General features: G+C 32.9%; 37 protein-coding genes, 12 long non-coding RNA genes, 2 other non-coding genes and 3 pseudogenes across 76 annotated transcripts; 20 read left to right on the top strand and 34 right to left on the bottom strand.

The window, feature by feature from the left end:
* Positions 1 to 2292: 2292 nt before the first annotated feature.
* BNAA07G09240D lies at positions 2293 to 8396 on the bottom strand. Its single transcript, XR_007314900.1, has 7 exons — positions 8278 to 8396; positions 8015 to 8167; positions 6491 to 6709; positions 4293 to 4408; positions 3892 to 4055; positions 3632 to 3786; positions 2293 to 3520 (listed from the first exon to the last, which is right to left on the bottom strand). It is a non-coding gene; the product is annotated as an uncharacterized BNAA07G09240D (transcript).
* On the top strand, positions 6723 to 8490 carry LOC125576501. The gene is made up of 2 exons (XR_007314901.1): positions 6723 to 8124; positions 8235 to 8490. It is a non-coding gene; the product is annotated as an uncharacterized LOC125576501 (long non-coding RNA).
* Positions 8491 to 16520: 8030 nt separating this feature from the next.
* On the bottom strand, positions 16521 to 22285 carry LOC106369430. Its single transcript, XM_048736717.1, has 7 exons — positions 19975 to 22285; positions 19741 to 19893; positions 18961 to 19179; positions 18095 to 18210; positions 17840 to 18003; positions 17608 to 17762; positions 16521 to 17386 (listed from the first exon to the last, which is right to left on the bottom strand). The coding sequence occupies exons 1-7, from the start codon at positions 20011 to 20013 to the stop codon at positions 17300 to 17302; spliced, it is 933 nt and encodes a 310-aa protein (XP_048592674.1). The 5' UTR covers positions 20014 to 22285; the 3' UTR covers positions 16521 to 17299.
* A 1748-nt stretch (positions 22286 to 24033) lies between these two features.
* Positions 24034 to 26127, bottom strand: LOC106433364. The gene is made up of 7 exons (XM_013874203.3): positions 25910 to 26127; positions 25683 to 25835; positions 25370 to 25588; positions 25031 to 25146; positions 24770 to 24933; positions 24433 to 24587; positions 24034 to 24351 (listed from the first exon to the last, which is right to left on the bottom strand). Exons 1-7 carry the CDS (start codon positions 25946 to 25948, stop codon positions 24265 to 24267), a joined length of 933 nt encoding a protein of 310 aa, XP_013729657.2. The 5' UTR covers positions 25949 to 26127; the 3' UTR covers positions 24034 to 24264.
* Positions 26128 to 33200: 7073 nt separating this feature from the next.
* On the bottom strand, positions 33201 to 34268 carry LOC106433392. 2 transcript variants are annotated; one of them, XR_001286588.3, is made up of 3 exons: positions 34162 to 34268; positions 34013 to 34059; positions 33201 to 33901 (listed from the first exon to the last, which is right to left on the bottom strand). It is a non-coding gene; the product is annotated as an uncharacterized LOC106433392 (long non-coding RNA). The 2 variants fall into 2 exon arrangements; XR_007314899.1 differs by having other exon boundaries at positions 33201 to 33699.
* Positions 34269 to 46351: 12083 nt separating this feature from the next.
* LOC106433375 lies at positions 46352 to 50192 on the bottom strand (annotated as a pseudogene).
* A 3603-nt stretch (positions 50193 to 53795) lies between these two features.
* On the bottom strand, positions 53796 to 55150 carry LOC106364450 (transcription factor PRE6). Its single transcript, XM_013804025.3, has 2 exons — positions 54790 to 55150; positions 53796 to 54235 (listed from the first exon to the last, which is right to left on the bottom strand). Exons 1-2 carry the CDS (start codon positions 54916 to 54918, stop codon positions 54080 to 54082), a joined length of 285 nt encoding a protein of 94 aa, XP_013659479.2. The 5' UTR covers positions 54919 to 55150; the 3' UTR covers positions 53796 to 54079.
* A 16176-nt stretch (positions 55151 to 71326) lies between these two features.
* LOC125576498 lies at positions 71327 to 72306 on the bottom strand. The gene is made up of 2 exons (XR_007314897.1): positions 72176 to 72306; positions 71327 to 71698 (listed from the first exon to the last, which is right to left on the bottom strand). It is a non-coding gene; the product is annotated as an uncharacterized LOC125576498 (long non-coding RNA).
* Positions 72307 to 74007: 1701 nt separating this feature from the next.
* LOC125576499 lies at positions 74008 to 74480 on the top strand. The gene is made up of 3 exons (XR_007314898.1): positions 74008 to 74133; positions 74206 to 74254; positions 74335 to 74480. It is a non-coding gene; the product is annotated as an uncharacterized LOC125576499 (long non-coding RNA).
* Positions 74481 to 78085: 3605 nt separating this feature from the next.
* LOC125576497 lies at positions 78086 to 78811 on the bottom strand. Its single transcript, XR_007314896.1, has 2 exons — positions 78473 to 78811; positions 78086 to 78396 (listed from the first exon to the last, which is right to left on the bottom strand). It is a non-coding gene; the product is annotated as an uncharacterized LOC125576497 (long non-coding RNA).
* Positions 78812 to 85496: 6685 nt separating this feature from the next.
* On the top strand, positions 85497 to 88812 carry LOC106358092 (probable methyltransferase PMT2). 5 transcript variants are annotated; one of them, XM_048736715.1, is made up of 8 exons: positions 85497 to 85853; positions 85945 to 86010; positions 86093 to 86745; positions 86974 to 87184; positions 87252 to 87546; positions 87729 to 88118; positions 88206 to 88283; positions 88360 to 88812. In XM_048736715.1, exons 3-8 carry the CDS (start codon positions 86101 to 86103, stop codon positions 88583 to 88585), a joined length of 1845 nt encoding a protein of 614 aa, XP_048592672.1. In that variant the 5' UTR covers positions 85497 to 85853; positions 85945 to 86010; positions 86093 to 86100; the 3' UTR covers positions 88586 to 88812. The 5 variants fall into 5 exon arrangements, with proteins under 5 accessions (XP_048592672.1, XP_013653286.2, XP_013653288.2 ...); XM_013797832.3 differs by lacking the exon at positions 85945 to 86010 and having other exon boundaries at positions 85497 to 85767; XM_013797834.3 differs by lacking the exon at positions 85945 to 86010.
* LOC125576496 (cullin-3A-like) lies at positions 88697 to 91370 on the bottom strand. Its single transcript, XM_048736716.1, has 2 exons — positions 89324 to 91370; positions 88697 to 89244 (listed from the first exon to the last, which is right to left on the bottom strand). The coding sequence occupies exon 1, from the start codon at positions 90201 to 90203 to the stop codon at positions 89607 to 89609; it is 597 nt and encodes a 198-aa protein (XP_048592673.1). The 5' UTR covers positions 90204 to 91370; the 3' UTR covers positions 88697 to 89244; positions 89324 to 89606.
* Positions 91371 to 91513: 143 nt separating this feature from the next.
* LOC106356352 (ribonuclease 3) lies at positions 91514 to 92797 on the top strand. Its single transcript, XM_013796117.3, has 4 exons — positions 91514 to 91704; positions 91799 to 91954; positions 92131 to 92329; positions 92448 to 92797. Exons 1-4 carry the CDS (start codon positions 91615 to 91617, stop codon positions 92669 to 92671), a joined length of 669 nt encoding a protein of 222 aa, XP_013651571.2. The 5' UTR covers positions 91514 to 91614; the 3' UTR covers positions 92672 to 92797.
* A 5372-nt stretch (positions 92798 to 98169) lies between these two features.
* LOC106358093 (beta-1,3-galactosyltransferase GALT1) lies at positions 98170 to 101195 on the top strand. Of its 2 annotated transcripts, none has more exons than XM_048736712.1 (7): positions 98170 to 98430; positions 98579 to 99633; positions 99711 to 99992; positions 100069 to 100197; positions 100282 to 100461; positions 100543 to 100650; positions 100727 to 101195. In XM_048736712.1, exons 2-7 carry the CDS (start codon positions 98635 to 98637, stop codon positions 100937 to 100939), a joined length of 1911 nt encoding a protein of 636 aa, XP_048592669.1. In that variant the 5' UTR covers positions 98170 to 98430; positions 98579 to 98634; the 3' UTR covers positions 100940 to 101195. The 2 variants fall into 2 exon arrangements, with proteins under 2 accessions (XP_048592669.1, XP_013653289.2); XM_013797835.3 differs by having other exon boundaries at positions 98170 to 98445.
* Positions 101196 to 101320: 125 nt separating this feature from the next.
* On the top strand, positions 101321 to 102182 carry LOC106358094 (E3 ubiquitin-protein ligase MPSR1). Its single transcript, XM_013797836.3, has one exon. The coding sequence runs from the start codon at positions 101429 to 101431 to the stop codon at positions 102080 to 102082; it is 654 nt and encodes a 217-aa protein (XP_013653290.2). The 5' UTR covers positions 101321 to 101428; the 3' UTR covers positions 102083 to 102182.
* Positions 102183 to 104088: 1906 nt separating this feature from the next.
* LOC106355185 (S-protein homolog 5-like) lies at positions 104089 to 106875 on the bottom strand. The gene has a single exon (XM_048736713.1). The coding sequence runs from the start codon at positions 104809 to 104811 to the stop codon at positions 104329 to 104331; it is 483 nt and encodes a 160-aa protein (XP_048592670.1). The 5' UTR covers positions 104812 to 106875; the 3' UTR covers positions 104089 to 104328.
* Positions 106876 to 118659: 11784 nt separating this feature from the next.
* Positions 118660 to 121618, bottom strand: LOC106356416 (S-protein homolog 5-like). The gene has a single exon (XM_048736711.1). The coding sequence runs from the start codon at positions 119491 to 119493 to the stop codon at positions 119038 to 119040; it is 456 nt and encodes a 151-aa protein (XP_048592668.1). The 5' UTR covers positions 119494 to 121618; the 3' UTR covers positions 118660 to 119037.
* Positions 121619 to 124256: 2638 nt separating this feature from the next.
* Positions 124257 to 125226, bottom strand: LOC111199357 (S-protein homolog 5-like). The gene has a single exon (XM_022689357.2). The coding sequence runs from the start codon at positions 124910 to 124912 to the stop codon at positions 124436 to 124438; it is 477 nt and encodes a 158-aa protein (XP_022545078.2). The 5' UTR covers positions 124913 to 125226; the 3' UTR covers positions 124257 to 124435.
* An 8175-nt stretch (positions 125227 to 133401) lies between these two features.
* Positions 133402 to 134906, bottom strand: BNAA07G09370D. The gene is made up of 4 exons (XM_048736708.1): positions 134706 to 134906; positions 134388 to 134510; positions 133912 to 134014; positions 133402 to 133791 (listed from the first exon to the last, which is right to left on the bottom strand). The coding sequence occupies exons 1-4, from the start codon at positions 134798 to 134800 to the stop codon at positions 133534 to 133536; spliced, it is 579 nt and encodes a 192-aa protein (XP_048592665.1). The 5' UTR covers positions 134801 to 134906; the 3' UTR covers positions 133402 to 133533.
* A 208-nt stretch (positions 134907 to 135114) lies between these two features.
* Positions 135115 to 136274, top strand: LOC125576495. Its single transcript, XM_048736709.1, has 3 exons — positions 135115 to 135475; positions 135658 to 135731; positions 136032 to 136274. Exons 1-3 carry the CDS (start codon positions 135203 to 135205, stop codon positions 136108 to 136110), a joined length of 426 nt encoding a protein of 141 aa, XP_048592666.1. The 5' UTR covers positions 135115 to 135202; the 3' UTR covers positions 136111 to 136274.
* Positions 136275 to 137422: 1148 nt separating this feature from the next.
* LOC125576494 lies at positions 137423 to 139978 on the bottom strand. 3 transcript variants are annotated; one of them, XR_007314895.1, is made up of 4 exons: positions 139265 to 139957; positions 138566 to 139181; positions 137961 to 138489; positions 137423 to 137856 (listed from the first exon to the last, which is right to left on the bottom strand). It is a non-coding gene; the product is annotated as an uncharacterized LOC125576494 (long non-coding RNA). The 3 variants fall into 3 exon arrangements; XR_007314894.1 differs by having other exon boundaries at positions 137423 to 138160; positions 138261 to 138489; positions 139265 to 139952; XR_007314893.1 differs by having other exon boundaries at positions 137423 to 138489; positions 139265 to 139978.
* Positions 139979 to 146133: 6155 nt separating this feature from the next.
* LOC111199234 (B3 domain-containing protein REM17-like) lies at positions 146134 to 150772 on the bottom strand (the record flags this gene model as incomplete). The annotated part of the gene is made up of 6 exons (XM_048735508.1): positions 146134 to 146967; positions 147319 to 147660; positions 147750 to 148112; positions 149607 to 150247; positions 150320 to 150362; positions 150446 to 150772. Coding segments are annotated over 6 exons (2079 nt in total), but the record flags the coding sequence as incomplete, so codon positions are not given.
* A 7292-nt stretch (positions 150773 to 158064) lies between these two features.
* On the bottom strand, positions 158065 to 159681 carry LOC106356355 (vesicle transport v-SNARE 12). The gene is made up of 5 exons (XM_013796120.3): positions 159447 to 159681; positions 158948 to 159006; positions 158669 to 158857; positions 158420 to 158590; positions 158065 to 158332 (listed from the first exon to the last, which is right to left on the bottom strand). Exons 1-5 carry the CDS (start codon positions 159541 to 159543, stop codon positions 158180 to 158182), a joined length of 669 nt encoding a protein of 222 aa, XP_013651574.2. The 5' UTR covers positions 159544 to 159681; the 3' UTR covers positions 158065 to 158179.
* Positions 159682 to 159883: 202 nt separating this feature from the next.
* Positions 159884 to 161333, bottom strand: LOC106358097 (mediator of RNA polymerase II transcription subunit 10b-like). The gene is made up of 6 exons (XM_013797839.3): positions 161109 to 161333; positions 160724 to 160955; positions 160546 to 160626; positions 160352 to 160454; positions 160188 to 160277; positions 159884 to 160103 (listed from the first exon to the last, which is right to left on the bottom strand). The coding sequence occupies exons 2-6, from the start codon at positions 160948 to 160950 to the stop codon at positions 160029 to 160031; spliced, it is 576 nt and encodes a 191-aa protein (XP_013653293.2). The 5' UTR covers positions 160951 to 160955; positions 161109 to 161333; the 3' UTR covers positions 159884 to 160028.
* Positions 161334 to 161545: 212 nt separating this feature from the next.
* LOC111199232 (protein UXT homolog) lies at positions 161546 to 163935 on the bottom strand. Of its 2 annotated transcripts, none has more exons than XM_022688766.2 (7): positions 163786 to 163935; positions 163334 to 163427; positions 163145 to 163174; positions 162793 to 162894; positions 162398 to 162505; positions 162089 to 162143; positions 161546 to 161948 (listed from the first exon to the last, which is right to left on the bottom strand). In XM_022688766.2, the coding sequence occupies exons 2-7, from the start codon at positions 163423 to 163425 to the stop codon at positions 161868 to 161870; spliced, it is 468 nt and encodes a 155-aa protein (XP_022544487.1). In that variant the 5' UTR covers positions 163426 to 163427; positions 163786 to 163935; the 3' UTR covers positions 161546 to 161867. The 2 variants fall into 2 exon arrangements, with proteins under 2 accessions (XP_022544487.1, XP_022544488.1); XM_022688767.2 differs by having other exon boundaries at positions 163821 to 163922.
* Positions 163936 to 164090: 155 nt separating this feature from the next.
* On the bottom strand, positions 164091 to 164839 carry LOC106355187 (annotated as a pseudogene).
* Positions 164840 to 164902: 63 nt separating this feature from the next.
* LOC106358102 (eukaryotic translation initiation factor 5A-2) lies at positions 164903 to 166078 on the bottom strand. The gene is made up of 5 exons (XM_048736707.1): positions 165863 to 166078; positions 165622 to 165744; positions 165482 to 165538; positions 165319 to 165393; positions 164903 to 165229 (listed from the first exon to the last, which is right to left on the bottom strand). The coding sequence occupies exons 1-5, from the start codon at positions 165980 to 165982 to the stop codon at positions 165125 to 165127; spliced, it is 480 nt and encodes a 159-aa protein (XP_048592664.1). The 5' UTR covers positions 165983 to 166078; the 3' UTR covers positions 164903 to 165124.
* A 3237-nt stretch (positions 166079 to 169315) lies between these two features.
* BNAA07G09430D lies at positions 169316 to 173238 on the top strand. The gene is made up of 4 exons (XM_013797841.3): positions 169316 to 169658; positions 170000 to 170267; positions 170348 to 170891; positions 171153 to 173238. The coding sequence occupies exons 2-4, from the start codon at positions 170025 to 170027 to the stop codon at positions 172961 to 172963; spliced, it is 2598 nt and encodes an 865-aa protein (XP_013653295.2). The 5' UTR covers positions 169316 to 169658; positions 170000 to 170024; the 3' UTR covers positions 172964 to 173238.
* Positions 173239 to 173498: 260 nt separating this feature from the next.
* LOC106356357 (zinc finger protein ZAT4-like) lies at positions 173499 to 175367 on the bottom strand. The gene is made up of 2 exons (XM_013796122.3): positions 174976 to 175367; positions 173499 to 174892 (listed from the first exon to the last, which is right to left on the bottom strand). The coding sequence occupies exon 2, from the start codon at positions 174890 to 174892 to the stop codon at positions 173627 to 173629; it is 1266 nt and encodes a 421-aa protein (XP_013651576.2). The 5' UTR covers positions 174976 to 175367; the 3' UTR covers positions 173499 to 173626.
* Positions 175368 to 175837: 470 nt separating this feature from the next.
* LOC106356358 (CLAVATA3/ESR (CLE)-related protein 9) lies at positions 175838 to 176961 on the bottom strand. The gene has a single exon (XM_013796123.3). The coding sequence runs from the start codon at positions 176660 to 176662 to the stop codon at positions 176315 to 176317; it is 348 nt and encodes a 115-aa protein (XP_013651577.2). The 5' UTR covers positions 176663 to 176961; the 3' UTR covers positions 175838 to 176314.
* A 112-nt stretch (positions 176962 to 177073) lies between these two features.
* Positions 177074 to 178346, bottom strand: LOC106356359 (zinc finger protein ZAT9). The gene has a single exon (XM_013796124.3). It carries the CDS (start codon positions 178248 to 178250, stop codon positions 177207 to 177209), a length of 1044 nt encoding a protein of 347 aa, XP_013651578.2. The 5' UTR covers positions 178251 to 178346; the 3' UTR covers positions 177074 to 177206.
* A 1089-nt stretch (positions 178347 to 179435) lies between these two features.
* On the bottom strand, positions 179436 to 180783 carry LOC111199353 (annotated as a pseudogene).
* Positions 180784 to 180931: 148 nt separating this feature from the next.
* Positions 180932 to 182734, top strand: LOC106358105. Of its 2 annotated transcripts, none has more exons than XR_001272405.3 (5): positions 180932 to 181253; positions 181388 to 181460; positions 181707 to 181956; positions 182053 to 182187; positions 182342 to 182734. It is a non-coding gene; the product is annotated as an uncharacterized LOC106358105 (long non-coding RNA). The 2 variants fall into 2 exon arrangements; XR_001272402.3 differs by having other exon boundaries at positions 180935 to 181253; positions 181388 to 181449.
* A 5946-nt stretch (positions 182735 to 188680) lies between these two features.
* TRNAA-UGC lies at positions 188681 to 188753 on the bottom strand. Its single transcript has one exon. It is a non-coding gene; the product is annotated as a tRNA-Ala (tRNA).
* Positions 188754 to 188898: 145 nt separating this feature from the next.
* On the top strand, positions 188899 to 190479 carry LOC111199226 (14-3-3-like protein GF14 iota). 2 transcript variants are annotated; one of them, XM_022688761.2, is made up of 7 exons: positions 188925 to 189108; positions 189185 to 189491; positions 189562 to 189649; positions 189717 to 189826; positions 189906 to 190054; positions 190132 to 190196; positions 190271 to 190479. In XM_022688761.2, the coding sequence occupies exons 1-7, from the start codon at positions 189030 to 189032 to the stop codon at positions 190274 to 190276; spliced, it is 804 nt and encodes a 267-aa protein (XP_022544482.1). In that variant the 5' UTR covers positions 188925 to 189029; the 3' UTR covers positions 190277 to 190479. The 2 variants fall into 2 exon arrangements, with proteins under 2 accessions (XP_048592663.1, XP_022544482.1); XM_048736706.1 differs by having other exon boundaries at positions 188899 to 189108; positions 190132 to 190401.
* Positions 190407 to 191508, bottom strand: LOC106356362. Its single transcript, XM_013796125.3, has 5 exons — positions 191309 to 191508; positions 191155 to 191227; positions 191018 to 191069; positions 190868 to 190937; positions 190407 to 190758 (listed from the first exon to the last, which is right to left on the bottom strand). Exons 1-5 carry the CDS (start codon positions 191438 to 191440, stop codon positions 190672 to 190674), a joined length of 414 nt encoding a protein of 137 aa, XP_013651579.1. The 5' UTR covers positions 191441 to 191508; the 3' UTR covers positions 190407 to 190671.
* A 10149-nt stretch (positions 191509 to 201657) lies between these two features.
* Positions 201658 to 206425, top strand: LOC106413914 (carbohydrate-binding X8 domain-containing protein). Of its 2 annotated transcripts, none has more exons than XM_048736705.1 (4): positions 201658 to 201899; positions 202053 to 202292; positions 202392 to 202419; positions 205932 to 206425. In XM_048736705.1, the coding sequence occupies exons 1-4, from the start codon at positions 201848 to 201850 to the stop codon at positions 206206 to 206208; spliced, it is 597 nt and encodes a 198-aa protein (XP_048592662.1). In that variant the 5' UTR covers positions 201658 to 201847; the 3' UTR covers positions 206209 to 206425. The 2 variants fall into 2 exon arrangements, with proteins under 2 accessions (XP_048592662.1, XP_013710098.2); XM_013854644.3 differs by lacking the exon at positions 205932 to 206425 and adding an exon at positions 202805 to 204151.
* Positions 206426 to 217064: 10639 nt separating this feature from the next.
* On the bottom strand, positions 217065 to 218099 carry LOC125576131 (uncharacterized mitochondrial protein AtMg00810-like). The gene has a single exon (XM_048735507.1). It carries the CDS (start codon positions 218097 to 218099, stop codon positions 217065 to 217067), a length of 1035 nt encoding a protein of 344 aa, XP_048591464.1.
* A 6485-nt stretch (positions 218100 to 224584) lies between these two features.
* On the top strand, positions 224585 to 226849 carry LOC106415764 (F-box/kelch-repeat protein At2g43270-like). Of its 4 annotated transcripts, none has more exons than XM_048736704.1 (3): positions 224637 to 225124; positions 225198 to 225916; positions 226281 to 226849. In XM_048736704.1, exons 1-3 carry the CDS (start codon positions 224722 to 224724, stop codon positions 226320 to 226322), a joined length of 1164 nt encoding a protein of 387 aa, XP_048592661.1. In that variant the 5' UTR covers positions 224637 to 224721; the 3' UTR covers positions 226323 to 226849. The 4 variants fall into 4 exon arrangements, with proteins under 4 accessions (XP_013711987.2, XP_048592661.1, XP_013711986.2 ...); XM_013856534.3 differs by lacking the exon at positions 226281 to 226849 and having other exon boundaries at positions 224641 to 225124; positions 225198 to 225408; positions 225479 to 225980; XM_013856533.3 differs by lacking the exon at positions 226281 to 226849 and having other exon boundaries at positions 224585 to 225124; positions 225201 to 226091.
* Positions 226850 to 232190: 5341 nt separating this feature from the next.
* Positions 232191 to 233151, bottom strand: LOC106414053. Its single transcript, XR_001282744.3, has 2 exons — positions 232545 to 233151; positions 232191 to 232456 (listed from the first exon to the last, which is right to left on the bottom strand). It is a non-coding gene; the product is annotated as an uncharacterized LOC106414053 (long non-coding RNA).
* A 414-nt stretch (positions 233152 to 233565) lies between these two features.
* On the top strand, positions 233566 to 235046 carry LOC106376798 (synaptotagmin-3-like). The gene is made up of 5 exons (XM_048736702.1): positions 233566 to 233805; positions 234170 to 234280; positions 234366 to 234416; positions 234493 to 234607; positions 234681 to 235046. The coding sequence occupies exons 2-5, from the start codon at positions 234257 to 234259 to the stop codon at positions 234776 to 234778; spliced, it is 288 nt and encodes a 95-aa protein (XP_048592659.1). The 5' UTR covers positions 233566 to 233805; positions 234170 to 234256; the 3' UTR covers positions 234779 to 235046.
* A 2164-nt stretch (positions 235047 to 237210) lies between these two features.
* Positions 237211 to 240281, top strand: LOC106416008 (chaperonin 60 subunit beta 4, chloroplastic-like). Of its 2 annotated transcripts, none has more exons than XM_048736700.1 (13): positions 237211 to 237467; positions 237549 to 237674; positions 237756 to 237893; positions 237976 to 238071; positions 238170 to 238412; positions 238492 to 238726; positions 238819 to 238988; positions 239087 to 239164; positions 239233 to 239304; positions 239387 to 239491; positions 239567 to 239659; positions 239718 to 239810; positions 239891 to 240281. In XM_048736700.1, exons 1-13 carry the CDS (start codon positions 237309 to 237311, stop codon positions 240104 to 240106), a joined length of 1824 nt encoding a protein of 607 aa, XP_048592657.1. In that variant the 5' UTR covers positions 237211 to 237308; the 3' UTR covers positions 240107 to 240281. The 2 variants fall into 2 exon arrangements, with proteins under 2 accessions (XP_048592657.1, XP_048592658.1); XM_048736701.1 differs by having other exon boundaries at positions 237217 to 237467; positions 237539 to 237674.
* A 1031-nt stretch (positions 240282 to 241312) lies between these two features.
* LOC125576493 lies at positions 241313 to 241820 on the top strand. The gene has a single exon (XM_048736703.1). It carries the CDS (start codon positions 241415 to 241417, stop codon positions 241553 to 241555), a length of 141 nt encoding a protein of 46 aa, XP_048592660.1. The 5' UTR covers positions 241313 to 241414; the 3' UTR covers positions 241556 to 241820.
* A 909-nt stretch (positions 241821 to 242729) lies between these two features.
* Positions 242730 to 244459, top strand: LOC106412384. Its single transcript, XR_002653134.2, has 3 exons — positions 242730 to 243642; positions 243772 to 243874; positions 244038 to 244459. It is a non-coding gene; the product is annotated as an uncharacterized LOC106412384 (long non-coding RNA).
* Positions 244087 to 245103, bottom strand: LOC106412381 (protein SOB FIVE-LIKE 1-like). The gene is made up of 2 exons (XM_013853303.3): positions 244859 to 245103; positions 244087 to 244762 (listed from the first exon to the last, which is right to left on the bottom strand). The coding sequence occupies exon 2, from the start codon at positions 244758 to 244760 to the stop codon at positions 244332 to 244334; it is 429 nt and encodes a 142-aa protein (XP_013708757.1). The 5' UTR covers positions 244761 to 244762; positions 244859 to 245103; the 3' UTR covers positions 244087 to 244331.
* Positions 244952 to 246826, top strand: LOC106412383. The gene is made up of 4 exons (XR_007314892.1): positions 244952 to 245119; positions 245444 to 245525; positions 246245 to 246402; positions 246631 to 246826. It is a non-coding gene; the product is annotated as an uncharacterized LOC106412383 (long non-coding RNA).
* A 6597-nt stretch (positions 246827 to 253423) lies between these two features.
* LOC106416261 (inorganic pyrophosphatase TTM2) lies at positions 253424 to 257086 on the top strand. The gene is made up of 12 exons (XM_013857115.3): positions 253424 to 253662; positions 253974 to 254329; positions 254413 to 254527; positions 254616 to 254811; positions 254897 to 255010; positions 255101 to 255274; positions 255415 to 255609; positions 255715 to 255837; positions 255918 to 256045; positions 256123 to 256237; positions 256319 to 256591; positions 256664 to 257086. The coding sequence occupies exons 2-12, from the start codon at positions 253990 to 253992 to the stop codon at positions 256919 to 256921; spliced, it is 2031 nt and encodes a 676-aa protein (XP_013712569.2). The 5' UTR covers positions 253424 to 253662; positions 253974 to 253989; the 3' UTR covers positions 256922 to 257086.
* Positions 257087 to 257246: 160 nt separating this feature from the next.
* LOC106416185 (importin-9-like) lies at positions 257247 to 264325 on the top strand. Its single transcript, XM_013857026.3, has 33 exons — positions 257247 to 257495; positions 257586 to 257647; positions 257734 to 257826; positions 257909 to 258080; positions 258178 to 258293; positions 258416 to 258502; positions 258592 to 258708; positions 258799 to 258862; positions 258947 to 259089; positions 259251 to 259298; positions 259380 to 259448; positions 259783 to 259858; positions 259998 to 260128; positions 260265 to 260324; positions 260410 to 260479; positions 260567 to 260631; positions 260709 to 260770; positions 260851 to 260974; positions 261060 to 261117; positions 261212 to 261324; positions 261474 to 261551; positions 261637 to 261699; positions 261795 to 261890; positions 261981 to 262090; positions 262431 to 262620; positions 262755 to 262869; positions 262981 to 263093; positions 263195 to 263272; positions 263452 to 263517; positions 263590 to 263718; positions 263795 to 263851; positions 263953 to 264033; positions 264123 to 264325. The coding sequence occupies exons 1-33, from the start codon at positions 257378 to 257380 to the stop codon at positions 264171 to 264173; spliced, it is 3075 nt and encodes a 1024-aa protein (XP_013712480.2). The 5' UTR covers positions 257247 to 257377; the 3' UTR covers positions 264174 to 264325.
* Positions 264326 to 264485: 160 nt separating this feature from the next.
* On the bottom strand, positions 264486 to 267662 carry LOC106412674 (polyubiquitin-D-like). The gene has a single exon (XM_048736699.1). It carries the CDS (start codon positions 265054 to 265056, stop codon positions 264628 to 264630), a length of 429 nt encoding a protein of 142 aa, XP_048592656.1. The 5' UTR covers positions 265057 to 267662; the 3' UTR covers positions 264486 to 264627.
* LOC125576130 (ubiquitin-like) lies at positions 267215 to 267592 on the bottom strand. The gene has a single exon (XM_048735506.1). It carries the CDS (start codon positions 267590 to 267592, stop codon positions 267215 to 267217), a length of 378 nt encoding a protein of 125 aa, XP_048591463.1.
* Positions 267663 to 268379: 717 nt separating the features above from the next.
* Positions 268380 to 269480, bottom strand: LOC106414852 (polyubiquitin-B-like). Its single transcript, XM_022689534.2, has one exon. The coding sequence runs from the start codon at positions 269025 to 269027 to the stop codon at positions 268569 to 268571; it is 459 nt and encodes a 152-aa protein (XP_022545255.2). The 5' UTR covers positions 269028 to 269480; the 3' UTR covers positions 268380 to 268568.
* Positions 269481 to 270457: 977 nt separating this feature from the next.
* Positions 270458 to 270835, bottom strand: LOC125576129 (ubiquitin-like). The gene has a single exon (XM_048735505.1). It carries the CDS (start codon positions 270833 to 270835, stop codon positions 270458 to 270460), a length of 378 nt encoding a protein of 125 aa, XP_048591462.1.
* Positions 270836 to 275827: 4992 nt separating this feature from the next.
* On the bottom strand, positions 275828 to 277456 carry LOC125576491. 4 transcript variants are annotated; one of them, XR_007314884.1, is made up of 5 exons: positions 277331 to 277456; positions 276703 to 277142; positions 276430 to 276616; positions 276276 to 276327; positions 275828 to 276199 (listed from the first exon to the last, which is right to left on the bottom strand). It is a non-coding gene; the product is annotated as an uncharacterized LOC125576491 (long non-coding RNA). The 4 variants fall into 4 exon arrangements; XR_007314881.1 differs by having other exon boundaries at positions 275828 to 276327; XR_007314882.1 differs by having other exon boundaries at positions 275828 to 276327; positions 276430 to 276538; positions 277331 to 277455.
* A 205-nt stretch (positions 277457 to 277661) lies between these two features.
* Positions 277662 to 280863, top strand: LOC125576492. Of its 7 annotated transcripts, none has more exons than XR_007314887.1 (10): positions 277662 to 278106; positions 278189 to 278254; positions 278500 to 278677; positions 278767 to 278890; positions 278961 to 279059; positions 279240 to 279314; positions 279383 to 279568; positions 279658 to 279695; positions 279829 to 279904; positions 279980 to 280863. It is a non-coding gene; the product is annotated as an uncharacterized LOC125576492 (long non-coding RNA). The 7 variants fall into 7 exon arrangements; XR_007314891.1 differs by having other exon boundaries at positions 277662 to 278254; positions 279980 to 280066; positions 280462 to 280863; XR_007314888.1 differs by having other exon boundaries at positions 277662 to 278254; positions 279980 to 280183; positions 280462 to 280863.
* Positions 280864 to 281704: the final 841 nt, after the last annotated feature.

Below are 281704 nucleotides of genomic sequence, written 5' to 3'. Positions count from 1 at the left end.
GAATAGAATTATGACCTTGCTTTTCTATGATATTTACAATTACATGCCACTCCTTATTTGTAGGTTCTTTTTCAATTAGCTAAAATCTACCCAACAATTAATTTAGGAAATATTCCAAAAGTAACAATAAGGGCCTGACTGGTTCAAACGTAACGGTTGCGGTTACAGTTGCGGAAGTTTGTGGATGCGGGCGGTTGCGGTTTCTAGCGGTTTTAAGAGATTTGTACGACATGTATTGCGGTTAAAAATTGGTGCATTTGCGGGTGACTTATGACTGGCTAACTACCAAATGCAGTAACAATCAAATAATAAATTAACAATATTTACATTTACTATAATTATAAAACTATCAAAAATCATAAAATTATAATAAATATAAAATTTATATTTAGAAAGTTATAATTCAAATTTTTTTTAAAATTTATTGAAATTGTTTTTATTATAAAATTTTATAATATTAATTAAAATATAATAGATATATTTTAATATTTTCATAATTTCACTTTTAAAATTTTTATTAAATATTTTTACTTTTGTATATATATTGTTTTTTTTTAAAAGAAAAAGAATTTACCCTCGCGCAACCGTCTGCAACCGCAAACGCTAGTTGGAGCCAGCTTTTGAATTTGTGATATTCGAAGCGGTTTGAAGCGGTTTAGAACGATTTGAGTGATTGTTGTAAACCACCGACAACCGCTACCAACCGCAAAAACTACGTTTGCGGGTGGTAGCGGGAAAACCAGTCGCCCCCTAAAATAATTAAATCATGTATAAGAACATATCCACTACAACTTTTTTTATAATAGTTTTTTTAGAATGTTATTGTTTTGCCGTTTGGAGTTGCCGATACAACACTAAACTAAACACTATCTATAATTTTAAAAAAAAATTAGTAAAAATTATTAATTTTAAAATATTTGATATTATAAATATTTCAGAAATATCATTATATTTAAACAAATATATTAACAAACAATTTATTAATGTGCATAAAATCTTATACCTTAACATATCAACAACATTTTTTGAGTATTTGTTAAGGAAAAAATATATTCCTCATAAAAACAGTCAATATAATTTTTAACATTAATAATTATATCAAGCTTTAAAACTTTAAAATTATTTAAAAATAATGGAGGACATGTCGAATAGACAAATTATGCTATTTGATTCTCATATATATATTTATATAGAACTTTAGATAAATTTTGGAAATTAATAACACCAACAAATTATATATGTGAACATATGATATGTATGGGTTATATACGGGTCGCCAGATCAACCGATCAACCACGGGTAAGTCGGACATGAAAATACTATTTGAAACAGAAACATTATAATTAAACATCTGTACAGTTATTTTTTTTAATAAAAGATTATAAATTCTTGCAAATTTATCAAAATTGTCAATAAGATTAATTCTCGTGCTTTGAAAGCGCGGATCAAAATCTAGTTAATATTAAACTTCAAGCAAGATACCATATTATTTCATAAAATTATTTCCTTAATGCATATATAATCAATTAGTGCATTTCAAAGTAAAAATGATTCTCTTTATTTTTAATTTGTAGCTTACAAAATAAAAATTGTTGAAATCAAGCAGTCTTAAACTTGTAAATACATTAAATCTGAACAAGAAAGTAAAAGAGGAAAATAAATACCGCTAAAAGACTTAACTTCTATCGATGATATTAATACTCGTAAATACATTCGATCTGAATTAGAAATACTTGTACGGAAAGACATCAAAACAGCAACAACAACCATTTTTGGTTACACAAAATTTGTTTAGACAATACTTTGGAGATTTTGGAGGTTCCGAATCAAATTTACATGACTATTAGTATTGTTGTAATATTTAAATTTATGTAATAGTTACATCTTCATGTAATTTTTTAGAAGCTTTTTTGTTGTTAATTTTTTTTTGTATTATTGTTGTCTAACTCTTGTTTTAAAATATTTTAAATCTTATTTTAATGATTTATTTAATTTTAAGTGTAAAACTTGAATTTATTAAAAAAATTAAAATTTTTATGAGATATAAATTTTTTAAGGATTAATACGATAAACGAGAAAATATTTAAGAATTATAAATGTGATGTGTAATTATAGGGACCAAAATGCAAACAAAATATAAAAACTTCAAATTTGTAGTTTTGAATAGTGAAACTTTAAATATAAAATTTTACTCCTCAAAACTTTAAATTTGAAGTTTTGAATTTTTGAATTTTTTTTGGAGAACAAAAAACTTCTTTGAAATTATATAGTGTTTTTTGGAGTGCTATAAGGTTGAACATATTACTTGTTTGTGTTCTCTTTCAGAAACTGAACTGGTAACTCCTCATGAAAGCTATATATCTTTCACTCTCAATAGCTTAACAAAATTTTGATTATAAATTTGCATTGAACTTGTTTTTGCATGATTTTCTCATCAGCCTAAACAAGCTAGCCATTCAACGTGCCAAAGTAAGTGGTCATGAAGAAATAGCCGAGAATTTTGATCGTATAATATGCTCCCAGCTTTGGATATGTCTTGTATTGTTCTATGATTCTTAAAATATCCAACAAGTAAAAATAAAATACTTGTGTTATTTGTCTATTCTAGCTTTATGAAGCGTTCCAGTTTTGACCCTATGAATGTATGTCGCAGGGCTTCTGCTACTAGAATATGTAGGTACAAGTTGAAGATTCCATTGTCGCTTCAGGTATTGTTAATCATCAACTCAGGCTTTCACCTTTTAGATAGCTGCACTTTGTTGAGACCTCGGGTTGAGGACACTGTAGTAGACTTTTGTGAACAACCGCAAATCAAAACTTATTGAACAAAATAAAGAAAAAAGCAAAAACGATTGAGGGGATTTACGGTTTGTATATTATTATGTAAATGAATAACTTTAAAATCCTTTAAACCCATATTTATATCAACTTCAAAAATTTTTCTTTTCTTTCCTTTTAAGAATACATATTTATTTTATAATGCTCTGAGTTTTTACTGATATACTGAGATTTTAGTCACTTTCAGACATAAGGAGATGTTGACTGAGATTTGCAACCTTAATTCTTTTTTTTTAAGTTTTGTCTTTAAAGGCGGCGGTGAGAAATTAGTTCTTTTGAACAAAAAAAACTAGTTCTAGAGAATACATACTGGAAACTAAATATTTTTTATGAACGTGTAAAAAAATCTAAGACCACATTACCGTGAAATGATGTAAAACCACATTACCGTGAAATGATGTAGTACTAGTAAGTAATCTTTAATCCACAGGAGACATGTCTCCTGAAAAGAAGGCACACACACATATATCACAGCACACACATTAAAATAGTTTTCTTGCATTACAAACCCATATGTTTGTTTTTTTTTTGAAACACACAAACCCATATGTTTACTATTGGTTTTTATTAAAGGCAGGATTGGACCAAACTGATTCTAGACATCTGAGGTGAAACGTGCGCTTTCCAAAATGTTTTTTGCGTTTCCCAAATCAAATCCATCGCGTCTATGGAACTCTTTAATCTGCATTTACGGGTATATACCTAGATCGTGAATACAATGGACCAACTAACACATATATGATGAATAATGTTGAGACTGTATCCAAAGTCTTGATAATGAAAATTGTAGTACCTGGTTATGAGGCAGATCTTTGAACTCCGGAAGAACCAAACGTTGAGTGAACTCAATGTATGAAGCCGGGATTGTTTCAGTGACCCCATCTGCAAATTCAAACGCAATCTTCTCCGAGATGGATGACACTTGTAATAGTAGACCATCTTGACTCACTGAAATACATATTTATTGACATCCAGTCCAATTATATAACAAATAAATAATAGAGCCATTCTAATGAAAAGCCAAAAAATCCCATGATCACGAGGGGAACAAACCTTTGAGAATTCCTCCGTCGTTGTTGAGTTCGAATCCCTTTTCTTCTAGATACTCTTTGATGCATTTGATGTCACTAAATTGGTGTTTGAGTCGATGAACAGAAAATGCAAGATGGTTCATCATGTAGCCGTGAACAAGTACCCATGCCGCAAAATCACTCTCTCTGCACCGTTTCATAAGTTAGCTTTTCATCAATATGTTATTTTGTTAAAATCACACCTTCTAAAGTTTATTGTACACCTATAGCACTTTTAAGCTTTTTTTACTAGATAAGTAATATTTGTTTACCGAACATTACCGAACATTACTGTTTTATGTTCATCTTTATCTTCTTCTTTTTTCTTAGACATCACTTCTCACGTAATATCTAGGAAATATAGTTAGAGAGAAAGTTATATACTTGGCAAGTTGCTGGAAGTCGGTGGATGTTGGCTTCTCCCAAATTAAAGACCCCAAAGTACTTGAAAGAACCGCTTATTTACCTCCTTTCGGTTTTAGATACTTCCGTATTATCTCCTAATTAACAAAAACAACAAAGAATTATCAATCAATACTATTAAAACAGAAACACAAAATTGAATAAAACTTGTTTCTATATGAAATATTTTTAAAAACTATATCTTATATTAAATTTTACTACAACTTTAATATTAATAACAGCTTACCTTAAGATGGCACTAAAAAAGTTTGTGTCACAAATATAGACTATAAGGATCAAAATGACCAAAATGTTTCATTAAAGAGATAAATATACATTTATACCCCCAAGGTTAAGGTGTGAGGATTTGTGATTGAAATTAAAATTTTATAAAATAAAAAATAAATATTAAAAGTTTGAAAATAAAAATTTTAAAAATAGTTTCAAAAATTATTTTTGAATTACAAAAAAAAAATTGAATAAAATAAAAAAATTGAATTTTTTTTATAAAAAAATTCGAATTTGAAAACATACTAAAACTATAAAAAAAATTATTATTTTTTAAAAAAATTATTTTTATTTATTTTTATATTTTTAGGATATTAGCGTCTTTTTACCTATTAAATGAAACATTTTGATCGTTTTTCTTTTTTATGATCTATTTTTGTGATCAAAACTTGAAAATTGTTTATTTTGGAGAATTGCCAAGGATTTAACTAACAAATCTCTAACTAAACAAGTATCTTATTTATCCAATTTGGTAATATTTGATTAAGAAATATCCACCAAAAATACCAATGTGATCCTATTAAAAATTAAAATCAGTTAATAAATCATACTAACTGTCTACCCTCTCCTCTCTAATATTCGACGGTTGGTAATTTGATTTACTATTGCTGTATTCTATGAACACTCACTGTTATGACCATCCAATATCAGATTTATCAAAACTTTGTGTGATATACTTTATTCTTCTATTATACATTGTATCACAGAAATTATGGTGAACCTACACTTGTTTGTAGTAAAATTTACTTTGACTTATACATTATATTTCATAACAGTGACATATTTAACGAAAATAATATACATCTTCCTATAACTATTCTACCATTATAATATAGTTTCATCAGAAACATAATAATATAACATTTATAAATTATATGTTTTTAATTAAAAGTTTATATTATTAGCTTATTGAGTTGACCGTGGATAAACCGTAGGTCGATAGTTTAATTAAGTTTAACATACATATTTTATATATCAATATTTTTTTAAAAAATATAGTAAGGATTCAAAATCAACTTTTCTTATTTTTCCAATTTCAGATTAAATATAATTTTTTTTTGTAACAAGTTGGAGTAAAGACATAATAAAAATACAATAAGATTAAATTAATAAGTATTTAAATATTTAAATCAAAAATCAAAATTAATTCTAAAATTTTAAAAATATCAGTTTAAATCAAATTGGATTACATATCGGTCACTCATCGGTTTAACTGGTTAACCTTAGATTTTAACCGTTTTTACACATTTTATCTGAGTTTTAAATAATAGACATTTTTTTAACCCAAACCGTATCATATATCTGATCACTGGATTTACCGATTTGACCGTTGGTCCGGTTCAGGTATAAAAGCGCTGATTTATATGTAAAAAATGTTTTAAATATAATATTTTTTCAAATTACAAAACATTTGTAACATTGTTAATGAAACTTTTATCACAAACTATCATGCACGGATCAAAATCTAATTAGCATTAATAACTATACATGACCGGCTTAGATATGGGGGGGGGGGGGGGGGGGGTAGAGTGCAACCGCACCGGGCCCAAGGGTCCAATTTTTTCTTAGGGGAGAATGCAACCGCACCGGGCCCAATGGTCCAATTTTTTCTTACAATTTATTTGATTTTTTTAGTTTAAAAATAGATATAAATATATTTGTAACTAAATTTTGCTATATATATTTTAAACATCTTTTAAAAAATAATTTTTTTATATAAAATAATAAATTGCATAAATAATTATATTTAAAATAATTTTTAACTCATTAAAATATTTTTGGCCAAAAAGCCATATTTTTGTTTTTCCGCTCATGGGCCCTATAAATTCTTTTGAGCCGGCCCTGATTCGCAACAATAAGATTATGTTTTTGATGATTATTCATAATCATACCTGTGATTCAGGACTTAGTTCGTCCACAAAAAGCTCAGCTATAACAAGTCGTGGCAAAGGGCCATTGCCTAGACCATGACCATCATCGGGGACGTAAATATCCGGAGGAGAAAAAGTGAGAACTCTTAGTTTCTTCGTTGGAAAATCAAGCCCACCTTCAACTTTATATCCATAATCCATGAAGAAGCTCGATAAGGATTCTATTCCGTAACCCTCCACCTACACATACATACCCAAATAATAATAATTTTTTTTTGTAAACTGGCCCCAAATAATAATAATTCATAAAACTGTTTTTTACCAAATCAGGTGTACTGATTTTCATTTGTTTGCCATTTCATCCATTTCGCTATAAATGATGTGTCCGAATTTATTAAAAGAAACAATTCACTCATTTCGCTATAGATAATTATTTGGGTGGCAATTATTTTGAGACTAAATACAAGTTTTGTTTTTGGTAAAAATGTTAAAAATACAAAATAAAAGTTCAGGAACGAGTGAAAAAAAAGGTTTGAGACGAGTTGACCTGTTAATTGTTCTCATCTTTTTTTTTGGGCAACTAATAATAACTTTACTTGGGCAAGTTGATTGAAGGGTAATCTCATCATATACTTTCTATTTTTATATGTAAATATCCGTTTTGATTGAACAACTATTTAAGAGGATTGAACCTTAAATATACTATTATATACATCCCGGTAATATGTTGTTTATCTATTGGACATCTAATTTATCTATGAAAGTTATATTTATATCATATAACCTAATAATGATGTCTTAGAGCATCTCCAAAACCAGTCTTAAAGTTTTGTACATTTCAAAAGCAACTTTAAAACTTTAAGTTTTAAAGTTGTGAACAGTGAAATTTTAAATATAAAATTTTACTGTCCAAAACTTATATTTGAGGTTCTTTACTTTTCATGTCCATACACGTATTTTTTTTAAATAATCTTATCATTTTTTTATCATTTTAATTCTTATAATTTCATATTTCATAAAAAATTACATATATATTTAATAATTCAAATATCATATATAATGTCAAAATATTACTAAAATCTATGTAAATTTGATTAAAAACTACAAAATTCTGCACAACGTTTTCCATATAGTTTGGCTTAATCAAAAGTTATTATGAATGAATTCATTATATTATCCTTTTATGTTCAGATTTACTAAATTCATAAAAGTATTATTATAAATGATATTCAGTTGTAGATTTTATATTTATTCATAAAAGTTATATGATAATCTAAAACAATACCCATGACTATAGTGTAAATTATAAAACTTTTAAGGTTCAATATAAATTTTTGTTTTTGGAGAAGAAAACTTTCAAACCTTAAATTTGAGGTTTTGTCAAACCTTAAAATAAAGTTGTTTTTGGAGATGCTTTTAGTCTCCTATAATAATACTTATATACTAAACTGTATATTCAACAAAATAACACGTTCATTGCTTGATTATAGTACATTGAAAACATCGAATATCCACATATGTTCACTAGAGGTACAGCGTACATACCTTAAACGTCTGGAAAGTGAAGTGATCGTAGCAGATATTCTCGTTGTCCAATGACTGAACAAGCTCCCATATGGTCTTCGCTGTTGGGTTCTTCCTCAGATACGTCTTCAGTATATTCTCAAACACATTCCGAAGAAATGTTTCACTTCCTCCCTGTTTCATGGTAATTATGAATTATCATAACTTTATAATATTAATTTTCTTTTGATGAACAAACCAGAATGCTAGAACGAGGGGTCGAAGGAACCCAATTGAGAAAGAACCTTGAATGATGAAGCATAGGACAAGTCGAAAGAACCCATTTAGAAAGATCGTTGTGTTATGTCGGATAAACTGAGCCTTGCTTAGCTGTTCTTATTTGTATTGTATCTCGTTGATAAAAAGACGGAGTCTCTATTATTACTACTAGGTGCTGAGACTCCGCGCAAGCGCGGAGCTGGTTACTTTGGATATTGGTGGGACGATATGATTTATGAGATGTTGGTGTTGTTTAAGATTTGTGCAAATTAAAGAATAAAATTTATCGGAAATAAGATAACAAAATTGATCATAGCTTTTGACGATTAACTCAAGTTAGAAACATCTCCCAAAACGGAAGGAAAATTCAAAAAGTATAATTAAGTAAAATATAGAGAATGTGAAAAAGACCTAAACATGAAACAGAGAGCGTGGAACAATGGAAAGGGAAAGAGAAGAAGATGAAGAAGCTTACGTCAGGTATATGAAATTAAAAAGACAGATATTGTGACAGCGCAGCACCAATTTATTTGGGAGTCCATATCAAGTTATCAACTCTGTATATATCCGTTGTTTGAATAAATACTCAAAGTTTCAAACTACTTACATTACAAAATTATTTTATTTTTTCAAAATACACATTGTTTGCAGTACTTGTTAGGGAGCTCAAGGACCGTAGTAGCATATATTAAAGCTACACTAATCTTCATCGCTAAGATCACACATTGTCTACATCCTCAACGTTAGGATATTGCAAGTAACACTTCTCCTCGTCTTCCTCGTCATGGGTTCCATCTTCATCTTTTAAACTCCAAGTAACCATCTTTCAAAACACAGCACTCCACTTCTCTTCCGTCTTTAGGTTTAGCGGTGGTCTGTGACAAAATCCAGCCGTTGGATTGAAACAGAGCTCTTATATTGGCTTTGTGGTTCATAAGAGTTTCAAGAATGGTGAAACTGGAAGCATCTTGGTGAGTGGCTCTCCTTCTAAGGAGATCTGCCCCCTGTGTGAAATAGTTTAACAAAACATAAAGATTAAAATAGTTTAACAAAACATAAACGAAGGTTGACGTTTTTACATTATAAAAAAGTAATTGTGGATTTAAAAGGTTTGAGCTCAAATTATGTTGGGCTCTATGTCAAAAACCTGATTTGAACTTAAAATTAAAAAAAACGTTAGGTTATCTTTCTTTCTTTTTTCTCCGTTGTCGGGACAGCATCACCTGTGGGATCCCTGGCCTGATTAGAGCTTAAGTTTGTGAGATTGGGGAACGATAATAGTGTGATGCGTTATTGAAGAGGAGTTTACTTACATCAGTTAGGCTTCGTCCGCATCATTCTGTTGTCGTTGGTCCTCGGGTGCTTCGTCGTCGTCGGAATCTGCAAAAGAAAAGGATTTAATTTGTTAAGTAAGATGTCTTTTATTTCTTTTAGATACGGTTGCTAAAAACATAATTAATTCAGTTTTCCTGTTTTGTTTGGAGATTGCAGGGATGAAACCGTGGATCACAGAATCTTGTAAGAAAAACAGAGAAAAATCATTAGTTGTTCATAAAAAAACCCATACACAAAACCAAAACAAAAACATGAAGACACGTTTCATATATAAACAAAGAATAAGCAAAGCAGAGTTAAAGTGATAAAAAATAAGTTAGAAACAATCATCACCAGTTCATCAAGGAGGAGAATGGTGATGCCCATAAACTCTCCATTCTTGTTAATGTTCCTGGAATCCTAGAATCGGATGAGCCGACCAACAATGGACTGAGTGGACCTTCGAAGGCGGAGAGAGTTGAAGGTGGAGTAGGGAACGGTGGCAATGGCGGCTGAAGCGGCTGGAGCAGCTGGATAAGTCATTTTCGCGACGGATGTGAGAAAGTAAAGCGATCGGAAAACTGAGAAAAAAAAGTTTGAGACAAGATGGAGCTTTTACCTCGAGGGATTCTATATATATGAGAGCCCTTAAGGCGTTCGAGGAGAAGCTAAGCGTTTGGTAGGCGCAAAACGTGCGTAGAGCCTTAAAGATCGACCATAATAGATGATTGCCGGAAGGGGAATCGCAAGCGACGAAGGAGATGGTGAAGATGGTGGCTTCCCTAATCTTCTTAGCTTTGTCCGTATCACCACTTTGGGCAGATACAAAGCCTAATAAACAGAAACTCAATAAGCCCAAAGCCCACTTTTTGTCGAAGTCCATTCGTTTCCCATCAATTTAAAAAAAAAAAAAGAGGTGGGGTCCACGATGTTATATTAGTTTCTGACCTTAATAATATATATTAGTTTCGGCAATCAATGTACATAGTATCATTTAGTGCATTGGTATAATTGTGGGTGTTTATATCTCAATAACCTGGGTTCGAGCTACATATTTGAAACTTTTTCACGCTTTTTAAAAGTAGGACCCACAGACTGCTGACATGTCGCATCAGGTATTATATAATAGAAATCAATGTACATAGTATCATTTAGTGCAGTGGTATAATTGTGAGTGTTTATATCTCAATAACTTGAGTTCGAGGTACAGATTTGATACTTTTTCACATTTTTTAAAAGTAGGATCCACAGACTGCTGACATGTCGCATCAGGAGGAGAGAAACTTTCCTATTATATAATAGATTATAAATATTGTTGTTTTTTGTTTGTTTGTAAACGATACTATAGATTAAAATATCAGTATTATTTATTTTGTAGTTTTTTTGACTATTTCACTATTATCATTGCTGAACACATGATTTAGGTTATGGGCAGATTGGATCCTCTCATCCACTGGGAGAGTGGGATCGAGTTGGTTCTTAATAATATTAAATCATTCAACAAATCTGACAAGCTTATAAATTCTGTGATGTCCCTTATCCCGTAGTCCTGCCAAATCTACCGACGAAATCTTCAATGATTAAAGAAAATGGACAAAATCCACCAGTCTGAAATTCTGGATCATACCACTTGAAAAACTAAGCCAAACGGCATACTACTGAGCAACTCTAATGAAACTTTAAAATACCAAATCTAATATGATTTTTTTCTTCTATTAATAATATAAACAGTGAAATTTTATCATAAAGTATATATTGTATTATATTATATTTAGTAATATAAATAAATTACAATTTTTAATTTGTTAAATATAAACTAAAATAAATAAATCATATTATTATTTTTTTTTTTCACAACATAAACAGTGAAATTTTATGTTTTCATTTTTTCAATTAATGATCACTTAGTGAGTATTATCATTCACATCAAATTGTAACTAAATAAATTTGTAAAAATAATTGATCAATTTATTTTGTACTTTTCATATTTAATAGTTTACATTGTTAATTTTAAGTGATATTTTATGTTAAATAAATTATAATAAACTAGATAAAACAAAAAAAAGTTTAAATACACTGAGCACATAAACTTACAAAACTATAACAAACAAGCATAACATCTTAATGTGATAATATAGTAATTAGTCAATTACAAATAATTAACATATTTTTTTAAAAAAAATACATAATATTTTTGTTTTTATGTTAGATCTGGTGTTGTAGTTGGAAATGAAAAACAAGTTTAACACCAAAACACTAAATTTGGTGTAAGTTCAACACCAAATTTGTTGCTATTGTTGGAATTGCTCTAAGTATAAGTATGACATAGTCCTGCCAATAAAAAATCATTTAATTATGGTTATTTCATAATTTAAATTATTATTAAGAAGAAGATATATTTCAATAATATAAATTATTATATATTAGATTTATATGGTAAATTAGTCATTTTTAAACATTAGTTACTTGGATAGTAACAATTATATAAGCTTTTATGTTTTTATTTATCTATTAACTATTGATTCATAATTATAGAACAATTTCTAACAAGAAAAGGATAAATAAAAAAATCATTGGAGGAATTTAATACCAAAATAATATGGATTTAGTTTTCAGTTAGAAATATGTGGTTACTTAAAAATCTGGTTTTAGTGGGTTTTAGAAAGAAAAAAAAACTGTTTTGAGAACTACAAACAATTAACGCCGAAGTAGAATGGCAATGCATCTTAATTTCTTTGTTCTTTGATGTATTTCTACTAGACGTATATGTGAATAAACTACATGTCATAATTTTTAAAAAAATAAAGGAGAATAAAAAAAACATTTCACATAATTTGTTTTGGTAAAAAAATTTCACATAAATAAAAAGGTGAAAAATACTGTGCACAATTCCTAAATTTACAGACCAGACTAAGCAGAGGGAGTAGCCCTGGACATTCGGTTCCGGTTCGATTTAGAGGCTTATGATCCGTTCAGGTATTTTGAACGTTTGGCTCGGTTAATAAAGTTTGGAATTGGCTTACATCTGAAGTAATTTCAGCTCTCATTTGGTTTTGTTTTTTAGTTTATTCAGGTTAAAAATAAAATAGGATTTTAGATCAAATATCAGTTTTTTTAAGTTTTCAGATTAAAATTTAGCCAATTCAAATATTTTTAACTATTTTGGATAAAAAATATAAAAAATATTTTAGTAATTCATTTTTTGGGTATTTGACTTCTAAATAATAATTTTAAATTATTTGATTATTAAAAATATATTATAAATATATAAACTAAATGAGTACCTGAATGTTTTTAATATAGTTTATATATTTATAAATATAAAATATATTTAGATTCGGTTTGGTTCTTTGGTTCTCGATAAATGTGCGCATGATTAAAGAGGAGTAATGTCCTACAGCCAAGGCAAAATGGAATGGCGAACAAATAAATAAATTACTAGGTAGTAATCTGCGCCGTGCGCAGAGTAAAATATTTGATTACATTATTTATTTTACGTTGTAATAATAGATTTGTCATATATTTTTTAAGGGATGGACATTGAGATATCCGTTCGGATTAAGTTGATCTATTCAGATTTCAAAATTTTAGAGTAAGAAATTTTGGTTTTAATTTGGTTTGGATTTGGTTCGAACATTGCAGGTTCGGTCGGGTTCAAGTTCGGGTACCTATTTTAATTAAGTAATGTTTTAACAAAAATCCAAATATGCTTAATCCTCAAAATCCAAAAATAAAAATAATATAAAACATATAAATTTGAATAATTTAAGACTTAATAATTAAATATACATAAAATAGTTCAATTTGAATATTTAGAAGGAGAAAAATATATATATTCAGTATTTTGATTTTTTTAATATATTTTCATATTAATGAATATCTAATAGATATAAATTTAAATAACTAATATATTTAAGTATATAATTTTTTTAAGATATTTTCGTTATCCAAAATATTTCAATTTGGATCAGATATTAAAATTTTAGATCCATTTGAGTATTTAATCAGTTTTAGTTTGTGATTAATATTACTTTCAAATCAAGTTCGGTTCGGTTCTTCGAATCCAAATAGTTTACCCATATTTACTTTTTTCTACTATTATAAAAAATAATAAATAAATATAAATCTAATATGTTGGACTTACTTTACATACATAATTATTAGACCATACTTTAAGAATCTCAATAAAAATGGTTGGGTGTCGTGTCAATATTTTGGGCATGTTACAAAATTGATGTAATCTATAACCAATAATGTGTATTTTCTTATAAAAACATTCTTGGTAAATATAATAAAAACACAATACAATCGAGTGAAATGGTTAGAGTTGCGTCGAAAATAATGTGATATTTTCACCTAGTACATGAATTATGTTTTTCAAAGGGTTTCACAAATTTTCTTTTAAAGCTTTTCTGATTTCTATTTTTTTTTTAACAATCTGACTATGTTTCTAATTTGTGGTTTGATATGAAAACTCTGTAAAGAAAAATAATACTTGGCTAAATTAAAGATCTAACTTTTTGTGTGGCATTTTTTCACCTAAGTTTCTTTAATTCATAATCAATTACAATTATTTGTTGCTTTTCATATGCATAAACCTCAACTATGGCCAAGTTCGGCAAGATACGACACTTTCAATTTTTAAAAACATTTTCATTCCATCATTTTAGTTAATGTGAATCTTAATTATTTTAAAATTTATTTCTTTAAACAATGATATTATTCAGTTTTTGCCCGAAGAGAACGTCAATTCACTAATACAAAGATTAAAAATCCAAAAACTAAAAATGAGCTGATTAAAAGAAATTAGTATATGAAAACATTAAATTGTCTGCAATTGAGTTAAAAAAATTAGTGTGTGAACACACTAATTGTTAAATGACTGTGGAGATGACACGTAAACATTCTAAAATTGAAATGATTGTGAGGCTGACACATGTCAATGTGTGTGAGAATATATTTATTGCAAAATGTTTGTCTTTTAATATATAAGGAATTTTTTGTTTGAAACACTATTTTTTGAAACACTAATATATAAGGGATTCTAACAAATTTTGGTGGGTTTAACCGCGGCCTGTTTGGCTAAACTGCTGTGATCTTTTTCTTGTTTGGCTAAACTGCTGTGATCTTTTCTCTCTCATTTTTGCTGTATGGGTAGTATAGTATAGGTGAATCTTCATATATGCATGTAAGTATCACATATTTGTGAGTTATATATGGCTATATATATATATTGATGGTTATTGTGTGAGACACGAGTAAATTGCTGAACACTTAATCACTAACAATGCCATAGAACACAAAACTTGTAAATTCTCTTTCCCTCCACGAACTAAGGATTCGTTACATCAAAACCCTTAGACCAATTCACTCATAACAAATCATTTGTGGAGAACCATATATCTGTCTTCGAGCATATGATTGTATGCAGTCGCGGAGCCAGAAAAGTTTTGTACCGGGGTCGGAAAAAAATCAAAAAATATAATTTATATACCACAAAAACTATATATACTTTAGGCACACTCCATTGTCTGTCGAATGTAAAAATTTATTCAAACAAAAAAACGTTTGTACAATGACCGTTTCTTTATTTAGAGTGCTCTGTATTTTTAAAGTTTTTAAGAAAAAAATAGCAACAATGAATAAAAAACAAAGCTCTATCTTTATCTTTAAAATACACATGATTATTACCGTTTTACTCTACGCACACTCATAGCTTGAAACTTTTTTACGACAGTTTTATTAGCCAAAAAAAACCAACCTAAAATTTAACTAAAAAATAATTATAGAGCACAAGTTAGGAGTCCGCAGTCATCTTCTGTTCCCGAGGAAGAGGAACTTATTTTATTTTCTTTTTTATGTTTACTTGTTTTATAATATTTCTACATTGTAAATTAGTTGGACCTAATATAATTTGGGATTAAACTAACATATTACTAATGATTAAAATAACAAAACATGTTTAAGAATTTTATATTTTTGGATAATTATCAAAAAAATGAGGTTAAAACTAATATAACTCCAAAGTTTCAATGATATAAAGTATAATTATTTTAGTTGTATAATTAAATTTTAGCTTCAGTGTTTAGTAATTATTTTTGTGGGGTCAAAATTATTTTTTTAGTGGGGTCAATACAAATTTTGCTTAAAACAAAACAATATTTTTTTAAAAAATAGTGGAGTCAGTTGACCCCCTCCTCATATGCTGCCTCCGCTCCTGATTGTATGAATATGGGCTAATGGAAGTTTTTTGAAAAAGGTATACTATTTTTACCTTATGTAAAGTTTATTCAGTGCTACATCCTTTCACCCCTAATGGCGCAATCTATGGCGGTCCGTGCGGCTCTCTTCTTCGCAAAGGCGCACAACCTCACTCATGTCTGGATTCAGTCAGACTCTCTGGTGTTCGTTCTAGCTATCAACTCGAAGACTTGGCCCATGGAGCTCTACGAAGTTCTCATGGACATCGCTCTTCTATCATCTACTTTCTCTGTTATTTGCTTTTCTTTTATTCCTAGACATCAAAACTCTCTCGCCAATTAGATCGTGAAATCTATCATGTCAAGCTACACTTATGTTGAGACTCCAAGGCTTTTAAGCCTCTGCTTTTTAATATATGGTTGTTCAAGAAAAGGAAAATTTATTCAATAACAACTATTTTGTGCAACTTTTCTAATCTTTATTTGAAAAATAAAGAAAGAATAAAAGAAAAATCCAAGTACTATTTTGAAAAGGATGGTTATACTTGAGCCTCTGGTGGTGGTCTCGTTTCAAACCAAGCTCTTAATCCCTCCTCATATCCCAAATCTCTCAACATTTCTGTTAAACTGAGTCGATTTCTCACTTTTTTGTCAATTATCTTTATGAGTTGCACTGAACTAAACGGAGCATCACCATAATCTTCTGCAGTTTTTCTCTAAACGGAGCTATTGTCTACATTTTTGTCAAAAATGTAGACAATAGCTTTGAAAGTGTATTTCACAATGAATTGGGTTTTTTCGTCATGCATTGTTTCCAATCAACCGTATATTTTTCTTTCAACACTCCTTTTACCAAGTCTTCGTATAGTGAGCAGAAAACTGGCTTGCGAAAACCGTACAATATTGATTGCAGAAAACTTTGGTTGATTTTTATTCATACTCTTCTCTTTCCTCTCCGAGATAGAGGACATTTTGACTCGCACCACGAGTGAAAACAGAGGATGAACAAATAAAAAAAAAACAAAAAGATAAGACTACGTACTAGCGAACACAAGGAGTCACAAGACGTGAAAATCATATATGATTAATTAACGTAGTGTAGATGGAGTTGTGACTTAGGGACTTACAACCCTATAATTCATTTTTAATTATCACATCTTTCTTCTTGTTGAGAAACTATAAACTCACCCATTCTTGATTACCTGTTTCTTTTTCTTTATTTCTTGGCGTCAAGCTTCTTTTCTTCGCAGCTTTTTGCTAGCTACTTAATACTTGCCAGACTTCATTAAAAGAGAGAAATATTTTAAACAAAAAATTTAACAATCAGCGCTTGTATATGTTGCAGGTCATTAGGAGAAGATTATTATACTATATAATATGTAATTAAACTTATGAGTAATCATTACTCAACATGAGACTCACGTTTTCATGGAGAGAAAGGCACACAGATTGAACATAATACTTATAACATACAAAACCAAGCTTATTAATACTCTTTATGTTTCATACATGATTGGACCAAACCAAAGTGATTCTAAACATCTGACATAAAACGGGAGCTTTCTAAAATGTTGTCCGCGTTATTGAGTGCAAAGTCTTCACGTCTATGGATCTCTTTAATCTGCAACCAAATAGTATAGATATAGATCTTGATCATAATGGAGTACCGACTAACTCATATAATTAATTAAAAATATGAATTCCATCCAAGAAGAAAACACTATAGATCCCTTTGTATTTATTTATCTATAATAAAAAAATTAAAATCCTAAAAATCTAAACAGTTTGTGAAAACTTTGTTACAAACCAGTGCACTAGCATCGTATCTTTTATGTAGCGTACCTGATCATGAGGCAGATCTTCGAACTGTGGCAAAACGAGACGTTCAGTGAACTCAATGTATGAAGCAGGGACCGATTTGATTATGCCGTCTGAAAATTCTACCGGAAGCTGCTCCGAGAGTGACGACACTTGTAGCAGTAGCCCATCAGTACTCACTGAAATTAATCAACAATTCAATCATTGGTGGACGGAAGAGATTTTATTTATACACACATATAATTAGAAATCTAACCTTTGAGAACTCCTCCGTCCTGGTTGAGATCAAATCCATTTTCCTCTAGATAACGTATGATGCAATTGATGTCACTGAAACGGTGTTTAAGTCGATGAACAGAAAACGCAAGATGGTTCATTGTGTAGCCGTTGATAAACGCCCAAGCAGCCAATTCGTTTTCCCTTCATCGTTCACAACAGTAATTAATTTAATTTAAATCAATATGTCTTTAGTAAGTAAAGAAATATGATTTAGAAAGTGAATAATATATACTCGGCAATGTGCTTAAATTCGCTCCAAGTTGGCTTCTCCCATATTAAGGACCCAAGAATACTTGACAGAAGGGCTTGCTTGCCTCCGGCTGGTTTCAGATACTTCCTGATTATCTCCTGTTTAACCATTGAATAATTTTAGAAATAGAACCAACAAAGATACCAAACAATAACGAGTGATAGGTATTTTGGAAATAAATTAAATGAAAATATGATTACGTTACATGAAGAGAATATTAAAAAAAAATGACTTTGTATATTTCAATGATTATGCCTTCTTTTTACCATATCATATTCTATTTTGATAGATACCTTTCATTTATGTATTAGATAGATGTTAAAGGTCAATGATTACAAGTTCAGATTTGTTACGGTATCAACTAAACGCTACATGAACAGTATGATTGGATGTATAGAGTAATGAAAATTAGAGTAATTTTTAATTCTAAATCCCGCTTAAATACATCCAGTCAGGATGAAAAAGGTAAAAATGGTTTTCCTTCCCGTTAAGCTAGAAAAGAATATTTTGTTGGTTCTTTGACTTCTTTCTGATTTTTCACCTTCTTTTTAGTCTAAAAAATGTAGAATAAATGTCTCTCAGTTTGTTTTTTCTTCTGTTTACTCTATTTACTTTACTAAAGTTTCCAATCAGACCTTTAAACTAACATGCCATATATGGAAAAGTCATGTTTCCCATAAAATTTAAATGAAGTACAAAAGTTAAACTAAACTTCATTTGGACACTATTTCAGAGTAATACCTTAGATAATTTCTGACTAACTTATTACTTTTACAACTATATTGCTATTTGATAAACTCACGCAACAATACTTTGGTCTTTCTTAACTATGAGTTTGTGACTCATACCTGTGATGCAGGGCTTAATTCGTCCACAAGAATCTCACCCATAACAAGTCGGGGTAAGGGTCCATTACTCAGGCCGTGGCCATCCTCAGGGATCTTAATTTCGGGAGGGGAAAACCAGAGACCTCGCAGGTTCTTCTTTGGAAAATCAAGCCCACCTCCTATTTTATATCCATTATCCATGAAGAAACTGGACATAGAGTCTATTCCATAACCTTCGATCTATCCATACAAAGAGAAACAATTAACGAGTATCATTTTATAAGAATTTTGTTTGAAAACAAGTTTTCGTGCTTTTTATGAGATAAATATTCCTCATATTCAACACAATAGGAAAGTTTTCATTTTTCTATTTAAATAGTCTTGTTAGTAAACGTTGTTGCGTGTGGATTATCATTTATAAGTTATCATTTATAAGTGTTTTGGCAAGAAGATTATAGCTATAGAGTCAGATTCACAGCTCTTAATTAATTTTCCTCTATTAGGTGATTAGATTAAATAACATTCAACTAATTACTTTTCTTTTTTATTCACGTTATACCAACATATAAAGCAAACTTTTTGACTAAGTTACCGTTGCGTTCGCTTGAATCCAGATTTATGATTATCTTCACTATGGTTACTTGTGGAACAAAAAAAAGATTTATTAGTGAATTTTTATTAAAATATCGCAGAAACATAAAAATATTGCGTGATGCTATTTAATCAATGTAATCTATCATTTTTTGTTGTGAAAACTCTAATCCATATAACAACGGATCCCGTAAACTCTATGGAGAATACCTTAAGTGTCATGAAAGTGAAGTGGTCGTAGCAAATCTTCTCATTGTCCACCGACTGAACCAGTTCCCATATTCTTTTCGTTGTTGGGTTCTTTTTCAAGTACGTCTTCAATATGTTCTCAAACACATCCCGAAGAAATAATTCGCTTCCTCCCTGTTGCATTCAAACAATCTATATCATTTACTAGAGAGTATACAAATGCTTTCTTTTTCAAATTTTAGATGAATCAAAAACCTTAAAAGATGAAGTGTGAGGCAAGTCGAAAGAATCCATGTGGGGGAGATCCTTGACTTTGTGAATGAGAAACCTAGCTTTGCGCGATTGTTCTTATTTATAAACGCATTTCTATGCGAGGAAAAGGAGTCATGATGTCCATTACTAGGATTGTTAATGTTTTATTGGGCAAGGTGAGAGATTATGCACGTCTTTCTTTTACTCAATTAAAAAATATATATATCATTCAGCGAATCCTCTTTATCAGATTATGCACGTCTTTCTTTTACATAATAATAAAAGATTCAGAAATGATACACGAGATTTTAATGTTCATATAACTCCCCTAGAATCTTATTAGCTGTATGAGCGTACTTTGTTTTGCTAATAAATAAATTAGACATAATGCACGACAGCACGAGATTTTCTTTACCAATGCAAAATGAGCTCCACTACTATGATTTCTGCGAGATAATATAGTTTTATTGGATAGGTAGGGATTAAATTATAACCAGTCAACGAATCCCTCCTCATCAAATTATGCACTTCTTTTATTTATTTATTGACACAAATATTTAGACATGATACACGTGATTTTCTTTACCGAAATCATTAGGAATTTTTTATTAACTTGGGATATCTAAAGGCGGAAACATTCTCAGCTACGATGTTTTTGTTCCCGAGAACAACAACGTCTTCTACTCCCGCAGGTATATGTCTTGAGCGTGAAAGTCAAAAGCTTTTTTTTTTTGGTTAGTGAATCACAGATTTGCAATAGAGCTGTTTGGTGATGGAAAGTTTGTTTCTTTTGACAGTAAGTTTATGTATTTGATTCTGTCAAATGGCCGAGACAACAAGTGGGTGAAGAGTTTATATTTCAGAGTTTCCTGTTTTTGCTTATGGTAACAGGTTCAGCTGATAGGACTGTAAAATTCAACTTCTTTTATGTTACTCAAATTTGATGGCATCTTATTTATCATTCTTACCTTTTTAATATTTTCATTTTTGCTAGACGTCTGGAGTCCGTTGCCTGAGCTCTAATCCAGATGGAAAGACGGTGCTTTGTGGATTGCAAGAAAGTCTCAAGGTAAATTCTTTTATACTTTGATACACAATTACATAATGTTGATAATCTAGACTTTTATATTGGGAATATCGCATTTTTAACCTGAAACTGTTACATTCTCGCACTTTAAACACTGAACGTTTTTGACTAGCACTTTAAATCTTGAATGTGATATTTTTATTATAACAAACCTCCAATGAGGTTTACTTGTTTACCAAGTCAACGAAGTGATCTGTATTGTTCATTTTGTGATGACGTGTCGGTTTTAAAAAAAAAATTAAAATAAAATTCTGGTACCAATAAAATGTGATTTTTGTAATGATCAAATTGTAAAATACATTTAGAAATTGTAAATAATATTTAATTAAACCCTATCAAACTGTACCCATTTTAAGTAGTCTTAGTTACATAGTAAATAAAAACTAAAAAATCTTAGAGATTTGTTTCCAATTTTTTATTCAGTTTTATGTTTGTCTGATTAACATCAATTTTCATAAAGTATACTTACAATCAAATCAATCACATGTAAGATTAATTGGTTTGGTTATCTTGTCGAGTACAAAATAATGTGATCCAAAAACTATGAAATAAAAATTTGATGATTTATCAAAAATATATAAGAAGATTTAATTTCTTAAGTTGATATAGTTTATTAGGTTTTAGGACATTATGATTTGTTTTTATTGTAAAATTGAATTTATTTGATCTTTTAATATATTATTTAGGAGCCTGATTTTTTATTTTGTATAGGACCTCATATATATCGGCATTGCATATATATGACTATATGAATTGACTATGTTTCATTGTACAATGATACTACCTCTAATTGAGAAGAAAATTAGAAGTGAAAAAATGAGAAGAAAATAATAGGGATGTCGATTAAGAGCTTTGGTAGAATGTATTTTTTGTTGTTGTTAAAATTCTGGTACCATGTACATTTTGTGAATTTCCTATTTACTATTGAGGTTTTTACAAGTGAACATATACGGATACATTTAACATATTTAACAAGAGAAGAGGTTGAATAATATAATGTCGTACCTTTACAACATCTAAAAAGTGTTTTAACAGTTTTGTGTTAACTGAATAATACACGACGAGATCATGTAGGGATAAATTTTAAAACACCTCTTTTCTCTTATCTAAAAAAAATTATGGAGTCGCCCGGATCAGCCGATAAAATTTATCGAAAAAAAAATTATGAATTTCGGCGTAGCACTTCTTGAATGTTTTAATATATAAATAATATACACAATAAATCACATTCACACAAAAAATTTATTATAACTGAAAACAAATCTTATATATTAAAACAGAAGTCATGACTCATTTTATGTGTGATATTTTTATTTTGAACCATCACTAGAAATTATCGCATCTAATTGTCCTATCATTAATGTTATTATTAATATTATCTTAAACCCCACGTTATAAACAGCCTTTACTTAATGTACATTCTTATATTCATTATACAAATTGTATATTATGTTATACTCTATACAAAACTAAGAACATTGTCCCAATATCACATCGACTATAAACGAACACACTTCAAAACGTTAGATTTTTCTTATAAACTTCATCGTGAGTCATAATTCATATCTTTGTCATTTATATGAGTTTACACAGCCAAGTAAAGTTTACACCATGTACATGTAAGAGAGTAACAAGCTCGAATTAATATTTACACCATGTACATGTTTCTTGTGTTGGTAGTCTTTAACACGTTTCAACCATGAATTGTTCGGTTCATAATTTTTACCTTGTGTCACAATTCATCAACCATTAATGTGCTGATGTGCATCAATTTTTCCGTGGATTCCCATATTTCTCGATTCATATATTCCTGTAAATAGAGATTGTTTTAAATGTCATTAGCATTGAACATGAATACTGGTATCTTTGACATGAGAAATCTTATTACTTTCTTAAAGTAAACACCGTAAGCATTTAGTTGATCAAAAAAAAAACACAGTAAGCATTTGAAGAAGATGAAGATGGCATAACTAACACAAATACTAAAAGCCGGAAAAAAAACTCATAGATATTATTATAATATTCTATTGGTCACAATATAGGGGTATATTCATTTACTTAAAAATCATTTATATCCTACGTTTAAAAATCCAATACCTTTTTTTTTAACACAAAAAAAAATATCGTGATTATAACTACAAACCAAACCAGAAATATCGTGATTATAACTATAATAAAAACAAACTAAAAATTTAAAGTAAATAAAATTTGTTCAAATCTAACATAAATATTGTAAATCATATATACCCAAATATCGTTACCAATTTTAAACAATACCTTCTTTTCTAGGCCAATATCGTTTACAATGTTCCCCAAAAATATCCTAAGAATCACTAGATTTCTTGCCTTTAAGAAGATAATCAAAAATTATTGTTAAGAAAATCGGTTCTATATATTTTTCCGTATTTTCTATTTACATTTAAAGCAACAATACCCAAAATCTAGGAACCGTCTCATCTATAAATAACCAAGCGTTTATCATTTGCTTCACCACAATCAAAAATAAGTAAAGTTTAAAAAGAAAAGAGAAAACGTTTACTTGATCTAATACTTTTTTTTTCACTTCTACTCGGGATAAGCACTGTTGTTTTTCTATTTTCAAGGATTCACAAGAATTTCTATAGCACCAAACGACTGTCCAACACCGGCAAACTGGAAACCTTATACAAAAATTATTGATTCAAAAATTAATCAGACAATAAAATGAAGACATTTCATCAGAGCTATCAAAAATAAGTTACCTTACTTAGATTTCGTTTAATGTTTCAAAAGAAAACCCAAAATTAAATATATAATAAGAGGTTATAAATAAAAGTGATACTAAATTAACAAAATATATATATTTTTGAAATATGGTTAATATTTACTAAATATATCACTAATGATGTAAAACCAAATTTCAATATATATAAGTCAAAACAAACACCCGCACGGTTGTGCGGGTCGAGATCTAGTTTTTTTTTAAAAACAACAAATATTACAAACCATATTCATGAACCATGTGATTCATTGTACAAACTGGCACGCTTATCAATAATATATAACTATCACGAGATGTTATATATAAAAGTAATTTTCACTCCAAAAGAAAAGAACAACATAAGGATCTAGAAAAGCGCACACACACACACACATTTGAACATATTGCATACAAGCACATACACGCACAAATTTGACACACTGAGCCGAACACAACAACTTTAGTTCTAGAATTGTGCTGCAAAACGTGTGCTTTCCATTACGTGGTTGGCACTATCGAGTTCAAAGGCCTCACGTCTGTGATATTCTTTGATCTGCATGACAACGAAAATTGAAAAATGCTAGATTATCGCAAAAAATGCAATTAATATGAATCGTCTATTTCTTTCTGTTACCTCATCACTCGGCATATCTTTGAACTGTGGAAGAGCTAAACGTTGCGTGAACTCAATGTACGAAGCCGGGATTATTTCAGTTACTCCATCAGCAAATTCAACCGCAAGCCTTTCCGAGATGGATGAGATTTGTATCAGTAGACCATCTTGACTCACTGAGGGGGAATAAAAGAGAGATTTTTTTTTTGAAACGGTACATATGAAAAAAAAAGGAGGAATGGGTCAGTGTAATACTATCAAAGGAAAGAAAATAGCAAAACATCACAATATCACAATTTAACTGGGGCCAGTGTGTATGTGGATATGTTAGAAAATTGCGGAAATAAGTAAAAGAAACCTTTGAGAATTCCTCCGTCACTGTTGAGTTTGAATCCCTTTTCTTCAAGATATTCTTTGACATATTTAATGTCGTTGAAACGGTGTTTAAATCGATGAACCGCAAAAGCGAGATGGTTCATTGTATAGCCGTGGATAAGTGTCCATGCCGCAAATTCGCTTTCTCTTTACGTGCATGCATACATTTCAAGATTAAATTAGCTCTGACCACCAATTATTAGTTATAAGGATATATCACTGATCAGAAAGTAATAACATTTACTTGGCAAGCTGCGTGAAGTCGGCCCATGTAGGCTTCTCCCAAATTAAAGACCCTAAAGTACTTGAAAGAACGGCTTGTTTACCACCTAGTGGTTTCAAATACTTCGTTATTATCCCCTAGTTAGCCATGAATTAGGAAAGTGTGAAATTATATATCTTTAATGGTTTATAATAACAAACAGTTTTTTTTCTTGTCCCCCAAAAAAAAAATAACAGTTTTTTTCAAAGTTTGTTCACAGTGAAAATTTTAGACCTTAAACCTGTAATCTTCCACATATCTGGAATCAGCCTTTAGATATTTTAATTTAAAGAATAACAACATGCTTGTAACAAGTAATACCTGTGATTCAAGGCTTAGTTTGTCCACAAGAACCTCAGCTATAACAAGTCGTGGCAAAGGACCATTGGCTAGACCGTGACCGTCATTTGGGGCTTGAGCATCCGGTGGAGAAAACCAGAGAACTCGCAGTTTCTTCTTAGGAAAATCAAGTCCGCCTCCAATTTTATATCCATAATCCATGAAAAAACTCGATAAGGAATCTATTCCATATCCATCTACCTATAAAACATACGGTATGTCAATTACAACCCCAAAGAAAAACGATTATTACAACTAGTTTCAACAAATTCTGAAGAGTATTATTGGTACGTACCTTAAGTGTCCTGAAAGTAAAGTGGTCATAGCAGATCTTCTCATTGTCCACGGACTGAACGAGCTCCCATATCGTCTTCGCGGTCGGGTTCTTCCTCAAATACGTCTTCAGTATATTCTCAAACACGTTCCTAAGAAATATTTCGCTTCCTCCCTGTGCATCGAAATTATATATTATGGTAGTGATAATTTCTTTATCTTCATAGAAATCAAAGTTGAAAAAAGAACCTTGAACGATGATACGTGAGGTAAATCGAGAGAACCCATGCGGAAAGATCCTTGAGATTTGGATGAGAAACAGATTTGCTTGATTGTTCTTATATAATAAATTATCTTATAGGTCGAATCATGGACCAAGATCACAATGTTTCATAATGATTACTAGCAGACAAAAATGAAATAAAATTTATGAAGCTAGTGGTAGTGGGCCAAACTGACAAATCACGAGAGTTCTACACAGTGCCGTGCTCAGCTATTAGGGGGCCCAAGGCAAAACTAACGCACAAAAAACTGTATATCACAATTATTATATATTATATGAAAACACTTATGATAAGTTTTATACAGATCACTGTATAGATAAATAAATATGAATACAATATATGAGTATTTATTAGTGTTATGAAAAAAATAGATATAGTTTTATGTATTTGGAAAGCACACGTTTAATAAACTAATAAACTTATTCAGTATTTAACATTAAAAATTAGCTATTCAGATTACATAATATATCTTGAATATTTTTTTTGAATAAGTTATTTTTTTTTATCCACACTAAGAAGTTAGAATGAAAACCAATTAGTTTACACTATAAAATTAGAAATGAGCAAAAGCGAAAATATAAAATAGAAATAAAACAACCAAAAGAAACAAACCATGAAAAATTCTAAACAAATCAAATAACTCTTATAAATTTATGGGAAGTTAATTACTAGTAATGTGTTAAAACAAGGGAAGTTAATTAGTACTAGGTCCTTGTCCGCGCTACGCGCGGATAGTATTTTGATTTTTTTTTCATATTTTTGTACTATTATGTCAATTGTTTAGTTTTATAAAATGTTATGTTTTAACTGTAAATTTAGAATTAAAAATCTAATTTTTCCTTACTGTTAATTTTTTTAAATCTTACCACAACACATTATACATGAAGAAAATATAGTTGGCCTTTATATTTTTATTTGGTGTAATATTGAAAATTTTGATGGTTTGTTTAAATGGCTTTTTTAAATTATATATTTTAGGATTAATTTTCGTGACTATATTCTATAATTGTCTAAAAAAATTGTTTTTCCCATATAGACATCCACATAAATATGGGCTTCTGATAAATTTGTTCATTGGGATATTTAGTTTCACTTTCAACTTTATTCCTTTTTTTGGCACCCTCATGCTAGCTTGTGGGGCTAGCCAACTTGGTGCAAAAGGGTTTACAAAAGCCGATCAAGATGCGCGTGATCGGACACCTTTTGCTAGGCTATTCGTACGGAATTTTAAAGATCTAGGAATATAAGCAATAGAAAGTTCAGAAAATTCTTTGGATACAGCCTGTATTTCGTCGAGCTCCTTGTCCAACGCAGACCAATCTTCCTCCTTTTGAATGAGTATAACCAGTTGTTCACAGTCGATTGAAAGACCATCTCTCTGTGTCCAAACTTCAGTATCACTTGCATTGCCCATAGCAAATCTTCATCTTCCGCTTGAAGTGGTGATTTAGTGTGTGCATATCGGGCCTTGCTCCAAACAGCATTGGAAAGTCACCATCCATTAACACAAAGCCAAGTCCAGATATGTCTCTTTCATTTATCCAGGATGTCTAGCAGGAGCGTTTCTTTGCGGAGGAACAGTTGTGTCCGTTACCTCAACTCCCATATCAATCTCCATAATCTCGTCGATACATTGAGCTATCCTCCAACACTCTGCTTCAATTTTATTCGCTAATAGGAAAGACATAATTCCTACGACACTATTAATGATTGTTTTTTATTGTAACACCGATACGGCAAACTTATGTTTTATTTAACAAAACTCTTATTTTAATTTTGTATTAAAAAAATCAATCATATTTTATATTATCCATAATTTTAGTAAATTTGCTTATTTGTCATGTTTTTATTAGGTTTTAGCTAAATCATTGATTTATTATTTATTTTTAGCTAAGTCACTAATTTAATAATTTAAAAATACCCTTAATTAATATTATATATATATATTAAAAATGAATTTTATTTTAGTAATATTAAATTTATATTTTATATTAAAATTCGGTTAGTTTTTCTTATTTGTCATATTTTATTAGGTTTTAGACTTTTAGATAGTTTATTGATTTATTATTAATTTCTAACTGATTCGCTAATGTGTTAATTAAAACAATATCCTTAATGAATTTTATATATAATTAAAAACGAATTTTATTTTAATCATATAAAATTTATATGTTATATTAATATTAAATAATTGATTCTAAAATAATATAATAAAATTATCAAAAATTTTAAACATAAGATAATTCTTATATATATTTTGTTGCTATCTGAAAAAAATATTTTTATTATAAAAGTTAAAAAGATACAAAAAATTATAATTAAATATTATTCAAGAAAAAGCATTTATATAAAGATATTTTCTAAATAATTTCTAACATATGAGTGTTTTAAAGAATTTAACACTGGATGTTTAGAACACGGGATTATGCTTATGAGAGAGTGGTTCGGGAATGGGCTTCGAGATGGGTCGAATGGGCTCTGAAAATAGCTTTTTTTTTAACTCAAGCCCAGTCCGGATGATATGGCATCTTGGTTGGTTCACAATATTTTGCCCATGTGGCAGGGCTTAGAAATGAGGGATTTAGTCCCTTTTATATAGTAGGATTCTTATATATATTTTGTTGCTATCTGAAAAAAATATTTTTAATATAAAAGTTAAAAAGATACAAAAAATTATAATTAAATATTATTCAAGAAAAAAACATTTATATAAAGATATTTTCTAAACAATTTCTAAAATATGAGTGTTTTAAAAAATTTAACACTGGATGTTTAGAACACGGGATTATGCTTATGAGAGAGTGGTTCGGGAATGGGCTTTGAGATGGGTCGAATGGGCTCTGAAAATAGCTTTTTTTTTAACTCAAGCCCAGTCCGGATGACATGGTATCTTGGTTGGTTCACAATATTTTGCCCATGTGGCAGGGCTTAGAAATGAGGGATTTAGTCCCTTTTATATAGTAGGATGGCTCAAAAAACATAAACTCTGAAACAATGTCCCGAGTATTTAACCAAACTGACCAATTAACCTAATTATATTTGGGAAATGGGGGCCCTTGAATTTGATAAATCTTGTGGGGGCCTGAGGCATTTGCCTCTTTTCTAATACAGTAGGCACGGCTCTGGTTCTACATACTTGCTTTTTTAAACCTGGCTCTGTTTCTGTTAATGTCCCACGGAATAATGTTTTTTTTTATTTAACATTGGTACATCATTTTTTTAACAACAAACACTTATATCAAATTAAAAACCAAACCGGTTTAGACGATTACAACCAGTATACTCGACGACTATATGATAAACAAAAGCTACAGCAATATGAAAGATAGAAATGTTAAAGGGGTGAAGAAACCCGTAGAAATACTTCATTTGAAACCTTGAAACTGATGTTACGAAGAACATACTAAAGTCGGTACAAGGAACGAGGACAGAAAAATCCTAGAAAGAGGGTTTGATAACGGTTGGTAGACACCAACACTAATGATGACAAACTCTCCTTAGCTTCAAATAAAGTTTATGTATCTGATAGGTGTGGAGGATGAGCTTGTACCGAGATCTCAAAGGACCTTTGTCGAAGATGAAAGCTATTAGGTGGTAGGAAAATGTGAGTGATTCCAGAACAGTAGGTAATAGCTGTAGAAAAATGTCTCATTTGCTTAAATTTGACTGTGGTACTCATGAGCAATAGAGCATAGACTATCAAATCTCTACCGACCCGTGAAGGCAGAAGAAATAGTGGATCAAAACTAAGCACAACATCACGGCTTTGGACTAGGTGAATCCTGTAGACTTAATCTAGATGATAGATTGTAGACCAACAAGATGCTTCAAAGAAGGATCGATGACCCGAGTTCATAATCATTCGGCAAAGATAAAATCTTATTATGCCATGATTTTTGAGTGGCCTTTGTTAGAAGACATTGCAAATCCATAAATGGGCCAGACCCAACCTAAAGCATTGGTTGGGGAGTCCAGAATCTGTGTTGGAATGGTGGGGCTCAGCGCGATGTGACGCGACGGAAGAGTAAATCTGACAGTGGAGTAGTAACAGCTGTTGGAAGGGGAGAGAGCATATATATAGAGGGAAGACGTCGGAGGGCCGTGCCGACGCAGCGGAGAGACGATCTCTTGTCCAGAAATAACTCGAAACGAAGGCGACGATATAGACGCCAATAGATCTTGCCACTGAAGCATCGAATCGAGGAGGTGAGGAGGAGCAGATCCTGTGAGTCTGTCCTCGACCTGAGCAGCTACAGTGTTTGTGCACATATCGAGAGGGATCACGGCAATGAAAGGCTGAGTAGAGGAAGCAAAAATTAAAGGGTGAGCAAAAGAGGCGGCGGCGGAGGGGTGAGCGAAGAAGGCGGCGACTGAAGGATGAGCAGTAGAGCTGGCGATGAAAGCTCTACTTTGGGACATGGTGAAACAGACGAGATAAAGGTGAGCCGAAGAGCGGACGATGGAAACAGAACTTGGTAGTGAACGAGCTATCTCCAACGGAGAAGTAACCGGAGACCAAGAAGGTGGCATCATGAGTAACCAGAAGACATAGAGGACTAAGAGAGGAGAGGAGCGGTGGTGACGCCAGCAAGCTACTTTGCCGGCGTCAAAAGGCATTGCTAGGAAACAGCGCTTCGAAGTGTAGGTCAGAGAGCAAATTTTAATTAGGGCGAACTCCACACTTGTACATCATTAAAATCAAAAATATCATGACTTTTTTTCCTTAAAATCTATAATGCCTGCATTATCCAGACCTGGCTCAATTCTCAATGTTTTTTTATCTTTGAAAATTGAGACGTTATATATGTGTTCTAAGAATATGCTGTAGAGACATACTATTAAAATTAAAAAAAAAAATTACAAAGCAAGCTTGGCGAATGTGGAGTAAGCCAGAATCTCTGTTGGCCATAATATTAAAGAGCAGATATTTCCAAAATACAAGCTTTCTATCATGTGGTATGGGAACTAGGCCGTCGTACGCTTGGCAACGCTTAATGCACGGTAGAGAACTCCTAAAGCAGAGACTTGTGACATCGATTGGACCAGTAACAAAGACGAGTGTTTGCTCTGATAACTGGATCCTTGACACTATACCAAGACCCATATGTAACGTCAAGATAGGTTTGTTGATGTGATTGTTAAGGTTTTTAATTTAATGCATAACAAGACAAGGAGATGAAATTAATTACGAGCGAAAGATGCCTTTACTGAGGAAAATGCACTTAAAATTTTCAGCATTAAGCCATCCTCGTTTGGGGTTTTACCAAACATGGATATACATCACAGAGTGGTTGTTGTTTTTTAGATATATTACAAAACTATCATCACCCCCAACTGTAACCACTCAACCCATAGAGAAACAGCTGTGAGAGCGATCTGGAAGACCAAATGTCCCGCAAAATTGAAGCACTTCCTTTGGAAGGCGTTGTCATGAGCTTTAGCAATTAAAGAGCGTTTAAGGTCTAGGTTCATCCCAGTAGACCCAGCTTGTGTTGCTTGTGGAGCTAACTCTGAAAGCATATGTCATGTTTTGTTTCAGTGTGCCACGACAGTCGAGACGTGGTCGTCGTCATGAATTCCTTTTCCAGCAAATGGTTTCTCGCCAGGGTTTGTTTTCTTGAACTTGTTCCACCTTGTAGTTATCAATATAAGAAAGAGGATGCCACTCTCTTGAGAACGTTTTCCTGGATTTTATGGTACCTTTGGAAGACCCAAAATGCACTAGTCTTTGAGCAAATGAGATATGAATCTGCATCAGCTCTAGTTCGTGCAAAGGAGGATGTAGACATGTGGTTGTCAATAAACTGCTCTGATACATAGTCTGTTACTTTGACAGGTCCTAATGTAGGGTCAACATTGGGCTGGAAGTGCCCTCCTCATAATGCTATTAAATGTAATTTAGGTGCCTCGTGGATAAATAGCTCACAGACAAGTGGAGCTTCATTGATCCTACATCAATCCAACGGATCGGTAATGCTGCATAGCCACAGATCCTACTCTGCGATCTCATCTCTATGAGAAGTAGAACACTGGTTTATATACTAGGCAGTGGATAGCATGAGAAGCACAAGACAGAGGAACGTCATCTTTGAACCGTCTTTCGCCCTTGCTAGAGAGGTTTTTCTCAACCCGAATAGTTTTCCAGAGTTGGATGAACTAACACAAGCTATCTTACAATTTCTGAATGATTTGGAGGCTTGGAATTTTTCTCACGCCAATATGTCAAAGAATATGCATGCAACTCGCATTGCAGAAAGTGCCACGAAAGACAACCAAACCCAAATCCTATATAGCCCATGGGTCGTCAATGGTCAAATCGTGTGCTTACTGAAAAAGGGAGACATGGTCAATAACCAGCTCTGGTTTCTTCCGCATTTTACTATTTGTTGTCCTCTGTTATGATGCCTATTGGTATCGGGCTTCAACTTTCTGTCTTTCTTTTCATGTTGTATTTCTCTTTTTTGTACTTTATACTCTGGTTTTGGTGTGGCGTGTCATAGGCACCCCACCATTTGATTATGATGAATATTTCAGTGTTAAAAAAAAAGACTATCTAAACGGTTTAGGCGCTAAATATGCATGAACCATGGCGATTCATCAACAATGGTTTATTTTGATGAATTTTAGCTACATATAATAACTAAATGTTGTTTGTTTTTTTGAGCAAAAAATGTTTGTTGAGCAAATGTTTTTGTGTTGTCTTTTTTTTTTCAAATGAATGTCTTGGTCTAGTTTAACCTCAAATTTACACAATGGACAAAATCAGTATAATTGTGGGCGAGTACGTAAACATAATAAAGGGTCTTCAGTTACAACAAATTTTTTTTAAGAACATTGCTAATTCATTTATATTCAAAATTTTGTAATAGATATATCTATCATTTTCTCTATTTTTAGTAGAAAAATAATTATTATATTTTACACTATTTAAATGAAGGCTATTTTGAAAAATACATTCGAATAAACTTTATTTTCATTAGAGACTCTTCCTTTTTAAAAAAAAAAATGCAAAATACATTGAAAATAATCTAATAAATTTGACATGATTCTAAACATTCTCTTCGCCCGGTTATTAACCAGTGCCAAGGGATTTTATCCAAATGGTTCAGATTTGCTTAAGCATTTCTAATTTCCACTTCAAAGTTCCATCCTGGGTTTTAAATGCTTTGAGCTAAATGTAATTCCATGATTAACTAGCTCTTGTAAACATACTTCATGTTCCTTTTTGATATATTTCCAAATCAACAACAGCTAGCTAAAGCAACCCTACTTTCACATTTCCTTTGTCACGTCTTTATATATCACAAAACTCACAAGAGGGATAGATACATAACAAGATTGCTTTGAAATATCAACAAACTTTGATAACAATGGCCTTGATTTGTCACTGGCCTTAGTTATACCGATTATTTTTATCGTGGTTGCTGGCTCCCTCTGTGAGGTTGCCTTCAAGCAGGCAGTCAGCAAAAAATTTTAACCACCGGTGCAAAAGATTGGACACGACATACTGTAAAGCAGCACAATTGAACTTAAAGTGAATAAGCACAGTAATTTCACGCTGATGTGACTGCTCAAATAAGAAAAGACCGACTTGGTTTCAACATCTGCAAAGTTACGAGCTTTCTGGTTTACAGGAAGTTGAAGCTGCTCATGTCGGATTAAATCGATCTAAGAGGAGCCTACCATCTCAGGCAGTTTTGTTTTCTTGCCTCCAAAATGATTATACAAGTGTAGCACGGGAACATTTGTGACATCCTGCCACAACAGAAAAAAAATGAGCACTGAGTTACCAATTCCTGGGTGGTTCAATTAAGGAAACCATGATTATGATTTGGTTTTCAACTTTCAAGCTAATGAAGCCTCTGCTAATAAGACTTAAGTGTGGTTCACAGTTGAAAGGATGTAACATAAAAGATAAATGTATCTGCTTGTATTTTAGCGTGGCCAGGTTCCCATCCTTCAAAAAAAGGTTAGATGCCAAAAATGATTAGGAGAGATACTAAAAGGAATGAAAATGCTCAAAATGAGAATTCTGATTCCTAATCTGATCCCAAAGAAGCTCACATACCACTAGAAACTCCATACACTTCACTTCACCAGAGACTATCCAGAGAACTATAAATTCAAAGGAGATCAAAATCACAATCACGCTTACTAGTCGCGGAAAAGGTAAACAGTGAGACGAAACGAGAGAAGAGAGAAAAGCGAGTGAGATACCTCTGCTCCGGATGAGCCAATTTCGGCATGGATAGCCACAGCTCCGACTGTTTACACACCGGCGCCGGTTTTAGACTGCAATCAAATTTAATTTTGTTTTTTTTCTTGGAAATAAAACAAAATTTTATAAATTTCCTAAATAGATCTTAAGCACAATTTTAAAATTTATAACTAAATTTTAAGAAATAAAAAAATAAAAATATGCTAATTTTTAATTTTCAGTTACAAGAAAATTAAGATAAATTATAGAAATTAAATTGGTATATCATTAAATTTTCCCAAATGGAAATAAATGACACTTCGAAACGTACGTTTGTCTTTCCACACATATTTGACTTATTCCAAATTATGAATATACAAAATTTGATTTAATCTAATATATTAAAATAATATTTTAATAGTCAAAATTTTAAAAAGATAGAAAAAGGAAATTAAATTTCCCATAAAATATATTACTAATACACAATAAAAACTTTTTTTTCAAGTACAGATTTTATAATAAATGTTTTACGATGTTTAGACTATATATCGTGTTATACAAAGCCAAGAATAAATATTTTACTATTTGGTTGATGTTCTCAAAGTTTAAAATATACTCCCACATTGTAATCTTTTGTTTTATGTTTTATAAAATTTAGTTGCATTCTAATATTTATTTATTTTATATTTCATAAAACTTAGAATAGAAATATATTATTTTGTTAGTTTTAATGAAATTTAGACTTTATTTTCCAAATCACCTGAACTTGGTTTGGTTCGGTTTGATTATTTCAGGTGTTATTTCATCCATTTTCAGTTATGGGTTATGTGTATACTAACTATATAGTTAAGAAAGTGTTGAATACTAAATGTAAAAAGAAAAGGAAGTATCTAATTATATAAAAAAATGTTGGAGTCTCTCCTGCTTTGCCACGTCAGAAAGTCGAAGTCCATAGTGTTGACACGTGTCCGCGTACGCAGCGTTTCATTAAAACGTAAATACAATTTGTTTGGGCTTTTATTATATCTGGACTTTCATGTTGTACGTATAAACCCAAGTATGTTTCCAGTTTTTATGTCTGCGTAAAGAAGACGTCACTGCCGCGTCGATCCAAGTACAGGCCACCGCCTCTTACCAGAAGAGGTGTACCGGTCTAAGCTTTCATTGGATCTCCGTCATCTACGTTCTCATTCACTCCATTAAACCACCACCTTCATTAACTCGCATTCAATAGCACCTTCACCCTCCTCGATGGTTACAAAAGTTATTCTATAAATAATGAGGTAAGCTTCGCCGAAATTCATCAATCATCATAATACTTTGCTTCAGTATGGAGATTTCTTCATAGAAATAATTGTTGTTATTAGTCTCTCTGTTTTATTCCCTCTTCTCTCCTCATACGTTCATCATTACATTACTTCGTTCGTCCCACACTTTCAAAATTTTAGGATCTATCTTTGAAGTGGTAATCAAAGTTGAAAATTTGATTAACGGATCAAATACAAAACCAGGAGAAGTAGCTTGGAAGAAAGAAAGGAGTATGAATTAGAGGGAGAAGAAACTGAGACAGAGCATCAGCAATTCGGATGGAATTAAGACCAAACGTTTTTTTTTTGTTCTCAAAAGTAGTCAAGGTTGTTATTATTATGTTGCTGTATCAATGGCGAGTTATACGATGGTCTTTGGTGGTCTTTGTGGACTAAGTTAAGAATAACGCTTCTGTTGGTGTGTTAATGGCGAGTTATACGATGGTTCCAGCTTCTGCCCAAGGTTTTGCCGTATTATTTTCCGAGTTCACCCTTAAAACAACTCAAACGTCAAAACAGGATATATGTAGGGAAACAAGATAGAAAAAAGAGTCGGAGAGATTTGGAAAACAAATATTTTTTGCAGGACTTACGATGGGAAGTCGTAGAGACGCAAAATATTGTCTTTGCAAGAGCACGGCAAAACTGGCTTGGTTTCTTCATCATGTACGCCAGAGGTTCTTCTCTGATGAATAGTTTATGGCGATGAGGTTCTTATTAGATAGAGTTCTTGGCACTGCTCTGAATCGCTGATGCTCTGCAGAGACTTAGTTCTTACTCTTCACCATCTGGATTTAGCTCTTACCCTGGTCTCAACTGCTCTCGGAACCATCGAATTCATTGGCAAGGCAAGTCCGTCTCTCGCTGGAAAGCCGGAAACCAGGTAGGTATTACTGAGCTTACAACACTGTGGTTATGGATTATGACACTCATCTGTATTAAATTCCCTTGAGATACCTTTTCTTTGAAAAAAAATAAAGTTCCCTTTAGATATGTGAGCTTGATTATAAGATTGATGTGAATATGCTGCTCGGTTCTCATTTTCATGTTCTTAATGACTTAGAATTCAGTGATACAACAATTGAGTTAGTGTTATACAGCTTTCTGGTTTCAATTCATTTTCATCTGTTTAGTTGTTGATTAATCTTATTCATGTTTGTTTTTCATTGCCTTCAAACCCTCTACTTAGGCTTAGATTGACCCAAAGATGGTTGGAGGTATTGAGATTCCATTTATAATAAGTAACAGCTTATATTCGTATCATCCGGATCCTTATATTCGTATTCCTATGATTTCGTTTACAGGAACTGACAACACCCATTACTTGGCACTGGTACTTGAAACATCTCATTACTTGCAGTGAAAGCAACCGGCTCTAATGCTTGGATGTCTTGGATACAGGTTCACGAAGACACAATAGGTAGCATCCCACTAATTATCATCCACTCTAATGTTTCGGCAACAACCTCAATTGCAAAACTACAATCACTATTATTTTGAGACTCTTCACTCTGTTTACATTTTTACATTTCGTCCACATACAACTCTCATTTTATACTATAAATTATCTAACATGTGTGCAAACATATAAAAATAATAGAAATAGATTGTACACCCATAATATTGATAGGTAAAAAAGTATACATCGCAAATTCTAATGTAAGGACATGTATATTAATCAATAACATTTTTAAATTTCATAAATAATATATACGGAAAGAGTCAAAAAATAGTAACCAACCCATAACATTCTCTTCCTACGATCAACACTCTAATCGACAATAAAAAAAAGTAAATATAAACATAGATTCACAATTACTTAAAAATAAAATATATAATTATATAGTCGAATAAGAGACACGATATAAAATAATGTAAAAATGAATAAATCAACAATTCTACATCACTGAAATAAAAACATAATAAAACTTCAAATAAACAATCTTATTAATCCTAAGAAAAAATTAGTTAATTGTAATGCGAATGAAAGTAAATAAATATTAACAATCAATAAAATGATGAATCATATTAATATAAAACAAAATATTTTAAAATAAAACAAATATTAGACAAAAATCAAACATATTTACTTTAACAATTTAAATTATTTTTAAATTATCATCCCGCCCGTAGGGCGGGCCGGTCCTAGTATATAGTAAATATATGTTAAACAACACCATTTGAAATATGAAATCCATGAAAACATTTGAAACTCTAAGAGAATTTGGTAATTTAAAGAAACTATAAAACCTTTTCTTAAAAAAAAAAACTATAAAACCTTTGCAACGTCCACCCTAGGAAGGCCATAATGGCACCAAGAGTCCCCCCAAACACTTCAGTGTTACATACAAAACTGACCAAACGTTTAAGAAAATAAATGTGGTTTTGAGTAATAACAATGAAGCGTTAAAGGGAACTCATGGGGACATTTGACTCTCTTTTTCTAGCTCATTCCCTGATAAACAACACTAGCTGCATGCCTTATTTATATATATATATCTGTGCAAAGGGTTTCCAGTTCTTCCTTTCAATTTTCCAATAAGAATTTTCATATTGGGACCAATAATCATATATTCGAATCATACAATTAAAGAACGTGCGAAAATTTTGATTGTGTGAAAGATGAATCGAGTCGAAATATTAGGCCTTGTTAAATAATTGACCGAATATTTTATTTTGGCCTTCCATTTGCTTGAAAAAATTTGAACGACATAAGTATTCCTTGCATGAACTCTTCCTCTGAGATGTCTTTCTCCTTTTTTTTTATTGACATCCCCTTCGTCAAATTGCTGCCCTGAACAATTATTCTCCATTTAATCTCTCATGCAAATTGCGTCTAAACAATATAGAGTGTGAGATTGGTTACATTTCCAGATTGCAGTGTGAAAAGGAATATTGTGTTTTTTTTAAAACAAACGGTTATTCTATTATTCAAATTTGAGGTGGTCTAAGCAAACCGGAATAGAACAATCAATGTAATAAAGCTCTCTATAAAAAAGACTATAAAAAAGACTGCATACCTAGCTAAAAAATCATCAATTCCATTTTGGGTCCTTGAAATGTGAAAAATTTTGAAGTTCGAGAAACATATCTGGAGAGTATGTATCGTCTCCAATTATGTTGCAAAACTTTGCCTAACTTGGAATTCCTTTATCATTGCTATCAAGTCTTTGCAATCAGTCCCAAAATTTTGACATGTTGAATGTTGGAGCATGTTTTCCATAGTTTTTTTCAGTGCCTCTAATTCTATATGCAAATGATTTTCATTATGCTAGAATATTGAGTTTATATCCAAAAGATACAAAATCTAGTTTAAGAAGTATCAAACTATCTCTCTCCTCGAACCTCCAACTTCTTTCTTATCTTCAAATCAGCGACGATTTCTAGCTCCGATAGCCACCTTCTCCACATGTGGTCGTCAGAAACTTTCTCCTCTTTGTTATTTGCTCCGTTTTGTCGTCTTCCGTCCTGCCGTTGATATGCTTGGTGTTATGGTTGGAGCTCCGCTGAAGGTTCGTACAGATCCGCTATGGGGATGTTGATCCGAGGTCTGTGGACTCTGCTCTGGATTACCAGCGAAGCGGTGGGGTTGTGGTGGATCATACAGGAAATGTAAATGGTAGTATGCATTTCGTTATACTGAGTTTCTGTGCATTTGAAACAAAGAATCCTATTTTTAAATGAGAAATTTTATTTATATACAATGTAAACATAAAAATTAATAAATCACTATTTGTATTAAATATACATAAGCTTTTTGTATTCTCATTAAAACTAATGTTTATTTGGATATGTGTTTTAATAAAAATTAAAACACCAATGTTATATAGAAACTAAAAGACCATAACTCACTAGTCATCTCTATAATATTATTTGAGAAGTCAGTTTTCTATGTGTCGCGCTCAGTTAACTCTCACGATGGTTGATTACACTGATACCCTTAATGAATTAAAAATATTACATTTAAATACTATTACTGTTTTTTTCAGTTTCCTTTTTAAATTTTTCCAAATAACATATATAATAAAAAAGAAATATTTATAAAGTTTAAAAATAAAATTTGAAAACGAAAATATATGTATATATAATATGATTTCATTAAAAAGGAAAGTTCAGAAAATAGTAATATTCCATTTAAAAAATATTTATAAATAACATAAAATATACTTTTGAAGTAATAAAATAGTTTCTTTATATCTATATTTTCTTATATGAAAAATATATATTTGTATATAATGTGAATACCAAAGCAAATCAAATAATTACATACTATTTTAAAATAGCATAACACTATATACTTTAACTAGGGAGTTATATTATATTTTATCATTATTAAAATTATATGTTTTCTTAATACATAATTTTCTTTTAAAATTTTATGTTTGTAGAAATTAATATATAATCAAGATACCAAATCAAATCTGAATTCTCATTTTAAGATTATTTTAAGTAAATTTCAATTTACCATTCAATAAATCTAAGGCATAAAATTATTTAGAATTTTAAAAATATTTTAATTATTGTAAATATTGATATGTGTTCATGAAATTCCAAAAATATATTAATTACTTATGTATGTACTTTTATATATGTATGAGACTTTAGAATATTATCGTTATATTAATTTATGTAATTTGGAATCAGACACATTAGTTTATTTTTTATTTTATTCTAGGCACAATATATCTTAAGGTATACATAATTTTCCTAAAATATATTTACATATTTAAGATAACAACCAACTAAAATGCAAATAAAATAATTAATGGAAATTTTAATATATTTAGAATAAAACATTTAATAGTTGAATTCAGAAAAATATAGGCAATCAAATATAACCAAATGATAACTAAATCGACTGTAAAAAAACCGACTAGATATAACATATCTAAAATAATATGTCTAACTATAGTAATATAATATTATTAATATAAATTAGTCACATAAATTATAAATTAATTTAAAATTAAAAATAATAGAAATCAATTATTATAATATATTTACTTTATAAATATTTATATTCGTGCATGAATACGGGAAAATCACCTAGTTATCGATTAGTTCTGAATATAAATCTGTAAATGTGAACCTTTACAAATATCTTGAATATATGTATTATGCTCTTCCGTCATGCACATAATTCTGTTAATCATATCTGACATCATCTATTTGACTTTCGACTTTTCAATGCGATGTACTTGGTACATACCACGCGATGCGCCACATATGTAGCTAGTATACAAATATTAATCGATCTAGTTTTTCATCATTTTTTAACCAGCGCGGACATCATGGATTTGTTGTAGGAATTTATATCATCATCAGTAACCCTTTCTCCAAATTTACAATATAACAAATCAAATGTTGAAGAGTAGGAGAATGTAGTGAGGACAAGCAAGACCAGTATGGGCACTATAAGCATATAATGTATAAACCAGAATCTTTACGTGTATGCATCCTTTCTATCTTGTGAAAAGCCGTAAAGACCTTTTTTCAAAATGCTTATTCGCTTTACTCTTTCCTTTAACCCCAATTTGCGTCTATATTCAAAATGCTTTTCTTGGCCATCATCTATTTTTTTTTCTCTTTATCTCTTTCTCATTGAAGCTTGCAATTTATCCCCATCGCCTTTAACTATATATTGAAATGTAACTAAATCCATCTTCTAAACTTCAATTATATCAATCTCTTGTATTCATATTGCTACCCATATCTACATGCAATGCAAATGTTTATATATAAAACAAGAATCAATATTTTTGGTTGGATGTCTCCTAGAGATCATCCTCTGAACACTTCATTGGGGATACAGTTTTAATGACAATCACCCACTGAAGTGTTTGGGGGAACTCCCGGATCCATTCAACGGATTTCAACTTGATCAAGTTGAGATTATGTTGGTTTATTTTTTTTTTTTAGCCATCTTACATTTTTAAATGTTTAAGACTTTAACTGTTGGCTTCAAGGTATATAGGTCGGTGCATGCATACAGCATATACATAATTTTATACGTAGAATATGAGTTGTTTTGTTCTTGTGTAGAATTTAATTTGGCCGCAATTTCTTCGATTCTTTCTTTTGGAAATTTTCTGTTTGATCTTCGATTAACATTTAAGCATGAACTAGTATAAATTATGAACTGTTGTTTTTGATATGTATTTAGTCTATTTGTTAGTTTAAATTTCCTTCATTCCACGAATAGTCTATGTTTTAGAATTAGGATAACCAGTTAGTCTCTTAGTATGTAGGGATCAAATGTAAGAGCATTGGCGTTCATAACTTTAAACCTTATTTTAGGCATCATCTCAATAATGATGAAAATTAGATAAAAACGAAAGTTACGGTCTGGGGGTATTCCATCAATACGCACGCAACAAGAAACCTCGTCAACCGTCTCCTAGGTGGGTTTCGGCTCTCAGTATCCTTGCAGTGATCTATTTTGCTCGATAGAGATGCTTCATCTCTATCTGTTTTTCCCTCGATGTTGCTTCTTTTCTTTTGCTTAGCGCCGTGCTCCCTCTTTATAGTTTTATCAAGATAACTTTGGTTTTTTTAATGTACACTTGTAATTTCATGATTCTATACGATCAGAAAACAAAAAAGCTCTTACATACTGCAAATTCTAACATGTGTAGTGAAGTGAAGTGAAGAATCATTGGAACTTATAAGCCATAAAAATGGTAACAAGAGAGAGACAAGTTACTAACAACACAAAGATCTAAAAGCTTATACTATTCACTGGATCACAAAAATGTCAACCTAGTTTACCAGTATAGTCTTTCATCACATAAACAATCAGCATCCTTAGACCTTCACCTCAGACTCTAGTCCTGTAAGACTAAAGTGATTATCAGACATTCTCTTGATCCACGATTTTAAATGTTCATATCTTTGTTTTAGAAAAAGTTTGTTTTAAAAATAGAATTTTTATATTTTAACTATATTTTATTAAGTAATAATGGTAATAATCTGTAAATTTCAAAAAATTAATTTTGTTTGTTGAATAAATTACATGAGTCTCTTATGAAACATTGTTAATCTTGTATTGGCATGTGTAGCTATTAAACCTACGCATTCTACTCGGATACAACAGTTTAAACCGGAATTGAACCAAGATAACCAGAACCGGATCAAAATTTCTAAATAGCCGAATGATTCATGTATTTATACCAAAATCACTGAATTATCCGAGATTTTTATCTGAATCACCCTAGGTAATTTATATCCTATCTGAAACACTTAATATTTTAAACTACAAAAAAAAAATATATAGTATTCCAGCCTTATTCAAAATAAACTTACATGAGTCTCTTGCTTCTTCACTGTTTAACACCCTTGTTGATGTCAGCACCAGCGAGCGCAGCAAACGGTTTACAAATGGCTATAATATCAGACACCTACTTGCCTTACCGTTCATCTAGACTTAGGGCCTGACTGGTTCAACCGCAGCGGTTGCGGTTGCGGGAGTTTGCGGATGCGGGTGGTTGTGGTTTTTAGCGGTTTTAAGAGATTTGTACGACTGGTTCTGCGGTTAGAAATTGGTGCGTTTGCGGGATACTTATGACTGGTTAACTACCAAATGCAGCAGCGGTTAAATAATAAATTAACAATATTTACATTTTATACAATTATAAAAATATCAAAAATAATAATATTATTATAAATATAAAAGTTATATTTAGAAAGTTATAGTTTAAATTTTTTAAAAATATAGAAAATATTTTTATTTTAAAGTTTTATGATATTAATTAAAATATAGTAGATATATTTTAGCATTTTTATAATTCCAATTCATTTTTTTATTGAATATTTTTATTTTTGTATTTATATTGTTTTTGAAAAAAAAAAAAATTTTTATCCTCCCGCAACCGCAAACGCTAGCTGGAACCAGCTTTTGAATTTATGAGGTTCAGAGCGGTTTGGAGCGGTTTGGAGCGGTTTGAGCGATTGTTGCAAAACGCCGACAACTGCTACCAACCGCAAAAGCTGCGTTTGCGGGTGGTAGCGGGAAAACCAGTCATACCCTTAAACCAAGTGAATTGAGGGAACTTCATGTAGTCTCATCTTAAATAAAACTAGAATAGTATTCTCTGTTTCATAAAAAATATCATTTTAACCTTTTTTATTTTGTTTTAAAAAGATGTTACTTTACATTTTCAATGTAAATTTTCACATTAAATCATTTTTACCTTTTTAAATGACCAATAGATGGTTAGTTAAATCATTTTTATTTAAATAATTGTGTAATAAATAGAGTAGATCAATATATTTTGTTAATTTTTTAATCTGCATGAAATCTGTCTAAGTGACACTTTTATGTCTATTTTTTAAAAAATTTAAATATATAATTCTGTTAAATTTAAATTATTTTTTGAAATGTAAACCTATAAATATATAAAATAAATTTATTTATTAATTAGGAATTTCTGTATATGTATCAATACTATTAAAAGGGAAGGAGTTTTAATAAATCTACTTATGAAAGTTGTTTGGACCCTTTCATTTTATTATATTTTGGTCTTCCCCTATATATTATAACAGCATGTGACCAACATTTAACCCTATATATGTATCCAGTTTTTACTCTAACCAGAAAATCGGTTACATTATCTAAATTTGTACCATTTAAATCGATCACTAAAACATTATACCAAAACTATAAGCCACTACGATTTCTAAACATGTCACATTAATATCAAGATTATAAAAATTACGCTTATGAAACTTATACGAATTATACTTCATCATGCGATTGCTAAACTTCTGTTTGTTAAAATCAAAAACCTTCTTGGATGGTCTCATGTTGTCCTTGCATGTCTTCTCTTCCTGAAACAAAAGAACTCATATGTCGACACACTTCTTGAAATATCACTTATTAAAAAATCAAACATGACTGTATTAAAGACCTAAACCACCATAGTTTTCACATGATCATACCGCATTATTCACATATTATATTATACATGATGTAATATTTACGGATTCATCACATATTATGTTATAAAATATATACGATTAACTTCAAATACATAAAAATGGTACAATTTGAAAAAGATTGTTTCTAATCACAAATTTAAACGATAAGGTTTGTTCCTATATCACAATTTTAAATTTTAAAATTTAAAATCATAACAAAATATGTAAACAAGAACGAATATAGTGTGAATATGCTAACTAGATATATTCTTAGATTTGTTGTCAACAATATATACGATTATCAAACAAAACAAAAAACACAAAATAATTAAATAACTTGGTCTACAAGGCTTTTTATTATGACAAAAATACATAATTTTCCTTATTTCTATCAAACAAAATATCTAATCAATTCTACTTATATTCTCTACCAAGATTTTTGGTTACCTACATTGATTACCAAATATTATATCCGAGCTTCTCTTAACCTTCATCGACTACATACCTCTCTTATTATAAATACTGACCATCTTGATACCCTTTTAACATCAACTCTATCAAAACAAAAAAAACACCAGAAAAAAAAAGCAAACAAACTATTCCAAAAACATGGTTAAACTGACCATCTCGATTCAGATGTCATTCTTGAAAGACGTCGAACCACACAAGACGGTTTGACGTGTACAAGTGAAAGTGAGTGGAGACAATGGAATAAAATTGCTGGTGATTCACTGGAAGTAATCCTATCGAATGTACATGTAAGTGTGTTTTCCTCTATATAGATTTGCGATTATAGATCTCTATGTTTATTTTTATTTTAAAGAAATACACTAACAGAAATATTTTCATTAATATTTTTTAAAGGGTACGAAAAAGCTATGTCTCATGCAAAAAGACTTACATGGGTGAATTGGCTAACACGGTTCTTTGCTTTACTTCAAATACCCGATGATTCATTGATACTTATCCCTATTTACAAAATAAAAATGGAAAAGTAGAACATTCTTCAAGCGGTATGAAGAAGAAATAAGGGAGAGAAGATTTACCCGTTCAGATCTTAGAGGAACCACTCGGCGGCGAACTCCTACGAAATAATGAATCACCGTCGGAGATTTTTTTTTTAACTTTCGATATAAACAAGAAGAAGTCTTTATCTCTTTGTTGCCGGCAGAAAGAATTTGTTGACTGGGGTTGGGCCGGAACATAATTTAAACAAAATTAAATTTAGACCCATTTTAAATTTAAATTATGAAAAAGCCCAGAAACTTAAGACTATTATATACATAAATAAACACTTATTTTAAAACTCTAACTTTTAATAATGAAACATATGTATCAAATTGATAATTTTGCTTATATTTATATATAGATACTATTAAAAATAAAAAAGAATATTTTTACTACTTTTTTTTTTTTGAGGAACTAATATTTTAACTACTTGGGTTTATATTTGGGTAGTTTGGTATTTGATATACATACAAATAAATGTAGCAAAAATATTTGCTGATAACACTATATCTACCTCATTTTCAAATTTCTATACTAATAAACACAAATTAATCTTCAAATAGATTTCGAACAAATTCCACAAAAACACAAGCACATGATTAAATTTCATATAAATCAATAGTGCCTACGCAAACCAGATATATTTGTCATACAATCATCAAAATTATATGATTCAAAACCGAAATTTCTCTAATTATTAAAAATAAATCAAAAATAAATCCGCGCTTCCCAAGCACGGGTCAAAATCTAATTTTTGGTTTATAATCTTTAGCGTTTCTGGATGTGAGTTGTCATATATACAGTCACATGGTTCAGACTTTATAGTATAATGATTGGCCCCATATGGTTTATAACTACTGTAATATTATTTTGTTGCTTATTTGGTGCACTTAGATTCATGAAACATGAATTGGTTCGTCTGATTACTTCAAGAAATGTAAAATTTGTAATTTGATTAACAAAATTAGGTAGACCACATTCAGTTGTAATGCTGCTGGTCAAGCCATGGCCAAAACCCAGATTGGTCATCGATACCACAGAACATGTTGCTGATACTGTTCTCTTCTTTCACCATTCTTTGTTCTGACGAGGAATCTTGAAAAAACTGCATCGTTGTAGTCGTCGGTAAAGACGGTGGATGGCCTCCAGCGAATTGGCTGTCAATTTCTGCCGGTCTGATGTCACCAGAGATGTTCTCACTTTTTTTACTATATGAACCCTCTGTTTCTTTGTTCAGATTGATTGGTTCTATCGGCTCTCTACTTTTCAATGCCTTTACCTGAGCCTCAAGCTTTTGATTTTGAGTTTGAAGAGTGCCGTTCTCATGTTTGAGACTCTTGACCTGACGCTTGAGCTCATCGTAGTCTCTCTCGAGCTGTTTGGTCTTGGAACGAGCCCTTCTATTTTGGAACCAAATAGTGATTTGTCTTGGTTGTAATCACAAGGCACGAGCCAGCCCTAGTTTTCTGTCTGCTCGAGTTTGTTACCAAGCTCGAAGTTCTTTTCTAGCGTCTTCAACTGCTCTGTTGTGACGGACCAAATGCATTCCAGGGCCAGATGTAATACTAAAGCCAAACCGAATGGTGCGGGAGGCCATAAGTTCAATTAGAGTCAGATGTATGTCTAATCTTTCACTTAGTATGATATTTTCTGTTTTGGGCTTTGCTCTCACCTATTCGTTCTTGGGTTGTTACTCCCAAAAGACCAGTGGAATTGAATATATATATTAGATTTTATTATGTCTAATAGTAATATCTAATGTGGGACTTGGATTGTCGTTTTATTTATTCTGACAATTTTCTCTTCAAACCAAAGATACCACGAAATCTTTGCTTTGATACCTATCTGTTGCAATGGACGAGTTGCACTCCAAGACCAAATGCTCTACTAGAGCCAGACCGGATGCACGTGTTGGAGGTCAGACGTTCAACTAGAGCCAGGTGTATATCACCAGAGTCCAATCCCTCACTTAGTATGATAGTGTTCGCTGTTTAGCCCTCGCGGATTTGTTCTTGGGTCGTTACTTCCAAAAAGTCTATGTGGGATTGGACTAGATATATATATTAAAAATACAATAGAACCTCTATTAATTAAAACTTGATAAACTAATAAATTTCTCCAGTCCCAAATTGGACCGATTTAAAATTTGACACAAATCAATAAAATAATAAGATAATAATTTTTTAGAGAATTCTATGTAAAGATATGGTCCCATTAAAATTATAAATGAATAATTTATATGTATACATATTTTTATAGGTAAGAACCTATCATTATATTGTTTGTTTTATATTCACAATAGAATTATATTTATATTTTCTTAACACTTAATATATTTTTGATGAGATTTAGTAATATTATATCTTAAATCACATTTTAATTCTATTCAATATATATTATATACACCAAATAATATAATAGAATTAAAATTTATGTCAAATTTCAAAAAATAATAATTAATATCTATATAGTAAAATCAAATATTTTTTTATCTTAGAATAAATATATCTTAAAATAAAAAATATAAATAAGGAAACTTTCGTAAATTAATATCTCTACTAGGTGTTTTGCCCGCACATGCGGGCATAGTGTTTTTATAGATATATTTATCTGTTTATAAATACTAAATCAAAACCAACATAATCAATTATTAATTTAATTTTTAAAAAGATAAATCAAACTTTAAACTTTATATTTTATAATAAAAAATATTATTTCAGATAAAAACATAACATATTTAAGAATTATCTTATGTTTTAAAAATATATTTTATTTTTGAGAATTTTATTAATACATATTCAATTATCAAATATAATATATAAATAAAATATTATTACTATATATTCATTAGTTTTTATCAAATATATATATATATATATATTCTTATTGTTGTGTTAAATTTTAAAAAAAATCACATATAATTTAGAAAATGTATTTATTTGTTTGATTAGCATTTAATTATAGATTGTTTTATATCTAACTATAAATTTTATAATAAAATATTATTTTAAGATAACAACAGAATATATCTAAGAATTATCTTATGTTTTTAAACATGTTTTTATTTTTGAAAATTTTATTATATTTATTTAAAGTCAATTATATAATATAATATAATATATAATTATAATAGTATTAATAGAAATTCATTTTTAATTATTTATATTTTAGATAATTCTTATTATAATTAATTTTAATCACTTATTTAATCAGATATATTTTAAATTTGTTTTTATTTTTGACTATTTATATAATTTATTCAATAAGAGTATAAACGATTTATTATTAATTTTAATTACTTTTTTTAATCAGATAGATTTGAAATTCGTTTTTATATTTTGACTAATTTATATAATTATTCATTAAGGGTATAAACGATATTAACCGCTCTAACTTTTAACGTGAAAGCTCCGTTGCAAAAATTTACTTCGCAAATAATAGTATAGATAATTTAATAAAATTTCAAAATCCAAATATTATTAATTTATAGAAGTTCTACTGTATATATTAAACTTTATTTTGTCAAATATCCAATGCTGGATTTATAATTGCTTTTTTATTTATTCTGCTCCATGTTCAATCTCCTCTTCTTCTCTCCTAGCTTAGATCCATCGTTGAGAACTCTTCGTCTCCGTTCATCTCTAAATTACAGAAGCCTTCTATGTTCCGTATTGGAGATCTCTTACCAAGAAACCCTAAAAAACAGAGCAGATTATGAGAAATTAAAAGAAATAACAAAAAATAAGAGGAATGGAATTTGTAAATAGTGTTGATGCGAGGTACAATGGAAGTCTTGAGAAGGAAGAACAGACAGGGGATAATCTTCTTCGTCTTGGTGATGGTTTTGGAGAGTGAAATTTGAAGGGAAGAAAGATAAGCTGTAATTACAAGACATGCTTCCTCTTTGATCGGTTCCGTCCTCTCCACCTTGTCTCAGTTCCGAGTAGATTAGAAAAGGAGAAAGAACAAAAAATAAAAATAAATAAAGGAGTGTATGGTGGTGAATGAATCGGTTATACTTAAAGCATGATTAATGGAGGTTCTTAGGATAAGGTTTTTTCTTAGCGGAATATAAGAACCCGTCTCTTAATTTTTAACTAAAAAAACTAAGAACCGGCTTTTAAATAAGATATTTAAAAACCGATTCTTACTTTTTTTAATTAAAAGTTAAGAGACGAATTCTTATGTTCTACTAAGAATTTCACCTTAAGAATCTCCCATTAATCATGCTCTTATAGACTATACACAACATATAGGCTAATTAGCCAGGACAGATATTTGGTTTTAAATTTTCTTATTATATAGTTTGAGTAATTAAATAGGAGACAAGACTCGAAGCGGACGAGAGAAGGAGGGCGATGCACTGATTCTGTTTGTTTTCCTAACTTTGTCATAATATATGTTCGGTAATTTTACTAGTTGTATCAGACGTCTAAGGTAAAGGTATATTCAATAGAAAACTTAAGGTGATCTTATTAAAATGGCTAGTTTGTAGTTATTCAAGTTTTTAAAGTTGTAGATATCAATGATATCGAACTTATCATTTTATGGAATATTTTAAATTATAAGTATAGTATTGTAAGGTTTTAATGATTTAGTGAGTTTATTGGTTAAAATAACCAAAATCAAAATTTATAGTTTTAGATACAATTTTAATATAGGTTAAATAAAATTATATTTTTTGTAATTTATTAAATTAAATCATTCATTATTAATATTCGCCGATCATAACAGAAAACTGGAATCATTATTTTCAAAACCTAAAATAAAATTTCAATTACAATAGAAATTATTTATTTTAAAATATATATTATGGTTGATGTATGAGTATTTTTTTATCTGTTTATTTATTTATTTTTTGTAAATAGATATTTATAAAAATAGCTCTCTCTCTCTCTCTCTCTCTCTCTCTCTCTCTCTCTCTCTCTCTCTCTCTCTCTCTCTCTCTCTCTCTCTCTCTCTCTCTCTCTCTCTCTCTCTCTCTCTCTCTCTCTCTCTCTCTCTCTCTCTCTCTCTCTCTCTCTCTCTAACTCAAAATAAAACAATTTTTGAGAATTACATAAAATGAATCTGGAAACCGGCATTTGAGTATTTTGGATTGCGAATTTGGTACTAAAATATTTTAGATTATCTGCATGGTTAGACAAGTGCTTTGGGTTCAACCGGTAGAAATATTCTATTAGTTATAAAAATTCTGGCTCGACCTTCATGCTATTAGTTATATTCCTATGGTATTTATTCATAGTTAATTTCAGTTTTATACCTCTCTTTATATAATCTCATTTATTTTTTATAAAATTATGTGTTTTGTATTTATATTTAATTTCCAAATGGTTGGTGGAATCCAGTTTACTATAGGGCTGGTAGTGGTAGTAGTGGTGAGATAACTTCCTTAGCACACATAAGGCTTCTCCAAGCACACAGAATCTCAAACGAAAGTGACTCATCCATAATCGTTAGCTTCTATGACTTTATGAACTATAAAAAATGTAAAATCAAAATCTTGGGTTTTTTTAGCTCAATGTGGAGAGAAAGTGAAATATATGTTGTGTTTAGTTCATAATAATAGAAAATGAAGAAGGGTAACTCGATTTTGGGAGCATTAAGAGCTTCAAATTGGTTGTTCATTGTGGTTAGGGTATTGATGACAATGGCAATCTTGTAATTATTTGAAGATGATGATGGTGAGAGAGTAAAAATGTCATTTTCGAAAAGAAAAAAATTGATGGCATTTTCGTAAATTATATGAACTTGTGTGATGAATAGGGCAAAACCAATTTCCAAAAAAAATGAGGTTAGTTTTATGTTTGACTTTAAATTTTAGGTCAATTCTACAAAAAGCCCTATCCTAAAACTACAAATTTCTATGAGATATTTAATAATGTCCAATAGACAAAACTTTTAACTCTGTCAATCACTATATACACATACTAAAATGTGATTCTCAGTAATTTATGATATCATCAGAGTTCTTCCTTTAATACTTACTTGCCTTTTGTAAAAGGAACATGACCTCTTCTCTACGGTTGGCAAAGGCTTCACTTTTTAACGGTCTACAAAAAAAGTCTAGCTGTGTCACGGAGAAAAAAAACAAAAGAAAACAACAAAGAAGTCTAAGGCTATAATTTTCACTTAATTCGGTCACGGCTCAGTGTCGATAATTTTAGGGAATATCGCTAAGAGCACCCGCAACGGGAATCCTTACAGAAAAATTCTTAAGAAAAAAAAAATTAAATAATCAGTGGATTCCACTAAAAGATAAGGATTTAATCTTTAAAATCTCTAAATAAGGACTCTTTCTTAGTGAATCCTTGCACTATTTGCGGGTCCTCACGACATGTGGCGACCCGTGATTGGTTGATATTATTATTTTTTTTTTAATTTAAAAAAGAAAAAAAAAATACTTAAAAAATTAAAATACACTTTTTCTAAGGACTCCATTGGGTAACACCATTACGGGTGCTCTAAGGTTAGTGACTGTTCCAGTCTTTGTTAAAAAAAAAAAGTATTCCAGTCTCTTTTCTGCACTTTGAATTTTAGATGGGTTACTTGTAGAATTCATGAAATCTATCAGATCTATCGTAAAATACAATTTATGTAAATGTCTTAAAATATTTTAAACAATGAAAATGTAAGAGCTGTTCATTAAAAACTTCTATAAAGTCGTCAACGTGTATCAATCACGTTAACACATTTTTCAAGTCAGCTTCAATTTTCTCATCGTGTTCTTTAGTTCCTTTTAAGAAAAAAATATGCACACCACGGCTGACTAGCACGTAGTCTTTTGATACATGATTATCGTTTTACTTTCAATGTACATGGACCAGGTGAGTAAGTAAGGATGCAGCTCCGTGGACAGCTCGTCGGGCCTGGCGTAATAGTTTCTGCCTCACATATCAAAATATACTTACAATCTTCTTGCATTCCATTCATTTCTCGTATATGCACCACCGTATATATGAGAAGCTGCTTTCCGAATATTATATTGTATATATGAGAATCTGCTTTCCGAATTTTCGCGAGATATGAAATTCTTTTGATACCTGTCCATTCATTTTTATATTGTATATATGAGAAGCTGCTTTCCGAATTTTCGCGAGATATGAAATTCATTTGACACATTTTAAAACAATCGTCTTTACATGTTAAAATAAGTTATATATTAAATACATCACGCTAGAAAGGAGTCAGTGTGTGTTATAATACAAGGAACTGAGAATTCTAATTTTACAACAAATTTAATATTAGTTTTCAAATTTGTCTTTAAAGAATAATGTTTTCATTAATAAATTTATGAAAAAGTACTAAACTAATTCTACTAAATATTTAGAAATATTTTAAAATTATTTATAGAAATTTATAATCCAGTTTCACCCTCTAAATCTTAAATCTTTAAATATAATTGCGAAATTCTAAATTTAAATGTTATAAAAAATTTATTAAGTGTATTTTTGAAAAATGGTATCAACTTATGGTATTTCAATTTTCAAATAATTTCTCATCACACATTGATGATCACATGCAAGAGGATTTAAATAAAGTGGCACGACCATACCATACACCATAGATAATATTTATATTCATACAGTCTAAACTATACGATTTCGATAACATCGAGATTTTCGTCTGTTTATGTCATATATTAAACCATTTAAATTCAACTAGAGTTTATTCCGCACATCGTGCGGATATATTTTCATTTTATAAATATTTAATTTTAATATTATTATATAAATTTAAATATACAATTTATATCTTAGTGTAATATATTTTATAACTCTTTAATTTTATTTTTAGGTTTCTTATTACTTTATTAATATAGGGGTTTGTTTTATACATTTTACCTTTTTTATTACGTTTTCGAGTTTTCATAATTTGAAATAATCAAAAAAAAAATTCTTCAACATATGATTTTTGAAAATATATAGCTGCAAAAATAAAATTTAACATATGTTAATAACTTCATTTGTATAAAAAAATTTGAACCCGTTTTAGTGGTAGATGATAATTTATTTAAATGAAAATATTATATTATTTAATTACGAAATTACTTAATGTAATATTTAATAAAAATTATTTAAGAATTTAGTAGGATTTTGTTAGATTTTTCTCAACAGATTTTGTTACGACTGAAAATAAAATTCAAATCTATAGTTAAAATTAATTTATTATTAATATTTTTATTAATTATTATGTCATATTATGTGATTAATGAAATGGACTTAATAGACTTCTAAATAGTAGATAAAAATGGTACTTCTCTTTTAACAGAGAAGATCACAACTTCTCCACGTCTTTATATTGTATGCATATGCATACTTCCAGGCAGAACTATATTTATGCAAGGAAATTCAGATACACACATGCATGTATAAAAGTATCTAAAACGAAAGTTTACAAAGTTGATTATTTGTACAAAAAAAAAGAGGAAACGGACTATGCCATAAATCATAAATATTAGAGGATCTCATGATACACAGGCTACTATACAGCCAGGTCTGGACCCTCGCAAACAATTAAGATGCATACATACATACATAAACCACATATTATACATAATATATGAGTTGGCCTAACAATGACCCGAAACCCTAGCTATATCATAATATTTGAAGTAGAAGGAAACAAATACTCATAATGATAAAGAAAATAAACCTCCCAGATGGAAAACGAACACTCATAGTTCTCAGATTAACTAACGAGCATTTTAATAATCAAGCAAGCTCCTAATGATGGCTGCTTCGGCGCTGTAGTCGTCCGTGGAAGCCAAAAATTCGGACAATCGGTCACTGAGATCATCAACCTCTCTGTGTAAGTTCCTGATGTAGTTGCAAGTCTCTTGTAGTACTTTAGATGCTGACACCTGTCCATTCATTTTTATATTATAAATATTGGTACAATATAATCATCTAGCTTCTCATAAAGAGTACATGACGACATGTGAGACTGCTTTTTTATCCTATATAGCAATTTTATAACTCTTCAAAATTTAATAAGTAGAACGAAATTCTCATGATTACCACTTCAATGTGCAGAACGGTATAAACGGCCACTATTTAATAAATCCTATTTCTCATCTATATTATGTCGAGTATTTAGGTAAAGAAGAGTAATGAGGAGACATGGAGTTAAGGTACGTGGAAGTAGGAAGGGAACAAACTGAGTCCCACACCACCAACTTGTTAATTTAAATGCAAAAGACGTTCAAGGAACAAAAGAGATAGTATACATACGAATAAACGAGACTGTGAATTAATGTTACTCTATCTACGGATTGTTAACTGTAGGCCACATGTACTTTACACAAGACGCCGTTGGATTACATCATGCATATTAATTGGTTATATACACTCCACGGCTTTCTTATATTTGCAAGAGAGATATAATTGTAAAAATGGATATTAAAAATGTATATACCTTGTCAGAACGGCGGCGGCGGAGTTCAGGGATGAGGTGTTGAAGCTTGGTAACAAGATCGGAAATTTGATCGTCAGAGATTCTTGAGCTCCCGGACTGTCTTGAACGTGATGATCTTCTGCTCGACATCTTCTTTCTTGATATGTGTTAAATGTCTGTGTGTATGCGTGTGTGAGAGATAGAGATAGAGAGAAAGCAATGCAGGAAAAATAAGTAGTTGACGCGTCAGAGTGAGAAAGAGAATGAGAGTGGAGAAAGAGAAGATTGTCTTGAAGAGGGAGGAGCAATGTGGATGTGTTTTTATAATGCAAATTTATGGAGAGAGAGAGAGAGAGAGAGAGAGAGAGAGAGAGAGAGAGAGAGAGAGAGAGAGAGAGAGAGAGAGAGAGAGAGAGAGAGAGAGAGAGAGAGAGAGAGAGAGAGAGAGAGAGAGAGAGAGAGAGAGAGAGAGAGAGAGAAGATGAAGAAGAAGAAGATGGAGAAGAGACAAGACAAGTGCATGGAGAGGGTGTGGGTTATGTTTCTGTAATAAGAGTGTCCTTATCTTTCATCTACTATATTATTTGTTCTCAGTTCTTTTTCATATCATTTTTGTAACACCCTTTTACATTTTCGTTTAGTACAGAAAATACTGTTTATTTGGGGTAAAAGCTTCTATTTTCTAAACTTACTTTCTCAAGACACTAGAGTTTTTTTTTTTTTGGTTTGCTAACTGAGACTAACGTCTTGATTGTTAACACATCATGATGCTCGTGGACTTTGTTCTACTGTAACACCTCTATATAGCTCATATGTACAGCTATTTGGATCACCGGCAGAAACATCATATATGATGTCCTAATGTAAACATTTTTTGACATTTTGATTACGACAAAGGAAGTTGGGCTATATCGTCGTAACAAACTTATCACAACCACATATTCAGATAATCTACAAAGAAACATTTGGTTTGGCTCTTAGCAAAAAAAAAACCATTTGGTAAACAGTATTTTATCACTAACACTCAATAAGACAGGTGGCCTGAAATAAGAAATACTTGCATACAATATGTGCATTAACCCTTATCCGCATATCGGTTACTCATATTTTCAATATTGAGAAAAAGGAATCATGTACCTTTGAAATTCCAGCAATAAGTTAAAGTTGATGCTACACCATGTGAATAGCTCGATAGAAAGAAGGTTAATTAAGTGGAACAGAAATAAAAGAAGTTAAGAGAAACGAATAAAAACCCCACGTGGTTGAGTTTTACACATGTATTAGTAACTTAGAATCAGATGATCTTTTATTTGTTTATGATTTGTTTTTATAATTTGAAGCCATTTTTGATTTAATCCACATATAGGACCAGATCAGTCAAGATGGAGATCATATCACTTAAAACCCCATATATATTCTTTCTGTCTAACGTTCGACAATGGACTAATCCGCACTTCATCTAAATTCAAAAGCAAAACAAAGATAGTCAATGGTGTTACAGAGTTTCCAGGCCAAGTAGAGTTAACTCACTGCATAATTTTTGGTTCTACATATCCGAGTAGTATAAACAAATGAGAATACAAAGAATTACAACAAGGGAAAGTGACGTAGAAAGAAGATAGAGCCATGCAAAATGAGAAGAGGGATCAAGTGGGGTTGAAAATGGCAAAATGTGTGTTTATCGCCAAACTAAACTGTCCCGCTTTGCTTCTCTCAGCCAGCCTCACCATTGCATTCCCACGTTATACGTATTACTTCCTTGTCCCCTTTAATTTTTAATCACTTCTTGATCTTTTTCTATTGTTTTTTCTTATTTCAAACTCTTACATTTATTTATGGATATTTCTATGGGTTTGGATCACAAATATTTATAACTACGTTCTTTGTACACACATTTTGATGTAACATCCAAATACCTGAAAATATTTCACCTTACACATAATATGAAGAAACAAATTTCTTACATTAACTCGGAAAGCTAGTATTCTATAGACTCTTGAAGTTAAAATACGGATCATGTTAGACGTTACACTTAACAACTCCGATTTCTCAAAAAATTTCGTCAACGAAAATTTAATTTTCTAGCATGTGGTATATATAGAGTGGGGTGTTTGATTATCAATTCCATTCCGTTTGTTGATTTTTATCATGTTCTAGATGCTTGATCACCTACGGTCTTATATATTTATCAATCAATTATCACATAAAATAAACTGATACGTATATATTATACTTTTAGCTAAATATTGAAAAGATGTTTTTTGTTTTATTAGTTAGGCTTGTATTGGCTTAATTTAATTTTTTTTTTATATCAATCCAGTTTGAAAATTAGTATACATGTTTGGTTAAAGCTACATGACATACTTGTACTAAAAACTAGATAAACATCTTGGATTGGTGTGAAAAGAAACATCTAATTGGAAGTGACCATTTTGGTACAGGTTCGGATATACAATGTTGATACATACATGTGGCCTAAAATACATTGTTGAAACACACTTTTAAAGCTCTAAAACACTATAGAAATTGGATCTCAGTTAGACTATTTTGATTCGTCAAGTCAAAATTGGAACGAGATTTAAGGGTTTAATTGGAATAGGAAGGTATACGTATAATGCTGCGGTTAATTCCGGCGAAATGAATACAACGTGCATATCTATTAATGAGACCAAGACCTACCCTTACACGCAGTTCGATATCAGTAGCTTTCCTATTAATTAGGAACCACAACATCTCTTAATTTTACGCTGTTTGTGACTTTGGTTACATCATTAAAAACCACAACTTTAGTCCTTTTTCTAGACAATAGAGTATTTATAGAAACAGTCGAAAAGATTATGTCTCGAATAAGTACATGAACTAATGAGGTTAATTAAATGACTATATAGTAAGTACTAAGATAGTAAGATGGGGGTATTTATTATTTCCTCCGTTCCATAATACTCTTTCCGTTTCAGAAAGATCCACTTTCTAGAAAAAATATTTATTTCAAAAAGATACATTTCTTTTTATTTTTTCAATGTATTATTTAATAAAAATTGTAAATTTAAAAAAAATTAATGGTGTTTATTGGATTTCTTTTTTTTTTTTTGCTGAAATTTTAAATTGATTATCAACAAAGAAAAAAAGTTACAGGCAACATAGGTTTATGCTTTCAAACTTGAACACAATCAGTAGAGAGAATTTTAATGGTGTTTATTGGATTTCTATTGGCTAATAGTTATGGAAAATTGTTATTCATAGAAAACAATGCATTTACAATCAAGTTTTAATGTGTTTTTTTAATATGTGTGAAAAATCTAAAATATGTATCTTTTTGAAACGGAAGAAGTATAATATAAAATGTTTTGTTTGAATGCAGCACAATTAATAAACAAACTTTTTTAAAATATAATATTATTAATAATATAAACTGAAAACAAATTAACCAATTAAATAATGTAGTAAAATGTTATTGATTAATCAACATTCAATAAAGTTAAAATATCTTACATTATGAAACGGATGGAGTAATCAATACTATTAAAACAGAAGCAATTTTTATCTACTTACAAATAGTCTAGGTTGGACCATTATATTTAATTATATTTTCTATTATTTTTACTCATATCTAATTTAATTGTTAAATATACATAATACCTAAAATTAAGGAACTAACTAACTAATCTATTATTTTTTAAACTAATGAATTTAATTTATATTAATTCGAAATTCAAATAACTAATTAATTATATTTTAGTTATTAATGTAATAAATAATTATATATATGTCTATTCATTCGTATATATACAACTATATATTAATTCAAATGCAAAAAAAAAAATTGTTCAAAACCCTCACCAAATACATAAAAATATAATTATTATAGTTAGAGTATTAAAATATATATAAATATATATTATAAATTAAATATTAATAGAAATTATATGATGAAACATGTTACTATTGATAGTTTAATGAATATATTTTCTACGGGTTACTCAAACATACATGTAATATATATATCAAATATAAACTAATTGAACAAATATATTAACACAAATATATCATAAAACATTACATTAACATTAATCAAAGCGAGAGAGTAAGAGTCAATATTTTAATTGTGTAAAAAATATAATTATATATAAATTAGAAATATTAAGAACTAAATATAATAAAAATATATATCAAAATTAAAATAATAAATATTTGCATTTCTAATGCGAATAATGAAATTAACTTTTAAATTTAAAATCAGCCATAGACAAAACATCAAAAAGTATCTAATAATATGTGAATAACAAAAGCAAACTAAATAAATAAACAATTGTATTTTGTTGCAAACGTAAATCATTAATTTGTAATAGACGTATACACATTATTGATGCATCCACTCAAATATTAATCCATTAACAAGATGGAATTTTAGTTGGACTAAAATTGTATTAAAATTGGAATATCAATTTCATAATATATTCTCTATTCATCTGAACGTTCATGAATATATATTACAATACTCTAAATATAATATTAAATCAAACCTGATTACATATTGGGTCATCTATCAGTTCAACCGATAACCAGATCTCGGGTTTTAGCGGTTGTTACGGGTTTTATAGAATTTTTAAATAACAGTTTTTTTTTGAAAACTAAAATGAATTACATATGAACCACCGAATTTGGCAATTTAACTGCGGGTCGGATCGGGTCAGGTTTCAAAACATTGAATATAATGTTTCATTTGTAATATCTAAGTGTAGATAAAATTAAAATACAAATTTATATCAAATAAATTTGGAATGTTTCAAAAATAATCCCGCGCTTTGAAAGCGCGGATCAAAATCTAGTCTTATATATTAAAACAGAAGTCACAACCTTGATTCATGTGTGATTTTTTTTTAAAATGGACCTAATGGACCTATTCATAAAAATTCATACTACATTTTAATTCAGACTAATAATAAATAGAATTTAAAATATTTTAATCATAATATCTTTTGATATCTTTTCATTTTAAATATAAATATATTTATTTTAAAAGTCTAACAAATCTGTTTGAAAAGATTTTTACAAGATCTTCATTTTCGGATCTTCATTTTCGAAACTATATTTAAATATTTTCACTAATTTCAAAATTAGTTTAAAATATTATTATACATTAATATATTCAGTTATATAAAATGAAAAATAAAAAATCTATAATATTTTTTTTATTATATAATCATAATCAATCATATTAAAATAAAATTATTATATTGAGCTAAATAAAATTATTATATTGAGCTAAATATAATAAAATTGTATTAAATTTATATATTTATATATTTTATTTTCGTAATTATAAAATATTTATGTTCAAAAATAAAATCAAAATGTTGGTAAGATGGGTTAACATTATCAAACTATATAATACATGTATAAAAATTAACATGTATTTCTTTAAAGTTAATAATATAAAATCTTTGTAAATACTTTAATCATAATATATTTTCATTTTAAAATATAATATATATATATTATATTTAAAAAATTCTAATAAATCTGTGTAAAAATATTCAAACAATAATTTAATGTATTTTAAGTTATCGTTTAGAAATGAAAATAAATAAATTATATCATATTTTATCTACTTTTATAGTCATGATCATGTTAAAATATGATTATTATACTAAAATAAATATGATAAAATTATATTCAATTGATAAATTTATAAATGTTATTTTCATAAATATAAACTATTTATTTAAAATATAATATGATGATAGAACGGCTTAAAATTAACAAACTCTATAATACATATCTAAAAATTAACATATCTTACACTTTTATATATACAATAATAAATTATCTAAAATGAATAAGCATAAAAATATTGGTAAAAAGAAATCCAGTTTTGAAATACAGGTCATAATTTAGCCTAAATTAAATACAAAATATTTTTTAAATATATTTTCTCATGAATATATTAATTTGCTTAATAACTAAATGCAAATACAATAAGATAAATATATAATAAGAAGTGGCAAATATATAAGGTTTAAACAATTAATTAATTATAACATGTAATTTATAAAATTATTGTATTTGAAATAGTTATATAAATATTTAGGTATATGATTAAAATTAAAAATATATACCACTTATGTTCTAAAACAATAATTTATGTATAAAAAAAGTGAAAACAAACACCCGTGCGGTTGCACGGGTCAAAATCTAGTTATTTCTTAAAACATGTGTACTATTTTTCAGTTTGCTCTCTGTTTGTGGCAAAGGCAAACCCTAGACCAACCGATGTGAAGATTTTAATGAAAAAAATGCTTATCATCACAAAATAGTTGCGCGCATTTGATAGTATGGGTCAAAGGGTTTAAACAATTCGAGGAGCCACACATTGTTGACAGTCAAAGACATATAACGATAAAACCAACCCATCCCCCGAGATTTTAAAACATGGCGTTGTCTCGCAATCTCTGTTTACTTATTTCATTTACAAATAAATATATATATATATATATATATATTTATTTATTTATATATATATATATATATATAAATATATAATATGTCATTATTTTATTACAATATACATATATGCAATTGCTCCGGGAAATGTGCAAGGACGATACTCCAGAGATTTTTTATATTATGTACTAAACAACGTTCATGGGAGTTCGGATGAAGCACATGAGATCTCCTTAATTTTGTTTGAATATTTCTAATAAACTTATTAATTAGTGTAGGAATACGTACGTGTGTTGTATGTGGCATCTTTTTTTGGTAGTTTGGCCTACATATAACTAGTTTGGATTTAGGTAGGATCAGGATTCGTCGAGATCAAATCCGATTGCGTTCTACTTGTTTGTAAGATCCTACTATATAAAAGAAGCTAAATCCTAACTTTTCTAGAGGTGCCACATAGGCAAAATAATCTCCAACTATCAAACTGCCATGTCACTAGCTGACTGGGCTTCGAATTAAAATTGCAATAAAGGATTTGGGCTTCGTTATCGCTTACAAAAATCTCGGTTTGTCTACAATTTGCCGGTGGGCCAGGTAAAGAAAAATCTCGCAGCCCAGCTCATTAACCCAAATCGCCGTCTTCGTAAAACTATTTCCTTCGGACAATTACTTATTTCAACAGTCAAACTATTTTCTTTTGAATTTTCTATTTTTCAGACAATTTATTATTTCTACTGTTTTCTTTAACAATGTGTGAACCGGCTAAGTTTCCTTTCATCTTAAAATTGTCCGCCCAAGATAACACCCCCCTTATTTCACACATATATAGTCACTATAAATTTCTAAAAAAAAACCTAAATTCTACAATCAAACCCACCCAACAAATTTACAACTCATGCTTCGACCTCATTCAAATAGTTATGGGCCGGCCTACTTTAATTTTTAAATAACCATATCAATAATTTAAAAAAAAAACAAACCATAACTATATTCACTTCAAAAAAATATGAAATTAATAAAAGATGGGCAGTACAAATAATTATCATTCTTATATGTGCAGAACATGCAGCAAAAGATTAAAACAATTGGGGCGACACCCTCGGACCGCATCCAATAATCGTTAGGATCATTAGGATGTGGCCCATCACAAATCACAAAAATAAAAATATTTTCCTAAGAACAACTTTCATTTGTCTTGACATCCAGGTTTGTCTTAAAAATACTTACTTTTAATTATTCCAACTACATTTCAAATGATGGCTTTTAACCACTAAACATGAACAAATAATGGAAGGGAGGGTGTCTATTTCTACGTCTGACACAATCTACCAACACTTCGAGGAAGGAAAAATTTATCACATTAGATATTTTAATCTTCTTCCCAATAACCAACGGTACATGCTTACCGTTCAACCATACATAATTAATATCAATGAGACAATAATTATTACACTGATTTAAGAAAACATTCCACCGATCCCTTCATACATATTTTGGCCCCAACGCTACCACCCGTTGATCAGCTTAGCAAATGCAACCAACTTCCTCCCAGGTAAAAAAAAACAACAACTCTCTCACATACAAATAAATACTAAATTTTTGTCCCTAAAACCAAATTATTCCTACAGACGTTGTTGGCCGCATATGCCTCATCCAAAGAAGTGATTTATATAACCACTACACAGATTCAAAAATCATCATTGGATTGTGTTTAGACATGTATTAACTTTTTATTAAATAACAATTGGTTTACAACTAAACAAAATATAATAAAATAATTATTTGTAGATCGAAATTGGTACGTCGAACTTTATGGGACAATGAGGTGTCTAATTTCAGGGAGTTAAATCACATATATACCAGGAAAAACCAAGTATCATTCCACGGTTACATGAAGGTAATAAACTAAACATAAAGTTTATGTCAAAATAAATGCTTACAAATATTTGACGTTTTCTGGAAAACTATCACTCACAACCACACATGGATCGCGCTTCTACTTTGACAACGATATTGGTATCATACAACGCTTCCAGAAGAGAAATAAACTGTTATCCTAAGCCTCATAGCAAACGACACCAGCCAACTTTTAAAAAATTTACGTTACCGCTTCCTACGTCAATTAAATAGGTACACTCAAATACTATTTTCTCTTACGAATATTGAATTCCTCAAAACAATTTATTATTCAAACTTACTGTTTTTTTTTTTTTTTAAAATGATCACTGCTTCCAACGTCTTCGCATTATAAAATAAACAAAACATAACTTATCCTTTCAGAAACTTCAAAACTCCCAATTTTAATTGAATTGGACTTTTATTAAACATGTAATCTGTGCGAAGCGCGGACACCGACCCTAGTTAGTTTAAAGATATTTATTATATAGTTGATCTCTCAAAATGTAATGATTTCCCACGAACTTGACTCCACGTCGGCCACATAGATCAAGAAAAAAAAAGAAGAAACCTTTTTTACTTTAGATTCATAAAATCATATATGTATTGCTTAAACAAAATTAATTTAAGAGGTTACGTAGGTATTTTGTACGCATGCAGAGGCCCAGTAAAGAAATTAAATTTCTCATATATATATTGATGAGAGGGTTATATGAGAAAGAACTATATGTACTATCTTCTGAACAATGGTTTCAAAACCTACAATTATGTACGTGGCATTTAATTGTACCTATTTTGACACTAAGGATATTACCAATTATAATATATACAAATATAGTTCTTTGAATTATATGTACTATCATCAGAACAATGGTTATATTTTCTGAAAACTTTTGAACCATTTTACAATCGTTATATTTGTTAAAGATTTGAGCTATAACGGTGTTAATTAAATAGCTTTGACTGAAGGAAAAATCTCAAAACTTATACATTTATACTATAACCAAAAAAATCAAATTAAACAAGCAAAATTTTAGTATGGAAACAAGTTGTATCTTAAAGTTTTCTTTTTTAAAAGAAAAAAGTTGGTATATTATTAGTTTGCCTAATACTAACTGATCTTAATTGTGAAATTAATCGTCTTTTAAATTCCACCAGTATATGATTTAAATACTAAATACAAACAAGGAAATATATTGAAAACCTTTCGTTAAAAGTAAGAATAAACCTTAATTGGCCAAACTTTTTGTGAAATTTTGATACATATGATGCATGGAAGCTTTTGAAGTGAAGATTACACTTGAACATGACCCAAAGCAGTTGTTCTGCTACCAAATTGTAACATTTGGTGATCTGTGCAAATACTGACATGTTTACAAATTTACCTGACCGATCCAAACATGAACATTTGAACAATTTTTTTTATGAAAACAGAAAATAAAATAGAAAACCTAGGGTGTATGAGGCCTCATGTGATTCTGTTACAAATTCTCGTTGATGTGTACACATTTGCACTGTAATATTAATTGTTGGAATATATCAACTACTGTACATATGAAATAACTAGATTTGGAAAACTGGCGATATAATATATGAAGGTGTATGTAACGATGCATTTATTTTGTCCTCAGCCATAACTATTTGGCCAGTACTCTATTATATTATATAATATACGTTAGAAAACAAAACAAAACTTGTAGCTATTCAAATACCTGAAACAGACAAGATAGTTTTTTTTTTTTTCTGAAAAAGGCTTAACAGACAAGATAGTTTTAGGGAAGTCACTGATACAAAGTTACAAACAAGGGAGTAATATTCATTTTCTGACATCGACTTGAAAGAGACACGCGATTCAACAATGAATGGAAGGGACCTGGATGCAAGGCCTTAGTCAAGATGTCAGCATGTTGATTAGACGTTGTAACATGATGAAGGGAGATGAATCTTTTCTTGACTTGATCTTGGATGGTATGACAATCAACCTCAGTATGTTTAGTTCTCTCGTAGAACACATGGTTGTTGGCAACCTGACTCTAATACTATATTAAGAGTAAGCCAAATTAAAAATTTATCTTGATTAATTATTGAATGTAATGTACAAGGGGAGTTTATATACAAGTGTAAAAAGTGAGCATAGGTAATCCCAGTATGTATCTATGTATACTAATAAAAAATTTACAAACTAATCAAAATCCCTTTCTCGGATGTGAACGGGATTGCAAGTGTCAATGTGACATTAGATCGATACCTTACTACTCTCTTCAGTCTCCTAACTTTACTGCATTCCCCGTAGTGATTATGAGTTAGCAGATTCCTTGGTAAAAGCTGGTCTTGCTTGTTTAAATCTTGAAACTGTGTATTAAATTTTATGAATGAAAGAAGATCGTTTGGTGCATAAAATAAAAGAAAAGCGTAGACCAAAAAAAAAAGAAGCAATGAAAACTTATCTATAATAATAAAGGAGAGTTTTCTCCCACCTCCTGCAGCCACGTCATTTTTTAGAGGTGGGCATATGTCGCCACGTGTCGGCGTTTAATTGGTTACGGTTTTTTGTTTTTTTTTCCCTTAATCGGTATCTCTAACGCTTCCGATTTCACCGGTCTCCTCTCTCCTCTCTGCCATGCCGGATCTCTCTCTCTCTTTCTCCCGTGCCTCGCTCTAGAGAAGGCGAGAGCCACCACCAGTCTCCTCTCTCCTCTCTGCCATGCCGGATCTCTCTCTCTCCCGTGCCTCGCTCTGTCACGGTTACATCTCTCTCTCTCTCTCTCACTCTCTCTCTCTCTCTGTGAGTTTTGATTTCGATTTGTTTTTGTCTTGGTAAAGAAAGTTGGAGGAGGCAGAGAAGCTTGATGGAGGAGGACGGAGAACTCACGAGGTGGAGGAAGCGAGGTGGACGAAGCTGGACGAACAGACAGCGGAAGAGGCGGGATGAAAAGGCGAAGGAGGAGGCATGACGTTCAAGTTTGCCAGCGGTGGAGAGTTCAACAAGAAGATGGCGGCCTCTGGATTAGGTTTAGTGTTGTATTTTTAATTTTTTTTTTAATTTTGTTTAATGGTATAAACCAGTTCAAATATTTTGTAAACCTGTTTTAATATATACATTCTATGTTTATCTATATTCTAGAGTGATGAGAGGACGAGATCTTTGTAGAAGCAGTTTTGAGTGATGAGGTCTGACACAGAGGCCAAGCCGTGGACGTTAATGGCAGCGTAGAAGCTGGAGACAGCTTCAGAGTTCAGACACAGATGTGGGAGCTGTTCGGGACGCAATGTCGATGGCTGTCTCCCACCACTCAGCTGATTTTACAGACGGACTACAGGATGTGAACTATTGCCACCGAGTGACGGTTGTTGGTTTCAAACTATTGCCAGAAAGGTGAGTGAGAAGTTTCATCTCATTGGTTACATATATTCTGCAAATATATCTTTTTAATCCTCCACTGCAAGGTATATCTTTTTATTCATCCAAGTATGCATCTTTATGGAGTTTTGTAGCTTGTGATTAAGTGTTTAGTGCAGCCAATCTTAAAGCTTCATTCGTGGAGGAGTTTAAGTCTGGAGTTTAAGTCTGAACGTTCTTTAAGATTTGAATAGTTTTCATTTTTGAAGGATTTGGTAAAGATCCCAACTTTTTAACGTTAACATGTGTGGATTCACAGGTTTATTCTTTGGACTGGACACCTGAGATGAACCAGATTGTCAGTGCATCTCAACAAGACACGCTCAGTTAGAAGAAAAAAGTGATGGAAAAGGGAAAGACACAACCAAAGGGCCAATTGATAAAGTCCTGAAAATGCAATCGTTTAGATCTTGAAAAGGTCAGACTTTTTTTTTGCTAACAAAAAAAAGGTCAGACTTTAATAATACGATTAGTTAAATTCTATTTTTATATACTAATATATATCTAAATAGGTATATCACTCTGCCCACCTGCACCAAACCAAACTCACACGCTCACAGGTTTATATATACTATTTATGTATAATTTAGATACTGAAAATGTGGGAGATTGGCACATTTCTCCATTAGAGTTACTCCACAGTGGTCCTTTGCTTGATTTTGATCTTCTTCCAGGATGTTGTTCTTCAATGGCTGCCTTGAGTTTACCGCCTCTACCAAATGTCCTTATCTTAGACACTTGTGGATAAGCTTATGGTCTCTGTGAGTAACCAACTTGAACCGTAGATCTACATAGATAGTTCGTTGTTTATCTCATATAGTTTTGTTCATCAATTTTCAGGTCAAAGCTGCAGAGCCTTTTCAACCAGATATCTTTCCATACTTCACAAGCCAGGAATCTAAAAACAGAGACGCACATAGCTACGAAATGTTGTCTCTGAGACCCCGCAAATGTTTAAGACAAACGACTGTTGTTAGTTTATTTCACTATGAATCTCTACAGACTCAGCTTTGTATTGACAAGCTTTTTCATGAGAAGGACAATATGCATTTACAAAACAGCTTCCTTATTGTTTTCATATCGTTAAATACGTTCCTGCAATTCTTCTGTGATTTTTTCTTCATGGGTTTACATTCCCCTGTCACTAGAAACATTCAAAAGTACACATAAAGATATTGGTTTAATGTTTGTGCGTTTGTGTGTGTTTTGACGTGTTTTTGACTACGTCCCGCATATATTATAACTTAATTGTATGAGAAATAGCATAAAATTTTACAGGAAAATATAACAAACCTACAAACACAATGTAATTTACCTATAAGTGGCTCCACTCACCCATGGGTCTTCTTCGTTAGGGCTGCCATAAGCCCTCATAAGAACTTAGCGTATTCCAAAAAAGGGTCACAATAAATAGACAAGAACACAAACTCTCAATTATGAGCTACTCAGCTGTTACCTCACCCACCCCTCTACAAACAACTAAGTGGGAGTTATTAAGTCTACAATAATATGTCATCCAAACAAGATCACTAAGAGATACCACCACTGCTATTATTTTATAAGAGAACTAGATTTTGATCCCTCTCTAAAAACGCCGATAACTTTTTACTATTCTAATAAAATTCGATTGAGTTTATAACTTTTATTTTAAAATAATAACTTTCAAGTTTTTCTATTTGAATTTTCAAAAAAATTGTTCTATTATACTATTTGATTTTCTTATCCGAAAGACCCGCGAATCGATAGATCCAGTGACCTGTGTATAATCCGGTTCAAATTTAGTAAAAATAATTTTAATTAAAAATTTTAGAAAACCAGTAAAAATCTAAAAATATGTACGATCCGATATCATTATTATGTAAAACAATATAATAAATAATTTTTTCAAAATAAAATTATTTATATATTCATATTCGATCGTTAAATAATACTATGCATGAAAAAAAAATATTTAAATTTAATGGAGTGTATAGTATGCATAAAAATTAGAATTATTATAATTCACAAATTATTATAATTCACAAAATATGGAAAGTATTAATTACCATAAATATAGGGAATATTCATATTATTAATTTAAATAAGTAATATATGTGAGATTTATATCTCTTACGAATTAAAAAATTACATCGCTCTTTTACGATAAAAATAATACTAAATTGTCTATGTCATCTTTTTCCAAAATTTTAATTTCATTATGACATACATGTGAACTTTCCCATAAACAAAAACAAACACATGCATTTACATGTTTTTTTGGAACATCAATTTTACTTTATGTTTTAAGTTCAACTATATTTATTTTGGTGCAGTTATCAACTATTTATTCTATTTTTATTGAATCGATCAGTGAAACCACTTATACTATTCATTTTTGACATAAACAACTTTAAAATAAAGTAATAAACTACTATCTCTAACCACTATCAATTAAATAGATAAAAAAATTGAATTCATTTGAAAATTATTAAAAAATAAAACATATAAACCCGGCGCGTAGCGCCGGAATACCACTAGTTATTAATAAAATGCACAAAATCGATCATAAACTTACAAATAATTATGACCAACAATACAAACACAAGAGAATACTATTCTTACAGAGGCAATTGAAAACTGTAAATGTTGAAAACTGTGTATTATTTTTTATGATTGAAAGAAAATCGTTTGGTGCACAAAAAAAAAAAATCGTTGACCAAAAAAAAGCAAACTTGAATGTATTCTCCGTCGTGGCGGATACATTTTCAAAATTAATCAAAACCTCAACTTATTATTAACAAAATACACAAAACGATAAACTTACAAATAATTATGACCAACAATACAAACACAAGAGAATACTATTCTTACTCCTCGAAGACTTTGTACCAAATTATATAATTTCATATAAATTTGAATTTATAAATATACATGACAAATTATATGCGTGAATCCAAATATAGTTCCCAATTAAATGATACTGAAAAAAAAACAAGGGTACTAGATTTCGTTTGGGGTTTGAAAATTTAATCTGATCACAACAAGATGCAACGATGAGACATTTGTCACCAAACTGTGTTTTGTTTATTTCGATTTTTCACCTTATCTTACTGTTAGAAGCATAATAATATTTCTCGTTACATGATATTTTCTTTTGATTATTAGTGCAATTACTCGAAAAAATTATGTAAATACACTAAAAGCCATAAGGCTAAGATCGAATCTCGACTGAAATGTTCAAAGATTTCTAACGTAACGAGATGTGATTTAGCTTCTAGACTCTGTATCCACGTTTGTTCGAATCTCTTTGTGAACCAATGTTTTTTCTCAACTTTTTATATTCTTCTTTACAAAGAAAAAACTTACTATTATATTCTTACGTAGATAGTTTCTACCATCCTGTGAACAAAATAAATTCACTTAAAAGAACTCGACACTGTAAATGCATTGGTAATGTGATGTGAATCTGATTGATAAAGTGGAGATCGCTGAATCAAATCACGTGTCCGATTTTATTTTATTTTTGGTAATAGACTATCAAATTGTATATACCCTGGATATTAATATTGTGTAAGTTGCAATCAATGGACTAAACAAGTACTGTTGTGGGTCACCAAAAGTTTTCACACCAGTACAAAGCGTCAAAGCCCCAATACACAGCTCTTGTTTAACCAATTGATTTCTCTAAAATTTCTAATTAAATATGATATGACCCATTTCTAAGTTTTTTTGGTCTAATTTTGTAAAGAGCCCTAAACAACGGACAAAACAAAACAAGCTATCTCCTTTAATGCAGAAGTGGTAGTAGTGTTTGGATTTTCAGACCAAAGACAAAACAGGGTTTATGAAAATTAAGAGGAAAAGGACAAAAAGGGTGGAGAAAGGAATAGACAAAAGTCAACAAAAGTGAAAAGACTAATTGTGTGAATTGAGAGACATACCTTGTCAAGAGAAAGAAGAGCTACGAAAGCAAAGCACATGTGTGAGATTGGCTTGTTGCTATCTTACTCCAGAGCCATTTTAACTAAATCATAGTTTGACTATCTGTGGCTCAGAACGAGACACTCAGAAACATGTCCAAACATTTACTACAGTGAACAAAAATATTGTCACGGTTTGTTGTCACAAGCCACATGAATAACCCAGAATAAATTTACAACTCATACAGTAAAACACTACAAATCTTATTCTAACTAGGATAGAGTTCTCATAACCATAGTAACAATCAAACAAGCAACTTAAGAAGGTACTTCTCCATCTTATCCAAACAACTTAACTTACGAATGCCCTCATGCCACATCTCACTCTTATGTTCAATTACAGCTCAAGCTTAGACAACTTGCGTCCTTCACAATTGAAACTCTATCTCAAACCAACAGGAACACTACAAAGGTTATTCTAACCAGGAAAGAGTTTTCTGAAACCACAAGAACAATCAAACAAGCAAACTTAAGAATGCACTTCCCTTTTATAAATAAATAGATTTTTTTTGTACCTGCAAAACAACTTACTTATACTATATCACTACCCAAAAGTAATTTATTAGATACCAACTGTTAACTGAATTCTTTAGTCAAAAAAAAAAACTATTTACTGAATACTCAAGTGCGACGCCTTTTATCTCCAAGACCTCTTGACGGTAGTACACGACATGTAGTGTTCCATGGTTAGGACTTAGGAGGAAGTTGCAAACGAGGAGGAGGAAAAAGCTTGCCGTTAAGGGATTACGAATTTATATATAGATTGCTACATATGAATAAAAAGCAAACTGACAACCAAAGGCAAAGAAAGCATCATGTCATGTTGTCCATTGTCCGCTATACTCCATCTCCATCAATTGTATTTTTCTTACACCGATATTGTCAATTAACATCAAAAATAAAGTAAGTTATTCAGTACAACAATATTGCAATTTAGCCCATTATCCTGACATGAAAAAGCCTGGCCGTAAAAATGTATTCACAAATTACCCATAATATATGAAAACGTTAAATATGTGACCAACACTTAAAAACTGTCTTTAATGGTCACAAATTAGTGCAGTGGGGCCAGTGGCCGAATGCTTGCTACTTAGCCCTAACTTGGAATAGCCTCTTCGAGCACCTCGTTGACCTCTCTGGTCTGATAATCTCTCTTTGACTTCCCTCCTTACACCTGAGTATAGGCTTGTTCCTGCTGATCATGGACCACCTCTCCTTCCCTCACTGACTCATCCTTTAAAGTTCATACAGAACAACATCAATTCCACAGAAAGAAAGAAAAACAATGATAAATTTCTCAAGAGAACACATGGAAAGGATCGTATGTTCTGTAACTCACATAACGAGACACTCAGAAACATGTCCAAACATTTACTATTGAAAAAATCTAGTTAGCAACTCATATACTCGAAAACTACAAAGCTTATTGTAACCACGACAGAGTTCTCAAAAACCATAAGAACAATATATTGAACAATCAACCAACCAAACTTAAGAATGCACTTATCCAAACAACTTAACTTACTAATGAATTAATACCACATCTCCCACTTATGTTCAAGCACAGCTCAAGCTTAGACAAGCTCTGACTCCTTCACAAATGAAACGCTATCTCACACCAACGAGATCACTTCTCGTCCTTCATATCAAGTTAGAGGCTTTGCATCTCACGAAGCCTAATCTCATCAGAAAGGACATAAAAAGTGAATACCTTTTGCTTATTTTCACGAACCGATTTGGAAAAGAACCGTAGTTAGCAGCTCCAGCCGTTTGATTACTTCTACTATATGATTGCCGGTTTCGGTGTTAACCTTGTCCAGGGCCGGATCTGAGAAGTTGGAGGCTTAAAACATTTCTTAAGAACTCTAAAAAATTTGAGGACCAGAGTCAATATTTGGAGACTTAAATCTATGCAAAAAATCTCTAAAAATTTAGGGGGCCGAGTCTAATGTTTTATTCGGTTGTCCCCAGATCCGGCCCTGAACTTGTCTACTTCTGGTACTATGCCCAAACCGGTTCATAAATAGAAGAGGAAGAATCTTTGATAAATTAGAAAGAAACCACATGCATGATCAATTTAAAAGCTAGTAACTGTTCATGCTGTTTGGATGAATATGTACATATGTTTGGCTATCAGACAATGACTGATTGAAAAATGATCATTACTTCACATGTCGGAGACACTAGCAGCCAGAAAAAGTTCACAGACTAAAAAATGCACGAAAAAAGGCTTTGAGAAAATTAAGGAGACGCACCCAAAAGCCAAAGGCAGAGAAGCTAAGAGACAACAGTGACGTTGTATGAATGGCCATTTCCTCCTTAGCTTCCTCTGTTGTTGTAGTAGCTCCTTCGGTAACTCATACACTAGAAAGGTCATTCTAATCAGGACAGAGTTCTCATAAACCAAAGGAATTAGGAACAATCAAACAAGCAACTTAAGAAGGTACTTCTCTATCTTAACCAAACAACTTAGCTTACCAATGATCTCATATGCCACATCTCACTCTTACGTTCAATCACAGTTCAAGCTTAGACAAACTCACACTCCAACTAAAGAAAAAAGAAGATCACTAATCTCCTCTTCATTAGTAATTAGAGCTTTGCATCTCACAATTAAGAGATCCATCTCCAATTCAAAAAGTGCACTCAGAAAGTATTATGTATTTATTTAATAAATATTTAAAATGACAAATAATGTATTAACTTTTTTTTATGTGCAAAATGTAGAACTTTTAACTCTTGCCTTTTTGGTTGTCGATTTTTAAACTATTTAGTATTATAATTTTTAACACATGGGAATGAATGCATGTTCTCCAACTCACATAACGAAACACTCAGTCTATACATTTACTAGAGTGAAACAAAATATTGTCACGGTATATAATCACCAGTCATATGATGAATAAACCAGAATATGTTTGAAGGTGTGGTCTGAACTTAAATTTGTTTATTTTATCTAAGTTTAGGACAGATAAACATGCCTAGTAAAGTCATCAATCATAAAACCTTGAGAGAGAGGGAGCGAGAGAGAAAGACAAGCAGATGGAGAGAGAGACAAACAGAAAAGGGGAGCAAGAGAAATAGAGAGGGGGAGACAAAGCTGGCGGCAGCAAAGAAATGGCAGATGAGCACCAACGGACATAGAGAGAAAGAGAGAGAAAGGGAAAAGGAGGGAGAGAGAGTAAGCGCTAAAAAGTGAGAGAAAGAAATTAGAAGGAAATGTGAAAGAAGTATTGGGAGCGCTAAAAAGTCTAGTCTAGTCTAGGACTGATGACATGTGTAGGATCTTCTGCAGATATTTGAAACAACCCCCCCCCCCCCCCCCCCCCCCCACACACACACACACACACTTTCTTATAACAACCTCCTCTGGCATTAACTCTCTTCTCCAACGATCCTCATAACTTTCTTTGACTGTCACTCTCCTCTTTAACGATCCTTAAAATGTACTGCTAACGTTTCTTTATAGAGTTTTGTTTTGCTCCTCTTATTTTACTCTCTTAAAAAAATTTCTTCTAACTTTGAGATTTCTCAAGAGATTCACTTTGATTCAGATTCAGAAGTTCTATCATCACAATGGATGATAAAAAAGAAAAAGGAAAAGTGGTGGAAGACCTCACCACATCTCTTGGAAAACTTCAGATTGATCGGTGAAAGCTCCACCTCCAAGTAAATCTTTACTTCTTCTTTTGCTTACTTAGCTCATATTCGTTTTGTTATTGATTCGAATCGTTTATTTAGTGATATTCTTCCCCTCATTGCAACCGATCAGGATAATAACCACCATGAGGTAAGCACAATCCACATGTTCATATTTTATTGAGAATAGTTGGTTTTGAATAAGAAATGGTTCACTTGACATGTGTATAGGATGTGAATGCCTTGGATCTCCCCATGTTGCCAACAATTTTAATAACGATGATGAGGTATCAACCACATGTCTTTAATTTGTTTAAAATATTTAGTTTGGAGTAAGCTAATGGTTTATTTGACTTGTATTTTAGGATGTGGTTGCTTTGGATCCCCCTTGTTATTGTTGCCAACAATTTAAATAACCATGAGATATTATTATTGTACTTGATTAGAGTAAATCGCACATTTATATTTTATTGAGAATATTTAGTTTTGAAATAAGCTAATGGTTCACTTGACATTGTGTTTAGGATGTGGTTGCCTTGGATCTCTTCCTTGTTGCCAGCAATTTGAATAACGGTGATGAGGTATCAACAACATCTTCATATTTTATTGAGAATTTTTGGTTTTGAAATAAGCTAATGGTTCACTTGACATGTGTATATGATGTGTTTGTCTAAGGATCTCTTCATTGTTTCCAACAATTTGAATAACGATGATGAGGTATCAATCATATGTCTTTAATTAATTTAGAATATTTGGTTTGGAGTAAGCTAATGGTTTACTTTACATGTGTTTTAGGATGTGGTTGCTTTGGATCTCCTCTTTGTTATTGTTATCAACAATTTGAATGACCCTGATATATTATTATTGTACTTGATTAGAGTAAATCGCACATTTATATTTTATTGAGAATATTTAGTTTTGAAATAAGCTAATGGTTCACTTGACATTGGGTTTAGGATGTGGTTCTTTGGATCTCCCCCTTGTTGCTAACAATTTGAATAACGATGATGAAATATCAACCATATGTTCATATTTTATTGAGAATTGTTGGTTTTGATATAATCTAATGGTTCACTTGACATGTGTATATGATGTGATTGTCAAAGGATCTTCCTCTTGTTTCCAACAATTTGAATAACGATGATGAGGTATCAGCCACATGTCTTTAATTTGTTTCAACTATATGGTTTGGAGTAAGCTAATGGTTTACTTGACATGGTTGCTTTGGAACTCCTCCTTCTTGTCCTTGCCAACAATTTGAATAATCATGAGGTATTATTAATGTACTTGATCAGAGTAAACAGCATATTCATATTTTTATTGAAAATAATTGTATTAAAACAAGCTAATATTTCACTTGACATTGTGTTTAAAATGTGGTTGCTTTGGATCTCCCTCTTGTTGCCAATTATTTGAATAACGATGATTGAGGTATCAACCACATGTTCATATTTTATTGAGAATTGTTGGTTTTGAAATAAGCTAATGATTCACTTGACATGTATATATGATGTAGTTGTCTTGGATCTCCCCCTTATTGCCAACAATTTGAATAATGATGATGCAGTATCAACCACGTGTCTTTAATTTATTTAAATGTGTTTTAGGATGTGGTTTCTTTGGATCTCCCCCTTGTTGCCAACAATTTGAATAATGATGATGCGGCAACCACATATCTTTAATTAGCTTAGACTATTTGGTTTGGAGTAGCTAATGTTTTACTTGACATGTGTCTTAGGATGTGGTTATTTTGAATGTCCCCCTTGTTGCCAGCAATTTGAATAACGATGATGCGGTATCAACCACATATTGTTAATTTGTTTAGACTATTTGGTTTGGAGTAAGCTAATGTTTTAATTGACATGTGTTTTAGGATGTGGTTGCTTTGGATCTCCCTTTTGTTGCCAATTTGAATAACTCTGAAGTATTATTGTTGTACTTGATTAGAGTAAACCACATGTTTATAATTGAATATGTAGAGAATCTTTGGGCTAATGCTTTTGTTTATTACATTTTCAGGTTGGACCGCATAACATTCACAATGTCCGAGGACGCAGTAGGAGGAGGCCATTGACGAATCCTCTCTCCTCACGCTCTCAATCTTGGGCTCATGAGTCCAAAGCAAGGATGGGTGCATTTAGGAAATCAGAGAAAAAGAAGAAGAAATCTATATTGAATGTTGCAAATAATGATGGGTTGAAGAAGGCGCATACGCCACAAGTCTAATGACTTTACTCCTACTATTTCTCCTATCCTCTTCTTTTAAGACTTGACTCTTTAAACTTTCTACTTATCCTTGTTTTTAAGGCTTGATTGACTCTTTAAACTTTATCTTATCCTTTGCTTATGTTTGAAAATTTATAAAAATTTAGACTCTACTACTGGTTAAACGTTAATTTATGTCTTGACAGTGTATGAAATTTTATTTGAACAAACTAAATAGTGTCTAAAGATGAATGATTTGAAAAGATATTAAAAAGTCACTGACTCAAGGCTTCATCAGTTACTTGTTAAGTTCTGATCATGTTTATCTACATGTAATGACGTAGGGAAAAATTTATTACAAGATGAAATGGTATTAGAATTGAGAGAAACCATAACTGGAGTTAAGAAGAGGAGATGCCAAGCAACAAGCTATACATACATGACACACTCACCCTACTATTCACTAACTGATATAGCTTATTAGCCAAAGTTGTTTTTATGGATATCGTTGTTGCAGAGTTTTCTTAATATAAAATAAACCTAGTTATAAGAGTTTTTGAAAGAGAAGGTGGGCACAAGTTTTACTCATAATGTCATTTAGAACTAAAGACATAATAAAAATAGAAGGTAAGTAATCTATTTTTGCTAAAAAAAATAATCTTATATAACAAAACAAATTAGCGATTTATTTTTGTATAATTACAAACAAATTAGTATCCTAGATAGAAATTGTTTGACAATATTTTATTTATAGAATATTTAAACATTTAAATATTTTAATAGCACAATTTGTAAATAAAACATTAGAGAATATTAGCTCTACATAGTTTTAATATTTAAAAGATTAGTTATTCAAAAAATTCAGGCAACAAAAAATACTATAAAACAAAAGATTAATTACTGAAAATGAAATACAAATTTCATTGACCATTGGATATTCATAGTTTCTTCATGCCATAACTATATTTCTATTTATTTTAAAATATTTCAGTGACAATCATGTATTTTATGGTTGTAACTTTATGTCAATCTTTTTTTAAAAAAAATTGGGCTTTGTTGTTTTCATTTCGTGTAGTTTAGTTTGTTATTATATCTTCTACTCAGTTTTATGTTTACGCTATAACTTGTGTGGAGTAAAACACAAACTGATAACAGTTTAATTTTCTTGCAATAGTGAAAGAGAGCCTACAATAGGAATAACCTAACTAGAAAAATCAAGAAGACTATTATGCAACGAAGAAAAAAAAATTCACATCCATCAATTATTAAAAATGGCTATAATGTGCCATTAAAATAGAAAAATATATTATTTACTATATACTATTACCAATTACGTATGGGTTGCTTGAGGAGAAATATGAGAGAAGGTCTATAGTTTTTAGTCTAGTTTAAACTCTAGACAAATAAATTCATATCAATTTTTTTTAATATATATGTTTAGGTATGGTGTCTCATTTGAAGTAGATATTAAACTATTCTATGTTTCTCAAACAGAATAAAACAAAACAAAAAAAATATAATATAACATACTCTATACATATCATTATTCGTCTTTTCCAATTCTGAATCATATCTTCATTGTTACTTTTTGAATCATCAAATCGTTAACCGCTGAAATATTTTTTTTAATATAATTGAATCCCAACAAAATTATTTATACTAAAATGAATTTTGATTTCTATTCTATTTTTGGAAGTCGAGGAATATATGATAGCTCATACCACATCAACATTACAGTTAATCTTCTTCATTTTGCTACAAGTTTAAAACTCTGAAGAAATTATCTTTGTTTTGGATCTAGAGTTTTGTCCTCATAAAACTCTCGACCAGTTGATTCATATTGATGGCATACAACTGTTTATATTACCATGAATTATATATTCTATTCCATTTGTTAAATCCACGAAATATAGAATAGAACATACTACATAAAGATTACTGTTCATCTTCTCCAATCAACATATCGTCTGATTCTGGGTTGGTGATGATTCTTTAGCTGTTTTGGTGAGAAATAATCGAACCTTGGTGGAATTCAGGCACCTTCTGGTGTTAAGACGAAGGATCGAGTAGACTTGAAAGCTCGACCACCTGCAGATAGTGAAAAATTGTCTTAGTTCAACCAAAATACTATTGAGATCGATCGATTCGGTTTCTTCACTCTTACCGTAAACAAAAGGAGCTGAGAATTGCATACTTTAAAACATCAGATGCTCCGATTGGAGGAATGACTAGAATAGAAATCAATTATGTTTTTGTGAAGAGTTGATGATCATCGAGAGTAGAAGAAGAAGAAACGCAGATCAGAAAAATAAAATGAAAAAATGGAGAGAAGAAGATCTTTGATTCACACACAAATAAAGGTAACTACTAGATTTTGATCCGCGCTTTGAAAGCGCGGATTTTATGAGTTATATACAAAGTTGGATATGAGATAGTATTTTGAGTATATTATGTATTATTATGTTATAAAGTCGTATTATATCGAATACATAAATTTATTTAAAATTATAAAACTTATGAATAGGTTTATTCGAGATTTTATATATATATTCTTATATAACTCTTTCTTAAGTATAAATTTTTTACCTAAATTTGATAAACGAACTAAACCAATACGAAATACAGGTTTGAGGTTCGGGATTGAGAAAAATACCTATTAGATTTTTTGGACATGCGGGTCTCTGTTGGACTCCGAGTACCCAAAGTATCTAAAATGTTTTGTTCATATAATGTATATTTGAGTAATTCATATATGTTCTGAGTATAAAAATATTATTGTAAATTTTGGATTCGCATTTTCTGTTATAGTTTCAGGTTTTGGGTAAATTTCAAATTTTAAAAATATTTTTAAAATATTTGATATTTTTTTAATGAAAGGGTCCTAAATACTCGAACGGAGCTAGACTCATTACGTAGCCAAATTACATAGTAAATTTTACAGATACTTAAATTATTGACTCAAACTCACATGGAACTAAAAAGAACCGATCTGAACAAAAAAAAATTCAAATACCTAGTTGGATATAAATGCCCAAGACACAAAGAACTTGGACCTGAAAGAAGCCGATTTATATTTGACCCGAAGACCCGAATATCCGAATGCCCAAATCTAAACTTTCATTATATTTTTGTACATTTTATGAAAGTTACATTTGTTCAGTTGGTGAAACTTAAGATTTATTTGAGAGATTTTTGGTTAATTTAATAGTATAGATTTGTAGGTTTTTTATTGAACAATAAAAAAAAGATTTGTTGGGGTTTTGATAATTTTAAACTTATCTTAAATACTAAATTGTTATTTATCAATAAAATAAAATTAACATAATATATAATTTTTAAACTTATCTTAATTATGTAGTTAATGAGACATATTTAGAGAAGAGTATAATAATGTGTACGTGATATTATATTTTCGTGAACCAAATTTATGTGGTCGTATATATATGATATAATCTTTTCGTTTACAAAAAGATATGGATCCAAGAAATAAAAGTTTTGACTAAATGATTGTTAGAGAAATTTAAGGTAATACATTGTTTGTCCAAATCAAAGTAAGACCAAAATATTAGTTAATGAAAGGGTCCAAACAATATTTTTTAAGTAGACTTATTTAAATTCCTTCCCTTTTAATAATATTGATTAACATAATATAATTTTTAAACTTATCTTAATTATGACCCGCGCTTCGAAAGCGCATGATTTATGAGTTATATATGAAGTTAGATATGAGATAGTATTTTGAGTATATTGTGTATTATTATGTTATAAAGTCGTATTATATCGAATACAAAAATTTGTTTAAAATTATATAATTTGTGAATAAGTTTATTTGAGATTTTTTATATACACTCTTATGTAACTCTTTCTTAAGTATAAAAATTTTACCCAAATTTGATAAACGAACCAAACCAATACGAAATACAGGTTGAGGTTCGGGATTGGGAAAAAGTACCTATTAGATTTTTTTGACCTGCGGGTCTCTGTTGGACTCCGGGTACCCAAAGTACCCTGAATGTTTCGTTCATATTATGTATATTTGAGTAATTCATATATGTTCTCAGTATAAACATATTATTGTAAATTTTGGATTCACGTTTTCTGTTATAGTTTCAGGTTTTGGATAAAATTTCAAATTTTAAAAATATATTTTAAATATTTGATATTTTTGGTTCTCGGGTAAGATTTTGGTCTTTTAGATATTTAGTTATTTCTCGTATTTGTTTGATTTTGAGTATTTTTGTGTTCTGATTTTTTGCTTTTTTAGAATCTTTAGACTTTTTTGTCCTAAATACTCGAACCGAGCTAGACTCATTACGTAGCCAAATTACATAGTAAATTTTACAGATACTTGAATTATTTACTCAAACTGACCTAGAACTAAAGGAACTGAATGAACAAAAAAAATTTTAATACCTAGTTGGATATAAATGCCCAAGACCCAAAGAACTTATACCTTAAAGAAACCGATTTATATTTGACCCGAAGACCCAAATGCCCAAATCTAACATTTCATTATATTTTTATGTATTTTATAAAAGTTACATTTTTTTCAGTTGGTGAAACTTAAGATTTATTTGAGAGGTTTTTGACTAATTTAATAGTATAGATTTGTAAGTTTTTTGTTGAGCAGTAAAAAAAAGATTTGTTGGGTTTTTGATAATTTTAAACTTATCTTAAATACTAAATTGTTATTTATCAATAAAATAAAATTAACATAATATATAATTTTTAAATTTATCTTAATTATACAGTTAATGAGACATATTTAGAGAAGAATATAATAAAGCGTACGTGATATTATATTTTCGTGAATTAAATTTATGTCGTCGTATATATATGGTATAACTTTTTCGTTTCCAAAAAAATATGGGTCTAATAAGTAAAAGCTCTGACTAAATAATTGTTAGAGAAATTTAAGGTAACATATTGTTTGTCCAAATCAAAGAAATACCAAAATATCTATATTATTAAAGTTGAAGTACACATTGAGATTGTTTGGCAATATGGATAGTAGTTAAAAAATAGTATTGTTTGGACATATGGATAGTTAAGTTAGGAAAAAAATAATGGGCTTATGCTATTAAAACAATTTGAAGTCCATTACATTATATTAAAAAGTAATGGGTCTATGTTACTTGATATATATATTCAAATCAAAATAATAATTTAAAATTGATTTATATCAAAAATTCATTCAAAATATACATATATTCAAAATTTGATTTTTACTAACATATTTTCCAATAACTATTATAAAAATGTTTTCAATATATATAAGAAAAATACAATAAAAGCCCAATTTCAAACACCAACTTAAATTATGGTTTTTATATTTCACATTAAATTTTAAAATATAATATATGTGATTATTTATATGATTGTATAAAATATTATTAATTATAAAAAAAATCATTTGATGGTACGTATAAAATATGATTAATTATATGATAACACATATTTTGTAACCTATGATGACACATATAGGATATATATATATATATATATATATATATAATATTGATTAGTGTGATAACACATATTTTGTAACCTATGCTGACACATATGATATATATATATATATAATATTGATTAGGGGTGGGCGTTCGGGTTCGTTTCCGGGTCTTTTTGGAATTTCGTGTTCAGTTCAGATCTTTGAGTATTTGGTTCGGATTTGGATAACCAATTTAAATAGGTTTGGTTTAAATATTTGGATAGAGGATAAATAATTATTTAAGTATTTTTTAGAGTTTTGAGTATATTTTAACTATTTAAGATATTTACGTTTGATTATTTATATATATTTTCAAGCATTTAAGCGAACTTAAAAGTATCATATATATTTTGGATGTTATTATATATATTAAATCTAAAAGTAATTAATATATAACTATATAAATCTATTTTGGATATCCAAAATATTTCGATTCGGATCGGATTAGATTTCAGTTCTTCAAATACCAAAATTTTGAATAATTAAGATATTTAATCAATTTCGGTTCGGATTTAGTACTACTTATTCGGATTGGGATCGGTTCAATTCTTCAAATTTAAGTTTTTTGCCCAACCCTAAATAATGACATAAAAATCAAATAGCATCGTATTTTTTTTAAAAAAATACACCCGCACGGACGTGCGGGTCAAAATCTAGTTATTAGTTAATGAAAGAGTCCAAACAACATTTTTAAGTAGATTTATTAAAATTCCTTCCGTTTTAATAGTTTTGATGTCCTACATCATAGCCACATGATTGTTATTATTAGTTTCTACATTATGATTTTTTTTATTTGTCATTCATGCTAATTTCCCTATTTTTAATTAGATTTATGGAGTCTTTTAAAATCAAAGCTTCACTTTAATCTTGTATTCAAACTGAATTTAGTTAGTACAACCAGCACTTGGAATCATATGAAATCATTTTTATTCTTATATCTAATGTAAATCGTATTGTGTCAGCTCATAAAGATTGACACAAATGGAAGTAAACCCACAAATCACAGATTTTTATTACTAAAAACCTAGTTTGAAAACAAAAACTCCGAGAAGCCAGATTAGTGGTTAGCAAAGGGAAGTTCTAGAAGAATTTTTCATAGAATAAAAGATAGACATCTTCAAGGTCTCAAATGCCCAAACAATGTTGACAAATTATAGAATGGCGTCAAAAAGAGGAGAATTGTATATCTTTTTTTTTTTTTTTTTGGCGTCAAACGGCCATTCTATTACTCAAGCTTGAAATATCTACTACAATGAATATACGGATACACGACAGAGTAATTAATTTGGGTTTGAAACCATTTCAAAATGCTTGTGGATGCAAGATAATTGAGATTCATAAAGATCTAGTAAAAAGTTATATGTGAACAATTGATTATTACATGTGGAATTGATCTCTTTCATAAGTTTAATACCATAATCCCATAGTCACTGCAACATGAGGGGTAAGTGATATATTTGTATGCAACTGCTTTTTCAGAATAAATGCCATTGAAGGCTGGGCCACTGAAATCAGATTCTCTCATGTGTGAAGAAGTGAAATTGGCTCTTATGCAACAGTTTGTAAAACAGTACACAATATTTAAGAAATAATTCAAGCTAGTCAACAAGTAGGTAAGCAACTTGTGTGTGGTCTTTTTCCTTACCCCTAGTTTTGTCCCACTGAATTTTCTAGAGATTTTTTTTTAACGAGGCCGCAAGTTGTTTTCGTATCAACTATTTTGTTGCTCCAAGAACATGATCCAGCAAAGAGTCTTTAAACAAAATACTCTTAAGTTTATTTTTATAAGAATTTCAAACTAAATTTTAATCTATTCCGGTTTTTATTATTGCTGGTTTTCAAGGAGTCTTGTACATTTACAAGACTCTCTCTCCCTTTATATTTTGTGTGGCCTATTTTTGAGAACAAAGCAACCTTCTTTTTATAAACAAAAATCTTTTGGAGTTCTTTTTTTGTTAGTGAGTAATATCCATCAAACTATTTCGGATTCCTTGGTGTATCAAATCCAGAGAATTAAATCTTAAGTATATCAAGAGTTTCTCGCTGCTCTTGTGTGACCAACCGATTCACAATCCTTGTGTTTGAGGCTTGACGGCATTCAACAGCAAAGCTTATCCCCATTTCATCATTCTAGAGTGCTGATCTTTGCAGGATCTCATTACTACTCATACAAATCAAGTCGAATACCAAATTAGAAAATACTAAATACTCGGCTTATATTTATCCCTGCTGTAAGAATTTAAATTACTTATGCAAGGTAACATGTTAGCAAACTAAACTTTTTTATTTATCATTCATAAATAAATACGAAACAATGTAAATAAAAACAAATATATACAGATAAATGTAGGGGTGAGACGGATGTAGATATCTGGAAAATTTAAGGTCTCCAATCCATCGGATCCGTACCTTCCGATATCAAGATTTCGGATATCTGTCTAAATATAATATTACCTGTGAGTATCCGGATCCATAAAAAAAATTTAAAAAATATATTTTTTAAAATAGCAAAATTCTAAAAATAATATATAAATTAAATATTTCTACAAATTTATAAAAATATATAAATAATATTATGAAAGTTAGAAGATAATATTATAAGACTAATTTTATGTATAAATATTAATATATCAACTATAATTACTAATAAAATTTTGAATTTAATATATTTAAAAAAATACCATTCCGGATTCGACGTATGCAACATTTTACTATCTAGATTCGTATCTGTAGATCCCGAATATCCTATTTTCGGAACGGATCCAGATCAGATCTCGATTTTGGATAATAAGTCCAAGCCCTAGGTAAATGTGCTGCTGATGAAAGAAAATATAGTGCTACTTTTGGTTTACTTTGCTTTTTTTTTGTGCAACATTTTTTTTTGTTTACTCTACAAAAAGACTAATATACACAATGTCCACAGTAACTTTGATTTCTAAGTGGTAATAATCCATATAGTCTAAAATTTATTAGACTATTCATTTGTACAGTATTGATTTATAAATGACTTATAATTTCGGTTTAGATAAAAGTTTAGTTTAGGCACTTAATTAAAGGATAAAAGGTACCATTTATTGTGTTCGAAAAAAAAGGTACCAGTTATACATGTTTCATCTACTATCCACGTATGCATAGTACATTTATGCGTCTATCTTCTTTTTACGACCATTTGAATGTGCCCCTTTTCACGATTAAATCATACGTTTGCAATCTCTTGAACCTAGAAGTTGTCAATTCATGGGCGACTAAAGGAAATGCTAATCAGTAACATGGGCGGCTCAGTCAGTAAACAAGATCAGTCATACGATACACCTATGGCCGTTAATCAGTAACAACGCGGTTTTCCAACATAAGTTATGTTACATAACATGGTTTTCAATGTTACAGATGGTTGGTCCAATGTTCAGAAGAATGTTCTTCCCTAATGGTCGGCTAGTTAATAATTAATTATCTTCATAATTGCATTCATGATTCAACTATGGTTTTTTTTTTTTGGGGGGGGGGGGGGGGGGGGAGGGGGGGTTTTCAAAAACTAGGCTTTTCTCTTTTTTTTTTTTTTTTTTTACTTTTGCTTTTTCTTTAACAAGTAATCTCTCTCATTTTCGCCATAAAATTTCAACAAATCTAGGTCAAATGAATTTTATGAAGAAAAATATAAAAAAAATAATATCAAAAGTCGATTTGATATACACAGTTTACCCTTCTCTCTATCTCATTCTCTATGGCTCTGTTTTAAAAAAAGGACAGCTTTAATATCTCTCTTTCTTTTCTCCTTTTACATACATCCCATTCCCATGGCTAGATGATGTTGAAGCTTCGCAAAAACTAGGGTTCTACACAAGCAGCTATCTCACACGTTTCATCCAATCACCTCCCACCCTTCTCTTCATCAGTCATCAATCATCAATCATCAATCATCATTCCCACCTGCATCAATCTCTGGAACTATCGCTTCAGATTAGCCAATTGTAACAGAGGATCTCCCCGATTCGTTATATTACCTGTACGTTCTTATATACTCATTCCGACAAATCTAGATCAGGGTTGCTTCTGTGTATGTCGTCACTCAATCTGTTGTAATAAATATCCGTTAGTTACATGTATTCGTTAATCTTACGGATCTTTGACTAATTACGCTAAAATAGATTTGATCTTTTGCTTCTTCCTGAAGACAACACGAACGCGAGCACATGTGTCTGATTCTAGTTTAAGTATAGTTGTCTTGATTCTTATCTCTCAAAGCTTCCAACTTCTTACCTCTTTGATCTGACTTTTGTTTTTATGTTTTATTAGATTACACAATGGCGTTGAAGTCAAGTTCTGCCGATGGCAAAACAAGAAGCTCTGTTCAGATCTTCGTCGTCTTCAGCCTATGTTGCTTCTTCTACATCCTCGGAGCATGGCAACGAAGCGGTTTCGGCAAAGGAGACAGCATCGCTCTCCAGATGACCAACAGCGGAGCTGACTGCGACATCGTCCCAAGCCTAAACTTCGAGACTCACCACGCTGGAGAATCCAGCATCGTTGGTTCCTCAACAAAGGTCAAAGCCTTCGAGCCCTGTGATGCTCGTTACACTGACTACACACCCTGTCAAGACCAGAGACGCGCGATGACTTTCCCTAGAGATAGTATGATCTACCGCGAAAGGCATTGCGTTCCCGAGAGTGAGAAGCTACGTTGCCTTGTGCCAGCGCCTAAAGGATATGTGACGCCGTTCTCTTGGCCTAAGAGTAGAGATTACGTGCCGTATGCTAATGCTCCGTATAAGGCATTGACTGTTGAGAAGGCTATTCAGAATTGGATTCAGTATGAGGGTGACGTTTTTAGGTTCCCTGGTGGTGGGACTCAGTTTCCTCAGGGTGCTGATAAGTATATTGATCAGCTTGCTTCGGTGATACCTATGGAGAATGGTACTGTTAGGACTGCTTTGGACACTGGCTGTGGGGTAATGTCTTATCTTTGATTTGTCCTGTTTATTAGCTAGTGTTCTAAAAATCGGTCTAGGCGCCGCCTAGTCGTTAAATCGGATCTAAACAAAACTATTTTTTTTTAAATCAATCTAGGCGCCCGCCTAAACAATAATCCTCTATAAGGCGCCTAAAGATGATTTTTTTTTTTAAACATGGAATATTAGTTGTTGCATTGTGGAACTAAACTGAAAATGTTTTGGTAGGTTGCAAGTTGGGGAGCATACTTATGGAGCAGAAATGTGCGTGCAATGTCTTTTGCACCAAGAGACTCACACGAGGCTCAGGTTCAGTTTGCTCTAGAGAGAGGTGTTCCCGCTGTTATTGGTGTTCTTGGCACTATAAAGTTGCCATATCCAGCACGGGCTTTCGACATGGCTCACTGCTCTCGTTGTTTGATTCCATGGGGAGCAAATGGTAAGACAAGTTTCTAGCTTCTTTAGCTAATGATTGATCAGTTAATGTTATTTTTGTGTTTGAACAGATGGGATGTACTTGATGGAAGTTGACCGTGTGCTTAGGCCAGGTGGCTACTGGATTCTATCTGGTCCTCCTATAAACTGGAAGATCAACTACAAGGCATGGCAACGTCCCAAGGATGAGCTTCAAGAGGAACAGAGAAAGATTGAGGAAGCTGCTAAGCTTCTTTGTTGGGAGAAGAAGTATGAACACGGCGAGATCGCTATCTGGCAGAAGAGAGTCAACGATGAGGCATGCCGGTCAAGACGAGATGACCCTAGAGCCAACTTTTGCAAAACTGATGATACTGATGATGTCTGGTATGGTGCAACATTCGTCACATAACCTCTTGCAAGTTTTTAAGCTTTGAACCACATTGTGGTAGTCTAGTGGTTTCTACTGGAAGAGAAATCGTCTTGTTGGTCTAGGCCAGGGATCGATTCTATTCCAGTGTAAAATTGTTAGCTCGTGGGTTGGCTCTGACCCATATATCTTTTTCTAGGTACAAGAAGATGGAGGCATGTATTACACCGTATCCGGAGACAAGTAGCTCAGATGAAGTTGCTGGAGGAGAACTTCAGGTTTTTCCAGATAGACTCAACGCGGTACCGCCTAGGATCTCTAGTGGTTCCATCTCTGGTGTCACGGTTGATGCATATGAAGATGATAACAGACAGTGGAAAAAACATGTGAAGGCTTACAAGAGAATCAACAGTTTGCTTGATACAGGAAGGTACCGTAACATCATGGACATGAACGCAGGGTTTGGTGGGTTTGCTGCTGCTATTGAGTCTACAAAGCTTTGGGTTATGAATGTTGTCCCCACGATCGCTGAAAAGAATAGGCTTGGTGTTGTGTATGAGCGAGGACTAATTGGAATCTACCATGACTGGTAAGTTAAAAGAAACACACACTCATCTTATGAACAACATCTCAAAGCTCTTTGTGTTTCTGGTTTGAGAGGCTTTGCTTGTTTCAGGTGTGAGGCTTTCTCTACATACCCAAGAACATATGACTTAATCCATGCGAACCATCTCTTCAGTTTGTACAAGAACAAGTAAGTGTTTCTCTGTTTTTTTTTCAAACACTTGTTGATTGGGTGTGTTTTTGAGTCTGCTTATGAATCTTTTTAGGTGCAATGCGGATGACATTCTTCTGGAGATGGATCGTATTCTCCGACCAGAAGGAGCAGTTATAATCAGAGATGATGTTGACACATTGATAAAGGTGAAGAGAATCATATCCGGAATGAGATGGGATTCGAAGCTGGTTGATCACGAGGATGGTCCTTTAGTTAATGAGAAGGTTTTGATTGCTGTGAAGCAGTATTGGGTCACCAACTCCACCTCGGCTCACTGAAGTTTCGGTGTGACCTGAACATTTTGATCAAATGATAGAAAGCTTTCTTTGTCCTTAGGGAATGTGAGAGAGCTACACTCTCGTCTTTGTTACACTTTTTCCAAGTATCTCTATTACTTTTATTGTAATAGTTTATATATGTTTCCCAGTCCAAAAACTTGGAACTTTTGTTTTACATTTTTGTTTCCATGTGATGAAAAGTGAAAACAAGAAGAAATTGAAGTGGATAGGAGTCTTCTAGATTGTGTATGGCTATGAATCCACGTGCAACTCTTTTGTATCAGCCTTCTTTGAGAAAGTGAGATTGGTCTGTATTACTTTCTCAGCTCCTAGCAAAGAACACATGACCAATAAACACCAGGGCATTGCAAGTGATAAGGGAATGTACAAAGCACCTTTCTCTGGATTCTTCTTCATAGAATCAACAACTGTGGATTTGCAAGCCTCACACTTACTTTCCTCCAACTTCTTGTGTCCTTTGTATCAAGAAGATTGCAGTAGCTCCAATTCAAATATAGAGTGAATCAGCAGATGGTAACAAGTGATGATCACAAAGAGAGTGTTATTCTAGAAAATATTGAAATACCTCATATAATCAGATGAATATCCACCATCCTCTCTACTCTCCTCTTTCCAGGTAACAAACACATCAAGCAACTCTGAGGAGAATGTTGCACAAAATCAACTAGTTTGCCCGATTGAAACATGTCCACACCAGTAGAGAATATAAGACCATACCTTGGTTTCCCCTTTCATGTCTTTTGCATTATTCTTTTCCTTTGAGACCCCCTCAACACACTCAAAGCAGAGGTTTGTCATCGAGGTCGACTGCAAGCAACGTTTGAGATTTTGATGCTGGCATTTCAGTACCTAGTTCGATCTCTTTTTACCTGAGTTGATCAGAGTTATTGAAAAGCACGAGGACACACATCTGGAAAGTTGACACGTTGAGTTCATGTCTCTGACCCTTTCCGAAGATAGCTTTGATATCAGCTGTGCCCATGTTAGTTTGCCAGGTTAATCATCTACCGGTATGGGTTCCAAGGTAACAAGAGTGAAACTTCTCACAGAGAACCGAAACTTCAGCTGGGAGGTTACAAGCTGCTGAAGGCTGTGTGGGCCATGGACCGGTTGTAAGAACCTCAACAATAAGTGATGGTCCTTCTAAGAGCTCCCGGTGACTGCCGTAAAACCCTCGCATTGTGTCCTTTGAAGTCTTCATATCAGTGAACATGCCTTCCAGTTTCGAAGTGAACTGATAGCCACACACCATCTTCAGTTTCACTATCAAACTTCTATCTGCGTCATCTGACACGGTTTTGCCAGAGAGAAGCCTTTTAGCCAAACGCTGCTTGTAGTACTTCTCAAACACATCTTTCTCTTGTAAGTAACCGAACAGCATCATAACTATATCAAGAACGACCTCCACATCCACATCTGCAATACCCTTAAGTCTTTTCCGTAGCTTGTCATCAACGAACAAGGAGAGGAACTCAGGAGAAGGAGCATTCAAGTTGATGAAATACTCAAACGAAGAGTTCAGCGCGTTCTGAAACGTTTTATCATTCCCAAACGCGGTGTTGATGATTTTGTCCAATAAACGGTGAACAAACTCCATTAGTAACCAATTGCTTCTCCATTTCCCTTAGATGTGAAGTCATAACGTCTCTGACAGTAGCAAGACCATTAGTAACCCTGCGAAACAAAGCTGTACATTCTACCCAAATCCTCATACTTATCATTCAGACAAGACCAGAATTCTCCTCATACTTTCTCAACCACACAAGTAATCTTGGCCTCACTCTTAGGTGCATCCATCCAAGTAATATCCCCACAATCACAAGACTCAATAAACTCCTGAGACTCAATCAACCTTGTAAAACTGAGAAGAAACCCACAAAAAAGTGGGTTTCATCTCTGACTCTAATTGGTAGCCCTTATTGCCTTTTTCAGGTAGGGAATAAAAATTCTAGCTGATGTTGCTCATCTCTTTGTTAGAGCTCAGATTGTTTGTCACAATCTGTTTGGTTACCCTCTTATCTCCATTTGTTTGGATTGCTAACTCTCTTTTTCTGCTCCTCGTAGACACCTCGTAATCACATGATCATGATTGTGAGGATGGAGGATATCGAGAGATTCTAACCATAGGTCTACTAATACGTCCTATCACCATGGAACAAGGATCGAAGCCGACCAAACTTAGTCCAGAATATGATCAATTTCTTTCTTTCTGGAGTAGGGAGTTCAACCATTTAGATACAATTTTTACAATGCCTGCTAATTTTATTTATTTTTATTAACTTGTTTTCCTTTTTATTTATTTTTATTTATCTGTTTTCCTTTCCCTTTTTTATAAACAAAAACGGACGAACCACTAAAAGAATAAAGCTTATGGAACAGCTAGGAGGACCAGTTCCTTGAAATAATGCATCTCGTTTGACGTTAGAACAAACATCGAAAATAATGGAGAAGTATAAGAGCTGAGAGCAAAGCAAGCAACACCATCACCAGCTATAACTCTCTTCAAGAACTTAATTAAGCATCCTATCTACACGTCTCAATCCAAAAAAAAATGAAGAACTTTATTGCCGTCCATGATCTATATGGGATTCAGAAAAACGAAACATATTCTATAATTTTTTTAAAAAATTAAGTTAAAAAACATAGGTTTGTAAGGTTTTATATGAACATGTATACTTTTGGGATTAAAATACATTAAATGAATTATTTTATAGTTCAGGATAATAAGTTCGACTTACGTTATCACTTTCAAAAGCATTGGAGCTGGAAATAAAACGCTTGCACGAAACACTAACCTAATACAATTAAGATTTAAGCATTTCCCTATTAACAATCACACGTCACATTTTTGTACCCAAAACAAATATCACACGTCACGTTATATGGCTTTATAAAAGCAAAACTTAACCTTTTCTTTTCTGATTCATTCATCCTTCATTTTATTTTGGGACTACTTTGGTTTCCACAAACTATTTAATTCTTCTTCCACATTATTTTCTCTGAGAAAAATGAAATTCTTCCTTTGTATTCTTGCGTTACAACAACTGTACGTGCTAAGTGTCGCTCAAGATTTCGATTTCTTCTACTTTGTTGTACAGGTACAGTTGATCTAAATCTTATAACGTATGTCTCTCTCTCTCTACAAGAATGATCAATATGGTGATAAATTTATGTTTATGTAATGCAATACAGTGGCCTGGAGCGTATTGTGATTCAAGACATAGTTGTTGCTATCCGAAAACCGGGAAACCAGCAGCGGATTTTGGAATTCATGGTCTTTGGCCTAACTACAAAACTGGTGGATGGCCTCAAAACTGTAATCCTGATAGCACATTTGATGAATTACGGGTTTGTTTTTAACTTTAAACATGTTATATTTTCTTATAAAGTAATTCTTTTTAACTAGGACATTAATAGTTTGGGAGCGTTATATACGTTTGTATGGTTTCGCAAGCAAAAGAAACTTATAGATTAATAATGTTGTGAAACATTTAATAATGAAAACTGGAAAATGAAAAATGAAGGTATCTGATCTGATGAGCAACTTACAAAGAGAATGGCCAACATTGTCGTGTCCCAGCAACGATGGTGTGCACTTTTGGACACACGAATGGGAGAAGCACGGAACTTGTGCTGAGTCTGAGCTCGACCAACACGATTATTTTGAAGCCGGTCTCAAACTCAAACAGAAAGCTAACCTCCTTCATGCCCTCACCAATGCTGGTACAATATTCATTTCTTGTGCCCTTCAAATATAGCTGAATATTTTTGTTTTCTTGAGATATATATATATATATATATATATATATATGTATATTATATATTGTTTTTCATGATGCAGGGATTAAACCAGATGATAAATTTTATGAAATAAAAGATATTGAGAGGGCGATCAAGGAAGCAATTGGATTTGCTCCGGGAATAGAATGTAACAAGGATTCGTCGCATAATAGCCAACTTTATCAGATTTATCTATGCGTTGACACTTCGGCCTCCAACTTCATCAACTGTCCTGTTATGCCACATGGTCGATGCGACTCTCGAGTTCAGTTTCCCAAGTTCTAGATCTCACGGTTGATTTTTAATTTTATTTACGAAAAGATTATAATATTGTACTTATTTGGTTTTTGTTTGTGTTTCTCTGCAACTTTTAATTGCAATAAAAATATATGATCGGATGATACCCCCTCATCAGTCATCACGTTGCATTGTGTTACCACATAGCTTCTAAGCTCTAAACTTGTTTCCTTCTGGATTCTTAGATAATTTCATTCATACAGTTTCTCCTAAAGAATCAAAGCTGCAAGTTTAAATCTCGAATACATCGTTGGAAGCTTATAACTAAATCGAAGCCAATGATTATGTGCTTACAAAGTCATGATGAGTGTTGCTTGAGTCATGATGTGTATCAAACCGAAAGACCAACGTGAAAACTACAGTCCGATTGTTCCTTTTTCCTCCAAACAGGAAAAAGGTAATATGACTTGGTGATGTATGGTGATGCGTTACAACTTACAAATGAAAACAACCTCACATGCATCTCACGCTATCATGACTTGGGAACTTGCTTAATTACCCTTTGAAGTTTGCTTGCCAAATTTTTCTTTTGTTTTTTTTCTCCTTTATGTAATTTATGTAGAGATCAAACAATTACTACTAGGCGCAATAAATGTTCAAATTTTGATTGTTCAAACGTCTCCATTCGATGTGTTTAGTAATCACACTACAAGAAAACAGCGGTATTCTGACGGACGTTCCGACGGAAAATGAATTCCTCGGAATATACCGAGGAATTTCTGAGGCAATTCCGAGGAAACACAAAATTTGGCTTCCTCAGAATTTCCTCGGAATATTCCGACGGAATTCCGAGGAAAATTCATCTCGTCGGAATATTCCGACGGAATACCGAGGAAACTAGTATTCCTCGGAAAAAACCGATGAATTCCGAGGAAATATTATAGACGTTAGAGAGCCGTTGGAGAGCCGTTGGGGGATTTTAAAAATTCCGAGGAAATTCCGACGAACTAGCCGTTTGCATCGGAATTCCGTCGGAATTTCCTCGGTCCGTCGGCAGGATTTCAACTATAAATACAAGCACCCCTCTTCCTCTTCATTCACTCCATATCTTCATCCTCCCTCTCACTTTCTTTACACACGAATTTGATTCATAAAACACATGTCTTCTTCAAATTATTTTCGTTCTTGGATCGATCGACCTCATTTAGATCCGAACACGAGATTGCTTACGGAAGAATACCAACAAGGTATAACCGAATTTATGGGGTTAGTTCACCGACAACCGGAAGCAAAAACAGGTATGTTAAGATGTCCTTGCTCTAATTGTAAAAATAAAAAAGTTATTAAACAATGGGATGTTTGGACTCATCTATATTTGAGTGGGTTTACACGAAGTTACAAAATTTGGTATCATCATGGAGAAACTGATTATGAACATGGTAGTACTAGCGAACCTCAGCCAGCGGTTAGATTAGAAGATCCAATTAGAACGGATGTAGATTACGGTGTAGGTACTGAGCAGATGGTAAATGATCATTTTAGAAGGGAAGATTTACCCAATGCCGAAGCTAGGAGATTTTATGATATGTTGGATGCTGGAAAGCAACCACTGTACGAAGGTTGCAGAGATGGTCATTCAGCTTTATCATCTGCTACAAGATTGATGGACATTAAGACGGATTATAATTTGGCTGAAGACTGTGTGGATGCGATTGCTGATTATGTAAAAGGTATTCTACCCGAAGATAATGTAGCTCCTGGCTCATACTACGAGGTTCAGAAACTCGTAGCTGGTCTTGGTTTATCGTATCAGGTAATAGATGTATGCAGAGACAACTGCATGATTTATTGGAGGACGGATGAACAGCGGGTTTCATGCAAATTTTGTGGGAAGCTTCGTTATAAAGATACGAGTGGAAGAGTTCCAGTACCATATAAAAGGATGTGGTATTTGCCTTTGACGGAAAGGTTGCAGAGGCTGTATCTGTCTGAACGCACAGCGCAACCAATGAGATGGCATGCGGAGCACTCAACAGATGGTGAGATCAGACATCCTTCAGATGCAAAAGCGTGGAAGCATTTCCAATCAAAGTATCCCGACTTTGCGTATGAGAGAAGAAATGTCTACCTTGGATTATGTACTGATGGTTTCAGCCCGTTTGGCAAGAGTGGAAGACAGTATTCTCTATGGCCAGTCATTCTTACACCATACAACCTACCCCCAAACTTGTGCTTGCGACGAGAGTTTTTGTTTCTCTCGATTCTCGTTCCCGGACCAGAGCATCCTAAGAGATCACTTGATGTGTTTCTTCAGCCACTAATATATGAGTTGCAACAACTATGGGCTCAAGGTGCTGAAACATACGATGTTTCGTGTAAAGAAAACTTTCAAATGCGGGCAGTACTAATGTGGACAATAAGTGATTTTCCAGCATATGGTATGTTATCTGGATGGACAACGCATGGAAGGCTATCATGTCCATATTGTCAAGATAACACTGATGCTTTCCAACTAAAACACGGAAGGAAAATGTGTTGGTTTGACTGTCACAGGAGATTTCTACCACCAGATCATCCATATCGTAGAAGTAGGAATTTGTGGTTATAAATAGTTTTTTTTTTAAATATAAATCATTTTTTGTGGTTATAAATCGTTTTATGTATTTTATATATAAAATATAAATTTATTAAACATTTTTAATATTATGAAAACTATTTTTTGTAATTATTTAACATTTTAAATATTTTTAAAAACTATTTTTCGTAATTATTTAACATTTTAAATATTTTTAAAACTATTTTTCGTAATTATTAAATGTTTTTGGGATTTATTTAAACTATTTTTTAAATTTTTATTCCTCCGGGTCCTCCGGGAGTGATGAGTGTTGCGGAGTTGGTTCGACATCCCGGTCGTGACCATCTTCCCTATCTCACTGAGTATCCACATGGACATGATCAAACATGGTAATTTAACTTTTATTTTTTTAACTATTTTTTATTTAAACTGTTTTTTTATTAATAATTTGTTTTTTTTTATTAGGTTCAACCGATCCGGGAACGGGATCAGCGCATGGATCAACCGTATGATGTACTCGGCCCTCGACAGGGGACATCCGACTTTCACTCACTTCCCTATCGAGAAGCAGCATCTGTGGTTTCGTCAGTTTGCGGTAAGTATTCAAATTTTTAACTTATATTTTTTATTTATTAAAACTATTTTTTGTAATTATTAAACTATTTTCTATATTTATTAGACATTTTAAATATTATTAAAACTATTTTTTGTAATTATTAAACTATTTTCTATATTTATTAGACATTTTAAATATTATTAAAACTATTTTTTTAATTATTAAACTATTTTTTTAATTATTAAACTATTTTTTATTTATTAAAACTTATTTTTAAACTATTTCAGCAAGAATTCAACTGGAATTCCGATGATACGCTCTCTATCTATCACCATTTTGTCCATAAAGTTATGGACAACTATGGGAAGCAGATGTACGAGTGGAAGAAGAAGTGAGAAGTAAACAAGGTAGTTTTTAATTTATTAACAATTTTTAATTTATTAAACTATTTTTTAAATTATTAAACTTTTTTTTTTAAATTAAAAGGTCCCAAAGTCGATGAACGACACGGTCTGGAAGGAGTTGTGTGCACATTGGGATAAAGAAGAGACGAAAGAAACTTCTTCCACCAACTCCAACAACCGCAGGAGCGACCGTAAAGGAAAGGGCATCTACAAGCATAACTTGGGTGCTCAATCTATTGCCACTCTGGCGGATCGCATGGTAAGTTCAACCGCTTTTTCTTCAATTATTTAAGTTTCAGAATTTTATTTTTTGTGCATTTTTTCAAATTTCTAATGTTTGTTTAATTTATTTTTTTTGAAGACGGAAGAAAATGAGGGCGACCCGGTTGATGATCTCGCCCTTATGAAAAGGGCGTATACCAACAAGAAGACCGGCCAGATTGATGATGGTCTTGTGAGGGACGTGGTCGACCTGGTCCAAACTCAGGTGTATGACGAAGTGTCTCAGCTTCAAACCGATGATGACGATTCGACGGCCTCGACCAACTTGTCCCGGGTTCGAATCAACGAAATCGTTGAATCGGTAAGTTTTTTTTTTTTAAAGTTCAATTTAATTATTTCTTGATTTTTATTTTATCATCAATTTATATTATCTAAATTTGGTTATTTATATTTCAGTTGGTTCCAAAGAAGAAGGGACGTTTGGTCGGTTTGGGTCGTCGCTCCCGGTCGGCTGCTCCTTCTTCTGCACCACCGGCATATGTTGATCCAGAAGTTCTTACGGCTCAGCTGAAGGACAAGGATGATCGGATATCTGCGTTGGAGACCCAGATGGCAGCTCAACAGGCGGGCTATGAGACCCAGAAGAGGCTGAACGAACAGATGATGGAGATGATGAAGAGGATGTACCCGAACGAGGTGTTCCCGAACATTCCAGGCCAGTAGTTTTTTTTTTTACCAAAAACTCTGATTGTTTTATTTAAATTTGAATATTATCTACTATGTTTTAATGTTTTATGTTTTATTCAATTTTAATTTTAATTTTAAATTTTTGAATTTAAATTTAAAAAATTTTAATTTAAAAAAAAAAATAAATTTTTTTAAAAAATAATTTTTTTCGAAATTCCGAGGGAATAGAGTTCCTCGGAAATTTCCGAGGGAAAGGCCTTCCTCGGAAAATTCCGAGGGAAGAAAGTTCCTCGGAATTTTCCGATAAACATTCCGAGGAATATTTCGTCGAAACTTCCGAGGATTGGACCATCGGAATTCCCTCGGTATATTCCGAGGAACCTTCCGACGAACATTGTGTCCTCGGACTTTCCTCGGAATTTTTTTTCCTCGGAATTCCGTCGGAAATTTCTGAAGGAATTCCGAGGAAGTATGAATTTCCGAGGAGATATTTCCGAGGACTTTTTTCGTCGGTATGTCCTCGGAATAGCGTTATTCCGACGACATACCGACGATTTTTTTCTTCAGTATCCCGATGTTTTCTTGTAGTGTCATCATAGTATCAACCAAAAATGTTTAGCCAATTGATTTACGAGTTGTTAACTAATTCGTATTAACCAAGTTGCTTTGGTCTAGTGGTATAGGAACTCCAGTTAGAGTGTCTGTCTTTGGATTCGAGCCTTGGCCACTGCAGAATTTACATATGGGCTGCAGCATCCGAGACCGAAGATCGTTACAAGGTGAGCCACATGGTGACGCCCTGGCAGCGTCCATGTTCACTTCGGTCTCTAGTCTGAACCACTTCGGTGGGGCCATGATACTCGATTAGCAAAAAAAAAAAAAACTAATTCATATTTAAATTGCTTCAAGAACAAATAAAGACAAATATGGGGAAACTCAATTCGCCACGTATGATATTAAACGGACTAGTGTGTTGGTGAAGTCGGGCCCATTATCCCGGTAACTTCTCCTTTTCCACTTCGTGTCTTCTTGCAGTTTTCACTTTTCACCATTTTACCGTTTCTTTTTTCCTACAAAAGAGAGAGAAAACAATTTAAAAATACAAAGAGGCGAAGCGAAGGTGCGTGAACTATCGCTCTCTCTTGCTGGTGGAGGAAGGTGCGGTGCGGTGCTTCCACTATACAACACAGAGTGGAAACTAAGAAGAAAGCCTTCAGAGATCTGAGCCAGATTCTACTCACAAAATCTCTCCGTCACCATCTCGCGACACTCCGGTGTACCGGAATCTGACTCTGGAACCGACATTGCTTCCTTCCACGCCTGCAAGCAGATTCCGATTCTGCTTCGAGTAGATTTCGCGACTGTTGGAGTAGATTCAGTAAGTTCTATCTCACTTTTGATTTGAGTTCTATGAAGTGAGCATCGTCTCTCCCATTGAGTTGCCGATAGTCACTTGAATCTGTTAGTTGATTTTGAAATTGAGTGTAATGTTGATTCCGTTTGTGTTTCAGGGATCCGTATGCATATGCACATTGATTGAATAATAAACATTAGCAACATTCTATAAATGAAGAGATTTTATGGAGGGCTTCTCGTTGCATCAATGTGTATGTTCTTCACGGTGTACAGATACATCGACTTGAAGCCTCCCGTTGAGAAGCCTTACATCACTGCCACTGTTCTCACTCCCAACACCACTCTCCCTCTCGAGTGGCTTCGAATCACCGTCCCCGACTTCATGAACGAAGCTAGGAACACTCAAGAAGCGTTGTCTGGAGATGAGATAGTCACTGTTTCGAGTCTATTCGTTGAGCGGAACGTGTCTAGAGAAGAGAGAGAGCCTCTGCTTACGTGGAACCGTCTCCAAAGCTTGGTTGATAACGCGCAGAGCTTAGCGAACGGAGTTGATGCTATTAAGGAAGCTGGCATTGTTTGGGAGAGTCTTCTCTCAGCTGTTGAAGCCGAGAAGCTAGCTGATGCTAACGTGAACCAAACGAGGAGAGGCAGAGAGGAGCTTTGTCCTCAGTTTCTTAGTAAAATGAATGCTACCGAAGATGATGGAAGTAGTCTCAAGTTGAAGATCCCTTGCGGTCTGACTCAAGGCTCCTCCGTTACAGTCATTGGCATCCCTGATGGTCTTGTTGGTAGCTTCAGGATTGATCTAACGGGACAGCCGCTTCCAGGGGAGCCTGATCCGCCCATTATTGTGCATTACAATGTCAGGCTCCTTGGAGACAAGTGGACTGAAGATCCTGTCATTGTCCAAAACAGCTGGACGGTGGCTCGTGACTGGGGCGTTGAGGAACGTTGTCCGAATTATGATCCTGATTTGAATAAGAAAGTTGATGACTTGGATCAATGCGACAAGGTGGTGGGTAGAGAAGTCAACCGAACTTCTTCCACTAGCTTGCAGTCCAACACTACAAGAGGGGTTGCAGCATCTAAAAATGAAAAGTACTTTCCTTTTAAGCAAGGTTTCTTATCGGTTGCTACACTTAGGGTGGGAACTGAAGGGATGCAGATGACAGTTGATGGGAAACATATAACCTCATTCGCTTTCCGTGATGTAATATCATCACATCACACTTCTTTAATATTTTACTGCTCTTAGATTCTTATGTGGGTTCTTCATCTTTGGTACAGACACTGGAGCCATGGCTTGTTAGTGAAGTAAGGATTACTGGTGATTTGAAGTTACTATCCATTCTCGCCAGCGGTTTACCCACATCAGAAGAATCAGAGCATGTTGTTGATTTAGAGGCACTGAAGGCACCTCCCCTTTCACCATTACGGCCATTAGATCTTGTTATTGGCGTTTTCTCCACGGCTAACAATTTTAAACGACGGATGGCTGTGAGAAGAACATGGATGCAGTATGATGATGTTAGATCTGGAAGAGTTGCAGTACGCTTTTTTGTTGGCCTTGTAAGCTTTCTCCCTCTTTTGAAATCATCAGGTCTATATTGAAGTTCCTTAGTTCTTATTCATGATTAATATGCAGCACAAGAGTCCTATTGTTAACTTGGAACTATGGAACGAGGCTCGTACTTACGGTGACGTTCAGCTAATGCCCTTTGTTGATTACTACAGTCTCATCAGCTGGAAAACACTAGCAATCTGCATCTTCGGGGTAAGGATCGTCTTTCTCATCTCTCTTCCTATACAAGATTGACTAGTCTTCACCGTTTTTGCCTCACCAACATCTCGTGAACAGACAGAGGTTGACTCAGCTAAGTTTGTTATGAAAACGGATGATGATGCCTTTGTCCGTGTTGATGAAGTATTACTTTCTTTGTCATTGATCAACAACACTCGCGGGCTAATATATGGACTGATCAATTCTGACTCTCAACCAATCCGAAACCCTGCTAGCAAATGGTACATCAGTTATGAGGTACAACACAACTTGACATAGCCATGCATATTCATGATTGCCTATTTCATTTGACAATGTTATGTTTCTACTCAAAAACAGGAATGGCCAGAAGAGAAATATCCACCATGGGCGCATGGTCCAGGCTACATTGTGTCCCGGGACATAGCAGAATCGGTGAGCAAGCTTTTCAAAGAAGGAAATCTAAAGGTACTACTACTCTTTATGTTAAGTACATTTCGAAATGTACATAGAATGGATTGTGAAATCTCGAAACTGTAAATAGATGTTCAAGCTAGAAGACGTGGCGATGGGTATATGGATCGCTGATCTGAGGAAACAGGGACTCGAGCCTCATTACGAAAATGATGGAAGGATCATTAGTGAGGGATGCAAAGACGGTTATGTGGTTGCTCATTACCAAAGCCCTGCTGAAATGACTTGCCTCTGGCGTAAATACCAAGAAACCAAACGGTCTCTTTGCTGCCGCGGTTGGTAAAACGAACATTATTCACGTCTGCGTTCACAGGTACAGAAAGAGAATGTGGTTTTGTCAGTTAATTCTTTGTTGTAAACACCTGATTTGGTTTGTTAGTACAAAGTAGATTAGAAGATATGTAGTTTAGTTTTAGTTGTATATCTAAATTTTCCTTTGATCTCTTTTATTCGACGGGTGGTGTAGAGTCATAGGAGAAGCATATTATACTTGTATATTTTCACAACATCTCGAAAAAATCAATTGTTATTGCTTAGTATTCACATGTGTGACGTGTTCTCCACTTCATAGTGACACGTTTATTGCTCTAATGGATAAGAGCAATCACTGTCTTACAACTCAAATTATATTTAGGTCCCATTCATCATTATTTGAGAAGAAAGTCTGCCAGTTTAATAATTTCTAGATCTTTCCACAACTCTCTTTTGCAACTCTTAAATCGTCAAAGGCCAGCTATTCGATCAGCTAGGATCTTCTATTCTTTTGTTTCCTATGGCGACAGATCAAGAAGCTGAAACTGTAAGGGAGACTTCCTCTGTTTCCGGAAGATTTCTAAGGAACAGAGACTTGTACCTCTTCTTGCCTTTCTACCTAGGCTTTTCTGATCAAGAATCACCAGACAGAGACGGTGATGTTGCTTCGACGCGTGACCGTGTCATTCTTGTCAACCCTTTTACGCAAGGAATGATCGTCCTCGAGGAGTCATCTGGATTCAATCCTCGGCTTCGCGGCTTAATTGAATCACGTGAGGAAGGTCACCCTCCAGCGTCCAAGGCTTCCATCGATGCGATGCCGGTCGTTGACACCAACGACTGCCAAGGTGAGTGTGTGATTTGTCTAGAGGAGTGGAAGGCGGGAGAGACGGTGAAGGAGATGCCTTGTAAGCATCGGTTTCATGGAGGATGCATAGAGAAATGGCTAGGGCTTCATGGGTCGTGTCCTGTTTGTAGGTTCGAGATGCCTGTTGATGGAGATGAGGCTGGGAAGAAAAGTAATGATGGGCGAGAGATTTGGGTTAGGTTTAGTTTCAACGGTGGTGGTCGGAGTGTTAGAGATTCTTCTGGTCATGACGATGGAAACAGTGACGGTGATGGTAACACTGTTACATCTGGTGTAACAAGACCTGTTCTCGAGTCCGAGAATTAGAGTTACAGAAGAAGGAACTTGTGCCACTCTTTTGCTCCCTTTGTTCTATGTTTTGTTTCTTGAATTCTTGTATTATAATGAAAATCTTTTTCTTAGAAAATTTCCTACTGCAGAACACTTTTCACGACAAGTCCCATAGAACCCTAACCATGTTCTACGTGATATGATCAAATCTTGCAAATTTCCAAGTTGAGGCATTTCCCTTGTGCATCTATCTACCCTAACTTTTAACTGCCCTGCACCTAAAACAAAAGCAGAAACGTTCAAGTTTCTAAAGCAAGAAAGCTTTCACTGTGCATACTGTGGTTCATCTAGAAGAATAATGTCATTACTTCCTCTGGACTTCAAGTTTTATTTCTATCGCTTCCTTGATTTGCAAGTTTCTGCTTTATGACTAAGAAGAAAATAAATTCAAGGAGGCTGAAATCTAGCTATGAAAACAGAATGGTAATTATCTTATGATGACATTACTTGTTAGGTTGGTCATCGACGGTAACATTAATTTCTTGTTGATCTCCAGAATTTCTTTTGAACTCTGACAATCTTAGGGATTTCGCGGGAAACTTAAACATAATTAACAAGCAAAGATCAGGATATCAAACAACCACTACAAAAATGTAAATGGTGATGCAAATAATGTAAATGGTGATGCAAATAATGTACATATTTTATCTAAAACTTATGCAATAATATTATATATTAACATTAATTATTTTAAATGATTGTAAAAAGTATTATTTGTAGGAAAATGATGTTAAATTTTGACATCAACTAGAGACTGAACCACGCATCTATGCGGATATTAAATTTTATATTTTTATACATTAATATTTTCTTTTCATAATTATTGTTATATATTTAATACAAATCTCCGAATTCGCTTTAGATACATTTATTATATAGATACTTTTAGATTCTTATACGTTAGAACCGAACTCATCCACATCTAGAATTATCCAACTCAAAACTCACACATAAATTTATAGTATTCAAACATAGCTTAATTTAAAAAAAAAACACGATACCCGAAAGGAACAATCCGTACCTAAATGTATAGCCAATTTCATGCCTAAGTGATATTATAAACTAATAAAAAGGATTTTTCGATGTGTTTTGATAAGTTAAGTGAAATATAAAGCGTTTTTATTGAGTAAAATAATTATATGGAAAAATAGAAAAAGGGTTTTATATTCTACATCTAGTTGTTAGAGTCTTCTCTTTCTTCTTCTCTTTCTTCTTGTTCTTTATATATATAAGATATGGGCTTATTAGTGAGATAGTCATGTTTTAATGTAAAATTAAGTAATTAGCATTGATTTCGACGTAATTTATTATCAGACTTTTTGTACACATTCTATCCGGTTCTGCCCTTTCGTGTAATAGGTTGCAAAGTTACAATTTATAAAGTAAGTGACAAAATAATATTTGCCTATTTTGAAGTGGTTTCCTACAGATTTTCATTCATTTTTAAACTAATTTTAATCACTTCATATATTATCTTTTCTAATTAATTTGACAATATTTATTACAAAATATAAAACAGAACTTAACTATTTTAAATTGTTTTATTACATCTTCTTTTTCACTTTTCCTAACTATTTCATTAATTGTACTTACTATAATAATTTGATATCATTTATTTTACGTATTAACCATAATAATTTTACAAATTTGGATGAAATTGCTTCATTCGTAAAAAAAATTCAAATCAGTTAACAAATAAAATTTTATTTGTTTACAGAATCAGTTAAACATGAGCATCCAAGTATCCATTCGAATATAAATCATTTTTCGGAAACACAAATTTTTCGAATTTTAAAACTAAACTCCATTCGGATATTATAAATTTCCAGATAGGATTCGAGTCGGATCCTTCCGGGTGCGGATAGGTTCGTAGGAACCTAAAAATATTCAAATAACTTATGTGTTTACAAAATTCCTTACACTATTTATAAAAAAAAACTAAAAAATTCAAAACTCGTGCGGGCGCGTAGATCAAGGTCTAGTATTATTTATAATTTGAGGTAATTATATGAAAGCTTCATTACAGGTATTACTACATCATGAAAATAAAACGCCAACTCGTGGCGAAAACATTGAAAATTCCATGGTTGTATGGAAAAGTATGATCTACTAGGTCTACATAAGTATAATATTTAATAACAATAATAGCCACTTAATCGATCAGCTTATTTTATTGCAACTATAAATCAAAAGGAAACCATGCAATAAATATTTTCATGCTTTTAAGAATCCCAACCAAAGCATATAGAAGCACCTCCATCGCGTTTAGCACGACAAGGGGCTGGTTCATAAATGTACCAAATACATTCTCTGCAAACTCCAACTTTACTGAATACGTTGTCGTCTCTATATGTGCTGAAAATATCAAATCTTACCTTGTTTTTGGGCCACTCGAAACTGCATGTGTACGTCGTCGTTTTGCGAAAATTGACATGAAATCTGAAGTCAAAGCTAGCTCCATATGCAAGCTCTTTTATCCCCAGATCTTTATTTTTGTTCGTGCAATGCACAATCAACCTTGCATGTGTGGTCAATTTGTTTATAATTACGACATGTTTAGGTGCCCACGGAAAAAATCCATCGGTGGAGGAATGGTTTCCTAAAGATGATGGTGTTTGGAGGATAAATAAAAGTGTGGATAGCACTAATATGAAGTGGTTTTTTTTTGAGGAAGTCATTGAGGGGATTAATGACCATTGAGTCATTGTGAAATGACCATATTATATTATTTATTTGGGAAGTAGTATTTATAGATGTAGTAATATTTTATTGGTAGAAGTAGGTTATGTAGAAAATATATATCTACAATATTAATACAAGTAAATGCGTATAATCTTTTTGATTAAATAAATGTGTAGAATCTGTTAAAAAAAAATTGTGTAGATCTCTAAACATGTTTTTAATAATTAATTATTTACTAGTAGTATATTAAAGAAAATATACTTTGCGTCCTTTCATTTATTATTTTTGTAAAGTAAAATGTTAAGAAGATCCGCTCCCCAAGTGGAGTTTTAAGTTTCTACACATTAAAAAGTTTACGAAAAAAGTAATAGATTTTATTCAAGAAAGTATTTTCACATTAAGGAGGTGAGGATACATCGAGTAGAAGTGGTGGATGAGAAGATGGTGACTACGATGAAACAAGTAGTGGTGGGGCCGATGTTACATATGAAGTTGATTGAGGTGGAAAAATAGGCGTAGTGACCAGAGGTGAAGTTGACTGAGTAATGAGTGAATGGAGTAATATGATATGTAGAGAAGCTAGTGGAGTTGTTGGAGTTCATGGAGGAAGAGAATAAACCACAACATGGGGTGGAGGAGAAGAATAGCATGTGGGAGGAGGTGAGGAGACGAATTATGGTGACTGTGGTGGAGGAGAAGACGATGGCGGCAATGAGACAACTGCTGGTGGTGATGATGCCAATGATACATGTGGGATAACAACAAACATTATATTCTATGGGTCTATAATAAATAAAAACACAATACAGTGCATCGTTTTGTAACAAACAGCGGCGGCGGAAAATATGCATTTGACGACGGTGGATGAAGGGATGTTGTTGTTCGTACAGGAGATGAAGGAAGGTATAAGGAGGTGAGAAGACGATGGGTGGTACGGTGGTGCAGGAGAAGGGGTGGCAGCGATTAAATAACATACACCAATTAAGCTATGTTTTAGTAGATAGTAACATGAAAATTACATCAATTAAGCATTAAAGGTACAAAACAGGCATATTACAACAACAAAAATACTAGTATGGCTATTGTATTAAGAACCAAGGGGTTAAAAGCCCAAAAAAATTAGATAGCATATTATTTCTTTATAATATTTCAGAGGGATTTACTGTATTGGCATGTTGTTATTTTGCTTGGGATTAAAGACATATGAAAAGTACGACACAAGATAATCATGTGTTGATGTTGAAGGAAACCAAATAAAGTGCATAATATAACCATTAAATAAATACATGAAGCAAATAAATAACATTCATCAATTCTTCTTATATCTTCCCGACAACAAGTTTTTTTTTTATTTGACATCTGAATTTTATTAGTCAACTGAGTTAAACAATAACTCAGAGAATACATCAAAGACAAAGGTCCAAAGATAAAAAAGGAGACAAACCAGCAAAACATAATATTTGCGAGACAAAGCCCAAAGATGGGAGACAAAAAGTTAATTAAGACTTACACAACATACGACAAGAAAGGACCAAACTACTCAAGGAATAAGCCATAATTCGAAAGGATTCAATCAAATCCGCTGTCTAAAGTCACTCTCAAAACCACTCCACTCACACCCCAGTCCCAGTATCTACAGACTAAAGACCGGGTACCTCCTCGCAAGAGAAGACCTGAAGATCAATACCACTGCCATGCCAAGAACCTGAACCAAGACCAATAGTCGTAGAAAAGAGCTAGTAGATGCATCGCAGCAATAACACGCCTGAAAAACAAAACCCAGAACGAAACCTGGCCAAACTCACCGACCAGAGTAGAGGTGGGCGTTCGGGTTCTGGTTCGATTCAGATCTAATCGGGTTTCGGATTTTCGGGCTTAAAGATTTCAGCCCCATTTCGGGTATTTCTAAATTTCGGTTCGGGTTCGATGCGGATCTTTGCGGATTCGGTTCAGGTTCGGATAACACATTTTAAATTATTTTTAAAATTTTAATATTCATTATATGCTTAAAATTTCTCAAAATCTATAAAACAAAATAATATATTACATATAAATTTGTATAATATATGTCAAAATATCTAAAATTAACATATGAATTGGTTTGATTTGAATATTTGGATAGAAAATCAATAGATATTTTAAGCATTTTGGTGTTTTAAATATATTTTAGCAATTTTAGACATTTACTTTTGACTATTTATGTATATATTCAAGTATTTTAGACAACTTAAAAGTATCACTACAAAAAAACATCGGCATACTGAGGGAAAAAATCGTCGGTATGTTGTCGGAATAACGCTATTCCGAGGACATACCGACGAAAAAAGTCCTCGGAAATATCTCCTCGGAAATTCATATTTCCTCGGAATTCCGTCGGAAATTTCCGACGGAATTCCGAGGAAACAAAATTCCGAGGAAACTCCGAGGAGACAAAGTTCGTCGGAAGGTTCCTCGCAATATACTGAGGGAATTCCGATGGTCTAATCCTCGGAAGTTTCGACGAAATATTCCTCGGAATGCTTATCGGAAAATTCCGAGGAACATATGTTCCTCGGAAAATTCCGAGGAACGCCTTTCCCTCGGAAAATTCCGAGGAACATCAATCCCTCGGAAAATTCCGAGGGAATGCAGTCTCTCGGAAAATTCCGAGGAACTTTCTTCCCTCGGAATTTCGAAAAAAATTATTTTTTTAAAAAAAATTACAATTTTTTAAATTTAAATTCGAAAATTTAAAATTAAAATTAAAATTGAATAAAACATAAAACATTAAAACATAGTAGATAATATTCAAAGTTAAATAAAACATTATGAGTTTTTGGAAAAAAAAAAACTACGGGTCTTGAATGTTCGGGAACACCTCGTTCGGGTACATCCTCTTCATCATCTCCATCATCTGCTCGTTCAGCCTCTTCTGGGTCTCATAGCTCGCCTGTTGAGCTGCCATCTGGGCCTCCAATGCAGATATCTGATCATCCTTGTCCTTCAGCTGAGCCGTAAGAACTTCTGGATCAACATATGGCGGTGGTGCAGAAGAAGGAGCAGCCGACCGGGAGCGACGACCCAAACCGACCAAACGTCCCTTCTTCTTTGGAACCGACTGAAATATAAATAACCAAATTTAGATAATATAAATTGATGATAAAATAAAAATCAAGAAATAAATAAATTGAACTTTAAAAAAAAAAAACTTACCGATTCTACGATTTCGTTGATTCGAACCCGGGACAAGTTGGTCGAAGCCGTCGAATCGTCATCATCGGTTTGAGGCTGAGACACTTCGTCATACACCTGAGTTTGGACCAGGTCGACCACGTCCCTCACAAGACCATCATCAATCTGGCCGGTCTTCTTGTTGGTATACGCCCTTTTCATTAGGGCGAGATCATCAACCGGCTCGCCCTCATTTTCTTCCGCCTTGAAAAAAAATAAATTAAACAAACATTAGAAATTTGAAAAAATGCACAAAAAATAAAATTCCGAAACTTAAATAATTGAAGAAAAAGCGGTTGAACTTACCATGCAATCCGCGAGAGTGACAATAGATTGGGCACCCAAGTTATGCTTGTAGATACCCTTCCCTTTACGGTCGCTCCTGCGGTTGTTGGAGTTGGTGGAAGAAGTTTCTTTCGTCTCTTCCTTATCCCAATGCTCACACAACTCCTTCCAGACCGTGTCGTTCATCGACTTTGGGACCTTTTAATTTTAAAAAAAAAAATTAATAATTTAAATAATAGTTTAATAAATTAAAAATTATTAATAAATTAAAAACTACCTTGTTTACTTCCCACTTCTTCTTCCACTCGTACATCTGCTTCCCATAGTTGTCCATAACTTTATGGCCAAAATGGTGATAGATAGAGAGCGTATCATCGGAATTCTTGCTGAAATAGTTTAAAAATAATTTTTAAGCACAAAAATATAAATAGTTTAATAATTACAAAAAAAGTTTTAATAAATAAAAAATAGTTTAATAAATATAGAAAATAGTTTAATAATTAAAAAAAAAGTTTTAATAAATATAAAAATAGTTTAATAATTAAAAAAATAGTTTTAATAATATTTAAAATGTTTAAGAAATATAGAAAATAGTTTAATAATCACAAAAAAAATAGTTTTAATAAATAAAAAATATAGGTAAAAATTTTGAATACTTACCGCAAACTGACGAAACCACAGATGCTGCTTCTCGGGAGGGAAGTGAGTGAAAGTCGGATGTCCCTTGTCGAGGGCCGAGTACATCATACGGTTGATCCATGCGCTGATCCCGTTCCCGGATCGGTTGAACCTAATAAAAAGAACAAATTATTAATAATCAATCAAATTTTAAGGAAAAAAATAAAAGTTTAATTACCATGTTTGACCATGTCCATGTGGATACTCAGTGAGATAGGGAAGATGGTCACGACCGGGCTGTCGAACCAACTGCGCAACACTCATCACTCCCGGAGGACCCGGAGGAGCAGGAGCGGGTGCAGCAGCGGGAGCGGGAGCAGCAGGAGCGGGTAATGGAGAGGGAGATGTATCGTAGGAGCTGTGGGGCGAAACGGAATCCTGAACATGGCTGGACGAACCCCGAGACTGGCTCCCCATACCACCCCGGCTACGACGCTGGCGAGGCCGGGTCTGATCATCATTAGACCTGTAAATTAAAAAAAACCATATTTAAAAATTAGTTCTTATAATTTTAATTTAAAAAAAAACAGTTTAAATAAAAAATAGTTAAAACAATAGTTTTTAATCACAAAAATATAAATAGTTTAATAATTAACAAAAAAAGTTTTAATAAATAAAAAATAGTTAAAAAATTAAAAAAAAATAGTTTTAATAAATCCCAAAAACAGTTTAATAATTACAAAAAATAGTTTTAATAAATCCCAAAAACAGTTTAATAAATATAGAAATTTATATTTTATATATAAAATACATAAAAATGATTTTAAATATTATATATATGATTTTTAATCACAAAAATTTTTTTATAGATTTTAAAAATCATTAATAAATATATAAATGATTTTAAAATGCAAAAAATAGATTTTATATACAAAAAACGTTTTCAATATATATATATATAATTACAAATTCGATTTTTATAACCACAAAATCAATAAAAACCAAAACAAATATCCAAATCAAGTGAAATACATAATCAAACTCGATTTTACACAATCCTACCATTCAACCTAACAAAAATCTATAAATCTCATTCCAAAATCATCAAATCTACTTAAAAACCATACAAATCTACCCTAAGAGAGTGAGATAGGGTTCATACATGATTATGGGGGAGGATTAGGGCAGATTCGCCGGAAATCGCGAGAGAGAAGGGGTGAGTCGCCGGAAATCGCGAGAGGGAGAGACTGTGCGGCGCGGAGAGGAAGAGAGAAATGGGGAAGAAGATCGGGCTCACCCTAATATTATGAGGCGTCCGACGGAAACTATCCGTCGGAATTTCCTCGGAAATATTTTATTTTTCCGTCGGAATTTCCTCGGAAATCTTTAATTCAATTTTTGCGAAATATTTGGCGGCTTAGTTTACCCGGTTAAATGAAAATATTCCGAGGAATCAGGGTTTGAGGTTGTAAAACTTTGATTATTTTCGCCGTATTTCATTTCTTATACAATTATAATGCATACTATTGAGGATTCTTTGTATAGATGATCATAAACCATGAAATAACAAAATTTCAAAAATAATTGTAAGTATTCATTGATCATGCAATCGTAAAAGTGTTTGTTATTGGGTAAAACACCAAAGTTCCTAGTTCCAAACATCATAATCTGGTTAAGACACTTAATGAAGGTTATATACGTGTTATTCAATCCGTAAAAAAGTTGTTTTCGGTTTAAAATCCCAAGGAATTTTCTGAGGGAATTCCGAGGAAAAGTAATGTATAATCAAATCCTTAAATCGACAAGATCTATTCCGAGGAAATTCCGAGGAAAACCTATCTGCCCTCGGAATTTCCTCGGTATTTATATTTAAAAAAAAAGGTCGACGCTACTCTGTTTCCGAGTCGTCATCACCAGATGAATCTGAATCTGGATCTTGGTGAAACTCTCCAATCACTGGTTCATCCTCTACGTGAACGGCGGCTTCCTCTCCGAAGACGGTTAAATCGACTACAAGGCCAACTCCACCTAAATCTTCTGCTGCACTTAAGTTGCCGGATGTGCTTGGTTGTAGTGGGTCTTCCAGCTCAGAACTTTCCTGAACTCGGTCTCTCGGGCTGAGTCTTGTAACAGTAACCCATGGATCATCTCTGTTCCTTACCCGGGGGTACTTGATATAACAAACCTGATCGGCCTAAGAAGCAAGAATGAAAGGATCATAATATTGCAGCTTCCGTCTCGAATTTACTGATGTAACACCAAATGCATCTGTTCTCACACCTCGATCTGGAGTGTTGTCGTGCCAATCACAATAGAAAACAGTACATCGAAATCCAACCATGCCCAAATACTTGATTTCCAAAATCTCATGTATGTGTCCGTAGTATACATCATCTCCTGATGCAGGACAAACACCAGCATCATAAGTCGTACTCGAACGTCTCCTCTTTTGAGTTGTGAATGCATATCCTCGAGTACAAAATCTCGGATATGACTTCACAACAAAGTTTGGTCCAACGACCATCTCGCGTATCCAATCGTCAAATGTTTCACCTCTGGCCAAACCAGCACTCACATAAGTAAACATCCATCCACCAAATTCTCTCTGCTTCATTTCTTCTAGTTCGTCCTCTGTGGCGTATCTATATTCGAACCGCTTTTCTGCCATGAAAATCCTCTCATATTGAAGAACATCTTTGCAGTTGGTGAGTAAATATGTTTGCAAATGACTGCGCTCCTGATCAGTAAGTCGACGGTCCTTTGGTTTTCCGCTAAGTCGTCCAACGTCTGTGAAAATGTGTGGAACCTTCCAATGATATGTTGTCCGTTCGCCTCTATCATCATGCCGAGCAGGTCTTCTGTTTTTGGTCTGAACTTCTGCTGGAAAGTAGTACTCGGCAAAGTTTGAAGTTTCTTCATTGATCATCTGTGCGACTATAGAACCTTCCACCCTACTTAAATTTTTCACCATCTTCTTCAAATGGAACATATACTGCTCATACAGATACATCCATCGATACTGCACAGGACCACCAAGTTCCAATTCTCTTACCAGGTGAATAACAAGATGCTCCATAACATCAAAAAATGAGGGAGGAAATATCTTCTCAAGGTCGCACTGAATCACGGCTATGTTAGTCTTCAAATTTTCAATACCTTCAAGAGTCACTGATCTTGTGCATAAATCGCGGAAGAAACCACTTATCCCTGCAATTGCTTCATGAACATTTCGTGGTAATAGTTCCTTGAAGGCAAACGGAAGGAGGCGCTGCATCATTACATGGCAATCATGGCTTTTCAAGCCAGTAAACTTTCCTTCCTTTCTGTCGATACAGTTACGCAAATTAGATGCGTAACCGTCTGGAAATTCCACATCGTTTGAAATCCAATCAAAGAACGCATCCTTTCCCGCTGCATCAAGTCGGTATATGGGAAAAGGAGCCCTACCATTCTCATCAACATGAAGTTCTGAACGAGCACATATATCGACTAAATCCAGTCTTGATTTCAAATTATCCTTTGTTTTACCTTGAACATTAAGGATCGTGTTCATGAGATTGTCAAAAAAGTTCTTCTTAATATGCATGACATCTAAATTATGCCTTAGTAGATGATCCTCCCAGTATGGCAGATCCCAAAAAATACTTTTTTTTATGCCAGTTTTGTAAGTCTCCAACACCATCTACCGGAAAACGCTCATGTCCACCGACGTCTGGCGTCCTTTCTGCACCAAAATCTCTAAGTTGTGTCTTCAAATCTTTCCCACGAATTTCCGGAGGTGGACTGTCAAACACCCTCTTGTTCTTCGTAAACAAATTCCTACTTCTGCGATATGGATGATCTGGTGGTAGAAATCTTCTGTGACAGTCAAACCAACACGTTTTCCTTCCGTGTTTTAGTTGGAAAGCATCAGTGTTATCTTGACAATATGGACATTATAGCCTTTCATGCGTTGTCCATCCAGATAACATACCATACGCTGGAAAATCACTTATTGTCCACATTAGTACTGCCCGCATTTGAAAGTTTTCTTTATACGAAACATCGTATGTTTCAGCACCTTGAGCCCATAGTTGTTGCAACTCATATATTAGTGGCTGAAGAAACACATCAAGTGATCTCTTAGGATGCTCTGGTCCGGGTACGAGAATCGAGAGAAACAAAAACTCTCGTCGCAAGCACAAGTTTGGGGGTAGGTTGTATGGTGTAAGAATGACTGGCCATAGAGAATACTGTCTTTCACTCTTGCCAAACAGGCTGAAACCATCAGTACATAATCCAAGGTAGACATTTCTTCTCTCATACGCAAAGTCGGGATACTTTGATTGGAAATGCTTCCACGCTTTTGCATCTGAAGGATGTCTAATCTCACCATCTGTTGAGTGCTCCGCATGCCATCTCATTGGTTGCGCTGTGCGTTCAGACAGATACAACCTCTGCAACCTTTCCGTCAAAGGCAAATATCACATCCTTTTATATGGCACTGGAACTCTTCCACTCGTATCTTTATAACGAGGCTTCCCACAAAATTTGCATGAAACCCGCTGTTCATCCGCCCTCCAATAAATCATGCACTTGTCTCTGCATACATCTATTACCTGATACGATAAACCAAGACCAGCTACGAGTTTCTGAACCTCGTAGTATGATCCAGGAGCTACATTATCTTCGGGTAGAATACCTTTTACATAATCAGCAATCGCATCCACACAGTCTTCAGCCAAATTATAATCCGTCTTAATGCCCATCAATCTTGTAGCAGATGATAAAGCTGAATGACCATCTCTGCAACCTTCGTACAATGGTTGCTTTCCAGCATCCAACATATCATAAAATCTCCTAGCTTCGGCATTGGGTAAATATTCCCCTCTAAAATGATCATTTACCATCTGCTCAGTACCTACACCGTAATCTACATCCGTTCTAATTGGATCTTCTAATCTAACCGCTGGCTCAGGTTCGCTAGTACTACCATGTTCATAATCAGTTTCCCCATGATGATACCAAATTTTGTAACTTCGTGTAAACTTACTCAAATATAGATGAGTCCAAACATCCCACTGTTTAATAACTTTTTTATTCTTACAATTAGAGCAAGGACATCTTAACATACCTGTTTTTGCTTCCGGTTGTCGGTGAACTAACCCCATGAATTCGGTTATACCTTGTTGGTATTCTTCCGTAAGCAATCTCGTGTTTGGATCCAAATGAGGTCGATCGATCCAAGAACGAAAATAATTTGAAGAAGACATGTTTTTTATGAATCAAATTCGTGTGTAAAGAGAGTGAGAGGGATGATGAAGATATGGAGTGAATGAAGAGGAAAAGGGGTGCTTGTATTTATAGTTGAAATCCTGCCGACAGACCGAGGAAATTCTGACGGAATTCCGATGCGAACGGCTAGTTCGTCGGAATTTCCTCGGAATTTTTAAAATCCCCCAACGGCTCTCCAACGGCTCTCTAACGTCTATAATATTTCCTCGGAATTCATCGGTTTTTTCCGAGGAATCAAATTTTCCTCGGTATTCCATAAGAATATTCCGACGGAATGAAATTTCCTCGGAATTCCGTCGGTATATTCCGAGGAAATTCCGAGGAAACCTAATTTTGTGTTTCCTCGGAATTTCCTCGGAAATTCCTCGGTATATTCCAAGGAATTCATTTTCCGTCGAAACGTCCGTCAGAATACCGCTGTTTTCTTGTAGTGTATCTTATATTTTTGGATGTATTTAATATATATTAAATCTAAAAATAAGTAATATATTTAGGTATATAAATCTATTTCGGTTACATTCGGGTACCCGAGATACTTTGGTTTGGGTCAGGTTCGGTTTCGGTTCTTTAGATACCAAAATTTTGAACCCGTTCGGAAATTTAATCAATTTCGGTTCAGGTTCGGTACGGTACTACTTTTTCGGATCGGGTTCGGTTCGGTTCTTTGGATCCGGGTTTTTTGCCCAGCCCTAGGCCTGAGAACTCAGAACAGCAAAGCGGAAAAGATGAACCAAGAACCAAGGCCAAACAACATCAGAGAGAAGATCAGTGATGGAAAAAGACGGTACCGATGCTAAATGAACCTAACGCTACACCCTCTGAAAAGATCAAACTCCATTGAACTAGGCCTCATAACATAATAAACAAAGCTCAGGCCCATAAGAAGGAAGGCCCAGACCTAGCCTTTAAAAGCGGAAGGAAAGACAAATCTACAAGTTTTGAGAACATGTGTACATTTGAGCAGGAAAAAAGACACGTGCCAAGAAAGGACAAATCCCACCGTCCAAACATATCGACTCAGAGAATGTCGGCGGAAACCCCGACGACACCACTGGAAAACCGCAAAGCTTCAACAAGCTGATGGCGGAGACCGAATCGGAGAAGCCAACATCACCAGAAAACCAAAGCCGCCATATCATTAACAAAAAAAAATAACACTTCAATCTGTGGAATGATAAACTAGTATCAATCTCCCAAATCAATTAAATAACATCAGACATCAGATCTTGCACTTCCAAAGCCTGGAAGGATGAAAGGAAGAAAAGAAGAGACTCCGATGATGAATGACCCAACTGAAACTATTAGAGAGGAGTAAAGAAGCGATTGAACAAAAATCACCGGAAAAAACCGGGGCTGGTGCTAGCCGACACCACCGTAGAAGAACAAGGTGACGCCAGAAACAAAGCCGTCCAAAAGGTGCTAAAGGAGCCACCAATTGCCAGAGTCTAAGCCAGAGTCTTTCGCCGACGAGAATTCGACGCCTCTAATTAGTTTCTCCCCCTCTGAATGATTTTTGATGGATAAAGGCATCTCCGGTATCACTTTGTTTTTCATTCTAAAATAGAGGTTAGTATAAAAGTACTCTAATGGTACTCTATTTTATACTCTATAATAGAGTAAAAAATGAGTTTACGTAAGTTATTTTTTCTTTCTTCATCACTCTATTTTACACTATAAAATAGAGTACCATTGAAGTATAAATCCACTCTATAATAGAGTTATTCTATAATAGAGTTACTCTATTTTAAAGTGAAAATAAAGTGAACAATTGAATAGGGGTGGGCATTCCGAAGTGGCATCCGAAAAACCCAAACCGAAATCCAAACCGAAGTATCAGAATATCCGAACGGGTATTGAATTAGGAGAGATTGGATATCCGAACCCGAACGGGTAATATCCGAACCCGAATGGATATCCGAAAATAACCGAACATATGTATAATTAACCTTATATTTCTAGTTTACATCTCTCATTTTATATAAAATATTTATATTGATACTACACATATTTTAAGTTCATATGATATACATAAAATTATGGAGAAAATGATTTGCTACTCACTTAAAATGCATGTCAAATTTTTTATTTCAAGAATTAACAAAAAGTTACATCCAAAATTTAAAAACAATAACCAAATTAATGTATTTTAGTTTCAAAATGTTATATTCAAATCTATTAACCATTCAATCTATTAAAAATAAAAAAAATTAGTTAAGTGAAAGTTATATTTTTAAATACAAGAAATTTGAGAAATGAAAATTTAATTTTGTTTTTTTCAATATCTAAATATCCGAACCCGATCTAAAATAACCAAACCCGAACTAAAAATATTCGAACCCGACCCGAAGTACATAAATACCCGAACGGGTTCTACACCTCTATACTGAAATACCCGAAAATCTAAAATACCCGACCTGAACCCGAATGGATACCCGAACGCCCACCCCTACCATTGAAGATGGTCTAAGAGGCGCATAAAGAGAGAGAGAGAGAGAGAGAGAGAGAGAGAGAGAGAGAGAGAGAGAGAGAGAGAGAGAGAGAGAGAGAGAGAGAGAGAGAGAGAGAGAGAGAGAGAGAGAGCTCTAATCCGTTACGATATACTCGTGACAACAACAAGTTACGCCTGACATCTGCCACAAATGATATACACTAGAATTAAAACTTAACTAGAGCTTGATCCGAGCACCAGAACGGAGGTTTAATTTTAAATTTTTTATTAATAAATATTTATTTTTTATAAATGATAATATAAATTTTCAAAATTTACATGTACTTAATAATTATTTAATATTCTAAACAAAAAATATTAATATTTTATATTGTGTAATTTTATTTTGTATTATAAACCGTTAATTGTATCATCCATATTTTAAAATATAACTCATGCATCCTCACATTTGTTTTTGTCAACAACATAAACAAAATCATGTAGACTCTGTAAACCAAACTGGTAACTCCTAACATTTTATTTTATGAATCAAAAATTGATTATAAGTATAAAATTATGTATTAAATTTATCATGTTAAATTTTTGTTTGTACAAACATTTATCATATTGAATTTATGTTTTATGGTTGTTTAATTTGACAAAAATATAATAAATTGTTAAAATTAAGATTATGCAGTTTTCTAGTCGCATTAAAGTGTAATTAAGTAATTGTTTTAATTAATAATCGATTTAGGAAATGATTTTAAAAAATAGGAAAAGAGAAGAATATTTAATGATAGACTTCTTAATAATTTTAATAAGATAGATAGTTCACTATTCTATACAGCATAAATTACATGTTTATACTAGATTACAATACATCTTTATACTATATTAGACTATAAATATATAGAATATAATGCCACAACAGAACTATTACATGCGCATTATAGTTTCATCATTATATAGAAAATACAGACAATATCGTACCATCTACTTTTTCTTATGGTTACTCACTTAATTATAAATATTGTTATGTGTATGTATATGTCCCAATTTCTCTATAAGTTTCTTAGATCCTATTGCAGGAATTGTCACTTTTAATTGGTTCACCTTTTAAAAGTTTAATTACTTAATTAAAGATTAAAAATATTAATATTTTTCATGAGATATTCAACATGGATATGTCACCACTGATGATCCTTTGAAACTTTTGAAAACATAATACACTTTGTTTTCATTTAACAGTTTTAAGTTAGAATTGATGATCTTTTATAAAAGTTTATAATCAGCCTTAATTATAACTTCTTACGCTTTGTTAAATTGACATGTTTAATTTACTAGAGAAATTTCCATAATGTATTTTCTTGTTGTTGGATAATCTATTTCAAATTGAATACGGGACATATGGAAATCAAAGGACTAATTAACATGCAAAATAAATGAAGCTGTGCACAGAAGGAAAAGGAAGTAACTAGCTTTCTTTGTATATTAATAGACATGTGTCAAGATCTATGGCTAGATATGTATACAAAGATTCTTCTCTACAAGCAACTGAACCACTGAAAGAAAGACAAACGAAATAAGAAAGAGGAGGTAAAAATGAATGAAAAATATTGGATGCTTTGTCGTGAGAGTGGAAGGAAGAGGAATGAGATCAAACCCTTAGGCATCGCATACTTGATTCTTTGAGCTCAAGGTTTCTAAAGACAAAGTATATGGAAATAGAAACATTCGTATTTCACACAACACTTTTTATTTTTATTTATCTTTGTTGGAATTTTTGGGTAACCTTTTCTTCTTTAATTAACTTAATTTGGTTAAACAGAATCTATCATGCATTGTTGAGACCATACTGTAAAGTTTGCACATTTAGTAGGTTCTGATCTTTATCCTAATGGACATTTATCGTGTATCACAACTTTATAGAGCTCCATAATGTGAAAATGGAATATATATATATATATACATATATATATATATATATATATGGATATACAATAAAATTTTGGAATTATTTTTAAAAGCTCCATTTTCCTATTGTATTCTCACAAAATACAAGATACTCTTATGTATAAATATTTGTGGTGGATCTACAAAGTCTCTTTATTTTATTTTATTTTTCTTTCCTTTGAACGGTTCATGATTGTTGTACATAGCTTTGTAGATCCACCACAAACATCATTAAATCTCGTTTCGGACTTAGAGAGAACATAAACAAACAGAATGAAATGTCATGGGTATATGAAAACTAACAATTATTAGAAGAGAAAAGTGACAAATATGGGTCAACCATTTCAAACAATTTTAAAAAAGATTGATATAGTAGAAATGTTTATTTATATCTTCTCTAAAAAATCTTTATTTGTTGTATATATGAAATAGTTTATTTTCCTTCATATGAAAGAAGTATAGGATAAATATTTTGATATGGTTAAGAAGACCATGGAAAACAGCAAGGAGAGCCTCCATCACGTCTAATACGACATGGACCTGACTCCGATATGTTCCAAATACATTCACTGCATATTCCACACTTACTTGTTGAACTATCGTCCCTATCGACCCTAAAGATATCAAACGTCCTAACAATTCCAGGCCACGAGAAAATGCAACTAAATTTCGTTGTTTTAAGAATATTAACACGAAATCTGAAATCAAAACTTTGGTCTATTAAGACCGATATGACCCCCAAATCTGTCTCTTGACTCGTACAGTGCACGAGCAATCCAAATTGTGCAACCAGTTTGTTAGTGACCACAACATGTTTAGGTGAGAATGGCAAAATCCCATCGACAGTTGAAATGTGTTCATATGATAATGAAGTTCTAAGGATAATTAGAAATGTTATTAGCACGAAAATGAAGTGAATGTTTATTGAGGAAGCCATTGATGTTTTTTTACTAATTTGTTATATGGTTTTTTATGAAAATTGTATTTATATATTCAAAAAAATTATTATATCCTTTAGTTACTCTTCTTTTATGGGGATACAAATCTGTTGTTTAAGAAAGATGTGAAAAATTAGAAATGATAACTTACAAAGATGAAATTTATATATATAAAAAGTTGTTACTTCCCATAAAAGATTGACACCTCATCAAATATAATATCTAAAATTTTGACACTTAAGAACATCACATTTATAAATAGTTACTATAAAATTATAAATTTAATAAATATAAAGAACATTTATTATTCTTAATCACTTATTTATAAATAAATAAAGAGTAATATGAAAGTTTATTTGTCATTAATGTAATATACATTCTTTAATATTTTAAAGATTACAATTTTATTTTTAATAAAATATATATATTTAGTTTAATCATCATACATGCTAAATTATTATAATATTTAATAATTGAGTTATGAATATACATATTTAAAATAAATAATTTATTTTTAGCATTTAAGTATACATAACTAAATTGAAACTATGATAGGTTATATGTGATTTTATACCATAAAATAAACAATAAAAATAATTTATAAAAATAAATAAATTAATTAATATAGTTATACTAATACATTTATATTTGATTTACTAAAGATTAAAGTAATTTTGTTTTAAGAACATAGATTTGATGAATAATTTTAAACAACTTCAAGCTATAGTAAAATATATTTCAACACGTTTAATATATAATTAATTTGTTTCAAAAATCATAAAATCTAATAAGTAAAAATTTCTCTAACCAAACATAAAATAAATTTTGTCATGTTAGCAAGCAAGAAACTAGAGAGCAACAGGTCAGCATCATTTAAAAATATTTATCAATTATTCCACATCACTCATTTTTTTTACCTTAAAACCTTAAATAAATCAGTTCATAACATATAAATATTTCATATAAAGAGTTAATTTTCAGTTCAAAAAGATTTTTACATCAATTGGTGAACAAATAAAAATTTAGTAAAAATACATAATTTAAAAGAATAAAAATAAAAATCTATATGAAAAATTGATAAATAATCAAACAAAACATAATAAAAACAAAAAAATAATACATAATCACAAACTCAAATTTAGAGAAATTTAGAGAAATTGACACAATTGATAAGAAATCCCAACCAGAAACCAAAACATAATCAAAGCAAAAAAATAAATAAAAAGATAATAGTATAAAACAAATAAAACCTAAAACATTTAAACTAAAATAAAAATACATAAATTTCAAGAATATATAGACACAAATCATAAAAAATAAAAGCTCTAGAATCTACTTACAATGTTGTATTTCAGTTTCATCAAATGTACATCAGCAAAATAAAAAAAAACAGTGAATATGCCAGATTTACTCTTTCTTTAATCTTTGAACTCAAGTTAAAGAGGATTAATAAGAAAATAAAGGAAATCGTATATATATGAAAGAATGTGTTTTCCCTTTGATATGAAATAAACATATATATAGGAGAAATATTTTTTGATATGATTAAGAAACTCATGAAAAACAGAAAAGAGAGTCTCCACCGCGTCGATTACGACATGGATCTGACTCAGATATATACCAAATACATTCACTACATATTCCAAATTTACTTGTTTTACTATCATCCCTATCTGCCCTAAAGATATCAAACGTCCTAACAATTCCAGGCCATGAGAAAATGCAAATTTACTTGTTTTACTGAGGTTGTGTTGGCTTTCTCTGTCTCTTGGTGTAGGTCCATGGCGTGTGGTGGTCTGGGGTGGTCTTTCTCTCCAAATAAAGCTCATCTCTGTCTACGCGGGTGAGCGTACTCAGGCGTTGCTCACTGTCTATGGTTGCTGCCGATAAGAAGGTCTCTCTCGAGATGTTCTTAAGGAGCTAATCATTAAGAACTGGTCACCGGGCACTACCAAATCTACCTGGTTCAGTTCTCGTTTTAATTGTGGTTCCAATTTTGTGGCAGGAGTTTGGGCTGAGTTTGGTGTAGCCTATGGTCTTGCTGTTGCTTTGCTTGTAGTTGTTTGTTTAGCTAAGATTGAGTTGTTGTTTAGCTTAATTTCTTGCATCTTCTGTTCTTTGTATTCTTTGTAGTTATGTCTAAAACTTAAAAATGGTAATAAAGCTTTAACATTGTTACCTAAAACAAAAATCTCTGAGCCACATAGAGTACAAGACACAAGATCATGATCCCCAAATTTTGTTTAAGTTAACCAATTTTAATTTATTTAGAGGCATTTTTTCTTCTGAAAAGCATAAGTCCTACGTTGCATGGAAGCTTCATCGGATGTTCGATTCCCGCTTCAGAATTGGAACCTTGTGGAAGCTTACAGAATCTCGCTTCCAAAACGCTTCTAAAATATTCTCTTTAAAAACATGTTGGAAGCTTACAATTCCGTTTTGGAATCATGCTTCCATTAATTCTTTAAAAAAATACAATGTCTTATATCAATAAAAATATAAAATTATAGTTTAGTTTATATAAACTCCAAATTTTAATAGTATTGAATAGAGAGACCATAAATATACAAATATTAAAATTAATACTATAAATTATCTTTATGCATTGAGATTTTTATTAAAGATAAATAATATATTCATATATATATTATATCAATTAATTAAAAATAATTAAAATAATTAAAATTTTAAAATAATTAATATAATAATTTATTTTAAATTTAATTTATGTGTATTTTCACAGTTTTAATATGAAATAATTTCAAATTATTATAAATGAATAAATACTTTATTTTAAATTTAAATCATATAACTTTTAGTTCTAGATTTTTTAAAAATTTCTTACATATATATATATATTGTATATGTATGTATATATGGATACATTTCCAACACGTACCCGCTTTCTAATTTTTCTAAGAAAACTTGCTTCTGCGTTTTCATACGCTTCTGCTTCTATGTATCCGGTTCCGTTTCCATGTAATATAAAACATAACTAATTTTAGTTAAAAAAGTGACAAATCCTGCAAGAGTACCTACGAAAATTTAATGTGTATAATAAATAGGAAAATTTAACTACGTACACTTGTAGTAATGTCCACTACTATATAAACTTACAGATTTCGGCCAATGTAAAAAATATTACTACATCTATAAATACTTCTTGCCAAATAAATAAATATAATATTATCATCTCACACTCTCCGATCCCATCAATGTCTTCCTCAAAAAATAACCAATCCGTTTTTGGGCTAATTTACATTCTTATTTATCCTCCAAATACCGTCATCTTTCGGAAATCATTCCTCCAGGCTCCACCGATGGACTTTTCCCGTGGGCACCTAAACATGTCGTAGTTATAAACAAATTGACCACACATGCAACGTTGATCGTGCATTGCACGAACGAAAAGATAGACCTGGGGGTAAAAGAGCTCCAGTATGGAGCTAGCTTTGACTTCAAGTTTCATGTCAATTTTCGTAAAACTACGACGTACACCTGCAGTTTCGAGTGGCCCAAAAACAAGGTAATATTTGATATTTTCAGGACAGATAGAGACGACAATGTATTCAGTCAACCTATCTTACAACCATGAAATTCCCAATATTTTTGCCCGAGTGTTTATTGATTAATTACCTCAAATTTTAAACGATATTTTGATATTACTGGTGTTTTTAAAACCGGACCGACAAGCGAACCAAAAATATTTTGGGTCATGGTCATTGTGGTTCGACCATTTTCAAACAGGGTTCGATCAGGTTTAATTGCATTAAACTGAAGTTAATGATATTTTGTAAATAATATGCATATTCTTACAAATATAGATCATATCAAATAAAATGTTTCAGTTGCCATAATGTTTAGAAAATTTAAAAAATAACAACTAAAATATAAAAAAGTAATAAAATAATTTAATAGTTTAAATCTAAAATCAATACGAAAATCATATTTATAATCCATTCTCCAGATTTTTTCCACTCTAAATATTCATCACCTTTTCTTAAAAAAAATATACACATTATTAAAAAGTTTTTTTTGAAATAAAACAAGTGTTTTGTTCTTTTATAAATTATACAAATTTCGCAAACGTAAATGTTTTAATGATTAAAGTCGTCAACACAAGTGATCATGAAATAAAATTTAAAAAAAATGAGAAGTAGACAAAAAATATTTTGATGTACAAATTTTGGTTTATATACGAACCGAAATTTGGCCGGTTCATTGAGTCGCTGGTTCCCGGGTTTTTGATGGTTCTATATTGTTTTTAACTGGTTCAACTTTAATTGGGTTTTGGCGTTAACTCTATCCAGATTGTTGTCCGTTTCATAGTTCAACCCAGTTTGACCGCCGGTCCGGTCTGGTTTAAAAACACTGATTTACACGATAACAAAGTGTAAACACTTATTAGGTTATGGTATTTGCCTTCCGGCTCACTCTTTGAAAGTTAACATTTTACAACAACAAAAAAAAAGAAGGTTATGGTCTTTGCACGGCGGCATCTCTCCTAATGGACATGGACTTAGACTAAGTCATTTAGTTATCGTCTATCACACTTCTTACAATCATCTCAATCAAATAATATTACATGAACACGATCTGAAAATGAACTAAAGATTACATACACCAAACTGTTCAGAGATCGGGTTCGACCTGAAAGCTTTTAATTCGTTGATAAAATGTCTACCCGGATGGTGGTCGACTAAGATCTGAGATATTGGATATGATTTATCTTTTCAACGCCGAGAAACAATTGTAACCAAAATATTCCAAATTTCATGCATAGTTGTAGCAAATTGTTAATAACAGTAATAGCCACTTTGTTACAGCAAAAAAAAACAGTAATAGCCACTTTTTTTACTGAACTTTAGTAATAGCCACTTAATCTGCTTAGTTTCTTGCTACTGTTTTATAAATCAAAAAAAAAAACGAGAAAGGGATGCATTAAATATTTTCAAGCGAATAAGCATCCCAATCAAAGCATATAGGATAGCCTCCATCGCGGTTAACGCGACAAGGGTTTGAATAAAAAATGTGCCAAATACATTCTCTGCAAACTCCAGGTTCACTGTGTATATTGTCGTCTCTGTCTGCCCTGAAAATATCAAATGTTTGCTTGTTTCTGGGCCACTCGAAACTGCAAGTGTACGTCGTTGTTTTACGGAGATTGACATGAAACCTGAAGTCAAAGCTAGCTCCATATGGGAGATCTTTTACTCCCAAATCTATCTTTTTGTTTGTGCAATGCACGATCAACGTTTCTTCTGGGTTCACTTGGTTAATAATTACGACATGTTTAGGTGCAAACGGAAAAAGTCCATCGGTGGAGGAATGATTTCCAAAAGATGATGATGTAATTAGGAAGATAAATAAAGATGTGAATAGCCCTAATATGAAGTGGTTATTTTTCGAGGAATTCATTGATGGGTTAACGAGTTTGTGAGATGATCATATTATTAATTTGGAAGTAGTATTTATAGATGTAGTAATGTTTTTACATTGGTAAAACAAATTTAGGTTAATATATATGGACATAACTACAGCTAAATGCGTATAATCTTTTTTGATCAAATAAATATGCAGAAATCTAGCTTTAATTTCCTTTCATTAATTAGTTATGTAAAGTAAAATTTTAGGAGCATCCCCTCCACAAGGGTGTAAGTATCAATGCATTGCAATAAAGGGCAAATCTCTTAAAATACTTTAAAAGAAGTTTTTGACTAAAATGCACTTAAAGAAAAAAATGATCAAAAAAGTTTCATTAAAGGGGTAAAAAGACTATTTTATTCTTACTTTATAGATATATAAATATTTAAATAAATACTAATAAAATTTTCTGTTTTCGAAAATATGTTTTCCAATTTGAATTTTTGTAAAAAATTTTTAAATTCAATTTTATTTTTTTCAAAATTTATTTTCAAATCCGAATATTTTTTGAAACTACTTTTAAATTATTATTTTAAATTTAAATATATTTTTTTTGAAAAAAAACTCCACCCCTCGATCTAAATCCTAAGTATATATTAGCCAATTCTAAGGGTTATAAGTGTTTTTTTTTACCAATTTAATAAAATATTTTTATAATTTTGACCACTGTGTGTTATATTTATGATAAAAACTTTTTAGTGCTATCGTAAAAAAACCTCCTACAATAATAGAGTTTCTCGATAATTATATATACCGAGGGATGAGAAATGGTGATAAAGACTTTGCTCAACCCTATGCCAAAGTAGTATATAAGATGTCAATCCTTTCCCAAGTCTATTCAATATGTAAGAATGCAGATCAAGTGCTTAATCTAAGTGCAATCAATGTAGTGATGATGAGAAACAAGTAAACAAGGACTCATGTGCAATAGAAATTTGACTTAAAAGTGATTGAGATCCAATCTAGGATGGCAAACTATCAATCAATAGGTTTCTTTAAGTCTAGCTCACATACACAAGTTCCTTTTCAAGATAAAAGTTCATTTGCAACAATCATTAATCATCAATTCCCATTGGTATAATTCAATCAAGCAATCATTAAGAACAAGTCTAGTAACTATCTAAACATTCTTAACATCAATTCCCATTAGTTAAATAAGAAAATAGCAAAGTTAAGTTGGTTCAGATATTTCATCAAACACTTTCCAGAAATGAAATGTTTTAAAATCTAGATTAGATAGATCAAGACTAATCTAGCGTCAAACACATTTAATAAGCAAAGAACAATATGGATCTAACACTAAACATTCTAGATCTTCACTCAATCACTCTAATTTCTCTAACCCATGAATCCAAAAAGAGTCTACGCACTAATCTTCTTGATTAACTTTAAACACATGAGTCAAGATTAATCATGTTAAGAGATGAAATAAACTCAGATTACTCAAGAAATAAAGATTAGATTCCTAAAGATTCCATATTTCACCAGCCTAGCCACATGTATTTTGAGAGAAAACAAGATACGATTTAAAAGTTAGATCTAAAATATTGTATAGTAGTCTACACTCAAACTAGGTCAATCCAACAACCGCTTCATGGCCGCTGGAAGTCCACAGCGGCTTTTGGTTTCAAGTCCTGAAGCCTCTGCGCTTAAACCACTGGAAGAGTTGGGCTCCAGTCCCATCACAAGTTCTTGTTCGTTGCCCCCTGAAGAACACAGCGGGTACACCAAAACCGCTGTAATTAGGCTGCTGCAACACTTGGGCTCGAGTTGTTTCATTATTCCTTAGAAACATCTTCAATGAACCGCTCCATCATACCAATTAAGAGTCCGTAAAACTTCATCATCTTGAGGTTTCTTGTCATCATACCGCTGCACTATATCTCTCCAACACTTGGGCCAGATGAGGTAATGTCATCTGAGATTCACAGCGGCTTAGTGACACGATTTTAATTTAATTGGTTCAACTTTTTTAGTTTAAATTACTTAGTTAATTAAATAAATTAAAACTATTAATATTTTAATGATGATATATTCCACATAGAAATCTCACCACTGATGATGCTTTAAAACTTTGAAATCTTCTTTTAAAAAATTATCAATTTCTTCTTGATTTAACAGTTATTAGTTAGAAATTTAGAATTGATGATCTTTTATAAAAGTTCATGATCAGCCATAGTTATAAACTTTTTTACTATAGAATCTGACATAATATATTGGATTATCTCTTACAAATTGAATACGGGGCATTTAGAAATCAAAGAACTAATTAACATGCAAAATAAGTGAAGCTGTGCACAAAAGAGAAAAAAGAAAGAACTAACTTTCTTTCTGTATTTTTAGACATGTGTAGATCTTTAGCTAGATAAAAAAATTCTTCTTTACAAGCAAGTGAATCGCTAAAAGAACGACAAACGAAAGAAGACAGAAGAAGTGAAGATGAATGAAAATACGGATCGGAGTTTTGGTCCAATACAGATCTAAAGGCATCTGCATTGAGGGTTCAATGCAGAGGTTCACACCTTTTCCAAAAAAAAAAAATTATAATATTCTCATTTTTATGAACTCAGTCCTTGCAGGTTCACTAAGATGAACCCGATTCATCACTGTAACGCGGATTCCACGCCACGTAGCGATCCGCGATTGGTTTGCTTATTTAAAAAAAAAAAAATCAAACGAAAAAAATAAAAAAGAAATAATAAAAAATTAAAGTTATAATCTTCTCTCAAGCTTTATTGATGCAGATGCTCTAACAGTGGTAGTTTGGACCCACGTCAGCGAAAAGCAGAGTACACCGAATTATTCAAAAAAAAATGAATGAAAAATATAGATGTTTTGTCTTATATGGAAACAGAAACATTCATATTTCACAACTCTTTTTATTTTTATTTATCAATATTTATCAATATTTTTTTGTTGGAATTTTTTGGGTAACTTTTCTTCTTTGACTTCAAACACCAACTTAAATTATGGTTTTTATATTTCACATTAAATTTTAAAATATAATATATTTGATTACTTATATGATTGTACGTATAAAATATTATTAATTATAAAAAAACTAATTTGATGGTACGTATAAAATACGATTAATTATATGATAACACATATTTTGTAACCTATGATGACACATATAGGACATATATATATATATAATAGTGATTAGAGGTGGGCGTTCGGGTTCGTTTTCAGGTCCTTTTGGGATTTCGTGTTCAGTTCAGATCTTTCAGGATTAGGTTCGAATTTGGATAACCAATTTAAATAGGTTTGGTTTAAATATTTGGATAGAGAATTAATAATTATTTAATTATTTTTGAAGTTTTGAGTATTTTTAACTATTTAAGATATTTACGTTTAATTATTTGTATATATTTTCAAGCATTTATGCGAACTTAAGAGTATCATATATATTCTGGATGTTTTTATATATATTAAATCTAAAAATAATTAATATATATAAGTATATAAATCTATTTTGGATACACAAAATACTTCGGTTCGGATCGGATTAGGTTTCAGTTCTTCAAATACTAAAATTTTGAATAATTCGGATATTTAATCAATTCCGGTTCGGATTTAGAACTACTTATTCAGATTGGGATCGGTTAGATTCTTCGAATTCAAGTTTTTTGCTCAACCCTAAATAGTGACATAAAAAGCAAATAGCATCATATTGTTTAAAAAAATACACCCGCACGGACATGCGAGTCAAAATCTAGTTACTATTAAAATAGTAGTAACAATTAACCTTACTATAACATGGTATATTTAAGATTTTGCCATTAAATTTCAACAAATATTTTCTTCTCACTAATGACCATTCTAGCCTATTAAAATTGGTCAATAGTAACAACACATACAACCATTTAAATACATGTTATAATTTCTTCAATCATCTGTTTTAGTCTATTAGATTTCGCTATTTCAGTAGTTTTTTCTTTACTCATGTATTTCTAGTTCATACTTTTAACTTAACTAATTTATTATTTTACATCTATATATTTTAGTAAACTTCTATACTATTAAAGCAGAATCACACGTAAGATTATGCCTTTAATTTTAGAGTTACTAGATTTTTTAACCGCGCTACGCGCGGATAAGATATTATATATATTTCTCAATTCTAAAAAATAATGTATAATATTGTATTATATTATTTAAAGAATATAAAATAAGACCACATAATATAAATATATTTTTTATATTTTCTTTGTGAAAATCATTATCTTGTTTGATTGTTGTACTTAATTCACATATTTGCATAGATATTTGTGATAGATGAATAACTATATTTTTATTATCAGTAAATAATATATATTTATTATATAATATAAGAAAAATAGAATTATTTACTTTTTAACAAACTTGTCTCATGTTGGGGACTCGGTTATAGACATATCATATTCGAATGAAACATTTTTACACTTATCAATCTTCTTAACAATCAAGACACAAATCTGAATATCAAAACAATATCTCATACGATCTCTTTGTGGAATAACTGCTCTGAAGAAATTGAATTTATGCATCAAAAATGACTGAAAATGGATGTGCATATGTGTTATCTAAGTCAGCTTTACAAAAAACTATTTATAGTTCATATATCATTTATGTCCATCCTATTTTTTTGTCCATCATTTCTTAAACATCTTGAAATAAGTAATGCTAATTAATAATAAACTTTTTACTCACAAAATAAAAATCAAATTTGTCTAATTATCGCTTAATTTGTCTAACTGATATATGTATTTCTCAATTCTAAAAAATAATGTATAATATTGTATTACATTATTTAAAGAATATAAAATATGACTTCATAACATAAATATATTTTTTAAATTTTCTTTGTGGAAATCATTATGTTGTTTGATTGTTGTACTTGATTCACATATTTGCATAGATATTTGTGATAGATGAATAACTATATTTTTATTATCAGTAAATAATATATATTGATTATATAATATAAGAAAAATAAAATTATTTACTTTTTAAACAAACTTGTCTCATGTTGGGGACTCAGTTATAGACATATCATATTCGAAAGAGACATTTTTACAGTTATCAATCTTCTTAACATTGAAAAAACAAATCTACATATCAAAACAATATCTCATACGATCTATTTGTGGAATAACTACTCTGAAGAAATTGAATTTAAGCATCAAAAAGGACTGGAAATGGATGTGCAGATATGTTATCTAAGTCTGTTTCACAAAGTACTATTCATAGTTCATATATCATTAATGTCCATCTTATTTTTTTGTCCACCATTTCTTAAACATCTTGAAATAACTGATGCTAATTAATAATAATTTTTTTGCTGGAAAAAAATCAAATTTGTCTAATTGTCGCTTAAATATTTTATTAATATGGTCTAAGAAGCTTTTAAGTGATATCATAGTTTAATTTATTAGTTTTTTGTTAATTTTTAGAGGTTTTTGTATTTAAGATTTTTTTCCATATTAAGCTTCTATTTCTTTCACAGAATTGATATATATATATATATATATATATATATATATATATATATATATATATATATATATATATATGTATATATATCATAAAAATTACCATCAAATCAGTTTTACTTATTTATTATTTTGTTTTAACGAAAATACACTTTTTAAATAATTTAATTTAAAATAAAATTATATATTAATTTGCTGTATTTTAACAATTTCATTGATTTAATTAATTTGCTTTGGTGGATAACTTAGAAAGTTTTCATATGAATCGGGGAAAGCAAGCTTATGTTGTTATATTATATTTATTTTGTGTATATAGAATCTATATACAATGCTAGTGCAATAAAGAAAGAACATTATTTTTTTGTAACTTCAAAAAGATACATTATTACAATTTGAAATGAATCAAAATTGAATAAATGGTAATTAAATATTTGTAAATCTAATTGTTTAGTTGGATTCTCATGAAAAAAAAAATCGATTGGTTAAACAAATGTTTCAAAATTTGTTGTGGTATTATTTTGTCTATAAATTATAAAATTTATTGAATTAATATATTTAATTATTGCATCCTTAAATAATATTTTATTAAGACATTAGAAAAATATGTTTTGAGTTGTTTTGTCAAATTGTACAAAAATCTATGCTTTTTCATATTTGCAACTTCAAAAAGATACATTATGACAATTTGAAATTAATCAAAATTGAATAAAATGGTAATTAAATATTTGTAAATCTATTTTTTTTATCTTGTTTAGTTGGATTCTCATGAAAAAAAATCGATAGGTTAAACAAATGTTTCAAAATTTGTTGTGTTATTGTTTTGTCTATAAATTACAAAATTTATTGAATTAATATATTTAATTATTACACCTTTAAATAATATTTTATTAAGACATTAGAGGAGTATGTTTTGAGTTGTTTTGTCAAAATTTTACAAAAATCTATGCTTTTTCATATTTGTCACGAAAATTTATATGTTAAACTTACTTTTACAAAATTCTTAACTTTGTCACGAAAACAAAAATCTATGCTTTTTCATATTTGTCAACGTTCTCACACTTTCTAAGAATATATTAACTTAGCCACTTACTTTTTTTTTTTTTACAAAACAAAGTATCGGAGTCTTGAAAGTTGAATTCATATTATTGTAAATGTACATAAAAGTTTGTGATTATATACTTAGTGGTTCTTTATATGTGTCCAAGAAAGTGTCAATGGCTTAGTGGTAACTGTCCTATATATATATCATACCAACCCGGGTTCGATTCTCACATTCGCATTGTGTTTTTTATTTTTTACGAAAAATAAATGAGATGACATGGCAATTTCGGGTTCTCTGATTAGTTGATTTTTCTATCCTATGTGGACACCCTCTCCATGGCTTATATCCCCTTTTAGTATAGTATAGATTTAATATTTATAATACAATGCCAATTCTATTATTTGGCATAAAATAATCAATTAATATCAGCCAAAAAATTAACAAACGTATTCAAGCATTAATGACCTTAAATATTTAGAACCTCTAGCATTCCATTTCATCTATTACAAATTTACTACTCATATAGTTTATTAATTGTATTGATACAAACCAAACCGTATGCCTTCAATCTAACCATCCTTATCCTTATTATTATTAACCCAAAATATTTGATGTTCCCAGATTTCGAAATATTTATTCAAAAACTGAAATAAGATATGTATATTCCCAGAATTATGATAAAAATGGTCCCATATTTCACATATAAAGGAAAATATATACTTCTTATAAGTATATACTTCTAAGAATATATTCATAAGGAATAACAAAAAGTTTAGGTAAACCGTTTGTGCTTATACTATTATAACATTATTTTAACATAAATAAAAATAATACTAAAGTATCAAATTAGTGAATAAAAACTAATCTGAGTACTCCTCTAAATATTTATAAACCATAATACTAATTTATAAATTGAAAACTGAAAACTAACAACATTTAAAACAATATGTATTTAAATAATTATTAAATTAGGTTTTGCAAAGAAAAAATTGGGCTTTGCAATCCAAAATATTATAAATCAACACAATATTATGAAATGGCGTGAATTAATTTATTAAATATTTTTTTATCAAATTATGTTTTTGTTTATAATAAGGGTAAGTTAATAGCTTAACTTTAAATATATTTTCAGTTATATTAAAAATTATCGTTCACAGATTAAAATATTAGCATTCAAAATTAAATATAAAACTTTATTTCAAAAAAAATCTAAGAGGGAAAATAATAAAATTAGAGAATCACAACTAATAAATTATTTTCATCAAATTTTAAATATTTAAATTGAAAATTTTGCATAGAACAGTGATAGTGATTATATTCAGTATCCAAAAGTTTTTGAATAAATAATATTATACAAAACGTAAGATAAACTGTCTACAAAATATATTTGTTATTACTAAATAAATTTTTGTAAATTAAAAATTAATCTCGCGCTTACAAAGCGCTGGTCAAAATTTAGTTTCATATTAATTAACAAAATCCCAAAGTCTTCTAACTTCCTATACTTTATTAGTTAAATATTAATTATCAGGAGTATGTTTTTCAGTTATTCCCATAAAAAAAATGAAGGCATGTTCTGGGATAGTCTTGACTTGAGAATCAACCATAGGTGTCATGGGTGCATGGCTGAGAAGGAGGCTGCTTGAAACAGAGTGACTTGAGAAGAACTGAGGAAGGATTACTAATAAAGATATTGAGGCTGTATTCGAATTAATAAAGATTTTTTTTTACAGATTTAGGACTTATATGTAAATTTCTTCAGAAAAAAATAGAGAGCTTTTCCTGTGACCTGTGTCCAGCTTTGCACGCTGGAGACGACACCATTGTTCATGCCTCCAGAAACATCAAGGCCGTTTGAAAAGAGGAAAGAGGGCTGAGTCATGGGGCTTTTGTTGTAAATGCAGTAGGTGCAATGCAGACAAATCTTTTGTAACTGTAGAAGCTAATTGTTTGTAGGATCATAGAGAGAGAGACATAACCATTGTGCTTTCCTGTAACACTTGTTTGTTGAAAATGTTCTGAAAACAATCAAATGGGAATAACAACACTTGTATGAAAAGACTTGGAACTTGCATAAAAGAAAAAGGATGATGGAGAAACTATTCGTCGATCCAATGATCCTGATTAGCACTACCTCCAGGTTTATCCTGAAGCAACACATCTTTCTGCTGTTTCAACTGGTTGACTAGCCTGCGGACGCTAGGAGGATCCGCAGGTGCTTTCTTCTCTTGGATTTGCATCTCTTTTTTGGTACTAAGATACGGTTTAGGAGGAGGAGACTTGTCTTGCAGTACAGCAAGCTCCTTTAGGCGTTTGTATGCTTTCTTCTTTTCCTTTCTCTCCGCAAGATACTCCATCTGAAAAATATATCAAAAACGTGTTGAGTGTTCAAGGAACAGCAGTATTACAATTCTTCTATCTATTCAAGTGCAGATTTAGTAACAAAGATCACTAGACAGTGAAAAGAAAGCACGTACATTAGCTACAGACATGGCGTCATCCTCGCTGATGCCATTCTTGGTCAGTTCAAGGACCCGGCAACCATATACGCGTGCTGGATCTGGAATAAACGCCGAAGCCCTATAAGATGGTGAAGCATTATATAAACAAATAGTATTAGAGATACATGTAGAAAGAACAGTGAAGGACACAGGAAACTCTGAGCCACATGGACAGTACTAGTACAAGATACAAGATGGGGAAGCATTATATTAGAGATACATCCACAGTGAAGGAAACATGAAACTCTCCCACTGAATCAGAATTGAAGAGCCACATGGACAGTACTAGTTAGTGCAAGACACAAGAGATTAAGCCAGAATTGTTTGGAATCGAATATATATATAAGGGCAAGGTTATAACGAACGAAGAAACTCATAACGCATCAACTAAAACATAGTAGGTAGAGATGCAATGTAATAGCAATGCAGATAGATAAAGATGGAGACTTTACTTGTTGGGGTCGACGAGTTTGGCTTCAGGATGCTTACGGGAGAATCTACGAACGTAGGGATCTTCAGGGAGGACAATCTTCTTGAGGTTCCCATTAGAGCGAGGAAATACAGGAGGAGGTGACCTGCCATTAAACCAACCACAACACTAAGAAACTTCAAACCTCAAATCCCAAAGTCCTAAGTAATTACAAGATCTCAACTTTCTAATGCATATTGAAACCCAAAATGGAAACGCTATAGCAGGATTGATCCATATGGAAGTATCTAACTGGATCAAGCCGAATCATTTCATTATCGAGCGAGAGAGAGAGGGTTACGCTTCCATGGCTTTAAGCCAAACGGGCTCTCTTGTAGCGAGTCCACCAACAAGCCTCCTGGTTTTTGAAAGTAAATCTCCTTTCATCCATGACATGGTTGCTTGCTTGCGAACCAGAGCTTTCCCTTCTTCGCTTGATCTGTTGTAACACCGAGCCAGCGACGACGAGGGTTTAGAAATGCCCGTCTCATGGTTATTAACGAACCGGGTAAATCATCTAATATTTTCGGTATAGAGTCGGTTCTCTCGATTATGCTGGTTGTTTCGGTTTAACATAATTTCAGCTAACGAACGAGATACGACGCCGTTTCAACGTTCTCTTTATCGGTTAGAAGCTCCTTCATGGTTATGATTCAAACCGGGTACGTCACCTAATAATTTCGGTCTAAAAGGTCTTGTTGAAACGACGACGTTTTCGCGTTCATTTTAGCCCTGGCTGATCTCTCTCTCTCTCTCTCTCTCTCTCTCTCTCTCGAGTCGCTCTAGAGAAGTGCAACAATGGCGTTGAGACTGACATCGCTAAAACGCGCCGCCGCTGAGTCATGCCGCATCTTCCAAACCCGAAGTTTGAGCCACGTCGCCTCAATGCCTCCGCCTTTGAACAGCGCCATCGATCGAGCCATTTCTATGCCGCCGCTGATTTCGCCTGAGTTCGATCAGAATCAGAATCAGAATCAACCGGGTTCGATCGACGAGAAGAGCTTCGGATTTGGGAGTCCTAATTTCGGCTTCGGTGGATCCATGGAGCTAATGGCTGTCCCCAAGAAGAAGGTTTGGGAACTCTCACAGCCTCTTAATCAGTTTCAGGGTTTTAGATCAATTTAATTAGTTCCTTGAGGTTTGTATACTCTAGGGAGTTACAACTTACCTAGAATCAAATGAAAGTTTGTATTTTTATAATGGCGTTGTCCTCTTGGAGGGTTAATGGAAGCTGGTGTTGATGAAACATGCAGGTTTCTAAACACAAGAGAGGGATACGAAATGGGCCTAAGGCTCTTAAGCCTGTTCCTGTCATCATCCGTTGCAGGTACTTGATTTGGCTTCTCTTGATCTACCCATAGGTTTGAGATTTTGTATGAGATCTTGTTTTGAGGTTGTCAAGGATTATTGTTCTGTTTAGTTTCTCTAGGCTGTCATGTCCTTACTATCTTCACTTGGTTGAAGCTACGTTCAAGTAACTAGAAAGGTATAATGAGTTTGATGGAAGAACGTGGTGTGTTGAGCGTTTTGCAAAACATGAGTCGACTTGTTTGGCCTTAGATATGCTTGATTCTACACTTGTTTCCTTCTTTATCATCTCACTGGGTGCAAACTATTGTGTTTGCAGGAGTTGCGGGAGAGTTAAGCTGCCACATTTCTTCTGTTGCAGCGGTGAGCGGGGAAACCCTACTGAGCAAGGCAATTAGAAAAACTACTCACGATTTCCTTTATGATTGTTACTCGTTGGATATCTAGAAGAAGAAAATCTTGACTTAGTTGACTCTGTTTTGATCGAATTGTTTCGGTTTTTTCCTGCATGATCAATATGCTCATGCTTCTTTTTGACAAATTATATTATTGTCATTGCTTATTTGCAAAGTCTCATTTATAATATACTAGTGGTGAGTTTACAAATAAAACTATTTTATATTAACTATATTTTATTCCTTGATCAAAAAATATTTTAAAATTATTTGGAAATTTACTTTAAATTGTATTAATAAATATACTATATTATTATTCAAAAATTAAATTGTATATTTTATTAAATTTTGTTTGTTTGAGTTGAAAGGACCACTAATATTTATTTTGTTAGTGAAAACACAAAATTATGAAATTAAACAGTTAAGAAAAATGTAATAATTTATATTCCTCCTTTTTATTTTTATTCCACTTTGATATAGTTGAGGAAAATATAAAATAAAAATAACTAATATTTTTTAAAATTTCTAAGAGTATAATTTTAATACTATTAAAATCATTAATTTTATCACGATAAGAAATTAACCCACCTCTAAACTAAATCAATTGAAAATATAAGGAGTCGTCGTCGTGCTGCACCTCTAAACTAAGATTTACCCGACTTTTATATGGAGAGCAAGAATATGCACATCAAGTCGTCGTGCTGCACTTATGAAGCGTTCAAAATTGTTGTTGGAAATTACAGGAATCTTTGATAATTAATCTTTGTTAAGAAATATATTATATGTCGAAGGGTACACATATTTCTCCTGCTAATATGGAAGAGAACTTGATGGCTGTGTGAACCATAAAAATGACGTTGTTGGATCCTAGAAAAATTTGATCGAAGCTCTGGAAAAAAGATAACATCGGAGAGGAGCCAATATGATGAAAACACGAAGATAAGCAACAATTTCGGATTATATGATGATGATCACTGATTACTAATTTACTATATTTTAGCTCGTCTTCAATTAATGAGCTTATATTGTTTCTATTTTATATAGTATTGATTCCACTAATTTTGAAATGTTTTTGTTAAAAGATATTTTGTTTACCAAAAGATCATAGAAGATGAAACTCAGTGGAATGGAGAGATTTCTTTTTAGTGGGTGTTTATAAACTACGCATGAGTTACGAAGATGTAGCTTAGGTTTCAATCTAGGCAAAGTTCACAAAAAAGTTCAAATCTATCCAGGTATTTTTCTTTATAAGCTTTCCTAATTTTGTTTATTTATAACCTATTTCTACAAATATTTTATATTTTCCAAAATCATATAAATCTAATAATTTTTATTTTAATTATAATTAAATCGAGTTTTAAATACAACTATTGGTAAATTAACCAAAAATAACTACAAAAAAAATAATCAAAGTTTTGTAGAGTTTGCATGAATACTGTTTAAGAGAGACAAAGGCATCATCAAGTTGTTCCCCAACCGCATATGCAACTGCAACCGCAAGTTAGTGTGAAAAGCGTCTCAAGCCAAGCTAATATTCAGGTACAGGATCAACAATCTCAAAAGTTTAAAGCCAAAACTGAAGGAGATAATCCAGTTTCAAGGAGTAGCACACTCATATAGGAGCGCTACATGGCCAGATCATGACTGCTCCTATGCAGCCACAAAACTTTTCCATGTCGTTAACCTCTTTTTCCAATGGTACTGCCCCTGCGAATTTGAATTCCTCTTCCAAAGGCTACCAGTTCGTATCTACAGTTCCCGTTGTTCACCAGCAAAAAAAAACTTCAGGCAAGTGACTCAAAGACAGGAGATGGAACTGTTAAGCTCATGTCGAGGACCCCGAAAAGACTTACTGAGGACCCCATCAATGAATGGTCCGACGCTGTTTTATGACAGTCCATCCATAGACCGCAACTTTCTTTCTAGTACTTGGCCTCTTACTGCAGCAACAACAATGGATGGAGACCCCTTAATGTTTTCCCATCATCTTACACAGATCAGCAGCAAACTGGTTGGAGTTAAATGATGACTCATTCTCAACCTGATTCTGTTACTGCCACATCATCCCAATGGAAAAAACCTGCAGCCTCATTATTGACGTCTTACAATTGCTTAAATCTCAAGAAGTTCCAGTCTCAGCAGCAGATACTTACACACGGACAGACACAGATTTTTGGCAGCACCATCAGAGCTACAGCAGAAAAGATCTGGTGGTGGCTCTTCTTCTGCAGTGACAGGGACTGCTTCCCATGGAAAAGCAGAAAGACACCTTAACATAGAATAAGAGTGTGGTATCGCCTCCAAGCTCCTGCAGAAAGACATTCTTCAGTAGCTTCTTCGATTCCATAGTATAAGAGTGTCTCATTCTTGGCGTCCTAGCCCCTGTAGTAAAAAAGTTTGTAAATCCTGTTATAATGAGATTGTCACTACGACTAACCAGTATGTGGAAAAGACATACATGAAGTCTGCCATTCTCATCACTGAGTGCAATCCTGCATTCAGCACACAAATTGCAGTAGAACTGTTCCATGTGATTTCTCTGCACCATTTCAATGTTTCTTTCTCCAAATCCTCTAGCTGGAACAGAAAACATGTCTCAGTGAATTAAGAAACAATTACCAACAAATAAAAAGAACAACAGTATTGATAAGCTGTCTAGAATCACGTCATCAACCATGTTTCTCTTTCCTTGTTGAGCGTCTATTTTCGGTTTTTAAGCTGTTGCATCATACGAAAAGGAAACATGAGCTAATATCTTTTTTTTTTCAAGTGTTTGACAGGTTATAAGTGAATTGTACTCTACATGTGATATTTTTCAATAATGATCTAAATAATATAACAAAAATCTTATGCGCATAAAATTCTTTCTTATGAGATGGATTCTCATGATTGCTGCCTCTTCAATAGCCGTAGTCCACCATGGATCCTAAGTATTTCAAAAAACAAAGAGGATATAATCATCATCACCATTTCTTCATAATGGATTAGAATTTAACCGCAAGCTTGAAGACGACGTTTGAAGCTGCGGTCAGATCCAGACCGACTCCTCCAGCTTTCAGAGATGTAACCAGAGCCTGTAGAAGCATAAAAACTTTTAATCTCTCTGATCCAATAAAAAAACGTTTGAAGTTTTGTTAGAAACGATCCACCGACTTACTGTTTCTGTTTGGTTTCACTGAACTCCTGTAAGACTCGCCTTCGGAGCCAGCTTTCCATCAAATTTAAGAAACTTAATTCCTCTTTTTCTCAGCTAAGTAAACTCAATTCCTGTGGAGCTCAGACAGAAACAGTTGAGAATTTACCATGACTGTAGAGAGGCTTACAAAGAGTAACAAATATGAAAGCCGAAGGAGATTTGGAAGCTTGTTTGGGTTCATATATATAGTGCAGAATATGGTTACAGAGGGAAGCTGGACAGATGAGAAGCTGGAGATGCACCGCCTGGAAGAGAGGTAAGATGCATTGAATGAGGGAATTGTGATCGGAGCGGGTTGATTGAGTTACAAAGGTCGTTAATGGATAAGAATTAATGCATCCCGTAACGGTTCAGGCAATAAGAAACTGAGAAGCTCGGAAAAAAAATCTCAATCCATCTATTCGTCACAAAGTTTTGTCTCAAACCCTCCTGAAACTCCATTCTCAGGTGAACAAATCGGAGCTTGAACAACATTAACCCTAGAAGTCGATGGCAAGAAGATGGCGTCTCAAGAAGACATTGAAATTTTTTCAGAAAAAAAAAGAACTCGGTGAATTTCAATATAATTGGGCTACGAAATTGATGATTAAAGAGCCCAGCTAAACAACATACCAGCCCAACAATTAAACCGTACATTAACCATGGAACGCAAAAAGCAAAGAAGAAACTTTAGTAATAGCTCGATACGTGGCAACAAAGCCCCCTCCCTCCAGAGTGACGTGGCAGCCTGTGGTGAGAGAAAACTCTCTTTTATTATTAAAGAAGATATGTTCTCGTAGACTCAAAACGAACAGCTACATCTGCAAAAGAGTAAACAAGCTCTTCTATCAGATTCGCCGAATGCTATAATAGTTCACAGGCATGACACAGTTCTCTGGTAGTAACACAGATAATTATTTCTTTATTTATCCTGTAGGGCTATGAATCTCGGGTTGGAAACTGATTTGGTCACATTGTGACTGGGACTGATCCAGATTCGAGTCTCCGAAACAAACAAGACAGTACAAACTCTACAGAATCGAAAAGTTTCTTAGCAAAAGGAAAGGTTGTAAGTTTAGAAGTTTCCTCACATTCTCGATTCCTATCATGAAGATTCCTTTTCCAAACGAAGCTTCTCCGGTGGGCATTATAAACAAACACGATTAAGATAAGATTAAAGGTATAGTAATTACTCCAACGACCACTCATGAGTTTGGTCTTTCCCCTGGAAAAGATGGTTTCGAGCTCGGATACAGCGAGGAGCAACCAATCCTAAGAACCGAGTATTGAAGGCCTTGCCACTTTCATGAGGGTTACGCTGGAGATTGAAGTTACTATAAAAAGCATATGATAAACTGATAAAGTACTTTAGTTATGGTTTTTGTGACAAGTAAGTTATTGTGAACCAAATCAATCGACAATCGGTCAACAAAAAGTCAATGATTTTTCATCTAGCCATCCGATTATTCAACCAACTATTATTTTTATAATTACTTTTATACTAGGCGTTTTGTCCGTGATGCAGGCTTAAACATTTTCATAATTTTTGAAAAGTTATTTGTACACTATATTCATTATACTAAAATAAATTTTAAAATAACTTAATATTATATTTTTAATTATATAATTAAAAAAAATTATTTGATTAATATTTAATTATGTAATTTGTGTTTTTAAATTTTTATTAAAATACCTTTTCAGATAAAAATACAATATATATATATATATATAAATATATAAATTATCTCATTTTTTATTTATATTTTTAGATTATAGATAATTCAATATTCTGTTTTTAATTATATAATTAAGAATTTTATTTGATTAATATTTAGTTATATAATTCATGTTTTTAACTTTTTACTAAAAGACTTTTTCAGATAACAATACAATTTATACAGAAATTATCTTTTTTAAAAATTATATTTTCAGATTTTGGATAATTCTTACTATTATTAATTTTAATCAATTATCTAATTAAATAAATTAAAGTTTCGTTTTTATTTTTTTAATTTAGTTATACATTTTATTTGATTAATATTTAGTTATATAATTCATGTTTTTAATATTTAGTTATATAATTCATGTTTTTAACTTTTTACTAAAAGATTTTTTCAGATAACAATACAATATATACAAAAATTATCCCTCTTTTTAAATTATATTTTCAGATTTTGGATAATTTTTACTATTATTAATTTTAATTAATTATCTAATCAAATAAATTAAAATTTCGTTTTTATTTTTTAATTTAGTTATACATTTTATTTAATTAATATTTAGTTATATAATTCATGTTTTAAATATTTAGTTATATAATTCATGTTTTTAACTTTTTACTAAAAGACTTTTTCATATAACAATACAATATATACAGAAATTATCTCACTTTTTAATTTATATTTTCAGATTTTGGATAATTTTTACTATTATTAATTTTAATTAATTATCCAAGCAAATAAATTAAAATTTCGTTTTTATTTTTTAATTTAGTTATACATTTTATTTAATTAATATTTAGTTATATAATTCATATTTTAAATATTTAGTTATATAATTCATGTTTTAAATATTTAGTTATATAATTCATGTTTTTAACTTTTTACTAAAAGACTTTTTCATATAAAAATACAATATATACAGAAATTATCTTACTTTTTAATTTATATTTTCAGATTTTGGATAATTTTTACTATTATTAATTTTAATCAATTATCTAGGTGTTTTGTCCGCGATGCGGGTTTAAACATTTTCATAATTTTTGGAAAGTTCTTTGTACACTATATTTAAAAAATTATTTTATTAATATTTAATTATATAATTTATGTTTTCACTTTTTACTACAATACTTTTTCAGATAACAATACAATATATATATATATATATAAATTATCTTTTTAATTATATTTTTAGATTTTGGATAATTCAATATTCTATTTTAATTATATAATTAAGAATTTTATTTGATTAATAATTAGTTATATAGTCATGTTTTTTTAATTTTTATATATAATTCATGTTTTTAGCTTTTTACTAAAAGACTTTTTCATATAACACTACAATATATACATAAATTATCTCTTTTAAAATTATATTTTCAGATGTTGGATAACTCTTACTATTATTAATTTTAATCAATTATCTAATCAAATAACTTAAAATTTCGTTTTTGATTTTTTAGTTTAGTTATACATTTTATTCATTAAGGGTATAAACGATATTAACCACTATAACTTTTAACGTGAGAACTCGATTCCAAAAATTTACTTCGCAAATAATAGTATAGATACAAATATGAACATTTACAAGTTTTATGTAACAGTATATTTTCAAATCATTACATTTATTAATTATAAAAGACAAACAATCTGAAAACAAAATTTTGAAAGTGATTCTGCTAATAATTTTCAAGCTTATAGCATTATCTTTTCACTGGCAATGAGGACGTGATTCTGTAGTTTCTGTATTTTAACGGCGTCATGGCTTATTTACACTTATCTGTTTCATTAGGTACTGAGATAGAATCTTCCCAATGCCGAAGAAGCTGCATATCATGCTCAGTACATTGAGCTGGAGAGGTTTCAGGAACATTAAGAACTGATCGTATTCTTCAACAGATGCGACTGTGCTTGTTTCGGTTCTTATAGTCGAATCATCGCCATATAACCCATGCTGTCTTTTTCTTCGGGTTGCTTTTCCCCAACCGTTAATTGTCTCTCTTACCCTTTGAGGTAACGTGACCAAAGTGCAACAGGGAGATGTTAAAAGACTCATTTTCCATAGAAGAGAAGAAAAACAAAAATGGAGAAATAGTTCTTAATTACAGTGATTGGAATTATCGCTAACCAGAAATAAAGATTCGATCCTATATGCATTATCATGACCAAAGAAACTCTTAAAACATTCATAAAAGAGTAAAAATCAACTGTAGTAGAAGACTATACTCAATACCAAATAAGATAAAATTAGCAACAAAATTCGAATAAGAATTACAAGAACTACTAATCATGCATGTATGCATGACCATTAATGAGTTTGCGTTTTCTAACGCATAAAATTAGAATTGAAGAACTTCTAAGCATGCATGCATGACCACTATAACGAGTTTAAATTTTCTTCAGAAAAAAATAGAATGAAAGTACTTTGCATTAGTTTTGTTTTCAGTGTATAGTAAGCATACCTTTGATGTTAAAAAGCAACCAAACCCCAAAGTGGCCCGCTGCAAAAGATCACAAAAAGGTTTTCATCAGTGAATAATGTATCACTTACTCTCTACACAAGAAAATTTGTGATATAAGTTGGCTTATATGAGTGAACCAAAAAAAATTGGCTTATATGTTGGATGAATAGAAAAAAAAAATACAAGTGTGACATGAAAGCAAGTTAAGCTTGGAACAAGAGAGGAGGTACGCTTTATAATTCGATTACTTTAAAGTTACCAAGACGCGCCACACTATTTTTCTACCGAAAAGATGTAACTCACATAACACCAACAATTTTTTGGAACTCTTCCTCCATAGAACGAATCATATAGCTATGAAAATCGTATGTCAGTGTTAGGTGATTGATATGCCATAGATTTTACCCACTTTTAGTCATAGTTTATAAGTGTTTTAATAACTAATTATTATGTTTTAGAGTAGATTTACTATATTTATAGGACCAGGAGTGATTTGGAAAAAAAATGATAATTTTTTAGCATTTTAGAGATAATTGGAGAAAGCATCCGAGCTGACTATCGAACAAGACCAATGGTCGACATTTAGAGATAATAATCGATCGATGCACACCTTGTAATATCGATCGACAGCGAATCGCGCAGAAGCCTGTTTGGTTCCAGCCGACGTAGAGCCTAAAACTTCACCAATTTACAAGATTACCTCTGACTAGTTTTTTACCTAATATTTATAGTTTGCCAACATGTTTTAGGCAATGTGTGATTTCTTGTTTTCTAGTTTTCACACCAAAAGGTTTTTTAGGATTTTAGTAGAGTTGGAGAGAAGATCCAGAGAGATTTGTGATTGGAACTCCATTATTATATATTATCTATTATCTATCTATATAGTTTTTATACCTTATTGTTGTTATGAATTACTTAGCTATGTCTGAGTAGTTTGATTGTTAGGTTTAGGGTTTAAATAGGTTATGAGGGATTAGCCATAACTATAGATTGCTAAGTTGTGATATTCATCATTAGGATTGTCATTAATGCATGTTTCTAGTTTAGCTAGCTAGAACCTTGACCTAGGAGTTGTAGGCACAAGTTAACACTTGAATCTCACCTTGAATCCGTCCTAATTGAGCTAAGATTGTTAAAGTCAGGCGAAAGCTGATCTAGTAAGCCTAGTGAGCACTATTCAACCCGCGCGTAAAGCTTAACTAATAATGATAAGACTACACAAATACATATAAAACATATATTTAATATATTATACAGCACATAATATTATAATATTATATAATAAAAGATAATATAAATTACATGTATAATAAAACAAAACACACACACACACAAATTTTAGAAACTTATATACATACATAATACCAAATACTCAAGCATTATTTCTGTATTTTTATTTTTATTTTGTAATTTTATTACATATGGAATGTATTTTTATTTTTTGTGAGCTTTATTTAATTTATTTTCTATTTTGTGAGCTTTATTTTAATGTTACATAATATTTATTATATTATATTTTATTTTGGTGTACTTAAGTTATTATAAATTAAGCTTAGCATATATATTTGTGTAAAGAAATAATTATGAGGACCAAAAAAAATAAAAGATAGTTTTGAAGTTCTAAATAGTAAAAACTCAAATTTGAAGTTTTACTATTTAGAACTTTAAAATTTGAAGATTTGAAGTTGAGTTAGAATGGGACAAAATCTCAAAATTTGAGAATTTGAAGTTGGATGGGAAATTCTCTTAGAAGGTAGAGCGGTAAGTGCTACCGCCCCATGGCCCAAGAATATTTGTGATATAAAGTTTTATTTTTTATTTTTATATTAAAACAGATTAACTTAAAATTTTCTTGATAACACACAAAATTAAGATATAAATATAATTTTAGCTAAACTTAGTTTAAATATTTAAAAAGCTAGGTTTATTGTAGAACTTTCATAGAAATAGTGAAATACTTTAATTAATTACATGAATTTCACCTATTGAGTTTTCAAAATTACTAAAAAACATTTTGCCAAGGAGCCCAAAAATTGTTGAGCCGGCCCTGGACACACGTAAGAAAAATTTGCATGTTGCATGTGTAACACCAACAAAAAATAATCTAGTAGTCTGAATGAAAATATATACCAGTGAATTCAATACAAGCCATTGGGTATTTTTTTTCTCATGAGAGTTAAATTATACTGATAGTTTAGTTACATGTATAATCATTTTTTGGGCTGAAAATAAGTAGTTTCTAACTTCTCTTGGTCCTTTGCCCACTTTTTTCTCTTTAATATGCCCACTTTTGTCTAATGGAATGTTAAAAGAAGCCTAATTCACTACAGCAAAACTTCTGCTTGATTTATTCTCACTTACAAGCTTCCTTGATGTGATCGAATAAGAATGGATAAGAGGCTTGTGGGATTGACATGAGAAGGTAAAGGTAGCTATATTTCTGAGAGCGAACTCACCAATTACCCCGTTGAGGTCTAATTCAATCTTTATAGATTTCTCTAGTTTTTTTCTTATGGTGTTGCTAGTAAATACCATTTTTTTTGGTTTTGGATCTTCAAAATAATTCCCGCAGGAGATCCAGACCCCCAAAAAATCGATCTTTCTTTTAGTTGTTGAATCTCTCTTTGATTGATCAATGTGCGTGAATTACTTCTCACTAAATCACTAATCATTACTAAAACAAAATATCACTAACAATTAAATTGTCTTAGATCAAACAGAATTGTAACGCTATCTAAAGTACAACTTCCAAAAAGTTAAATCCCCTCCGTGGTCTCACTAATCAACAATCAACTCAAATGCTCTCAAGTCTCAACACACGCACCCCCACTCCTTACTTGACAATCAGACATATACTCAAAAGCCAAAGTATATCAATGTCTTGATGGGGCAAAAGATTATTCAGTTAAGAAATTAGAAACTTCTAAATAATCAAAGGCAGCCCTTTCTAAATGAGTAGACATCTAGATTGAAACAACAAGAGAAATGCAGTCAACACAGTGCTGCGAATCTGAGTTATTCAGCTAAAAGAAAGTTGACGGATAGCAAGAGAATACTGCTGAGCAAGCTTCTTCTCTCAAAGAGGCTTTCGTTTGGTGTTCTGCATCTCTAGAAATTCTTCATTTTTCTCCATCTTAACGCACTACTGTGAGATGTTCTTGTCTCCAAGACTCTCCTCTTCACTTTCTTGGGGTTCGCTACTATCATCTCCGCTGCTAGTATCTGAACCACTACTCTCTTCTGGACATTCTAATGGCGTTTTTCTAGTGCACAACAAGAGAACAGGATTGTCCCCTGTTCCAACCAGTTTAAACTTGAAGGAATCTCCAACTTTGATCTCGTTTACTTGACAGAAAGTTCTCCAGCCTGGTCCAAGATAAGTCTGGTAGGCTGATTCATAGAATCTCAAAGCTAAACTCCATCTTCCTCCCCATTCATTCTTCAAAACCATCTCACTGCATCCTCTATCTAGACCATTTTCTATCACAAACTTCTTCCCAAGATACTGCAAAAACACCACATCATATAAACGACTCAAACACACTATGTGTGAAACTATAGTGTGACTTTAGGCCATCCGCAGTGATGGTCTCCAAACAAGTTTCTTAGCATAAAAAATTATTAAAAAGACAAAAAGTAGGAAAGAAATGATGTTAAAAGGAAGAATCGATTCTTCCCCAAGAAACTTTAGATATATCTTAAGAGACTAACTACACACATGTCAGCTTCTAATTGATACACCTATTTCTTTTAAGATTAAAATGTAATTATAAAACTAAATTACTATAAATATTGATAATAATATCAAGATACTCTTTGTGAGAGACTAATCACTAATGATGTTTTATGTATTCACCAGTTTATCAGTTTTGAGGCTATTAGAAGTGACAGATCCCACAAAACAAGAATGGTGTAATGAAGATACTACTGGAACTGGTTTTGGTCGATTATGCACTTGGCCGCACAACTTAATAACCGGTGGTCCAGAGTTTCGGACGAGTTTCAATGTATAGTGACCATGGCTCATCCCATTTTCAGCGCAGAATCTTCTCCAACCAGGTCTGATAAAAGTATGCATGTCTGACTTGTCGTGTTTCAATTTAAAACTCCATGATCTTCCTTCTCCGTTAAGAAGAATGATTTCCTCACCGCTCATTTTGTCCAAACCGTTTGTCCTCGCAAAGCTCATTGGCAAATACTGCAATGCCATATCACAGAATGTGATCAAACCAGTTCAGACATAACATAAGTAAAGCTATTATTAAGATATATTTTGCTTAATCTAACCAGTCGATCTAATCTTAGATTCGAGGCTGAGACTTTTGCTACAAAAAGAGAATTATCTGATGAAGAAGACTCAATGATGTTGTTGGTATGATTATGATTGATGTTGTGAGTATACTGAATCTCGCAGCAACTTGGTCCCATTGTTGTGACGTGAAACACTAGTTCTCCTTCATGTCTGAAAACGATCATGTCACCAACTCTGAGATCATGCGCGAGTGCAAAATCTTCCCATCCATGGGTGAGTTTCAAGGCGTCCATCTTCACTGTCCAAGTCTTATCGGACGCATCTGTTGTCAGTTTGGCAATTTTGATATGGTCGTTTCTTCCTTGGACGTGCTTCAAGAAGAAAGCTACAGGAATGGTCTGCACCAAACAAGGAACAAGATTAAGCAAGTGGAACATTGTTGTATTCTTGAAACGAAAGAGAGTAGTAGTACGAGGTGAGTGTGGAAGCGGGGAAGAAGAGGCTGGAAGAAGTGTGGTTTGACTGGAGAGTGAAGAGATAGATCCTCCATTGCTTAACCCGTCAAGAGAATATCTCAATAAATCACTGAAAAATATATATATGCTGAGCAACAGATGGTGGATTCACTTTTGATAAAGGTGGGAGCTTTATGAGACTTGTCCTCTTCCTCTTGAATCTTTTGAGATGATTACTTTTTTCTTTTCTCTTTTCCAGAAACTTTATCTTGCCAATCTTGTGAGTATGAAAAACTATATGACATAGATAAATTATATTCCTAAATGAGATAGGTCTATGTTTTATGTAAATATACAACTCTCATCAAATCACAACACAATAATATATTCATATTCTCTAATTCTACAAAAATATATATTTGAAATTCATACATATGACGAGATATATGTTGACAAATGTCTGCTGAGTTATCGACGTCTAGAGATTGGTATTGATTCTGCAAAGTAAAACGACTCTTGCGGTGCACAGGTTTAATGTCTTCAGTCTTTAGCATCATCCTTTTTATCTTTTAGTTTCTGTAATCGTTAGTTTGGATTGTTCTGAGTGTATCATCTATCTTTCATTGTATAACATTTTCAAGTGGGTTTGAGTGATTGCGTTGGGGTTTGAGTTACAAAAAAAGAAGATCGGAGTTCTAAACTTATCATGCTACTATCAAACTGGTTCTGAAGTGCATGTTTCACATTGTTAACATAAGGATCATTGTTACTTACTTAAAATCTCATCATTGTTCTCCCATAACTTGGTCCGTGCATTAACAGCTAACAAATGATCTCATAGTTTAGTTGCTCTGTTCTCACATTTTATATTGGGATAAGAAACTAAAAGACTTATTTCTTCTTGTAGCCAGGAGGAGAAGAATGTCTTAAAAGGGATCTTGATGCATAAAGTGGTGATATTTCAATTTCTCAAAGGTTACCAACTAAAAGATGAACGTTGCCTTGCTCTACACACTAGTGGTGTAAGATCGAAAAAAACCGTGTTGCAGTAAAGTTCTAAATCTTTCTTGAATTCACAACAAGATTCAGATAAGTAGACATACATCTAGTCAAGAAGCCAACAATCTGCTGCAGCTAAAAGAAACTTGACAGATAAGTTAAATAATGCATAGCAAGTAGCAAGTAGACATCACAGGAATCTTCTCTGGAAACAAAAGTTTCAATGTTTTGTGCAGAACTTAAGTACGGGGCTTGCTTCATCCTCCCAAATGAGTTCCAAAACAAAGGGTTGTCCTATCTTTAGGCCATGAGCATCACGGAACACTCTACAACCTTTTCCAATTTGCATTTGTCCAGCTCTTTTGTTCTGCTTAAGAGCCACCTCTTGTTTTACTCCATCTTGACCCAACAGAGTTATCTTCCCTGGCTTGTTGATGCCATTCCTCTTCGCGAAACCCATCGGAAGAAACTGCACAAAGATTTGATTTTAGCACTAAATATAACAAGTATAACGGACAACCTTAAAGCAGACTTGTTTATGATCTTCACCAGTTGATAGCGTTTAACAGCTTTTTGTGTAAGAGTTAATGTCAAAAATCGGTCTTCACTATATGAAGATGAAGCTCTCTTGTCTCCAAGACTCTCCTCTTTACTTTCTTTGGACTTGCTACTAGAGGAGAGAGGATTCACATCATCACTATCTTCTAGACACTCTACTGGCGTTTTGTCACGGTGGGATGATTCTTCAGGGCACAAACAAAGAACAGGCTTCTCCCCGGTTCTAACCAGTTTAAACATGAAGGCATCTTCAGCTTTGATCCCGTTTACTTGACAGAATGTGGTCCAGCCTGGTCCTAGATAAGTATGGTTGATTGATTTGTAATGTTTCAAAGGTAAAGTCCATCTTCCTCCACCTTCATTCTTTAAAACTATCTCACTGCATCCTTTGTTTAGACCATTTGAAGTCACAAACTCCCTCCCAAGATACTGTAAAACGCCAACGTTATACACAAGAGTCAAACACACAATGCATATAAATATACAAATAAAGGAATAAACCAAAGTTTTGTATTCACCAGCTTATTATGTTTCAGGCTAGACGCACTGACAGATCCCACATAACAAGAACTGTGTAATGAAGCTTGTGGAACTGGTTTCGGATTCTTCTTCACTCTTTTCCTCTTCTCTCTTGAACTGTTTCCTGTAACTGTAATACAATTTAAAATAATCATAAATTTGCATCTCTTTCTTCAGAATCTGAGTACATTTTATAGAACAAAAAGTATACCAATATTGTTGGTCTGATCATGAGTATCGTCATTGATGTTGTGGGATGATGTATACTGAATCTCACAGAAACTTGGTCCCAAAGCTGTGACATGAAACACCATTTCTCCTTCATGTCTGAAAACGGTTATGTCACCAACTCTGAGATCATGAGCAACTGCAAAATCTTCCCATCCATCAGTGAACTTCGAGCCGTCCATCTTCACTTTCCAAGTTTTATCAGACGCATCTGTTCTCAGTTTCGCAATCTTGATGTGGTCGTTTCTTCCTTTGATGTGCGTCGAGAAGAAAGCTACAGGAATGTTCTGCACCAAACATGCAACGAGATTACAAAAAAGTTAAGCAAGTAACAATGTTGTAGACATTCTTTTCTTGGGAAGAAATAAAAGAAAAAGAGAGTAGTATACGAGGTGAGTGTGGAAGCCTGGAAGAAGAGGCTGGAAGAAGAGATTGATCCACCATTGCTTAAAATATCAACTATGTAGAAAATGATACGGAAGCAAGAGTATAGGGAGACACTAGAGAGAATAAAATAGAAAGACTGTGTACTCATTTAAACTGATTTGAAAAGAGATTTATTTACATATTTATAAAGAAACAAATTAGTTGTTTTAAACGCATAACTTCTGGAGTTGCATGAAAAAAGATAGACTGGTTGTAGACTTGTAGTTTTTAAAGCATACCTATTGAAGTTTGTGAATATATTGAAGAACTCATGACGAGACTTAACCAATAGAAATATTTTTTTAAAAACACAATCAAATTCCTCACGTAGCTATTTTTGCAAGACAAATGTGAGAGAAAGATGGATAATTGGATTTGGATGGATGAAAGTGAGATACATGGAAACGTGAGAGAGATCTGGGTTGCTGCTTGACGAACAATAATTAGTAAAGGCACGATGTATTCATTTGCAATAATAATAACAAAAATGTTTTTGAAATCTGTAGGTAAAAGGTTAGATTTTGAGTGATCTATTTTTCACATGAAAATATCTCCAAATAGTTTTTCAATTTCATTATTATGTACCTCAATTTTTACATACTTTCTTGCATATGGATCATGTAAGTTTGATATAAGTAATGAAAGTTGACGTTTAAAAAAATATATATATCTCCAAATTCAGTTAAAATCTTTCAAATCAAATAAGTTGCAAGAATCCATCAAATTTGAATAACACAGGATTTTAAATGTTATATTCAAATCTTTGACTGAATAACAATAGATTTTAAATTCTTTAAGTGAGAGAATTGTAAATATAAAAATCAATAACACTAGATTTCAAAAGTTTTTAATAGTAATATTTAAAATACAAGAACCAATAACACTAGATTTCAAAGTTTTTTAATAGTAATATTTCAAATACAAGAACCAATAACACTAGATTTCAGTAAAATATTTAAAATGAATCATTGAATAACATTAGACTATAAAACCTAAAGAATTAACTTGAAATCTACCATTGAATAACACCACCTTAGCTCCAATAGACTCAATTTCCAAAAAACTAATAGTTATTGTTTCTATATTTCAAAGGTTTGATTTAAGATTTTTTTTAATTCATTTAAAAGATTTGAACATAAAGTTGCGTATCTAAAAAAAATTAGTGTAAACACATCCTACTATATAAAAGAAGCTAAATCCTAGTTTTTCTAGAAGTGCCACATAGGCAAAATATTCTCCACCTATCAAACTGCCATGTCACTAGCGGATTGGGCTTCGAATTAAAATTGCAATAAAGATTTGGGCTTCGTTGTCGCTTACAAAAATCTCGGTTTGTCTACGATTTGCCGGTGGGCCAGGTAAAAAAAAATCTCGCAGCCCAGCCCATTAACCCAAATCACCGTCTTCGTAAAACTATTTCCTTCGGAAATTACTTATTTCAACTGTCAAACTATTTTCTTTTGAATTTTCTATTTTTTCAGACAATTTATTAATTCTACTGTTTCCTTTAACAATGTGTGAACCGGCTAAGTTTTCTTTCATCTTAAAATTGTCCGTCCAAAATAACACAACCCCCTCATTTCACACACAATCACTATAAATTTCTAAAAAAAAACTAAATTCTACTATCAAATGCACCCAACAAATTTACAACTACCAGTTCCAGTTACTTATGCTTCGACCTCATTCAAATAATTATGGGCCGGCCTACTTTAATTTTTAAATAACCATGTTAATAATTTAAAAAAAAAACAAACAAACCATAACTATGTTCACTTCAAAAAAATATGAAATTAATAAAAGATGCGCAATACAAAATAATTCTCATTCTTATATGTGCAGAACATGCAGCAGAATATCAAAATAATTGGGGCGACACCCTCAGACCGCATCCAATAATCGTTAGGATCATTAGGATGTGGCCCATCACAAATCACAAAAATAAAATTGCTTTCCTATGAACAACTTTCATTTGTCTTGACATCCAGGTTTGTCTTAAAAATATTTACTTTTAATTATTCAAACTATATTTCAAATGATGGTTTTTAACCACTAAACAGTAACAAATAATGGAAGGGAGGGTGTCTATTTCTACGTCTGACACAATCTACCAACGCTTCGAGGAAGGGAAAATTTATCACATTAGATATTTTAATCTTCTTCCCAATAACCAACGGTACATGCTTACCGTTAAACCATACATAATCAATATCAATGAGACAACAATTATTACACTGATTCAAGAAAACATTCAACCGATCCCTTCATACATATTCCGGCCCCAACGCTACCACCAGTTGATCAGCTTAGCAAATGCAGCCAACTTCCTCCCAGGTAAAAAAAAACCAATAACTCTCTCACATACAAATAAACACTAAATTTTTGTCCTTAAAACCAAATTATTCCTACAGATGTTGTTGGCCGCATATGCCTCATCCAAAGAAGTGATTTATATAACCACTACACAGATTCAAAAATCACCATTGGATTGCGTTTAGACAGGTACTAACTTTTTATTAAATAACAATTGGTTTACAACTAAACAAAATATAATACAATAATTATTTGTAGATCGAAATTGGTAAGTCTAACTTTATGGGACAAGGAGGCCTCTAATTTCAGGGAGTTAAATCACATATATACCAGGAAAAACCAAATCGTAATCATCACAAGTATTATTCTACGGTTACATGAAGGTAATAAACTAAACATAAAGTTTATGTCAAAATAAATGCTTACAAATATTTGACTTTTTCATGAAAACTATCACTCACAACCACACCTAGATCGCGCTTCTACTTTGACAACGATATTGGTATCATACAACGCTTCCAAAAGAGGAATAAACTGCTATCTTAAGCCTCATAGCAAACGACACCAGTCAACTTTTAAAAATTTTACGTTACCGATTCCTACGTCAATTAAATAGGCACACTGAAATACTGTTTTCTCTTACGAATATTGAATTCCTCAAAACAATTTATTATTAAAACTTACTGTTGTTTAAAAAAAAATGATTACCGCTTCTAACGTCTTCGCATTATAAAATAAACAAAACATAACTTACCCTTTCAGAAACTTCAAAACCCCCAATTTTAATTGAACTGGACTTTTATTAAACATGTAATCCGCGCGAAGCGCGGACACCGACCCTAGTAAATGATAAAGCTGGGTAAAATAGATAGATGAGATGACATAATAAATGATGGTTGACAGAACTTAACTTCAATCAATTCAACTTCCAATAAAACTAATAATTACTCTTTTGATATTTTAAAAGTTAATATTTTACTCTCTCTATTTTAAAATATATGAAATTTTAGGATAAGACACAACTATTAAGAAACTTGTTTCTTATCTAAAAGAATATCATTAAAATATAAATTAAAAATTATTTAACCAATGACAAAACAGACTACAAAATATGATTGGTTGCACAGTTTTTGATAAAGTTAAAAAATACATTGAAGTATGAAAATATCATATATTTTGAAACATCAAAACTTTCTAAACCATCATCTACTCTGAAACGAATGGAGTAGATTTTTTCTTGTGTTTATTTAAAATGACTTGTACATAGATTTAAATGTTTATAGAAAAATAAATTTAGTTGTAAACACATAAATAATAAAGTTGCATTAAATAGATAGATGAGATGACATAATAAATAATGGTTGAAAAAACTTAACTTCAGTAGATTCAACTTCCAATAAGACTAATAACTATTCTTTTGATATTTTAAATTAAAGTCAATATTTTAGATTTTTCTTGTTTTCATTTAAAATGATTTGTACATAGATTTGCATGTTTATAGAAAATAAATTAGTTGTAACACACATAAATGATAAAATGCATGGAAGAGATAGATGAGCTGATGTAACAGATGATGGCTGAGAGAACTTAACTTCAATAGATTCAACTTTCAAGAAATACTAATAATTACTCTTTTGATATTTAAAAGTTAATATTCTAGATTTTTGTCTTGTGCTCATTAGAAATGATTTGTACATGGATTTACATGTTTATAGAAAAATAAATTAGTTGTAAACACATAAATGATAAAGCTGCATGAAATAGATAGATGATATGACATAATAAATGATGGTTGAGAGAATTTAACTTCAATATATTCAACTTTCAAGAAGACTAATAGTTACTTTTTTATTTAACAGATTGATACTTTTTTAAGAATTATTGTATTTATTAAAAATGATTTGTACACGGATTTACATATTTATAGAAAAATAAATTAGTTGTAAACACAAAATGATAAAGCTGTATGAAATAGATAGATAAAATGGCATAATAAAAATGGTTGCAGAACTTCACTTCAATAGATGTAATTTCAAAAAAGACTAATAATTACTTTTTGTAAGATTTTCTGAACATGTAACTTAATATGATGTTTATGTATACGTCAACTTTATATGATATCCATGTGTACACCACTTTTATGATGTCTATGTTGTACATGTGTGTTGTGTACATCAATTTTATATGATATCCATGTGTACATCAACTTTATACGATTTTCATATGTACACTATTTATTTATAAAGATCCATTACTAAAATGCTTAAGGTTATATAAACGAGTGTTGTGAAAATAAAAATAAAAAGATTTATAAAATAAATTAACATGCTTATAATTTTGTAATTAATAAAAATGAAGATTTATGACTTTTGTCCATGAACAAACAACAATCTCTATCTTCAAAATAAGACCATGAAAACGTAGTCATCCTCCTTGTACTCCCCATATTCCATCATAAATTGCACAATCAGCTGTAAGCCTGCAACCATTGAAACAAGGCAAACCAAAACGAAATCACACTTCCACTCAAACCATACAAGCATGTAACTAGGTCATTAGTTGTACATATGCAAACCTATGTTCCTAATGTATACATGTACATCAGATGTACACCTACGTTTCTAATGTATATATGTACATCACATGTTACGTGTACAGCCTTAAGTGTGTGTACAGGTGTACAACTAGTTACTTAAGAATCATGCTCATCGTCTAGCACCTCCGTCGAGAAAGTACACTTCCTCACCGATAACCTATAATATTGTCCAAAGCAAGAACCCAACAGCCTCTCAATCTCGTCGGTCCCTTCTAGCACATCCCTCACCAGCAGTTGGTACTCCAGCGACGAATAATAGTTATTCATCTTACTCGGGAACCGGTTGGTCGCACACAGATGCGTCGGTAACCTCTCATTCACCGATCCTTCCTCCGTTGGTGCCACCTCTGCAACACGCCAACACACTTATCAAATTCAAGCCACACTTTAAACACTAAAACCAACCAAAATTGGAAAAGCAAAAACTCACTGTCGGCTATCTCTTTTCCTGCTTGCTTCCTCCTTGCCGTCATTATCGATTTCGTTTGAATTCACTGATTCATCCTCCGTTGTCAGTTATTTTCTCTGTCGTTTTCGTGAGATAAGGTTTAGAAGTGAGAAAGGAAATATTAACAAAATATAATATTTTTTTACGGGTCTAAAATCCTTTTATTAAACATACTAAACTTATTCAAGAATCCACCAATCATAAGTTGGTATCTTCAAAATTCAAACTCACTAACCAATGAAATATGACGTTTTACTAAAATGTCCATATCCCAGTAGCACAATGTGCTCTCGAATGTAATAAAAACACATAAAGTTTATTTGTGTTATAAACTCTTCATTTTAGTTCTGTTTTACACAGTTTATACTTTATATTTATACTAGGTTAAGATTCATTCCGCGCAAGGCGCGGAATGAATATTATATATAAATTATTGTTAAGTATTATATATTTTTTACATATTTGAAATAATAAATATATATTGAATAATTAAAAATTTAGTAACTATTACGTATATAATTAAATTGGTATACATACTTAAATAAATTTTATTTATCCAGACAAACACTTTTTTCTATTTTATATGTTATAAAATTAAGTTTAAATGATATTAACATAGATATATAGTACATTTTTAACATTGACATCTGTTAAAAAATATTTTATACTAATATTATTTTTGATCGTTTGTATTTTTTTATGACAAAATTTTAAATCAATGATAACAATAAAAAATTTATGGGATATTTAATAGTTTTAGTAATTTATAATTTTAAAAACATTCAATGCAAAGTTTAAAATCTAAATATTAAGTTGTCAATAATTGTTCAAAATGTTTATCAAAAAGTTTCAAGTCAAATTCGAAATTAAAATATTTACGTATTTTATATGGTATATAATTTATTTTTAAAAACAATATTAATATGCATATATATAATATTTATTAAATGAGACTTCCTACTTATGTAATTTCGTAATCATTTGTATCTTGTTATAACATAAATTTTAAACCATGGATCACAAAAATTTCAGTGTGAGATTTTTAACAACTTTAGTCATTTATATTCGTTGTTTAAAATTCAAAATATAACATATACAAAAAAAATCTAAATTTTTATTATATAGTTAATGTGATTGTTTAATTTATTTTAAAATGAATTAAAAATGATAGAGAATAGACTGATTTTTATCAAATCTTTATTATTCAAAATCATTAATTGTTATATATACTTTAGCCACATTAGGTAATTTATGATTAATTTATGGTTAGTTTAATAAAAAGTTTATTATATATTTATATGGACCAACATATTTTTCTAAGGATTCTAAGAATGATTGTGGTGATGACATGTGGATATAAAAATATGTTGTAATGTTTCTCTTTTAATATATAGGGGATTTGACGTATTCATAGAGATCAATCAAATCATTCACTCAAGCCCGGTTCATACCCACTCTTGGTTATTAACCAAACCAGACAATTTTCTATCGGTTTGTACATTGAGCTCTGGTTAGGCTGCCAACAAGACAAGAACGCCAGAGATTACACAAGTTCCATCTCAGCTTCACCTTCTGCACCGGCCCCCTTTATATGCTTCTTACCCATGATTTTTAAAATGTTTGTAGAAGCCAGAAAATAGGTGGAATCAACTACCATGAAAAATGCGACTTTTATTCGGTAACAAGAACCAATGACTTCCAGATTGTATAAACTTCCACATTACATTACAAAAACAAACAAACAGCTTAACGGAGACCTGATGTACTTCATGCCATGTGTTTTAATTGCTTAATATTAGACATAGACCTACCTTTGAAGTATATATAATAAATGTTTGGAAGTATATAACAAATATTTGGGCACATTACAAATGAATCAACCATCCTTATATACACAATAATCATGATGAATACTTGAGTAAATCAATGAGAAAGCTTGTATGAGATGATCAAAATGATGGCGAGAATGAGAGCCACGATGACCGAACCAACGATCCATTTGTTCCTCGTCATTCTTCTAGACATAGCAGTCAACACTTTCTTGCTCTTGTCAATGGCATCATCCACACCCTGAAGCTGTTACACCAAATCACAAAGAGTTAGCTTTTTTTTTCTCAACGAACCATTTCTGATAAATTGTAAATTGCTTTAGATGGTATAAACCTTAGAGTGAGCGTGAAGGAGGGTTTGGCGTTGCTGACTGAGATTCTCAACAACTGAGATGCCAACCTCTTCTGTCTCCAGCATTAGTCTTCTACTCTCCCTGATTCTGTCGCTTGATTGGTCAAGCCTCTCCATTGACATTGCCAATCTCCCACTCTGATCAGCTGATACCTGGCAATCATGTAAATCAGCTTTAACATCTCTGGCATCTAGCATCTAAGATGAAGAGCAAGAACACTTCAGTTTTACCGCATGCACATCAGCCATTCCAGATTCCATAAGTTCTTGACGTGTAGATTGGTTAGCATCTGGGGAAGACACTCGTTTGAACTCCTTCTTCAGTTGGTTCAGATCAGATTTATACTCTCTTAGTTTAGAAAGACACACAGCTTTAGCACTCGGCTGCAAACTTCTTGCCTCAAGATCCATTTTCCGGATCTACAATAAAAAAAGTAGAAGCCATATTGCTTCAAAGAGAGAAAAAAACAAGAGAAGGATTTAGACATTAAGAATAACAAATGAAAATACCAAGACATCAGCTTCGTCCATTCCAGACTTAATCTCAACAAGCTTCTCCTTCTTCTCTTCTGCGAAAAACACATTACAATTAAATGATTAATCAAACCTCTACTCCTAGTTTATGGAGGCACAATCTTTAATCAACTCAAACATGTCTATGCAGCTAGCTACATATTCCATTCTTGAGGTAACATCATCTTTCAGGCTCAACAATGACTTGAGGAGAGATTATAAAACAAATATGCATAGAGTCCACAAAACAAAGAGATTACATCTCAACATTCCCGGATCCTACAGAGGTGGTCAAAATGGTAAACAAGGCTATGCAGTATAAAGTCCAAGAAAGACAATGATGAACAAAGATTGATAGAGAAATGAAGGAAGATCTAGGCAACTGAATAACGAGAATCCAAGCAATGATATAACTCAACATTCCCAGATGCTACAGAACTCGTCAGATCGTAAAGAGGTCAAAGACGTTTAATATAACAAAGATTAGGTTTTATACCTCCGTGGGAGAGAAGCGAGGCAGAATGACATTTTCTGGAGAGATTGGTTGAGAGCTCGCAGTACTGTCGCTCGTACCCTTCAAATACCTCGCTCATCTTCCTTTCTCTTCGATGATCTGATCAAAACGGATCCTTCTTTAGATTTTGACCGGATCTCGAAAAACCTGCTCCTCTTTGGTTTTATAGGAAGAAGAACCGAACTACTAACGACTCCTGTTCTTCCTTTTGATTGATTCCCCCTCTGGTAAGGAAAAGTAAAAAACGGTGCGTTTCATTTGGCACGTGTAATACAATACTGTTTATTAAATTAACACGTGCAAATGTAGGTGAGACAGAACAGAACCAAACCAATTTTGTAATTAACTAAAACGTAAGTAATTGCAGTTTTGAGTGTAGATTTGCAAGAAATTAAAGTTGGGAGGGTTTTACGGAAGAATAAACAAACAACAGATATTATATAGAAATTGCAAACAAAGTGATCTCGTTCGTTTTTGTTTTGGTGAAGTGGTTTACATCATCTACTCAGAAACTTTATTCTACAAGGTAAGAAGATCCACAGAAGAACAACAGTAGCTTCTTTCTTATAGCTCGCTCTTGACCTTGGCATCCCCATTGGGTAACACACTTTGCGATTGAGCCACCACCCGTTTTGCTTCCTGAAAGTTATTTTGTCACCTTTGAGTTTACTGCTTACTATATTAACGAAGACAATCATAAGGAAGTGAATGGTAACAACTTACAGCGGCAGAAGCAGCACGGATCTCTCTATACTTATCAACTTCATCAGGGAAAGTCTCTTCAAGCTCCTCCAGTATATGTTTTCTCAAATCCTATTAACCAAAAAAAAAAAAGAGTAAAAATCCCATACCCAAGTTAAAAGCCTCAGAAGAGAAAGGGAGTCCACCTTGAAAGCATCAGTCTTGCCCTTTGTAACTTGATTCCTGGCAACGCAGCTATTAATAACATCCCTTGTAAACTCGTCCGGGTTCTTCCCATCATCAATCAAGCTAGTAAACAAAGCCACCAGTAACCATCAGAAACCCAAAGCAAAGTTTTGCATAAAAAGGACATGATGCTCTCTCTCTCTCTCTCTCTCACCTTAGAACTTCCATGGGGACTTGAATGTTGCATTTCTCGGACAACTTAGTCATGCTATTCAGCTCCGACACCAGAGAATTGCTGCCAAAACATACGCACGAGACATTCTCATTTAAAGCAATACCCACAAAACTATGATCTTTATAAAACAGAGAGTGATGGGAAAGAGAGGAAGTACAGGCGCTGGAGGAGATGAAGCTGAGAAGCGGGCGTGAAAGAGGAGACAGTAAGGTGTAACTGATGAAGGAGTCCCAAAGTCTTCTGAATCGAGTTTATGACTTGGTTCAGATTCTCCTTTGAATCTTCAGACGCAGTGGCAGTTCCATCATTGGTTTGATATCCCATCGTAGTTGTACCATTGCTTCCACCAATACCTGCTGCGCTTGTGTTCTGTCCTGGTTCCATCACAGCTGAGACATACACAAAACATCCAAAGTGACCAATTTAATCTCAAATCCGATCGAAATTCGTATGAAAGACTCAAGATTTAAGCAATTTCAATCAATTTGAGGATGCCCAAATCAAGCGATAATCACTGGCATTGATCGAGATTCGTATCTTACCTGTATCAGAGATGGGTTTGGCGAGCGAATCAGCCAACGACAGAGAGAGAGAGAGAGGGGTAGCGATTCTTCGGGTTAGTAAGGTGCTTCAACCGTGAGATTACGATACTACGAAGTCCACACCACGGGAGATGAACAGAGCACCGACGCAAGGGGTGAAGAAGATGATCCGTAACCCTAATTTCTAATTTTAATCATCGACGGTAACGGACACACTGCGAATTGCTGACGTGGCTTTTCTACTAATTGCTGACGTATATTGGATCGGGTTTGGTTGAAACAATATTTTATTTCGGTTTAATGTCCAATTTAAATGGTTCATTGGCAAATAGTAAATGAAATAAAATCGAGCTTGTGCGCTACGAAATGAGTTTTTGTTTTGAAGTTCCTATTCAGAGATGAGTTTTGAATTTCTTTTTTTCAGAGGAGATTTAGCATGGCGTCTTATAGTTTATTCAAGCTGTTCAAACTCAGGAATAGATATGCTCGATGAGTCTATTCACTACAGACATCTCATGTTTCGAATAGATATGCCTCATCTAACAATAGGGATTACCCATAGTCATTTTGAGAATCTTAGATTAATGTCTGTCTAACAAAATCCGTCTAGTGAAGAGGAGAGTTGTTAGTATTACACTGACGATAATTCTCCTTTTCCACACGCTTAAACTTAGAAATTTAAAGAAAGACAGCGCAGGGCCTTGCATAACCAATGGACAGGGCAGTAGTAATCCTCATTAACGTATCTTTCTCTCATGGTTAGTACTGAAACGCACGTTGCCGGTGTGACGATGGATTCTCGTCGGGAAGATTGAGTATTTGCTGAATCTGGTGATGAGCCTGCAAAATTGTTTACAATGTTCAGCTAACAACAACCATTAACAACGCAAATAACTAGATGAGAATGCAGACTAGTTTATTAGTGATTTTCTCTTTCTAATTGAATTTTTACAAAGCAAGATACTACTCTTAGAACTTACCAGCTTGATACGCCCTTTGATCTGTGCAATGACTTTAGTTACCTCTTCTAATTGTCTGTAAAAACAAACACACAAACAAAACCACCATTTATAGTATCAACATTTAGCCATTATGATGCATTCGACCAGACAACTCATTCGTCGTAAACAATAATTCAACCATATGCTTTCCCTAAAATTAACCTCACAGGTATGATAACACCAATGCGACAAGGTTGTGTATAGAACAGCCCAAGTCTTGAAGAGACGGCAAACATAAATTCAGAAAAACAGCATGTGGAGCAAAGAAAAAGCAAGGCGTTGTCATACTTCTTAACTAGTTCCTCCCTTTTTGGAATATAGTCAAGAGCTTCTTGCCGGGTGAACTCCACATAGAAACCAAGCCCTACATCCATGAATATGTGTCTTGTATCTGGCCTGAACTCAAAACAGACACCCAAACCAAGTGTAAACGAAATCAGAAGTAAGACTGGTATATACCATCTCCAATTTTAATCCGCAGTTACAAACATTTTTTCTGTTCAATGATACATAACTAGCATCTAACATACATAACACAGTGAAAGTACACTATTTGAATAAACAAGAGTTCAGTGTTATTTGTAAAAAAAAATTAGCTCAGTATGGAGACAGTGCATGTCATTTCCTCAGATACTGACTTGACTAAGATGCAAAAGAAAGAACCGAAGCTATAAGTGACTTACACTTCAGCTTGCATGTAAACTTCTGAACCGAGGTTGACCATAGTTTTGAGACTATTTACACCATTTTTCTCCAGAGTTTCTATGTTTTTCCGCAAGTCAGAGCTGGAGCGGGAGTAGTTATTAAGGAAAAAAAAAGAAGAATTTCGAACTAAATGAGAGCTCACTAGAACAGTAAAGTATTGTCAACGAGTACACCAAGAAGAGTTCTTCTGGATTACAAGAAACTCGAAACTAAGCGAAAGACTGAATGGTATTTGAATCAGTCAGCTAGACAAGGGAGAAACTAAAAACAAGAGTTTCTATACAAAAATCTATGGAGAAACAGAAGAGTATTTCCTATACAAAAGGATACAGTTCTTTTTGCTCTTCAAAAATCTTGTCCCTGCGAAACCAACAAAGTCAAGAGACATAATGAGAAAACATTATTCAAAAAGAGTCTACAAAAGGAATAGAATGCAACGAAGACAAGCTAACCTAACCCTCTAACATCATAGATACAATTTTAAATCTGGATATGAAAAAGGAGGCAAATTTGAATTACCGTGAAGCAATCGTTTGTAGAAGCTTCTGTTTAAGACCTTTATCGATGATTTCCTCCAACAACTGCAAGTCCTTTTGACGTCCCTCGTCCATTACTGCAACATGACCAAACCATATAAAGCTTGAGGCTTTAGACATAGACTCAGGCTAAATTAAAAGTATAGAATATTGAGTTGCTCGTTTCAAAGTCAAGAATCGCCAAACAGTCAATATCTAAGAACAAGTCCAGAGAGAATGCATGAAAACTTTGGAGGCATTACATCGAACACGTGGTGAACGCTTTTAGAGAGAAACACAATTACGTAGTTCAGCTCCAAATATGAGAATCAAACAGGCCTCTAAGCCAAAAATAATCTATGAAAGGAACATTTCAATTTGAGAAACCTAAGTCGATAAACGATTAGTTCAGAAAGTACAGAGAACAGCAAAGGTTCCAATATGTTTGGAACTCACTGGCAAGGTGATGATGATAAATGTCTGGACACGACCTAAAGACGGCGCTTCAGTGGAGACAGCGAAGTTAAACTATGCTGATGGTGTGGCGGTGGGTGACGGCGAGTGGCGACGGACCGACGGTGAACGAGATAATTGTGGTTTTGCAATTTGAACGAGTACTATTTAAACCGGGGTTTGCGATCACCAAGAAGCAAATATTGACTTTAAGTCCTTTTATAATAATTAATTCTCACAAAAATCTACCTACTTTCAAAATTACTATTTAACCCAACTTGAGCATTGAGCTGCTATGATCTTTCAAATCATGTAAACGTAGCAATATATATAACACAAAGCCTTGAAAATGGATGAGGTTTTTCCAAGTGAAACAAAAAATGTTCATTGGTATACATCTTTAAAAAAAAACAGATATTGGCAGCCAACTTGAACCAAGGAACATCAACAAACCAACTTGAACATTGCCCTTTGATCATATCACTAGCTCCCACCAACGCTCATGCCCCTGAAACATCTTCAAGAACCGTGACCACCGCCGCGGTGCTGCAGATTATAATGGCGTTGGCGAAAGCAACAGAGAGTGCTAACTCGACTAAGACAGCTCCCTTAACATTTGAAGTCTGGAGAGAAGCCGAGAGCAGAGAAGGAAGCTGCAGATTGCTACGAGGAGACGCAGAAGAAAGTGAATCAAGCGACAAAAAGAATGCAAATCCACATGTAAGTGAACACAGCTCGTATCCATAGCTTCTGCAACGCAACCAAGAACTTGCTTATCTCGACTTTATCCCTAAGAGTAAGTGACGTCCACTGAGTAAACCACTGCTGCTTTAGACAAAAGAGACAGTAATGTGATGAACATAGGGAAACACATTGACGATGAGCTGTTGTAGCGAATTTCTGAAACAAATTGCTGCAAAGGGGGAGACCCCTTGACTACGCCACTAAGAGCAAAAATTGAAATTTTGACCTCGCTTCATGCTACTTCTGTTGATGTTTAATACAAAACTTTGTGAATAGTCAAGAACGTGTCATGATTAATAACCTTGACCTTCATCTGGCTAATGTTGTTCTTGTATAAACACAACTTTCGTGACCAACATAACCAAGCACATCATCATAAAAAGCAAAGGGATTTAAGAATCTCATAGGAAAACATTCCCTGTTTTAAAACACGAAACTTTTAAACAATCCAAAACCAATAATAGATAATGGTTGTCTTGCAACAAGGAAACACAACACAAATGATCTAAATTAGAAAAAGGAAAAAACAAGTTTTTGTTCTTATAACATTGACCACTGGTAATAAGATTATCCTCTCTCAGTGTAAAGAGAATGGGTTTTACTTGCCACCACCAACTTCCTTGACGGCACAGATCTGCTCCTCTCCCATTGAAGACATGACAGACACCACAACATCCTTTCCCTCCTCGAATCCACTCTTCATCTGCGGTTCACAAAATAAATTCAATAACACAATCTCAAAAATGAAAACAATTCACATATGTAAGTAAGTCAGAAAGACAAGATATCAACCAGAGCGCTGAGACTATCATCGGTGGGAAGCTTGAGGTCATCCTTAGTGCCACCACTGTCGGTCAAAAGGCTAACCTGTAAACATGAACAAACAAAGCTATTAGTAATGAGAGAAAGTGCGGAAAAAAAAAACAAAGCTTTGAGAGATGAGAGAGAGACATACAAAGCCATCCTCAGAGATATCAATCAACTGGTAATCAATACGGTTCACATGGGGAACCTGACACACACAAGATTAAACAAATCTGAATCAGATCACAACAAGATCTTATGTAAAGTTTGTCTTTTTCTTTATTAACTTACATCACAATTGTGGGAAGAGGGAACAATATCCTCAAGCTTCTTAGCAGTGAAGATGTCAATAGCAACAAAGTGACACTTTGCGTGACCGTGCTTCCCAGTCTTCGAAGTCGAAACCTCAACAACCTAATCAATCCCAAAAAAAAAGAAATCACAAACTAAATCTCTTAGATCCACACGATCTGATTATTCACCTAATCAACGGAGATCTAAAAAAATGATAAAGAGGAGATGGGAATGAAACCTTGCAGGGACGGCCCTTGATGACGATGTGGCCACCCTTACGGATGTTACCAGCCTGCTGAGGGTAGGTTTTGGAAGCTCCGGCGTCGCTGGACTCGAAGTGGTGCTCTTCGTCAGACATGTTTCAGTAATTTAGGTTTGGGGGAAGGAAGACGGGAATGGGTACGATAACCTAGAACTCCGTTTTTTATACGGAGGATCGCAGGCTTTTCTAGGGTTGCTTTTGGGCCCAGCCCATCTATAAACTTATAAGGCCTGATCCAGATTTATTAACCATAGTTTTGAACTGTATCTTTAAGGGGAAAAAAAAAGGGTGTGGTTTAAATTTTTACCCGACATGAACTAAACGAGACGTTGTTCCATTCGGTTAGATGATGATGTAGGATGAGAATATGAAAGTACAAATTGGTAGCTTGGGAGTTGAGATTCTAACACGAAGTTAGATTTGATGAATTGGATGATAACCATTATATATTAGTGTGCTTGTATACTTATAGTGATTCACGATGAATACAAAATGTGCTGACGATGAAGAAGTTCTCTTTACTCGTAAAGATGAGGTTGTTCAGAGTGAAAACAATATACATTGATGTGTTGGGACAAATATCTTTTTGTTTGTGTTTATGCTTTCTTACAACAAGACTCGGTGTGTATATATGCTTGTGATTTTGTCAACTATGAACTTAATTTTTGAAGATTTGCTTCTTTGCTGATCAGATGCGAGAAGGGAATATTGAAATTAAGTTTAACATGTTTGAATATAACATAACTGCTATTGTTCAAAAAAAAAAAAACATAACTGCTAAAGCTTAGTATACGGTTCGACAAATCTAAAACAAAGTAATAACTGAACTCATAAAAACTAGTATACACCATTTGACATCCCTAATTGTATAATAGTTAAGAAAATCCAACGCTACTAATTAAGGAAAAGTCTTGCATATTTGAAAATCAGATGGATCAATCACCTTGAAGAAAATATCTCCTCGGTCACACTAATTGATGCAGAAAAATAAAGAAGATATAAGTTACAAAAAAAAAAAATAATAAATAAAGAAGATATGGTGGTGTAAGTAACACATGAGTTCATTGAAGGATACATCGTGTATCTAAACCAATTTTCTGATCAAATGTATATACAATTAGTTTATTTAAAATGCAATGAAAGCCTTCAATCTTAAACGTCATCCCAAGAACAATTTTTCTTCCATTCAACTTAGCATGTCACGACATATATAGCTGATAAGGTGTTCTTCACCACGTTACTGGTTACTAATTGGAAATGTAAATTGAGTTATTAAACATCTAGTAATAGATCCATACCTCACAAACTTTACAAACCAGTTAGAATCAGATGGTTTATTCTTTCTACAGTTCCAGTTCTTGCTTGATGAGTTAATGAGTTACCTATTTCATGATGTTGCAACGTCTTCATATCTTTCTAGTCGCATAAAAATGATTTTTTTTACTTGCGTTTCAAAACTACAGTTTTGTTTGGTTAAAAGAAACTAAAGGTGAACCTTTAACTGCCTTAGATAAATAGCTAACTCATTTAAGCTAAGTTATTCCTCACCTTACGATTCGAAAACAAGCTTGAATGATCTTATATTCATAGTTTATAACTTCTTCTCCTCAATGCAGAAGCTTTGTTAAACATGCAGAAAACTAAAGGCAAATATCAAGAATCTTGAAAATAACTGAAGCTTGTATGAAACTGAACATTGTGAATATCCGGCCCCGATATACAAAGTCAACCACGTGTGGGCTTGGGAGCTTTATAAATTAATTATTTTAGGAGCCCAGCCCAAGTCATTTTTGTATATTTCTTATTTGTTTAATCAGTAGACAAACTAATTTAAAAAGCATGGTCGAGATCCATTTCATGACCATATAATTTTAGTTTCTCTCTAGCTGTAAAACCGAAACAAGAAAATCTCAAATGTAAATTCAAAAGTTTCAAACAAAAACTCTTTAGATTCGTTTATACATTAGTATATCAAATGTATGATAATATGTTCGTCCACTAAAACACCTGTCACGTGTCAGGACTTAAAAAATGCTTTTCTTGAAGCAGTTAATGTAATAATCTCCACAAAACAGCCTTTTAATTGATTTTTTCACTAAGAGAGTAGAGATAAATAGCCAATCAAGAACGACCAGAAAAACAAAGCTTCGAACGATAATCACAAAACTCGTAATTATCCACAAGGTCAGGGGTATTTATTTTATTACCCACATTTTTTTTTGACATCAACACCCCCCACAAACGTAAACTGAAAACCTTAAAGTTGGCTCACATGTAGGCCCCACTGGCTTTTATCTACCTAACTTAATAAATATTTGATGCCTCATTTAGAAATTAATAATGTTATCATCAAACTTGTTGTTTAGTTTTGCATAGTTTGTTTTTTGAGAAGGGGTCTTAAAATAGCATGCTAATTATCATTTGATATATATTTTTTTATTTCTGCTTCTGGTTGAAAGAAAAACATTACTATGACTTATAAAATTAGAAATAACTTTTAATATTTACAAAATAAGGATGGATTTGGACCAGTCTGCTATTTTATCTCTACATGAATTATAAATTGTTAGGTGATGTATTGTTTCCTTATGTAAAGCTAGAGTAGATCCGGTGAGGATATAGATGTAAATTACTGATATACACATCATTGCACGATTTTATTATTAAATCATATATAAAAAGATAAGTATAAATAATAAGGCTTAAAAAATATTAAGGCTGCCAAAATAATGTTGTTTTTTCGTAAAGTAACGTAAATAAAATATTTTCCGATCCTATCTTATTTCCGTCCAAAATCATTGTCCGCATTCAAAGATACAAAGAGAATCTAGGGTAAAATAGTTTTAGCTGTTTTTTTTAGCAACAATTTGTAAATTTTAGCTGTTTAAAAACATGTATTTACCCCCAATAGAAAAAGACATCATTTGTAATAGTGTATAGGATTTCGAAATTAATCTTTTTTTTCTTATCCTATACTTTTATATCCAGAAATTAATAAAAATGAAAAGGTTAAAAAGTGAAAATTTAGAATACCATTTCTCAACCAAATAAACATTTTAAAAATTAAGAAAACTATTAGAGCATCTGTCTGTTTAAGTGATAATTTTACAAACATTTAATAACATCTTTCTTTTTAAGTGATATTTTTTTATCAGTATAGAAACTACACTTTTATACTAAAAACGAAAAACAAATATTGAAACTACAATTAAAAAACCGACCAGATCTCTAAAAACAGAAAATGTAAAAGTGAGTAGTAGATCACGAGAAAAAAGAAGAAGGGAAGGAGCGAGTGTTGACAAAATATCACGTCACTGTTATTAGAAGCCTCTTTCGTTTCCGTATTTATTTATTTGTTTTTATTTTAAGAAAACAACAAATCCGATTAAAAAAAGGAATATAAAAGCTCTCCTTAATTCTTTTATGGTTATTGCATTCGCTAATAGAATCTGAGCGATAGAAAAGCCAGAGACGAGGAGAGAGATAAAGAGAGAGAGATTTTTAGAAGACGGCTTGAGAGCTATCTTCTTCTTCTTCCATGGAGTTTCGATTGTTTAGCTAGCTCTCTTCTTCATCACTAAATTGTCGTCGTTACTTTAGATTTTGTATCTCTCCTGATTCAAAATTCGGTATTTAATTAATTTCGCACTTTATTTTCTTAATTCAATTTTTTTTTCATTTATCGATAAGATTTGGGAGTGAGTGTTTCCAATAATCAACGATTAAAGATGATTTTTTATCGTCTGTTCAAAGTGCGATCAGATGATGAGAGGTACAATCTCTATCAACCTAATTTTTATATTATATATTTTCTTTTATTTTAATTTGCCATTTCTATCTTCTTTAAAAAAAATATAATTTGCTAATCTGTGTTGCTTTTGATGAATTAGGTTTAAGTCATTTAAAAGTCAAATCGATACATAAAACTATTTTAATATACAAATGTGTTTTTGGATTTGGATTTTCAAAAAAAAAGAAATAAACAAGGATCTAGTGCTTAGATGCTACAGATAATTTATTGAAATGCTGTTTCACGTGTATATAATCACTTGATTGTGAACCCTGTGATTACATAAGTTTGAATATGATCAAATCACTGTGAAAATTGCGCAGAATCTAGCCTTTGTTAGAGAGAGGAATGAGGGAGCAAGAGTGGTCCACTCACTGTGAAACCTTTTTGCCCTCAATGAGTGAAGATTTCAACACTTGTAGTTGGTCTGCTTATCGCCGCGGCGGAGATGGTGCAAATCTGCATTATCGCAACGGCTCGATAAGGGACTCTTATGCTGCGGCGGATTCGTCATTTTCAGGAGGGTACGGGTACGAGAGAGATTTCATGAAACAGACAATGCTTGAGCACGAAGCTGTATTTAAGAACCAGGTTTCTTTCTTTCTTTCTACTACGTTATTGAGTTTCCTTTCCTCATTTAAAGATTTTGACTTTGTTTGTATTGATGTCAGGTGCATGAGCTTCACCGTTTGTACAGAGTCCAGAGGAAGCTGGTGGATGAAGTAAAGGGGAAGAACTCTAAAGAAGAGTTTAGTTTTAGTGATTATACGTCTGAGACTGCAAGTAAAAGGCAGCTTCCTCGGTATGGAGAAGGGAGCAGCTCTCAAGCTTGTAACGGTCGTTTGCAAAATGGGTTTAGTGTTAGTCCTGTGAAGGCTAGGAGAAAAATGATTGATCTTCAACTCCCTGCCGATGAGTATCTTGATACCGATGAAACTGGTGATAACGAAGAGATTACGATCCTCCCTCCATTCAAACGGTCCAAATCTGGAAGAGGGGATGCTTCTCATCAGAGCAACTCTTCAGGGTCTTGTTTGGATGTGAAGAACTCAAACGGCCTAGCTGACTTGAATGAGCCACTCAAGTGTCAAGATTCAGAACCTGTTTCTCTATCCAGGGACATGCATGCTCATTACGGGAGAAACAATGCGGATGTTCAAGGACTCTGTTTGGAGAAAAACACAAGTCAAAATGGATGGATGGTCCTTGAAGCAGGTGACCTTTTTAAACAAGTGGCATGCTCTTCATTTTCGTTTCATTTCTTTAATCTTTGAAATGATATAAAACTGAGACTGTGTGTGTCTTCCTGCTCACATGTGCTTTATTAGCTGAATGTCATAGTAGTGTCTTATTATGCATGTACATGTCGATGGATCATATAACGGTTTTGAATTGTGTGTTGATTCAGTATGTAGCCATTTTTGCCTATCTTCTTTCTCTCAAAAATGTAAAATGTTCATGTCACTGTGTTAACAGGGAACAGCAGAAGCACACATAGAGACCAGCTGCCTTCCCATTCTGCACAAGCATTCTCTAACAATGGATTTCAACCTCAGAACTATCCTACAACTGATCATAACAAGGTAATATTCCCAGGATATCGTGATCTGGAAGTTCGTTCGAAGAATCCTCAAGCTTCTTATGATAGCCACGTGGAATCAAGTGTGGCATCTAACACTCCAAGGTTACACAATGACTACCGCCCTGACTTCGTAAGACCATGGAGCCACTGGTCTTCATCATGGGAGAATCCTAGGAGCAGCTCACATCAAAAATCTTACCCAGTTCAAACGAATCCCTACATGAATTTTGTCGCTCATGCAAGGACAGATTCAACTTTTGAGATGAGAAGTCCTGCCTCTAACGGGATTTATCATGGATTCTCTTCAGGGTCGAAGGAGGCTGCCTTAAATTTCCCATCAGCCGGGTTTAGACCAAATGGTTCTGTAGGAGAGGTAGTGAAGAACCAGAGTTTTGAAAGCCTTCAAGGGCCAAAAAAGCAGGAACGATCAGCTGGGTTACCATGGCTAAAACCTAAGCCACTTAACAGAAGTGAAATATCTAATGGCTTCTTGGATTTGAATGCTTCGACAAATCAATCCATTGATGGAACTGACACAGGGGACGGCCTGAATAGTATTTCACCTCAGAAGAGTTTGAGATCATCTGCTTCATGCTCTTATAATGCCAACGTGGGAAGAGTTGAAATGATCAATCCACATAGTAGAAAAATCATTGGGTGCCCAATCTTTGAGCAGCCTACTATTTTCAAGGAGGAAGTGAATCACTTGGTTAAGCGCGACCTTGATATCAACTTGCCATGTGATGCCTCGGTTTCTGCTGACCAGCATGGTACTAAAGCCTTTCGAGTTGGAAAGGAAGAAGGAAACAAGGCTGGCAACTTCAGACACTACATTGATCTGAATTCATGTGCAAGTGAGGATGATGAAGATTCTGCCTTACATTCCAGTCTGAGAGTGAAAACAAAAGGAATAATTTGTATAGATTTGGAAGCTCCCCCTACTCTGGAGAGTGAAGAAGAAGAAGATAGAGAGAGTGAGAAATCAAATGAAGAAACATGGGGATTGATGAAAGGCAAAGACGGAAACTCCTTGGATGAACTCATCAAGGAAGCAGCACAAGCAATAGTCGCCATCTCATTGTCTGGTCACCAACGTCTTCCCGATGACGCAGCTTCCTCTTCAACTGATGCGGCTGGGAAAAGTCCGCTCTCTTGGTTCGCAGACATTATCACTTCTCAGGGTGATGAGTTAGAACGAAAGGCTGATCACGAAGGAGATTCTTCTGGGGAGATTGATTACTTTGAAGCCATGACCCTTAATTTACATCCCACCAAGGAAGAAGACTACATGCCAGAGCCCTTAGTCCCTGAGAATCTGATATTCGAAGTGACGGGTTCAAACAGGCCCAGAAGAGGACAAGCAAGACGAGGAAGACCAAAGCGGGATTTCCAGAGAGATACTCTCCCTGGACTCCCTTCTCTATCGAGGCATGAAGTCAATGAAGATATCCAATTGTTTGGTGGGCTTATGAAAAGCAGAGAGCACACTTGGAACTCTGGAGTGGCTGCTAGACGGAACTCAAAAAGAAAACGAATCACAAGCCAAGCTCCAGTTTGCCCGTCAATGGCACAGCCAGTGATAGAGAGCGTATCAGTGGTGGGACTTGAAGACAGTAAGCTTACAGGTTGGGGAAAAGCAACAAGAAGACCGAGGAGACAAAGGTACCCTCCTGCAGGTAATCCTGCGACCGTGATCTTAACATGATAGTTTCAGGGGGAAAACTATCAGAACGTATCAAAACTTGGAACATTATAAGAGAGTACAATTACTATACAATAGATTATGTTTTAATTGTTGGGGGGGGGGGGGGGGGGGGGGGGGGGGGGATCGTGTTGTATATCTAGTGTTCGTCTTCTGTAAGATGTGGCCAAACTTGATTTGCTTTGTATTATATAAAGCTTGGTTGGTTATAAAACAGATAGATATGTTAATTGCTGTCAATGTTTGATGTCAAGGTAAAATATATGATTTGAACAAAAGTAGATTACATGTCTTGATGATTCAGAGATTAATACACCCTACCTAAACATAAATTTAAGCTATAATGTAAAACATAGTTTGCTTGCAGCAACACTTTTGCTATACATATCCATGAATTAGCATGATACATATTCAAAGATATAGCAAGAAGTATCATAAAAACCTTTCTTGGGGGTCAAGAAATGAGGATTCAGAAAGCAAAAGATAGCAAAGTTTGGTCAACTTCACCGGTTCTTGATATGATTATGAACAAATAAAATAGGAAAAAAATTGATTTACCTTCCGAACCAAAAGTATTCTTGAATCTGAAGCAACAAGAAAATAAAATCAGAGAGGAAACAATAACAATAACAATGAGTAACAAAATTGCTGTTACTAGTGATTTCATTAATCAATAGGAGCAGGAAGATTGAGATCGATGAGGGTATGCATCTCATGAGCCACTTGGTGTTGTTGGATAACCAAAGTCCTGTGTTCATGATTCCCAATGAAATGTGATCTCTTGTGACCACCCAAAGCTTGTCCTGATTTAAACACCCTGAAGCATATCGGACACTCGTGACCTTTGCTTTTCTTCTTTGCTTTCTTAACCATTGGGGGTTTACTATGAATCTTGATTGTCTCCGCACAAGATTCAGTCTCCAAGCTATGCTGATCACCACTGTCATACACTGATTCCGTGAACTCATACCTCATTTTCTTCCGACCGTAAGTAGGAAAGCTTGTTCTGCTTTTCCTCAGATCATACTTTGTCGAAGAACGATCTGATCCTGTCCTGAATCTGTTCAAGCTCTTATCCTCTGAGCTGTTGAATCCCATTGCAGCCTTGTTCCTGAGGAACCCATCAACAGTAACATCTGAGTCCAACTTCTTTGGTCCATTCCTGAAGTAGCCAGAATCAGAGTTATCTGAAACATAACCATTGTCCTCACCATTTCTCAAATGGTCAACTTCTACTCCAAGTTTGTCTTTCTTACAAGACTCCTTCACCTTGAAGATCTTCCTCAGCTGTTCTCCTGAAGAAGACTTAGTCTCAAGAATCACAGAGTTGTTGTCTGATGACTCAGCAAAAGAGTTCACAACCAAGTTATGTCCTTTCTTGAAACCTGAATCATCTCTAGACAGCATCATCAGAGACAATGCCATTTGCTCTTGTTCCGGCTCAATCTCAGACTCATCAGAAGATGCTGCGTCATATTGATTCATGATGCTACTACCATGATGATGTTTCACAGCTCTCTTGGATCTTCTCCTTATAGTTGACAAAGAAGCTTCAGTATCAGATTGACTATCCATCACAATCTTCTCTCTCTCAGAGTGAGAAGCCATGTGACCACAAAGAGCTTTTGAAGAAGGGAAACCTTTACCACATTCTCTGCAATAAAGAAGTTGTAGTTGATGCTGGTGATGTTTCAGAGCCATCATCTCTCTCTGATCCACAAACCTCTTGTTCTTTTTAGGATTCTCTCTCAGACCGTAGCTAGACTGACCTCCATTTTCATCGAACATGAGCTTAGTGTGTTCATCCTCATCTGAATCAGCTGAGTTCTTGTTGCTCATGTGAGTTCTGATGTGACCTCCCAGTGATTTCCCACAAGCGAACCTCTTGTTACAGAACTTACACACAAACCTCTTCTCAATGCACAGCTCCATCTTTAATTAAGACAGATGTTCAAACACTATATAAGCAAAGATCAGAAAGTGAAAGTTAGTGAGAACCCATTTGTCTGGTTTACCTCAAGTCTTGGAAGGAGCACTGAACTCCCCAGATGCTAAGAGAGAGAAGGGGAAGAGAGAATCATCAAGCTCAAAGCTTGATACTTTCTGATAGCGATCAGTTTTGGGGGAATGTAACAGTCCTATCTTGTTAACTTGAGATCCTACCATCAAGCAAAAGAGAGAACACAAAAACAGGAAACAAATAAAACAGACTTTGAAATATCTAAAGTTAGGAGATTTGCTTTCTTTTTGGGGTTGGAGATGAAATAAGAAAGAAAAAAATGAAAATTTTAATCAGATTTCAAAAATGCATTTTTTCCTATTGAGATAAATAAGAAGTAGTCTAGACTAGACTATATGGTTTGTATCAGCTTAATGTTACTTTAAAATACCCTTCACCATTTTAAAAAGAGTAAAAAATGGGTATTAATAATGTCTTTCACAATTCTTTTTTTTTTCTTTTAGTGGAGCACCCAAAACTTATCTTACTATCCTTGTAATTGTAACAAGTTTGTCTTATTTTCATGTTATCACCAAAGTTCTCTTTACAACTCTCATGTGTCACTTATGTTCATCATTTTTTCCAAAACTTGTAGTCACTGTCTTTCATTGTTGCCTTTTCTGTTTCACCTTATTTTTGCAGTTCTAAAAAAACCTATTGGTTCACACAACAACCCAATCCACTAATTTCATTCATTGTAGGAGAGATGAGATTACTAGTGTTGCTCGTAATGAACATATGTTATACAACTAGACTAAAGACTCCTTTTGTTTTTGTATGTTGACAAAGTCAAAGAGACAAGCAATTTGAGCATCTTTACAGTGAGATGTCACACGAGAGAAGAGCAGACATAAGGATTACACATATGGCCCATCAAGAACTTCAAATAAAAGTTTTATTCATAGACCAATATTGGCCGTGACTTCGAAGTTACATAATAATATACAGCTCCCAAATTAATGGAACTCATGTGTTTCTCCCCTCTCTTACAACCAATATCTAAATCTTTTTGCCTGCATTTATTTTTTTAAAGTTTCACATTATGTAAACATAAAAATAAATAAAAAAGAAAGACGTTGCACACTATTTCCAAGATTGTTTTCACTCTCTACTAGTCTTCAAAAACAAGCGTGGAAATAGCAACAATACATCCCTCATAACGTTACGTACGTAGGACTCCATTAAGATGATCAAGAGAGTAGAATCAAGATTCAAGAAAGACCCGCAAAGAAGAAATGAATCTTTCGTCTTCGGGCACAGATCTTCAAGAAACGCCAACAAATGTGTTAACTATATAAAATATGTAACTAAGGTCTCTCTCTCTATATATGTATACAAACTGGGGGATAGGGTTTTTAGTTGTGAAGAGGGTTTGGACCGGAGGGGACGAGTCTCTTATCGACGCCGTACCTTGGATCAATCTCCGGCGGAGGAGGGGGAACAAGTGGCTGCTTCTTGGTGCTACGGTGGATTCTTTGAAGCTCAAGGCACATTGAACGCGCGTATGGACGAGTGAAGGAGTCGCACGAACCCTGAGGACTCACGTCATACGGGTGGTGAACCCTCGGGGCCAATGGGTGGGTTCGGTAAGGGAAGTTTCTTGATGCCTTCAGGTTTTCTTCGACGGTTGGAGAAGCAATGAAAACGATGAAGAGAAGGAGAGATGAGATCATGATCGGACGTTTGAGGTAAGTCGGCGACATTGCTTAATGTGAGGAGAGAGAGTAGAAAGGTAAGAAGGTTTCTTGGAGAAGGTAAAGTTTTAAACTTGACAGGAAGAGGGAAAAGAGCAAAGTGGGTTTTAATGCAACGCAGAAGATGCACATGATTCGACGTTATGATATGGGGTTTTTGTGGGTCCTTATTAGTTCGTTTTTATAGATTAAAAAATATTAAAACCCGTGACCTTTATTATACATTCCCATCGATTTATTTCACTTTCGGCAGCTTATTTACATGATTTATAATACGTAGAAGAAGTGATCGTGTCATGTATTTTGTACATGACAGTGTATAAACTTGTTTCGTGGGTTACAAGCTATCAATCTCTGTATAGGCGTCCCTGGGCTAAAGAAATGTCCACCAAAACTATTTATAAAGCTCAATAAGAACTGCCGCATCTGATAAAGAGGGTATTTGATATTGTGAAGCTTTATATCAACACTCAGAAGTCATAGAGAAAAGAATTGGCTAAGTTTAAAACTTTATATGAACAAAATCAAGAAAACATTTGATTTAGGTTATGATTCATACATCAACATCATGAGCAGGGAGATTGAGATCGATACGCATATCAACTGCTGCTTTGTGTTTGATCTTCTGTTCTTGGCTCTCAATGAAATGTGATCTCTTGTGACCTCCTAAAGCTTGGCCTGATTTGAACACCCTGAAGCAAATTGGGCACTCGTGAGCTTTGCTACTTTTGTTTGCACCACTTGCTTTCTTAACCATCTTGCAATCACCGGACCTATGAATCTTCATGTTTCTGTCTGCACAAGAATCACTTTCATAAGAAGAAGGCAAGACCCTTTTGCTTTTGCGCAGCTGATACTTTGATCCTCCCTCCTTGACCCCAAGCTCATCACCGTTCTTGAAACTGTTGAGTTCAGTGTTCCTAAGAGAACCATCAACAGAGATATCTGAGTCTGACTTCTTTGGGCCATTCATGAAGTAATCAGAATCAGAGCTATATGAATCAGCATCATTGGCAGATCTCAATTGGTCATCAACTGCAACTTTATCAGTCTCTAAACCCTGACTCTTCACGTTTAGCTGCTCCCCTGAAGAAGCCTTTGTCTCCAGAATCTCAGAGTTGTTCTCAGATGACTCAGCTAGAGAGTTCACCACCAAGTTATGTCCTTTAGAATCTATAGACATCATCATCAGAGACAAAGCAGTGTCCTTGTGTTCTTGGTCAATCTCAGAAGCAGAAGACGAGCTCCCATTACTAAAAGCTTCTGACTGTTTCATCAGCTTTTTGGATCTTTTCCTGGTAGGAGCTGAGGAAGTAGTCTCAGTATCAGATTGGCTATCCATCACCATCTTCTCTCCCACACAATGACAATCCATGTGATTGCTACCACATTCTCTGCAACAATGTTGTTCTCGTTGTTGCTGTTCCACCAACCTCTTGTTGTTGTTGTTGTTGTTGTTCTTCAACTTAGGATTCTTGCCATTGTAACGATCAGAAGCAACTGTGTACTCATTGGAATGAATCCTGATGTGACCTCCAAGTGATTTGCCAGAAGTGAACTTCTTGTTACAGAACTTGCACACATACTTCTTCTCCATTTCAATTTGAATTTCTCTTAGACAAATGATCAAACACCAAACAAGCAGAGAGACAATAAGAAATGTTTTCTTTAGAGAAACGAAAGCACAGTAAAGGGAAGAGTAGCATGAAGAACCCACTTTTGTTGCTGATGAATTTACCTCAAATCTCTTGAGAAAATGCTGCACAAACCGACAAAACTCAAATGCTACAGAGCCAAGAGAGAGAGAGAGGAGCAGAGAAAAGGTTGATGCTTTCTTAGCGATCAGATTGTGGGATGTGACAGCTGTTGTTGTTCTCTAGTACAATGATCCGACCTTAAAGCTAAGGAGAGAAATAAAAAGAACAAACTTTGTAAACTCCACAGTAATCTATCCTCAAAGCTCAGAGATTTGTTTTGAGTTTTGGAGCAAAATAAAAAGAGAAGTAATCAAAAGGTCAGCTGCGTTTTTGGATCTATTCCTCTCTCTCTCAACACAACACGCACTCTCCTTATTATTCTCTCTCCATCTCTTAGGTGTCTTGTTGTTGTTGTTTAAGTTCATGCATGGAACCAAAAAAGATATGTTAAAATGTTACTGGACGGTTCAGATCTATTTAGCCCACTCATTACTATCCCTCAAATCTTGAAATTGCACAATCCGCAGAAAGTTTAATTTAAAGATGATTGTTTCCTTAAATTAAAATTATATATATTCTTTCAGTACACTGAACTGAAATCAGTTGAAACTCAATTCAGGTAAGTGGGTATAACAAACAAACCATGGGGCCAACACAGAGACTTCTCGACGTCCAAACAACCAACAAAGAAGCCTCTTATACATCATTAGCTCGTCTTCTCTGCCACATTTTCTCTGATTCTAAAGCAACAACCCAACTTTGTGGCATTGAATATTTCTCAAGCTTACTTGTAAAGAAAGACTCCATCTTTACAGACTTTGCCTTCACACTTTCTGTACAAAGTTATTTTAAGGTCAAAGGAGATACAATCCTAAGTACAAATCAGAGGGATTCTGACATATTCTAGGTAACAGAATTTTCAGAAAAGAGGGCCCCAAGAAAAGTGAAAACAACAGCCTATTCCACATGAGATAATTCATTTTCTTTTTAAAAAAGAAGCCTCTCTCTACTTTTAAATATGAGGACCTCATGACCCAAGAAATCTCATAGTATTCAGCAAGTTGTTGAAAACGATGTTGCTTCCTTCACTTGTTCCTTGCCTTGTTTTTCCAGAATTCATTACCAAAATATCTCCTCCATGCTGCTCCCAGTTGGTTTAAGATCTTTTCCATTTGGTGAAACTTTCGCATCATTACACAACTTTTGTTGATCTCCAATACCAATCTCCTTTTTCTTTGCATAGTTTGTCTAGCTAGAGATCACCGCATCATGTGCAAGCTCAAAGGGCGTGCATGATTCATCTTCCACGTTCAGTCTCTCTTCATTGCACCGGGAAAATTTATCCACATACTTATTATTCATCTTGTAACCATCTTCTCTGGTATCGATATTATCATCTTCATCATTGTCACTAATACTGGCATCTTCTTGGTGATAGAGTTGATGCACTTCCTCATTGAATTTGTCAATGCCTTGATGATGAAGAGGAGATTCCATAGCAAAGTCTTCTTTTTCTTCGACATATTGAGTACCCAAAGGTGCTCCATAACCTTCATGCCATTCATCATCGTCACTATCAATGTCCAACATGAACCACCTGTTCTGTGTGGCCCTTCGTCTGAGCACAAAACCGTTAAAGTAGAAGCTAACAATCTCGTGATTAGTAGGGGACAAAAATGCAGCTTCCAAAAGTTTTGACCTAATGTCATGGGATTGGAATAAACAACCTCATGAAAACTTAGTGCATCTTCATCGCTCCAGCTCCTTACAACTTCGTCTCCCATATAACAGAAGCCCATGTCTCCTAACTTCTCAAATCCAAGTATCTTAACCACTTCTTCCCTAACTTCTTTGATGTGTTGGCGCACACATCTTATAGAACCCCTGTCACGGCAGACACAGAATTCTCTGCCTTTCCCTACTATGTCATCTATATTTTCAGGCATGTTCAAAGCCGGCATGGGTACAACGCATGTACCAGAAAGCTTTGTTGTCGCTGAAGATCCTAGGTTCACATTCAGACAACCTTCCCATTCAGGAATTATGGCTTGATGATCTAGCAGGTTGATCCAAGAGGAAAGAATAGAAAGTCTCTGGTCTTGGAGGTACAAGACCAAGCTCAAAACACTTTTCAGAACGAGGAGAGTGAGTTGCATCTTCCCCTTTGCAATTAGGGATGGCAATTGGTACCTTAACCCGCCTGGCCCGTAAAGTCCCACTGCGGGGCGGGTTTAGGTTTACAAATCTTAGGCCCGAGATATTGCGGGTCTTGCGGGTTGGTCAATTTCGGGTATGGGCCAATGCGGGGCGGGTCGACGCGGGTTTGCGGGGCATTCGAGACCCGCGTGTCTTTATCAGTTTTGTTTTTTTTTTATGTATGAACTGTTTTGTTTGAAACTTTGATTGTTTTAAAGTCTTACTGTTTATTGTCATTTGTCTTATAAGTTGTTTGATAATTTTATACAATAAAGGAGGCTTGCCTCTCTCCTCCTTCCTCCACGTCCTCAAGATGATATGGGCAAATCTGGACACGTGTACAACTTTTTTAGATGATTCTCGCTTTCTGACTTTATTCTGGTAGTGGACCAACTTTTTGATACAATTTTATTATCTGGCCCAAATCTTCTTTCCGTTCATTTGTAGCCCATTTCTCCCCACCCTGATCAGCCTGATACGACGGAGAACGCCGTCGATCTCCTCTGCTAAGACTTTACTGTTCCGCTTCCCCTCCCTTTGCTGCGTTTAAGAAACGTCCACACTAATGGCTTTCAATCAACGATACCCACTACATCATCTTTAATGCCTTATTATCAAGCTCTCTCAGGGGATTATATATATGCAGAAGATGAGATATTTTTCATGTGCATCGTCTTGCTCCTTTAAGATTACTGAAACCAGTCATCGTAAGAGACCATTTTTCTTATTCACCAATATTTTGTAATTTGGGAATTGAGAAACAAAATAATTGTTATGGCTATTTGTTTCATCAAAACTTTTTAACACATGTTCTTAACCAAAATCTATTGTTCTTTGTCAGGGAAACAAAGTCGTCAAACTAAGCTCTGCTCAAAAGCTCCTCCAACGAAAAAGATTCTTTCGGTATCATTTCTGTGATTATTTTGCCATACAATATTCTCCTTTAATGAATTAGTTTTTCCATTTCTTGGCTTTTGTACTCAATATCAGTAACTTTTTTTCCTCATCTCTCTTTCTGCAGTTTAGTTTTAAAATCCAATGTTTTTGTCATTCTCACTGGTTAGTTGCTTGATAATTGCATCTTGAACAACAAAAAAAGAGTTATGTGTTCTGTTTATTTTTACTTTTAAATTTCGGGTTTCTAAGATCTTTCAAAACAGGGTTGGTGGTTCTGGAGTGAACATGAGAAGCACAGCCAAGGTAATCGTTTTGTTTTATTTACACGTTGACAAAAAAATTAGCAAATTTCCTGTAAAATAGAATCAGAATGACAAAGCTTACTGATCTCTGTTTGGTTTACCTTTACACTCTCCCTGGACCTGCAACCCAACCATCAAAATTCCTAAAAAGGAACTATGATTGTTCCAACACTGGTGAAGCTCCTGGGAAAAACAGTGAAGTGATCTTATAGTAAGGCCTCTGATGTTCATTTCCCTTTCTAGGGGTTTTTACTTCATTCTTCTTTGATTTTCTGTTTTGATGTTTATACAAAACAATCTATATCAGGGACCATACCATTATAGTGTTGGAGCTGACAAGTCTTTTGGAAGGGAAGGGACATCGTTGATTCTCACTTCAAGGAATGTTTGTATGCCGGAATTAACACCAGTACAGATCAATGGAGAAGTCATGCCTGGTCAGGTATTACTTCAGAAACCAACAATGTATCAATCTTTATATCACCTATGAACCAAAATTTACAAAAGTTTAGCACGAGCTAATCTTTTTGGTTGAAACAATTGGAGTTTCAAGTCCGCCCATCGGTTGATTTGATGTGCTTTGCTCTGCTTTGCAGCGGATCTAATAAGGGACGCTGAATGATTTTTCTAGATTACACCCAGTTCCGTAACACCGCTTAAGTATCCGTACCAGATGTATGTTGCGTCATTTATCCCTACTACCAGATAAATGTAGCTGTCATTTAGAGAAGAGATTTTTTGGGATTGAATAAATGTTCTGTCTCGATCAACCTGCAATGTAGCTACTCTGATGGGTGAATATACTCATATACCCAAGAATTCAGCTGCATAACATCTTCACCTAGGAACGAGAGATTGTGATTCTCAAGCTATGGTTTCCAAGCCATCTCTCTCGATTCCAAGCTATAATTTATTAATCTTTAATATGTAATGTTGCAATGTCATATATAACTTGATGTCTGAGTTACAAAGGGTGAGTTTTGGCTTTGCTTTTAGATTCCAAGAATATGTGAGGGGAAATAGACAATTCTAAAAGGGAGTTTGGAAAACATTATAGGTCTAAGATCAATAAGAAAACTAAGTTGACAAGGAGCAAAATATTTGAAAACAAAGCCGCAAAACGTATTATAGTTTTACACCATTAAATTTCACTTGCTTTTCTATAAGAGCTTTCAACTTTTTCAAAAGATATTAATTAGGATACTGATGCAAAAATTTCGTGCACGAACTTAAAAAATTTATATGTCACCGTGACAACCTATAAAACATATGTATCTTATGTTACTACTATAAGCCACAACCTATAAAAGTGTACTCATGGTATCTTATGTTACTACTATAAGCCACAACCTGTAAAAGTGTACTCATGGTGTAAATAACACAGTGAAGGTTATTGTATCAAATCCAATGTCAGAAACCGGACTTTACATATTCAATGAATAAAGATAGATGAAGTCTTTTTTTCTTTGAACACCAAAATATATGAAGTCTAATATCTAAATTCACATGGCACTAAAATCTTTATAATTGTATACTATGAACAACATATACAATATAAAACTACATACAAAAAAAAAACAAAAAAATACAGATGAAAGAAAAAATAGATTGAATATATAAAATACTTATATATCAAAGATAAGATCCTACTGTAGACACATTAGTCCTATTTCAACTAATGTACAGGGAAAGATAATCAAACTCATACGAAGATAACGATGTGCTTCACTCAGCTAAAACTAACAACGAGAAAGAGTATAATTAAATTAGTACAAATGTTAGAAAACACGTATGATAAAAAATACAAACAAAAACATATAGAAAATCTCAGAAAAAAAACAGATCAAAATATTTAAAATGTCAAAATTAAGCTAAATAAATATAAAACCGTAATTCATTTAATAATAAAACATGCGAACCCGGCGCGTAGCGCCGGAATACCACTAGTGATAGTTATAAACTTATAATGTTTGATAATGTTCTCTCCCATAGTTTGCTACTAGTTTCATCTACGTTAGAGCTTATCTTTATGGTACGTACATGATATTCATTAGTTTCAAAACTCAAAAGTTAAATAGTCTAGTATAAGGCCATCATTAGTATCTAGTTGAAGTTTTCAGTTATTCTCTCTGATGAGTCTACAACTCTACAACTCTACAACGTGTTTCGTAACTACAAGTTGTTTGCGATACTATCAGCAGTGACGGTAACGATCTCTTCAAACAGAGAAACAGAGGCAAACTATCATGGGAAACTCTCGTAAAACTCTTAACTTTTTGTTTATCATCAACAGTATCTTCTTCATTGTCAGTGATCTTCCTCGGATTGCCTTGATTCTCTTCCCAATCGAAAGGAATCAAAGAACGTTCGGAGAAGTTTATTTTTGCCTCCTCCTTGTACCACTCTGTGGTTCTTCGTGGGCTTATTGGTGCGCTTAAGAAGCAGCCAGTGAATTTTCTTTGCGAAGATGGAGCAGCTAAGCTCATCACTTCCATTTTTTCTTTTTCTGTCTTTCTGAAAACTGTTTGATTTGCGATGAGTTCTGAGATGTCTCAAGGTCAATGAGAAGAAGAGAACTAATGAAGACTGCATTTTCACTACCCACGGGCCGGACCGCAAATTCCTATGTAGCAAGCGGGGCAGGTTTGGGTAGAGGTTTGGGAACCGCGGGTTACGGCGGGCTGACCCGCAAAGATCTGCCAGAGATAGAGACCGCAGCGGGGCAGGCCACGGCGGGGCGGTTTGTCCCAATTGCCATTCCTAATGAAGATTGCAATTTGCAATCTTCATCAAATGTTTCACCTCCCTCATTTAGTACTGTTAAAATAATCCATTCAAAAGAAATGATTCAGTCACATGACAGAAAATGGTCCTTTAAAAAATTAACATTTAAAAGTCCACAAACAAGTTAATAGTTACAAGTAAATATTCACCTGGGGTAAAAGTATAGCGTGGAACAACTTCTTCAAACTACGTTGACTTATCGCTAAAGCCAAGCTGTCTAGAATGTTTAAACGGGAGCTCATTTACCTGTCTAAAGATATAAGCTCAGACAATGAAGGATAAGACCAAACTAGACCCAAATAATATGAAATATGAAACTTCGGCGTTTCAGAGGCTTAAGCTGGAGTCAAAAAATCAAAATCCCCTAAATCAGAAAACCCTAATCAGGATAGTTTTTTGAGTATTTGAGTCGTTTTAACCAATATCATATTAGTAAGCTCACTATCCCTCAAGTTCAGTATTCTCTGGTCGATTATCATCTCTCATCAATATAACAAATAGGAAGATTTTTGTAAGTGGGGTTATTCATTTTATTCTGAAATTTGACAAATTTAAAAGCTATTAAAATAACAATATGAGCTATTTTATAGTTTTCAAAATTTTATGATGATTTTGTGTAAAATATGTCATGTTTTGTAGACTTGTGTCCTTTTCTATATGAGATTACAATATTTTTTTTATCATTAGAGTAGATTAACTGTAAAAAATAATGGCATGCATTTTAATCCAATCATAACATGCCAAAATGTCTTTTTGATTGGAATCCACCAGGCCGTTTTACGGTTTGTATTGACAGTCAGTTTGACTAGCGACTGCAAAACCCAATTTTTTTTCTTCATGTTATTATGTATAACCATTGTACAAATCAATAGTGTACAAGAGGTTGACGATTATTTGTTTGAATTTGATCAATAAAATGTTTTATTTTGGGCTATGCTTATTAGGATTTTTATATTAAAATGAACATGTTTATTTTGAACATAAGGAGGCACAAATTTCTCCAATCACTCCATGAAGATCACAATAATTTCTTCAGTTTATGAATACAAGCTTTCTTTTTGTCTAATTTTTACCATATTTATTTATTCTTTGTTTCTGATATGTTATAGTTTTTTATATTACATAATATTATTATGATTTATTTTGGAATTTACAATTTATTTTAAAATCACAACTTGTTTATGACATTTAATTAACGAATTATGTTTCAAGTGTCATTTGCTTTTCATATTATAAAATTTAGTATAAAACACACAAACTTTTTATTATGAGTAATCGCGATTGATATTTGTTTCACGTTTCACCCAATACAAACTAATTTCAGTTAAAAAGTTATGTAAATATTGTATTGTTTAATGAGAAATATGATTTTATTTTATTTTGACAAAAATGATTAATTTTAATTAAATTTGTACTTTTAGATAGATGATTATTTAACAATATATATAACTATTACTTTTATGTGTATAATTGTATATCAGATATCTGAATACTTACTCGATCTTCGATTTGGTTTTACTTTGATTTTAGTTTTCACAAGTATAAGGAAATAAAACCATTCGACTATGTGTATGTGTGTTCCAGTTCGGTTTTTCATGTTATGCAGTGAATCTCGAAGCAAATGTGTTAGTTTTGAGTTCATGATAGTTAGTAACTGGAAAAATTAAATCAGTCTAGAGATAGAAAGTCTCCACGGAAATGGAGAGGAAATTTTGCATAGGATTATACTAACATGTATGATTTTTTTTGTTTATACTAATAAATCAACATCAAATGGGATCTCAACAAAACATGTTTATCTTGTCAAAACGAATATGATCTATTGCCAAGAGTCATCACCAATGCACTCAGACATGTTAATCCCAAGTATCTTCTCAATCACATGTATTTATGTGGTGAAAGTTATCCGTTATATGATAAACCTAAAGTTGCCTTCAGATATGCACTCAAAAGATATTGATTGTGCGAAAATTGTTCTATTTTAGCTGATTCTATTCGATATATTTTAAAGAAAATTTATGTACATCGTTTGAAGAAAAAAGATGAGACTCCTGCTCTTACACTAGTTATAGTGACAAATGTCAAAATGTTCTCAACAAGATGTCACCGTCATAGATCTATGAAACAAATGAAAAACTATATTGTTAGCTCAACTTCAATGAGCAAGCTCAAACTTCCAGATAGGCTTCCATGTTGCATGGCTTGTGTCAAACTTGGTTTGTGGAAGGTACCTATACATACAAAACATTTATTTGAGAAGAGATGGAAGAAGGAAATGCTTTTTGGGAGGTTCAACTTGATAATTGATGATTTGTGAATTTTAATAGATTAGTTTGATGGTCTAAAAACTAGTGGGTCTGTTCTTTTGTGTAAGAAGTAATGGATTTGTGTTGGTTTAGTTAATGAACCTTTTGTGAGTTAAAAAAAAAATCTAGGCCAAATCAGGATTTAATCTCTTTTAGTCTTCTAAGCATACAAAAAAATCTCAAACAGTCTCTTCTATTCTGTGTGGACCTCTTATACATAAAATTACGATCTAACCAACTTATAATAAAAATATTAATTAAAACCCAAAAATATGTTAGTGAATGTTTTCTTCTTCATCCTCCATGAAATCTCAAAAGCAAGTTGTAGTTTCTAAACTGTTTCTTTAGAATTTTTTGTCGTTGAAATATCTTTAGATTGTTTCATTGTTTCTTTTGATTTTTATTTTTATGTGTTGTTGTAAATTTTCCATTAGACGCACAATTTTTTTATTTATTTAATTTATATTTTCAGTTGAGATAACTTCGTAGATTTAATTTAATTTATGCGGATAAGATTTTCTACCGAAAAGAAAATCATCTTCTCGGAGAATGATTATGGTAGTTGGAGATACTTCTGGATGAGTCAACTCGGTAGTGAACTCTTGGGAGAAGAAAGAATCGCCGAATTGGGTTTTCGATGTTGATCATTCTCCAAGTAGAAACGAAGACAATGCTCATAATTTTCCGAGATAACAGTATAAAAGAAAAACAGTTAATAAAAAACAAATATTTTAAATTAAGTAAAGGGTTAATTTGTGTACTAGCCAATTTTGAGAGCAAAATTAAGAATATGGCATTGATGTTGACATAATTAGTTCTCCTATCATTTTCTTCTCTTTCTTCCGGTTTTCTCCTTTTTCTAAGACGGTAGACGGTGATAACACATAAAGATCATGTGTCACTAAATGAAAAAATAAAATAAAAAGAGTTGTTACAGTGATGGTGTTTATGGCATAGGCGATGATGGTGTTTACGGTGGTGGTGACCATGGTAGTAGTTACAGAGGAAGAGGAAGTTACGGTCATAGATATGGAAGAAACAATGACTTTTTTTGTAGCAGTAGATACTGTTGTTATGCCGTGGTGGTCGTCGTTGTGGCAAAAGAAAAAAATTTGTCGTAGATGGAGACAAAGTAATGGCCTTTTACAGCATAGATTACAAAATGGTATGGAACAAACTAAATGGAATGAAAACTAAATGGAATGGAAACTAAATAGATATGGAAGAAACAATGAAATTATCAAATAGCGGGGCATCAGATAATGTTTATCCTAACATCAACCCCTTTCATAAACTAAACCCAAAATAGTAATCACTAAACCCTAAAAGGTAAATATAAACCCTAACCCAAATATCAAAATATGTAAATAGTACATAATATGAAATATTATTAAAATAGAATAGCAATAAACAAAATATCATATAGTATTTCAACTGATCTAAACATAAATCGATGATGTGAAGAAGAGAATCGAAGGCGTCTCGACCATAACACCGTTGTGGTCTATAAAGTTTAGAAGTAGAAACGTAGCATAAAAACGATATATGAAGCAGAGAGTCAGAGACGATGTATGGTGGTGATGGAAGAAGAGCCGTGGTGGTTGGTAACTGAAGAAGAAGAAGAAGGTATTTTAATATTTCATTAACCGGATACGAAGGGTAATATAGTATATATTATAGAAGTAATGGATGTACTTTTTTTTTGGTTAGATATTGAATTATGCTTTATTTTGTAGTTATCCAACCTAATTTCCCTTAATTAAATACTATAAATGGAAGAAAATTAGGGTAAACCACTTTGAGTGTGAGGCTGTGAGCACTTGAGCAGCAGAGGGAATTAAAAAATGGAGATGCGGGGGATCGAACCCCGTGCCTCTCGCATGCAAAGCGAGCGCTCTACCATTTGAGCTACATCCCCAATTGATATATTATGTCCAACCGTTCAAAATATTATATTACGTACATACGACGTCATAAAGGAGCTAAAAGTTCGTTAAGTTAGTTATAAATAATTGCAGGAAAAGCCAAGAATTGCGCAGACACTTAGACACCTCGGATCTAAAGGTTGAGATTCAGTCTTCTTCCGCCATTCGCGAACCATCTTCAAACCTCTTATTATATACTTACTTCTCCCCTCTTTCCCGACACCACAGAAACCAAGATCTCTGTTTCCGACACATTATCGTGACAAAAGATGTCGTCAGGATCCGACAAAGAAAGAGAGACATTCGTCTACACGGCTAAGCTCTCCGAACAAGCCGAGCGTTACGACGGTTCGTTAATATCAATACATTCTTTAATATCTTACAAGAATCAAAAGTTACAAAGTTATGGTAATGAAATTTGCAGAGATGGTTGAGACGATGAAGAAAGTGGCGAAAGTGGACAGCGAGCTGACGGTGGAGGAGAGGAACCTGTTGTCGGTTGGGTACAAGAACGTGATCGGAGCAAGACGGGCTTCGTGGAGGATAATGTCGTCGATCGAGCAGAAGGAAGAGTCTAAAGGCAACGAGACGAACGTGAAACACATCAAGGGTTATCGCCAAAAGGTGGAAGACGAGCTCGCTGATATATGTAAAGACATTCTTTCCATCATCGATCAGCATCTTATCCCTCACGCTACCTCAGGAGAAGCCACTGTTTTCTATTACAAGATGTAAGAAACAATCTTCTTTTGGATCATTATATCTGCAGATGAAACTCAACTTGATTTGAAAATGGCGTAGGAAAGGAGATTATTACCGTTACTTGGCTGAGTTTAAGACCGAGCAAGAGAGGAAGGAAGCCTCTGAACAGTCGCTCAAAGGCTATGAGGTATGATCTAGACATGTTCTGTCTCTGACACTTGTTAAAGGTTCTGATAGGCTTAAGCTTTGATTAGGCTGCAACACAAGCTGCAAGCACTGATCTTCCTTCGACGCACCCGATTCGTCTTGGTCTTGCTCTTAACTTCTCTGTTTTCTACTATGAGATCATGAACTCTCCTGAAAGGTCTCAATTCATTTTTTTGTAACAAATAGCATTACCTAAATGAAATACCATCAGGTGTCAACTAATGTGAATGTTGCAGAGCTTGCCATTTGGCCAAGCAAGCCTTTGATGAGGCGATTGCGGAGTTGGATACGCTGAGTGAGGAGTCTTACAAGGACAGCACTTTGATCATGCAGCTCCTTAGAGACAATCTCACCCTCTGGACTTCTGATCTTCCTGAGGATGGAGGTCTGTCTCAAAATCACAACGCTTGATTTAAATGGTTTATCTGAGATTAAGAATGAATATATCTTCTTTTGTTTTAGGAGAAGACAACGTCAAGTCTGATGAACCCAATCAAGAACATTGCAAGATCATAGAAGCCACTGATGTAATTAACCTGATTAACATTAGTCTAAGTTGTGCTAAGCTAATGTGGTTTGCCTTTTTGTTTCTTTGTTTCAGAAATGATCAGAGGCTTTGGAAGTTGAATGAGTTTAGATTAAACTCCACATCTTGGTTTCATCAGGGAGATGAGACAAATGAATTCAAATTTTATATTGTTCTTTTTTCTTAATTACTTCTTTTGTTGTCAATCTCATTATATCAAATGTCTTTGATGTTATTGTGACTTGATCTGATATGTTTTGACTATTTATAATACACAAAGCAATCAACTGCATTATAAGAAACTCCTAACCAAGCAAACAAACACACCACTGGCTCTAAAATCAGTAATGCTCTAATGGTTCTATACTAGTATTACCGCATACTATAGAATAAGAGCTGAGGACAAACCTAACCAACTACATACAAAAAGAGGGGTGAGAATGAAGCAAAGACCAGTAATCCTTCTTTTTCTTCTGTCATTGTTCTTCCTTATCAAAGTAACTCTGCGGCAAGGTGAAGTCTTCTTCGTGGTTAAGAATGTCAATGTCTTCATCATCAGATTTCTAATAAAATATTAAACCATCAGCACAACTCTAAAGCAGGTTATGAAGAGAAAACAGAAGCAACTTAGGAACATAATAGTCAATGATTGTGTTGTAATGACTAACTCACCAGCATCTCAATGTTGTAGAAACGATCCAGAAGCTGCAGAACCTCATCAGCTGTGAACTGTCGATCAAAGCTATGGACAGAAAATAGTTGAGAGAAAGGTTCAGACAAATATCAATATCAATTTAGAACTCAAGAAAATGTCATACAAACCTTCTGCCGAGGTATTCCATCAGACCGTAAAGAACAAAGTGACGATGTATGCCTGCCACACCACATTAGAAAAAGGTTTATGCTTTCTTGATTTCTTGGCCTAAGGATCAAGATTTACAAACTGTGAGAAAACTTGCCTCGGAGTTTAACGGGAGGATAGATTTCAAGAGCTTCTAATAACGTGAGCTCCAGTTCAACCTGTGATTGCTCCTGAGAATCAATCAAACCAAGAACTATTACGATCACATAAACAAGAAGGTGAGTAAATGGCAGATAAAAGAAGAGAGAAACCTTGGAGAGAGAAGAAGCGGAGGACGGTAGAGCTTTGCAGGGAGAGAGTACGGACATGCCGTCTTGCTCTTCTTCTGCTTCTTCTTTCTCTTTCTCTTTACCTCTGTCAACTTCGTCATCTCTTCCACCCATCTTGTCCCCTTTCTTCAGTCTGTCTAGGGTTTCGCGTCTTTGATCCCAGGTGAACTGTTTGTTGTGTGATAATTCTGAATTGGGCCAGCCAATTCTCAAGGCCCATAGAAACGCCTTCCTTCTAATTCACCTCCGGTTTACCAGCCTCAACAACCATACCGGTACACAATTACATTATCCAAGGATTACAAAGATTACAAAGATCAATAAGCATTAGGCTTGGTGGTTAGTGTACTGTATTATAATATTACCAACATAAATTTTCAAGTTTACGAATTGTATTTTTACATACTACTAGGGAATTTCTCAAAATTTTATTTCAGGTATATTTATATATTATTTGATTTTTGGTTCGGTTTCAGAATTAGATAAATAGGAACTCGTTCAAGTATTGGTATCGATGAGTTTAGAATCTATTTTTCAGGTTAGTGTTAGGGCAATTGTCAATTATAGCACATTTTGAAGTTTATGTCTCAAAAATAGCACTAGAAGGAGAAAGTCACAAAAATGACATTCATTAAAGGGTAAAATATCCTTAATACCTTTGGTTTAAAATTAAATAAACAAACAAAAATAAATAAAAATAAAAAAAAATAAAAAAATAAAAAAAATTAAATTTTTTTATAGATTCAGATTATATATTTTCAGATTCGAAATTTTTATAATTTTTTTCTGAAATTTTTTTTTTCAAAATTTTTTTTTATTTTTTTTCAAATTTTCTTTTTATAATCTAAAAATACTTTTTGAAACTGTTTTTAAAATTTTTATTTTTTATTTTAGTATTTATTTTTTTATAAAATTTTAAACTCTAATTTCAAAACTCCACCCCTTAACTCTAAACCGTTTAGATTAATTAACTCAAGGGGTATAAATGTATATTTACCTCTTTAATAAAACCTATTTTTGTGACTTTGAGCCTTGAGTGCTACTTTGGAAACAAAAACTTGATTTGATGCTATCTTAGTATTTTTCTCTTAGTGTTACTGTATCGTATAACTTGTCTTCATGCACGACTACTTGTACACAAGAAACAAGGCTTTTTTTTTTTTTTTTTTTTTTTGGAACAAAGAAACAAGGCTTTATTTATGAAAATTGTAATAAACCCAACATCAAGTGTTTTTTATAAGGATATCAAGGAATATTCAAAAAGTTTTGACACGCAGCACGCTGCCTGAAAGTATCTGCATCGAGACTAGCGATCCTAAAAAAAACGAACCATGTAATTGAAAAATCAGATTAGAGACTCAAACCAAACGTATACACAGTGAATCAATGAAACACCGGGAAATAGTCCATAGCATTAAAATATTCGATGAACCTAAGCTTCATACCTTGCTCCTCACAAGAGTTTCTGCAAAAATGGAGAAGACCAAACACACTTGATGAGATGGTCACAGTTTGATTCCTCTGTAGCAAGAAACTGAGGTTTACTTATTACAACCATTCATTTTGGTATATCGTTGCATTATGCACGCCCCCTGGAGTAATCCATGTTGAAAAGCATATTCCTGCGGTCCTATGATCCCATCCTGATTTGAAAATTCTTGGCCAGTGACTCCACCTGAGCATCCTTTTTATAGTCTAGTTCCCTGAGACATCTCCTTCTTAGATTTTTCAATGTCTCCTTTGAAGGTTCAAATCCAGCATTAATCTGTTGATCCAAAAACCATGGATTAGTTTCTCACAACACAAATCTTTCTGCCATAATGGTTTGGTTTTCAATTCTGGTTTACCATGTCATCAATGACGGCCGTAGCTGATTTGGGATCCCGTTTAATGAGATGAGCATCAACCAGCAATGAATACGTCCGGGCATCAGGTTTAACACCTTCTCCAGTCAGATGAGTGTATACTTTTGTAGCCTCAGAAGTCTGCAAAGAAAACAAGCTTGTGATTGTTCTTCCAAAGATATAAAAATATTAAAGAGAGACAATCATATGACATGGAAACATCACCTTCTTGAGTCTTGACCTTCCCAAATGCATATATTAACGCATTGTACGAGTCAATATTGGGATTCAGCCCAAACGAATCACTTATTGCAGCAAACTTCTAATAAGCACGATCAAGATCCCATGTGTTTGCACAGCCAAGAATTATACAGTTTAGAGCAGCAACAGACTTATATGGAGTATCAACTTGACTCCATGTCTCCAACTGAAAGTATACCTGGTGGATTCTGTGACATTGCAAGGTCAGAGAACTTAAACGCTTTATCTATCTAACACCACAACTCTCAAATGTAACAACATTCAGACCATGATGTAAAAGATAGTCGAGTTATACCTCATACAAGGACTCAAGAGCTTTCTTAGAGCATGCCACAACCAGAGGGTATAAGGATGTAAAAGGTGAGAGTATAACATGGTTATTATTTTTATATTTTAATTAAATAAACAAAAATAGAAATACTGCTAACCAAAAAGAATTAATTTTAAATTTCAATTATGAGTGATACGTAAAAAAATAGTCACTATAATGACTTTTATTTTAATATTTAATAGATGTGTAATACAATTTATACGATATAGAAATCTTCTAATTATTTTATTCAACTATAAATAGAGTCATAACCCTTTACAAATGATTTTATAATTTTATAATTATATATTTATAAATTAATTTATCAACTTCTATAAATTACTTACATCATCTTATAATAACTTCAAATTTTATGATAACTAAACATAAATAATTTTATAATTTTTTTGTAATTTAGAAGTATTTATAAAGCGTGTATGGACTTTATAGGACATTAATAGTTATTATAATACTTTATATACAAAAAGAATACTTTATATAAGATTATAAAATCATTTATGACGATTTCTATAAAAAATATTTCATTCATTATTACTCTTTCTATATTTTGACAATTACTTGCCATAAATCATTAACATTATTTAGATTATTTGCAATATTATGTAGATTATTTGGTAAGTAATATTAATTTTTATAAACTCACTTTTTATCTTTAGATTTAACTAAAATAAATGAAAAATTAAAATCATGGATCAATCAAATTATAACAATTTTTAAGGCTTCACTAATGATAGACATGTAAGCAAAAATTACTTAAATGACTTCTTAATTAATATATACTAGGTTTTGACCCGCACGCCCGTGCGGATGTATTTTTTTTAAAGAAAATATGATGCTATTTGATTCAAAAAATTGAACCGATCCCAATCCGAATAAGTAGTATTAAATCCGAACCGAAATTGATTAAATATCCGAATTATTCAAAATTTTGGTATATGAAGAACTGAAATCTAATCCGATCTGAACCGAAGTATTTTGAATATCCAAAATATATTTATATACTTATATATATTAATTATTTTTAGATTTTATATATATAAAAACATCCAAAATATATATGATACTTTTAAGTTTGCTTAAATGCTTGAAAATATATACAAATAATCAAACGTAAATATCTTAAATAGTTAAAATATACTCAAAACTCTAAAAATTCTTAAATAATTATTAATTCTCTACCAATATTTAAACAAAACCTATTTAAATTGATTATCCAAATCCGAACCAAATCCTCAAAGATCTGAAATGAACACGAAATCCCAAAATACCCGAAAACGAACCCGAACGCCCACCCCTAATCACTATTTTATATATATATATATGTCCTATATGTGTCATCATAGGTTACAAAATATGTGTTATCATATAATTAATCATATTTTATACGTACCATCAAATAAGTTTTCTTATAATTAATAATATTTTATACGTACAATCATATAAATAATCACATAAATTATATTTTTAAATTTAATGTGAAATATAAAACCATAATTTAAGTTGGTGTTTGAAATTGGGCTTTGTATTGTATTTTTCTTATATATATTGAAAACATTTTTATAATAGTTATTGAAAAATATGTTAGTAAAAATTAAGTTTTGAATATATGTTTATTTTTGAATGAGTTTTTGATATAAATCAATTTTAAATTATTATTTTGATTTGAATATATATATTATCAAGTAATATAGACCCATTACTTTTTAATATAATGTAATGGACTTCCAATTTTTTAGTAACATAAGCCCATTATTATTTTTTTCTAACTTACTATTATCCATGTTTCCAAACATTACTATTTTTTAACTACTGTTCATATTGCCAAACAATCTCAATGTGTACTTCAACTTTAATAATATAGATAGTAGTATAGTAGGATATTCACCATATAGATTAATGAAAATATTCTATTATTTATTTTCAATAGTTGATTTGCTTATGTTTTCATTAAAAATATTTATTTTCCTCTTTTTTGCTAAAAATATGCTTTATTTTTTTAACAATTAGTTTCTTTTATCTCCTTTTCTTTAATGTTGGGTTTTCCCCAAATAAAAATATAATTATATGTTTTATTTTAAAATATTTATTAAGTGTATCTTTATTTATTTCAGTAGTTAGATCGAAATAAAAACTAAAATGAATAAATAACATTACTTCGAAAAAGGATTTTTACTGGACTTGATCATAGGATTAGACTTCTACATGTATTGTCGTTTTCGAGTACATTCCAAAGCTGTGGAGACTAAGACGAATGCTTGCTATCATAAGACATGTATTACGAGTTGATTCTTTTCCTACATTTATTAAGAATCTTTTCAACTTCATACTTGCTGGTCATGTTGTTGGCAGTTTCTGATATCTTTTGAGTATTCATGTATGTCAATATTTTCAAAATTTATAATTTTTTTACTTTAATATATAGTTTCTGACACTTTAATTACTTAGGTTGTTCTAACCCATGTAATTATTAAATTTATTCAAATAAATAATGTTTGTGTTGACTAGTATTGACTTAATAAATTCAGAATTCATATGTTATGCTATGTAAATACTCAAATTTTAATCATAAAATAATAATTTACCTTTTATATAAATATTATGACAGTGTATGAAATTCAAAAATGTGTTAATTCAATTTATACATATTCTAATTCTTTGATATATAGTTGAATACAATATAAGTAAAATATAGTTATAAAACAGTTTCAGAAGTGTCGCAAACACATTACACACTGAACTTGAAAGCATAAACATAAATAATTAGATTCAATAATTTCAAATCCATAGATACTCTGGTTAACATTAGCAAATTTCAAATCGATAGATACATTCACACTATATTTTGAACTATTTTTTTGTTCAGGTCATTACGTGTAACCATTGCAAGGTAGTAATGTACTATAGAGGTTAATGATTAGTTTTTAAAAAAAAAAAAATCTTCAGTAAAATTGTTGCTTTGGACTATGATTATTAAGATTTTTATCTTTAAATGAACATGTTTCTTTTCATAACAAGAATTTTCTAACTTACAATAATTTATTGACAATAATAGTGTCTCTTTATGTTGGCATCCATCACCAAATAGGATTTTGTTTTCTGTTTTTATACATTTCTTAACATAAATAAAAAAATTGAACATGTTCATGCAACTATACGGAACTAACAAGAAAAAACAAAAAAAAATTGAATATTATTTTTTCGATATTCCTCTTGGACTGTTTTACAATCCTACGTTACAACACAACAATATAATATTTATAAACAAAATCATTAAGAAATATGAATAAAACTATTATATTATTTTAAACTAAATCATTAATCATTATGAATAAAACTTATGATAACTAAAAAGAAAAATTTAACTCACAACAAATATATGGAGCATGTGTTTTTGGATAAACATATCACACAACTAACAATTAAATAAAAATTACAAAGATCATTGAACATTGAATTAATTTCTTTGATATCAAAACTTTCGTTAACTAGTTTTCTTATAATTTTATTGTGATAGAATAACCTAATATTATTAAATAAATTATTTTCCGATGGTTGAATATGAGACCTGGATTGATCAAGTGGGGAAGTGTCTCACAATGGTTCATTTAAATAGTTGTCTAAAAATGGTGTGTCCAATTAAAATGAATTATCATTGTGATTATCATTACTTTCTCTTATGTGTCAACTTAATGTTTGAGATGAAAATAATTAGATACATTTGAGTAATTTCAAATCCACATATATTATGGTTTACCTTTGCAAATTTTAAACTATGTTTCCGTTTGTCATTATGTTCATCCATTGGGCAAATAGAAAAAAATTAGAGGGACGTGACTAGTTGTTGATTTTTTTTTTAATATATTGTTAAAAGTTCTTGCAAGGGAATTTTCATTTTAAATGAACATATTTTCTTTTTAACGTATGAACGTGTTTTTTTTAAAATCAGATTTTCCAGCTAAAAATAATCATGATGTAAGAAATTGAATCTATTGTTTCAGTTTGAATAATTAGGATGAATCTATTCCAATTATTCCATGAAGATTTTAGTATATTCTTCAGTTTACGAAGACAAGCTTTCTTTTGTCTAGTTTTCATCTTTATTTGTTCTTTGTTTCTGATATGTTATAGTTTTTGATATTACATATTTTTATCATAATTTATTTTTAAATTTACATATTTATTTTGAAACACAACTAGTTTATGACAGATATGGTTTCTGTTTCGAGTTTTATTTGCTTTTCATTTTATATCTTTAATATGAAAACACAAACTATTTATTACGATTGATCATGATTTATTGTTTCACGTTTTATCCAATACAAAATAATTTCAATTAAAATGTGTATGTAAATAGTATTATATTGTGAAATCAAAATTTCAATTAGTTTTATCCATTTATCTATACTATTATTTGTGAAGTGATTTTTTTGTAATGGAGCTTCCATGTTAAAAGTTAGTCGTTGATTACCCTTCATGGATATTTATGTCTATTTTAAAAATTATTATATGAACTTTTGTCGTAAAACATGTGTATTTTTATAATGCAAAAAATCACTTCGCAAATAGTAGTATAGAATCCCTGTTCTAAAACGCGTCCGCGGCGACCGCTCGGCGATTAAACGTGAATCGGTAAGCTACCGTGGCGTTTTGCCCCAATTCGTCCAAAAACTCGGATTCTTCACAAAAGGTTCGATTTTTCTAAATTGTAAGCTTAAAATCATAAGTTTCGCTGTGAATCTATCATAACTAGGGATAAACATCAGAAAAATTAGTGAAAACGAAGGGGAATCGCGAAAAAAAAAGTTGAAAACGCAGAAATTAGGGTTCCTGCACAACTGATAAAAGGAAGAAGACGAGGGTAGCATAGTAAATTCGCATTCATTAAAGAAAAAAGAGAAAAAAAAACAAAAAAACAGCGCCACGTTTCGAACCCGCGTCTTCTACTTAAACATAAGACCCCCCGAACCAATAGACTAACATGAAATCTTGTGAAGCTTGGACAAATAATAATATATATACAAACATAGATAAAATTAATCCCCGATTAATCCTCGATTAATCCCCGATTTTTTCACAACTCGCTAAGCCCGGGATTGCCGCACGGATAGCGCGTAGCGAATTTCCGAACAGAGGCATAGATTAAGATTTACATAGTTATTTTGAAAACACAAGTGGTTTATGACAGTTAATTAATGATTTATCTTTCAAGTTTCGTTTGCTTTTTATTTTATATCTTTAATATGAAAAATACAAACAACTTATTACGAGTTATCATGATTATTTTTTTCATGTTTCATCCAATACAAACTTAATTATAGTTAAAATTTGTATGTAAATATTGTATTATGAAATCAATACCATTAGTTTTATCCATCGATAAATAATATTACATGCGGCGTTTCATGAAACAAAACTTACTTTCATAATTTCGCATTCGATTCTGCATTTGTTTAGCTATTGCGTAAGATAAGATATGATAATGCCTATACAAAATATATGTTAAAAATCAGAAACAAACTTAAGTAACATTTAGATCCTCTTCTTTTTCCATAGTTTTTTCTTTGTCACTGCATCCACTAGTATCTGAATATTTTCAATGAATTTATTTTTCTAGTTTTACCCATTTATTTGACATTTAGTGTTTTGTGATTTTTATTTATGTATTTCTTTGATAGTAGGTTTATCATCTTCATTTTATTATATAATTTTATCAAATTTTATTATATTTTATGTATGTCAGAACCTCAAAAATATTGCAAATTGTGTAAAGACAAAACATAAATTTAAAAGTATAATTCTCAAGATTTTCTGTATAGTGTATGTTTATACCAAAATGATATGTTTACTTCTACTCAATATATTACCAATGGTTAATTTATTAAAATAATGATTTTCTTCTATTTATATATATTTTTAAAAATATTTTATATTGAAGTTAATTAATAGTTAATTTTTCTAAAAAGATGATAACCAAAGTCTCTTGAAAAATTCAAACAAATTCAAATAAAATTAGATTAAAATTTAGTCGTGCAGTTATTTATGATACAAATAATCTGAGCCCAAAAAACTTAATCAAAAAAAAAAAAAATCTTACTTAAAACCTGATTGAGCCATCTATCTTATTAAAACTCAAGTACAAATTAGGTTTGTTTGGAAACATGTATAGCAATTTTTTAAAAAAGTTTGTTTGGAAAGATAGATTGTAGTTTAAAAAAAAGTTTGTTTGGAAACATGTATTGCAGTTTTAAAAATAAGGTTTGATTGGAAACATAGATTGTAGTTTTAAAAAATAGGTTTGTTTGGAAACATGGATAGCACTATATTAAGAAGAAAAAAAGTAATGGGCTTATACTTTTAAGAAAATTTGGAAGTCCATTATATTGTGAGAAATTATCTATATGGTACATAATCGGGTTCGGTTCAGGTCTGTTTGAGTTTCGGGTTTCCGGGGTCAAAGATTTCAGCCTCATTCTAATATTTCTAAATTTCTGTTTGGGTTCATTTAGGATTTTTGCGGGTTCGGTTCGACTTCAGATATAATTTTAAATTACTTTTAAAATTTTAAAACTCATTATATATTTATATACTTTAAATTTATCAAAAAGTATAAACAAAATAATATATTAAATATAAATTTGAATAACATATGTCAGAATACCTAAAGGTAACATATAAATTACTTTAGTTCAAATATTTGGATAGAGAATCAATAATTATTTTAAGTATTTTTGGTGTTTTAAGTATACTTTTACTATTTTATATATTTACTATTGATTATTTGTATATGTTTTCAAGTATTTAAACCAACTTAAAAGTATCATATATATTCTAGATGTTTTATATATATATAAAATCTAAAAATAATTAATATATATATAAGTATATAAATCTATTTCGTATACATTCGGATACCCGAAATACTTCGGTTCGGATCGGATTCGGTTTTGGTTCTCTAAAAACCAAAATTTTGAATAAGTCAGATATTTACTCAATTTCGGTTTGGGTTTGGTACTACTTTTTCGGATCGAGATCGGTTCGGTTCTTCAGATTCGGATATTTTGCATAGCCCTTATATTATTGACATGAAAAACAAATAGAAACATAATTTTGAAAAATATACCCGCGCGGACGCGCGGGTCAAAGTCTAGTCCCTTATTATTTTATGATACCGTTTAAGCTCATTGCTATATCTGATCGTCTTCAAATCAATCATTAAATTATCGGATTAGTATAATAGTATGACTTTTTGACTGGTGACCTAATCATACGTGCTGTAGTGCGGATGCAAAGGTTATCCTGCACATGGCTCCCTCGCTACCTTAACCCTTAAGTACTTTGCGCTGAGTTTATGCGACTATATTATTTCCATTTTTTCTGTTCTTTTCTCTGCTTTCTATCATTTTCATCGTGTTTAGTGCTTCAAAATCATACTTCGACTTAGCTTTACAAATATATTATATAATCATTTAATAATCATATGTTTAATTTTTTTTAAACTAATCATATGTTTATTTACATTTACAAGGAAACAAAATTAACTACTATTTCTATTTTGGACACGTATGCGTCACTTTTATGTATTAGCTATAGGGGAAAGCTAGCTAGATTTTAATCGTAGTAGATTCTCCTAGCATAAACCAAATGTTAAAAAGCAAACTAAAAAATGCATGTGGTATACGTAAAATGAGGAGGAAACTTAGTGAATAACAAGCTATCTTTCTTTCACGTAAAGTCACCACTTCATCTTTTTGTGCGTCGACCAGTCACGCAGAAACTAGACGACAAGCTATCTTTTCATCTTTTCTCTGTTGTTCCTCTGCTTTGTTTACTAAAAATCAAACATTTACAAGTCATTACACAAAAGGGATATAAAGGTTTAATGTATTGTACAGTGCTTATTAGTATCCAAAAAAAGTTGTCACAAAAAATTAAAAAATATTCGACCATCTTATAAGAATCCCTCTCCCTCTATCTCTCTATACCATCAAGCACGCAAACTCGTATCCGTAACACTGTTAGGGTTAAAGAAGTGTCGATCTTACTTGTTCAGCAAGCCTTACAGAGATATCTTGATTAGAAGCAGCCATGGCAATTTTGCTTTCTTTGTTTCTTATCTTCTCCATGGTTACTTATTCAAGTAAGCTTCTAGGTTTCGTTGCAATGCTAAACATGGTTATATATTTTTCCACTTCACCAAACATATATTATGTTAGTTCTATCTGTTGCATATTCTGATCCGAGATCCCTATTCTGATTTCTATGTCTCTTTTTCTTCTTTGTCATTGAACAGACGCTGCGGTTTGTGTGTGTAAGGACGGAGACGAGCAAGCGCTTCAGAAGGTAATAGACTACGCGTGTGGATCAGGTGCTGACTGTTCGCAGATTGAGCAAAATGGTCCTTGTTTCCAACCGAACACCGTTAAAAACCACTGTGATGTCGCCGTTAACAGCTTTTATCAGAAGAAAGCTTCCACTGGTGCAACGTGTGACTTTAACGGCGCCGCCGTAGTCTCCACTTCCCCTCCTTCAAGTATTCTCTTCCAACCCATCTATCAAAACGTGGAAGTTTCTTTCATCAAATAAATTTTATTATTATTGACTTTGTTTTTTCTTTACTGTGTTCTTGCAGATGCTTCTAGTTGTTTATCTAGTTCCGGGTATGTTTCACTTCATCTCGTCCTTTGAGCAGAGATAAGGTTCTTTTAGTACTCTGTTTGATTTTTGGTCGTTTGGTTGGTGTTGTCTTTAGATCAGTCTGAGTTTTATGATGAGTGATAATTATAATTTGTTGATCAAAGTGTGACACAAACAACACTAGTGATTGAGCTAAACCGGATTGGTTGAAGCTCAAATGGTACTAACTTAACCAGTTTACTCAGGTTATATGCTCAGAGTACTAAAAGAATCACAACATAGTTGTTAACTAGTCCAGTAACAAATATAATAATGTGTAGATGTGCTACTAAATCTTTACAACTGGTTTACCATTTTCTCAAACTTTTATGATTATTTAAGTGTGCTTATGGAGTAACTCTTTTGCAGCTCCACTAGTACTCCGACCACTGGAACTCCATCCACCGGAAATCTAACCACCGGAACTCCATCTACCGGAACTCCATCCACCGGAAATTCAACCTTTGGAATGCCAACCAATCCCACCACTGGAGTGCCGACTTCATCTGTATTCCCTGGAACTAGTATGGGACCCTCCGGGAGCACCGGTTTCGATCCAAGCGGTGGAGAGAAACACTATGTCCAAACCACGACCGTCATTGTCCTAACCACCATCGCGGCTGTGGCTTTGCGATTTTAGGTGTGAGATCATCTCAGACTAATTAAGGGTTTTACTTGCTATAGACGGTTGAGATTTTGCCAACGGTGTGTTTTACGTAGGTGAAATGCTAGAGCTGTCTCTTTTTCTTCCCACTTTATTTTCTCTTTTTGGTTTGTTATAAAACTCTTTTTAGGGTTTGGAATTACTTCTTTAGTATTTTGTTATATATAAAGTTAAAAATCAATAAAGAGCTTTACTTGCTTTTTTTTTCTATAATCCATAATATGAGATGCTACTTGGTTAAGCTTGTCCTTCCTTGTCCGTTTAAGCAGTCCGTTTTTTGGCTCTCTCCCCTTGATTCGCCTTGCCGGAGTTCTGGTTTAGCTCTCATCCGGAGGCGCTAGCTCGAGGAGTGAACCGCAATCTACGGTGGATGGGTTGCTGGAGTGAAGGCGCAGTCGCGTGGAGGGGTAAAGTGTGGTGAAGTTATACTCCGGGAGGTGGAGGCTACTAAAGCTCCGTCGCCGCCGGTCAAGTCTCCGGGAGGTGTTTGGCTTCTTCAGCAAGCCTCGTCGGTCCTGTCTCCGGGGGGGGTGAAGGCGTACTTAGCCTTGCGTCGCCGGTTCTAGTGGGGTAAAGTGGTGTTCTCGGTTTTGGATCGAACATAGTGTTGGATCGATGAGTTCTGTGGTTCGTGGCTTTCACAAGGCGGATGAGGGCTCGAAGAGATCGAGGCGGCTCTCCGTAGAAAGGTCAGTAAACGGAAGAAAAGAGGTTTCGGTGGAGGCTCTCCGGTTTTGAGCTCCGCCGTAACGAGGGTTTCGGTGGTGGGGTTTGGGGCTTCTCGCTTCGCCGACGGTCAGGTCGAGGTATAGGTTGACGCGTGGCGCGCTGAGAAGGAGATTACAACACGTGTCCCGCCTCCTTGACGAGTGGGCCATAAGGGGAAGTCCGGCCCGTTGAGTTTGTGGCGATTGGTGTGGGCTTTAGGCCCGTCTTGTGTTTTAAATTTTGCCCAGCGTTTTGTGGGCCTTAGTATTGTAATTTGTTTCTGGTGTTGGGCCAGCCTTGTTGGGCTTAGTCCCCTGAATTTTAATTAAAAATAACTTTGACGGGAAAAAAAAAAAAGATGCTACTTGGTTTGTATTCTAAGCGCGTCCATTTCTCCATTTAGCACATATCAAATTGGGGTTTTCACTTTTCAATAATGATAAACTACACGTATTTCTCGATTTATCTGTTCATAAAAATGTTTAAATTTGTTCTTTAAATATTCAATGTTGATCAACCTATACTTTCTACTCTTTTAACGGAGTGAAGGGTTATGATCGATGATTCACTTTCGTTGGCCAGCGTTTTGATACTCATTATTTAGCACATTCATGTAACATCAAATCCCAATTCTCGTCCGTCACTTTAGCATAAAAAATTTAGTCTATCTACGGATATCTTTCCCAGGGCTGACTATAAAATTTTAGAGGTTATAGACTGTGCACACAAAAAAAAAAAAAAAAAAAAAAAGAGGTTATAGACTAATTTAGTAAAAAAATTGATAGATTTTTGTTTTTAACAATTTTGGCACCATATATATACTAACTCTAAAATTTAAAAGCCATAGATTAATGTTTCACTTGTTTATGTTCATGACGGTTAGCTCAAAATCCACGAATCACGGTCGTCCAGATTTTGCTTTCGGTTATCTCTCATACCTTTTTGACGTAGTCTTGGACACCTAACTTGCCACTTGGCGGATTGGCTCCAACCATTTCTATTATTGCTTGTTTATTGGTTTATTTATTAGGATCTCAACGTTGCTTTTCATGTCATTTTACTTTATATTTCTTTGTTTAAAGGCTCTTTTTGAGTATTCACATCTTGTTAGAATCAGTATATTTCCTGCCATGTCAATACGTCATCTTTTTGCTTGGACCGAGTTGGAAATGCACTGAATACTAGCAATATCATGTATGATGCTTTTTCTACTCTGCTTGGGTATTTGGCCTTCTTATGGCTCTTCTTGAACGGCATATCCGTCTCCAATAATATACATATCTAAGATTTTTCCATCACTCTCTGGGAACGTACGCTTAGCTTGTTGGAATGCTGGTCATGTTCGGTGTGGCTGTGGGGGTTTTAATGGTCTCGGCTGGGGAAAGAGAGACGCGGTTTACAAAAAGAGTTCATCGGTAGTGGCCTATAGCATATAGTGTGGCTCTTCGGTGTGGTTGTTCAGTTAGAAAGGAATGTATATATAATAGCTTTTTATGTTCGTTAACGTCCCTTGTTTATAAGAAAATGGAGAACTGGAGTTCTGTGTATTCCTGTGCACAATAAACTCAAGAAGGAAGGTATATTTTTTTAAATAACGCTAGAAGGAGGCCACACGCTCTAACCAACTGAGCTATTCCAGCTTTTGTTTTTTAAATCCTTTAGATCTGAACATATAAAGAGATAGCCAAATTTTGTGAAAAAGCATCGTTGGACGCAGGCAAAACAGGGACTAGCTTAATGTTTGATTTTTGGTCTTTGCTTGGTGTTGTCTTAATTTAGATCAGTACTGAGTTTTATGATGAGTGATAATTATAGTTTGTTGATCAAAGTGTGACACAGGCAACATTAGTGATTGAGCTAAACCGGATTGGTTGAAGCTCAAATGGTACTAAGAATAACTAGGAGATTTCTAACTTCAAACCGGTTTACTCAGGTTATAGGCTCAAATGGTACTAAGAATAGTTTCGAGATTGATTCTTAGGATAATCACAACATAGTTGTTAACTAGTCCAGTAACAAATATAATAATGTGTAGATGTGCTACTAAATCTTTACAACTGGTTTACCATTTTCTCAAACTTTATGATGATGTAAGTGTTCTTATGGAGTATAACTCTTTTTCAGCTCCACTAGTACTCCGACCACCGGAACTCCATCCACCGGAAATCTAACCACCGGATCTCCATCTACCAGAACTCCATCCACCGGAAATTCAACCTTTGGGATGCCAACCAACGTCAATCCCACCACTGGAGTGCCGACTTCATCTGTATTCCCTGGAACTACTATGGGACCCTCAGGGAGCACCGGTTTCGATCCTAGCTGTGGAGATGACCTCTCTGTCCAAACAGCGACAGTCATCGTACTAACCACTATCGCGGTCGTGGCTTTGCGAGTTTAGGTGTGAGATCATCTCAGGCCAAGGGGGTTTACTTGCTATGGACGGCTTAGATTTTGCCAACGGTGTGTTTACGTAGGTGAAAAGCTAGAGCTGTTTCTTTTTCTTCCCACTTTATTTTCTTTCTTTCTGGTTTGGTTTTTTAACTTAGGGTTTGGATTTACCTTTTAGTATTTTGTTATATATAAAGTTAAAATTAATAAAATGCTTTTCTTTCTTTCTTTTCTATTATCCATAATATAAGCGTGTTCATTTCTCCTTTCATCACATATCAAATTGGAGTTTTCAATAAACAATAAACTTCACTAACTGCTTAAAATTGTTCTTTGAAAAATTAAATCAGTATATACATTCTAATCTCTTAACGGGGTGAAGGGTTGCTAAGATGTACGCATCATTGCATGATCGATGATACACTTTCGTTGGCAAGCATTTTGTACACACTTATTTAGCACAATCATGTAACATCAAATCGCAGTTCTCGTCCGTCACTTTAGCATCAAAGATTGACTCTTTCTACGGATATCTTCTCCAGGTTTGAATATGAAATTTTGGAAGTTATAGAATAATTTATTAAGAATTTCGATTAACTTCTATTTGTAACAATTTTGGCGCCATATAATACTATTCTAGAATTTTGGAGACCATAATTTATATTTTATTTGTTTATGTCCATGACCGGCTTCTTTTCTATTGTGGAGCTCAAAATCCACGAATCACGGTCGTGCAGATTTAGCCTTCTGTTATATCTTCCTTTTTAACGTAGTATTGGGCACCTATCTTGCCACTTGGATCCAACCATTTCTCTTGTTGTTTATTGGTCGCTTTCTTAGGAGTTTTTTCCACTTAAAAACACTTTCTCATTTTCCAATTAAGACACTTATTGCATGAGACACACTTTCTCATGTCAAAAAGATTTGGGAAAATTGTTTTCTTAGAGCAAAAAAATAGTAACTATGTCCATTTACACTAATCTACACTATTTTATGTCCCATTAGACTAATTTTTTCAAAATGGCAGTAATGCCCTTAAAATTGTAATTTTTTATTTCTTTTTTGTTTTTTTTTTGTTTTTTTGTTTTTTTTTCGTTTTTTTTATTTTTTAAAAAAAATTGATTTTTTTTTTTCAAAATATAAAATTGAATATTCCCAAATATTTTGTTTCCATATGTTTAGGAACTGATTTTTTATCCGTAGAATACAACTAATATGTAGAATTCGGTTTCTACATTTTTTTTAGAATTATAGTAATGTTTAGATTTTGATGTCTACATGTTTTAGATTTATAGTAAATCTGTAGAAGTCGGTTTCTACGTGTTTTAGATTTATATTAATGTGTAGATTTTGATTTTTAAAGATTTTAGAACGGTAGGTTAAGTGCGGAATGTGTATTCTAAATATTTTTAGAGTATTCCTATTTACGTAGATCACGTATTCTAAACATTGTAGATTCAATGAAAAAGGTGGATTTCGTTTTCTACTTCGTAGAACGTCATTTCTACTTTATTTAGAACATAATATGAAATTTCTAATTTTAACTTTTTATAACTGGAAAAAATACCACTAAGTTCATATAGGTATTTTATCAAAAGTTACTATTTTTTCAAAAAAAATTTGTTTGTAAAACTATTTATTAAATTTATTTTCAAAAATATTAAAGGGTGTTATAGGAAAATATGACACAAAATATAGATTAGTCTAAAGGGACATAGTTACCATTTTTTTGCTCTAAAAAACAGTTTTCCCAAATATTTATAATTGCATGGAAGAAGTTATTGCTGACCCAACCATACTCCTTCAGCTTTTAAATACTAAACCATAAACTCTAATCACTAAACCTCAAACCCAAATATTAAAATCTAAAAAATACATAATATTATGTAACGATCATAGTACAATTTTTACAGGTTCAAAAACAAATAATGATAGTGAGAAGTTAAGAAAATTACAAACTATATTTCTAAAACACAATACTTATCTTTTTAGTAACTGTCAAATGGAATGGAACTTGCTAAAATAGTATAGTAATAGAATATATCACACAGTAAAATATAAATACGGATTGTTTTACATTCTATACATATAGAATAGAACACAATAACATAAATTGTTCATCTTCTTCGATCAACTTTAGGTAATTTACAGAGACAAAAGAAAAGTACTGTAACATCGAAGCAGCGGTGTGAGACGAAGCGCCAATGTGAAGGGAAAGAAGTTTGGGTTGCTCCTTCTCATTGCTTGGATCTGTAACGATGTCTTTTCGCAATCAATTTCAGAATTAGGGACGATGGTGGCGGTGGAGGATTTCAGAAGGAATAAACTCAGAGAAGGCCGATGACCCGACGCTGGCGACGATGTGGAACAAAACGGTGGGCTCGAAGAGATGGAGCAAACCATCGACGGTAACCACGATTTCTACTTTTGGGGGTTAATAATCAATTTTTTTTTAATTTCTTTTAGCATGTTGCGCCGGTTGATGCAAGGAATATTACAGTATTAATATGTATATATAACGGCGTGTATATGTCTGGTAGGTTAAATAGCTAGTACGTGAATTATTGTTTTTTGTGTGGCTAGAATTTAAGGATGCATTTGTTTGGTTAACCAAAGGGAAATTGGGTGGTATAACCATGAAAAAATCATAATTCACCAACTAGCCATTTTCCTTACCAAACCTATACACACTGTTATATATCTATATTAATATTGTAATACCCCTTACATCTACCGGTTTAACCTGCTAAAAAAAAATAATTAAAAAAAATTCTTAATTCACCAAAAGTAAATTGTGGACTACCCAACTTCGAAAGGCGAAAAAGACGCCACTACTAGTTCTCAGAGAAGTTTTGTGGAGGAGGAGATTGGTTAGGAAGCTTTGTCGGAGATGAAATGGGGAGGCTTCTCTGATTCCAAAGCGACTGTCATGAAGATGCTAGAATATGTACGTATTTGGTTTGAAGTAAATTTATGTCTCGTGTTGGAGAAGATGAACAGTTTTTTTTATTATGTCATATTCTATTATATTCATATAGAATAGAAATGCGATAAATTCTATTCCATTTGACGGTTACTAGAAGTGTTTTATTTTGTTTAGAAATATATTTTGATATTTGGGTTTAGGGTTTAGATTTGGATTAGGGTTTACATTTAGATTAGGATCTAGTGATTAGAATTTAAGGTTTAGTATTTATAAGGTGAGAGAGTATGGTTGAAATCAGTTTTAACTTCTTTAATGCAATCATAAACATTTCATAATTTCACCATTTGTACTATGTTATTTATTATGTTCCATTCTATTTGGATTTAGAGTTTATATTTAGGTTAATGGTTTATATTTAGGTTTAGGATTTACATTTGGATTAGGGTTTAGTGATTAGAATTTAGGGTTTAGTATTTATAAGGTGAGTGAGTATGGTTGAAATCAGCATTAACTTCTTAGTGTAATCATAAACATTTCATAGTTTCACCATTTGTACAATGTTATTTATTCCGTTCCATTCTATTTGAGTTTAGATTTTATATTTGGGTTAATGGTTTATATTTAGGTTTAAGGTTTACTGATTAATTTAGGGGCTCAGTTAGAATTGAGAGAATATTTAATATCTAGATTTTATAGGTTTAGATGGAGTTGATGTTTTATGCTATTTTGGTGTTATGGAATAGAATGTTTAAGTTTTGATATATACCACAAAAACGAAAAACGACGTCATCTACTCTCACTTACAACTGGAACCGACAACTTGTTGTGTTAAAGGATATAACCGGGTAAAAGGAAACCAAAAAGCCTAACAATGAATTACGTCAAAATCATTGCTAATTCCTTAATTTGACACTCAAAAATGGCTATCTCACTAATTAGCCCTTAACCAAATGTGAGTGTTAGGTTAAATAAAAAATCAAAAATGTGAGGAAGTGTGATTTGTGATTTGAGAAAAATAATGGAAATTTTGTAACTATTTTACTTCTAAATAAAATAAAATGGTAGACAAAATAATGTGAAAATAGAAAGTGTAATAAAATAAATTTTTGTTCATTAATCTTTGGGTTTTATATAATCACAAATTATGTCATAAAAGACTTTTTGGAAAATTATATTAAAATTTATAGAATTATCACTATATCTCAATAATCTTCAGAAAATTATATTAATTATTATGTATATAATATTATTACTCTATGTCTTTAAAATGTTTAATTATTTGTATGGTAATGTAGATTAGATTAGATAGTTATATGATTAGTTTACTTTATAAAATTTAAATTAAATAAATGAAAATTCAAATACTAACAACCAATCAAATTAAGAGAATTAATTCTAAACTTCACCTATGAATGAAACGTCATCATAAATCATTTAAGTTACTTGTCAATTAATATATAGGAGAATAGGATTTTCATATAGTGTTTATATCCGCAAATTCGCGGGCAACCACCTAATATTATTTATATCAAAACCAATCAAGTGCTTAATAAAAAATATAGCTACAATAATTACCTTGATATCGATCCATGTAATTATAATCTTGATTAACATTTGATTAGGATTTGAGACGAGGTAAGTCGCAGAACAATATGCGTTCCTTAACATTACAAATCAATTAGTTTCTAATTGATATCTCCTATATACTAATAGAGAAACATTTAAAAAAATTATAACCTATAGTTTATACTAATTAAAAAAATATCATGTTGAGTTGTCACTTAATAAGAATGCTAATTTTGATTACATGGCGGTTTAAGAATCAATTGAGAATTTTGTTAGTCCAAAACAAAATTGTTAGAGAATGTTATATTATATAGTATGTCCATTATTGACCATTCATTTATCAAATTGAAAGTATTATATATTATTTCTTTAAATAAAACCTACAGAATTACCAAATGTGATTAAAATATACATGACAATTAATGATTTTAAATAATAAAGATTTGCTAAGTATACTTTATATCATTTTGTTTAATTATTTATTATTAAAATAAATCACACAATTACATTACTAATATAATCAAAATTTAGATTTTTTTGTATATGTTGTATTTTGATTTTTTTCAAAACGAATATAAATTATTAAAACTGTTAAAACTCTCACATAAACTTTTACGATCAATGTTTAAATTTTTTCTACAATATGATACAATGATGATAAAATCATTTGAATAAATAATTTTACTTTAATAGGTGTTTTTTTTTCATATCGTTTAAATTAAACTATACATCATATGTAAAGTACATACTTATATTTTAATATCTGCGCTGAACATATAATGAAAAATTAATATTTTAATTTGAAAATCTTCATTGTTTTTTTTAATGTTGATAAATTATTGAAACCACTAAACATTTCACATTAAAAAAACGTTGGTGTAAAATTTTGTTACATAAATATGCAAATAATCATAAAATCATATGAGTAGAAACCTCATTTAATAAATATCCAAATTTAAAATATATTATATATCTATGTTAATATCATTTAAATTAAATTATATATCATATATGATAGATAAGATTGATTGTTTTGATTTACTTTCCCTAAAAAGATTGCGAATAAACAAGAGTGTTCGTTTGATTTATATGCGCACACCAATTTATTACATAATAGTAACTGAATTCTTAGTTATTTAATATATAATTATTATTTTATTATTCATAATATGCAAAAAACATAAAATAAGTAATAAATATAAAATATGTATTCTGCTGCAGATCTTAACCTAAATATGTATCTCTATTATAATTTTAAATCTTAAACATTTTTTAAATCTCAGGCCAAAACAAAATAATAAAATGAGAATAAACTCAAAAATCAATATTTATATCGAGCAATAACCAAAATGAAAAAAAACAACACAAAAATAAATAAAAAATATTGAAAATAGATAGGATTAGCACGTGAACTTAAATTTTTCATAACCATAATTAGCTTTTAAATTGCTAAATTATGATATAAAACCGAGCTGACATAGTTTCATTGTAACCAAATAGTAGGTCTGCGATTCTTCGGCCTAAACGTTAGTTTCTTATGCGATAATGATTTTTTGACTTAAAATATTGTTATCACTAAACAAATTATGTAATTAACAAAAAGTTTTTAAAAATTGTTTAAGGGCGCCAAAAATATTAATTCGATCAAAAATATAAATTTTATTTTTCCGTACAATATTTTTAAATAATTTTCATATAAATTCACCATGTGTAAGGCGCATATCTTATCCTAGTGTGATGTTAAGACTTAATAATTGATATAAATATAAATTTAGTATGAATTCCTGTAGTTACGTTTGTCATTAGTGTTGATAATACTATTGTCTTTATAATTGGTGTAAATAATTGATTTGTAATGTTAAGACTTAATTGATACAGCATAATAAAATAACTAGGATAAGACGGATGAATTTATTTGTATATATTATCGATAATTTTTTAATATATTTATTTATTTTATTTATACTTATACAATATTTTTTGTTGTTAATATATAACTTCTTTCCGATGGACGGACCTAGGAGTGTTCAATCCGACAAAATCGAACCAATTAAAACTGAACCGAACTGAAATAGAGAAAGTGGTTTGGACTTGGTAATACCAAATATACCGATTGGATGTCATTTTTGAAAACCGTGGTATATGGATATGGTTTGGTATATAAACCGATTAAAATGAATAAACCGATCATTTAAAATATAGTAGTATAACTATATGTAAAGTTTATAATATAATTAAGAATATATACATAATTTATTTTATTAATTTGATTTTTGTATTGATACGTTGTTTTTAGTAACTTAATATTTTGTTTTAAGTTAAAAGTTATGTTTTATTTTTATCAAATTAAATAAAACATAATGTTTTCCCTCTTGTTAACAAATATGAGTGTTTAGATTTAGTTATTTATAATATCATGGATTACTAATTTCTATTATGTGAAAACTATTATAATTATTAACTTAATATGTTTACTAAATATTTAAAATAGTAAAAACCGAAATATCTTCATGTTATAAAATTAAAAACTAATATCTAATAATATAAATAAAATCCATAAAATACTTTTTTTAAAACAAATTTATGGTATTTTGATAAAAAACCGAATAAACCGAAAACCGACAGTATACGAACCAAACCAAACCAAACCAAACCAAAGTAAATATGGTTTTAATATGATAGCTATTTTTCATAAACCAAAATATCAAAAAACCAAAAAAAATCGAACCGAAACAGAACCGATATCCGGATTGAACACCCCCAGACGGACCGGATCATTTTTATTAAAAATGGTGGAACTAAACTATGATTAATATATTATGGGTTGATCAGATTGGACATTAAACAAATTATGACAGAAAAACTTAATTTTTTTTCCACCGAACACATTTTTGAAAAAACTGAACAATATTGTTTCCACATTTGAATTATTTTGACATTTATCTTCCATATAGTTTTGAAAAGTTTCAGATCAACCATCGAATTGATACATGTTTTTTTTAATGCTTTTAGTTGTTTAGTTAAGAAAAACTTACATTTTTGTAATTTAAAGTCGTTTTAAAAATTCAAAATATAACATATAAGAAAAAAATCTAACATATAAGAAAAATAAAATATATAATGTTTCCTTATTTTTGTAATTTAAAGTCGTTTAAAAATTTTAAATATAACATATAAAGTTTCCTCATTTATGTAATTTCAAAGTCATTTTAAAAAGATCAAAATATAACATATAAGAAAAAAATCTAATTTTTATTATATGGTTAATGTGGTTGTTTAATATTTTTAATAATATAAAATTAAACAAAAATGAAGAAGGATGCAAAAATTGTCAGCAAATCTTTATCATTTATAGTCATTAATTGTCATATATATATATGTTACTCATATTAGGTAATTCTTTAGCTTTTATTAAAGGAAAGAATACACATTTCTTATACTTTAGGTTATATAATGTTGTTAGTATATTTTTAAACTATACTTTATATTAGATGCTCTAGAATTCTTTGAAATGGAATTCAATAAGATTTAGGAGGTGTTATTGGTTTATATATTTTGATTGATTTAGTAATCCATATAGTATTTATAAATCCAAATAAAATATGCAAATCTGGAGGTTTTCCCTCAGATTTGAGTCTTTGTATTTTTAACAAAAAAAATCCAAAAAAATCCAATCTAATCCATTATTAAATATAATATATTAGTGAATCCTTACGATTGAATAACATTTGATTTGATATAAAATTTATGAATCATTAAACCAATAACACATGATTTTAATATTGATTTGAAAATCATAGAAGCAGTAACACTAGATTTAGTTTGAATTTTCAAATTCATTAAAATACAACAACCAATAATCCCTAGAAAGCATTTAGAAGTACCAACTAGGATTGTTTTTTTTTTAGTTAATACAAAATTAAGGTTCTAATTTTTTAAATGCTTCTCAATTAATATATACTAGGTGTTTTCCTGCACCATGTGCAGTAATGATTTTTTATAATCTAACTTATATTTAAAAATAAATTTTATTAAATATTATTAATTTTACTATTTTCTTACTAATATTTAATATAGTTTTGATATATATTAAATCAATTTGTATAAAACTAATAAAATGATATAATATTGTATAATTATCAAAAATTTAGCCTAAACAATATTTATAAAAAAATTTAGGTATATAAAAAACTAATGATCTTACGATTAGATATTTAAATTTTAAAAAAATTGTAGAAACACTGTCCCGCTCTATTAGGTATATAAAGAAACCGCCACTAGCGTTTGCTAGCGTTTCCTTCTCTAGCAAGTAGAGAAACACTGTCCCGCTCAGTCTCTTGAATTCGAATTCTTTTGCCATAACCATGGATCTCGATCTCCAGGTATAAGCTTGATTCTGATTCTCTTGATTTCGATTGATTCAGTTCTATTCCAAAGCTTAATGTGATTGCCTTCATGGATCGTTCCGAGATCGAATAATCTCGATCAACTTGTGATAGCTTCGATTCTGATTGTGCTTGATGGCGATTGTTCTGATTTTGAGTTCGATTCGAAGTAACTTGCGATAGCTGTGATTCTGATTGCCGTGGATCGTTTTCAAATGGTTTTACTCTGCCTCTTCTACTCATGGATCGTTTTGATTTCGAATTATCTCGATCTAGATCTCGAGTAACTTGCGATAGCTTAGATTCTGATGGCAATTGTTCTGATTTAGAGTTCGATTCGAAGTTAGCTCATGCGAATGGCTTATTTCAAATGATTTTTGTCATGGATCGTTTAGGTTATGTGTGATTCTGGCTATACACTTGTCCTGCACGATATGGATTCCGAAATGCCTATTCAACATCTTTGTGTATGCTTGATTTCAAATTGTTTATCCTGGCTTCTCCTTGTCATGGATCGTTTTTATTTCTAATTAACTTCTGCGTGATTTTGCTTATGCTTGTTATGATATGGATCCCGAGATGCTTATTCAGTTTCAACAGGTGAAACAGATAATAAAAAAACGGCCTCTGATCTTGACGTCTCAGAATCCACCGCTGCCATTCTACTTGTGAAGTATGAGTGGAATGCTGCTCAACTTTGTTCTCACCATTCCATTCTTAAACACTGCACCACAGAGTCTTTAACTTTTATGTTAAAGTTTATTAAATTACTAAGTTTATTAATAAAATCAATTAAGTTTATTAATTTTAGTAAATTACGGATTGACCCATTAACTTTGTTTAAAATCAATTAAACCCGATTGTGATGCTGCCACCATATTATTATTTACTTTGTACATGTGACATGTATTAACATAAACTTCGTGTAGTTGTTGACACATTTTCATATATTGGATGGTTTTCACCATATTAGTGTAAACTTAGTGTAGTTAGGAAACTTTTTTCCTTCTTTATTTTCTTGTCTTTATCAATAAACTAGGTATTATTGCAACAATAAATCATTTAACTTAAATTATTATATAATTTATATTTAAATATATAATGTTTTTTGCTATATATATTTAAAATAAATTATACAATTAACTTTTGTGAACTTTTTTGAAGTCAGATGTTTGATCCAGATGTCACGGTTGATATTCTTTCATATTTCACTGATGAGTGTATCAAAACTTGAGTAGTTTTCAGGAAGGTAGCTGCTTGTGACAGAGTTTACCTTAAGAAAACTATTACCCTCCTCTTTGTTTAAAACCGTCCCCATAAAGACCACAACAATCAGAGGTCTACAATGATTAAACCCTTCAACAGACTGTGAAAATGCACCAAAACATGCCACGGAAGGATGAATGTTAAGGGTAAGGCAAAGAATCCGTTGAGAAGTGATTCCCTGAGTAAGGCCTGCAAATGAAAGAATTAAAGTCAGTGAGAAGAAGAAGAACAAAAAGGTAAGAAGAAGCAAGGTGATAAGCAAAATAGAAAGAAGAAGTTTCAAGTCAACACTAAAGCTGAAGATGAACGTGGACCAGTCTTTAGTTAGTAAAGTTAAGGTATTAACTAGTTAGTTGTTATTAACTCAGTTAAGAGTTGTTGTATGAAGTTGGTAATCAAATCTCTTAGAAACACGAAGAGTTATAAGAACAACTTTTCTTATTAGCTTTAGAAACTACTCAAAAATAAAGCTCTCAATATGTTTTACTTGGATCATATGGAACACCTCTCAATTAGACCTATATTTATATGAAAGACAATTCCCTTTAACATGTGGGATATGGAAAACACAAACCTAACCTAAATAGAAATTTCATTTTCCTATTTCTAGGTTTCCTTATTGTGTTTATCTTAACATATTAAACATCTAATAATATGTTAAGTTTCCACAAGCTTGGAATTATCCAACATTCACCCCCTTAATTCCAACTTGAATTAGGGAGATCAATTTCTTGAACTCCGATTATGCTCCTCATTTGCTTGAACATAATCCTTGAACATAATCCTTGCTAATGGCTTGGTAAGGATGTCGGCCTTCTGCTCAACACCCGGCACATGCTCCACTTCGATATGCCCGTTCTCCACACACTCACGAATGAAGTGATACTTCTTGAGTACATTCTTACTCCTTCCATGGAAAACTAGATTCTTGGTTAGAGCAATGGCTGCTTTGTTGTCGATCCTAAGCTTGACTCTCTCGCCTTCTTTGCTTAGTATCTCACTCAACAATTCCTTGATCCATATAGCTTGCTTCGCTGCTTCTGTTGCTGCCATGAATTCTGCTTTGCATGATGACAATGCAACCGTCTGCTGCTTCTGCGGCGTCCAAGTAATCAGTGATGAACCGTAGTAGAATGCATGTCCTGACGTGCTCCTCCCGTCATCGAGAACAATGTTGTGACTGCTGTCACTATAACCAACGACACTCCTTGACCCATCTCTCTTAAAGAACAGACCGTAGTTTGTTGTTCCTTTCACATATCGCAATATGTGTTTGATGGCTTGTCCGTGAGAGTCTCTCGGATTGTGCATGTATCTGCTAAGAACACCTACTGCGTAACACAGGTCGGGTCTTGTGTGAAGCAAATACCTCAGACATCCTATGATTCTTCTGAACTCGGTAGCATTTATCTCTTGTTCATCTTCAGCTTTTGAGATCTTCAAATTCGCCTCCATTGGAATTTGAGTTGCGTTACACGCTTCCATCTTTGTGTCACACATGATTCCTTGAGCATACCTCTCTTGCTTTATTCTGATTCCGTCTGCTCCTTGAATCACCTCTATGCCAAGGTAGTACGTTAGCTTACCTAAATCTGACATCTCGAACTTCTTAGACATCTCCTCCTTGAATTGCCTAATCATCTTAAGCGAAGTTCCTGTCACAAATAGATCATCAACGTAGATGGCTATGATCAAGACGTCTCCTCCTTGAGTCTTGCAGTACACTGATGGTTCCTTCGTACACTTCTCAAATCTCATCTCTTTGAGAACCTGATCGAGTTTTACATTCCATGCCCTGGGTGCCTAGCGTAACCCATATAAAGCCTTGTGTAACACATACACTCGATCCTCTTCTCCTTTCTTTTCGAAACCTTCGGGTTGAGTTACATACACTAACTCCTTTAGATCTCCATTCAAGAAAGCGGTCTTCACGTCCATGTGATGTATCTCCCAACCGTTCGTTGCTGCGAGGGCTATTAAGAGCCGAATGGTTTCAAGTCTTGCCACTAGTGCAAACACTTCATCGAAATCTATTCCTTCTCTTTGTACATAGCCTTTTGCCACAAGTTTCGCTTTATACTTGCTCATGTACCATCCGCCTTTCTCTTGATCTTGAAGATCCACTTCAACCCTATGGGTTTCACTCCAGCCGGTCTATCCACAAGTTCCCATGTTTTGTTTCTTGTGATAGACTCCAACTTGGCCACCATCGCTTCAACCCATTCTCGTACGTGTTCAGCTTCAAAATAGTTCTCTGGCTCGCCATCCACTGTGAGCAACAGCATTGCACTTTCTTCATCTGCAAGTAACACATAATCATTAAGATATCTTGGTTTTGTTATGGTTCGGCCTTGTCTGGTCACCAGCGGTTGACCTCCACTGTTTTGGTTTGCATTGTGATCCGCATCTTCTTCTTCTTCCTCATCTTGGTTTATAGCTTCCTGTTCATGATCCTCACCTTGATCATTGCCTTCTTCTATATCACCCTCATGTGGAAGTTTAAGCATGCTCGGTTCACAATCAGCTTGGTTTGTTGTAGACGCCCAGTCCCAAGCTTTCTCTTCATCAAAAATCACATCTCTACTCACCATCACCTTCCTTGTGTCTGGATCATAGAGTCTGTAGGCTTTAGAACCCGGCTCAGTTCCAAGATTGACCATACTCTTTGATCTCTCATCCAACTTCTTCAGATAAGGACCAGTGATTTTCGCATGAGCTACACAACCGAATATCCTCAAGTGCTTGATATTTGGTTTCCTCGATGTAAGGCACTCGTATGGCGTCTGACTCTTCAAGGCCTTTGTAGGAACTCTGTTGATGAGGTAAGTTGAATGTCGTACAGCTTCACCCCACAAATAGTTCGGCATCTTCATTGCCTTCAGCATACTTCTTGTCATTTCCATCAAGGTTCGGTTTCTCCTCTCCACAACACCGTTTTGTTGAGGTGTGTAAGGCGCGGTTAGGTGCCTTCTAACTCCATTCTCTTCACAGAATAGATTGAACTCAGCTGAGGTAAACTCTCCTCCTCTATCGGTGCGAAAGGTTTTGATGGTTGACCCGGTCTGCTTCTCTACACTCTCTTTAAACCTTTTGAATCGATCGAATACCTCACTCTTCTCCTTCAATAGCATAACCCACATATACCTAGAGAAGTCATCGATCAAGACAAAGACATACTTCTTATTTGCAGGCGTTGGTGGTGTGATTGGTCCACACAAATCTCCATGCAATAACTCTAATGGCTTTGTCGCACGAAACATGGCTTTGGTCGGGAATGACTGTCTGATATGCTTCCCTGCGAGACATGCGTCACACACGCTTTCTTCGTGTGTTACACACGACATTCCTACGACCATCTCCTTCCTTACCATGTTCTTCATCACTCCATAGCTTATATGTCCTAGTCGAGCATGCCACCTCCATGCAGCATCTACGTCCCTGACATGTAAACACTCCGGGTAGCTTATCTCCATAGGGGTCTTGTAGAGACGGTTTGGAGATCTCGTCACACGAACTAGCAATCTTCCATGCGAATCTGTGAGCGTTAAGTAGACATCTTTCATGTTAACCTCACATCCGTTCTCTGTTGCTTGCCCAAGACTCAATATAATGTGCTTCAGATCGGGTATGTAGTATATGTCCTTGAGTGTCTTCTTCTCTCCAGTCTTGCACACAAAAGTAACCACACCCTTTCCTACAATGTCAACACACGATCCATCACCAAACTTCACCTTCCCTTTGGTGTTGAGATTCAAACTCGAAAAGAACTCCTTATTCCATGTCATGTGATTGCTCACTCCATTATCCAAATACCAGACACTTGCATCGCCTTTGTTGATATCAAGATTCTTCGGAATCACCTTATCTTCGTTCAAAAACACCACCTCGTGTACATAGAGTGCATCGGCCTCTTCTGTCTCGTTTAGGTTGGTTTCTTGATTCTTCTCTGTCTTCTCGGGACAGACATTTGCGTAGTGACCAGACTTGTCACATCTCCAACATATCAGCTTTGAACGATTCTTCTTCGAGTTGTTATCTTCGGTGTGTGACGCACGGTTTTGGTTGTGTGACCTACCTCGACCTCTGCCTCTACTGTTCCTTCCTCTTCCTCTACCACGGGAATTCTCATAGCCCCTCTGACTATGCTCTTCATTGTTCGAAAACATCAGCTTCCCTTGGTCTTCTTTCTGAGTTTCTTCTCCTACACGCTCCTTGTACGCCTTAAGCCTTCCAACTATGTCTTCAAACCCCGTCGAGTTGAGATCTAGGACTTGCTCAAGTGATGCTACGATCTGGATATACTTGTGTCTGGGAAGACCCTTCAAGAACTTCTTGACCATCTTGGATTCTTCTATGTTTTCTCCCAACGAGGTTGCTTTGGATGATAGGCCCGATATCTTCCCCGCGAAGTCATCGACCGTATCTGAATCATCCATCTTCAACCTGTCAAACTCTGTCATCAACGTCTGAAGTCTCGCCTCCCTTACACGATCAGCTCCTAGGTGTCGCGACTTGATGGCGTTCCAGATCTCTTTTGATGCGGTTTGTTCTCCCACCTGGAGAATCAATGTTTCGGGAACAGATTGAAACAAAAGAGCTATCGCAACATCGTTCTTCTTTTGATCATCTGAACCGGGTTCGATTGTGTCCCACACTTCATGAATACGTAGTATAACCTTCATTCTCATCGACCAAACTGTGTAGTTTGTTGATGACAACATCGGACATTGGATGGATGTAGATCCAAAGTCCTTCGTGCGTGGAGCCCTAGTCACGTCAGCCATCTTGCCGTCGCGATCTCTTGTTCACAAGCACCAGGATCTTTAAGCTACAACTTAAGCTTAGATCGAGTCTCCAACCTGAGGTTCTGATACCAATTCAAATCTCTTAGAAACACAAAGAGTTATAAGAACAATTTTTCTTATTAGCTTTAGAAACTACTCAAAAATAAAACTCTCAATATGTTTCACTTAGATCATATGGAACACCTCTCCATTAGACCTATATTTATATGAAAGACAATTCCCTTAAACATGTGGGATATGGAAAACACAAACCTAACCTAAATAGAAATTTCCTTTCCCTATTTCTAAGTTTCCTTATTGTGTTTATCTTAACATATTAAACATCTAATAATATGTTAAGTTTCCACAAGCTTGGAATTATCCAACAGGTAAGAGTCGTTAGAATACTAAAGTTTGGATTGTAAGATTAGTCTAAAGACTAGAAGTATGAAGTAGGTTTAAGTGAGAAAGGAAGCGTGATTAGAGTCTGTAAGGAGTCTACTTACTATAAAAGTCAAGTGTGATCGGTTGTGGGATGGTCTGAAAGAATGACTGAAAAATCAGTTTGGTAAAACAAAGTCTTGCATAAACAAAACAGAGAAAAACAGAGGAAAGGAGTGAGAGATTAAGAGAGAAACAAAACAGAGAAGGAGACAAAGTGAAAGAACAAACCTGTAGAAGACAAATCACAACAGGATCATAACCTTAACAAATGTTAAGAAAGAAAATTTTGATATTAAAAAAAAAAAAAGATAAAGAGGAAACTTCAAAGCAGAGCGTATCTATCATTTTTGGTCAAAGCCTGACGGCATCTAAAGACTTCAACTTAAACACGAGCGTATCTTAAAACATTACTTTTGTACTTATAGTAGTCACTGCGATGGATATGTAAGAAAACATAAAAAAGGAAAAAAGTATTTTATATAATATAATGATATCGGTCGATCGAGATAAAGGGCCGAAGCATATCTATTATTTTTGGTATATAAAGTTAGAGTTATTTTCACATATAGACACATTATGACTTTTTATTACACTGCAGGGCACAAAGTACTACTGAGGTAGTTTTCAGTGGTTGAAAACAAATTTAACCTTCAAAAAGTGAAACCAAGGATGGGCAATTATGTAATTAGACGTGGGCTTTCTAGTTGGACTGGTTAGAGTTTTTTGAAATTTGAAAACAATTGGTTTGGTGGTGGTGGACGTGAATCTCATATGAGATTGGGTTTTATTTTTTTTTTCTTTACTCGTGAAAGTAATTGTTTTGTTTATTTACTCTTTTTATTTATTTCCAGTAAAAGTAAGAACAAAGAACTCAGAAACCGACTAACGGAGAAGCCAACGAACAAGATTTCTGGACGGAGAAGACCTGTCGTCTCAAAGCGGAGAGTTTCAAAGGGCGAGGCTAAAGGTTGGATACTTTCCTTCCTCCCAGTTTCATTGATTTGGATTTCAAATTAGAGATTAGAGTTTTGATTTCTGGGTTTCGATTTTTTTAGTTTAGTAAAAGCCTCGACGTAAGGTGTTAGGGTTTCGATTTGGGGGTACAGTTCTAGATTTATGCAAAACTTCCATTAGGGTTTTGATTTGTAGATTAGGATTTCGATTTAGGGGTGCGGTTCTAGATTTCCAAGTTCTCAAAAAAAAATTATGGTTTTTGTTTGTTTTACAGAGATGTCGCAAACTGAAGAGGTGAATGGAGGAAAAGGTCAAAGCTTGTTGCTAGTTTTGGTGTTTTGACAAAATTGTGGTAGGATGTACACCAACATGTATGTACATATGAACAACCAGGATTTTGTACATGTGTACACACATGTATAGATACATAATAAGCAATGTAGATATGAATGTTCTTGTTGATAGGTTGACATGTATATGTTGTGTTTGTTGGTGTAGGAGTCAGTACATATGAACACTATCAATCTATTCCATTGCAAAATATGAATATAAGTAATGTAAACCTTCCAACATATAGCAATACCAATATATATTGAGAACCATTTAAAATATTATTATAAACTTAATCATATATATTTCATTGATGGGGTGGATGAAAATTGTTTAAACCAACCATCTGAAAGAGTGTGTACATATGGACATTAGAGATCGAGAACTCGTGGATTGCAATATAACCATAAATGTGTATTTTTATGACTTTAAAAATTTGATTGGTTTATGTTAGATAGTTGTATGTAGTATCACGAGATGTATTTTATGCTGGATGAATGGACTGGATCTTTGTGAAAAAAATACTCATGTGTACACATGCGAACAATATCCACGTGTATACATTAGGAACTTAGCTGTACATATGTACAACTAATGACCTAGTTACATGTTTGTATGGTTTGTAGTGGATGTGTGTATTGAATTCGTTTTGGTTTGCCGTGTTTCAATGGTTGCGAGTGGCCTGGTCTCGCGCGGTGGCGGAGTAGAAGGTGGGACTTGGGGGGAGTTGTTGGAACGGGCAGGGGGTGTACGCGTGGACGCCGAGGAGTGTACACGTGGATTAGTCGAGTTATGTACACTGTTGGGGGTGGAAGTAGGTTGTCTATGTGGATTATAGATTCTTTGTACTCCGGCTGAAGAAGTTGTTGGTTGTCCATGTGGATACGTTGCCAGTTCTTTTGAGTTCGGAGGCCAGTAGCTCAAAGAGGCTTGTGGGCGTGCTTGGTTGTTAGGAAAGAACTCCGTCAAAACATTGTTCTGCAGTTCTACCAAGGTCATGGAGGGGCTAAGCGACACGATCCTCAACATTTGTTGTCGATGGAAAAGTTTCAGTTACAGTCGTCTGCGGTTTTCCATTCTCCGGCAATTATCATACAGTGGTCAGCCATGGTGGTCACCTGCGAACAACAAAACACTCTTTAATTAGTATGAGTCAACGTTAATTAAAAAGACAATTATCTTGTTAATTATGTTACAAACCACAGCTTATTAATGTCCTGATTTCGCAGTAGATTATCTTGTTAATTTACAGGTTAATGAGGATTGAAGGAGATGACTTTACGTAGAGAAGAGGATGAGGGAAGTTGGGGAACAATGGAAAATGATCTAGACCGTCGATTCCAAAAGATTGATCTAACGGTTTAGAAGGTAAGCAGAGGAGGTGTCTTTTCTAGATCTATGAGATTAAATCTCAGACGTTGAAAATAAAGTAAAATCAAGGGATAGGGATAAATCCCGCCAGAAACAAAAAGGAGAAGAAAATGGGTGCTTGATCTGTAACGAAATGGGAGAATTATTAGTTAGGAAAGTTACTAGAGTTAGGCCAAATTGTTAGGTAAAGTGTGTAGGTAGAACAAAGTGTCCTAGAGTGTGAATAAAAGAGGAAAAGTGTCCTAGAATGTAAATCTTTCATAAAGTTAAGGATAAGAGGAAACTTCAAAGCAGAGCGTATCTATTATTTTTGGTCAAAGCCTGAGCGTATCTAAGACTTTAACTTGAAACACGAGCGTATCTTAAAAGTTAAAACATTACTTTTGTACTTATAGTGGTCACTGAGGTGGATATGTAAGAAAACATAAAAAAAGGAAACAAGTGTAAATAATATAATAATGGGCTAAAGAAATTCTGGAAATTCACAGCAAAAGATAATGGGGGAAGATGAAGAAAACCCTAATCAGATCTACATAACTACCGATGTGGTGGAAGAAATACTTGTTAGGCTACCCTTGAAATCAATTCTCAGATTCAAAACCGTCTCGAGGGAATGGAGATCATTAATGGAGTCGAGGAGGTTCGCGGACAGGCGTATGAGTGTTCCAAAGAACCGAAAATTCTTGGCTGTCGGAAACCAGGCCCAATCGCGGTTCCAAGGAGACGAAGAGATCGAGATGGTTTACTTAGAGTGTAATGAAGCCACACGACCTTCTTTGACATGTGACGGTGTAGTTTGCATACCGGAACCGAATTGGGTCAGCGTTTTGAATCCTTCGACCAGAGAATTCCTTAGATTCTGTAGCGGCCCCTTCCACTATGAGAACGACATGTCTACCGGTACGTAATTAAGTACACTATAAATTTATTTATTTTCCTATCATATTAATTTTCGGGTTCTTGAAATTATCAGAAGTATGGTGGAGCGAATTCAATATAAACTCGGCGATGGGATTCGGTAAGGACGAAGTTACCGGGAAGTATAAAGTAGTGAGCATGTTGTTTGATCATAACCATTACCAGATTATTGATGTTGACATTGGCCAATGGCGGAAACTGGTCCCGCCTCCTTACAAGGTTGATACGAGAAGGAAGTCGGCGTGTGTGAAAGGATCCATCTACTGGTTAGACCTTTTTCGTATATATAATATACTAGCTTTCGATCTTCACACAGAAGAATTTCGGGATGTCCAGGTACTTCCTCCCCTTTTTCACTCGGCCGCAGCTCGGATAGTGAACCTTGATGATCGTCTAGCCATAGCTGACATATGTATGATGAAACCTGGATGGAATCTAGAGATATGGATCATGGATGCACAAGAACAAACATGGTGTATGACTTACTCCATAACTTTAGCACATAGATTTATTCCAATGCACGGGAGAGTTATAGAGGAATGGTCAACGATGTTCACGCCATTGGCTGTTTCTAAGAAAGGGAGTCTTTTCTTCTATGACACTAAGAAGAGGTTGTTCAAATATGATCCAGAGACGGACTTCCTTTGTTGCCTTTCTTCAGATATTTGTGTTATCTCTCCTTTTGTCGAAAATTTGGTCTGTTTACATCCAGGATGTGTTCCGAAAACCCGGCCACCACGTGGGTGCCGCAATGGACGTAGCTGTCTAAATCAGGTACCGGGCTCCCGGATATCTAAACAGATCAAACTGCAGATCCCTAATATTTTACTTACCTCTACTCTAGTGTCTCTAATTTGTTTTGGTTACAGTTATAGATATCGTACTTGAAACGCGTGGTCTTTGTTTGTTTTCATCTTACTCTTGTGATAAGCAATCTTTTGACACTTTCTTTTACACTTTCTTTTGACATTTAGATAAGAGAAAAGAAAATTAATGTTATAACCTCTAGGAATGGAATACCGACAATATATATATATATATAGAACAAAAATAATAATGTACAGAAGTTAACATTTTTAAAAACAGTTTTGTAATTAATATAGGGATTTTTAATGTTAAAACTCCTTAATTAATATAGCCATGGAGGAAGCGGCAATTTGGTTTAAGCTTCAAAACTTAGAGCAAGAAGCAAGCACGCCAGCGCCATCGATAGCACTGCAACCTCTTACATGGACTAAACCGGCAACTGGGATTGTGAAGTGTAACGTGGCATGTTCCTGGTCCGAGGCTTCCAACACCTGTGGAGGAGCATGGTTAGCTCGGGACTCCAATGGTAAAGCTCTATGTCACAGTCGAAGGAGTTTCAGTGGGATTTCATCTCTTCGTCAGGCGGAACAGATTACTCTCTGATGGGCAGTGGCAGCTATGAAAGATATAAGATGTCAGCGGGTGATAATGGAAGTCTCTTCACCTCGGTTACAAGACTTACTCTTTAATCCAAGAGGTTTACGGGACCAATCGCCATGGGCGCTTGAGATACATAATGCGCTTATAACCTTTGAAATGGGGTGTTTTAATCTGGTCTCGATGAAAGCTAATACCCTTGCAAAAGAAATAGCTACGAGTATTACCATGGACCGTAGATCTATGTAGCTTACAAAGGGCCGACGTGGCTTTAAGATCGTATCCTTCAGGAAACAAAAATTTTCAAAATTAGCATTTTTATAAATTTCTGCTAATGTATGAGCTTGATTTGGTTTTATTTTTATAAATTAAAAATGTAAAAAAAGAAAATATAATAAAAATTATATTTTATCTAACAAAATATAATAATAATCTTTAGATAATTTTTATTATATTTTCGGGTTTTTACATTTTTAATTTATACATATATAATGTTGATGTTAAAACCAAATCAAGCTCATACATTAGCAGAAATTTATAAAAATGCTAATTTTGAAAATTTAAGCTATTAAATTTTAGATAACGTTATAAAATTTTGTATTTTTTTATTTTAATGGTAAAATTTCTCAACTATGTTTACTTAATGTAGAAACTCCTAAACTAAATATTTACCGGTAGTAATAATAATTACGACTGGAAAAGTTTTAATTCATTAAATAAAGTTAGTTTAGAGGTTTATTCGGTAAATATTTAGTTTTGAGGTTTTTACCCAAAAAAAACTTAGTTGAGGGGCTTTAACGTTAAAAATCCTTAATATAGTTAAATCTATTGTGGTTTAATATTACTAATAGAGAATATATATATTAGCAAATTAAAAGTCTTTAAGAAAGTGATAACTCTTCAAAACATTTTTTTGAAATGTTGAATTGCTGAAAACAATATAATACAAAAAAATTGATTTAAAAGATGAAATTATTAAAACTAAGAATAGTAGTGTGCTAAAGTTATGGAGTAAGTCATACTCCATGCCAAGGATCAATCACCTTCTCTTTGCCGATGATACTATGTTCTTCCTAAAAGCGGACAGCCCCAATGCCTCCACCCTGAAGCAAACCTTGACCTTATGAGACAGCCTCTGTCCAGTCGATCAACACCAACAAATCCTCCATCACATTCTCTCGGAGAGCGCCATTTTCCATCAAAACAGAGATCAAAGACTGCTTGCAAATCCACAAAGAAGGAGGGATTGGCAAGTATCTCGGATTACCCGAGCATTTTGGAAGACGGAAGCGGGATATCTTCTCGTCAATTGTGGACATGATAAAAATCAAGGCGAGAAGCTGGTCGAACAGGCACCTCTCTACAACGGGTAAAATGGTGATGCTCAAGAGCGTTCTATCTCCCATCCCGTCTCACGCCATGTCATGTTTCAAGCTCCCCTAATCCCTTTGCAAACGAATCCAATCAGCGGTGACGCGGTTTTGGTGGGATGGAAAAGACGGAAAAAAGAAGATAGACTGGGTCTCCTGGAAAAAAATGACAATGCCAAAGGAGCAATGGAGACTCGAATTTAGAGACTTCAGGAGTTTCAACGACGCATCCTTGGGGAAACTCAGCTGGCGTCTCCTCCAAAATCCGTCATGTCTCCTCATCCGCATCTTAAAAGGAAAATACTTTGCAGAGACAACCTTCCTTGAGGTAACCACTAAGTCCGTAGAATCCCATGGATGGCGAGGACTAATAATTGGGAGAGATCTTATTCTAAAGAACTCAGGCTGGGCTATTGGTGATGGAGAATCCACTAAAATATGGAGTGAGCCTTGGCTAAGCTTCACAGAACAGAGGCGACCAATGGGACCACCACCTGAAGCGCAACTAGACATGACAGTAGCCCAGCTGCTCCAACCAAACCGATAAGACTGGAACATCGAAGCTATCCAACAAGTACTCTCACAGGAAGAGGATACCATCCTCAGTCTAAAACCAAGCAGAACCGGGGCTCCGGACAAATTGATCTGGCTAGGTAGAATACACAACGAGATCAGGCTATGAAACAGCCCTGAAGTTGTCCACAGCCACCCTAGAAGATCCCCATATAAGCGACATCAATTGGAAAGCATACATTAGGATGCTCCACACTACCCCAAAGATCAAATTATTCCTCTGGAAAATTTTCTGTGAAGCTCTCCCGGTGGGAAGCAATCTGGCTTCTCGAAACATAGCTGCAGGTGATCTGTGCACACGATTACTCCATTTTGGGGTTGAAAATGGATTGGGGATGAAAAAGATTTTACTCCAAAATGATGTTTGGAGTAAAAAATATAGTAGGATTGGAGATGCCCAGACAAATGTAATTACATGGATTCATACTGAAATACCCTATATATTAATTGAGAAGCATTTAAAAAATTAGAACCTTAATTTTGTATTAACTAAAAAAAACCAATCCTATGTGGCACTTCTAAACGCTTTCTAAATTCCATTTCAAAGAATTCTAGAGCATCTAATATAAAGTATAGTTTAAAAATATACTAACAACATTATATAACCCAAAGTATAAGAAACGTGTATTCTTTCTTTAAAAAAAGCTACGGAATTATTAATATGATTAACATATATATGACAATTAATGACTATGAATAATAAAGATTTTATAACAATTTTTGCATCCTTCTTCATTTTTGTTTAATTTTATATTATTAAAAATATTAAACAATCACATTAACCATAAAATAAAAAAATTAGATTTTTTTTCTTATATGTTATATTTTTATTTTTTAAAATTGACTTTGAAATTACATAAATGAGGAAACTTTATATGTTATTTTTTTTAAACCACTTTAAATTACAAAAATAAGGAAACCTTATATATTTTATTTTTCTTATATGTTAGATTTTTTTCTTATATGTTCTATTTTGAATTTTTTAAAACGAGTTTAAATTACAAAAATGTAAGTTTTTCTTAACTAAACAACTAAAAGCATTAAATAGCATGTATCAATTCGATGGTTGATCTGAAACTTTTCAAAACCATATGGAAGATAAATGTCAAAATAATTCAAATGTGGAAACAATATTGTTCAATTTTTTCAAATATGTGTTCGGTGGAAAAAAATAAAGTTTTCATGTCATAATTTGTTTAATGTCCAATCTGATAAATCCATAATATATTTAATCATAGTTTAGTTCCACCATTTTTAATAAAAAAAAATGATTCGGTCCATCTAGGGGTGTTCAATCCGGATATCGGTTCTGTTTCGGTTCGATTTTTTTGGTTTTTCGATTTTTTGGTTTATGAAAAATAGCTATCATATTAAAACCATATTTACTTTGGTTTGGTTTGGTTTATATACCGTCGGTTTTCGGTTTATTCGGTTTTATATCAAAATACCATAAATTTGTTTTAAAAAAAGTATTTTATGGATTTTATTTATATTATTAGATATTAGTTTTTATATAACATGAAGATATTTCGGTTTTTACTATTTTAAATATTTAGTAAACATATTAAGTTAATAATTATAATAGTTTTTACATAATATAAATTAGTAATCCATAATATTATAAATAACTAAATCTAAACACTCATATTTGTTAACAAGAGGGTAAACGTTATGTTTTATTTAATTTGATAAAAATAAAAAATAACTTTTAACTTAAAACAAAATATTAAGTTACTAAAAACAACGTATCAATATAAAAATCAAATTAATAAAATAAATTATGTATATATTCTTAATTATATTATAAACTTTACATATAATTATACTACTATATTTTAAATGATCGGTTTATTCGGTTTGATCGGTTTATATACCAAACCATATCATATACCGCGGTTTTCAAAAATGACATCCATTCTGTATATTTGGTATTACCCCCTGTTCAAAAATACGCTAGGCGTAACGCGTGCGCTCGAGGAGGGCCTAGCGCCGAATCAATTAATCGGAGATTATACGGAGATTAATCGGAGAGTAATTTAATGTACTTATATGCGTTTTTATCGGTTTATATATTAACTATGTGAATTATTGACAATATTGGCGCATGGTGTAGTGGTCAGCGACCTTTGTTAAGTGTCACCCATCGCAGGTTCGAATCCCCTAGTGCTTTTTTGATCTATTTAATCAGTTTTTAGGTTAAATGAAATTGAAATTACAGAAATAACCTTATATTCTTCCTCACATCTGCGATTTTCAGAACAAGTTACAGCCGCCTCTCTTTTTTTTTTTGCGATTTCTATTGTTTTTCTTATTAATCTTATATGTTTTAATCAATATATAACTAATTTGCTAAAGAATAATCAATCTTGGATTCCAAATCGACAGTATTGATGAGTTCTAAAACTTTTCCGATTAAGTAAGCACCTATGGTCAAATCGCCACGGTTGGAGGCCGCACCACGTTTTTCCGGCGACTTTCCGGCCGCCTCAGCCGCGTTTTCGAACAGGGTATTACCAAGTCTAAACTATTTTCTCTATTTCGGTTCGGTTCGGTTTTAATTGGTTCGATTTTACGGATTGAACGATCCTAGTTCCGTCCATCGGAAAGAAGTTATATAACAACAAAAAATATTGTATATGTATAATTAAAATAATTAAATATATAAAAAAATTATCGATAATATATACAAATAAATTCAACGTTGGGTTAGCCTAAGGAGACAATCGTTGGGTTTGTTTAACTTTTTGAAAAGGCAATACATAGATTCAACGAGAAAACAAAAAAAAAAATAGTGTAGTTAGATATTTGTTTTAGGTCATTACTTTATATTCCCTTGTTTTTATATTAGTTTTTTTCTCAAAATTTAAGATATATAAAAAATTATAATTGTTACAATAAATTATATTTTTTTGCTCTATATTTTAACATCCATTTTCATTATATATATATATATATATATATATATATATATATATATATATATATATATATATATATATATATATATATATATATATATTTTTTATATATTTAACTTTTATACAAAATAAGTATGTGGACATGGATGAAAAGTATGATCGAACAAAATGTGGACATATATAAAGAGAAAACAAGGACGAAGATGTAGATTTGGAAGTGAAATGCTTTGTCCTTGGTAAACTCATAACAAGTAGCCAAGTTGATACTTAAAATAAGCAAAAAAAAAATGAGCTCATGTATGAATAGTATGATAAATATTAATATTATGGATATGGACGGAAAACTAGAGACGAACGAGTTGTGGATATCAGATTTGTGGAGACATATTTTGCTATTTTAATGAGTATGTTAGTCCTTTGTGTCATAAACGAGTTGTAGATATCAGATTTGTGGACATATATCTTGCTATTTTAGTGAGTAAATCAGCATTTTTTTGTTGATTTTGTCCTTCGATAAGAGAGTTGTGTTCATGATTTCGTGGATAAAGTATATTTTTAAAAAATTGAATGATGATGATAACTAATTTAATCAATTTAAAGAAGAAACAAAAAAAAACAAAATCTGAGAGTGTTGGTGACTGATATTTTACTGTTTTAATGAGTTTTATCATTTTTTTAGCTTATTATATTATTTTAGAATGTGTTTAGAAGTTTTGCATGCATATATTTATTCATTTGCATTTGACAGGGTTTGTAGTGCATAATTAAAAGTTAAGGGGTAAATCAAGAAGATTGTTCTGAACATTTTAATAATTTTGAGGTAAAATCGTTAATAGTAAAAATATAAGGATTAGAAATGCAAAACTCTGAAACTTCACCATTGTTGGTCTCAAGGACCTCCTCGGACTTCATTATCACCTTGTGTTAATAGACCCAGAAACTGATCCAAGAGATGTGTCATCACAATCATTGACAACCCAATAAACAACCCATCTCCTTTTGTTTGCTCAACTTGTTTCCATAGGAGATCTCTTTGGAATCAACTTTAACTACAAAAACACACACGCATGATTGGAAAATTCAAATCTCATCGGGAATCAGATTTCAACTTTGGAAAATTTGGAACAAGCTGCTTACTTTATAATCGAGAAGGATTGAAATTGGCGACTCATATGGTGACGAAAGAGGATTTCGGCGGCGTTTATGGCTCCAGATGCGCCAAAGGTTGCTCGTCGTAGCTGAGGGTTTGCGGTGACGTTTATGGCGCCAGAGGTTCATCGTGGTGAAGAACGGAGACTTTTGCCGGAGCTAAACGACTTGATGACTGGTTCAAACCCTTTGCCGGAACCCTTTGATGAAGCTAAACGAGAGAGAGAGAGAAAGTGTGGTTCCATCCACGAGAGAGATGATGATGATTGGTTCAAACCTTTTTAAAAATAAATATATATTATCTATTTTAGTTGTATAGTTAGCTGACTTGTTATAGAAAAAATACAGTTAACGGAGAGAAAGGGTAGAAACGACAAATAACACAACAAATGTGTGTCTCAGGCAACATGTGCCTTTTCATGTAATTCAAAAGTCAAAATGTGTCCTACGGTGTAAATTTTTCATATAAAATCAAAATTCATGTGGATTATATATTACATACCTTACTGTGCTTTCTCTTCTAAGTCCACTCTTCTCAGTATTTGAACAAAAAAAAAAAAAAAAAAAAAAAAGAGTTCGTTGGAATCTGAGATATGTAGATACATGAAGATAGTACAGTGATACTCTTCATGCCAATGCTTTGCAAATGCTAACCTCAAACAGAGACAAGGCTTTTTAAATATTAGGCTCGGCCCAACAATATTTGACACATAAGACTCGGCCCAACGATAAGTATAAGGAAGAGAAGAGATAGGACTTAAACTCCAAATGCCCCTCTCTCTCTTGAAAAATGCTCATTTCTCCCCTTATTAAAAGATATTTTCTTTCTTATTTTCTTTTAAATGGAAAATGGGTGGATAATGCTCTAAAGACGAATTACCCCTTAATGAAATAGCTTATTTACAAGGGTCCAACCTAAAGATCCGACCCACCCAACTCTAACAGTAGAATCCGAAAAACCTAAAGCGAAACGACGGCGTTCCTTCTCCACCCCAAACTCTCCCCCTCTCAATTCTCTCCCTCTTGCGACGGAAAACCAAAACCCTTAGCAGAGTCGCATCGTTCTTTGTCCCTTCTCCATCTAAATGGAGAATTCATCAATCTCTCTCTCTCTCTCTTATTTCTCGTGTCTCAAATCTCTCTGTCTCTCATTGTGATTGAAACCCCTCCAAAACCCCTAAGTCGAGAATCACATCGTTTTTTTCTTCATTCTCCGTCGAATTCAAGGCTCCATCCTTAGTTATTTGTGGTAAGTGATTAGTTTCTCTTTATTTGATAGTTATTTGGTCGTTTTGTAACTAGGTTTGAAAAAAAAAATTGGAGAAATGTGTCTGTAGAAAGAAGAATATTGGCTTTGAAATTGGGTAAAAACTTGTGAAATCTTATTCTCAGGTATATGTTACAGAGAAACAAGCTGGGACCGAAAACTGATACAATTTTTGTGTGTTTTGAGTGGATAAGCTGTATTAAATTGTTGAGATGCCTAGTTAAGACAATAAAATAAATATTTAGGGAGATGAATCTTGTTGGTGATGGAACTTAATTGATGTTGTGTTGTTGTTATGCGGTTTGCATTAGGACTGATTGAGTGGTTGTTTTTGTTTATTAACCAGCGACTTTTGCACTATCTACCTGCGAGGCCACTAGTTGAGACTAGCATCACTCTCTTTCTTGATCTTCTACCTGATATCCCTTTATGGATGAAGAATCCTGACTATGAAAGAGTAAGTTAACTCAACATATTGAATCATTCTAGCTTCTTAATTTACTTGATGACACTGATATTCTTCTTTCTACAACATATTGAAGGTGGACTGGCTCCACAGATTTATCTCATACATGTGGCCCTACCTCGATAAGGTTCTCTTTGTTTCCTGCTTCTTATCAATTTCTGCTTCTGTATATAAGCTTTAGTTTTTCATTCTCCTGTTTATAGGTTGTTTGCGAGATTATCCGGAGCTCCGCACAACCCATATTTGCAGATTACATTGGCACTTTCTGTATAGAATCCATTGAGTTCGAGAAACTGAGCCTTTCACTCACAGTTCATGGCAAGTCTTACTCCCATTTTTACGTAATTTTCACATCGGTAAGATGTGCTAATGGTCAAAGAGTAATGTGCAGGTATTAAGTTTTATGAGACCAACGAGAAGGAGCTTCTGTTTGAACCTTCAATCAAGTGGGCAGGCAATTCATATATTGTTTTGGTGTCAGAAACATAAGCTGCGCATGGTTGTATAGAGTTTATAGTTTAGAATACGTTGTATGAGTCTGAGTAAGCATAGTGTTAAAATTGAAGGAAGACTACTGTCCAAGTGTCCATGTCATCTTAGTGTTAACACTTCACTTGACTGCGTCAAGTTGACAATAAATAAGAAATTGAGTATCTCTATTGTTTTGAACTTTTCTTCGTGGTAGTTAAAACTTGAATGTATAAAACTTGTATCTGTTGCAAAAGACATGTTAGAATAACTAATTTTATTAAGTTTATTATGTCTGAAAAATTTATTAAGTATTTCTTCTACAAACACATTTTGCTTGTCAGCAAATATTAAGTTGTGGTAATATATCACATTACATCTTCCATCAATTATAAATATTTAAAAAGTTTTAAAACATTTATCTTCTTATTTTAGAATTTCAAAACATTTTATGTTTCATAAAATTCGTTTTGTTTTGCTCATGTTAAAATAATAATATAAAAATAATTATGTAAAATGTGTATGTAGCACTTTAAAAAATATTCATGTAAAAAGAGTAGCTGTTATATATCTAAATTTAATAATTTAATTACACTTAGTAATTCTTGGTAATCTTCAAGGTGGTAGTAATACTATATTACACATAGTAATATTTTGGCAAATTTTAAGTTTTATTAGTAAAACCATGTTCAAATGAAATATTTTTTAGTAAAACCAATAATTTTATACAATGAATATCATTAACGAAGAGTATAACATAAAAAATTTACCAGAAATAAGTATTTTTTATAGATTCTTCTTACTATTGTCTTACATTCACACAACAACAATGAAAGTTAATGAATCATTTTGGGAAAATGATAAATATTCCTACAACTACAGAAAATAATAATCTAAATAGTTTTAGTAGTCTTATTTACTATAAAGATAATATACTAATTGATAATATATGAGTTCTATATGCTAAATACACGTTCTATTTGACATATAGGGTTTTGGATTACACATAATAAAACTCATTATTCCTAGTATGCCACGTTACACACAGTAAATCCAGTAATTCTAGTATTTTGAGTTACATACAATAAAACCAGTAATTCTAATAGTCCAAATTACATACCATGAAAACATAAAAAAATTACGTACTCATTCAAAAACCTGAACTACTCCACTTTCAAACAACGGTCCCATACCTCTCCCTCCGCCATTTTTGCAATGATGACATCAATCATTCTTTTACTAATACTAATTCATTACAATACTACTATAAAATTGGTAAAAGTCTATAGATTTAGAATTGTTTAAACCAATACCTTTAATGGATTCCTTTTTGTCTCAGTTAAACTAGTAATTTGAGTAATACCCAAAAAAAAATCTGGGATATTGTTTGATTAAACGACTATTATTATCTTCTATGACTATTTCAAATATATGTGGTAGGTAACTTATTTTTTTTTTCACAAGAGTGAAATAAACCCAAAGGCCATAGAATACATTTTAAAAAATTATTATCTCTCTAAATTTTCACTAAATCTTATATTATTAATATTATCTATGATATACACATATATCATCAAAATCAGACATAATAAACCCACCAACCCAAAAAACAGTTAAAAAATCATTTTTAGTCTCTCCAAATATTCATCAAATCTTACATTTTTTTACTTTACACATGATGTATACTCTGTTCTAATAATATTCCAGAAAAAAATTCTTCAAAAACGGCCATAATGAACCTATTAACTTTTTTATAAAAAAAACCCATTAACTTAAAATCAGTTTTAAAGTCATTTTCAATCTCTCAAAATACTTATCAAATCTTACACTTTTTACTTTATCCATGATGTATACTTTTTTTTAATAAAATTACATAAAAAATTTCTTCAGAAACGGTATAATAAACCCACCAACTCATAAACACAGTTTTAAAAATCATTTTAAATCTCTGAAACACTCATCAAATCTTAGATCTTTTATTTTACTCATGATGTACACTTTGTTGTAGTGATATTCCAGAAATAATTCTATAAAAGTGGACATAATAAATCCACCAGTCTGTAAACACAGTCTTATAAATCGTTTTTAATCCCTTGAAATACCCATCAATTTTTGCATTAAATACAACGTCTATGATGTACACTTTATTTTAATAATATTCCAGAACAAATTTCATCAAAAACAGACATATATTACCTATTTTTTGAAGCTTCAGATTTATCAATAGAAGAAGAAGAATGATACGAAGCATGTGGAGAAGAAGAAAGAGAGATGGAGCCCACAAGGTAATTGATTTATTAGTTATTTAATTAATTCATTAATTTAGTGAGGTGAAAAAAATATAATAAATAAATGGAAGGCTATTTTTGGAAGTACAAAGACAAAAGGGTAATGAGAATAGAGAAGGGATATTGAGAATGATTTTTTTCTGAGAAGGGCATATTGAGTTAAAGTCCGAAGAGATATAATGAAATCTTTTTCTCACCTTATATCTTTCTTCCTCACAGAAGCTACTGATAGCTTCTTCTTCTTCTTGTAGTCATTTACAGCAATGGCTTCCTCACTCTCTGCATTACCTCTCGCTGATCGAAACTTTCTCAAAAATTCTTCCCTTTCGCACTCTTCGTCTTCTCATTTAGCTCTGAGAGCAAGAGCCGCCGCAAAAGAGGTTCACTTCAACCGTGATGGCTCTGTCACCAAGAAGCTCAAGGTTTACTTTCCTTTTATGTGAGTGATTCGTCGAGAACTTTGTTTTTCTTATGGTGGAAAATGGTGGTGAAGTTTGGTGCAGGCAGGTGCAGATATGGTAGCTAAGCTGTTAGGCGTTACATTGGGTCCAAAGGGACGAAACGTGGTGTTGCAGAACAAGTATGGACCTCCCAAGATCGTCAATGACGGTGAAACTGTTCTCAAAGAGGTTAATACATTTTCCTTTTGTTTTCTATCTTTTTTTTATAGCCACACACGCTTCTGATGCTTGATATATTGTGTGGTGTAGATAGAGTTGGAGGATCCGTTGGAGAATGTTGGAGTGAAACTTGTGAGGCAAGCAGGTGCTAAGACTAATGACCTTGCTGGTGATGGTTCCACTACATCTATAGTGCTTGCTCATGGCCTTATCACTGAAGGTATTAAGGTACATAATCCCATTATGACCAACCTGGATAATGCATGATTACATGTGCTTCTACTTTTGAACCATCATGCCTTCTCTTCAGGTGGTTTCTGCTGGGATAAATCCAATCCAAGTTGCTCGTGGTATTGATAAAACCGCAAAAGCTCTTGTTTTAGAGCTCAAGTCTATGTCTAGAGAGGTGAAAGATCCATGCCCTTTCTCAGAGTACTCATCAGAATGGAGTTAGTTAATTAGCTAGCGATTGATAGAGCCAACCATGGACCTTTGTGCTTGCAGGTTGAGGATCATGAGCTTGCTGATGTTGCAGCAGTTAGTGCAGGGAACGACTACGAAGTAGGGAACATGATTGCAAATGCTTTTCAGCAAGTAGGAAGGAGTGGTGTAGTTACAATAGAGAAAGGCAAATACCTAGTGAACAATCTTGAGGTTGTGGAAGGAATGCAGTTTAACCGTGGTTACTTATCTCCTTACTTTGTCACTGATAGAAGGAAGAGAGAAGTTGAGTTTCATGATTGCAAGGTCAGAACCAAGATAAAGTTTGTTTTTATTGTCTTGGAAGTGCAGTGGCTAAGAGTATGTGTTGTTTTTTGTATTGTAGCTGCTCTTGGTTGATAAGAAAATAACAAATCCAAAAGATATGTTCAAGATACTGGACTCTGCTGTTAAAGAGGAGTTTCCAGTTCTTATAGTTGCTGAGGAGATTGAGCAAGATGCTCTTGCTCCTGTTATCAGGAACAAACTAAAAGGTAACCTGAAGGCGGCAGCTATTAAAGCTCCTTCGTTTGGAGAGCGGAAGAGCCATTGCTTGGATGATCTTGCTATCTTAACTGGAGGTAGTCAGTCATAATAACACTTTTGCCTTTTTGAGTGTATATTTTTTCTTGTTCTTAGTACTTGGATCACTGGGGTTGTTCTCTCTGTGTAGCTACTGTGATCAGAGATGAGATGGGGTTGAGCTTAGAGAAGGCAGGAAAAGAAGTTTTAGGAACAGCAAAAAGGGTTCTTGTAACTAAGGACTCAACACTGATTGTTACTAATGGGGACACTCAGAAAGCAGTTGAGGAAAGGGTTTCCCAGATTAAAAAACTTGTCCAGGTCCTTCTATTATCAATAGTCTTTTCTCGTTTCATTAACCAAGTGACATCATATTTGAGGCTCATGTGCTTTCATTTGATCATAATGTGTAATTTCAGAACACTGAGGAAAATTTTCAGAAGAAGATTCTCAATGAAAGGATAGCCAGATTATCCGGTGGAATTGCATTAATCCAGGTGACTTTGTAAAACCATTGATACTGAAAACAATATGATTGTCATCAACTAACTACCAAAGGGATTAGGTAGGTGCACAGACGCAAGTAGAGTTGAAGGATAAACAGCTAAAGGTTGAAGATGCCCTGAATGCAACTAAGGTAAACTCAGAGTCAAACCATACAGTTCCTTGTTCAGAAAATTGTGAAGTCCAAAGAAACCTGATCTCTCTCAAAATTTCAGTCAGCAATTGAAGAAGGGATTGTAGTTGGTGGTGGTTGTGCCCTCTTGAGACTGGCTGCTAAAGTAGACAGCATCAAAGACACCCTAGACAACACAGAACAGAAGGTACTCAGTTTTAAAAGTGGAACATAGTATTTAGACTTCTTAAAGCATGCTTAATCCTTTTTCTTGGAATGCAAGATTGGAGCTGAAATATTCAAGAAAGCATTGAGCTACCCTATAAGACTTATAGCCGAAAACGCAGGCACAAATGGGAATATTGTCATAGAAAAGGTATTTGATAATGTCATCTCTCTAGGTAGAACCAGACCTAACTTGTAATGCAACTTAGGTCTTATTGAACGAAAACATGATGTACGGTTACAACGCTGCAAAGAATCAATACGAAGATCTGATGATGGCTGGTATCATCGATCCGACCAAGGTAAATTCACTCACTTTGATGTTGTCTTGTTTCAGCTTCTCATTTGAACCCTTTTGTCATATATATATTGAAACACACAGGTTGTGAGATGTTGCTTGGAACACGCTGCATCAGTGGCTAATACGTTTCTGACGTCAGACGCTGTTGTGGTTGAGATTAAAGAAAACAAACCGAGGCCAATGATTAACCCACCGATGCCTACTTCTCCAGCTGCATCCTCCATGTTCCCTGACAGAAACTCCCCAAGATTCCCTCAAATTATGCCTAGTACTCGAAACCACTTTCCAAGGAAGTAGGACAGCATCTACTTTTAGAAAATGTATAAACGAGAAGGTCACGTTTAATGTAATAACGAAACTTTACTACACGTGTGTAAAGATGTATGCGTCATAATAGACACACGAGGGTTTCTGAAAGTGCGCTAAGAGCATCTCTAAAAAGGAACTCTATTTTGAAGTTTCCAAAACTCTATATTTGAAGTTTCAATATGTTCTTCTCCAAAAGAAAAACTTCAAACCTAACTTCAAAATTATTTATATTTTACACTATGGTCCTTATATTTGTCATAGTTGATGTAAATTCATAAAACTTCTATAAATAACTAGTACATATATATATAAATATTAAAGAAATATTAATTTAAGAAATGATTCTCTTTATTTTTTATTTGTAGATTACGAGCTAAAAATTGTTGAAATCGGATATCCTCACAATTTGGCTGCTGATAGTTTGATGTCATCAAACGAAAAAATCCTTGATCTTTTAAACGAAAGTACAACAAATAGGGAAAAAGGTCATGGGATGATTGAATTACGACTGCAAAATGAAGCAAAAAAGTTAGCTTTTAAAGAAGTAAAAGAGGAAAATAAAATATTGCTAAAAAACTTAGCTTCTATCAATGATGTTAATATTCGTGAATACATTCGATATGAACAAGAAAGAATCATACGAAAATGCAGCAACAACAACAATCATCTTTGGTTACACAAAATTTGTTTGGACAATATTTTGGAGATTTTGGAGGTTGCAGAGCAAATTTACTATACTATTAGTGTTGTTATAATATTTAAATTTGAGTAATAATTATGTCTTCATGTGTCTTTTTAATAAGTTTGTATTATGGTTTTTTGTAATATTCTTGTTGTTTAATTCTTGTTTTAAAATATTATAAATCTTGTTTTAAATTTTTTTTATTTAATTTCATGTGTAAAAATTAAATTTATAAAAGAAATTTGAAATATTTATGAGATATAAAGTTTTAAGGATTAAAAAAATAAACAAAAAAATATTTAAAAATTATAAATATGATGTATAATTGTAAGGACCAAAATGCAAATAAAAAGATGAAACTTCAAATTTGAAGTTTTGAAAAGTGAAACTCTATATTTGGAGTTTCACTCTTCAAAACTTCAAATTTAAAGTTTTGAAGTTCCTTTTTGGAGAGCAACAAACTCTATATTTGAAGTTATAGAGTTTCTTTTGGAGATGCTCTAAATGTCATAAACTCGTAAACGTGTCAAAGCTAGAAGCTTTTCTTCTTCTTACAAGCATTTGTAGTTATCACTAAAGACGAGATCTTGTCGTAACGGAGAATTTTTAAGAGAATGATGTGGATAAGCGTGCAGACAGCGATGGATCTAATCGTAGCCGGAATCTCTTTGATGATCGGATTAGGATTCTTCGCTCTGATCGCCTCCATCCTCTGCTCCGTGGCCTTCTTCCACCATGTCAAAGCTACTTCTTGACAATCAAAAAAGAGAATCTTTTTCAAACAAAGATTGAATCTTTGAGGGAGACGAAGAGCTTCTCATTGATTTAGTTGTAAAAACAAGAGACATTTGTAATCTATTTAAGCTTAAAAGTTTGTTCATTTCTTGATTTTTTCTGTTTACGTATGAACACCATTCCTCGGATCCCATCCGGGTCGGAGACGAGAATCCGGGGATCCGGGGCTCCGAGAAGCATTTTTTAGACAACCGGTTCTTATCAAAATGTCGACTTTTTTTTGTTTTGCTGGATTTCATGAAACCAGACCAAACAAGAGTTGAAGTGATGATTTGTCTTTTTGGGGATAAAGAGTGTGTGGCCTGTGTTTCACGTAGCTTTTACTCTTTTTGTTCTGTTTTGAGTAAATAAAAAATAAAATCGGATTAAAAATCAGTACGGAGAAACTCTCGTGGTTGTCAGAGACCATTGTCGTTTGGTAGTTGATGAGGGCATTCCTATAATGGTATCTATTTTTGGTAACAGTTATGTTAAATGTACCATTGTCATTTGGTACTTTTGGTCACAGTTATGTTTATTTTATGCTGTTTTCCTTATTATTTATACAGCAACCGAAACTAAAAAGGTACATTGGCGGCATATTCGGACTTCTGATGCGTTGCAGCTTCTTCTAACTCTCGAACATGCGCATATCTTCAGTGCCATTGTTACTACTACTGCTTGTTCAGCTCTACATACAGCTAGTAACCAGCTGGGAATGTTTTATGTTTTGCTTTTGGTTAACTTCAACTGTGTTCATGAAAGACCTGTGAACACCACTTCCTCTGTATCTTTGAACTCCCTAGTGTTCTTTCTATTGGTAGACCCCAAGAAACATGTCCAAACTGCAAAACCCGATCTACAATCGCTCAACTCTTCTTCCAGGTCTCATGATGCTTTGGTGATTTTCACAACTTTCTTTTAACTTTGCAAGTTGTTAGAAATTACAACTCTGGAAACTTGATCTTGATACTAGTCCATTACTATCAACCCTATTAATGAGGTAAATCAAATGTAACATTCAAATTTTATAACGAGAGAGGCTAGAACTGAAAAAAAAAGTATTCTCTGTTGTCCTGACAACTTTGTTTTTGAATCATTATAGTGCTGTGAGTGTGACTGAGGGAAGTTGGAATGCTCTTCGGGTTGATGTGCTGGTTGGATTTCATACAGTTTCTCTTCTGATCCTGGAAACCCTATATCAGTTATTGGCGTGGTTACTTGAAGACATTACTTTTTTTACAGAAAGCTTTTGAACTTTGTTTTGTTTTGTAATAGTACTATTAGGCCTAGGTACTGTTTGGCAAAGCAATAATAATTGGTGGTTGTTTGGTGTACCAAGACACTATTGTATTCTCTTTGGTTGTCCAAATGCTTTTACGTACTAATCTTTCTTGGTGTCACTGTCAACTAGGAATGGAACGTGCACATGCTACTGTTGCCACAAATGCTTCCTTCTTTGCCTTTACTCGTTGAGCCAATCTGGTCCTTCAATCAAGTTCAGTGGTGTATGCTTTCACCAAGCAACATTCTCTCATATGTATCTTACGTTTTGTGGGTCACGTAATTAGGTTGGGACTGCTCATCTTTCATTTTCATCTATCTGTATACTGCTCCTACGTGCATTATCATGAACTGTAGATTATACAATAGTCCGAAAGCGACCTGAGAATAACACCAACATGAGGGTCTTCCTCTTCTGGAAAGTTGCCAGCTAGAGTCTCTTTTGTTGTTTTCTGTTCCCATTAATTGTGTGCCTCATTAAGCTTAAATACTTTTGCAATGATTTATCTAGAGCTCAATGATATATGTATACCAGCTAATTCATTTTCCATGTAACAGATCGCATCTTGTAACAGCAAATTTTGGTATAGCTGTCAGTTGAATTGGTCAAGCAAGAACTTGTCTCTATCTTTTAGTTTATATGTTACATCTCTAACTATAACTTTCCAGCAAACTGTTTCTTTTAGCTACTATAAATGCAATTAATATATGTCATGTTTGTTTTAACTTTCTCTGATGGGTGTGGTTCTACTGTGTTGACAACGTGCGAAAGAAATGACAACAGGTTCGTTTCTGATCTTTTCTAATAACTCATTTCCTGTTATGCAAATAGTTTTTTAAGCTGTGGTTTACAAACAGTTTATAGTAACCGAAAGTGACATATTTTGAATGATTATGTTTTCTTGTTTTGTAGAAGAATCATGTGAAGCTCTTGAAAGTAGCAGGACTTTTTTTGTTAGCAAGCAAGCAAAGCTGTGCTGTTAGCTACTTGACCACACATCATAGAAACAATATTGGTAATCTTAGAAACTCCTGTTTTGTCATCAACCTCTTTGCCATACTAATATTCCATGATCATTTCTTTTTCCTCGGAAAAAGATGATTAGTATTTCATAAATAATGTGTATCTTTCAATGGTACAGATTAGTTATCAATTGGTTACTATTGTGAATTTATCAGGAAATGTTTGTTCATCCTCTTGATGGCTCATGTGTTGAAGATGAAGATATGTATGTCAAGAACATGGTACATATGGTATAACATTAACAGGGTTGAACGGAGAAACGTGCAGATAACTTATTTGGGACAGCATCTAGAAAAAAAAAACATATTCCGGCAAATGAAAACAAAGCAACTACCTACACACATGGCTTATTAAAGGCAAACAACAGGATTGGTGAGGGACCTTAAACATCTTTCTTCATTACAGGATTTGGATTCTATGTGAACCACTATATCTTCTTCTCATGAGTATCATTTGGTTTTGCTCACCTTGCCTCTACTTTGGACACGGCTAGCTGCAATTGTTCTTGTTCTAGCTTTGACCTCTGATTTTTCTCCTTCATTGCTTAATGTTTTCTCTTTAGGTTGGCGTTTTTCAATGTAGACTTGTTTAGAACCATTCTTCCTAGCTGCATGTTTGTTGATGTTGTTTGGAAGGTGATTGCTAGGCCCTGAAGATGCATCAGAGGTCATCGAATCATCACTCTCTTTACCACCATCATCATTCTCATAACCATCATCGGCATATTTTACATGTGACTCATCATCATCATTATCATCAACAACAACAGTAGAATGGTCATTTCCTTGAATGGCGTCTCCTATGTACATAGTCCACCCTGACTCACAACTGTTGTATTCCTCCTCCTCGGAGCCTACATGGTTCCTAGGGGACTCCATGGCTTTGATCAACGTAAAGAAGAGAACAAACCAAGGTTTCAATGTTAGCATATATGGACACACACACAAAAGATAACTAGATTTGTCTAGTTACATACCTTGTTTATTTCAATCCACTTCACCACTTTACTCTCTGATTTAGGCTATGTGTCTCGGTCTCTCTTTGGTTTTGCTCTTCCATCATCAATAAATAGAATTTTTTTTCCAAGTATCAAGAAAAGCCGGAGCCTATTAGAAGCCTCATATAATTGAAGAGAAGGAGTAAGTTTCACCCACATGGCAACCCCTAGCACCATTGTTTTCACTCAATTGAAGCACTACCAGACAAAGCCATTGCAGATATATGTCAACCAAGGAAGGTTAGTGCCTTCTTCAATATAAAGTACTCTCTCATATAGAATTAAAAGCCTATCCTCTTCTTTTTCTATAATAATATTTATATTTATCTAAACTTTTCCTTAAACAAATATATTGGTTACTAACAACCTGTAATCTAGTCTAGAGTCAGGACACATCAATATCCACAAAATAAGAATCATCCTTCTGAGCTCTGTCATTAGTGAGCTCATAAGTTGAACTTATCATGTGCTCTTCTTAATTGATAATATTCATATGACTCGAGTAAGTTTTAACTTCTCTGTACTCTTTCTTATCTCTTATGTATCACATGCTATCTTAAATAGTATTAAAGATCAGCTTTCGAGGTGGAAAGCAGAAGAGACCCACCTCAACAGCAAGAAGGAATAAAAGAAGGCATTTACTTAAGTAGGTTAAGAGCTGTTTCTCTTCTTCATTCCTTTAATACTCTTCTTCCTCCTCCAATCCTCTTACTATCTTTAAAATCGTTGCAGCCTTTTCTTGCTGTCTCAATGAATTGAATGAAAGGTGAAACCCAACTGGATTTTAGTTGTCATTTTATTTTCCTCTTAAGATAAGGACAGAACTAAAAGGAGTATAACAACTGTCACATAAAATACTTACTGAGTCCATACTTATCGAGTCCATATTACAAAGGGGTTGCTTGAATATAAATTGCCTTCATTACGTTCCCTGTTTCTCTGGCGTCATCACCTTAAAATGTTCTTCAATGGAGGCCATCTTGATGACAGCTAGCAAATTCAAGTGTGTGATGAGATAGTCCATAATACAAAAGGGTTGTTTTGTTTTGACTTTGATTAATTTTTAAGTAAAGCTAAAGAAAGTTATTTAGCTTTGGGCTTAAAACAGTTTGCTTTCTTTAAGAAACAATTCTGAAAGGGGTGGTACTACAGTGGGTCTAACGAACTTGGAGAGATGTGTGTCTTAGGATTTGTTACAGTTTGTACTAATCGGTAATGTCTGAAAAACAGAGTTGGACTCATTGGATTTTCTCATGTGGGTCTCTTTCTATCAACCCTACGTGTGTGACTGTGGAATGTCATTGTACGTCGCTATTATTGTCACCATTCATTTATTTATAGGTTTCGACTATTGATGTGTCACAGATTCTAAAAGCATCATCATCAGACACTGGCTTGAACTAATTGTTAACTTTGGTTGGCAAGTCGGTGTGAAAAAGGACGGGACACTCTGTGGATTGGCTCTTTAGTGCATGTTGGACTAGTTGTTGGTGTTATATCTCTAAATCAATTGATAACAAGTGGTGAGTTTAGGATCAAAAATTCATTTTCTTGTTGGTAACTTAATCACTAGAAGAAACAGAATGAATTAGCAAAAAACTTTTGATAGATTGGCTGAGTAAAATCATTTATCTTGTTGTTTTGTGAAATAGTATGAAAAAGGGCATTTGTCATTTAGCACCAAAATCTTGATTTGTCTGTCCCCTATTCATCACTCACAAATTGTGTATTAAATTTTATGATCATTCCAGCTGCTTCACAATCTATATACCATGTTCAAGACCGGTCCATAAGACAAACCATTCAAGCAATCGATTATGGCATATATTTTAAGGGGGCATACTTTTATTTTATTGTTTCACATTAAAATTTTGTTAATATTTATATGTAAATATAATTTATAGTTATGTTGAAAATAGTAATATTTATAAGAACTGTAAGGATTGATTATAATTTTTTTTGCTAATACATATAATGATTAATTGTATTATTAAATAAGAATTAATTTTGGATATCAAATTTTATATTAATAAATGATATTAGTAAAATTATGATTGACTATTGTGACTTGTTTATAATAACATTGACTAATACTACTGTGCAATTAACTTCATAAAATTATTGGCAGGCCTGTATTCCTTTGAGAACTTTTTGTTTAATAATCTAAACTAGATATTAACCCGCACATCCGTGCAGATATATTTATATTTTTAAATTAATATTTATAATATAAAATATGTTATAAAGATATATATCTAATATCAATTTTATGTATAATTTTTATTTTGAAATTTTATATTTGTTGAAATTTGTTTGATGATATTGTACATATCATATATTAATGAAGTATTTTTGTTTATTTCTTTAAAACACAAAATCAATATTAATAGTTTAATTTTAAACATTAGTTTAGATGAATTAATAAAAAAATTATTAGCTTCTTTGTTTAGAAATTTTTATTCTCAAAATGTTTTTATGTGAATAAATTAAATTATTTTTGTTATATTTTAAAGTATTATTTTATTCAATATATTATATTTCAGTTTAATGTTTTTACTTTTACTAAAAATATCAACATAAAATGTTACAACAAATAAAATATTATTTATTTTATTTTATATAAAAAAATTAATTTGATAATTTAAAAAGAATTGGACTATACTATTTAATTTCAAAATTAGTTACTGGAATATATAAAATATGGTCTATATTAAATATGATAAACAGTCAAATGATAATTACCTAATGACAATATATTTATCTTTTCCTAGAAATGTTATTGTTTAGATGTATATTGTTTTTGTTAGAAGAATATCATATATGAGTAGTTTTAGGATGTTTAGTTAAATTTCTAATGAATGGTCTTACATAGATTGTATATAGTAGATAAAAAATATGATTCTATTTTAATAGAGTAGATTAGACGCGTACATGCACTTCTGGTTCTGGTTACTAGGACTGGGCACGGATCGGATATCCGAGTTTTTAAAGGTATTTGTGATTTGTTTTGTATGTCACGGATATCTAATTTTCGATTTGATTTGCTTCAAAAAAATATGGATATTCAGAAAAACGGATATCCCGAAAATAAATAGATATTTGCGGATATTTACGAATACTTACGGATATCTTATATATTTTGATTAATACAAATAATCTTAAAAATTTGATACAAATTTGTTTTTTTAATGTTGTTTTACATGATATATATGATAAAAATTGAAAGAAGTAGTGAATCTACATATTTTGTAAATTTTTTGAACTTAGTTAACAATTCTAAATTAATAACACAAAACTTAAGAAAAAATTTATAATTGTCATAAATGTGTTCTCTTCCTTTTATGTAATACTTTTAAATGTGAAAATAATTTATCAAATCATATGTTAGAATAATAATTATATAATTTTGCCGGATCGGATCGGATATCCACTTTTCAATATTTTAATATTTGTGATTTGCTTCGATTTTAACGGATATTGATTTTTAGTATTTGCTTTGATTCGAAAGTTTACGGATATCCAAAATTTTCGGATCGAATCGAGACGAATAACGAATTGAGTCAAATTTAACGAATAAAATATCCAACCCTACTGGTTACATTGGTTACATATAGGATAAGCATCTCCCACCATTTGGGCCATTCCACTAGAATTCTCTGTCCAGTTTGTTACTAGGGTATTTGCAATAGATAACTATAAAAGAAAAGATAATTAGGTATATGGTTTTTAGAAGTTTGATATTATCGTGTCAGTGTCTTAAGATTCTTAAATATTTATTCATCGTTAGCCACATCATTCGTGCATATCTGACGATTCCCCTTTTGTTATGTGTTTCTAATTGTATTTTTGTTTTACTTTAGTTCCCCCCCCCCCCCCCCCCCCCCCTTACTTTGCCATTTGTAAGTTTTATTTTTCTTTTTGCAAATGATCCACAATCTTTACCTATATGTATTTTATGTACACATAAATCTACTCAGGGGAACTTTCTTTTCGTTTGAACTAGACAGGTATAGACACTAGACATCTCATATCTCTGTCCAATATTGTCAAAAGTTATGGTTTCTGTGATATTGTGAATACTATTTACAGATTTTTGTTGTCTTTGCCATTTGTTTCCAATTTTACTTTGAAGATTGGGTTACCCTCAACTATTGGCACCAACACTCAATACACTAGGCTCTTAAATTCTTGAAGTGTCTTCCTAAAAGTTTGATAATATGACCTTTAATTCTAATCTACGGACCTATTTAAGTGAGGACTAAATTTAGATTGAGGTTTTAGTTGGGTTAAACCATTATAAAATCTGTTTATACAAAATATGATTATGTTAATTAAATGTGATTTGGTTAATTTGAAAACCAATTGTGAAAAATTAATCGAATTATTAGTGTAGGGAAAATTGAAGAGCTAAAAAGCATGGGGGTGTATTGAGTGTTGGTGTGAATAGTTGAGGGGGACGATTGATGTTGACATTCGAAGAAGATTCAAAAGGTGAAAGCTCATGAACACCAATATTAGTTGTTTTGACTTTTGTCCAATCAGTTTGTAGGATCAGTAGTGTCGGCGTGTCATACGTTCGAATAAAAACCATCCTTTTTTTTTTTCAAATACACAAAGGAGAATTTAGCCCATTAATCAACCACATGTATGTCAATCGAAAACTAAACCCAACCGACCTCGGTTGAAGAAATTCCAAACAATAACAAGATGTACACTATAACATTTATCCACCAAACACTTTTGGGAATCGGACCTATACATTTTGTTTTGACTGCCATAGCTAAGTTTTTTTTCTTTTTGGTTGGTGGTACACTGATGCCATACCTATTATTATAAGTTAATCAATTGAAATAGAACTAAATGAATTTATGCTCCTCTAAATAATTTATAACTGTAACCACAAGCCCAAACTATTTTCTTCCTGGGCTTAAGGCTGGCAGAGCAGATGGAATATAGTATATACAGACACAACAAACAAACCTCTGTCGACTTGGAAAACAATGAGATTCTGGAAGTTGGCCTTTCGTGTTCGACGAAAATCATTTTCTCCAAAAATACTAGTATATAGTTTTCTCTGGACATTGTTGTGTAGGCTAATATAATTATCTGATTGTCGGGAGAAAGAAACAAATATATAATGTAAAGGTCCCATAAAGGCATGAACGGCTCACCCTTTTTCATAGTCGGAGAAATGCCGAAAGTGTAATCGTTTATTGTATTTATGTCTGTCCTTTTTAATTAGATGCTTATTATTTAATTTTGTTTTATTTGAATTTTGGTTTACTTTTTATTTCTTTATTAGATTCCATAAGAAACAAATTACATATTTATGAGCTATTAAATGTATAGATTAAATCAAATTAGATTTTCTACCAACAAATTAGAGTTTTTTTTTTTTTTTTTTTTTTTTTGGTAAAAATGTAAAAGAGTACTGAAAAACAACAAACAAATTAGAGTTTATAGGACCCATATTTTCAAGTGAACCTAAATTAAAGGGTCTTGAACAGTGCATGTGAATTTTAGTGTACGGCTTACGAAGTCGGAGAAGCAGACAACATGTGGATCCACGTCACTTTGTAATTAATTTCTTAGACTACTATTCCGTATTTCTTGTTTTTTTTTGTTTCTGCTAGTTTCTTATATAATATTTGTATTGACTTTAATTACGTATTTTAGGTTGATTAGTACATAGTAACATGTGGTTTTCCTTATAATTATATATGCAAACTATGAAAACATATGTAGCAACAAAACATTGAAGTGTACGTATACATGCAACCAAAATTGGATATGCGTAATTAGACAATTTCTAATGATATTATATAATTGTTTTTTCTATATTTTATTTTAAAATAAAATAATTCTATTATAGAATTACCAATAGTTTAATCTATAATAGAATTACTCAATAACAAAGTGGAATATAGAAAATTTGTAACGCTCCGACCCGCCTACGGCTAATGGGCCACCCACGCCCGCTCTCTCGGCCCGTGGGCCCCATCCCGTCTGACGGTCGATCCATTAATTTTCCAAAGGCTCGAAATCATTGTTTACTGACCCTGCAATCACCACCCGACCTTTTCCCATGCTTTGGCCTCACTCGCACGCTATCGCGAATCACTTCCCGATAGGTCACCCATCCTTCCACTACTCCAGCTCAAGCAAGCTTAACTCTGGAGTTCTTTCAGGATGTGCTCCGGAAAAGGTAAGTCAACTTTGGTGACATAGGTAGCCAAATCAATTCTCTTAAGCCTTTTCACATATCACAATTCGGGATGTTACAAAATTGTTATCTTTTTATTCTATTTTAGAGTGAAAAAAAAACAAAGTTCATCTATATTTCACCTAATTAAAACCATTATCAATGGTATTCTATAATTTCTTCTATATTTTATTCTAAAAATAATTCTATTATATAATTGGATTTTCTCAAATGGGTCTACTCTATAATATAGATTATAATAGAATATAGAAGATTGTTATCTTTTTATTCCATTTTTAGAATGAAAAGCAACATTCATTTATATTCTACTCTATTATAGAATAACTCTAATATATAATAAACTATTGGAACAAATCCAATTTTATAATACAATAACTCTATTTTTGAATAAAATATAGATAAAATTATAATGTATCATTTCAATGTCTTTATATAATAATTATATTATATAATAAACTATTAGAGCAATTCAAACTATATAATAAAGATTCTTTAAAAAAGTGGAATATAGGAAAAATTATAGAATACCATTAGAGATATTCTCGTACACAACAATATAGTACAAAGTAAAAACTCCTACCTCTGAATTAATGTGATTCTCAACGGGTAATAACTCATTATATAAAACCACAAAATGCTACCAATGTGGTTTATAGTAGGATGAATTTATAATCATCCATATACGCATTGATACTTAAACTGAACATTTTGTTATGTTTATGACTCATACCCATTATTTGTTTTTACTATTCTTACCAACTTGGGAGCAGTGCCGGTCTTCATGAAAAAGCACCAGCTTCCAACCCTCGAAAAATATTTGAATAAATCAGCTTTTAGAAAGAATTATTGATATATATATATATATATATTATTTTAACTACAGAGAGTTTACACAGTAATTAAACAGTTTAATTTTTATCTCTCACGAACATAATTCTAAAACCTTTATAAAAAAACTACAGAATTTACACAAATTTGTAAAATTGGCTTTTTTTTTTTAAATTGCTTGTGTTGTTCACCATGTCGGGACCGGTACTGCTTGGGACGATCCTTTTCCGCATGAACCAAATGTTGGAAGAAGTACCAATTATTGTAGTAGTCAAGTGCGTACGTAACCAAAGCACTGAAGTGAACATTGACCATCCCAAAATAATGAAAGACATTCCATATAAACTAAGTTTCTAGTTTGAACAAATGAGAACATTCAATAAAATCTTATAAGGAGTAAATCCCATATAAATAAGTTTCTAGTTTGAGCAAATGAGAACATTCAATAAAATGTTACAAGGAGTACCAATTAAAGGAAGTAGCTACAAATTCAATTATTGTACTTTGGTTCTTACCTGCCCAAAATACCTAAACAAGTTACACAAAAATCTCTTATATATTTATCTAAATGATGAAGCCATTACTCAAATAAACATAAAACTTTTTCATGAAAATATCAAGTATTTATGTTTTTTTTATATATATTTTTTTGATAATCCAGATAATCCGAACACTCCGGAGGGAATCCGACTAGCGTTTAAAGGTCCGATTGGTAATGAATGTAGCTTTAAAAATTTTGATGTAGAAAAAAAGTTGTAGATTTTTTGTTGTGGGTTTAAATTTTATTGCTTTAAAATTTTATAGAAATCTCCAAAAAATTGCTCTGAATTTTTGATTCTACAGAGCACATGTACAGCTGTAAATTATTTCAAAAGCTGTGATTTTAAAATTTTTTGTTAAAGCTTGATTGATGTGAATTTAATGTCGTAAAAATAAATAGGATTATAAACGGCACATACGGTCACTAGCAATCACACTCTAAATACGTCTCCACAGAAGACATCCACTCCATTTTAATCGTAGTTGGCTAACATGATTCAAACCCGGATCTGTATTGGGACCAAAACTCCCTCAAAATCACCTGCTGAGAGCCGAGGAAGTCCTCGCTTGATTATATGATAGCATTTTAACTAGTAAACAGTTTACAAACAAAAAAGATTGTATTCAATTAAATACATGGATTTGTAAAAAAATTATACAAAGTATGAAAGAAACTAAACTTGAATACCTAAATTAATAACACATCGCTGTCAAAAAAAAATTAATAACACATCAGTTTCATATCTTTTGAAATTAACTTTCAATATTTTAAAGAGTCATTTAGCTTAATAACCATTTATTTTAAAAGCGCAATTGATTTCTTGGATTCTCCCAGTTTTGATATTTCTCTATACTATAAGAACGGCGTATTTTTTTTATTTGAATTTTGTAAACAAGTGATAGGTGTATTTTCAAAGTTTATCTAAAGAGCTAACAAAAACAAAAACAAAAACAAAAAACAAAAAACAATGAAAAGGTATTAAATTGGCTCTCTCTCTCTCTCTCTCTGCTCTCACATTCATTCATTCTCTCAATGCAACCTCGTGGGTCGACGATATCTTTTCGCCAGATTCTCTAGAAATCGCTCTCGCCCCGATAAAGAAGGCTCTGCGAAAATCCCAACCCTTCCTCTATTCAATCCGGAACTGCTCTACGAAAGCGACGATCCTCGATTCACACGAGACTCTTCGTCGTAAGTCACAAACTCCAACAAATCGGCGTCAAGTTTTCGATTTTGGTTAATGGGTCTTTCAAAGTTTCACACTTTTTCGCCAATCTGGTTTCCTTTTTGTTGTTTCACGTCTTGTGATCCTTGCCTTGCTCATGAGTGTTCATATGAAACTGTTTGATCGTTTCTGGATCTCTTTCTATGTGTTTGATTCATTTAATGTGTGTGTAAGTGTAAATGTGAACTCTTTCATGCAAATGTCCTGTAAAAATGCAACCTTTTTGATGTGTGTGTTGGCTCTGTCATACTCAATGCCAAAGATGCGTTTTTTGCAGGTTCTGAGATTGTTTCATGATGGGTCAAGACACCAATGGGATCGAGTTTCATCAGAAGAGGCACGGTCTTTTGAAGGATCAAGTCCAATTGGTTAAGAGAAGAGACTCGGTTCGGTACGAGATAGTTCCTATTCAGGATCGGTTGTCGTTTGAGAAGGGCTTCTTTGCTGTTATCCGTGCGTGCCAGTTGCTTTCTCAGAAGAACGATGGGATCATATTGGTTGGGGTCGCTGGTCCTTCTGGTGCGGGGAAGACGGTGTTTACCGAGAAGATACTCAACTTTCTGCCGAGTGTAGCTGTCATATCGATGGATAACTATAATGACGCTAGTCGGATTGTTGATGGCAACTTTGACGGTAAGAGCATCATCTGAAAGTTAATTGAACCAAATTCTTCATATCTATTGAGCTATTACAACTTTTTTTGTGTGGGAATGTAGATCCACGGTTAACAGACTATGACACATTGCTCAAGAATCTTGAAGATTTGAAGGAAGGGAAACAAGTTGAGGTTCCTATATATGATTTTAAGTCCAGCTCTCGTGTTGGATATAGGTAATGGATGATGCATACTTGATTAAATCAGCATGGTCATTCCATTGAAGACATTGCTTTTAATGCGATGCTTTTTTACTTTGGTTAGGACACTTGATGTCCCAGCTTCTAGGATTGTGATCATTGAAGGAATCTATGCTTTGAGTGAAAAACTGCGACCTTTGTTGGATCTTCGTGTGTCTGTTACTGGTGGAGTTCACTTTGATCTTGTTAAAAGGGTTCTGCGTGATATACAACGTGCAGGTCAACAGCCAGAGGAGATTATTCATCAGATATCTGAAACAGTTTGTTCTCATTTCTTTCATATCTTTTTACTTCTTGACTATTATTGGCTAGGTAAAATGTTTAAAAGCTTCACTGTTTATGCAGGTGTATCCGATGTACAAAGCTTTCATAGAGCCAGATCTCCAGACTGCTCAAATTAAAATCATTAATAAATTCAACCCCTTCACTGGTTTTCAGAGCCCAACATACATCTTGAAGGTTTGAAAACTGTCTTGTTGTAATCTCTGTTCATGTATTTGTTGTCTGCGTTCAGTAAACTGAACTTGTTTTGCTGTTGATTTGTTGTAGTCAAGAAAAGATGTATCTGTTGATCAGATCAAGGCTGTTCTTTCTGAAGGATACACAGAGAATAAGGAGGAAACCTATGACATATATCTTCTTCCACCGGGTGAAGATCCAGAGTCGTGCCAATCACATTTGAGGATGCGGAATAAAGATGGAAAGTACAGCCTCATGTTTGAGGTTTGGCTTTCTTTCCATGTTTTCATGAATATGTCTTTTCAGTTTCTTTGAAAAACCTGACTACCTTCTGATTCAGTAACTTTAAGATATGGCTTAAAGTGCCGTGGTGAATGCTTATGGTTGTGATTTTTTGTATTCAGGAATGGGTCACGGATACTCCTTTTGTCATATCCCCAAGGATTACTTTTGAAGTGAGCGTTCGCTTACTTGGTGGGCTCATGGCACTGGGATACACAATAGCCACCATACTTAAAAGGAACAGCCATGTATTTGCTACCGAAAAGGTTTGTGTGAAAATCGATTGGCTTGAGCAGCTGAATCGTCACTACATGCAGGTTTGTCTATCTAAAACTCATTCACCACCAGATAGTTCAAGAAATTTGTGATGTGGCTTTTATGATGACTATAGAAATATAATTCTAAATTTGAAATAACATCAGGTGCAAGGTAAAGATAGGCAACTTGTACAGAGCACTGCAGAGCAGCTAGGACTGGAAGGATCATTCATTCCGCGCACCTATATTGAACAGATCCAACTTGAAAAACTGATAAATGAAGTAATGGTATGATTTGCTGTTCAGGCTATATGATATTTTCTCTATTAGATCTCAAGTGGGTTTCTGATTAGAAGTCCCCATTACAGGCTCTACCAGATGATTTGAAGCACAAGCTTAGCTTAGATGAGGATTTGGTGTCTAGTTCAAGCCCAAAGGAAGCGCTCTTGAGAGCCTCTGCAGATAGAGTAGCCATGAGAAATAAGAACCTCAAAAGGTACACTTCTTTTTGGGAGTGTATTTGTTACTTCCAATCCATCTGTCCTTTACGCAGCTATACTATTTATGATACAGAGGCATGTCACACTCGTATTCAACCCAAAGAGATAAGAATCTTTCCAAGCTTGCTGGTTATTCTTCAAGCGATAGGAGGTACGAAGAGAGAAACCATGACTCTCCAGCCAACGAGGTTCGAGTTTATTTTCTTTCATTCAGAGCCTTCGTTGTAACTTAACAGTGCAATTGAAATGGTTTCTTAATCTATTTTCAGGGGTTTATGACTCAGCTTTCGGAACAAATATCATCACTGAATGAGAGAATGGATGAGTTCACAAACCGGATCGAAGAGCTGAACTCAAAGCTGAGCTGCAACAAGAACTCTCCAACACAGCAGAGCATGACAGTCCAAGCCGAAGTTTGCAATGGCTCAGCTCCAACATCGTATTTCATTTCTAGTCTAGACAATGGCTGTTTGACGAATTCCATAATGCCACATTCATCTTCATCTTCCCAGTTAGCCAAGGATTCCCCACTTATGGAAGAGGTAAGTCACCTCACATTATTTATACATTTTTGAAATTTACATTGATTTGAAACGCTTTCTGGTGGCAACCAGATATCAACCCTCTCACGTGGGCAGCGTCAAGTGATGCATCAACTGGATAACCTGTGCACTCTGATGAGAGAAAGCTCATCAGCAGAAAGGTCACGGCTAGCAAGAACAGGAAGCAACAACAGAAGCCGATCAAGCAAAAGCTTCTTCTTGTCAAATGCGGAATCTAGTAGCCTCCTCCCTCTCAAGTTAACAGCCTTGGCGGCTCTTTGCAGCGTAGGGATTGTAGTGATCAAGAGTTACATTAACAAGCGGCAATAACATCATTAACCCTTCTCTCTTTACTTTTTTTGGATATTTTTTTCTCACTGGAGGCGTTTTGTGAGCTTCTACGTAGACCGACCGATGAAACCATTTCTCATCCCCTAAATTAGAAGACAATTCTCATTTAAATTTTATTCAATAAGATTCAGTTATTTTCTTCAAGGAAGATTCTATTCCAAGTCTTGTGAGGAAGACTTGAGTACAGGATATGATGTCTATTTTGATTATTGAAATATCGGTTCGATTGAAATCAGAAAACCGAATCAAACCAATTTAAACCGACAAACCGATCCGGTTTAAATTGGTACTAAAACATAATTCCATCATCTTTCCTCTTCATCACCTCTCTCTCTATAAAGGCTCCGACATCAAAATCTGAGAGAGGCGACTCCGTCTCTCTCTCGAACATTCCTACAAGAAGATCGAGCGCGAAATTGAAAAAAAATTGAAACAATGGTGGTGGACCAAGATCAGCAGTGGCTGCTGGGCTGCTTGACGGCAAGTCTCGACCCTAACCAGAACGTTCGTTCTTTCGCTGAGACCTCACTCAATCAAGCCTCTCTTCAACCAGGTCTGTCGCCTTAAATCGTTTTCCCCAGAAAGTTGAAAGCTTTTTGATGGATTCATTTCACCATAGTTACTAGATTCTTTGTACTTGTAGGGTTTGGCAGCGCATTGTGCAGGGTCGCTGCTAATAAAGACCTCTCTTTGGGATTGCGTCAAATATCCTTTTTACATAAGCATAGATTTGTCTCTCTCTCTCTGGACCCTCGTTGTTGATAGTGTGGAGTTCTTTAACTTACTGTTACTTAGCTGCTGTTTTGTTAAAACAGTTCATTAAGAAGCATTGGCGAGAGAACGAGGAAGATTTTGAGTATCCTCTTGTCTCAAATGAGGAAAAGGTACTCTCTCACTGTTCCTGTTTCATTTTTTGGATTTCCTTCTGCATTAGTTTTTAGGAGTCTCTTTTGGTTTTGCTGTTAGGCTCTTATTCGAGGACTGCTTTTGGGCTCACTTGATGACTCTCATAGAAAAATCTGTACGGCTATTAGTATGGATATCTCGTCAATTGCCACTCATGATTGGCCAGAAGAGTGGCCTGAGCTGTTACCCTTTCTCTTGAAGTTGATTAGCGACCAGAACAACATCAATGGAGGTATATTTTTGTTCAGTTCTTTGTTACCTCTCATTTTCATACAATTTCTTGAGATCAGTCAAACCCTTGCGCTGAATTTTGTGGCCAAACTCAACAGTTCATGGAGCTTTGAGGTGTTTGGCTCTTCTCTCTGGTGACTTGGATGACAAAGATGTGCCTGCACTGGTACCTGTGTTGTTTCCTTGCTTGCACGCAGTCGTTTCCTCTCCTCAGGTTTGTATCACGTTTTTTGGCATGTCCAGTTTCGTAAATGATAATTTTAGTGATGATCGCCTTTCTTTTATTTCTCTTATGAAGTTCACTCCCCTGTCTTAATTATCATTTTGTATATGTAGAGCTATGACAAGTATATGCGAGGAAAAGCCCTTTCAATTTTTTATTCATGTATATCTGTTCTTGGAGCAATGAGTGGTGTGTACAAGGTACTTTTCATTCTATACATAAGTTTTAAATTCGTCTTGCTTCAACTACCTCTGTTATCAGTTGACATATATTAAGTGTTTGTATTCAGACAGAAACCACTACTTTAGTGACTCCTCTACTTGAGGTTTGGATGAATCAGTTTTCACTTATATTGGAACATCCTGTGCAACCTGACGATCCTGATGATTGGAGTCTAAGAATGGAGGTTCATCTCATCTTCTGATTGTTCTAATTTTGTTCCCATCAAATGGCCGGGATTGTTTAACAGGCCCCTGTCTTTGTCTGCTCTGATTAGGTATTGAAGTGCTTGAATCAGTTTGTACAGAATTTCCCATTTCTCATGGAAAGTGAACTGATAGGTATGTTCTCACGTGACCCATGTCCCTTGTTTATGCATACATATGCATCTGAAGCATCGTTATTGAAAAATAATATTCTTGCAGCTATTATGAGGCCATTGTGGCACACATTTGAATCATCTCTACAAGTCTATCTTCGATCGTCAGTTGAAGGTGCTGAAGATTCATATGATGGAAGATATGATTCTGATGGTGAAGAAAAGAGTCTTGACACTTTTGTCATCCAGGTAACTTACCATTTTCACTATCAAGGTTTTTCCTTCAAGTTCTCATTTTAGAATTTAATCTTTTGATTAGAGATGGGGCATTCGGCTCATAGGTTTTTGTATTTTAATTAGTTTGAGGCCCAACTGACTCTGGATTTTGCATATCTGTTTCCTTTGTGCAGCTATTTGAGTTTCTATCAACAATCGTTAGCAGTAGAAGACTGGCAAAGGTTTGGCTCAACCTTTTCAGTTTTCTCCTTCATTTTGGTCGTATGCTGCTTTGGTTTCTTACCCAAATATCGTCATTTCAGGTCCTGGCCAGTAATGTCAGAGAATTAGTATATCAAACTGTTGCTTTCCTGCAGGTTACAGAACAACAGGTCAGGATTAATCATGCATCTTCAACCTACTCAAACATTATAAGATATAGTGGTTATATTTTGTCTTTAAAATCTGTGATGACTACAATACCGGCAGTAATCTGCTTAAATCTTAAAACGGCTTTGTTTAATCTTGAGCTTGCTCAAATTCAAGGTGTAGTAGCTAGTTATGTCATCCCTTTCCATTATATTAGGTCTCTGAAAATCGTACATAATCTTTTGTTGTTATTTGTGCTTTGCTAGCAATAGTCAAATTAGTTATATGTGTAACCTTGCACATGTCTTTAAAAAGAATCACACATATCTTATTTTTTTTCAAATCTCTTCTCTACAGGTTCATACGTGGTCAACGGATGTAAATCAGTTTGTAGCCGATGAAGATGAGGGTAGCTTCAGTTGTCGTATATCAGGTAAGCTGTCTCACTATTTTCAAGTCAAATTCATATGCTTATGTTTAGTCAGAGACAAGATTTGGAGCTCATATGCATATATGTATATGCAAAATTTATGAAAATGTAACTATACATATATGTACCTGGTGCACCACAGGTATACTTTTGCTGGAGGAAGTTGTCAATACTTTTGGTAGGGAAGGGATCAACGCCGTTATAGATGCTGCTGGAAAGCGGTTCCATGAGTCCCAAAATGAAAAGATAGCTGGTTCTTCGTCCTGGTGGAGAGTAAGTGGACTTTAGTTCTCTTTGTACTTGTATTTTTTAAAAGGTCTGACAATCTATTACTTCTCTTTTTTTTCTCAAAATTGTTACAAATTCTGTTAATATATTTTTTTCTACCCATATATTTTCCATTTGGTAGATAAGAGAAGCCGCTCTCTATGCTTTGGCTTCTCTTGCCGATCAACTTGTTGATGCTGAGGTGCGTGTTTCCATAGAAATGTTAATACAAAAAAGTTATTATGGAGGGAAACATGTTATCCTTAATATTGGTATAATCTTTTCAGGACTTGGGAACTGACCATACTAATTTAGCTAAATTTATTGAGCAATTGATAATGGAAGATACTGGAACTGGTAGGTTTTATAAGATTTACTGCTCCAACTTATTTATCTTATTTGGTACTCAAATTGTGGTGCATGACTGGACCATTTGTTTAACAGGGTATCATGAATGTCCTTTCCTTTATGCCCGCATATTTACAGCAGTCGCTAAATTCTCCTCTGAGGTAATTTCTGATTTTCATTTCTTCCAATATAACCTCAGTATGTAGTGTATTAATTGAATTATTTTAACGTTAATCAGATCAACCCTGGAATTCTTGAGCACTTCCTCAATGCTGCTGTTAGAGCTATTAACATGGACGTGTATGTTTCCTGCTCTTCTGCTGGTAGTATATTTATGTACAGAGAATAAATGCTAACTTACTAGATACCATTATAAACAGACCTCCACCTGTGAAAGTAGGCGCATGTCGGGCACTTTTGCAGCTCCTACCTGATATGAACCGTTCAGTTATTCTTCCTCAGATCATGAACTTATTCTCATCTCTCACTGATCTTCTCCATCAGGTAAATTTTTTTACTGACAACCACAATTGGCGTGTGTGTGTCTCTATTTTCCTCGTGTCACTAGAGATTTTTTATTCTTTCTTAGGCTTCAGATGAAACTTTGATTTTGGTACTTGAAACTCTTCAACAAGCAATTAAGGCTGGTAAGTCAACATAATCTCTCTTTACAAAAAAAATTCAGAATATAGTTACATAACAGTTCTCACTTATTTATTATTTTATGTAATCATTTGCTAGGCCATGAAGCATCAGCCTCAATAGAGTCTATTATCTCACCAGTGATTCTTAATGTGTGGGTGGCACATGTCTCTGATCCCTTCATAAGTATCGATATAATTGACGTTCTGGAGGTAAATAGTTAAAGTGGTTATGATTCATCTCGTTGTTAGAAATGCAATTTCCGTAGCATGTTACGTTAATCTCTTACCACTGCTTCGATTAAATCAACAATAAATCAACTATGTGTACGACTAATGTCTTTCGTATGGCTGTCACACAGGCCATAAAGAATTCACCTGGTTGTCTGCATCCACTGACATCAAGGATTTTACCATTCATCGGACCAGCTTTAAAGAAGGCACTCACCTGTTCTTTTTGTCCTCAGTGTACTATTTTCTCTTCCTTAGTTTCTTTTTAAATGACATCTATGTGGTGATAATCAGCCACATCAACAACCTGAAGGACTAGTGAGTGGATCCTTGGATCTTTTAACCATGCTTCTTAAGGCAAGTTATACTACCTGGATGTTCATATAACGTTACTAAGTGAAAATTCAGCATTTCTCGTGTTTTGCTGACAATTTTTCTAGTCATATGTATAGGGTGCCCCAAGTGATGTAGTGAAAACTGCATATGAATTTTGCTTTGATGCTGTCATTCGCATCATACTCCACAGTGAGGACAATAGTGAATTACAGGTGATAAACTTTTCCACGTCTTAGCTTGGTTCAGCGCTTTCTATTTAAAAATGATCACTTAACACTAACTAGCCTCTCATAATTTGTCAGAATGCAACAGAATGTCTGGCAGCTTTTATATCTAGTGGAAGACAAGAATTGCTCTCTTGGAGTGGTGATCCCAGCTTAACCATGAGAAGTTTGCTTGATGCAGCTTCTAGGTACAAACCTTTTTGTTTGGTTTATTTCACGTCCATCAAAAGTTGTAGGCATGCTGTTTTGTGTTTTCTTTTTGCATTTCTATGTTGTGCATATGTGAATACTTACGCATGTGAATAGAAAACCAGTGATGATTTTGCGTATGCATGGGTATATCTATTCACCATAAAAGATTTGGTCTTTTGAATAAATACGGTGGTATATCCACATTTCTTGGAATCATTTGATTAAAGTGTATTTGAGCACCTTTGTTGTTGATTTCTCAATGTTTTCCATTTGGTATATGTTTAATTGTACTGTCTCACTTTGTCTAAATTGTTTTTTTTTCCAATGTTGGGACAGGCTTCTCAACCCTGATCTGGAATGTTCTGGATCGCTATTCGCTGGGAAGTACATTCTGCAGCTTATCTTGCATCTTCCATCAGAGATGGCACCCCATGTCCAGGATCTGGTTGCCGCTCTTGTAAGACGGATGCAGTCTGCTGAAATATCGGGTTTCAAAAGCTCATTGCTACTGATTTTTGCCAGATTGGTATTCTTCACCTTTCACTTGGATAGTTTTAGCATAATAATAATGGTTCCTCTCTTCTTTGCAAGATGCTGTTTAGTCTCCCTGTCCTACACTGTAACCTTGGAGGCCTATATTTTTTCCATTGATTTCTGCAGGTCCATATGAGTTTTCCAAACGTTGATCAATTTATCAATCTGCTTGTTAGCGTACCCGCTGATGGCCATGAAAATTCATTTGCCTATGTTATGACAGAATGGACTAAACAACAAGGCAAGCATCTCTCTCTGTTGCGCTATCTAGTTGTGTGATTCTATTTGTCTACCTGATGCGTGGGGTTTTCCGGCCGTTTAAACTTATGCTTTGTAAAGCATCTTTGTTCAGGGGAAATACAGGGGGCATATCAAATCAAAGTCACTTGTTCAGCTCTGGCCTTATTACTGTCAACTAGACATTCTGAATTCGCCAAGGTCAATGTCCCAGGCAATCGGATCCAGGTCTTCTTATGCTGCTGTACTTTTTTATATATTTATTTTTAGAAAATTCAATTCACTCTCACAGTCTAATAGAGAGAGACTTGTTTACATTTCTTGTACAGTCAAATGGTGGCATAACCACGCGCGCAAAAGCTAAATCTGCTCCGGAACAATGGACCATCATCCCTTTACCCATGAAGGTATGTTTTTGTTTCCTTCCTTACTCTAAACGTTCTACAAGTCAGAATACGTATATTATTTGGGGATACACACTTCTGTCTTGACTAATTGTGATGCCTTTTGCAGTTTTTTAACCTCCTTTCATTTCATGACTATTTAGTGCATGGTTTGAGAAATTTTACATTATTGGCTCTGGCAGGTACTGGCACTACTAGCTGATACGTTGATTGAAATTCAAGAGCAAGTTTTGGGTTGTGAAGATGAGGTGATTATGCTTCCTTGATCACTCTTTTTTTTAATTTCCTTGTGATGCTAATTCCTTTCTTGGGAGTAGCAGGATAGTGAATGGGAAGAAGTCAATGAAGTAAATGTTGAAGGTGAGAAAGACTTGCTACGTTCAACTGGTGCCTCTCAATCAAGCAAACCCTCTTATGACCAACTTGAAGCAATGGCTCGAACTTTTGAGGTCCTCTTTCTCTTTTACCTATAAAGCTATACCATTAAACCGTATCTCATTAGTGATTAAACCATTGTTTCAACAGAACCAAGATGATGGGGATGGTGATGATGACTTCCATGTTACCGACCCCCTGAATGAGGTGACCTCTTGTGTTCTACATATGTTGGACATAACCTCTTTGTGTTTCTACGTAATCCTCCAAATCTTATAATTTGTCTCACCAAGTTTCGCAACAAACAGATTAATCTAGCAAGTTACCTGGCTGATTTTATGTTGAAGTTTTCGAGTGGAGACCGACCTTTGTTTGACAATCTTTGCCAGGTATGGTTTATATCCTCTGTATAACCTAAAAGACCTTGAACTTAAATACTTGATATGAACTGTTTGGCATGTTTACCAAAAAACTGCAGGGCTTAACAAATGCGCAAAGAAACGTGATACAGACGGTACTGAACCGCTAGGTTTGGCGTTAGAACCCACAAATCGTGTTTTGAGTGTTGATTTTTTTGTCAGTTGATTGATACTTGTGTGGGAATTAAAGAAGTGGTAGCAACATCCCTTTTGTAAGAGTGACATTTTTTACATAATATTCGACGTATTAATCATTCTAAGATATAATATCCTCCGGTTTGATGTTTTGAAAAGAAAAAAAATCTTCAGCTTCTGATATTTTTCTTCGATTTTTCTGCCAAGTAATGTTAGATCATATGGTTACATACTGATTTCTTACAGAAAACTAAAATCTGAAAGTTCACAAAATAAACTAAAAATGATAAATAAAGCCATTAAAAATGTTTAACCGATTTCTTAACAGCAAAAGATTATATATTGAAACTGTTTAAGCCATTAAAGCTACTTGTGTTTGGAAATATCAAAAGCAATACTGATAACATTTTGGAAAACAAAGAGACACGTTTAGCAGATGCAACCACGCTGCACAATGACAAGATTGGAGTCCGGCTTGATGTTGTAGTAAGCTACGGTGCGACTGTTTTCAAGCGTGGTGCCAAGAAAGTTAAGATTCAGCTGGTCCACCGGTAAGCCACCCTGATCATGGATCATGGTCTTGACTTTTTTAATGGTATCGGACCCCTTCACTTGTAGGATGAATGTTTTCTCCTTTATAGTCGATACAAAAATCCGCATGACTGCGTCTTGAGTTGGATACGCATCCGGATTCAAACCTAGAACCAGTTGACGGATGGGTCCATAGATCTTGAGGTCGATGGGCTTAGAGCTATCCTCCACCTCTAGGTTTATGCTTTTTCCCTCTACCGTCTTAATAGAAATCTGCATTGTTTCTCTCCTTTTTCTCTTTGTGGTTTTCTTTTTATATACCTGCATTGTTTCTCTCCTTTCTCTCTTTGGGGTTTTCTTTTTATATACTTACATCTTTGGGAATGAATTATCTGTTAACTTTACATTTTCCCAATGATAACATTTACTATAGGCAGCCCTTCGGCTTCTTTTAAAAGTTTTATACACAAATTAAGAAACTTAACTTTTTTTCTTTCTCGAATTTTGCAAGAGACAATACTTAAAAGTTTTATACACAAATTAAGAAACTTAACTTTTTTTCTTTCTCGAATTTTGCAAGAAACTATACTTAAAAGTCTTAGACACAAATTAAGAAACTTGACTTCTTTTGTTTCTAATGAAAAGTGAAACATCATTCACTACCTATCTAAATACTAACGGTATATCTATAAAAAAAATACTAACAGTAAAACAATGTGCATAATACAAACAATCAAAAACATATCATACTTCATTCTTTATTTTTAAAAATGAAACCATTATATTATATAATCTTCTTTCTAAAAATTTATATAATTTAGAGGAATTATTTAAATTTATTTTTTTTCAAAAAATATTTATATTATTAAAATTGGAGTACAAAATAGAACTAATCTTATTTTCAACAGATTTATTAGATCTGTTGTTCTTTCCTTATTTTAATTCATCTTAACTATTTCATTAATTGTTATTTTCCAAATAATTTGAAAATATTTATTATAGAAATAAAAGCAGAACTTACCTATTTTTTTTGTTTTATTATATCTTTTACATTGTTTTTATATTTTAACTACTTAATCAATTGTTTTACCATAATAATTTGACATCGTGTTAACTGTAATAATTTCACATGCTTGAATGAATTTTCTTCCCCCGTGACAAAAATTCAAAAAGTTAACAAAGAAATTTTTATTTTTTACATAATCAGTTAGGTATGGATATTACGATATCCGTTCGGGTGCAAATTAGTTCTTTCAGGTATCGAGCGTTTTGGATTTTGAGATTAAGCTCCACTCGAGTTTTATAAATTTTTGGGTGGGATTCGAATCGGGTCCTTCCAGATCTGGGTGGGTTGAGTTCTGATGTGTAGGAACTTAAAAAAAAAAAAACTATGTGTTTAGAAACGTCATTAAACAATTTATGAAAAACTAACACCCGCAATTTAAACCTAGTATACTTTAATTTCAATTCATAACTGCCTTTGGTTAGAATAAAAACAACTAGGTGGAGATCTGTACCTTGGGCGGAATGAATATAGATGCGAAAATATAATGTAGAATGATCCAAAAGAAGCTATGTAATCTTTGTTAGACTATATAAAGATATACAAATATATACATGTACATGATTAGGATTTCCTATGTAAATCTATATATAGAATCCTTAATAACATAAGAAGGGCATTGAGCTCTACCTATTATACACCAACTTATAGAGTAAGCAAAACTCTAGCTGCCAATTATTTCTTCTCTCAAGTCTCACTTTCTCCATTTTTCTCACGTTCTCGACTCCTCTTCTCTCTATTCTATCTCTCTCCTAAACTCAGTCTTATCTCTCATTGCCTATGGATACAAACGATAAACCTTTAAAGATCACACACACATATCGGGGGCATGTCACAATTGTCCTTGATCTGCAAAAGTTCAACTATGACACATGGAGAGAGCTTTTTAAAATACATTGCCTCACGTTTGGTATAGCTGATGACCTTCACGGCAGTTCCTCTTCAACACCACCAAACGAAAAGCAGTGGAAAGAACGAGATAGACTCGTAAAGATGTTGATTTATGAGACTATCTCTGAAACTATCCTCCATACGGTTCTAAAGACAAAGTTCACCTCTTGAGAACTCTGGATCTCCACTGAAAACTTGTTTCGTGATAACAAGGAGGTCACAGCTATCGAAATCAAATGTGTGTTTACAACTGAAAGTACATTCGAAAATAAAATGTGTGTTGTATAACAATGTATTACGAGATAAATCATCCTTACATGTTTCATTCTCAGGGTATTGACTTTTTTTTTTAAAACACTTCTTTTTTTGTCTAAAACTTCTTTTTTCAACATAGTCTATTGAAGATAATAACGTAGAAATTATTTTCCTTCGTCACGTCTGAGAAGAAATTAAACATAATATTTCATAAATTGAACACCAAATCTTAGAATAATATGATAAGAACATTGGGAAAAAAAAAAGAGAGAAATTTTAGCAACCGCAAAGACGTCGAGTCAAGTGAATGGTCGACTCATGCCTGATGCCGCATTCAGCTACTGTCCAACTGTTCTCAAGAGCCAGGCCTGCAAGTATCATGTTCTGCTGGTCCACTGGAGTGCCATCAATCTCAAAGTATTTAGTCTTGACTTCTCCAATGGTATCGGTTCCCTTAACCTGAAGGGTATGGTTCCTGCCGTTGAGAGTCACTACAAAAATACGCATGGCTGCTTCACCCTGACCCGAAGGACGCAGTCGCAAAACCAGTTCACTCATCGGCTCCCCATGGATCTTAACGTCGATAGTGTTGGAGCTATCTTCGACTTCTAGGTTTATGCTCTTTCCCTTTAATGTCTTGATAGAAATCTGCATTGTAAACCCAACTTCTCTTTTCTTCTCTCTCTCTCTCTCTCTCTCTCTCTCTCTCTCTCTCTCTCTCTCTCTCTCTCTCTCTCTCTCTCTCTCTCTCTCTCTCTCTCTCTCTCTCTCTCTCTCTCTCTCTCTCTCTCTCTCTCTCTCTCTCTCTCTCTCTCTCTCTCTCTCTCTCTCTCTCTCTCTCTCTCTCTCTCTCTCTCTCTCTCGCTCTAGATTATGTTTCATAGTACATTACTGAGAAGAAACTTTATATATATACAATTTTCCATGATAGTATTTTGACCCGTTTGGAAAAGTCATCAGAATATTTCTAAAAGAAATCATGTGGCACTATTACATTAAAAGGAAAAATAAAAATAAGTAAATATACAATAAAATAGAAATATTACATTATAATATTACAATTTGATATAAAAGTAAAAAAAAAAATAGTTTTGGCATGTTTTCCAAAATCTGCAGGGATTAACAATTGCGCAAAGAAACGTGATCCAGACAGTACTAAACCGCTAGGTTTGGCGTTACAACCCACAAATCATGTTTTGAGTTTTGTTTTTTTTGTCAGTGATTGATATTTGGGGGTAAAAGAAGTGGTAGCAACATCCCTTTTGTAAGAGTGTCATTTTCACATAATATTCGAAGTATTAATCATTATCTTTTGAATTTTTAAAATATCATATCCTCCAGTTTGATGTTTAAAAAAAAATCTTGAGCTTCGAATATTTTTCTGCCAAGTATTGTAGATCACACGGTTACGTACTAATTTGTGACAGAAAACAAAAATTGAAAGTTGACAAATAAACTAAAATTGATATTTCAAACCATTAAAATTTTTTAGCCATTTCTTAACAACATAAGAATATATATTCCTTAGCCCTAAGATATAAAGTTCTCAAAATGAACTTTTAAAAAGCTACTTGTGTTTGAAATTATCCAAAGCAATACTGATAATATTTTGGAAAACAAAGAGAAAGGTTTAGCAAATGCAACCACGCTGCACAATGACAAGATTGGAGTCCGGCTTGACGTTGTAGTAAGCTACGGTGCGACTGTCTTCAAGCTTGGTCCCAAGAAAGTTAAGATTCAGCTGGTCCACCGGTAAGCCACCCTGATCATGGATCATGGTCTTGACTTTTTTAATGGTATCGGACCCCTTCACTTGTAGGATGAATGTTTTCTCCTTTATAGTCGATACAAAAATCCGCATGACTGCGTCCTGAGTTGGATACGCATCCGGATTCAAACCTAGAACCAGTTGACGGGTGGGTCCATAGATCTTGAGGTCGACGGGCTTGGAGTTATCCTCCACCTCTAGGTTTATGTTTTTCCCCTCGACTGTCTTAATAGAAATCTGCATTGCAAAAATCCCTTTGGTTACTCTCCATTCTCTCTTCCGGGTTTTCTTTTTATATACTTGCATCCTTGGTGAGTGCATTAACTGTTAACTACATTTTCCTATGATATCATTTACTATTGGCTATGTTGACCGTTTATTTTGACTAAAGACTTCAAGTTATTACTGGCAGACAGCTGTGAAAGTACATACATGCAGCCCTTTGGTTTCTTTCTTGAAATTTGCAAGAAATGATACTTTAAGTTTTATACTTAAATTAAGAAACTGTCATTTTTTTGTTTTCGAAATTGAAACATTATTTACTATCTATCTAATTACTATACGGTACAAATAAGTAAAACATAGCATACTTTAGAAAATTTTATACAAAAGTTTCAAATGATAAAAACTTGCAGAAAATGGAGAGTAACCAAAGGGGATGTGCGCGTAACCAAATGAACATTGCTTTGAACCTTCTGCATGCTTTTTGTACTAAAAGCAGAAAATGGAGAGTAACCAAATGATAAAACATAGCATAATTTTTCTATAAAGCATGCAGAAGGTTCAAGAGGATGTATGCGTTAACTTTTCACCCTCAAACAAGTAGATATTGAATCAAAAGAAGGGGATTACATTTACACTGTTCTTTACACCAAGGATCACCTAGCAGGATGTGAACGTACGTTAACTATCCTCGTGAGTGAGAATACAATTAGAATAAAAGACAATTTGGTTGTTCAAGTTTAGCTAACGAATGTACAACTTCATTACCCCGTAAGACATGATTAACAGGACATTGATTTATAGTTGTATAAACAAACGAGTACAAATGAGAAAGAACCGACAAATCAGAAAGAAGTAGTTTGTACAATGGTACGACAGATCTGAAAAGGTACTAAGCACTTTGGGTTCAAAACCTACAATATCAAATTTATCTGTTTGTGTAACCAACTAATATGAATATCTAATTTCTACTGCGAACAACCGAGTCTGTCTGATACCGATCGGCATATGCTTCGTTGGGTTTCAGCTTGTCAAATATTCCGAAGTTATCATAAAAAAAGAAAGAAACTCAAATATGTTTAGAATGAAAAGAACTAATTTTGGTAATTTGAAAGTTACTAACGTAATTATTTCTCCAAAAAAGTTAATAATGTATTTGAACATTGCTTTTAAATGCAGATTTTTTTTAAAAAAATATGATGGGCTATTAATTGCCTAAATATTTAAATTGCATTTAGCGAATTGCTAACATGCGCCATTTTCATTTTTTCATAAAATTATATGAAATGTTAGAAACTTATAATGTAATATGAACTACTTCTTTCTGATTTGTCGGTTCTTCGCGTAATAAATATAAAATAATAGTTGAGTTTTTTCCATTTTTGAAAAAAAAAAAAAGAGTTTCTTCCATTATTTTCCTTCGTCAAGTAAAAGAATAAATTAAACAGCTACTTTATTAATCGAAACTCAAGTCTTTAAAAATGATATAATAAAAAAGTTAAAACATTGGAAAACAAAAATAAAATACTTTAGCAACCGCATTGACGAAGCATCATGTGAATGGTCGACTCATGCTTGATATGGCACTCGGCTATAGTCCAACTGTCCTCAAGCGACTTGCCTTGAAATATCATCGCCTGCTGGTCCGCTGGAGTGCCACTAATCTCCTCCAACTTAGTCTTAACTTTTCCAATGGTAACGGATCTCTTAACCTGGAGGGTGTAGGTCGTGCCGTTAAGAGTCACTACAAATATATGCATGGCTGCTTCACTACGACCCGAAGGACCAAGTCGCAAAACTAATTCACTCATCGGCTCCCCATGGATCTTAACGTCGATAGTGTTGGAGCTATCTTCAACCTCTAGGTTTATGCTCTTTCCCTTTAACGTCTTTATGGAGATCTGCATTGCAAACGAAACTTCTCTTCTCTCTCTAACCCTCTCTTTAGGGTATATATGTTTTATAGTACACATTGCAGAAGAGAGTTATCTGTTTTATAGTTTCCCATGAGATTATTTTGACCCTTTTTGGAAAATGTCGTCATTGATTAAAGCTATTAATGATCGACGACAAAGGCAAATGCTACCCTTTGGTTTCTCTTTTAATATGTTGCCATTTTACACTTTGTGTTCACTCAACTGTTAGTACAAGTTCTACAAATTCTAGATCATGAGCCATATATTCAAAAATCAGGGTGTTTTTTTACGCAAAGAAATCTACGTGCATATTTGAGTAATTTAAAGAACGGCAATTGTCAATAATAGCACCTTTTGAAGTTTATGTCTCAAAAATAGCACTAGAAGGAGAAAGTCACAAAAATGACATTCATTAAAGGGTAAAATATCTATAATACCCTTGGTTTAAAATTAAATAAACAAACTAAAATAAATAAAAATAAAAAAAATAAAAATAAAAATAAAATTTTTTTTTTATAGTTTCAGATTATATGTTTTCAGATTCAATTTTTTTTTTTCAGATTTTATTTTTATAATTTAAAAATACTTTTTGAAACTGTTTTTAAAATTTTTTATTTTTTATTTTATTATTTATTATTTATAAAATTTTAAACCCTAATTCCAAAACCCCATCCCTTAACTCTAAACCCTAAGGTTTGGATTAATTAACCCTAGGGGTATAAGTGTACATTACCTCTTTAATGAAACCTATTTTTGTGACTTTGAGTCTTGAGTGCTACTTTGGGAACAAAAACTTGGTTTAGTGCTATTCTAGTTTTTTTCTCTTTAAAGAACCCTAATATCTTTTGTTTCATGACTAATTTTCAGTCAAGTGTCATGCCCTTGTAAAACATAACCGAGTTTTTATATATTAAAATTTCTTTGTTTATTTTGTAATAGCCAAGAAACATATATAGTATCTTGCAAGAAACGGGATTAGCGACGGCGGTGTGCCGGAGAAACAGCAGGCTATAGGTGCATTAAACTATGTAGAACTAGAAACCACAAATCCTTATAGATTATTCATACTAGTTTTATATCACTAGACTGATTTCACTCTAGAGTGTGTATAACAATGTTTTATCTAACACTTTGGTAACCACATTCTAAATAGTTATATATCACTATGACTGATAATTTTAACAATGTGTTTGGCTTTCTTGCTATTATTGGCACTTCCTTTCGCATTTGAAACTCATGATTTTCAAATATTCGACTGACAGAAACATTATAAGACACACATTCAGGAGTATATATATACTAAAGGCTTGATTGACAAAGGATTAGCATAATCATTATGCTTGTTATTATCCAATCAACATTTATCACAAAAACATTTATAAAAGCATTTACAAGATGCTAATGCTTTCTAAATGCTCTTTGCTCAATGCTTTCATATAAAGCTTTTGGTAGAACATTTGCAGTTAGAATATATAAAAATTAAAAAATAATTATATACAATTAATTTATATTTAATAATATAAAAATTGTGTTTATAATTAAAAGCAAATTTAAATCTTTAAAAAAAAGTTGCGATTAAATATTTTTAACTATTTAAGAAGAACAATAATTCACATTTAAAATATAATATAATTTATATAATTACACATATAATTTATTATTTTTAATAAAAACATAACATATTATATATATTATAAAATAAACATATATATATATATATATATTATTTATAAATAAAGAAATTATATATCATATATAAATCTTTATGATAATATCATATACGAGTCATTTACTGCTTTACCAATAAATAGATAATGATAATTTATATATAAATTATAAATTATATATTTTTCATTTAATAATATCAAAAATTATTTTATATCCAAAAATAAATTTACATTTTTAAATATTTTAAATTTTGTAAAAAAATATTTAATATTTTTAAATTTATATATTAAATAAGATTCATTATTTTAAATAAAAATATATTATTAGTATAAATTATAACTTAATATATAGTATTATTTTTTAAAAAATATATTATATACAAACTTTTATGATAATTTTAAAATTGTATACTGCTTATGTTCTACCAATCACTTTATTAAAATATTTAGTGAAAGCATACAGCTTCTATAGCATACTACTTCTACAGCATACATCTACTGCTTTATCATCATCTGTACCAATCAAGCCCCTAATACAAGTAGGTAACAATTTTAATGTAGGGAACGAAAGTATTCGGCAATCAATGAAGAGTTCCTTTACGGCCCTTAAAGTCATTGGGCTGGGCTCTCTTGTTTGCGAAAACCCGACCTGACGCGGAACGACCCGCTTCTCGTCTTTCTACTCAAAAACATTATACTTTTTTCCCCATAAATTCTTCCCATCATCTATGGTGATAATCAGTCCACAGAGGCGTGTGCCTACAGTGCGTTGAAAAAATCATTTGCCTTATGTCCCCTAATAATATAATCGTTTTTTAGGGCTCCAAAATTTAAAATAATTTCTAGTTTAATTGCTAAGGTTTATTTTCTAAAAAATCGAGTAACTCACTTTCTGAATCCATGTCTTTTTTTTCTTATATGACATAATACATCATATTTACATAATAAATTTATTCTTGTAAGTGTTAACTTGTGTACTTGGCGAATTTTGGCTAAGGGGATATCTCATATTAGAAAATTATTTTCATTATAGTTGTATATAATCAACTAGGATCGGCCCACCCTACGGGCGGGACATATTTTACTCGTGATTTAGATTATTATTTTTTTGTCTGATTTTGTGGTTTGCGTTTTATGTGTGCATTTCAAAAGATGTGTATGATAATGATATTTGTCTTTTAGAAAATTTCGGGTGAAGAAGAATTACATGATAAAATATAGTACTTTTCTTGTATACTATAGTTTTTTGTCAAAATAAATAATAGTTGTTTCTATATTAAGGAGATGTGGCATTAATATGCAGTAGGGGCTCCAAATGGTCTTCATGTTATTTATTTTTTACAAAAATTTGATCACATATTCAGTGCGTTAATTGTAGTTCGTAATATTTTAGGTTCGGAAAGATTGGAGTGTGGTAACCTTTTGTGTATGTTATAAGAGTAATTATATTTTACGTTGAAATCATAGTCTTTCGACATGCTATTGGAGTGGAGTGGTGATTATTTGAAGTTGCATTTCTTATTAAAAGTATAGTGTTATATTGAATGCGAAGAAGGTAGTAAAGCAAAGCTAATCAAAATAAGAAAACATTGAAACCAGAAAATGTAAGAACTGAGTAGTGGTTGATGAGTATAGTCACTTGTTACTCACCGTAAAACCAACTCCAAGAACTTTTCCATTTGTTTATACTAATAACAATCACTGCATTGATTTTACAGATTATTGGGATGACACTTTCTTGGTGGCACAATAAATATCATATTAGTTTCATAACCATTCTTTTTCAATATAGAAATGTCGTGTATTGAACATTTGGTTAGTATTGATATATACTATTTTATTAATTTAAGTTGTTGTTTGTTTGTAAGTAATTTTTGTTTTGAATTTTTGCTTCTATGGTATCATCATCTGAATTGTCACGTTTTGAATAATTTGTATCTAACAACTAATGTATATGACTCTTTTTGAAGTTCTCGTCAGCCGTAAGGCCTTTGCATAATTTCCAGAAAGGACATCTCAACTTTGGTGAGAAATTAGCAATCCAAACATTAGCCATCCAATTGGATTGAAAATGGTGTTCCGGGTTGGAATATTGTTCCTAGTGTTCATCGGTCTTATTTCTTAAGTTTACTGTTGGGTGATACTCAGTTTTGTTAAAATTAGCTGCTATTGTTTGTTAGGAACAAATATCAACATCTCTGAACCGTTTTTTGCTTGGTCTTGACTCTTAAGTATATGATTTCAGATTATGAGGGGCAGGGGGAGAGATTGAAAATGTTTGTTTTTTTTTTGTTTATTAGAGATGAGTTACCAAGATGTTTTTGTCAAGATTTGGAGACCAATTGGTTTCTTTGAAGAGATCGAAGTTCCATTCAAATTAAATTAAATATTTTTTGTTCTATAAACAGAGAGGATTTTTTTTAAAAAAAACAACTAACACTTTCTTAAAAAACATGAAATATGGGTGGCAGAGATTTTAATCATATTTATAGAGTAAGCTATGTATTTATTATGCACATATCTGTATATTTTTAATTAGTCAAAGATTGTTGTAAAGAAAAATTCATTTTAATCATTTTTTAATTTTATTTATATAGGCTAGAAAATTATTTACAACCAAATAAATGGGAATATAATCTCTTATAAGATTTCAACAACATGACATAGAATCTAGGTTTTGACATATCAACACTTACCAGTTACCACCAATTAACATCGTAATTTTCTGTTATTTACTTGATTTATTTACTTTTATACAAAATTTGATTTTCATAATAAAATATGAGCATATATGGGTTATCAGCGGTAAGATTCGTTTATGACTAAAATAAAAGTTGTTTTCGACATATTCAAGACATTTCTATATTTATATCTATAATAATATTTAGACATATATATGCTTTAGCCCAATTGTATTTATCGTCTAAAAGAACTATTTTTTCCTCTATAAACATAATATGTTTTCGTACTTTATGATAAAATGGTATTTTACAGAAAAGAATTAAAGTAAACTTAGATTTTATTGTTTCTTTTAAAATATAGTAAAATACGTTAGAAATTGTTTTATGTTAACCAATTGATGATTATCTATGTCAGATACTCAGACAGTGGAACTTTGTAGCATAAGTGGAATTCAAAAAAAGTAAATGACAGTATTTGTTTTTATGAAAACTATTAAAAATATGATGGCAAAAAATAACGATCGCTAGGGAATCAATTGATGAAATAGAAACCTTCGCTTTGGGTATCATTGTAACATATAAACACATTTTACATATTTGTAAAACTACAAATAGGTATAGTAAAATAATAGTTGTAAATGAACTCATAAAAATGTATAAGAATGAATGAATTCAGACAAATGTATATGTCAACAGAGCAATTACGATTACGTACACTTGGCATCAAATAAAAGTCATAAGAAATAAACACCAAAAAACGAAACACAGATACTAAAGCCCTTTCCCAGAAAAAAACGAAAAAAAAAAGAAAAAAAAAAGAAGAGAAACACAGATAACATTTCAAGTTCTTCACCGTTTTTGGAGCTGTAGTTGGCTTTATGCCTTCTTCCACCTGGTGTCATCATCATTATTGTAAAGCTATAACTCCATTTATTATGTGAATCAGTATCATCAATCCCATTAACCGTAGAAGCTCTTCGTGGTTTCATAAGCTACTTGTTGGGTCCCTTGTGAAGTTAGTTATAACATCTTCAGACCACACATAATGCCATAGTACGATTGTAGCAAACACATTCACAGTACCTTATGTTTTAGCAGCTTGTTTTCCTCTGCCAATTGCAACACCAAAATATCTCTGTAGAATTAGAATCCATGTCATTGTCGTACGGGATAACTAAAAGTTTGAAGACAAATATCTCTGTTTTAAAGGAGATGAAAATACTTAAATATGATGTACCTGATGTATGCGTGAGAAATCCTAAGAAGTGGCAATGATTCAAAGTACATGCCAAGAAGGAGTCACATGTGCTCTTGTTTCTCTTGTCCTAGAGTTGACCATGTTGTAACTACAAAGAAAGATTCAACGTAGGGATAGGGTTAATGCTTTCTGCAATCTCAACAAAACTGGTCTTCTCTCTGAGAACCTAATGGAAACGGAGCGTCGAGTTAATAGAAATAATAAGTCTAGTTTTGGTGTAAAATATAAGAGCATAAGTTAAGAAAAATATACCTTCTCATCCACCAAAGCAATATAAACAGCCATGAGATCACCACCCTTATTCACATTATGTGCTTCCCAAAAATGCAGAGATCATCAGAGGACTGGGAAGTTGTTGTTAATGATGGTGTTATAGACGACGTTTGGACTCAACGCACTTGTTTAACGTCTCCGGATTTCTTTCGCCGGTATGTGGAGACCAAAGGATAAGACACGACTGCTCAGCTACACCGGGATATGTAACACCATATTCTGTCAAACCATTCCTCTTCCCGACCTTCATAAACATGGCCTCTCTCCTAATCTCTCCCTCCACCACCATCTCAAACTCCCTGAGTCCACTCTCTCCTAGCTCGATCCCACTACGGTGGTCTTAAAACAGTCACCGTCTCCTCCCTAACTGCCGGGAAGAAACCAATCTTCTTCGCTAGCCCATGAGCTTTCACTCCAACCTGCTCGCAGAAACACGTCCACAGATACGTTAAAGCCGGAGAGCTCAAATCCAAAACAATGAGGGCAGTAACAACGGAAAGTGAAGACTGAAATGATGAATTATACGATACAAACTCAACTATTTATAGTTGCAGATTCATTGTCTTGAAGAAGAAGAGATGCACTGAATGAGTTAATATTAACTTACATTCACGCACACCGTTTCAGAAATTGTGAAGAAAGCTCAGGCGTCACTGTGGCCGCCAAACGCAGAGGAGAGAGAGAAGAACACACATGTCTCGCGCTATCAGATAAGGGTTTCACACATGGGCTTCTGGACCTAACAAATCATCTGAAATGAAGCCCAATAATATTAAACAACACATCTATACAATACTAAAAGTAACATATCCTCATCGTTGAGGGTATCCACGTTGGAAAAAAAAATAGACCAATGAGAGACTTTTAAATTGACAAGTCATTAAAAAAAAACACATCACCAAATCACTCTTTTCTCGAACCTTTTCAACATTACGCCGATTTTCCAATATCTCTTTGGTCTTCTCCCGATTCATCTACCTCTGCAAAAACAATTTTACTCAATTTTTTTCAGCTTTCCTCCTTCTCTCCTTACTCACTATATAAGACGGTGGTTGATTTACGAAAGATTCCTCTCACTAAAACCACCAGATCTCTTCATGGCCTCCGGGGAAAACGAGTAGTTAGTAACGGCGTTCGGTTTTGGTTCCATCACTTTACCTCTGTATACAGTTTACTGTAAAAATAAATTATTCCTTCATATTTGGTGAGTCACTGAACGCCTTGCTCCTGGTACATAAAAAACATTACTTAACTTTTGTACACTTTTCTTTGAAAAGTGTTCTTCGGAGTTGTCTGTGATTTCTTTTTTTTTTGATATTTTTATCATATTGTGAGAGAGATGGAGGACTTCGAGTTCCATCACTGGTGGAGCCTACGGTTAAAGTTTAGTTCATTATTTCACTTCCTCTGTTTCAGATCTTTGGTTTTGTAACTGGTGAAAGCTCTTGATCTGGTGTTTAATTAGGTTGTTGGAGATTTAAAAGGAGGAGATGACGCTTTACAGGAGAGGATTTGTCATCTGTTTTTTCAGGTTTTGTAATTCTCAATCTCTGTTTTGATGATAAAACAATCCAAAACCGAATTTGAGCAGTTCAGTTTGTTTGCTTTGTTTCTTTTACAAAAGTTGTGATCTTTTGTAGAGTTTGTTATACTTATAGCTTTAAAGTTTTGGGTCTCTAATTTCAAAACTATTGACCTCTAAACTCATCAGAATCATACCGATTGTTTCTTTTTCCTTCCTCTTACGCTTACGTTTTCTATTGTTATGTGTTTCAGGGACCAACGGAAAATGGGCAAATTGATGTTCACTTTCAGGATCTGTATAGCGCAAGAACAACGTTCGAGCAGGCCCGACTTCATTTGGTCATCACTTTTTCTTATGCTATGAGAATTTCCAAGATATTTCCTTTGCTTCAAGCTGCGAGTCAACACCATCACATGTAGAAACTAAATGGTTAGTTGGTTTAGCACCTAAATCTAAAACTGTTATTTTGTTTGTTTGTTTAGCCATAAGCTTTCTCTTTGTGTGTTTGGTATAATCAGAGGATCATGGTGTGTATTGCCTCTCTCTCTCTCTCAAATACTTGAAACAGAAATCTTTAGCTCATTCAAGTCGAAGGCTTTATCTAGAGTTCCCTAAATGAGCTTTTGCTACAATATATGTACAGTATGCTCTTCACACTTGCTTATCTCTCATAAAATCTTATGCAACTTCACTTAACTTATGAAGTTTGTAGTGTTTTGTTTTCTTACAGGTTATATCGTTTTTGTTAACGGCTTATGCTCAAACATCCATGCGGCAGATTTTCCTCTTCCATGTTATTCTCATAAGAAAGGTAACCCTTATTGTCTCCTAGCCATAAAGCTGGCAGAATTACTCTGCTTTAGATTTCGTTTAACAAGTAGTGCTCAAATACTAGAAGCGGATGAGAAAATATGACTATATATATTAGAAATGAGGGAGGAGAATCAGTTTACAGTAATGGACCCTTTTGATGAGTTGGATTTGTCTTCAGATGAAATCTTCGATTTCTATTCGTCTGAAAGCCCAAAACAAACGTTGATCTCGAAGTTTATGTGCAGCAGATGAGGTGAATACATAAACTCTTTATCTGTGTATACATCTTTTTACTCAAAGATAATATTTTGTTGTTGACAGAATCAGCAGGGACTATCCATAAAGATATAAGGAGATGGGCATTCAACTTCTTCCACGCTGATCAACAAGAAACCAGGTTTCTATGGAAGCATAAACCCACGGAAACTGATCACTTTAAGCTGATATGGATGAATGCAGACCTCTGTGTAAGAGGACATAGCGTTTGATGCGTTGTGTTATCAGATCGTGAGTACACTCATTGCAGTCACTCAACTTCTCTTTGTTGAGCGTTCTAGAATTGTTTTGGGCCTTATGCTAACTTTTATTGGTTGCAGTGGTTGAAGATTTAGAGGATGGGGATCGTACTTCTCAGGTAGGATCCTTACACTACAACACATCCCTTTTGACTCTTGAGCTGTAATTTTTTGTGGCAGATAATATGTTTTTGCGTCTGTATGTGAAAAGAACTAACTGTCCAACTCATTTTTGCTTATTCATATATGTAGCCAAAGGACAAAGTTGTGACATGGAACCTGCCATTTCGAAGTGATACCTCATATTTGGTCCTGTCTACAACATAAGGTTACGTGGAAGATTTCAACATTCAAATATTGAGCTGTGTTAGTGATTCTGATTAGATGTAGAAAAACATTGTAGAGAAGTACGGAGTTAGGTACTCGAGGCTGAGATACTTACATGATGCAAAAGAGGTTATCATAAGCCATGGGGCGGATCTCATCTCAGGTATTATTCCCTGATCTCCACTCAACGAAACCTGACGCGTAACAGAAGGAATCAGAGGACAACAAGGCCAGTGGTGGATCTGATGAGAGATTTTTCGTATAGCCATATACATAGCGGGTGGGATATGAACCAGTAGCTGTAATGTTTTGCATTATCCTTGCATTATCAGTAAATGACAATTAGAAGTTACAGCTACTTGCCTTTTTCTTCTACGGTTAAGTTTATCGTTGTTTTAACGTAAAAGATAAATCGGAAGAGTAGACGTGTTGATAATTCTGTAGTAGAGTCTTAGGTGTATCTCTTTAGTTTGAGGGTTAGTTTCAGTAGAATCTATGTGCCATCTTTTGGTTGTATCTGGTGAAGCTGAAGTTCTTGGTGGGAATATGAAAAAGCAGATAATGGATGAGTCTGAGAATTTGAGTTTGAACTGACTGGTGCCGCCTCATCCTCCACCGCTTCCACCATCTCCAGGATATGAATCAAGAGAGGTTGAGGGAGACAGCATAACCTAAAAACAGATCAACAAGTTCCCTCATCCTCTTTGCTGCTATTGAGGCTGCAGCTCAGAGGCCTAATCTCCTTCTTGGTTTTGACAATTCTTGTGAAGGTTTTATATCACTGAAGAGGAAAATCAAAATTTTCTCGAGTTTTTATAATCTTCTGCTATAGATTGGGTAGAGCCTCTTTAGATCAAAATAATTATGAAGGTCGATATCAATATCTATTGGTGTCTATTGGAGATTCAAATTTTTATGTACGGTTACAATAATATGAGTTCAACTTTCAAGTCTAGGAAACTTTGTTTTCGCAAAAAAACTAACAATTAACTGATTAGTCGAAGCTAATATACTCTTTGAAAGTCTATGAGAACATTGAAAAATATGCAAAAGCATAGATTTTTGTTTCGATGACAAAGTTAAGATATGAACTAAATTTGGTCGTCCTGAACTGAGCACAAAATATTTTCACATACGTGTTCGAGTTAAGTAAGAGTAAGTTTAATATATTATTTTAGTTCCTATTTAAAGTTTAAAATTTTGACAAAACAACTCAAGGATATAGTTCTCTAAAATCATTAAAAGAATATTATTTAAAGATGCAATAATTAAACATATCAATTCAATAACTTTTACTAGCTTTATATATAGATTACATATACGTAAATATATATAATATAACAACATAAGTTTGCTTCCCGCGATTCATTTGAAGACTTTTTAAGTTATCGACCCAAGCAAATTTTTATTAAATCAATCAAATTGTTAGAAAATAACATGTCTTCTATATTAGAACTGGGTATAAAATCCGGCTCCAAATCCGCGATTCAAAATACTAGAACTTAAATTTGGTTAGATCTAAAAAAATACTGCAACAAATATTAAATTGAAAGAGATTAAATAACTGAACCCGATTAGATAATACACGATATCCAAAATTAATCCATAACATATCCGAAATTATTTAAAGTGCCAACCTTGAATATATTTATTTCCTCAATTTCAGATATTATGTGTCTTTTGTTGATATATTAAGTGTTTTGATAATTTGAAAATAAATTTATTTTTGGATATTTGTGTTAGTTCGAGCACAAATATGTTAGTCCAATATATATATAAGCTGATGGAAAAACAAGATATC

The sequence above is a fragment of the Brassica napus genome, chromosome A7, assembly GCF_020379485.1.
Source record: "Brassica napus cultivar Da-Ae chromosome A7, Da-Ae, whole genome shotgun sequence".
Lineage (NCBI taxonomy): Eukaryota > Viridiplantae > Streptophyta > Magnoliopsida > Brassicales > Brassicaceae > Brassica > Brassica napus.
The sequence above is the reverse complement of the archived record's forward strand: the minus strand, read 5'-3'. Positions and strand labels throughout refer to the sequence as shown.

Bases quoted from the DNA above. Each gene is read 5' to 3' on its own strand.
- LOC125576493 (XM_048736703.1), top strand. From the start codon at position 241,415: ATGATGTGGATAAGCGTGCAGACAGCGATGGATCTAATCGTAGCCGGA.
- LOC106358102 (XM_048736707.1), bottom strand. From the start codon at position 165,982: ATGTCTGACGAAGAGCACCACTTCGAGTCCAGCGACGCCGGAGCTTCC. The intron at 165,745-165,862 runs GTTTCATTCCCA...GGGATTGATTAG, and splicing joins TCAAGGGCCGTCCCTGCAAG to GTTGTTGAGGTTTCGACTTC. The intron at 165,230-165,318 runs GTTGATATCTTG...TGTGAACCGCAG, and splicing joins ATGATAGTCTCAGCGCTCTG to ATGAAGAGTGGATTCGAGGA.
- LOC106416008 (XM_048736700.1), top strand. From the start codon at position 237,309: ATGGCTTCCTCACTCTCTGCATTACCTCTCGCTGATCGAAACTTTCTC. The intron at 239,660-239,717 runs GTATTTGATAAT...AATGCAACTTAG, and splicing joins GGAATATTGTCATAGAAAAG to GTCTTATTGAACGAAAACAT. The intron at 239,811-239,890 runs GTAAATTCACTC...TGAAACACACAG, and splicing joins GTATCATCGATCCGACCAAG to GTTGTGAGATGTTGCTTGGA.
- LOC106413914 (XM_048736705.1), top strand. From the start codon at position 201,848: ATGGCAATTTTGCTTTCTTTGTTTCTTATCTTCTCCATGGTTACTTAT. The intron at 201,900-202,052 runs GTAAGCTTCTAG...GTCATTGAACAG, and splicing joins CTCCATGGTTACTTATTCAA to ACGCTGCGGTTTGTGTGTGT. The intron at 202,293-202,391 runs GTATTCTCTTCC...GTGTTCTTGCAG, and splicing joins CTCCACTTCCCCTCCTTCAA to ATGCTTCTAGTTGTTTATCT.
- LOC111199357 (XM_022689357.2), bottom strand. From the start codon at position 124,912: ATGAATTCCTCGAAAAATAACCACTTCATATTAGGGCTATTCACATCT.
- LOC106356352 (XM_013796117.3), top strand. From the start codon at position 91,615: ATGAAATTCTTCCTTTGTATTCTTGCGTTACAACAACTGTACGTGCTA. The intron at 91,705-91,798 runs GTACAGTTGATC...AATGCAATACAG, and splicing joins TCTTCTACTTTGTTGTACAG to TGGCCTGGAGCGTATTGTGA. The intron at 92,330-92,447 runs GTACAATATTCA...TTCATGATGCAG, and splicing joins TCATGCCCTCACCAATGCTG to GGATTAAACCAGATGATAAA.
- LOC106364450 (XM_013804025.3), bottom strand. From the start codon at position 54,918: ATGTCGAGCAGAAGATCATCACGTTCAAGACAGTCCGGGAGCTCAAGA. The intron at 54,236-54,789 runs GTATATACATTT...ATGAATGGACAG, and splicing joins GCCGCCGCCGTTCTGACAAG to GTGTCAGCATCTAAAGTACT.
- LOC106356355 (XM_013796120.3), bottom strand. From the start codon at position 159,543: ATGAGCGAGGTATTTGAAGGGTACGAGCGACAGTACTGCGAGCTCTCA. The intron at 158,591-158,668 runs GTAAAACTGAAG...CATGATTGCCAG, and splicing joins GAATGGCTGATGTGCATGCG to GTATCAGCTGATCAGAGTGG. The intron at 158,333-158,419 runs GTTTATACCATC...TTGGTGTAACAG, and splicing joins TCCTTCACGCTCACTCTAAG to CTTCAGGGTGTGGATGATGC.
- LOC125576130 (XM_048735506.1), bottom strand. From the start codon at position 267,592: ATGCAGATTTCTATCAAGACATTAAAGGGAAAGAGCATAAACCTAGAA.
- LOC106412674 (XM_048736699.1), bottom strand. From the start codon at position 265,056: ATGCAGGTATATAAAAAGAAAACCACAAAGAGAAAAAGGAGAGAAACA.
- LOC106369430 (XM_048736717.1), bottom strand. From the start codon at position 20,013: ATGGATTCTTTCGACTTGCCTCACACTTCATCTTTTAAG. The intron at 19,180-19,740 runs GTATTCTCCATA...TTGTATGGATAG, and splicing joins TCACTTTCATGACACTTAAG to ATCGAAGGTTATGGAATAGA. The intron at 17,763-17,839 runs GTTAGATTTCTA...GATTAATTTCAG, and splicing joins GGACGGAGGAGTTCTCAAAG to TGAGTACTGATGGGCTACTG.
- LOC106358093 (XM_048736712.1), top strand. From the start codon at position 98,635: ATGAAGAGATTTTATGGAGGGCTTCTCGTTGCATCAATGTGTATGTTC. The intron at 99,993-100,068 runs GTAAGCTTTCTC...ATTAATATGCAG, and splicing joins TACGCTTTTTTGTTGGCCTT to CACAAGAGTCCTATTGTTAA. The intron at 100,462-100,542 runs GTACAACACAAC...ACTCAAAAACAG, and splicing joins AATGGTACATCAGTTATGAG to GAATGGCCAGAAGAGAAATA.
- LOC125576496 (XM_048736716.1), bottom strand. From the start codon at position 90,203: ATGGAGTTTGTTCACCGTTTATTGGACAAAATCATCAACACCGCGTTT.
- LOC106358097 (XM_013797839.3), bottom strand. From the start codon at position 160,950: ATGGAACCAGGACAGAACACAAGCGCAGCAGGTATTGGTGGAAGCAAT. The intron at 160,278-160,351 runs GTGGACTCCCTT...TTTGGTTAATAG, and splicing joins GCAAGACTGATGCTTTCAAG to GATTTGAGAAAACATATACT. The intron at 160,104-160,187 runs GTAAGTTGTTAC...AATAACTTTCAG, and splicing joins TCCGTGCTGCTTCTGCCGCT to GAAGCAAAACGGGTGGTGGC.
- BNAA07G09430D (XM_013797841.3), top strand. From the start codon at position 170,025: ATGAGGGAGCAAGAGTGGTCCACTCACTGTGAAACCTTTTTGCCCTCA. The intron at 170,268-170,347 runs GTTTCTTTCTTT...TATTGATGTCAG, and splicing joins AAGCTGTATTTAAGAACCAG to GTGCATGAGCTTCACCGTTT. The intron at 170,892-171,152 runs GTGACCTTTTTA...CTGTGTTAACAG, and splicing joins ATGGATGGTCCTTGAAGCAG to GGAACAGCAGAAGCACACAT.
- LOC106356416 (XM_048736711.1), bottom strand. From the start codon at position 119,493: ATGGCTTCCTCAATAAACATTCACTTCATTTTCGTGCTAATAACATTT.
- LOC125576495 (XM_048736709.1), top strand. From the start codon at position 135,203: ATGGCGTTGAGACTGACATCGCTAAAACGCGCCGCCGCTGAGTCATGC. The intron at 135,476-135,657 runs GTTTGGGAACTC...TGAAACATGCAG, and splicing joins TGGCTGTCCCCAAGAAGAAG to GTTTCTAAACACAAGAGAGG. The intron at 135,732-136,031 runs GTACTTGATTTG...TTGTGTTTGCAG, and splicing joins CCTGTCATCATCCGTTGCAG to GAGTTGCGGGAGAGTTAAGC.
- LOC125576129 (XM_048735505.1), bottom strand. From the start codon at position 270,835: ATGCAGATCTCCATAAAGACGTTAAAGGGAAAGAGCATAAACCTAGAG.
- LOC106412381 (XM_013853303.3), bottom strand. From the start codon at position 244,760: ATGGAGTCCCCTAGGAACCATGTAGGCTCCGAGGAGGAGGAATACAAC.
- LOC106356358 (XM_013796123.3), bottom strand. From the start codon at position 176,662: ATGTCGCCGACTTACCTCAAACGTCCGATCATGATCTCATCTCTCCTT.
- LOC106416261 (XM_013857115.3), top strand. From the start codon at position 253,990: ATGATGGGTCAAGACACCAATGGGATCGAGTTTCATCAGAAGAGGCAC. The intron at 254,528-254,615 runs GTAATGGATGAT...TACTTTGGTTAG, and splicing joins AGCTCTCGTGTTGGATATAG to GACACTTGATGTCCCAGCTT. The intron at 255,838-255,917 runs GTATGATTTGCT...TCCCCATTACAG, and splicing joins AACTGATAAATGAAGTAATG to GCTCTACCAGATGATTTGAA.
- LOC106416185 (XM_013857026.3), top strand. From the start codon at position 257,378: ATGGTGGTGGACCAAGATCAGCAGTGGCTGCTGGGCTGCTTGACGGCA. The intron at 261,325-261,473 runs GTAAATAGTTAA...GCTGTCACACAG, and splicing joins ATATAATTGACGTTCTGGAG to GCCATAAAGAATTCACCTGG. The intron at 263,273-263,451 runs GTATGTTTTTGT...TGGCTCTGGCAG, and splicing joins TCATCCCTTTACCCATGAAG to GTACTGGCACTACTAGCTGA.
- LOC111199226 (XM_048736706.1), top strand. From the start codon at position 189,030: ATGTCGTCAGGATCCGACAAAGAAAGAGAGACATTCGTCTACACGGCT. The intron at 189,109-189,184 runs GTTCGTTAATAT...TGAAATTTGCAG, and splicing joins ACAAGCCGAGCGTTACGACG to AGATGGTTGAGACGATGAAG. The intron at 189,827-189,905 runs GTCTCAATTCAT...TGAATGTTGCAG, and splicing joins ATCATGAACTCTCCTGAAAG to AGCTTGCCATTTGGCCAAGC.
- LOC106358092 (XM_013797832.3), top strand. From the start codon at position 86,101: ATGGCGTTGAAGTCAAGTTCTGCCGATGGCAAAACAAGAAGCTCTGTT. The intron at 87,547-87,728 runs GTATGGTGCAAC...ATCTTTTTCTAG, and splicing joins GATGATACTGATGATGTCTG to GTACAAGAAGATGGAGGCAT. The intron at 88,284-88,359 runs GTAAGTGTTTCT...GAATCTTTTTAG, and splicing joins TTCAGTTTGTACAAGAACAA to GTGCAATGCGGATGACATTC.
- LOC106433364 (XM_013874203.3), bottom strand. From the start codon at position 25,948: ATGGGTTCTCTCGATTTACCTCACGTATCATCGTTCAAG. The intron at 25,589-25,682 runs GTACGTACCAAT...TATGTTTTATAG, and splicing joins TTACTTTCAGGACACTTAAG to GTAGATGGATATGGAATAGA. The intron at 24,352-24,432 runs GTAACAGAAAGA...GTTGTCATGCAG, and splicing joins AAGATATGCCGAGTGATGAG to ATCAAAGAATATCACAGACG.
- LOC106358094 (XM_013797836.3), top strand. From the start codon at position 101,429: ATGGCGACAGATCAAGAAGCTGAAACTGTAAGGGAGACTTCCTCTGTT.
- LOC106356357 (XM_013796122.3), bottom strand. From the start codon at position 174,892: ATGGAGCTGTGCATTGAGAAGAGGTTTGTGTGTAAGTTCTGTAACAAG.
- BNAA07G09370D (XM_048736708.1), bottom strand. From the start codon at position 134,800: ATGTCATGGATGAAAGGAGATTTACTTTCAAAAACCAGGAGGCTTGTT. The intron at 134,015-134,387 runs GTAAAGTCTCCA...ACCATCTTATAG, and splicing joins AAACTCGTCGACCCCAACAA to GGCTTCGGCGTTTATTCCAG. The intron at 133,792-133,911 runs GTACGTGCTTTC...TATATTTTTCAG, and splicing joins ACGCCATGTCTGTAGCTAAT to ATGGAGTATCTTGCGGAGAG.
- LOC106415764 (XM_013856532.3), top strand. From the start codon at position 224,722: ATGGGGGAAGATGAAGAAAACCCTAATCAGATCTACATAACTACCGAT. The intron at 225,125-225,197 runs GTACGTAATTAA...TGAAATTATCAG, and splicing joins TGAGAACGACATGTCTACCG to AAGTATGGTGGAGCGAATTC.
- LOC111199232 (XM_022688766.2), bottom strand. From the start codon at position 163,425: ATGGACGAGGGACGTCAAAAGGACTTGCAGTTGTTGGAGGAAATCATC. The intron at 162,895-163,144 runs GTATCCTTTTGT...CTCCCGCTCCAG, and splicing joins TTTGAAGAGCAAAAAGAACT to CTCTGACTTGCGGAAAAACA. The intron at 161,949-162,088 runs GTAAGTTCTAAG...ACAATTTTGCAG, and splicing joins TCAAAGGGCGTATCAAGCTG to GCTCATCACCAGATTCAGCA.
- LOC106356362 (XM_013796125.3), bottom strand. From the start codon at position 191,440: ATGGGTGGAAGAGATGACGAAGTTGACAGAGGTAAAGAGAAAGAGAAA. The intron at 191,070-191,154 runs GCAAGTTTTCTC...GTGGTGTGGCAG, and splicing joins TCCTCCCGTTAAACTCCGAG to GCATACATCGTCACTTTGTT. The intron at 190,759-190,867 runs GTGAGTTAGTCA...ATATTTTATTAG, and splicing joins TCTACAACATTGAGATGCTG to AAATCTGATGATGAAGACAT.
- LOC106376798 (XM_048736702.1), top strand. From the start codon at position 234,257: ATGAAGAATCCTGACTATGAAAGA. The intron at 234,417-234,492 runs GTTCTCTTTGTT...TCCTGTTTATAG, and splicing joins TGTGGCCCTACCTCGATAAG to GTTGTTTGCGAGATTATCCG. The intron at 234,608-234,680 runs GCAAGTCTTACT...AGTAATGTGCAG, and splicing joins CCTTTCACTCACAGTTCATG to GTATTAAGTTTTATGAGACC.
- LOC106356359 (XM_013796124.3), bottom strand. From the start codon at position 178,250: ATGGAGAAGAAGTATGTGTGCAAGTTCTGTAACAAGAAGTTCACTTCT.
- LOC125576131 (XM_048735507.1), bottom strand. From the start codon at position 218,099: ATGAGATTTGAGAAGTGTACGAAGGAACCATCAGTGTACTGCAAGACT.
- LOC106414852 (XM_022689534.2), bottom strand. From the start codon at position 269,027: ATGCACTCACCAAGGATGCAAGTATATAAAAAGAAAACCCGGAAGAGA.
- LOC106355185 (XM_048736713.1), bottom strand. From the start codon at position 104,811: ATGACTCAATGGTCATTAATCCCCTCAATGACTTCCTCAAAAAAAAAC.